Below are 288,358 nucleotides of genomic sequence, written 5' to 3'. Positions count from 1 at the left end.
TTCAAGCCCGACATTGGGCTCGCTGCTGGGAGCCCAAAGCCTGTTTCAGATCCTCTGCCCCCTCTCACTTCCCCTCCCCCACTTGTGCTCTCTTAAAAATAAGTAACCATTGAAAAAAAAGTTTTTGGAAACTCCAGGGATGGATACCCTGGCCATTTTGAGGTAAGAATTTTCCCCGTGGGACTCAACCTACCAGTCTTAGAGCTGGTCCTAATTTGACAGATGTTTACATCTTCAGCAGACTCAGGGTGACCCGTTCAGACCCACAAACCTGTCCTCTTGCTGAGGTAGGGAAGAAGGGAATGTGTGATGGGGCAGTTTGAGGAAGGCACCCAAACTGGTGTAGCTGCAGAGAGATGGGCGGGGCTGCTCCCTGCTTGTGAGCACCTCACTCTTCACAGCTGAAGGAAGAGAATGTGCAAAATAAAAGAGCAAACCTCTACGACCTGCACTCCCCAGAAGCATCAGACCTGGTCGGTTCGCACTAGTTCCCTGGCAAGGGAGTTAGTTCAGTGGGAAGAAAAAAAAAGCCCGCTAAAGTCTCCATATGAATTTCACTCATCATTTTTCCAGATCACTTAAAACATTAAGCACACTGAAGCATTAATTAGCGTGCTGAACTTCCTGAGAGGAGCAAGAATAATTGGAACTGTGAATTTTAATTACCTATCTTGTAAACTCCTTCGAGGTAAAGAAGGCCTGTCTACTTCCCCATAGACTTTCAAGGGGACTCCTTCAGATTTCATAAGACTCTCCATTAGAACTACAGTCAGTAAAGTGTTGTTGTGGGAATATATTGATCACAGGCACCTGAAGGGAACGCTGTCAGCATCTGTCTGGAACTTGCTCAGGCGAGACCAAGACTGAAGCTAGAGGCAGAAGTGATAACTACTTCACTTAATGACGAATCTTCAATTTGTTTCTCAAAAAATAGCAGAATATGTAAATTTAAATGGACATTTCTCAGAATTCTCTCTCAGTCAGTCAATCCTCTATGATGGAGTGTAGGACAGGTTGGGTTTTATCTCCACAGTCCTCCAAGGGGTTGCTCACCAGGGCCGTTGGTAGCTATGTCCTGGGTGAACGTATTTGCAGTCATGCTGGGGATATCAGTGTGGATCCCATGCAAATGCAGAGGACGTGGTTGTCATTTTTGCGTTTATAACCTCAGGCCAGGAACAGTGTCCTTTTGTGTTCACTTGCTTCTAAAAGGTCAGTGCTTCAGAATAGGTCTTTCATACATTTCAACGTTTATTTATTTTTGGGACAGAGAGAGACAGAGCATGAACAGGGGAGGGGCAGAGAGAGAGGGAGACACAGAATTGGAAACAGGCTCCAGGCTCTGAGCCATCAGCCCAGAGCCTGACGCGGGGCTCGAACCCACGGACCGCGAGATCGTGACCTGGCCGAAGTCGGACGCTTAACCGACTGCGCCACCCAGGCGCCCCGAGGTCTTTCATACATTTCAGAAGGAGGCCAGTGAGACCCTGTAGTGCCAAGACAAACTCGTGGTACCATTCTGCTTCTCAAGGCAGGATGCATGAAAGGGGAAATAAAATAAGACAGCAGACACGTGGGGAGAACAAAGGGGAACCACAGGCTCTAGCAGCAAGGTGAAGCAGCTCACCTTTCTGGCACATCTGTCCACCGGATGGAGGTGTAAGGGCCAAGGTCTTCAAGGCAAGTGGTGACCCGGGGAGGGAACAAGAACTAACACAGCACTGAAGAAATTTAAAAGCTGTAAGCCCTGCCATTTGAGGGTGGCCGGTGGGCCCTCTGTGGCCTGGTATGTTGTCTCAGAGACAGCACCGAGGCATGTTGTGGGAGATCGTGGCAACTGGCCAGGCCTGTGGTTTGGGCCAAATCATGACTCTGTCTAATGAGAGTGGATGAAACACACTTCAAATTAGCCTAAGCAAACGAGAGAACGTGCCGGGAGGATACAGAGTAGGTGCAGAATCCATGGAGGGAAGATCATACCAGGGCCAGCATATGGACTAGGGTTTTCCTTTGCTGCATCAAGGCCCCATCCTAAGACAGGCTCTCCCTATGATGGGAAAAGCCCCCAAATCACACCCTAACACCCAGAGGGGAAAGAGAAAGCCTTTTCCCCTGGCTTCTATAGTCCAGTCCTAGGGCCAGATTCTGATTGGCTCTGCTTGGTCACATGTTCTCTTCTTGGGCTGCTGCAGTGGCCTAAGTTATGACTGTAAAGGCCCGGGTCGTGCTCACGCTTGGAGTCTGGTGATAGGTTCTATGAGTGACAGCCGTGTTAAAACAATGTGACAAGAACCTAAAGGAAGTAAGAGTGGGCTGGAATAACTGGAGCCCACAAAGAGGTACACTCCAGACCTGCTGCTTTTTTGATGATGCTCATTGTGAATATGTCCATTCATCACTCTTACCAGACTGTCAGCACCAGACCTGTGCTGACATGGCGAGGCCGTTAGCCACCTGTGGCTGTTGAGTACCTGAAACATGGTAAGCCCAAACTGTGATGTGCTGTAACTAAACTACAAACTGGATTTCAAGATTTAATAGGGAAGAGAGAATGTAAATTACCCTATGAATAATTTTGAAAAATGTATCACATGTCAAAAGATAGTATTTTGTATACGTCAGGTTCGACAACATATATTGTCAAAATTACCTTTATTGTTTTACGTTTTTTATTGTGGCTACTAGACATTTAAAATTACATATATGGCTCACATTTTATTTCTCTTGATGGCATGGTGGTAGACTGGGTTCATATTTCTATCTTGGGGGTATTCAAGTAACAAAATACCAGTTTATCCTTAAGTTTACTATCCACTGGGCCATGTACTTTTATTTTCCTTGAAACTGTCTCCTATAACTTCAGTGTGTATTCCTTGTTTGAATGTTAGGGGATTTCAGTGAGTAAGTTGCCCTTCATAATTCTGAGACAGAAGTCTATTCTTTCTAGAAAGGCCCAGTCTGTCTTATCAAGACCCAGAGACTGTGGCCCAGACTTACCAAGCTAAAACCACATCAGATTCAGGGGGATAACGGTGACTGACAGATGTCACAGTTTAGGTATAGAATCTCATTCTTAGATCCTGTCAGTGAAGGTTTGCACGTCTCCATTAAAACCACCAGCATTCTGAGCTACTTTGTTTTAGCTCTTGCAAATTATTTTTGTGCCTCCTTTGTTGACTCACCATGCATTTAGTCTGCAATCCGGATGTGAGAAAATGTTTCAGAGCTTAATCAAAATGGGAGCTCTCTGCCCACTTTTAGGTCTCACTGTTGCCTCCCTCCATTCATCCATCCTAACATTCCTTCATTCAACAAGTGGTTACAGCCTCTGGTATGTGTGAGGCCTGGTATGGGTCCTGGGAATGAAGCAGTGAGCCAGCCAGGCCATTCCCCAAACTGGTGGATCTGGCAGTCTGTAGCACCAGCTTTCGCTTGCTTTCACGTCTGGTGAATCAGTGGCTCTAAACCAATTTTCCCCAAAACTCTTGCAGGAAAAGTACAATGCCTAGTATGGAGAGACTCCGGATAGTTCAGCTTGAATGGAGCCAATGAGGACACAGGTGGGGACCCCGTGACTCTCCCCTCTTAAAGGGCTCCTCTGAAAACCCTTGTTTAAATCCCCTTTCTCTCTCCAAACATGTTTTAGTTATTATGTCTCCGGTAATACATTTTGATTAGCTGGATTAGAGCTAAGATCCCCACTTGATCAAGCAAAATTAAGGAGCTTTTCCTGAAATTGACATATTGAGAGAAATACATCCAAAAACAAACCAAAAGAAAACAAAAAATGGATCCAGCTCTGTCTGGCTCCTTAGGAATGTTTTCTCTAGGACAGGCATTAGATTTCAGGTAATTCTCCCCCTGACATGTAAATACCCAGTGAAAATCAGGCAAGACTGCAAATTAGTTCATTTGGTTGGGTGATGAGAACTGTTTCATTAAGCCATTGCCCACTTTCCCGAGCAAAAGCTCCCAATGCTGTCGCTGTTACCCTTCTTTTTCATGAGCTGTGCTGATCCAGTTACAAGGCACCCATTTTACCTGCCAGAAGGAACATTCTTTGATGAGTATTTAAATGCATCCATTTAGACCTTAATGGAACTAAATTAGTGAAGATTTGAAGTGTAAGAGAAAAAAAAACCTTTCCCCTTTCTACTCCTTTGAAGGAGACCATCTGAAGCTGATTTTTTAAAATTCATTGTTTTTAAAGGGAAAGCACTGAAAATAATAACGCTCTGCAGAATTAAAACCACTTAGCACACTCTGAGTACAACTCAGTGTGTTTCCTAGTTGCTTAACAACTAGGAAATTAGAAGCTACAAAGAGAAAACTTGTATATATGTGTGTGTGAGGAGGGATGTTCAGAATCATAATTAATATGAGTTGAAAAGAAGCATCCGTGTAGTCCGGGGAGAACAGAGCCATAAGGAGAGGAAGATGTTCTGGTCAGCATTCGGACTGCTGCATACTCTCCTTTTTGTTTTGGTTGTGTCATGTAAACGTGTAGGAGTGGGTAGTGAGGAGATGAGCAGAGCAAGTGCTGGAGTGTGGTGGGGTGCATTATTCCTGGAATTAGGATGACCTGGGGTAGAAAGGACAGTGTGTCCAAGCACCAGCTTAAGATACTGTTGTTCCCTGAAATCCCCTTGAGCTTTCACTCACCGGAGACATTGCTAAGCCTGACTGTGTACTAAGTGGCAGAGACATAGAGATAAAAAGCCCAGTCTCTCTTCTCAAGGAACTGGCTAATGGGAAAGGCAGCCAGGGGACCATCACTCAGTGTGACAGCTGCCCTTGGATATGGCTGCTGGGCTTCCTGCGCCCATGTTTGTCAAGGCAGGACAGGCCGGAGCAGGCCACTGTGCGAAGTTGCTGAAGTGCAGGCAGAGGTTACTGGGCTTTAGTTTCAGGGAGAGTTCTAATATTGAGGGGCCACTGCTTCCCCAGTGGAAGCTGGCCAAGTAAGTATGATCATGTGCTCTTGAGTGCCTGGTCTGGAGGCCACCCGAGTGTTTCTGTACACCCGGTGTCTGCTACAGGCAGACCACTCTTCACTCCGTGGTTTGGTTTTCCTTCAGTGTCTTCCAGAGTTCTCTGCCTTGTACCACTGAAACAACCACTCATGCATATCTTCTTATGTATAATATGTGGTCTCCCTTACATCTTTTTTTGAGAACTCAAGCTGCCTTCCTGTCTGCACTGAAGAACAAGCATGTCTATTTAGCCATTATCTGTTACAGGTGAGCTGGAAAGCTGGTTCTGGAACATTCTTTAGGAATCTGGAAGAAAAATTGGTACTCAAAGGAGGAAATGATACTATTTTTTTAATGTTTATTCATTTTGAGAGAGAGAGAGCAAGTGGTGAGGGGCAGAGAGGGAGAGAGAGAGAGAATCCCAAGCAGGCTCCTCACTATCAGCATAGATATTAAGAGTTGGACGCTTAACCAACTGAGCCACTCAGGTACTCCAAAATTATGCCATTTTTAAGAACATGTGATTTGTTCAGGGTTAACCAATATGTTGGCATAGTGGGCCTAGAAAAGAGATGAGGGTTAAGTCACCCCCACTTTCTTCCTATCAAGACTTGTGCTGCAACTGACATTACTTGTCACCATAAAAGCCACAGGTCTTCTGACTTGGCCTCTGCCATCTGGGGTTCAAGGTCCTGTCCACATTTAAAAATCGTAACCCAGGGAAAGTGAGACCTAGAGAAAGAATGTGATTTGCCAGGCTATTAAGTGGTGGTAGTGGTTAGACTTGAACTTGGATCTTCTCTTTATTGAATATGGTCTTTCTCCTTTTTGTCCTCTGCTTTGTACCTTTAAAAACTGCAGAGAGAAAACACATTCTCCCATAATACTCTCTTGCTTGTATTAATTACTTTAATTCCCTCTTGGAGCCAAGAAAGCATTGCCAAATGAAAGTTTTGCTGCATTTCCGGTTCTCTGTGTTTCCCCTTTCTTTACAGAGAAGGCTGGATTGTAGGGAGGCTGGAAGAGTCAAGTGTGCTGGTCAAGGTGCAATTCAGAAGGTGGTGGGGAGCCCCCAGGACTACACATAAAAATTAATTACAGAAAAATATATCATTAACAGCAGATCTTACAGAAGGTCCCAGGGTGACTATTATGTGAAATTAATTAGTACTTATTTAATTTTTTTTAATCACCTTCTTGGTACTATGAAAATAGTCCTAATTACTGACATCAGTAGTTTTAAGTCATTACGGGTCATTATTTTATGTGTCAGTGTACTCATTCAGCTCTACATACATGGATTTAAATATAGCAGCCCCTTCACCCCTTGGGACAGTTTTCCTACATGGTAACATGTTTGGAAAAACTAAGGCTGGCAAAATCAAAGTCTCAAGGAAATAAGATGTTGGAGTAAAATAATTGACAGTTATGCTGGGACCAGGTCACCAAGGACCTGATGTTGCTTTTTTAGCATTTGTCCTGAGTGTAATGAGAAAACAATAAAGGTGTGTTTAACTTTTTATTTTGAATAATTTCAAACTTAGAGAAAAGTTGCAAGAACAGTACACTAGCCAGCTTTCCTATACCTTTCACTAAGAATTTCTGTAAACATTTTATCATACTTGTGTGATCATGCACTGTATTTATATACGTATTATTATTTTTTACTAAACCATTTAAAGATAAGTTGCTGATATGATGCTAAAGGACCCTTTCCTGTAAGTCCATAGTGCAGTCATCAAGATAAGGCAGTTAACCTTGACGCAGGCCTTTCTAATCCTCAGGCCTGTTAGAATGTTGCACATTGTCCTTTTAATGTGCCTGGTGGCTCTAGAGTCCAGTTGTCTCTTCCATCTGAGACAGTTACTCTTTTTTTTTTTTTTTGTGACCTAGACATTGTGGAAGATCACATGTCATTTACTTTATAGAATAACCCTCCATTTGGGTTTGTCTGATGTGTACTAATGATTAGATTGTGTGTTTTTGCAGAAACACACTGTGATGCAGCATATCAGAAGACCATGCTCTTGAGGTGCCTGGGTAACCCAGTCAGTTAAGTGTCTGACTCTTGATTTCAGCTCAGGTCATGATTTCACAGTTCGTGAGTTTGAGCCCCATTATTGGACTCTGCGCTAACAGTGTGGATGGAGCCTGCTTGAGATTCTCTGTCTCCCTCTGTCTCTTCCCCTCCTTCTATCTCTCTCTTTCTCTCTCTCAAAAATAAATAAACATTTTTTTTGGGGCGCCTGGGTGGCGCAGTCGGTTAAGCGTCCGACTTCAGCCAGGTCACGATCTTGCGGTCCGTGAGTTCGAGCCCCGCGTCGTGCTCTGGGCTGATGGCTCAGAGCCTGGAGCCTGTTTCCGATTCTGTGTCTCCCTCTCTCTCTGCCCCTCCCCCGTTCATGCTCTGTCTCTCTCTGTCCCAAAAATAAATAAACGTTGAAAAAATAAATAAATAAACATTTTTAAAAAGTGAAATAAATATTTGAAAAAAGACAATATTGTTGACTAGTCCCATTACAAGTGATGTTAACTTTGATCACATGATTAAGGTAGTGTTACCAGCTTTCTCCACTGAACTATTTTTTCCTGTTAATAAGTATTAAAAGACATTTTGAGGCTAGATGAATATATTGTTTCTCATCAAGCATTCACTCACTAGTAGATGCTCACTTGCTAGGTGCTTCATACTTGAAATAGTCTTTACTATGGTGGTAGGCAAATGCTAAGCTTGGAACTCCTTCATCCCATCTACGTGTATTAGTTGGCAATCTACTTGAAGGAGGAGATTTCTTTCTCATTCATTCATTCATTCATTCATTCGGATCAGTATGAGTTCATAGATTCTTGATTTATTCCATGGGTTATAATTACATTTGTGGCACTCAGACTATCACAGGTTTTGTCAGCAAGAGCCCCCTTGAGCTGGCTTTTGACATGTCCGCATCCTTCTTTGAGCATGTGTTACCTTCTGGCACAATAAGATGGTCCAGGCTCATCCTGTCCTTTCCCTGCTCCAGCCCTACTCCAGCTCCAGTACATTGAAGGGCTCTGAGTTGGAGAGTGGCCTGATCTGATTGGCATTTAAAAAATATTATGTGGCTGCCCTTGAGGACACTGAAGAGAGAGGCAAGAGCCAAATCAGAGAGTCCATTCATAGAACTCCCAGCTATCACTTGGTCTGTTGGCTTGGGCTAGGTAGTGACCGTGCAGATGGGAAACGGGGGTGGATCCAAGGTAGATTTTGAAGCTAGAACTGACAGAGTGTAATGGTGGGATGTGAGGGGGACAGAGGGAAAAATGGAAGTGTCCTTTCCTGAAATAAGAAAGGCAAGGAAGGGGATGATAGCTTTTGGCAGGAAGATCACAAGTTCCAGTTTGGGCCTGTGGAACAGGAGCTCTAAGGTAGCGCCAAAGTGGAGGGCACAGGTAGACACAGGAGTCCAGAGCTCAGGACAGAGGCCTGGCTGGACACACATACCTGAGTATTGTGAGGTTCCACCACATTCTTGAGGGCCTCTTCTATAATTTTTTTTTTTTTTGAGAGAGAGAGACAGAGAGAGACAGAGACAGAGACACTCCATGCCCAGCAAGGAGCACAACACAAAGCCCAACTTGGGGCCTGATTGGGGGCTTAGTCTCACAACTGTGAAATCATAACCTGAGCCAAAATCAAGAGTCGGACGCTTAACAGACTGAGCCACCTAGGTACCCCACTTCTCCAAGTTTTGCATCGAGCCATACTGACCAGCACAGTTGTCCTGCTCACTTGCATTCTGCCTTGTTTTCTTTTTGCAGCTCTTGGCAAGCGCTTGGCATTTTTCACACATATTTCAAAGCTTCAGGGCAAGTTTTCTGAACTGGCCCTTGATCCATTTTTCAAGAAGGAGGAGTATAAACAGATTTCCTCTCTGCAGTACCCCATGACCACCCAGCCCCAGTAGACTGGAGGAGGTGTCAACAGTAATTGCCACACATTTTTTATGTTAAGGGATCTGTACTGAACTGTGAATATGTTAAGAAAAGAAGAAAGAATATGTGTGTGTCTTTACATATACATATACGTGTGTGTACATATTAAAATGTTTGGTTTCGAAAAATACATTTTCACAAAATTAAGATTGACAAGGGATTTTTGAAAACAGAACATAGATAAAGAATCCACGAGGGGCACCCAGGTGGCTCAGTCAGTTAAATGACTGACTTCTGCTCAGGTCAGGATTTCATAGTTTGTGGGTTTGAGCCCAGTTTGGAGCCTGGAGCCTGCTTCAGATTCTGTGTCTCCCTCTCTCTGTGCCCCTCCCCTGCTCATGCTCTCTCTCTCTCTCTCTCTCTCAAAAATAAATAAACATTAAAAACATTAAAAAAAAAAGAAAGAATCCATGATAAGGGGAACATAATCCTGGCATTGCCACGGCCCATCAGATGGGTAAAAGGAGCAGATTAGAAGAACACATACCAACCAAGGACAGCCAGAGTCAGAACTGCTTCCAAGTAGATGCTTGCTCACAAATAACACAATGCTTTTATCACCCAAAATTTGCTCCTCGGACCATAAACAAGGGATCTGGCTTTCATGCATGAAGTTCAGTCCTCTTAGTAGATATGGATGTCATTTGTTTTGGCATTTTTGCTAATGTTTATGGAGTTATTTTTGCCTCTAAATCAGAAACAGCTGGTTTTACTGATGTTCATGGGGCTGCTTTTTTAACTTTTGCTTTTGTCTGAAAAGCTATGTCGGGAACTCTCCATACCTCTTACATTAATTTTGGTTTTACATCTAGGACTGGCACTGACAGTAACCTGGCAATGTGGGAGGCCAGCCAGACAGCAAGGGCCATGCCGGGCAGTACCGTCGTGTGGAACACGTGGTGGTGGAGGGCCATAGTGATGCAGTGGTCGCCCCAGCAACTACTGCCTCCCTTATCGCAACCTTCTTGGATCCTTGGTAGACTAGAAGAGGAGGTCTTTGGGTCCCCTTTTGCCCTGATTTTTTTTTTACATTTCCCAGAGGCATATTTTTTCATCAGGTCAGCATACCCCCTACTCCTTTTTCATAAGGGTATATAGGGTCTGGTTTCTATATAGTCAGTTTGGCTGGAAGATCTATGGAGAAAAGTACAGACAGTGTTCAGCTCTGTTGTTGTTTTTATTGAGGTAGAATTGACATACAGTGTTATATTAGTTTGGGGTGTACAACATAGTGATTGGACAATTCTGTACATGACTTGGTGTTCACCATGATAGTGTAGTTACCATCTGTCACCATACAACGTTATTACAATATTATTGACTATAGTCCCTGTGCTTTACCTTTTTTAGTTTTCATCTCCATGACTTATTCATTTTAGAACTGAAAATTTGTACATCTTAATCCCCTTCATGTATTTTGTCCATTCCCCTAATGCGTCCCTTCTGGCAACCACTGTTTTGTTCTCTGTATTTATGATTCTCTTTGTTTTTTGTTTGTTTTGTTTTTTAGATTCCCTATGTAAGTGAAATATTGCACTCATCTTTAAGATGTCTGACTTACTTCACTTAGCATAATACCCTCTAGGTCCATCTATGTTGTCACAGATGTCAGGATCTCATTCTTTTTATGGCAAAGTAATATTCCATTGTGTGTTTGTGTGTGTGTGTGTGTGTGTGTGTGTGTGTGTGTACACACACACCACATCTTCTTTATCCATTCATCTATCAACAGACACTGGGCTGCTTCTGTATCTTGTCTACTTGTAAATAATGCAGTAGACATAGTGGTGTGTGTAGCTTTTTGAATGAGTGTTTTTGTTTTCCGTGGGCAAATACCCAGTAATAGAATTACTGGATCATATGGTAGTTCTATTTTTAAGTTTTTGAGGAAACTCCGTACTGTTTTCCACAGTGGCTGCACCAATTTATATCCCCACCAACAACGCATGAGGGTTCTCTTTTCTCCACATCCTTCCTGACCATCGTTGTTTCTTGTCTTTTTGATACTACACTTAATGTGAGTCTCCCTTTATAGGGCATACACATGTACAGGTCCCATTTTGTGTCCTCACCATACTAGAGATGGCAGCTGTATGGGACTCACTTAGCTCTCCTTACATTACCTTTTAGCAGCATTAATACAGCTGTTTGTAGAGTTGTTATGAAACAACTTGTTTTGGGATGGCATCATCTCCAATAAAGAAGAATGTGTATTCACTTCTCTATCAGGAACCATAGCTCATACAGAACAGAGTAAAAATAGCAGCTACTGTTCTGTCCAGTTATTCCGATGCCTCTGAAAGCCTACCTTGAAAAAATGTCCCCCCAAAACAAGAGAGAGAGAGCAAAAGGGCCAGCTTGTAGCTAATAAACACTCACCACAGAGAACATTTATCCCAAGTGTTTGAGTGCCACACGTAGGTAATGCAACTTTGCTGGTCAGTCAGACTAGTTTTATACAAGTGGGAGGGGACCAGCTGCCAGATTGTGCTCTTTTCCACATTTGGTTGGTTGGTTGGTTGGTTGGTTGGTTGGTGGTTGGATGGGAGCCCCATGTGGTTACCCACCAACCCCTGCCTGGGTTACTGATTGTGTCTCAGAGAGAGAGACTCTGGCAGGTAGACAGAAGCTCGTATCAATGCTGTGCTGCCCATGGGCCCACACATCAATAGCCCATGTTCAGTGGGTTGTTTGCCTTTGTCAATATCCTCAAGGGATGTGAAGCCCAGCACTAGCTTTGGATGGGGGAAGTATATCTCATGGGTCAGAATTGCACGTGAAGGACTTTAAATAGCTTCTCTTTCCTCCTTCTAGTCTAAACACAGGAATGGGAAATTGTGGACACCAAAGGGTTGCATATTTAAATACAGCTGGACTATTTTTGCACAATGGTGAAGAAATGGTTTTTTGTGTCATGTTTTATATCTTTGCCATTTTGACCATTTTTATTTTAGCTCTTCCATCTGTGAGCTCTAATAGCTCCTATTATGTATATAATTCATATAGAGGTCCCTGGATTCCACTTTGGAGTGTGATTATTGCTGTACATTTCTCTCTCATACACTATACCCTCCCTGAAGGCCAGCTTGGGAGCTAAAGCACATCTTAATTTGTCACACTGCCTAAGCTGAGCTGAACACAGTTCAGCACTGAGGAATTGCCTGAAATGAATGAACAAAAACATTCCTACTACATCAAGACTGGTCTACTTGTGCAAATGCTATGCTGAGATGTTGTCAAGAAGGGATATGTATTGCACCTGAAATATCGGAAGCTAGATGCTCAGTGGGAATTTGGTTGACTTGGAGTATTACGATTTAACATTATATTCCTTTGGAAGTTATGAATAATTCAGAGCACATAGGGGATACCTTTTATCTTCTCTGGGTTGTTGATTTGCGTGTGGTTATTGTGCTTAATAAAATATGAAAAAGAGGACAGAGAGCTCATCTGAATGTCAGCTCAACATTTTATGGTTATTGTTTTAGGAACTATTACATTACCTTAAAATGCTAGACCCAGTAGCCCATTGAGGTAAAATATTAGGAGTGTATCGAAACAACTTATAAATTTCCTTGATATCTTCTAAAATATTGTGATATAATAAGATTCTCTGCTTCCTAAAAATATATAAATAAGGCCTCTACAGCATAAAATGGTGATGAGTTGAGACTTAAGTTGCCCTCTGATCAGCCAAATAACTCCCAGGAATAAATAACTCCAGAAGAAGCCAGCTTTAGAACATGTGTATGAATTGTCTGGCTTTAGAATTATAGAGCCATTTCTAGGCATAAGGAAAATGACATTGAAAAATGGTTGCCAAGTCATTTGTATTGTTTGTATATCTGTACAGCCAAAAATTGCGACACAACACTCCCTTATTTTTTAACTACTACATGTTTCAGCGCTTGTCACCATGGATTTATGGTGAAAATACAAAGCAATAGTTTTCAAACTTACTCATCTCAGGATCCCTTTACATTCTTAAAAACCAGGGAGAATCACAGAATATTTTCTTACATGGCTTATATTTATGAATATTTGCCATCTTAGAAATTGAAACCAAGGAAAATTTAAAGTCATTATTAGTTCACTTGGAAATAACAATAATAAATGCACTGCATTGTAACCTAAAAATAATAACTATGTTTCCCCTAAACAATAGAATTTAGTAAGAAGAGTGGCATTGTTTGACTTTTGGCATATCTCTCTAATATCTGCCTTAATAGAAGGCAGATAAAACATATCAGTATCATCTAGGAAAACTCCACTGTGGACTCTTGAGAAAATGAGATTCATAAAGATGAATAATATCTTAGTATTATTATGAAAGTGGTTTTGATTCTGTGGGCCTTGTTGCAAAGCCTATGAGCAACCTAGGGGTCATCTGCCCACATTTTGAAAACTGAGTAATTAGTTGAATACAAAGTAATTAGTTGAATCAGGATATTCTTGGACATAAAAATGCTGAATCCAACTAAGAATCTGTTCTCTGTGCCAAGGTGTTGGCAGTCTGTGGTGAGAAAGTGTCTTGTTCTGCCTAACCAAGCTGATGGGATCCTTTGGACAGACTTTCAGCCTTCTCTCTGTATAAGGGACAAAACCTGGCCTCCTGTCTGCTTCAGGTGGTGCAAAGCCTCTACTTACCTGCTCTCGTCTTCTTCGCACACTTTCTTCTATACTTTCCTCCTATTGCTGTGTTTTGGAAAGCTCGCATGATTCACCTAGTTCCCTTACCAGTGACTACCGACATATTCTGCTTTGTGTGACACCTTTGCTCAACCTAGGGAACCTGGTATACTGTTCACCACCATGCACTAAAATAAGAAGGTGAGCTCTTGAACAAACAGAACCCTAGGAAGACCCAATACTTTGACCGTTAGAGAAGAATTTAGAAAAGGGGAAGTTCCAAGTGCTTTGTGCTGTTGACTGAATCCTCAACCCACATGCACGAGGGCAAGTTTCCACTAGGCTTACAAACTGAAGGTGCTCTGTCTGGGAAGGACAACTGCCAACTTTGGGGACAAAGAATCTCCTGTTTAGACCAAGACTATGTAAGTTCTAGAAGACCGGACCTGGAGCAGTGCTACAGAGGGAGACCTTGAGCTGCCTCTAGTTAAAACTGTTAACATCCTAAGCACTTGCCTACACGTTGACTGTGATACCTGCTTATTCCTGCCTCTTTACTGACTCCAGCCTGTGACACAACCCCCAGACTCCCCCACATGGTCCTCCACCCCCTCATCAGTGTTCATATTAAACTCTTCCCCTTATGAATGAACAGTTTCCTTCCTCATTGCCTGGCATTGATCCCTGCTGTGTAACCACAAATTCACCTGGAACCTAGCTATACCATCAGTTAGGGCTGAACCATTGGAACTGGAGTAAGCAGTGCAGTGTGACAAAGGGGTTGAGACCAGAGAGAGGAGAGGGGAACGATCAATCAGTACAAAGGATTCCTGTCCATCTTCTGCTTTTCTCCTTGAACACTCCTGACACATTTTGTCAAGAGCAGTCTACTCATGAGTCACTTGTTTACTGTGGGATTTCATTCCCCTCCCTGTAAGAAAACTATGAGGGAAGTAGAGCTGAGTTAATTTTCCTTTAATCTGGCCCCCTTCTGCTTTTCCCAGCAGGCTTTATCCCTATCAGCAGGCCCAGATATTTCCATCAAGGTATCTCTTTGTCAGCAGCCTCAGATAGAGTTAACCTGACATGTCAAGGTTAACACAGATGCTGTGTGCTTTCTTTCTGAAATATTATGCTGAAACCTGAATGCAGGACGATTAGGTTACTCTACCAAATAGAATACACACTACAAAATATCCAGAATTATTACAATGCCACAAGTAAGGACAAGAAGACATAGTAGTATATGATCTTTTTCATTTATGCATCCAATCATTTAAAAATATTTTTTGAGTGTTGTTATGTGCCAGACATTGATACATCTGTAAACAAAACACAACAAAACAAAAGATTCTTACTGTCATTGTACTTACATTCTAGCCAGTAACCACTCATCATTTGTCCAAAATTTTGGATGAAATAAATCTTTTCCCTAGATTCCCAGTGGTCATATTGGTTGATGTAGTTTCTTGTTTGCTGTTGGGTAGATGTCCAAGAAGGTGAGTGAGGAAAACAGTGCTTGTTCTTTTCAGTGACATAAGACATACTAGTCTAAAAGGAAATCATTTACAGATTAACTAATTTATTTGGTAACCAATGTAATATCTGGTCACTCAACAACTTGCCAGATTTGAAATGGTTGTTCCGATCTTTTGTTAGGAGCACTGAAAAATAGTGTACTCTGACCTAAAAAAACAACTTCCTAGATAGTCAGTATTTGCTGTGTGCTTGAAAAGACTGCTTATTCTTGCATTATTGGGTGCAGTATTCCATATATGTCCATTACATCTGTGCTGCCCAATTTTATATATCATAACTCATTGTTGTGTTGCTTAATATTTCACTTATGAAATAAGATTTGTCAGAAGTTTCTGACTGTGATAGAGGAGTTGTCAGTTTCTCCTTATGGTTTTGCTCTATATATTTTGAGACTGTATTGTTAGGTGCATACAAGTTTAGAATTATTTTTCCTTCCAGGTGAACTGTAACTTTTATACACATTTTGTGACCCTTTCTTATTTCTAGTTATGCTTGTTGCCTTAAAATCTATCCATCTGGTATTAATAGAAGTACACTGGATTTCTTTTGTTAGCATTTACCTTGTATTTGTTTTTCCTCCTTTTACTTTTAAGTTTTCTGTTCTTACCTTTTAGATGTGTTTCTTTTTTTTTTTTTTTTTTTAATTTTTTTTTTTTCAACGTTTATTTATTTTTGGGACAGAGAGAGACAGAGCATGAACGGGGGAGGGGCAGAGAGAGAGGGAGACACAGAATCGGAAACAGGCTCCAGGCTCTGAGCCATCAGCCCAGAGCCTGACGCGGGGCTCGAACTCACAGACCGCGAGATCGTGACCTGGCTGAAGTCGGACGCTTAACCGACTGCGCCACCCAGGCGCCCCGAGATGTGTTTCTTATAAACATAATTTGCTCAATCTTTAAAATTATGTATGATCATATTTTTAAATTAGGGATATAGTTCATACATTTATTATGATTAATATAAATATATTAATATAATTAATAGATATTTATATAATATAAATATAATGTTAAAATATTCTATTTTAAACCATTTTATATTATATTTGGCATTTGTCCTAGCTTTTTGTGTTTTCCTGCCTTTTTTTGATTTTTCTTTTTCTGTTTATTGCATTTCCCCCCTAATCTGAATTTACAATCTTTTTTTTTCAAAGATTTTGTTTTTAAGTAATCTCTACACTCAATGTGGGACTTGAACTAACAACCCCAAGATCAAGAATTGCACACTCTACCAGCTGAGGCAGCCAGGCACCCCGGAATTTATAATATTTATGACCTTCATTACCCTAGTATTTTAACATGAATACTTAACAGAGTTCTATGTTAATAATATTTTTCTTCTTCTCACAAAACACAGGAAACTTAGATTGATTTATTACTTACGTGCTATTGTTATCCAGCATTTTAGTTCCATCTTTTTGGTACCCTCAATTAGTCACTATTATAGTTGTTTGATAAAGCACAGTATCATTTCTACCATTTCTTCTTGCCTCTCAGAATTCCCATCTGAAATAATTTACTTTTTTTCTGAATGAAGTCATTTAGAATTTAGTTTAGTGGGAGTTTGCTAATGGAAATTCCTTCACCTGAAATATCTCTATTTTATCTTAAATCTTAAAAAATATTTTTATGGGGTATATGGTTCTAGGATGATGATCAAGTTCCCTCAGGAGTTTGAAATTATTATTTTCCTGTCATCTGGCTTCTATGTTATGTTTGCAAAGTCTGGAGCCAATCCAGTTGCTATTCCTTCTTTAGGTGGTCGATATTTTTTCTGTCTGGCTGCATTTAAGATCATCTCTTTGTCTTTGGTAATCTCCAATTTCATGGCAATTGTCCGTAGGAGTAGATACATTTATATTTGTTCTGCTTAGGGTTATTGGGTGTCCTGAATCTACCGAGTCACGTTTCTCATAAACTTTGGAAATTTTTCTTTTGAATATTTCCTGTTCCCCATTCTCTCCAATATCTCTTACTAGAACTCCAGTTTGATATGTATTATATCTCTGTTAGATTGCACTCTGTCTTCTGTCTCTCAGATTCCCTCTTATATTTTCCATCTTTTTGTCTCTCTATTTTGCAATCTGGGCAATTTCTAAAGATCTGTCTTAAACTTTACTGATTCTTGCTTTACTTATGTCTCACCTTAATTTTAACAAGTCTATTGAGATTTAATTTATTTTATTTTATTCTTATTCTTTTTTTTCCTTTGTCAAAATTTCAGACTTGCTTGGTCTTTAAACAGAAAACAATTTCTCATTTCTTTTATTTCTAAGCCTCCTGTTTATATCTTTAAACATATAAAACATACTTATTTTATGATTTATCTATGATCTTTCCAATATCTAAAATCACTGTGGACCTGATTTCTCTCTCTATTGTTTCTGCAGGATCTTGTTCATAGTGTTCTTTGTGCACATTTTGTGAATTCTGACTGGGTTTCTATAACTAGGAACTTGATCTGTAAAAATTTTTGACACCTAGGTTAAGGTTATTTTCCTCTAAAGAGGCTTTGCATTTTTTCTGCTATGTACCTGAGTACTTTCAACCTGAAGTCATTTTAAATTCTCTCATATGGATTTTCAAACCACACGGGTAGAATTTGGGCCTGAAACCTGTGTAAAGACCATCTTGTGGTTTTGACTATTTGGGGGAGACTATTTTTCTCCTTGAGGTTGAAAAGCCAAATTCCTTCCTGTCTCTTCTGTGTGAGCAGGTTTGCTTCTTATTCCCATTTATGCTGAACATAACCCTCCTCTGAGATCCAGGCTTTATGCAAGGGTCTCATATGTGATTCTCCACCATGGATAGGGTTTATCTCTTCTTTCTGCCTCTTGCCACACAACATCCTATCAAAGTTTATGGTCACCAGGGTCTGCCTCCTGGGAAAACCTAACTTTAGCTCACTTACTCCCAGGACCCCTACTTCCACTCTGTGTTTGGCCTGTACACACTTATCAGCTCAGCAACAATTCAGATGGTTTCTATTCTTTTATCTTTCATTTTTAGTTGACTTGATTAGGAGGTTGTCCAGGGTATCCGGAAGTAGAACCACATGCTTAATTAGTTAATAAATAGTCCGTAGGCTAGAACATTTGAAGGTCAAGAGACCCCATCTTGGTTCTAGCGATGCCACCCTCTCTGTTCAGCTCCTCAACCACGGATGGCATTGGATAGGCCCCATTCTTCTTCTTTGTCCTTTCTAGTTCAACAAACACCCCCAACTAGCACTTTAGTGAGAGGAGCTATGCACATACCAACAAGTGTGGTTATAGCAAATGCTGATGCTTCAGATCCTTCCACATGATGATTCTTGTGAGGAGTTGGCCCTTCCCATTTTTGCCTCTGAGTTGAGCTGTGTGGCCTTTAGTGGCACCTTGGACTTTGGAAGAACCAAGTCCTGTATCATTCAGGCCTGAGATCAATGACTCTCGACCTCTTTGTCACTGCTATTTTGGCAGTGTTCTCCCTGATGAGTCCGGATGTCCACTGCCCCAGGCATCCTGTTGCCTTCTTTCAACCCCATGCCCTAAGGAAGGGACCAGCAAACTACAGCCTGTGGGTTGCATCTCACCCATGCCTGATTTTGTAAATAAAGTTTTATTGGAACACAGCCATGCCCATTTGTATTTCTTTGACTGCTTTCATACCACAATAACCCATTAGCAAAACTGAAAATATTTACTATCTGTCCCTTTACAGAAAGAGTTTGCCAGCTCTGCTCTGTGGCCCTATACTAGGCTGCTCACCCCTCCTTTAGCTCTTCCCTACAGCATCCTGTATCCACACATTTCCTCCTCATTACCCACACTCATAACCTTGACAGCTCCAGCCTTGTGCCACTGGCAGCTCCCTCCTTACCTCAGCCTGGTCAGCATTTGACCTTTGAAGCATAGAAATGCATCTCTGCATGTTAAAAGGCAATTAATAACTTGCCCTAGGAAGCCCTCAGTTAATTAAGTTAGACACTTATAGTGTCCCTGATCCATTAGGAACCTTCCTCCACCCTGGAGTAGGTCTTCAATGCCAGACTTTTTGGGGAAAGACAGGTATCTTGACATGTTCATGGCAAATACACATTTCAAGAGGCAGACTTGAAAATAAATAAATAAACAATAAACATTTTAGTGAAGTTAAGTAAAACAATAAACATTGTTTATAAAACAATAAACATTTTAGTGAAGTTAAATAGCACTTAATGGCACCAGAGGAGCTCTCCTTTTAAAGCAGTATCTTTAAGAGTGAAGAGTTAATTTCTACTGAAAACAGCCACAATCAGGCATGTCTGTCTCTCAGAAGAGGCACATCAATATGCTTTCTCTGACTGAAAGAACACAGTCTTGTGATCAGGAGTGTGGACTATGGATCCAGACTGCTTAGGTGGCTTTCCCCACTCTGCCATTAACTAAGTGGTGATCATGGGAAAGATACTTAGTTTCTCCATGCCTCAGTTTCCTCATGTGGATAAAGGGGCCGTAGGGTTACCAACAAGATCCAATGAGATAAAATATTTTAAAGTACCTAGAACGATGCCTGGAGCCTAAGAAGCCTTCATGTTATTTAATCTTTCTTCTTTCCTCATCTGTAAAGTGGAAATCAAAGCAACAAACTTTTATTTTGTTTGGGGAGTAACCACGATGGATTTAAAGTACCAAAACAGGACACTGTAGGAGCCAAATAAATGGTAGAGAGATGCCATTTTCTGGGGTTTCACTAATATTTGTTCCAGATTTCCCTTTCCCCAATGAGGTTTTCTATGAATTCCTTTTTTAAAAGAAATGGTTGCTGGAAACATCTAGAAGCTAGTGGCCATCCTCAGGATGGTGGGCTTTCAATGACTGCTTTAGGCTCATTCTGTTGCTAAACACTAGATGAGAAGTCCAGTGAGATTTGTGAGTGTTCTCTTGTCTACCAACTCTTCTTACTCCCGTACTCAGCCACCACTTCCAGGAAGCCTTACCTGATCCCTAATCTCCTTGGTGCTTCTGTGGCTTCATGTAACGACTTTACCTGTCCATATAGGGAAAGGGATGGAGTTATTCATCTGCATATCTGTTGTGACTGACAGACTACATTCCAGGAGGTACCAGAGACCTACTGGTTCAGTACATAAAATAAATTAATGATGAGAGGCACTTGGGTAGCTTGGTTGGTTAAATGTCCAACTGTTGATCTCAGGGTCATGAGTTCAGGCCCCACACTGGGCTCCACGCTGAGTGTGGAGCCTACTTAAGAGATAAAAATAATGAATAAACAGATGTCAGTTAAGACCTCAAGAGCTACAATGAAGATATCAATCTTAAGAATTTTGCAGTATGGTTCATTTTCTCAACACAATATTAAATCTCATAAGAGTACCGTATAAATATATACCCCCTCTCTTTAAAATATGTATCCAAATTGTAGAGTTAATGAAAATATGTGCACAAAATAACACCCGCAAATAATGCCAACCCAGCTATAGTGTCCTTTAAGAACTCTGTCTTTTCCTATTCTTTACATTTTGTTCAAACACCATCTTTTTAATGCCATCTCTAAAAATATTTTAGAATTATGATATTATAAGATATTTAATTTTGCAATAATTCAGTGGGGATGTGTTTGATGAGTGGACTTGGTTTACACAATAAGCAGGACTGCCAGATCTATACAGTGGATTGCAAGTGAGCTCAGAACCCTCCCCCAGTCCCCATCCCAGCATCCCTTATATATGTTGCACCTGCTCCGTTCCTCATCACTGAAACTATCTATAGCTATAGCGTTATGGGGCTTAATAAGGCCTTAAGGACAGATAATGGCTTCACATTTCAACGAACCTGAAAAATAGGAATGGCTTCCAGAGGCTTTTTTTCAGAGGACAGTTTTTTTTTAATGTTTATTTGTTTATTTTGAGAGAGAGAGAACACGCAAACGTGGGCACGAGCTGAGGGGGGGGAGGCAGGAGGGGGGTGAAAGAAAATCCCAAACAGGCTCCATGCTTAGTGTGGACCTCGATCTCAGGACTGAGAGATTATGACCTGAGCCGAAATCATAAGTCGAGTGCTTAACTGACTTAGCCACCCAGGCTCCCTCCCCTCAGAGGACAGCTTTAAATATGTAATCAACTCTTGATTGATGAGGAAGTAGAGAGGAGTAGTGGAATAAGACCCACACGTTGGGATTAACAAAGATTAATTATGTTTGAATTTGTCATGGACTGAGCAACCTCCAATGCCTCACATGGGCCAGAGGTATGATTTCTGCTTCAGGGAAGAAACTGGGAATTCTTGTATAGTAATTATGATTTTCAAAGATAAAAACAAAAAGTAAGACATGGGTTTTCTGCAGGCTTTCTCACAGCCCTGCACCATGGTCAGGGCAGGAAACGTCTGGAAATCTGGTGCTCTTCACCACTGGCTTTCTCCTGTCCTCCAGTTTGGGGTGCTATGATGCCAGGTTCCAAGCCACAACCCCAAGAAGGGTGGATAATGGTGAAGCCATTATCTGTCCTTAAGGCCCATGTTGTGGGCCTCTTGATGGATAATTTGTCTTTCACATTTGCATCTATTGAAAATGGGAGTGGAATCCTGGCCCTTTTAGCAGGTTGAGAATTTTTTTCATCGTTTTTAGAATCAAAAGCTCAAGGACTTGTGTTGTCTACATACATTGGAATATTACTCAGCCATAAATAGGAAGGAAATTCTGACACAAGCTATACCATGGATGAACGCTGAAGATACTATGCTAAGTAAAAAAGCCAGACACAAAAGGACAAATATTGCATGATTTCTACTTACATGAGGTTTCTAAAGTGGTCATATTCAGAGACAGAAAGTAGAACAGTGGTTTCCAGGGGCTGGGTGGAGGGCAGATGAGAAGGTAGTATTTAATGGGCATAGAGTTTCAGGTTGGGAAGATGAAAAGTTCTGGAAACAATTGGTGGTGGTGGTTGCAGAACACTGCAAACGTGCTTACTGCCACTGAACTGTCTATTAAAAATGATTAAGATGGTAAAAACTTTTTGCTGGTAATATATATTTTACCACAGTTAAACAAACAAAAAAAAAACTTAAGCATACACCTGACACTAAGGGATCATGCAGATGTGATTGAAAAGCTGCAGTGGGCGGGCTCTCAGGGCGGGAACAGGACAGTCCCTTTCCTGAGGTCCAATAGGCTCAGACCCTGGTGGGTTCTGAAAGCAGACAGCTTGTGGAGACTTGAAGGAAAGGGACAGGGCCGTGTTCTGTTGGTTTTGCAGACTGGAGGTCGTTTACTTTGGTATTTTGAACATTAAAGCTTACGAAGTTTGCCGGTTGGGCTGGTCTTAAGGCTCGGATTAAGCAGCAAGTACTTTTTTTTTTTTTTTACCTAAAATGCAGAACAATAGAGGACGGCAGAAAAGCCTTCCCGGGCTGCTTTTCCCCTGGAGTAACAACAGGGAGGATGGATGGGGGGAAACTCCCACATGGAATCAAATACCACAGGAAGCAAATCTCAAACCGCATGATGTGAGTGCAGAGGGAAATGGGAGTTGGGTGAAAACTGGGTGAAGTGCAGAGAGTTCTGAAGTGAGGGCTCTTAACCCTATTTTTAGTATCAAAAATGCTGTGAGTCCTGTTACACCATTACACTCCCTCGAATCAAATTATTTGCCTTTCTCCACATTTACCACTGCTAATTGTTGTGTTTGAGTAAATCAGAGCAGGCCTGCCTGCCAGGGCAGCCAGCGTCAGTGGAGAGCTCTCCTCTGGGGGGAAATGGGGGGGCCCCCTGCTTCTGTTATACCTTCCACGGACCTGGCACTTGAGTGACACGCTGGAATTGTAAATGCACTTTTTAGTATTTCTCCAGGGTAGACAGGACAACCACATATTTTGAACCAAAGCACTTGGCCGGTACCATTTTGTGGGACCAGAATGTGTTGCCTGGAGCAGGTACCCCCCACCCCCAGGCCTGGGAATGAAAACTGCCACGGGGGGGCGGGGCACCTTCCACTCATTCAGTGCGGTTCCGATGCCGCCCTCACTTCTGCTATCTCCCCCCCCTCACCCCAAGAACTCGAAATCAGGTGTCAGACTCTTGCTTCCAGACCTGGCCTTCCTAACAAGGCTGTGCATCAGAATCTGTGAGGGGCCCAGGAGTCTGTATTTTAGTGGCTCTCCCAAGTAATTCTGCTGCCCAGCCAGACTGGAGAAGCGTGGCCTTAACCGGCTACTTTCCACCAGTGGTAGCAGACAGCAAGTTCCAGTGTGACCCGGGTGCATGGTGAGAGGAGAAGGAAGTTGCTTGAGGCCAACTGCTATGACTGTCAGTGGTAGTCATATGCTATGACTGTCATTATGTGCCCTGGCACCGGTAGCTCTGGTCCCTTAGGAAAGCTGCACCTCGGTAAAATCTGTTTCTTTGGCCATCTCAGCCGCCTGGTAAACGCAGCCACAGGGCATTGCATGCTGAGCTCCTAAAGAGGGCAGAGAGCCCGTTGGGTCCCTCTGCCTTCCCTGACTCTTACCTCAGATGCACAGGTGGAGGTGGCCACCTCCTTCTCAGGGAAGGAGTGATGTGAAGAGCAAAACTGCAGCAGCCAGAAGAGGCGGGTGGCCCTGGTGACCAGAGAAAGGACAGACAAGGGAGAGAAAGCCAGTAGAAGAACCAAAGAGGTCTGGTGTTCCAGGAGCACTTGACTTTGTACACAGTCCACTCATCAGGAGTCCTCCCTAAACCTCACTGATCATGCTCATCAGAGTGAGTCTGAGCCACCCAGAAGAGGTGATAGTCACGTTCACTTCACTCTGTTGAGGTCAGCAGGGAGGTGCGAGATCCATATAGGAATGTTCCATCCAAAGTGGATAAAATAAGAAAGCTTTCTGGAACAGTTTGTTTCTTAGAACAATGTGTTTTCCCACAGAGCTAAGCTGCTCGAGGTCTGGCCCAACAACATGGCTGGTATTCACGAGCCTCCTCCTCCTTAGATGGGCTCTGCAGCCCTCCAGGCTTTCATGGGGACTCTTTCATTTGAGACTATGAATATCGTCACACCCATTTTATGTAGCCCCCCACACAATTTCTGATTCTTTCGCATTTTAGAGTTATCATTCCAACCTTCAGTGGCAAATTAAATATGACACGAATCTTGAGTCAAGCAGCTCATCCTGACTCTTCTTAGGAAGCCCCCTCATTTCGCTATTATGCAGCTTTATCTTCAGTTGATGAGCTCTTTTGATTTCATTCCATGAACTACCTTGTAAGAACCATAAATAGGGGCGCCTGGGTGGTGCAGTCGGTTAAGCGTCCGACTTCAGCCAGGTCACGATCTTGCGGTCTGTGAGTTCGAGCCCCGCGTCGGGCTCTGGGCTGATGGCTCAGAGCCTGGAGCCTGTTTCCGATTCTGTGTCTCCCTCTCTCTCTGCCCCTCGCCCGTTCATGCTCTGTCTCTCTCTGTCCCAAAAATAAATAAACATTGAAAAAGAAATTTAAAAAAAAAAAAAAAAAAAAAAAAAAAAAAAAGAACCATACAATACCATGGACCCAGAAAAATGAAATTCATATACATGGCTGAAACTAAGTGGAACATGTTAAAAACTTACAGGCTGGGGCACCTGGGTGGCTCAGTCAGTCGAATGTCCAACTTCAGCTCAGGTCATGATCGTGTGGTTTGTGAGTTCGAGCCCCACATCAGGCTTGCTGCTATCAGCCTGTCAGCACAGAGCCCGCTTTGGATCCTCTGTCCCCCTCTCTCTGCCCCTCCCCTGCTTGCACTCTCCCTAAAATAAACAATTATTAAAAACAAAAACAAAACTCTTATATAGTTTGACGACTTTGGGATTTGTTCATTACTTGCACCATAGCCAAACCAAGAATGCTCTGTGTTTGTGGGCCGTCTGGACTCCTACATTAATTGCAAAAAGTGATGAGAAGTCAGAGTTACCCAATGCCTGTGGAAGGTTTTTTGGCAGCAGCTTAGCTGGGCTGCCTGTGGCAGCTGACCGCCTCCAGGAACCTGGTCAGTGCGTGTAGCCAGGCAAGGGTCAGTGGCCACCTGGCTCCAACCTCTAGGGAAGGCCAGGCAGGAGGAAGAAGAGTCTGGAGGAGTGTCCCAGGAGCTCAGTAAGGAGAGAGGACCAAGGGAGACAGCATTCCCTGATATCTGTGTCTAATCAAGATGGCTGCAGGCCAAGAGGAGACAGGATCACCCCTAACAAAATAGGCATGCTTTGGAACAGCTGAGAACCTGGAAAGCCAGCCTTTCATCTTTCCAACATTGGGTGAAAGCATGAGAAAATTCCACAAGCTAGAGAAAAACAGCTACCTGTAGCACTGAAGGAAGAAGATTTGGCTGCTTTGTTTGTTCTTTAAAATGAATGCCTGGCTTTAGCCCTCATCTGCAATGGCCTTGTGTAGTCATTAGGCTCAATAAGAATATACACCCTGGTTTATCTGCCAGTCAAATCAAGGTCACCTCCCTGTTTTGTTTGCAAGAAAAGGTTGCTGATTTTGTTGGTGTTGATTTTGTAGATTCTCATTGATACCCAACTATAGGGGAGTGATGTTTACTTGTTTGAAATTTATCCCAGTTCAAATAATACAACCTGGGCTTTAAATGTTACCACTGATTTTTTTAAGGTGTCTGTGAATTATTTAGGACCAAATGCCTTCTAAATCTTTTTGTGAAAGTGCAGTAGAAAACATCTCTGGAGCACATATTGGTAGACATGAATAATTTGCTTCACATAATATTTAAATATTCAAGACGTTTTCTCTTCTAAATCTCTGAGATTTAGAGGTGGCCCATTGGAAGGGAGTTGACTGCAAATCCAAGGTCATAATTATGTCCTTGGAATCAGCTTTCCCTGACTCCCCTCTCCCAAATTCAGTAGGGCCTGGGTACAGTGAGCACCTGTCTTTAGAAATGCAGAGGCCAAGAGAATCAGGACAAGGATATTGTGCTTCATGTGTAAAGTGGTAGAGGGTGCTCTTTGCAAAAGGCTTTCACATTTTTTAAGTTAAAAACAATCGTAAATATGGAACAAGGTGTGTGCTACAGCAGCTTAAGGAGAGAGGCCGCTGATTCTATGCCTGAGTGAGCTAGCTTTGGTGGGGGAGGCGCTGGCTACCTGTGCTCACCAGATCTAGTCTGGCCACCAAAGGCACGTACCACTTACTTCCAAAGATAGCATTTCAGGGAAGAGGGGGCACCTGAGGATATTTGGCCTGGAAAAGAGGTCTCGGGGGGGACAAGATTACCTTTCTCTGATACTTGAGAGCTGATTTCATCCCTAGGATGGCTTTAATAAAAAGAAAACACTTTCAATGGAAAATGACAAGTGTTGGTGAGGCTATGGAGAGATTGGAACCCTTGTATGTTGTTGTAAACTAGTATAGCTGCTGTGGAAAAGTTTGGTGGTTCCTCAGACAGTTAGACGTGGAGTTACCATATGACCAAGCAGATGAGAACATGTGATCCACACAAAAACTTACACCCATGTTCACAGCAGCATATGCAGAACAGCCAAAAGGTGGAAGCAACCCAAGTGTCTATGAATAGATGAATGAATAAACGAAATGTGGTATCAACATGTAATGGGATCGTGTGAGCCCTTACAAATGAAGGGAGTTCTGAAACATGCACCCACGTGAATGAACCTTGAAAACATTTCACTTATGGGAGAAGCCCAAGACAAAAGGTCACGTGTTGCATGATTCCTTTTATATCCATATATCCAGAACAGATGGAAAAGGGATTGAAGGGGAACGAAGGGCAGTGACTTACTGAATCCAGGGTGTTTCTCTGAGGTGACGAAAAGGTTTTGGCTCTAGAGACGGGTGGTGGTTGCACGACCTTGTGAATGCAGTAAGTGCTGCTGAATCGTACACTTTCAAATGGTTAATTACAGGGGCGCCTGGGTGGCTCAGTCGGTTAAGCGTCCAACTTTGGCTCAGGTCATGATCTCGCAGTTCGTGGGTTCGAGCCCAGGGTCGAGCCCTACATCTGGCTCCATGCTGGCAGTAGGGAACCTGCTTGGGATTCTCTGTCTCCGTGTCTCTCTCTCTCTCTCTCTCTCTCTCTCTCTCTCTCTCTCCCTCCCTCCCTCCCCCACTTGTGCTCACACATGTGCACGCACGCTCTCTCTCAAAATAAATAAACTTAAAAAAAAGAAAAAGAAAATGGTTAAGTACATGCTAAGTGAACTGCACTTCAATTTTTAAAAATAGTGATCTAATCTGAGTGCTGCTATTCTCTGTGTAGCCCCTGGACATGTAGCAAGAAGAAATGAATAGAAGCCCCGGGATGGGGAGGAGGTGGGGGGCAGTGGTATTTTGGCTCAATAGGAAGAATTTCTGATGAGTTCAATTAACAGGAAGCAGAAGAGGCTGCTAGAGACAGTAGCAAGTCCCCTCCCCCCCTCTCCATGAAGAAGACTTAACCAGCACTCCCCCGGGTGCTATGGATGGCATGCAAGCCTATGGCAGTGCTTCTCCACCCTGGGTGCATCAGACAGAGGCTCCCGGGTGTCCTTCTGCCTTAGGTGGAAGAGGTGACCACTGGTATCCCTCCCGCCACCCCTCCATCCCAACAGGTACTTTTGTCTTCAGGACACTGTCGCCTCGCATGCCTGGCGGTCCTCACCGCACAGTGTGAACACTCCATGGGCAGCTTCAGCACCTCCAGGGTGCTGGTTAGGAATGCAGAATCTCAGCCCCTCCCCAGACCCTCTGCGGGATCAGAATCTGCCCTTTAATCAAACTCCAGCGTGATTCATATGTACATTTGAGTTTGCTAAGCTGCTGTAGACCTTGATTTACAAAACGCTTTGAACTGCTTTTTTCATTTTATCTCCTGAACCATCAAGAGTAGCCACCAGGGCAGGTGACACACTGCTGTTTGCCGGATGAGGAAGTTGAGGCCCAGAAGGCTTCATTCCCTCCAGGTGTTGCTGGCAGTGCTAGTCTCCTGGTGCCTAATCAAGGGCACCCTCCACCAGGCCCCCCAGGGCCTGTGTCCTTCATCCCTGGCTGCCTGCACACCTCCCTCCAGCTGCCCATGAGGCCTTGCCCGCAGCCCAGGCTGAGTCAATGTTTGATGTGCTGAGGAGGAAGACACAAAAGATGGAGGAAATGCAGGGCCCCTTTTGCCGAATCAAACTTTCAGGTGCCAAACGCACCTGAGCTTCCCGGGGCACGCTTATGTTTCCCAGTCTCAGTTCACAACTTTATGTGATAGTCTATGTTGTGATGAGGGGGCCACGCTGAAGAAGGTTCTGGTGAGGGTGGGGACAAGGATGAATATACATTGTGCCTCCTCCAGAGGTGGGGAAGGGTGTAGGCACCACCCTTCTGCTGGGGAGCAGAAGGGTGGGGCCAGCAAGCCCCCTTCCAAGTACTAATATTCCTGGTTTGGGAAGTATTGTTACTAGCACGACTAGCTAACATCAGTGAGATACTTGCAGGCTGCATGAACTTCTTACCCCTTCTCTGCTCTGGATTCCTCACCAGTGAAGTGGGGAGCAGCCCTGTGGAGCCCAAGATGGAAGGGAAGAAGTGTCCCATGGCCTGGGTGACGGGCCAGCTGAAGGCCCCAGTTCTCTTTACTGCAGGGGCACACTGAAGAATCTCAGTGACCCTACAGGGCCACACCTCAGTGTGATGAGAAATGGAAGTGTGGCTACTAGAGGGAAGGTCCGGGAGAAAGCCACGCTGGCCACCCAGGGTCACCATGCTTCTCATGGGAACTCTTTACACTTAAAGTGCTTTGTCCTAAACACATGAATTTGCAGCAAGGCTTATTGCCGAGTTACCCTTTGAAAGTCTACAGGCTCCAGGTGTTGCAATGCTTGGTAAAACCAGGAGCTGGAAGATCAAACAATAGAATAAATAATAGGGGTGCCTGGGTGGCTCAGTCGGTTAAGCGTCTGACTTTTGATTCTGGCTCAGGACATGATCTCACAGTTCTTGAGTTCGAGCCCCACATCAGGCTCTGCACTAATGGCATGGAGCCTGCTTGGAATCCTCTTTGTCTCCCTAAATAAATAACTAAACAAACATTTTTTTTTAATAGTATAAGCAAAACAGGTAACATCTGAAATCTCTGAATAATGGCTTTCTTGTCCTCGTATTGGTAGCATCCAGCATAAATACGCAGAGAGACAGATTAGGGAGTCCCATTTCTCCACACCTGGGAGGTGTTGGTGCAGGGCACTTCCCCAGGCTGAACTAACTGGAGGCAGGACCTGGAGAGAGTGGAGGACCCATCCCCAGCCTTGGGGCTTGATGCTGGGTGGTTCCTCACTGCTCAGTGCTCTTGCTGTCATTGCTGGTCCCTTGCCTTTTAAAAATTTTATTTTGCAATAATCAGAGACTCAAAGGAAGTTGCAAACAGTCCGGGTTCCATGTACCCATCACCCAGCCCGTTCCAGTGGCTACGTCTTACCTCCAAGAAACTGATACCGGTATAATGTGTGTGAAGCTTTTTGTGACCACCATCACCTGTTCCCTTGATTTTTTAAAAAAACAGCTGTGGGATCTCACAAACTCCGTAAAGGCTGATTTCTTGGAGCTATCCTGATAGCAGGAAGGGGCTACCGTGCATCTCAAATGGAGGAGGCATGGTTCGCATTATATTCTAGAGCTGTGTGGTACAGCGACCCTCTGTCTTGCCTGTATGAAGTCACATATACATATGTACACGCACTCTCATTCTTTCTCTGTGGAAACTCAGAAGTGTTTAGCAGACTGTTCCGGTGGCCTATTCCTTCCTGGGCTGGGAAAGGGGAGGAGCCTGTTCTGTTTATCTGAATTCCTTTTTAGAGGAGAAATCAGTGTGAAGTCAGACAGTCTTGGAAGTAGAAGTTGCTTTCATCTGTAAGAGAAGGAAATCAGCCTAACCAATGGGAAATCACTTGGAGTCATGTGTGCCCTAAACTTGCAAACATAGATATGCATCCTACAGGACACCCGAGTCTACAGTGGACTGGAATCAAAACAACTGGAGGAAGAATTTGCATCCAGAAACCACAGCATAGACAACCCACAAGTATTTCTATTTTCCTTCTGTAATACTTTCAGATAGAAGGTTAATTTTTTTAACTGACCCTAATCCAAGAAACAAAGGACTTGCTGGGATCCACCGGGGCTGGATGTTGTCATCAGTAATTGTGCTTATGCCAAGCCATCAGCAAACTCGGTCATAGGTGGTGCAAGCAAGGCCCTACAGGATCAGAATAGATTCATATTCTAGTCGTTCCCAACTGAGAACATCGGCACCTGACAGTGTTATGGGTCTTTGACCTAGGTCTTATTCATTTGCAGAGAGGCATGTCAGAGCCACACACAGTAGCAGCATAAACCTGAACTTCAGGTAGCCACATGCTTCAGGATATTAAGCATTTAGGTACCTGTGGTTAAGAGAGTATACATAGCCTTGATTCGTCACCATGGCACAGTCATGGATGGACAATGCTGTCTTGTAACCAGGGTGTCTGCTCTCATGGGTTCTTATCCCCCTTCCTCACCCTGCCTCCTTGTCACCTGTATGGACACCTCCCCATAATAGAACATGGGCTAAATGACAATATTCAAATAGTTGGAAGATCTCATTTTTATATGACATTTCATAGTTCACGAAGTTATTTCTTATTTTAACCAAAGGAAGAAACCAGTCCAAAAAAAGAATCACCTGATTCTCAAGGTCCCCCAGCTGGTCAATGATGGAGCCAACCCCACACAGTCCACATCTTCTGATTATACCCTCCCACTGATTAGGCCCCATCACACAGAGCAGCCTTCCGGTCCCCCCTTAGAAGGTGGTGTGCAGCCCTGAGGCATTTTGTGAATTTGCAGAAAGAAGAGCAGCTCCTTCCATGGGGAGCCCAGCTCTGGCCTCCTTTCTCCTCATCCTGCTCCTTAAAAGTCCCCCAAGGGCAGAGCAAGTGCTTGACAGAACTTGACCCTGGTTCTGAATTCTGGTTTCCAAACCCAGATCTGTGGCTACAGCTCCATGGGTCATTATTCACACTGCTTGCTTACGCATGAAACCACTATAGTTTTCAGCATTTTAAAGTTTCTATGAAGCGGTTCTTCCTGAAGTCACTTCTTTCCTCTTTGTCTATACTCAAGTCACACTCTCAATCTTTTCCTTGTGGCTGTACAGCACTTAGGAACTTATCAGAAAGCAAACCAAGAGACCACAGAAAGAGGAAAGCATATGCTTCAGACAACTCACCACAATCCCATCTCTGATGTGGACGTGCTCTTCCCACCCCTGGGATGCTTGGCCTCACAGTGGTGTAAAACTTACTGTGTCGCCATGCAACAACATATGGGAACACCGCATGTGTGTGCGCACACACACACACACACACACACACCCATACGTTGTTAAATCCTCACTTGTGATGATGGCTAAGAAAGGCTATGTAGTTGTTAATATCATTTTTTAAAACCTCAAAGTGTTTGCCAGTGTATAGCCAGAGACAGACCACCCCCCCAGAGGGAGCTGGCCTGGTGTCATTCTGACATAGCTGTGAACTAGGCTTCTTACTCTGGAGCAAGGCACAATAAACACTTTCAACCACGTGAAGGAGGAAGGAATCTCAAATGAGAGTATAGGTTAAGAAGGGGAAATATTTCTAGGAGAAGGAGGAAGGACTTAATACTTCTTATTGCCATTTTATTTTTGTAATTAAATATATTTAATTTTATGTATATACACACATATACATATAATAGAGAGCTTGACTTTATTTAATGAAAACTTGTCTAAGATCCTTTACCTTTTTATTCTTAATGAAAGAAGGGATGAATTGCAATGAATATACATTGCTTCTCCCTCAGAAAACAATGGGAAAATTTGTAAATGTTTTCATTCAAACCAGACATCTCCTTTTGTTTTGTCAGTTGACTTTCTTCTCCTTCAAATAAGCTTACAAAAATGAAATTTATTTGTTTACGTTTATAATCTCCAAAAATGTTAGTGTGACCTTGCAATAATTATTCAGTTCTGTTGTTCTAAAGAATCTGATCGTTTTGGGGTGCCTGGGTGGCTCAGTCGGTTAAGCATCCAACTCTTGGTTTTAACTCAGGTCATGGTCTCACAGCTTGTGAGTTCGAGCTCCACATTTGGCTCTGCACTGACAATGTGGAGCCTGCTTGGGATTCTCTCTCTCTCCCTGTCTCTTTGGCCCTCCCCTGCTCACATGCTCTCTAAATGAATGAATGAATGAATGAACGAATGAATGAACTTAAAAAAAAGAGTGTTGAACCAGTTAAACCACTGACATTGCGGAGATGGCTTGGGATTCTCTCCCTCTCTCTTTGCTCCTCACCAGCTCTCATTCTCTTTCTCTTTTTCCCTCTCCTTCTCTCCCTCTCTCCCTCTCTCAAAATAAATAAACTTTATTTAAAAAAAAGAATCTGATAGTTTTTTCATAGACTCGAGAATTTAGCATCTTCTAGGGGTTGAAAACCACATGACTTAATATAGGTAAAGATAAGAATGTAACACCATTAAATATACTGAATTACTTAGTTAACTAAGCAAGTAAATCAAACATGTTTTGAGAGGCGGCGGCTGCATTGAATAAATAATAATAAATGCATTGAAGAGTAGATTTGACTAATGTGTACTCAGTGTATTTTAACAGCGTTTCACTTTCAACTGTGTTAAATTTGGCTAAAAGTGTAAAATTAATTATTTAAAACCATAAAAGGAATCCAAACTTCCCCCAACTTTACCCTGAATTACAGAGTTAAAAAAAATGTAGTTAGTTGTGGCCTAATGGAAAGCAGGTGTATGATACTTTGTTAAGCAGACTAATTGGTGGTGATGAGCCTTGCACCTGCAGAAGGGTCATTAGCGAGGGTGGGATTCTGCACTCCTCCAGCGCGTGGGCCCCGAGCCACTCACACATTTAGAGTATGATTCAGTTCGCAGAAATGTTGTTTATCACCAGCTCTTCAGGAAAATACTGTTATGCAAGCTGAAGTCTCCTAGTACAGGAACCTTTGGGATTGCGAGGGACCTTTAAAAGGACTTGCTGTGTTGGTTTCCTGGTAGCTGAAATTGAAAAATAAGACTAATTGATGTCCATGATTAGTATCTGTTATTTAAATGTGGAATAGCACCTTTTGAATGGCTCCTAGGGTTGATGTAACAAGAACTACCACCTGAGCTAACATTCATTGGGCTCACATTCTAGGCGGTTTACAGCTATTGTGTCCTTGTCTCAACTGCTCTGTGAAGGTGGATTTTGAACACAGGATCCTCCTGGCCTGTTGCCTCTTTGTCAGCGGATCTTCATCTCTTCGATTTTGGCGGGGCTCCCAGGGCACAGCTATGTGCTGAGTAAGTAGTGAACAAATGTTCAAGGGCCAGGAGGAAGAAGGAAGGAAGGGATGATTTGCAAAGGCCAAAGGACACTCTTTCTGCCCTTTTGTTCTGAAAATGTGAAAGAGAAGTTTTCCCATAACGTTGTTTCTGAAAGAGGGTGGGCGAACATTCTCAAAGTTGTGGGTTTTTAGGTTGGGATGTTTCTAATTTTTTTAATGTTTATTTATTTTTGAGAGAGACAGAGTGTGAGCAGGGGAGAGGGAGACAGAATCCAAGCAGGCTCTAGACCCTGAGCTGTCAGCACAGAGCCTGATGTAGGGCTTGAACCCACAAACTGTGAGATCATGACCTGGGCCAAAGTCAGACACTCAACCTACTGAGCCACCCAGGCACCCCAGAGATCTGAATGTTTCTAAAAGGTTTATTGATAAAACCTTGTAACACCTTTGTCACAGAAATGAAATAAAGAGGAAACAATGCTCAGCATTTTAGAAGGCCCTCTAAAAATTATACATATCTGCATTTACAGATTATGTCACCACAGCCTGGCTTGGGATACACGACCACTGCTCTGTGGAGAAACTTCTCTGAGACAACCCGCCCCCCCCAGACTAACTTTTGTTTGTTCCTGCTCTGGGGGCACCAGGGAGCTATTTCAGGGTTGAACTAGGATCCTGTCCCTCCTGGGAGTCCTGGGGAATAGGACCTGGCCCTCTGGGGACCCCAGCATCAGTCTCCAGGTTTGAGCTGGGCCCTCCTGAGAAAACCAGATTTCAGGCTCCTGGAAGTACGTTAGATCACCTGGGTCTCAGGGGAATTTCCCCCAGCGTGTCTGGTGCTTTGTCCAGCTCCTGAGCCCAAGAAGCCCAGACGGTGGTTTTTCCTCTGCACAGCTGCAGGCTGAACCAAACACGGGCAACATGGGAACAGCGGCAGGACCGCCTCTGCAGCATGGGGTTCTGGCGCCGCTGGCTCAAGTCTGTCCTTGCCCCCAGCAAGTGTCCGGTGATCACCAGGATTCATGGGGGAGTTGGGGGGAGAAGCGTCAGGTGGAGGACGCCCCCAAGCAGGGTGGCCTCAGCACCACCACCATTGGCCTCAGTGTTCTTGCAAATTGTCAGGGCTGTGCACCTCTGCAGGTGAAGCAGCTGATTTCACTGAAGAAAAACACAAATCGATTTGTCTCTGAAGGCAGGGAAATGGTAGTGGGTGTCAGTCCACGCTGTTCTTTTTATGCAGTTTTGTTTGTCTTGGCTTTTTTTTTTTTTTAAAGAACCATCTCTCAAGCTTTCTTTGAATTTTCCCCATTACCTGGGTCCCCTGGCTGCCCCCTGGAGGCCGGCCCCGGGCCACCCAGGCTGGGCTGCGAGCCGGCACACCCCTCTCCCCGAGGACGCAGCACATCAGTAGTTCAACACAGTGCACGGTGCTGCTGAGCTGACCTACTTTTCCTGTTTGCCCACAGCAGGCTAAGCCTGTTTAGCGTTGTCCAGAGGGGCTGGGCAGAGCAAGGAGCTTTCCGAGTCGTACAGATGGCAGTCTTCTGGGTGAACGTGGTTTAATCTGTTTGCCCTGTTTTCCATTAGTCTAAAGGGTTAGGCCCCAGCACCCAAGGTGACGTGGGGACAGGGTCTGAGCGCAAGGCATCCTGCATCCTGATTCAGCCTGTCTCCTGGAGATCCTGCATTATGGTGAATTATTGCTGGGAACCAAGGCTTCCTTCCAAACTTTAAAAACAGATTTCTCAATGGAAGCCCTTCGACCATATCTCCTGTAACGAGAACCTGTACTGAGCCCCAGGAACCTCTGCTTGCTGAGATGCAGAGAAGTTGGGAACTGTGTTTGTCCTCCCTTGAGGGAGCTTCCTTCTCATGTGAGTGTGTGAGTGTGTGTGTGTGTGTGGCAAGAGGTGGCTGGTGCAGGATTGACTGGGTAAGGCCAAGGCACCGCAGAAACAAATAGAGATTATAATGAGGTGGGGCAGGGTAGGGGTGCTTTCCTGACCTTGGATGGATAAGGCTGGAGGGACGAAGAGGCTGGTGTTGCCAGTGTAGGTGTCAGGGGACAGGGACGGAGGAGGGGACAGTGTGACCGTGGATGGCAGTTTGTCATCCAAAGCTGGGGATGCCATGCTCAGGAACGTGGAATAGATCTTCTGAGCAGAGGGGAGTGTGCACTAGCGGGTGTATATATGCCCCCCAAACACACACATGTATTTACTGCCTTTATTCTTTGCTGAAATATTGCTGCATTGCTGCTTGTGGGCGTAGGATAGTGTCTGTTAGAGTTGTTCAGGGAAGAAAATCGTAGGATCAGAGAGTCATTAAATAAGCTGACATATGAGAAAGCCAGAAGCTAGCGATTTACGGTTTTTCACTAATTCCTCCTGTATTTTGTGCATCGCAAAATGCCTCATGGAAGATGTCCTGGGCCTGCCCTTTCTAATTGCAAAGCCCTGTCTGACTGAACCGTCCTCACAGTGGGGCTTGTGTCTGGAACTCTCCTGGACACATTGAAGCCACTGCCCCCAGGGGAGAGTCAGACCATCGGGTACATTGTGCATTTCCTGGGGTCGCTTCATTAGACATTTATAAGAGGAGAGGATTCAAACTCTGTTTGAAAAAAGAAAAAAATAGACTTCTCATACTTTCTCTTGCAGTTTCTTTACTGTTATCTGGCCAGATGGAAAGAGAGAGATCAAAAATGCCTTTAATTTACAGCATGAATATCTGAATGTACAAAATGAGAAAACTGGAGGTTTCTAGTCCTGCCAGGGAAAAACCCAAATGGCCTTTAAATGGTGTACAAGTCAGGCCTTTTTGGACCTGCTCACACTCTTTGCTTGTCTGATGAGCAAGACTGTCTCAGGCAGTGATCATCATACCGTCTTCCTGGTGGAAGTGCTTTGAGCCCCTTCTCTTGGGTGGACTGGGGGCTTCCTAGGTCTGGTTTTGCATCTCATCTTCCCATGTGTATTATTGCATCCATAGGGCAGGACTTTCTTCAGACTCCGTGTGTGGAAGGGGCTTTGTGTTTCTGGAAGAGAAAATGGAAGGCAGGCATCCAGCGAGAGAGGGAAGGACATTAGTCTGTGTTGGAAATCGTCCTCCAGCCAAAGCTGGTGGGGCATCCAGACATGGGATTGTTTCTACAGAACATTCCTGTCGTGGCTACCTTACATCTCATGAATGCCACTTGTCCACTGGGGAGGTGGGGCACCCCTTTTCCTTCTGCCCTCCCTAGTCAGGGGCTGCTTTCTGTTGGTGGGCTGGACCTCTCCTTGGGGTGCCCCCTCACCAGGCCCCTTGTGACATTGGTGATTGTGGCTCAGTCTCCACACTGCCTGCCCACAGAGGCACATGCAAGATGTTGCACCCACAAGAGGAGTAGTGACTTTGAGCAGACAGAGAGACAGACACTGCCCAAGGCACAAGACCACCCTCTGCTTGCTTAGACACGTCTGGATGTTAGCCATCAAGGCCCATTTCCCAACCACAGGCACCAGATACAACCAGAGTCATGTCAGGAGGGGAGGGCTGTCCAGGTGGCTCGGATGACCTGTCAGGATTCCCCACCCCAGAGGAAGGCCCCGCAGGCCAGCACCCATTTCCCATGGGGGAATGATTCTCGGCTGAATTGTACCATAGAGCCAACAGCAGAAGCATCAGAGGATCTAACTTTATGGATACCCGTGCAAGCGAACACATTAAATACAGTAAGTCACCATAGGGTCTCACGTCATGAAGACTGCTCCCGTGGGCTCTTTGCAGCCCATGAGCTTGGCTAGGCCCAGCTGTCCTAGCATAAGTGGTGGGCACGCGCTCCCTGGCTTTCCACGGAGAACATTCTTCATTTAAACTGTAAAGAAAAGAAAAATCTTTCAACGAGAGGAAAGAGAAGACCATGCAAAGTAAAGCCATTTGTACCAGTGAGGTGGGAGGCATTTGGTGTGCAGCTCTGGAGGTCTGGCCCGCTCTCATCACAAAGTCATGATTTCTGACCCCTGCACTGTGAAAAAGGAAGCAATTCACCTTTCTTGCCCAGCTCTCCCCAGCTAAGTGCTCTACATGGGCGAGCTGCCCTCCTGGGTCTCGTATGGATGGGGGAAAGTGGGCATCATCCCACATTCGCAATGAGCTAGCTGTTCCCGAGTCTGTGTCTAGGCCACCATGCTAAGTGAAGGGAAGAAGGTGGAGGACATTCGTACCTAGATCCTGTTAGCTCCCAAAGTAATTTCGTTGCCTCCCGCAGTTAGCAGTTCACATGAAACATCCCACATTTTTATTAAACATTATTTGAAGCTCTGATAGGAAGCCCAAAAGTCCACAGCCTGGGTGTTCAAAACAAGCTTGACTTCCCCTCTCATGGACTTCTTTTTCTGCTCTTCTTCTTACAAACTTGAGCACAATTTGGATGAGTGTTTCCTGGGCCAGAAGGAGCTTTAGGACCCACGGTTATGTGGAGGGGAGCTGCTGGCTGGAGCAGGGTTTTATGGACTCCGTTCAGTTTGTCTGTGGCAGCTGACGAGTGGTTCCCAACAAAGGCTTTCACTGACTCAGCTCTGAACATGACTCATAAATCTCCTTTTCCCCTCTTGCTGATTTTTATAGACATCTATTGTCCACACCCTGACCACACACTGTCACCCATCGGAATCTCTAGTTGACTCAGGTTTACACTTTATAAAGGGCCCTCTGAAAGGAGTCTTAAGTGATTGGAACCTAAGTGCCAAAGGTTGCAAGAATAATATTTCATGTTAGGGTGACCCTAAACATCCAGATATCTAGATCGTTCTTATTTTGGAAGTTCTTTGCTGGCCACACGATGTCATTGTGAATTTATTCACTAACTAAGTTTCTTTCTCTATCCATTCCTTCATTGCTATGTCACTGTTTCCCTGAATAATGAATCATCAGACCGTTGCATGGGGGACTCATGATGGTACCAGGCAGATAAAACCTCGGTGTTGACCCTGGAGAGGCTTGTGGTATAATTTTCATGTGTTCATGGAAGCTTGCTGAGGTCAGGGCAGGGGTGGGGTCTCATCTGGGTTGTTTCTGGGAACTGGGCTCAGTGAGGCCTCCGGCAAGGCTCGGGAAGCACGGCTACCTGGGGGGATTGCCAGAGTGGCTGGGGTTAAGGATAGACGTGTCCACCTTGCATTTCCCAGGTCGAGGGATGTGCCAGAATGTAGCGAGCATTTCTCAGTCGGAGGGGAATTGGGATTGCAGGAGCAGGCAGCGCTCAGGTTTCCACTGCCCATTTCCTTTAGAAAAGCTATTTTTTCCCCCAGAAAATGAATCATTGCAACCAAAACAACATTCCCTGGAGAGGAAGAATTAAAATGTGGAAGTTATTTTCTAGCCTCCCCCAGAGGACAAAGGGAGACGAGTGAGCATTGCAGTTCATCAGTGACTGTTTTTCAAAGTATTTTTATTTCTTAAATATAATGAGAAAAAATCATTATCAAGTTCCCACGTGGAAGACAAAGATGTTAATCCAAAATGACAGGAGGTCCCCTCATCAGGGGCTGACTGGGAGGACAGAAGGCACCCTCCCTATCCACAGTAAATAAACTGCAGTCAGTGGGGGAGATGCATGTGCTTGGTATTGCCCCTTTTGATTTCAACCCATTCTTGCATTTAATATTTTTTCTTTTCAAGGAACTATATTTACCAGGTTTGGTTGGTATGGTGGGGAGAAATATTAGGATTTTCCAGCTAACTTGGGGTCTATAATTCAAACCATTTCTCAGCCAGTTGGAAAATGTCATGCTTTTATTTTGTAAAAATCATTGACCTTTTAACACAACAGGCTTTATAATAGTCAGTTGGAGGAAAATTCAAGGCGATACGGAATGACCCACTGGGCCTATAGTGGCTGTACAAAAAGTTAGAAATTAAAGACCCTGAAGAGTAAGGCTGAGTAGTGATTCTAGTGACTCTGTCTGGCCCCCAGCCTACTTTTGTAAATAAAGTTTTATTGGAACACAGCCACACTCATTCATTTGCATACTGTCTATGGCTTCTTTTGCACTACAACAGCATAGCTGAGTAGTTGCAGCAGAGACCGAGACCGTAAGGTCTGCATTTAAAATATTTACTAGGTAGCCCTTTATAGAAAAGGATTGCCAACCAACCCCTGCGTTAGTAGAATAACATAATTTCCATTTATGTTGCATGTAGGCTTCTCTGGAGACCCAGAAATGAGCTGCCAGTCCCCAAGTATGTCCCTGTCACCTGTATGATTCATTAGTCTCCTATCTCGCTGCTGACACACTATGGGACCCAGGACAGATGTGCCATGAGAAAAGTGTTACACTGCCATTTGCTGGTCCTTGCTCACCAGGGGCCAGAGTTCCAATCAGTTATATAGCAGTAAGTAGCTGTGAGAAAGAATGCTCCAGAACTCTTAGGGTAGAAATTTCACCTGGGTAATGAAAATGTCACTTAACAGAACTCACTTGTGTTCTTCAGTTCAGTTAAAGGCAATAGCTATTTCTTGAGGACATCCTCAGTCATTCTGTGTTTGCTCCATTCCCTTCTCCCCCCACCCCAGCCTCATGACCTAGATTTCTGCTGGGTTATCACTGGACACCATTGGCAGTCTGTGTGCATGTCTGTCTGTCTTTCCGCCATGACTGCTTACACACACACACACACACACACACACACACACCTACACACACAGTTTTCAACACTGACTGGGAGACAGGAACAATAATCTCACTCTGCTCAAAGACATTGTATAGACTGAGGTACCAGTTCCTACTGCTAGCTTTTAACTTGTTATCATTACCGATATCGTGCTTAATAGTAGCTAGAAATTTTTGAGGACTTATATGTGCCAGGGACTGTGCTGGGGGTTTCTCAGTGATTCTCTCATTTTCTTCTTACAACCCCACAACCAAGGAGGCCCTGCTGTTGTCTCCACCTCACCAGAGGGGCACTAGGACCCTGGAAGCACACATACTTGCCCAAGGTCACAAAGAGCTACCGACTAGACTAAGCGGGGTTTCTGGCAACTCGGGGCCACCAGGGCCTTTTCCCCCTCCCAGAGGTGGATGCCAGACCCAGGAGCTCAGAGACCCAGTGTGCCCCACTAGCTCTGCCTCCTATTGCGGTGGGTGTGGCTCTCTGATAAATTCCTGGGGACTTCCTGAGTCCAGCCAGTGCTCACTGGCCTTGCTTGATTAGATTCTCCAACTGGTCTGCTTCCTTCCTGGGCCCGAACCAACTTGCTTTATGCACCCCATCCTGCTGGGTGGTCTCCACAACCCTGCTTGCTGGCAGCCACAGGTGGTCTCTGGAGGTGGGACAGAAGCACCCATCTGTGGGTACCTCTGGCCGCCAATATAGTCCTTCCTTTCTCTGGTCAGGAGCATCTCTAGGAAATGTTAGGTCTGTGTGACTCCATTCACCCTGCAGTGACCTTCCTGCTGTGCAGAGAGTATGTTTATTGAAATTCAAGTGAAGATAAGAAGAAAGGATGATACTGGAGTTACCTGCCTTAGCAGGGGCTCAGGACCACCACAGTGGGAACATAAAGGTTAGGACAGTTATGCGAAGCAGGCATGGGATGGACAGGACTCACTTTGAGGCCTGTGCTGCAGGCGTCACGCTGGCCCTTTATTGTATGCATGCGTGCAGAGATACTTCTCATTTATGGCTCATGAGCTCTCTGCCTGGTGGGTGTCAGCCTCACTTTAGGAGTAAGGGAAACAGAAACTCATGAAGTTTAAGGGACTTGCTCAAGGTCATAGAGCAAGTGGGTTGGAATTGAAATTTAAATCAGCCTGACCCTGAAGTCAGAGATCCACACATTCTCAGTAGGCTGGGGGTGAAATGCCTGAGTCAGCTCCAAGGAGACGCGGGGTGGGGGTGGGGGGCAAGGGGGGGCTCCGCCTGCAGTCCTCCTGTCCATGGTCAGGTCACTCAGCCCTTCTGGGTGGTGCCTCCTGATTTGTAAGGGGAGGTAACCAGAGCCAGCTCATTCCATCCATAGAACTGGATGGACATAACATGAGATTATACTTTTTCAGAAGTTTGCTGTGGCTGAGGTTGGTGAGGGAGCCAGAGGCCCTTCCCGAAGAGTCCGATAGCACTTTAGTTTAATAGCTCCTGCACACACGACAGTTTTTGTCTTAATTTTTAGTCTTTAGGACATAGCTGTACCTTTAAATGTACTTCGTGAGTACTGTTACTCTGGATTACCCATGATCATTGAGAAATTTGTGGGAGTCAGTGTTAGGCAATCACATCAGAATTCAGATAGGGTTTGGCTCTGGCTCTGACCTTCCTTTCCTCCCTCTCTGCCTGTCTCGCCCTCCCTTCCTTCTCTCCTCATTCCTCAGATACTTATTGAGCACTCCATGTGGGTAAGGAGCAGGTCCAGACATCATGGCATGTGTAAAGATGGGTGATGCCTGGTCCTTGCCGTCAAAAAAGATAACCTGATTTTTTTGAGTGTCTGCTGCGAGCCAGGCTTGTGCTGGGTACTGTCACGTGTGTAAACTTAATTCTTTCCAGAATCACAGCTGTCCTCTGAGGGAGTTCTCTCGCATCCCTCAGATCAGAAAGAACCTCCAGTGTCCTCCCTTTCACTCAGAGCAAAAGCCAAACTTGGTCCAGTCTCCCTGGTGTGCATCCCTATGGCCCACTTCCCTCAAGTCATGGTCAAATATGGTCTTATTAGCAAGGACTTGCATTGACTTCTGAAAGCTCCCAGAGCAAGACTCCGGCTCACTATAGCGCTCCCTAGCCTCCCCTCCCCCACCTGAGTCTCCAGTATTTTTCTCCACAGCAGTTACAAGCAGGTGACGATATTTACTTATTTACTTGCTTGTGGCTTGCCCCCACTCTCCTGCCTGCCCCCCACCATCTAAGAGCCACAAGAGCAGGAACTTCGCAAGGTGCCCTGGCACTCAGGAAATGCCTGTGGAATAACCCACCCTCACACATGAACACCATGTTCGTGCTTCAGTGAACGCACTCCGTTACCTCTTCACAGAGAGATGCCATGTACATGGATCAGAGGCCATGTACCTGGGTCGCTAAGATTCAGCTTTTCCCAAATTGTTCTCTAGATTCAACACACTCCCAATCAAGGTTGCAGCAGGCATTTTATAGAAATTGACAATGTAAATTCTAAAATCTGCAAGGAAATGCAGAGACTTAGAATAGCCAAGAATCTTAAATAAGAAGAACAAAATTGGAAAGCTCACACTACATTGCTACCAGAAGTCCCTGTAAAACCAGAGGAGTTAAGCTAGTGCAGAACTGGCATAAAGATAGACAAATACAGGATGCCACAGAGTCGGGAAACAGAAGAAGTTTCCCTACACAGAAGGTTCGCTGTCTTCAAATAACATGCTCAATATGTTTCCAGGTGAAGTGCCTCTAAGTTTAAAGCAATGGGTCCAATTGTCAATCTGATGAAAGTTCAATAAGTATGTCTCAAAGTCTAAAAACAGAGAAGATAGTATATTCGTTGTACTTCTTTGAGGTTCATAATTGGATCTACCACTTTAAATTTAGAGATTCTTCATCTGGAAAAGGGGTATCTGAAAGCTGAAGAAAAACACTGTGTATTCTATGTGTAAATGTAACTAACATGCAGTTTAAAAATAAGTTTATCGCTACCTCAGCTGGGTGATTAAGGCCAGAGCCACAGTGATACATGCTGTTAATACCCTTGACATGAAGTGATAAGAATGGCACTTTACCCCGGTGAATGTCCTCCTAAAAACCCACATGTCCAGTCTGACCATGAGAAAAAAACATCGGACAAACTCAAATTGAGGAACATTCTACAAATACTCCTCGAAATTGCCAAGGTCATCCAAAATAAGGAGAGTCTGAGAAACTAAGGAGGCATGATGACTAGGTGTAATGTGGTGTTCCAGATGAGATCTTGGGACAGAAAAGGGACATTAGGTAAAAACTAAGAAGATATTAATAAAGTATGGACTTTGTTTAATAATAATGCATCAGTGATGGTTCATTAATTGTGCTAAATGTACCATACTAATATAAGGTGTTCATAATAGCAGGTACTGGGTTCAGGATATAAAGGAACTCTCTATAATGCCTTTGTATTTTCTGTAAATGCAAAATAGTTCTAAAAAATAAATTTTATTTTTCTAATTTTTTTAATGTTTAATTTTTGAGAGAGGGAGAGGGAGAACATGAGTAGGGGAGGCGAAGAGAGAGAGGGAGACACAGAATCGGAAGTAGGCTCCAGGCTCTGAGCTGCCAGCACAGAGCCCAATGCAGGGCTCCAATCCGTGAACCGTGAGATCATAACCTGAGCTGAAGTCAGATGCTCACCGACTGAGTCACCCGGGTGCCCCAAAATAGAGTTTATTTTAAAAAAAATGTTTATCCTCTGTCTGCTACAGTGACTTGGTATATAAATGGACCTGAATAGAGATTCTGTTAATATATGTATAGGATCACACAAGACATTTGACAAAAATGCCAGTGCAATTCAATAGGAAAAGAAATGTCTTTTCAAGAAATCACCCTGGAGTAACTGAATGTCCAGATTGGAGGAAAAAATTAAAAGATGATCCTTGACTGCTTTTACCCCACACATAAAATTTAATTTGCAGTGGATTGTAGATCTAAATGTGAAAGCTAAAATGTAAAGCTTCTAGAAGAAAACAGGATAATTCTTCATGACACTGAGGTGACAAAGATTTCTGAGGACACAAAAATCACTAACCTTGAAATTAAAAAGTTATAAATTGGACTTCATCAAATTTAAAAACTGTTCACCAAAAGATGCCGTCAAGAAAGTGAAAAAAGGCCAGCCACAGACTGGGAGATGTTCACAAATTGATCTCTAGATCTGGCAAAGTAGTGTATGCAGAAGAGAGAAACGTATAAATCAGTACAAGGAAGACAAAAAGAAGCCCAATTTTTAAGAAGAAAGAAAAGAAAAAGGAAATGGGCAAAAAACTTGAACCGACACCTCACAAAAGAAGCTATCCGGTCAAAAAGCACATGAAAAGATACTCAGTATCATCAATCATGAGGGAAATGCAAATTCAAATCCCAGTGAGATCCCACAACACACCCACTAGAATGACCAAATGTAAGAAACCAGTACCAAGTGTTGGCAAGAATGTGGAGCTGCTGGAACTCTCATATGTTCCTGGTGCAAATGTAAAATTGTACAGTACTATGGAAAACAGTTGGCAGTTTTTAATAAACTAAGCATATGGCTACCATATGATACAGCACTTACACTCCTAGGCATAAACACCCAAGAGAATGAGCACTTATTTCCACCAAAAGACGTGGGTATAACTTACACTGGTGACCCGTAGGGAAGGCAGTATCTGCCAACCTTCTCCACTTATAAAGTTACCATTTTCCTTTGTAATTAATAAATATATTGAGGGAAATACTTTTTTTAAAGTTTATTTTGAGAGAGAGAGAGAGAGCATAAGTGGGGGAGGGGCAAAGGGAGAGAGAGAACCCAATAGGCCCTCCACTGTCAGCATGGAGCCTGATGTGGGGCTTGAACCCACAAACCATGAGATTGTGACCTGAGCTGAAACTAAGAGTCAGATGCTTAACTGACTGAGCCACCCAGACAACCCTTGAGGGAGATGCTTTAAACTATGCAGATATCCTGAGTCTTTTCAAACTTTTGCTTGTTAACTTAAGCATCCATCAGTGGATCTTGCCTGCAACAATTATTACTATGGGGTACTGATGGTGATTTTCTATTTCCATATTCTTTCTACATTTATTAGTTGGAATTCTTCTGTAAGGGAGATCTGTCCCCCTGCCCCTGTTTCTTTCTTTCTTTGTAGCAGTATAGACGCCTGAATAGTTTCTTCTGTAGGTTACAATCTATCGTTACTGATTTTGTGGCTTAAATAGTTACAAGACACTTCTCTGCCAGGCTGTCCTTCCTCAGCCTCTCATCATTATTGTATTGTATTATTATTTCTTGAGTGTTATTATTTCTACATGTAGATGCCTATACTTCAAATTTGGACAGTTGTAAAAGGTTTTTAAAAGACTCCAAATAGTTTGTGTTCCAGAAAAATCCAGACATATCCAGAACTGGAAGAGCTTCTCAGAGATGAACATTAGTGGCATGCTGGGTGTCCTTCCTGTTCCCCTTCACACCTCTCCACCCTTCACTCTGCACTGGGGGCTTCCCCACGTGGATGATATCATGGCCTCCCTGCCTCAGCCTTCTGGGTGGTATAACTAATAAGAGACACAAACAGGCGATGGGATGGGTGGAGAGTGAAGTGAGGTATTTATTCCCTTGACTCCCCTCTCAAAAGGTTTCTTCATGCCAGCTGCATCCTTCCACCAAATGCTGCCTCCCCTATATGACACACTCCTTCCAGGTTTGGCAAACCATTTGCCGCTGGTCCCTTCACCCTCAGAGCTGGTAACAGCTCATCTGATACCAACCCTAGGTAACCATACCATCCCTCTTGGTTCCCCTAGACCCCACCCACAGCTTGGTAATGAAGTCCTGTTTCCTGTTGGGATTCTGGCTAATAAATCTCATAAACATCTAACATACTTAGAATATATATTTATCGAGAGTAAAGATTCTATAGCTTCCCTCCCTTGTTCACTCTTGGGGTTAATCACAACAATAGTTATTTTCTCAGCTCCAGACAGACTCTCCTCTGCCTTCACTTAAGCTCATTTTCTCTTCCCTGGCTCTATGTGGTCGTAAAAAAACAAAACAAACTGCCCAAAATCCTTTTCATTGGAAACTCTTTATGCAACTGGGAAGAGTAGTCGTCACCTCTTAAACTTCTCTACTCTTCCTTTACCCAAACCTCACAGGAGAGATTTTTTTGCCTTTGACCCTCCCCCTTTTCTTGTGTGCCTTTGGACCCTGTCTGGCTTCTGCACATCATGAAGTAAAAGAATGGCTCAAAAACATGAGGCAGGAGGAGCATAGCCCTGTTCATAGCAGCACTACTCATAACAGTCAACAGGTGGAAGCCACCCAGTGTCCATGGATGGATGACTGGATGAACAAAAGGTGGTATAAACACACAATAGAATATTATTCAGCCCTAAAAAGGAAGGAATGGGAGCACCTGGGTGGCTCAGTCGGTTAAGCAACCTACTTCAGCTCAGATCATGATCTCATGGTCTGTGAGTTCAAGCCCCGTGTCAGGCTCTGTGCTGACAGCTCAAGGCTGGAGCCTGCCTCAGATTCTGTGTCTCCCTCTCTCTCTGCCCCTTCCCCACTTGCACGCGCGTGCTCTCTCTCTCAAAAATAAATAAACATTAAAAAAATTGATTTAAAAAAAGAAAGGAATGGAGGAATGGTGGTTGCCAGGGTCTGGGGAGAGAGGGAATGGGGAGTTAGTGTTTAATGGACACAGAGTTGCAATTTTATAAGATGCAAAGGCTTTCTGGAGATGATGGTGATGGCTGCACAGCAATATGAATGCACTTAATCCCACTGAACTATACACGTAAGAGTGATCAATTTTATGTCATGTGTATTTAATTAAAAAAAAAACCTGGGGAGGGCATGGGACACAATGGGCTCAGTGACAAGACAGTGAGGACTTCAGTGTGGGGCTCCTGTGGCAGGTGCTACTGAGGAACTTGGCTTAGGGGCCCTGTCTCACCAGGTACAGTTGAGCAGAGTGGCACAGACAGGGGACAGATGACAGGAATCAGTCAAGGCAACAGGAGGGATGGGGAAGAAGAGGAAGGAGGTACAGGTCATCACAGCTTCATGGATTCAGGAAATGTTTAAGGACAAACAAATATAAAACAGAGAAGATGTGGTCAATAAAGAATAGCTATTAGTCACTCCTAAATGTTTCATTTATGACTAAGCAATCCCAGTAATCCAAACAGGATTCCAGAACCTCAGGAAAGCAGTGTGAAGCCCACATCCCTCCTGAGAATGTGCTCTGTCCAGGGGCACCTGGTGAAGGGCTTGGCTTGGCTGGGTCCTTGCTCGTGACCTGGACGCATGGGCAGCCAGCACTTTCTTCAGAGCAGGGACCTGGGGTAGTGCATCACTAAATGAGTTGATGCCGCATTTTTCACATCTTAAAACTTTGAACAGATTCCATCTGGGAGACATTAAGCACATGCCTGTTTGCAGATGTGTTAACCCCATTTTAATTACGATACAAGCCTTAACTGCCGAATGGCGTGTCTTGCAAGTCTATCACCAAAATATGCCTTTCCGTTTACTGAATGGGGCATGTGTGTAAACAAGGGCTGTAGCTAGAATTCCTCCTCCTCTTCCAGCTCACACCTATCCCTGTGCACTTGTCAGACCCAGATCACAAAACCAAATTATCTTAGAAATATTCATTTGCCCCAGGAAAAGGTTATCTAAAACTTTAAGTTTCGAGAGTGTTAGTGCATTTGCAAAGTGTTGGTTTTGGAGTTCTGACTTCAGACCCTCTTACAACAGAAGCGTGTGGGCAGTGGCGATTCAGCTTCCCTGGGGTCCACACCCGTATCTCAGCCACTCTGCCCTCTATGCTACCGCATAATTCTCCTACAGTTCTCCCTGCAGGCTGTGGCCTCATGGACACCCTGAGAGTGTTTCTGCTCTGAGGGCTGGCTGGAGGGGGTTCCCCAAACAGGCGGGACCCTGGGAAACATGTGAATGAAATAAAGAGTCTGCGCATGCCTGCATGTGACAGAGGGACCCAGATCTGTGGGGCAGCAAGAAATCCAGCCGGCTGCCTAGGAGAGTACAGGTTCTGGGCAGTGAGCTAGTCTCTGATGACTTTGGGCTACAAGAACATTCCTGGATTGTTACTTAATTTTTCACATCTGTGTGCCTTGACTGTCTAGGGAAGTATAAATGCCTGGAAGGACTACAGATTATAGTCCTTTGGGGCCCCAATTTCTTCCCAGCTGCATGTAAGAGGGCTCTGTGTATTTGAATGACCAGATAGATAAATGCTGTTCTTTACAATGTGATGGGCACCTTGCAGGTTTAAGGTTTGAGATAAACAGATACTTCCTTGAGTCAGGTGTAGACAACAGTTGTCAAAGTGCAGTCTGGGGGACCCCTGGTGGGTCCAGGAGGTCAAAACAGCTTTCCTAATACAAACACATTATTTGCCTTTTTGACGCTCATGAATATACAGTGAACCTTTCTAGAAGCTCCTTGAAAGCTATGACTGCATGGCTCTGACACCTAGAATGAGTGCTTGGGGATTTAAGATTTTTCAATTTGAACCCACATACATATACAAGAGCTCTTTGGATCCTCAGTCATTTTTGAGAGTGTAAAGGGTTTTGCTGGAACCAAAAAGTTTGTGAACCTCTGGGCTAAGACTTGTGGGTTAGATCAGAGCAAAACAACGACCCCAGGAAAGACCTAGAAGAAAGGACTAGAAGCAGACAGTAATCATCTGTTCTTTTTTTGCAGGAAAAACTGCGTAGAAAATCTAATGGATGAAGATGAGAAAGACAGGGCAAAGAGGTAAGAAGGAGCATCTTCCCTGCCTTGGTCTGTTCCGTGCCATCTACGAGGCTCAAACATGCTTGTCCCCTTCCAGCATAGATGAGCTATCCTGTGCATGTCCTATGCAGCGGGACAGGCCACTAGGGACATGTTCTTGGTACCTACTCTCCTTGAAATATTGTAGTGCTCTACTAAAAAAATGTAGACCAGCTCCCCCAATTTTGTTCCTTATCCTGAAATTCCTCATTGTCTGGGACTTGCCAGGTGGTTTATATTTTCCACATGTTCATGTCTTAACCCTGGTGACTTGGGTCTCCTTTGAGAGGCCACTGGCTCTTGCTTTTCCAGCACAGACACTGCTTAGCAAGGCAGCATGACCGGAGAGCCAGGCAGACCTGAGTTCAAATCCCTGCTCCGCTGTGGGGAGTTGCCTGGCTTTGGACAATAATAGTAATAATCATTCCCAGATGTTGACCACGTAGTAATCATCTTCATGTGCTACGTGCTTCCATATACCCTATCTCAGTTTTCTCACCTGCACCTGGAGATATCGTAGCCACCTTGCACTGCTGTGGGATTGGCCAGAAATCCTAGTTCATTTGCTGGCATGTCAGAGCTCTTATAACCCTATTCTTGCTTATTCCTTCACTGGGCATTGATTGACTACCTACTGTGGGTAAAATGGAGTCATAAAGCTGATATTTTGAAGGTAAAGACCTGTCAAATGTTAACCAACATCGCACAGTTTGCCCCCATGGGCAGTTACTATGTCAGGCTTCAGGGAAATAAAGATGATACGAGGAGGACACAGGTGAATGGAGGTGGTTGGTAGGTGACTACAGATGATCAAGCTGCAAGTGACAGGCCCAGCAATGGAGTGTGTTCTCCTGGGAAAGTCTTCACTCAGGCCCGAGGACAAGCCTTCTCCCTCCAGTCTCATCTCCTTCTGTTCCCACAGTTGTGTGTGTACCTGGGGGCAGGGGGAGGAAGAGGGGACGGGTCCTTCAGTCCCCTGTGACAGGCTCTTGAACAGTTGCATGGCTGAAGGGATTGCCCAGTTCCCTTCACAGAACCCACTGCCTGGTTGTCACTTACAGAATCCTCCACTTGCAAATGTTGCAGCCTTCAGAGATCCCCCAGTTTGGCATCCCCAGGGAGAGGGGCATCTGTCTTTCCAGTGTCACCAGTTGGGGGCAGAAAGGGTGGTGGGCATGAAGACAACAAAACCCCAGCCACTCCAGACCTGCTAGACCTGAATCTGCAGAACACAGAGGGAGTCTATTGGTTGTTAATTCCCCCAAGTATTTCCTTAAAGAAAAATCAGGGAGCAGGGGAAATGGCCAGAGTTGTAGGCCAAACGGGGTTGGCATGGAGTGAGGATTGTCGAAACTGGATGGTCAGCACGGGGGATTCATCATACTCTTATCTCTATACTTTTCCATGTTTCAAAATTTTCTCTGATAAAAATTTGAATAGACAACAATTCAAATAATACCTCAGTTTATTCTGAAGGAACATGCCCTTCCCTTGGCATTGGGAAACAGGACTCCCCACAGCTGTGCTTCTCAAACCTTAGGCCACAGCCTTCAAGGGTCACAAAATCCCTGTGGTCCCAAGTAGCAAGTAGACAAATAGACTAACCCAGACCAGACAAGAATAGAATCTTCCTGCCCTCTCTCACAGACAGACTGGCTTCCGGTTCTTTCCTCTGTGTGTTTGACCTCGTGGTTTCCTCCCAGGTAGCTGTGGATTGTGTGCAGAGGCAGACAGCAGCACTGTCCCAGATGATGAATTCCAACAAACCCTCACCTCTCCCCGCTTCCACTTCCTCACCTGCAACACTAGGCAATCATTTCTGTCCTGCAGCGACAGGGTTATTTGGGGAGGCAGCCACAAAATACACAAAGAAGCTCTTTCGTGTGTGTGTATGCGTGTTAATCGTTACACACATGTGAAAATACAGGACACTCTCATACATTTACAAGGTATCCTCCTTGGTTAGCAGCATGAAAAGATGGGTAGGGGTGGCCAGCAGTCACCGAGTGCTTCTTGTGTGTCCTAACCCTCTACACTAAGTACTTTTCTATGCGTTAGCTCGTGTCATCTCAGTGTTCTCTGAGGTGTGTTTCATTGTTATCCCCATTCTACAGAGGAGGAAATGAAGGCTCAGTAACGTGTCAAACATCATAAGGTTCTCACAAATGGCAGACGTTAAAGTTAAACAGGCTTCCTAACCTCAGATTCTGGTCCTATTCCCCAGACTACAAGAAAATCCCTTCATGTAGGGACTAACCCAGTCTGTCTGGCAGGCCCACACTGAGAGCTGTGTCGTGGTGTAACTTTGGAGTCCGTGGGAGTTTGCTTCTGCCATCCTCATGTTAATGTCACCTCCCAGGCCCCCCCACCTCAGCCCTCCCTCTACTGCACTGCTTACCTCAAAATGCAGAGGAGATGAAATGCTACCATTCTCAGGGGTCACCGATGGAGACATTCCAAGAAAATCTTGGCTAAACGTTCTTAGAAATAAATCAGGTCGTATGCAGTTTCTTTCCATTCACTCCCACCCCCGGTGGCTTTGAGGAGGTGGGCACGCATGCTCTCACACTGCCCATTTGGGAGTCTCCAGGCACACGTCTGGGGTAGTGAGGTTGCTGGCTGGCCCTCACCCCCTCTCGACCTCGGATGGGGAAACAGGTCTAGAACGCTTGGCAATACCCAGATCTGTTTGCCAGAATAGCAGTAATAATGCAGGATCCCTCATAACACTTGGGAGAACCCAGGAGGAAATAACCATAATCCTAAGATTATATCCGTCTCAAAGCCTCTGGTTGTGCAGGTTTTGCAGCAGCAGCATCGGGAGGCCCTTCCCCTAATCCCACTGGAGGCCTGAGAGGAATAGTTTTCACTCACACAGTTTTTTTTGACAAGATTAGAAATGCTTAGCTTCAGATCAAAACCCTCATTGTCTCCAGAAAACACACGCTATGTTGGGCAAGGTTTCCAAAGCTTTGGGCAATTCATGGTTTGTTCGGATTGTTTGATCAAGTATTCTGAACCAGGATATAGTTCCACTTTTCTTCTGCGAATTTCCATGTAAAACCAGCGAGTACTGAGTGCCTATTGTGTGTCAGAACTATTTGCTATTTTTCCTTAGGGACAATACAAAAACAGGGTCCATGAACTCAAAAAGGAAACAGTCTGATTGAGAGACATTTGGAATCCCTAGATAATGAGGTTCACAGTTTACCATTTTGTGGTCCAGTGATGCACATGCCTTTCTAATAGGTTTGCTGGACATGTGTCTGTGTGTGTGGCGGGGGGGAGTCATCCAGGAAGTGGCGCAGTGGGGCAGGAAGTGCACAGCTTAGTTAGGAATGAGACAGGCCTGGCTTTGACTTCTGACGCTTTTACTTTCTGTCCTTGGATGAGTTACTCAACTTCTGTTACTGAGGAACTAAATGCAGCTGCGTGTAAGCGCCTCCTCGCACACTGCAGGGAACACAGTGCTAATAAGAAATGCTAAGATGTATGGAGCACTCAGTGTGTGCCTGCAGCAGCTGACATGCGTAAGCTCTCTCATCCTCACAACACCCCCCTCAACATAGGCTTTTACCAGCCTCATTTTACAGTTGAGAAAGCCAGGGCCTGGAATCACACAGCCAGTAAGTGGCAGGCAGGGATTCAAACCAAGGTATGATTTCGAGTTCTGGGCTCCTAACAACCTCTCCTGACAGTCACTAAGTGGAAGCTGCTCCCTTTGGTCGACCATGTGCCCAAGGGGTAGGGACAGAAAGTGTTGTATGAATCCTCGCTTTCCAAAGAAAGCCAGTTTCTATAACTTTGCAGTATTGTAAAGTACAACTTACTCCATTTCTTGAGAGAACGGAACACTAAGAGGAAATTCTTTCATGGTGGCCTCTTCCTTCTGTCCAATATTGAATGAGTAATTCATCAGCATTCGTTAAAGTTACATTAACTCCTACCAGCTGGGAAGTTTTGTTTCCCTAATTCTGTGCATTTTAGTAGCAGGAGGGAAGATGGGTGGTGAGTTGAGAGCTATCGCTGCCTTTTGTTAATAAGAATGAAGAATGTCAGGCAAAATAGCTTGGGGTTCTCAATAAAGGATGCTGGTTTGCAGACACAAACTAAGCAATTTTATTATTCTTTGACCCTCATCCTTACAGTCTTAACACTGATAAAATGGCCAGGCAAGAGGGAGATAACATCGCTGCAACCAAGACACTCATCCATGCACTTTTGCAGAAGCAAGTGTTGCAAAAAGAAAAGCTTTAGCCTTAGCATTCCTCCTGGCTCCCCCCAGGGTAGTTTGTCGACATGGACCAATGACTGAGACCATTCGGGCACCCTTCCATCAGTGTTGGTTAACTAAGAAATGTACTAAGCAGCGGGAAGATAAAGAGGAGGATACACAGCATCACCCTGCCCTCAAAGGATTTTGGGGCAAGTTAGGGAGGCATTCTTGAAAACAAGCATAAAGGAGAAATCATATCTTGCAGGGTCTGTGTTGAGCTAAGCCAGGGTGATGGTCACAATTCATAAGCTCTGTTTCTCAGCCAAGTGCTCTTTCGTGGAGAGTAATATGGTTAAGAGGAAAGACTGGCCTCATTTTATTGTTTCATTTCTCTAGATGTAAATTCTGTAGGTCTGAAAGGAAAGGCTAGTCTGATCCACGAAGGTTGTAGCCCACTTGGAGGACTCCAGCTCCGGGCACACTCACTGATGCCCCTGTGTACAGGCTCAGTGCAGAATGAAAATCCTGACCCTGTGCAGTATATGTCGATGTTTCCAGCTGGAGCCTATCTTGCTAATTTTGCTGTGATTTTCTTTCATAGGCTCTTGACTGGGAGTTACGCATATCATCATAAGCCCCGACACAGGGAAAAAAATGATAGTAAAAACATTTTTGAGACTTCCTTTCTGTTTGTTTTATTTGGTGATTAAGGCAGCAGCAGGCATTGCAAGAATATAGACGTATCAGGACACACGATTCATTTATATTACCCTGTAATTTCCAGATGAGTGATTCTGTATTCCAAACAAAGGGAAAAAGTAGAACTGTACTCGCAGGCAGAATGCTAATTCTTACTGTGGCCCAGTAAACAGCAGAATGGAAAAGGGGCCTCCCTCTATTTGGGGCTCTTGGCTTCTACCCTAGTGGGGTACTTTGGTCAGCTAAGAAGCATTGTCAGAAAGAGAATTGTATGCCCGGTAGGCTTAGAAACTTGGGAAAGTCTTAGCTCAGGGACACCCAGAAATTCTCTGGGAGCATCTGAGGTAGAGAAGAATTCACTAAAAACCCTTTCAATAATTTCAATAAATTTTAAATTGAAAAAGGGATGGGCAGAAGTCCGCCATTTTGAAAATGTTTCTTTTCTGCAGAAAAAGCTAAATATTCCTTGGAGAATTTCAGTGACAAGTTGCTAAAGATTGTGCTCCCGTGAAACTCTCCCTGTGTGACTGTTAAGTAAGAATCACTGGAAAATTAGGCCAGCTTCTCATTTGGGCCCCAACATTTCCTGATACCTCTAGGTAAAAGTAAAGATGTTCCGGTTACATCTCAGGAAGAAAGAATAGCACAAGCTGAGCACAGTCATCCCACAAACACTTCACCAAATGTCTGTGGTAGAAAACAAATTGAGTCTCCAGAATTCTCCATGAGGTGAGGGAGGCATCATCCTGACCCATCTAGCTCCACATGGGGTGACTTTTCTCTCCACACACCCAGATGACATTCTTTCCTGGAACCAAGCTGCTAAAGGCTCCTGAGCTCAGTGGTGTCCCCAGCCCCCACTGTCTGGGCATGCAGGGAGGCTGTCTGACTTATGGTCATGAGGAGGTGTGCACCTGTCCCGAGGACCCAGGCCTAGGCACAGGAAAGGACTGCACTGTCTTTAAATGGACCTTGCTTTATGTCAGAGTTCCCTGGAATGTATTCTGAACAACACTAACCTCAGGAAATGCCCCCCCAAAACAAGTTTGGGCCATGCTGTTTACTTTTTCTCCCTTTTGGAGAGTTTCAGGGCTCCTTAGCACATTGAAAGTGCTAAGACTGCAATTAGAAAATAAACCAAAATCTGTTCCATTTTATGTAACTGTGAATTTAAAAAATTATCTGGAGGAAAAAAACAAAAATTGGTAACAACAAAATAAACTTCTCTGACCATAGTCCTTTTTCTCAAAATAATTCTTCATGATTTTCCATGGAAGCCCTTTTACCCAACACTGTCTTAAATCAACTTTATTCCCATCATTTTAGCACATTTTCTTACATATGAAAATATACCAAAACAACATTTGAAAAATAGTAAAATGTTTAAAGAAGTAAATAAATCTCATTTATAATCATACTACCTAGAGATAGACACCGTTAACATTTTGACATATTTCCTGTCTCGTTTTCCTACATGTCCATCAAATTTTAACGGGAATACTCTTACAAGGTTTTTGTTAATGTGGCTGATCAGACTCTAATTTATTCTTCATGAAAGTTGACCTTTCATGGATAGGACTGTCTTAATGTGGAGCATACTTAAATTTATGTCATGCCTGTGAGCATTGCATTGTTCCATTTGCCTCTCCGGATGTTGACAGTGAGCACCTACTTGATATATTTCAATTCTACAAGAAACTGTGAGTTCATTCCACAACCACTCCCTCTGTTTCAGGTACTCCAAAGACTTGTAGAGACTTCAAAAGAAGCATAAGACCTAATTCCAATAAGGATAGCCTTCTCAAACAGGTTCATTTTGCTCTGTGTAGAATACTCAAGTCTGAGAGGGCTCATCTGCACGCTTATCAGTTCCTGTCTCATACTATAATGTGGAACTAGTTAGCTCAGTGTAGATATGCCAGAATTCCTGGTCTGAAAGGAACCTTGGGCATCACTGAGTCTTCCTTTAGGCATTAACTCTCCTGAGTATCTGTTACCGTGTAAATGTACCGCTCCAAAATGTACAGGATTAAAGCGACAGCATTTATTTGCCTGCGGATCTTCAATATGGGTATGGCCTAGAAGGGAATGCTTGTCTCTGTCCCATGTGGTCTCAGCTAGAGCTGAGATGGTGGGCTGGCACCACCTGAAGACACACTCATTCCCATGGCTAGTGGTTGATGTAGGCTGTCAGCTGGGACTGTGGCTTTCCGTACGGAGATGTAGCGGCTTCCTCACAACACGTGACTGGGTTCCAGGGTGAGCGTCATGGACAAGAGAGTCAGTGGGGAGCTGTGTGTCCTCTTACTCCCTGACCTTGGAAGTCAGGCAGTTCCCTTGTGCTACATTCTGTTCCCTTAGACACAAGTCACTGAGGCCAGCCAGCCCGCACTCAACGGGAGGGGAATTAGAACTCACCTTTTAATGGGGGGAGTGAATTTCAGACAATTTTTAATTCTCCAGCTTGAAATCACCTTATCAGTGTCCCCACTATTCTGTAAGAGGAAGCCAAGGTCCATGGAGGTGGAAATCCCTTGCCCACTCTCTCTCTTGGCATAGGTAGCAGAACCAGGATGAGGACTCATATCTTCTGGTAACTGGTCTAAGGTTCCTCCGGCTAAGCTGTATCATCCCAGTTCTCTGCTACCCCAACCACTCTTCAACTTCCAGGGGTAGCTGTAAGTGTGAAAACAATATGCTTCATAAAATGTCTTTAGCTCCTCACCATGGAGACCCTCTATGGGAAAAAGCCGTTCTTCATGGAACTACATACTTCCAGACTTACTGCATACTTCATGGAACTTCATGGAGTTCCAGCAGGGGAAGCCCACTGGTGCTTCCGTCACCAGTTCTGGCCACTGCTGTCCAACTGTATTGGGTAGCATTTGATTTTTTCAGTTTGTATTTCATGTGGCCAACTGCATGTGATTCAGAGAGCATCTTCGATTTTCCCTCATCAGCATGTTCTATCTACTCAGTTAATAAAACTAGACTTATTGGGGCTAATTTAAAAGATGGATACCTTGGGATTAAACATCAGGAAGAGATCCTAGTATGGAAGTATGTCAGGTGTTAAGGATAGTTTCTCACTGGATGCTGGAGAGGTGTAAGCAGCAGATGCCACCAGCGAGACCTGTCTGCACATGAAGTAGATTAAAAGGAAGAGTCCGCTCATTATAGTACTTTTTTCCCCCCTTTTCCACTGATTTGATCTTTATTCCTGATCTAGCTCACCAATCAGGAGTTCTGATACAATGATTTTTAATTTCTTCCCCTTAGGGAAACACAGGATTTTTGGTGACATATAAAATGCACCTGCATCACTGTCATGTACCCTTGTGAATTTAGAGAGGACTGAGGACACATTCACCTACATGCTCAAACTCCCCATTCCTGCCATGGGAGCCTCTCCTAGAAGGATGGGAGATGAGCATCTTTCTTCTTGGTCTATGCCACAGGTTTCTCAGAAGGACCTGATCCCCATCTCAGCTATAGCTATGCCTCTTGAGTAGTTGAGTGTAAAGCCCAGTCTTGCTCACTAAGTGTGCACACCCTGTGATCATCTCCTCTCCAAGAAGAAAAAGAGAGAAGCATTGAGTATGGTTTATATAATATGCATCTATTTCATGAAATCCCCCAATAAAAGGGCACTCAAGGTACCACTTATTGGAGAAATACAAGAGGGGTGTGTTTGTGTGTGTACATGTGCATATATGCTCAACCCCCCTCCACAACACTTGACCTTGGAACCATGGTCCTATCCCACCTCCCTTTGTGTAATGCCTCTCCTTCCTTGAGTCCCCCTGCAATACCATAAGCACTGTCATCTTATAAGAATGCCAGTGGCTGTGTTAAATCTCACTTAGATCCTGAAATGCAAGTACAACCCTCCTGTGGAATTCCAGAGGTCTGGGAGCCTACACCTCTGCCTCTCACCCCATGTGCCCTAGCTAGACCAGTATGGGTGCCCAAATTTATCTCAGTCAGTAGGGAGAGTAGTTTTATTAGCTTAATAAACTCCATGTTGATATGCAGTATAGTTTCCTTTTGATACTTTTTAAATTCTAGATCACATCAAAGTGATACACTCATGCCAAGGGAAGGACCTACCCAATTAATCTGTAATCCTCCTTGTTTTCCAAAAGCCACCCAGAAATATGTTTCCTTAAGAGTCTATTATGACTATTGTCCAGCTCTCCCCTATATACTTTCCTGTAAAAGAATCTTCTTTACAGATCCTGCCATCAGGACTTCAGATTCTATGTTCCCACCTTTTGATTTCTATGGATCGTTTACATACTCACTAAAAAAGTATGAAAAGATATATGGACATTCTGAACTGGGTAAGATGGAGTCAGCCTACTCCATCCTGTCCACCACACTGAATACAGTTCTAAAACCTTGGCAAAATGTATGTAACAGCTAATTGAGGACCCTGGAAGTATGTAGTAGGAGGCAGATTGGAAAAGTATCAAAATTTGAAGTACTACTGAACTGGCATTTTCTTCCCTCTAGTACCCCCTAGCCTAGACTCAATGCAGCCAAAACCCAGAAGTGGGCATCTGTGCTGACAAAGAGAGGACACAGAGAAGCCCTCTACATGCAGGACAGGATCAGGGTCTCTAAGCTCAGATTGAGTGAGGGGAAATCTGCCCTCTTTTGTTTTTTTCTCCATATCCTTGTACCCTGTTAGCAATCCTGTGATAGCAGCAGCAACAGTAGCAACAGCAACAACAACATGGGCCCATAGGAAATTTAAAATGTCGAGGGAAAGGAATCTATCTCTCTGAGCAGAGGAACTATATTCTAAGAGGATGGGATGAAACCCTGTTGTTTTTTTCTTCCTTTCTATTTTCCTACTGCATGGCCCCAAATGAAGGTGCACATGTGGGAAGTGTGAGGCAAAGCAGAATAAAGCAAAGAACCAGCTTTCTGGCCAGAGGAACTAAAAGGGAGCCTTGGGAACCAAAAAGTACTGGGCAGAGATATGAGAGGAAGGAGCTCAGGAAAATGAACATATAAAGAAGGTTATGAGATCCTGAGCTCCCCACCAATCTAAATATGCACAGGTCTGACCTTAAGTAGTATACCGTAGACTTTCAGACTGAACTGCAGGATAGACCACCACCCGACATCCAAGACCAGCCACATGGGATAAATCTAGATAGCACCATGAATTTCTTATCAGAAACTATGGAAGCCATCTATCTAGAAGTGACACAATGTTTTTTAAAAGTTGAAAGAGAAGAACCATTAGCCCAGAATTCTATGTCCAATAAAAATATCCTTCAGAGATGAAGGTAAGTGAAGACATTCTCAAGTTAAAAAAAGCAAAACAAAACAAGACAAAAAAAACTAAGAAAGTTTCTTATCAACAGACCTTCTCTGAAAGAATTGCTAAAGGAAGTTGTTATAATAGAAAGGAAATGATACCAGATAGAAACTTGGAATATGAGATATAAAGGAAGAAGAGAAATGGTAAATATCTGGCTACATAGAATGAATAGTCTGACATTTGGGGGAAAATAACATAATCTGATCTGATTCACTGTATGTAGATGTAGGGCACAAGATGACTACATCATAAAGGAAGGGAGGATATAGAGAACTATATGGAAAAAAGTTTCTACATTCCACTTTAAATGGTAAAATATTATAAGTAGGTTCTGAAAAGATAATTTTTATATTATAATCCAAAGAGTAATTACTGAGCACTATACAAGGAACTATAGTAAATAAAAATATAATAGATAAATTAAAATGAAATATTAAAAATGTTTAAACAACCCAAAAGAAAACAGGATAGAAGAAATAGGAACAACAACAAAAAATGAAAAAAAACCAAAACAAAACAGAAAACAGATGGCAAAATGATATACCTAAATCCAAACTTATAATTATATTAAATGTAAATGGTCTAAACATGCCAACTAAGAGAGATTGTCAGAATGAATTTTTTTAATGACTTAACTATATGCTGTCCACAAGGTATTCACTTCAAATATGATGATATAAGTAGGTTCAAAGTAAAACTGTGGAAAATGATATACCACAAAACATTAATAAAAAGAAAGCCAGAGTGACTATATTAATGTAAAATAAAGTAGATTGCAAAGCAAAGAAAATTTCCAGGAATAGTGACAGTACGTAATACTAGTCAATTTACCAAGAACACATAGCAATTCTAAATGTGTATACACCTAACAACTGAGCTTCAAAATACATGAAGCACAACCTAAAGAAGTTTACTGAGTCTTTAATATGCTTATCTCAGGAATAGAACTAGTAGAGAGAAAGTCAGCAAGGGTATAGAAGAATTTAAAAACACCAAAACACCATTGACATTTATAGAATACTCCACCTACCAATAGAATACACACTGTTTTCAAGTACCCATTGAACATTCCCTAACCAAATTCTGCTTTATAAAATAAATGTAAACAAGTCTAAATGAACCAAAAGTAAATTGCAAACAGAAAGATGGCGGGAACAATATCTCTAAAACTTGGAAGTTAAACAGTTTGGTTCCTAAGTAATTCAAAGGTTAAAGGGAAGTCTCAAAGAATTTTAGAACTGAACAAAAATAAAAAATACAACATACCAAAACTTGTGGGTTTCAGTGAAAGCAGTGCTTAGAGGGAAATCTATAGCATTAAATGATTATAGTAGGAAAGAGAAAAGTCTCAAATCAATAACTAAGCTTCCATCTTATGAAACTATAAACAGTAGAGCAAAATAAATTCAAAGCAAAAAGAAGAGTGGAAATTATAGATGTGAGAGCAGAAATCAATAAGATTGAAAGCAGAAATATAATAGAGAAAACCCAAAAGGTAATTTTAAAAAAATCAATAAAATTGGTAAGCCTTTTGCAAATATGACCAAAAAAAAAAAAAAAGCCACAAATTACCAATAGCAGGACTAAAAAAGGAGATATTATTACACACCCTTCAGACATTTAAAAAGACATTAAAAGACCATGAGAATGCTATAAACAACTGTATCCATGTAAATTTGACAAATTAGATGAGAGGTACCAATTACTCAAAAACCAGAAGCTATGAAAACTCCTACAAGATGAAATAGAAATCTTGAAGTGTCCTATAATTAATAAAGAAATTGAATGTGTAGTTAAAAGTCTTCTGAAAAAAGGAATTTCAGACCCAGATGGTTCCACTGATAACTTCTGCCAAACATTAAAAGAAAAAATATCACCAATTCTACACAGTCCCTTCCAAAAAGTTAAGGGAAGGAAATACTTCCCAACTTATTTATGAGACAAGCATTACCCAGAAAAAAAATAGTACAAGAAAAGAAAACTACAGACCAATATCCTTCATAAACACAGATGTAAAAATCCTCAATAAAACTTTAGCAAGTTGTATATGTGTGTGTGTGATATATACATCATGTACACATATATATAAACTACATCATGACCAAGTGGAATTTTATCCAAGGATTGCAAGGCTGTTCAGTATTCAAAAACCAGTCATTATAATCCACCAAGTTAGCAAGCTAAAGAAGAAAAACCAAAACCACATGATCATATTACATGAATACAGGGTTTTGACAGGGGTTTGACAGAATTCAACTTTTATTTATGATATAAACTCAGCGAACTAGGAATAGGAGAGAATTTCCCTAAACTGGATAAAGGGCATTTGCATAAAACCATTAGCTAATATACTTATTGGCAAAAAACTGAACATATTCCCCCTAAGGTGGGGAATAAGACAAAGGTATCTGCTGTCATCACTCCTATTCAATATCATAGAGCAGTAGGACAGAAAAAGAAAGCAAAGTCATGTTGATTGGAGAAAAGGAAATAATACTAACCTATTCACAGATACCATGTTTGTATATATAGAACATCCCAAGAGATTTATCAAAACAAAGAAATATAAAACTTCTATAATTAATAAACAAATTTAGTAAGGTGACAGGATACACAAGGTCAGCACACAAATCATCTTTCTGTCGGCTAGCACTGAACTATTAGAAACTAATATTAAAAATACCATGCCACTTGTAATCAATCCAAAAGAATGAAATAGTTAGGTGTAAATTTATATATGGGATATATGTGTGAAAATTGCAAAATGCTCATGAAGAAATCAGGGAAAACCTAAATAAATAGAAAAATATATTGTGTTTATGACTAGAAGACTCAAAAGAGTAAAAATGCAAAATTTCCACAAATTGGTCCATAGATTTAAAGCAATTTCAATCAAGGGGTGCCTGTGTGGCTCAGTCAGTTGGGCGTCTGACTTCGGCTCAGGTCATGATCTCGCAGTTTGTGAGTTCGAGCCCCGCGTCGGGCTCTGTGCTGACAGCTCAGAGCCTGGAGCCTGCTTCAGATTCTGTGTCTCGCTCCCTCTCTGCCCCTCCCACATTCGTGCTCTGTCTGTCTCTCTCAAAAATAAGTAAACATTAAAAAAATTGAAAGCAATTTCAATCAAAATCCTGGTAGAACTCTGTAGATATAGACAAGTTGATTATAAATTATAATGGAAAGACAGAGAAACTAGAATAGTCAAAATAATTTTGAAAAAGAAGAATAAAGGAGGAATCACATGATCCAATTTTAAGGCTTATTATAAAACTACAGTAATTGAGACAGCATGGCATTGGTGGAGGAATAGATCCATAGTCAGTGAGACAGAATAGAGAGTATAGAGAACCCAGAAATTGACCTACATAAATATGACCAACTGATTTTTTTACAAAGGTGCAACAATAATCCCATGTAGGAATGTCTTGTCTTCAATGGTGCTGGAACTATTGGACATCCATATACAACAAATAAACTTCAACCTAAACCTTATAGGTTATAAAAATAACTAACTCAAAATGGATTGTGAAATGTGGAATGTGTAAAACTCCTGGAAAAAAAAAACACAGGAGTAAATTTCTGGTCTGAGTTTGGGCAGAGGGTTCCCAGACCTGACAACAAAAGCACAATCCACAAAAGGAAAAAAATTGCTAACTTGGACTTCATGAAAATGAGAAACTTTGTGAGAGACACCATTAAGAGAATAAAAAGGTGAGCAGTGAGAAAATACAGACAAATCATATGTCGGACAAAGGACTTGTGTCGGAACATATAAAGGATGCTTAACACTCAACAGTAAGGATATAAAAGGCCCAGTTTAAAAACGAGCAGAATGTCTGGGTGGTCAGTCGGTTAAGCTTCTGACTTCAACTCAGGTCATGATCTCATGGTTCATGAGTTCAAGCCCCACATCAGGCTCTCTGCTGTCAGTGCAGAGCCCTCTTTGGATCTTCTGTCTCCCTCACTCTCTGCTCCTCCCCTGCCCTCTCTCTCTCTCTCTCTCTCAAAAATAAATAAACATTAAAAAAGTTTAAAAATTGGCAAAAGACATGAACAAATGCTTCACCAAAGAAGATATAAGATGGCAAAAAAAAAAATGTACATGAAAAGATGTAGAACATCATTAGCCATTAGATAAATGCAAATTTAAGCCCCAGTGAGATAATACTGCACATGTCTTAGATTAGGTAAATTTTAAAGTACTGACAATACTAACTCCCCTTAAGGACGTAGAACATCTGGTTCACTCCTATAGGACTGGTGAGAAGGTAGGATGGTAGGGCCACTCTGGAAAACAGTTTGGCAGTTTATGAAGTTGCACATACAATTTCCATATGATCCAGGTTACTTACTTCAGAGGGCTAAAACCTTGTGTTCACACAAAAACCTGTACACAAATGCATACAACAGCTCTCTTCATAATCACCAAAAGTGGGAAACAACCTGAATTTCCTTTGCAGGTAAATGGATAAACCAGCTGTGGGACATCCATACAATAAAAAAACTGCTCAGCACTAAGAAGGGGCAAGGTACTGATAGGCACCATGACTTGAATGAGTCTCAAAGGCATTCTGTGGGTAGAAGAAGCCAGGCTCAGGGGTTACATGCTGTATGATTGTATCTCTATGACATTTTCCACAAGGGAGCATAGTGATGGAACACAGAACAAGGCTTGCCATTGGTTAACAGGCATGGAGAGAATGAAGGAGCTTTAGAGGGCACTCTTCTGTCTCTGGGTCATGATGATGGTTACATGAATTTATACACATGCAAAAATTTATAGAACTGTGCCCAAAAGAAAATGTTGTTTACCGTATGTTCATTTTAAGAGTAATAATCTTAAAGATATGTATCATCAGTGTTACTTTCTCATAGACAAATGAAATTCAGGTGAAATTCCTTTGCCTCTGACCCCCACATTCTCCCCCATGCTCCACATCGTGGGTCTGGTTAGTGCCCAATTCAGGGAGCAGAGTCCCTAGCCATGTAAGGCACAGTACTGTGGCTGACCAGCCTCACCTCTCCTTCCTGTCTCTGCTCACTTCCCCCTGAGCTGGGGTCCCTTTCCCCCTTTCCTCGGTTTCTTAACCATTTCCCTCCCCCAGACTGTCCATCAGTACCCTGTCCTGGATTCATCCAAAAGCCAAGACCAGATTGCCTGTACTGGCATTTGAGACTGTGGTTGACCTCACTCTTCTTGTCCTCTCTCTCACTTCACTTTCTCACATGTCCCCAACTGTCCTGTTAAACCTGGCCAGTCAGCTCTTCCTGCGCTGTCTTCCCACCGCCTGCCTGCCCACCCCTCAAGGCCACCTTGCATGCAGCCCCCTCCCTGAGGGCTCCCCTCACCACCTCACATGGCTGATCTCCTTCCTTTGTGAACTCCCTTGGCAATTTGTCTAAACTTGTCATCTAGCCCTTATCATGTTGTACCTGATGTGTGAAATCCATCTCTTCCTCTAGACTCTAAGCTTCTTTTAGTTGGCTGTTTTTAGTTGTTTTTCTGCAGCATTCTTCCCTGAACACAAATACCATTATCCTACTAGCATGAAATGCCATTTTTCTGCAGAATGTGTTTTGTTTCTGTGCTATAACCTCAAGCAGCCAGAATTCATCACTCTTAGTCCTGTGCTTCCAGAGCACTGGTACAAAGCTCCATAACACATACCTTCACGGTGGTTCTGGAGGGAGTTGTGGAAGGGAACAGGAGAGTGCAGCACTTCACGGCATGGGCATCCAAGCCAGCCTGCTCCACCACTGCCTACTCATGTGACTTCAGTGAGTCACACAACCTCTCAGTGCCTCAGCTGCTTCATCTGTGAAATGGGGATAATAGTATCTATCTTAAAGGGCCATCATGAGGATTAATATATGTGAAGCACTTAAAATAGTGCCTGTTACATAGTAAGTACCCAGCAAAGGTTATCTGTGTAACCAACATCCCTTGAGGGACACTAGGAAATATAACTTGGGGGCTTTTTGAGCCCTTCATTCAAACCAAAGGGTCAGGTTTGTATCAATGTATATTTAACACACACACACACACACACACCTTCCCTTCCAGCCTTTCTCTCTCCCCCTCTCTCTCTCTCTCTTTCTCTCCCTCTCCCTCTCCTCCCTCTTAAATCCAATATGAAGAGAAACACCCCAACTGAAAAATGGGCAGAAGATTTGAACAGACATTTTACAAAAGAAAATATATGAAACAACAGTAAGCATGTGAAAGGGTGTCCAACATCATTAGTCATCAGAAAAATGCAACCTAAAACCACAATGCGGAAACATTACAATGCCTAAAGGAAGAAGAGACAGACAATACCACATGTTGACAGGCATGTGAAGCATAAATTGCTGGTGGAAATGCAGGCACAGTACAGCCACTTGACATAACAATATGGCGGTATCTTATAACAGTGAACCGGTAAACATATATATACTTATAATAGGAATTAGCAATTTCACACCTATGTATTTACCCAAGAGAAATGTGTGCCTATGTCTACACAAAGACATGGATGTGACTGCTCACAGCAGCATTCTTCTCAATACCCCCGAACTGGAAACAACCCAATGGAATACTAGTCAGCCATCAAAAGGAATGAAATATTAATGTGTGCAACAACATGGATGGATCTCAAAAACTTAATGCTCCATGTACGTTAGAGACTATATGCTCTCTGATTCTATTTGTATGAAATTCTAAACATGGCAAAACTAAACTGACAACAGATCAGTGGCTTCCTGTGGCTGTCATCAAGGGGGACATCAGCAAGTTGGAGGAGAATACCTTTCAGGATGAGGGAACCATTCTGTCTCTGGGTTTCGGTGGTGGTTACACAATTACCAAACTTCATCAAACCAGACACTTAAAATGGGTGAATTTTGTTTAATGTAAATAATGATGTAAAAAAGAAAAAACAAACCCAGAGGCTGATTAAGTGTCTTTCAGCTGGTTGCGCCAGTGCCTTATGTGTGGTGTCTCGGGGCCTGCCAAGCTGACTTCCTTATTGGAAATAAGGTCATTCGAGGCTCATTTTCTTTCTCTTGCCTCAGAGCTGCAGATCCAGCTGACATTGACCGATTTCCAGTGGGCACCATAGTGTGTCCCAGGCGGAGGCTGACGGAAACAAGCTTGTGTTTCTGTCACTAATGATATAAGCCTTCATCGTATTCTCTGCCAGGCCATGTTGGTTGTCATTACACCCATTGAAGAAGAGAACAGAGTAATAATGAGCTGGGTGTTATCGGCTCACAAATAATTTATAATGGGCAAACTAGGACAGGAACAGAGCTTTTTTTGGCTAAGGAGGCTGCATGTCACTCTTAAAATCTAGGCCAAAAAATTATTTATAATGCATAGACAGTCACTCAGAAAGTTGAAAGGTTCCTTTCTTCTCTCCCATGTGTTTGAACATTAGGCTTTTTACCCTAGACTAGCAAAAGGCACCTTAGGGTCTTCCTTGGACACCTGCATTCAGTCTGCAACTCTGAGAACACATGTGAGGGCAGTTACTTGGTTAGGAATGAGGCCTTTGTAGAAACCCCTATCCAAGGATAGGAATGAGGGAAAAGTCAGGAAAAGGAAGAGATCCTTACATATGGGTAGTGACCACACACTTGAGAAGTGAGCTTTAAAGAATTGCCTCAGGTGTTATCAGAAAGGAGCCCAAACCAAGATATTATCAGCAAAGGATGGTTTGTAAACAGGTGTGTTGAAATAAAGGCAGGTCATGTGTCTTCAGGCAGAGGCAAGCAGAGTGGTTATGGCCATCGTGGCATCTAAGAAAAGGATATTTTCATCATGTCCCTGTGTTTACAAGGCAGAATCATTATTGACATTGATACCTGTAGATGTGGATACCTACCCCAAGGGATGCCAGTTCCCCTGATGGGAACTTGCTGAATTGTCACAAGCTACCAGCACCCAGTCCTGACTTCATGCTGGCCAACAGCCTCCTGATAAGTGATCAGCCGTCCTGGGCATCTTGATGCCAGACCCCAGGGTACGTAGAGCAAGTAGACCATGTTTAACGGGCCCTGCCACTGTGGCTCCCGCTCTCTCAGGGAGCCGACTTTGTGGAACAAGCCCACCCTGGGTGAGTTGAAAAAGGTTGGTCAGCTCTCCCAGCTCTGGCTCACCTTTGACTAAGGTGACTGTTGATGAGGAGCTAGTCCCGTGGGGCTGAGATCCAGCCCCTGGGTCTGTGGCATGTCATTAAAGATCAAGTCTTCTAGAGCAGTGCTGTTTCCCAGACCTCCTCAGGGTGAGGGCAGGCTTCCTGTGGCACGTGCTCCTTGTTTAGCCATCTAGGAGAGTGGCCCCTAGAGCCACGTTTTCCTCTTCCAGTTCCTGAGGTTCCCAGGCCTCCTCAGAGGTCCCCTCCTCTCAAGCCGAAGGACTCTACTTTGTTCTCTGTATAGATTGTGCAGTGTAGCGTGTCATTTTTTAAATAGACTTTATTGTTTTTGGAGTAGTTGTTCACAGAAAGAGTGGAGAAAAATAGAGCAGAAGATACAGAGGTTTCCCATATATCCCCCGTCCCTACATATGGGCAGCCTCCCTGTAATCAGCATCCCCCACCAGAGTGCTACATTTGTTCCAATGGATGAACCTTATGTCGACACATCATTATCACCCAGAGTCCACAGATTACATTAGCGCTCTTGGTGGTGTACGTTCTGTGGGTTTGGACAAATGTATAATGATGAGGATCCACCATTATAATATCATACAGAGTAGTTTTGCTGCCCTAAGGTCCTCTGTGCTCCACCTATTCATCCATCCCCACCTCAACCCCTGGCAGCCACTGATCTTTTTACTGTCTCCATAGTTTTGCCTTTTCCAGAATGTCATATAGTTGGAATCATACAGTATGTAGCCTTTTCAGATTGGCTTCTTCCACTTAGTGATATTCATTTAAGGCTCCTCTATGTCATCTTTAAAAGGGTTCATCTGCTCTTAGCAGCTTGACAGCCATATGCGTTCTCTGTCACACGTTGGCCCTGGGTCGAGCATGGCTTGCAGATGGTTATGCTTCGTCTCCCCAACAGGATGACGAGTTCTGGGGCAGAGGCCAGGACATATGCCCTGTGTGGCACTGGCTCCCTGCCAGACACTCAGGGAATTTGGTTTGCCCTTGGAACTCAGTGCCAAGGGCTGGGTGCTCTGGGTTGGAGGGGCTATAGTTAAAGCCTAAGGAAGGGCTATCAGAGCAAAACCCTCTGGGCTGCAGCCATGTACACAGCATGTCATTTGCTCTCTGAAGGTTAAAGCTCCATGAAGTCAGAGTGAGCAGCATCTGGCAACAGAGCTAATCTGTGTAAGATTTCGCATCTGAGTCAGAACTTACTTATTAACACTGTCTGTCTTTGTGGCCAAGAGTCTAGCAAAACATTTTTCTGTCCCCATTAGTCAACGCCAAAATGTGGCAAATGTTACTTTCCCTGAAAGGGTTCTGATCAGATGATCACAACAGAACACACTCTGATAGAAAATACTTCTATTTCATAATAAAGCCTTTATGATGTGGAATGTTCTAGTAACCTGTGTGTTCTGTGCTTACAGAGCTTCTCGAAACAAGTCTGAGAAGAAGCGTCGGGACCAGTTCAATGTTCTCATCAAAGAGCTTAGCTCCATGCTCCCTGGCAACACGCGGAAAATGGACAAAACCACCGTGCTGGAAAAGGTCATTGGATTTTTACAGAAACACAATGGTAAAGGTTACGCCTCTCTCCATTTTTATCCCATTCCTGTCCTTTCATTTGACGATGACTTCATCAAGCTGGTCTTCTGCTTGGTTCCGGCAAAGCCCGATCTCATCAGTCACAGGCTTCCTCTTGCAAAGGCACTCCACCTTCTTTAATATCCCACCTCCAGCAGGTTTGGGAGAGGACACTTACCTCCCAAATTGCTTTACTAGCCAGAGGAGAGAACCCAGAGCCGCCTCAGGTAGCACCCAGCCCAAATGGAGTGGTGTTAACAGTGGGAATGTCTTGATTTAAAAATGGCTGCAGCAAGCATTTTTCATTCAGCCCTGAAGAGATGCAATGCCCAAGAATTCATTTTCCACTGGACGGGAATGTACTGGTTTCTCCAACCACCTCTGCCATGGCCCTGAACTCTTTGGCCTTCTGAGCTACACCATGAAAAGAATAGTAATTTACTTATAGTCAAATACTTTTTTTAAAAAATATAATTCATATGCCATAAAAGTCACCATTTTAAAGTTTATAATTCAGTGGTTTTAGTCTATTCAAAGGGCTGTGCAACCATTAACACTAATTTTGTCATCCCATAAAGCAGCCACTCCCCATCTCCCCTCCCTCCAAGTCCTGACAACCACTAACCTACTTTGTCTCTGTATATTCTAGGTATTTCGTACAGATGGAGTCCTCCAATATGTGGTCTTTTGTTTCTGGCTTCTTTGACTTAGCATCCATAGTTTAGCAAGTGTCAGTAATTTCACTCCACTTTATGGCCAAACAATACCAATTGTATGGATATACCACATTTTGCTTATCCATTTATCAGTTGAGGGTTTTGTGTTGTTTCCACTCTTTGGCTGTTATGAACAATACTGCTGTCTGTGGACCTTCGTGTACAAATTTCTGTGTGGATATATGTTTTCAGTTGTCTTGGATATATATCTAGAATTAGAATTGTTGGGTCCAGTGGTAACTCAGGGAACTGCCGAACTGTTTTCTGCAACAATTTCATACTCTCAGCAGCAGTGTGTGAGGGTGTCAGTTTCTCCACATCCTCACCAACACGATATTGTCTGGTTGTGGGTGTGGGTGTGGGTGTGGTGTGGTGTGTTTATTATAGCCTTCCTAGTGAGTATGAAGCAATATCTCATTATGGTTTTGGTTTGCATTTCCCTAAAGATTAATGATGTTCAGCTTTTCATGAACTTATTGGCCATTTATAGATCCTTCTTTAGAGAAATGTCTATTCAAATCCTTTGTTGATTACTTATCTTTTTTTTAATGTTTTATTATTTATTTTTGAGAGAGAGGGGCAGAGCATGAGCAGGGGAGGGGCAGAGAAAGAGGGAGACACAGAATCTGAAGCAGCTCCAGGCTCTGAGCTGTCAGCACAGAGCCCAACATGGGGCTCGAACTCATGAACTGTGAGATCATGACCTGAGCCAAAGTCAGACACTTAACCGACTGAGCCACCCAGGCGCCCCTACTTACCTTTTGTAATTGGAGTATTTATCTTTTTTTGTTGGGTTGTAAGAGTTCTTCATATATTCTGGATACTAGACCCTCATCAGATGTATATAATTTGCAAACATTTTTCCCATTCCATGGGTTGCCTTTCACTTTCTTACAGATGTCCTTTTACAAAAGTTTCTAAGTTTGAAGTCTAGTTATCTTTTTGTTGTTGTTGGTTTTGTGTGCCTTAGGTATCCTAAGAAATCATTGTCTAAGGATATGAACATTTACACCACCAATGTTTTCTCCTAAGAGTTTATAGTTTTAAACCATAGATAAAGCCTCAAGTATACAAGCTACAGGGTGAGCATTTGAGTATTTGATTCATTTTGAGTTATTTTTTGTATATGGAATAAGATAGGGTGTTGAAATTCATCCTTTTGCATGTAGATATCCAGTTATCCCAGCGTTCCTTTCTTTTTTAAAAAAAATTTTTAACACTTACAGAAAATATACAAATCATAACTGTACAATTGAATTACTTATCACACTGCTTATTAGTGAACACAACTAGGAACCCAGGTCAGTAAATACAAGCTTCCCCAAAAGATGGCCCTTCCTTCCTATCTACCTCTGCTTTCCCCAGAGGTAATCTCTGTTCTGACTTCTAATACTAGAGATTGGCTGTTAGGACCTTATTCAGATGGAATCATACATTATGAACATGATGTTTAAGAGGTTAATCTGTGTTCTTCCAGTGTTGTGACTGGTTCGTTTTCATTGGTATATGCTATTCTATTATATGAAGTTACCACTTGAATCTGTCCTTGACCTTATGTCTTTCTCAAATAACCTTCTCTCCCTTTTACCTTTTTCCTTTAAACCATTTTACCTCTTAGCACTGACCACCCTGCCCTGCTGCTCACCTATGGATGGTACCAAAAAATTGGAGGAGTTAAGAGGGTTCAGTAGATATTAACAAGCAAAAAGAGCAGAATTCTTTTTTTCCTTAACCATGACACCAAAAATAATAAAGTCAGAAATGTCAGGTTATTGAGGAGATAATTACAGTTCTTCTGTGCTTACAGTGATGCTTCTCTTTCACTGAACATTTTCCTAGACAAGATGATTTCATGGAAGAGGGCACAGCTAGGACATTAGAAAGTTTCATTATACTTGCTGTTCTTTTATTATTTCTTTAATAATTGTATATACCTATTAAAAATATGACAGTAATGATACATCCTCCTTCTTTTTTTTTTCCAAAGCTGCCCAGGGGAGTGTAAAGAGTATGTTAATTGCTTTTGCTAAAAGTCAGGGAAGAACAATCAAGCAGGATTGGAATAAAGTGTTGCAGCAGTATTCGATTGCCCCAATAATTTAATCAGAATGGTTATGTTTCCTAAATAATGATTTAGCTAAGTGAAATAGCAGGTTGGTTTGATTACTGAGATATTTTGCGCAAATTACTCAAACTAGGTCAGTGCCACTGAGAAGCAGGACAGCTGTTAAATAGGACAGCTGGGATCAAGTTCATCAGTGTGACATTTATGCTGGGCTCTGTCTGCTGCAGAATTACCCAATTGTCAAATTGGGATCTGGAAAAGATCAGTCAACAGAAATGCAGCCTCCTAACACCAGGAGCACCCATATCCATCTCACCTTTTTTATAAGACTAAAGACTGGTTTGTACAGCCCCCTTAAATGCAACCAGGATCACCTCGGGATCTTATCCTTTGTGATACAATAATATTCAAAAAAAACCCCAAAAAATCCATAGTAGATTTTATGGAGGAATTCAGTGGTTGGACCAAAATTTGGATTAAATCAAAAACAAAAACAAACAATAACTTCACTTATAATCCAAATGGACATGAACTCCACAGGCATCTGCAATAGGGTAGAGAATAACATGGTCAGCATTTACTCAGTCCTCACCATGAGCCAGGCAGGCATTGTTGTAAGGACTCTTGTATAGTTATACAAATGAGCTTCATAGCAGCTCCCCTAAGTTAGTATCATTTCACAAATGAGACAGCTGAGGCACAGAGACGTTAGGTCAGTCACCTGAGTCAGCCAGCCATGATAATGGAGAATCTATATGAGGCAGTCTGCCTCCAGAGCCCAAGTTTTTAATACTATACCATACTGTTTTTCAACAAGGCATAGTTCATGGGGCTCTTACAGATATTTGTATCATAGCTGTGCTATAGCTGTCCATTAGCACAGCCATTTAGACTACTGGTTCTCAACCTTGGCTGCCCATTAGAATCTCCTGAGGAGCTTTTAAAATACATGTAACCAGGTCTCACCTCAGAGACCAATACATCAGAACATCTAGGGTGGAACCCCAGTGGTGAGCTGGAGCTGGCTCATCCTGGCTTGCAAAAGATGATTATTAAATTTTCAGGAGTTTTGCAAGCTAGTTGACAGCTTAGAATCAGCCACCATGGGAGTATTTACACCACAGAAATGGCAGAGGGCTTTTTTTTTTTTATTTGTAGGGACAGAGAGCCTTTTACTAGCACACTACTGGGTAAGGCACAAGCATGTGTATTTTTAAAGCTCCTCAGGTGATTCCAGTGTGCAGCCAGAGTTAAGAACCGTGGATTTAGACATGCTTTCTGCTTTCATGATAAAGCAAGACCACATGATAAGTAAGAAAAGATGATTAGGTCCAGGTAGTCGTTATAATTACTTATAATGACTCTTTCCTCAATAATCTTTCAAGCATCCCCATTTTCTCAGCTTGGGAGATAAATCTTGATCCATATGTATTCTCTTTGAAGTAATCCAGATCAAACTGAGAACCTGACCATGTTTCTTTGTAGATAAATTTTGTATCATCAGTATCTGTTTTAAGAGATAAATCCCAGGACGCCTGGGTGGCGCAGTCGGTTAAGCGTCCGACTTCAGCCAGGTCACGATCTCGCGGTCCGTGAGTTCGAGCCCCGCGTCGGGCTCTGGGCTGATGGCTCAGAACCTGGAGCCTGTTTCCGATTCTGTGTCTCCCTCTCTCTCTGCCCCTCCCCCGTTCATACTCTGTCTCTCTCTGTCCCAAAAATAAATAAACGTTGAAAAAAAAATTTTTAAAAAAAAGAGATAAATCCCTAAATTATGTAAATAGCAGTGTATCGCACGGCCTTATCCATGCCCATCTAAATGTTGCTTCTACAGGGCCAGACTGACCTGCATGCTTTCCTTTTCTTGTGTGAATCTCAAGCTGATTTAATGGGATTTTCTTCCAACATCAAATCCTGTTCCTCATTCATGCCCCTTCAATTTGTCTGCCTTAGTGGAGAAGGAATGAGGTTGTGTGAAGAAGCTGCAGAAAAAAGAGAAACATCTTTGTTGGACAGGGTAATGTTAACCCAGCTTAGTAGAGAGTTTTTACCCCATTTCCAAGACTTTGCTTTGACTACATATATCTCAAAGACATACTTCTCCTATTTCATGAATAACAGGAACAATTAGAAGGCGAGCACTCTAGGGCACAACTACAACTTATAGTATAGTAGAATTTTGGGGTTTAAATATTCATTGCAATGTTTTCCTGAAAACAAAATGCTCCCAGGTGGTTTTGTTTCCCTTGCTATTTAGAAATTACTTTGACCACACCTCTTTGCTAACCCTGCCTGTCACCTATAGCTTCTAATATTGGAACCTCAAATGCCAATGGAGACATGATTATAACACTGAACTTTATTTCCCAGTTTAACATTTTTCTATTTGCCTTGAGACATTTTATCTAACATAGACACCCACACCCACACCCACACCCACACACACACACACACACACACACACACACACACGCATTTTTAATATGCTGTGAATTGATGGGGCACCTGAATGGCTCAGTTGGTTAAGCATCCGACTTCGGCTCAGAGCATGATCTCATGGTTCGTGGGTTCGAGCCTTGCGTCAGGCTCTGTGCTGACAGCTCAGAGCCTGGATCAGATTCTGTGTCTCCCTCTCTCTCTGCCCTTCCCCCACTCATTCTCTCTCTGTCTCGGTCTCTGTCTCTCTCTCAAAAGAAAACATTTAAAAAAGTTAATATGCTGTGAATTGAGCCTTAACTTCTAAGGATTACAATCAAATTGTTGAAATACAAAGTGAATAAAATGCTGCTCTCAGTATTCTTATGCTGGTGTTTGGAAAGTATCTAAGCCATACTGAATGATCTAAAAGTTACTTACAGAAAAGAAATGGGTCTTTCATTTTCCTTTATTGCTAAGTTGAATGAACCATTGTCTAAATCAACTTTGGACTCCTGGAAAGACTCTTCTCCTGGACAGTTAATCTACAACTTGATCCTGATGGTCAAAAGAACTTTACAGATGAGTTTATGTGTTAGGGAAAGGGGGAGACCTTTATGGCATTTATTTATTAACATGGCTTTGGCAGATTTCTTTCCTAAGTGGTCAAACTGTGGCAACCATTTGAGGAAATGAAAGTTTCACCCTCTCTTCCTTGCCTCGGCTGGCACCCCGGAATGAACACTGGCCCAGAATTGCATGTAGCACACTGCCTCTGCTTCCCAGGATGCATTTCACCTTGTGCAGCCTCTGGCCACAGTGGCAGAAATAGCTTGTTCATTTAGAATCTTGGAAGAAGAAACCATCTTGGGAGCACCAAGAAAATAATCCCTAAAGAAACCTCGTACTACATAAAGTGGAGCAAAATGCTGGTTGAGATGGAGGATAAACTGCAGGAAAAACAAATATATCTGATATGGCATTTGATCTCTCTGTAATAATATTATTAGGAACATTTTAGCAATAAAAAATACACTTTCAAAAATGCAAGAGAACTAGGGTACATAAGGAGTTTTGTGTATTCCAATGACTACTAAATTTACAAATGTGAATAACATCTTCAGTACAAGGTAGTCACCATAACAAGAAAATTATAGATAAATCTAGAAAAAGTTTGACAAGAATAAATTCTGGCTGTAAAAGCCACTAAGTAACATATATTTGTCTAACATGTTGTACTTCAGTACCTGGAAATGCTGAAAACTACACAGTAGGTCATTTACTACAAGTCTAAGATGTTTCTGGAATTTTGAAAACCCCAGATCTCTAAAGTGTTTTGCTTTGCCTTGACCATAAAGAGGCAGCTGAGGAACTCGTCCTACCATCCCAGTCGATGTTTCCATTACCTTCATAGGTGACAACTACCTAACCCCCAACTGCTGATGGTGGACTTTGTCCTGTAGAAATTCAAGGGCTTTGTGCTGCTTGCTACTGGCAGGCACTCCAGCCATGCAGAGAGTAGAGCGCTCTTCTCCTGAACCTCATTAAAAGGGTGTGAAAACATCCAGAGACCTTTTTAAGTCTATTACATCCCAAGTCCCTAGTCCTTAGAAATCAGGGTAACATATTTCTTTATACTGACTTCTTTACATGACACAGAAGTTTACACAAAAATTACACAGAAATAAGCATGCTTTGTTTGTTAATTCTAATTCCAAGGTGACTTTTAACATGAAAGTTTATGTTTTTTTTTTTAGAAGTCTCAGCGCAAACGGAAATCTGTGATATTCAGCAAGACTGGAAGCCTTCATTCCTCAGTAATGAAGAATTCACCCAGCTGATGTTGGAGGTGAAATGCACTTTCAAATTAGCTTCATTGGTTGCAAATCAAAATGTAGCTGCTTGTTCCAGATAAGACCCTGTGCCCAAAGTGAACAACTATTCTTGACTCTGGAAAGAGGTCTTGAAACAGATACCCCTTGGAGCTCTGCATGCTATTGCTTATATTTTGGCTACTGAGTTTGGCAGTAGAAGCAAGAATTCCCAAACTGAATGTGAGTGTGTGCTGGGGCATCCGTGACTGCAAGGAGAACCCCACTCTTGGGCTCCCAGTCAGAGGGACACCCAATCTTGGAGCTGGGAAGGGCAAGGATGCAGGTAGGTAGACAGAGGGGAAGGGGGAGGAAGAATTACGTCTCTGCACTGACTTTTGGCTCAGAGAGCCTCCTCCTTAGAATGCAGCGATTATGTTTCCCTTAGTAGAACACGTTTTGAAAACAAAATTCTTTTCAAGTTAGGCTTTGAACTTGAGTTCTGTTACGTCAACATGGCATGTGGGTGTCAACTGTAAGTGACCCTGTGCCTCCCTGCCCTTTCTGGGCTGAGAAAGATGCTCATGTGTCTTCCTCCAGAAAGTTAGGTGCCCACGCCCATCTCCAGGGTTGTATTTGTGGAAATCTGGCTGATCCGGGCCAGTGGGCTTCTTCAATGTCCTGTGTTTACATTTGGGTGAAACTGCACAGATGAGGATGAGTCGCTACGGAAACGTGTGGCTGGGTGTTCTGACTTCCAAACTGGGGATTAGTCTGGGAGCGCATGGACGGGATAGTGGAGGGAGAAAAGGCTCCAGACCTGGCACGTCTGGGCCCTTGACTTAGAAGAGGCAACAGGGACAAATGAGTTCGGCGAAAGGAAGTTAGGCACTGGCTGCATGTCCGTGGTTCCTGGCAGGGTTTTTGGAGAGTGGCTTCTTTCTGTATCTCCTCTTAGGTGCCTGTACAAGACTGATGTAAACTTTAATTTACATAGATTAACTATGCAGAAAACAGAAAGTACTGGAGTAAGAAAGTGCCAGAACGAAGATGTCCAAATATTATGAAATATAAGCGCATTAATGAACATTTGCATAAAATGAAAGATACTTAAATCTGCATGTGAACTATATTTAAAGAAAATACAGAACTTTCTCCAGAAGCAATGCATTTTAAGTATGTTAAATTTAGACCAGCTTGCGAAATATAATGTTGAATTAATGTATCATTATGCTACTTTACATAAACCATTTTATCTTTTAATTCTTAGGGAACAGTAGTTAAAACGCATAACCCTATAGCACCCAGCCTCTTTTTCAGAATGTGTAGCACAGCCTTCTTTTTTTCCCACTGAGTTTCAAGAAATCAAAAGTGTTTGAGGAAACAAGACTTTTATAAAGTTAAAAATGGATACATATTTGGGCTGAAAGGCAGGACTGAGATTCAGTAGACTGGAATTTCTAGAAAAAGATTTTTAGATTTGTATGTATATTCTTTTAAGATTTTTAAAAATTTTGTTTTGAGAGAGAAAGAGAGAGAGAGGACACGAGCAGGGGAGGGGCAAAGAGAGAAGAGAGGGGCAGAGGATCCTAAGCAGGCTCTGTGCTGACAGCAGAGAGCTCGATGTGGGGCTCAAACCCACCAACTGTGAGATCATGACCTGCACTGAAGTCAGATGCTTAAACGACTGAGCCACCCAGGCGCCCCTGTATGTATATTCTTTATGCACGTTCCCCTGCTCCCAGTATAGACTTCTTGAAGTGGATCTACAGGAATCATGCTAGGTGAGTGAATTAAGCCTGAAATTAAGACTGTACAACAAGCAGGTCTTCTGGACACATTGCAGCTTTGAGGAGTCTGGGAAACCCACCAACTAGTACTTCTGATTGACCTTTGTTTTAGACTTTTATTCCAACCTGTTGCTCCTCAGTAGACACAGACCTGGTGATGAGTAACTGTACCTCCAGTATATTCTCCCAGATGGCCTGGGCCCTGGAGTGGCCCCCACAGGATGATGTTGTCACCATTTGCCACTAGGCAATTTCTAAATAGTTTGTGTCTCTTTCTAGCTACACAGCCCTCTCCTTTTCCAGAGCCGTTTCAGGGAATGTGACGGATTCAGATGCAATGTCTTGATGACCATGAGGTTCCTCTCTCTTTCTGCCCCTCCCCCACTTGCACTCTGAATGAAAGAAAGAAAGAAAGAAAGAAAGAAAGAAAGAAAGAAAGAAAGAAAAGAAAGAAAAGGAGGAAGGGAAGGAAAGAAGGGAAAGCTCTTGTTGATTGGCAATTAAGGAATTTGTAGTACTTCTTCTGAATTTTATTCAGAAAAGCTATAGTGATCTTTTCTCACAGCCCAGAGGTTGTCCCAGGGAACACAAGAAGCATCAGACCCAGGAATTGACATAAAGGGGTGTTTTCATGTCTTTCTGGCATGTGGCAGGTATAAAATTTGGGCCATTATGGCGTTTTGGGTGTCCCTGAAGCTGTTATCACAGTCAACTTTACTTTGAGAGGGACGCATGACTTCCCAGTCACAGAGTGTTGAGTCACTCAGATGGTACTGAGGGGACCTTCTAAAACCACAGCAAGCGTTTTCCAAGCAGTGACTCAGCGCACGTCTTGCGCATTGGATGGGAAACGCCAATAAGCTGATGAAAGTTATCTTTCATCTATAAATACCTTCAGCTCTTTAACACCCATATGCTTTACAAATCCAAGAGGGGCTTGGGCTCACTGTGCAAGAAGATCATTTGTACTGTTTCTATTTTCCCAGTACTCTGCCCCACTTTTTCCTAAAAGGTCCAGCTGACATCCTCAACAGTGGCCCCACCTTGTAAAATTCACCCCCAGGAGGGCTGAAAATATGACTGAAAAAAAAAAACCAATTAGGAAAAGAAACAAAAGGTACCAGGATGTACCTCTGTGTTCACCATGACCCATAAATTTTATTGGGGTTTTTTAATCTCGGCCCTATGGACATCTCAGACCTCATCATTCTTTGTTGGGGGGGAGCATCCTGTGCATCGTCGGATGTTTCAAAGCATCCTCAGCCTCTACCCACTAGATGCCAGCAGCACCCACCCCAGTAGTGATGTCTGCTGACACTGCTAGATGTCCCTAATGGGGGCAGGGGGGAGGGGTCGCTTTGCCCCTCATGGAAAGACACTGATGTAATCCAAAAGGATGAGGTCCTTAAGAAACATGCTTTAATATAGTTTTCAGTCTTATATCCTGCCGTATGTAAGTATAAAATAACACATGACCCTAGTGTGCATTTTCCTGGTGAAGAGAACTCCCTCCCATTTTGGCACAGTGCCTCTTGTGTGCAGTTAGCGGACTGTTTCTGATTCCTGCTGCAGTGCACTTAGCTGCACCCACCTAACAGACAATGCATGCCCTTTTGGCAGTGCAGACCTCCAGTAACACCCGGGAGGAACTAGCTGAATGCATACAAAACGTTTCCAAAACTTTCTAAGCACATATTTCAGTGTGGCTTTTTTCCCCCTTTAAAGCAGAAAAATCCTCACATTCAGAGAAGATGTTACTTCAAAGATACTGTCAATAAAGCAACAGTGATAGGTTTACAGTAACTATCCACCTGAGCCTTTTACTCCCTCAGAGATTTGTTTTCTGGTGAGATGGGCTTTGTTTTAATCGTTTCCATCTATTCTGGGCACCTATATAGCCCGTAGCCAAGAGGACCCCATTCAGAATTACATAGTCTGAATTTTAGAAATCACCTTGCAGATCTTATGAAAGCATCATGAGAATCCAGTAAAGAATCTAAAAACAAAACCGCAAAGGTGTCTGTAAGAAAATGTTGACAGCTGGGGTGCCTGGGTGGCTCAGGTGGTTGAGCCTCCAGCGTCAGCTCAGGTTATGATCTTACAGTTTGTGAATTCAAGCCCTGCTTCGGGCTCACTGCTGTCAGCTCAGAGCCCGCTTTGGATCCTCTGTCCCCCTCTCTCTGCCCCTCCGCCACTTGCGCTTTCTCTCAAAGAAAGAAAGAAAGAAAGAAAGAAAGAAAGAAAGAAAGAAAAACATTGGCAGCCTCCACCCCTTCTTTCCTATCAGAAGCATCTACAGCAGCATGCCTCACATACAGTAGACACTCAGTAAGTAATGTGAATGTTCTTTACAAACAGTTCCTCCAGGAGGTATTCCCCCTATGGCAATGAATGAAGGCAGAGGTTGACCCTGACTGACAGTTGTTAATGCATCTGTTAGGTCCAGTATCTTCCGGTAAATGTTTCCTGCTGAACTCAAAGCCATATTGAGGGTAGAGGGATGGGAACCATACAACATCACTGACATCTTTTAATGGTAATTGAGGTGTTTCTGATTTAGCCCAACGGGATGCTTATCATTAAACACTACTTAGGTAGTTTCCATGGCTAAATTTTGTCTCATGATATCAACAGGTAGGATTCCAGGGAGTCCTTTACTGCTTTGGCAAGCACTTTGCCTAGGCTAGACGAATCCGCGTACGAAATCCTCCTGTGCGAGGCTGAAAAGTGCGGCGAGGTTATTTGTGGAAATATTCTAAGAGTTACACCACAAAGTCAGTGTCGTGACGGGGGTCCTTTGCTTCAGTGACATCCTCCTCCATAAAAGCACGGCTAAGGAGCCTTCCACTGTTGCATTTTCCGCAGGCGTTAGACGGCTTCATCATCGCAGTGACCACGGATGGCAGCATCCTCTATGTTTCAGACAGTATCACGCCTCTCCTGGGGCATTTACCGGTAAGTGTCTGCTCTGCTGACCTTTGCCAGTACACATTATCATCTTACCTTGAGAACCATTCAGATCTCAGATCAGGGGTGACGTAGGTATGAGGGGGTGTGTGCGTAAGAAAAGCTAATGGTGTTCTCAGCAAGAACTTCCCTTCTAGAGAAAGGGCAGACGCAGGCATGTGCCATTCTGGAACAAGCGAGGCACCAAGATCTTGGCAAACCCCGACCTGTCAGGGGGACATGGGAACAGGTCCTCACCCTCTGTGGCCCAGAAACCATGCAGCAGCTGAACCGATGAGAGAGTCCCAGCACAGTTAGCAGATCTTAGAGCCTGTACCGAGGCTGATGGGTGTCCCTCCAAGGGAAAAGCCGACTTCCTGGGTCAAAGCAGAGCTGGTGGAGGAATGTACAACAGATGGATGGTGATGGGGCGTGGTTTGGGGATCACTGAAGACATGTCTGAGATCACAAGTGGGTGGTGACACTTAATGGTAGTAAGGGATCTGTGATGGGGGGATGGAGGGTGGGGGGAGAGTTGAACTATTCTGAGAGGATGTAGTTGGACCAGGGAGGCCTTGGGGAATGAGAAGGGTGTGGACAGCAGGACAAGCCCTGCTGTCCAGGGGAGCCAGGTGGAGGCTCAGAGTGGGGGTGGGTGCTGCTTGACAAAAACCATCCTAGATGCTCTTCCCTCCCCTTCTTCCTCCTCCTTTTGCTACCTTCTTGCCTCTTTGCCTCTCCTCCTTTCTCCCTCTCCTCCTCCTCTCTGCATAAGTCCTCCTGGCACCCTGCTAACCCCCACTCACCAAGCAGCACCTAGCCTGTGGAGGGTCCACCCTTGGGGATCTCTCAAAGGCGTTTGGCCGGCCTTCCACTTCCTGCCACACCATTATTTATTCCTACAGAGTGTGATCTTGAATGACAGCTCTACCAGGAGCATCCCAAATGAGATAAAAACCTCACTTCTCTCTCCTCCCAACAAGCCCTGCCAGACCACCTAACCCCACCACTTCCCACTCCCCGCACATGGGTGGATGGGTGGCCAGCAGATGTGATAAGGAGGGTAACTGCTTCCCCTAGTTCCTGTACAAAGGAAATCCTGGGCTAGGAAGACACTGGAGGACCATGGCCGCCTCTCCTTAGCTGCACCTGACAGAGAGCAGCGTGGCCTTGCTCTGTGAGCAGCTCTGCTTCCTTGGGGTGATGAGCCCAGCTTTGCTACTGGCCCAGGATTCCATGCTGTCCTGGGTTACACTTGTCCTCGGAAGCCACTCCCCATTGCATCATTTCTGCAAATGACACTGTGTGGAGATCAAAGCCACTGTCCACATTTTTCCTTTGCTTGGTCATTGTGTGACGTAGCCCAGAAAAGCAGTTTTTACCTTGCTAGGCAGATGCCTTTGAATTACCCCATAATCTGTCTAACCTTTGTGTTTTGGCCCACTCCCTGCACCATCTCCAAGTGAATTAGGTGGGGGTGGAGGGGATGGGGCTCTCTCCTCTTGATAGCTGTCAGAGAGGCTGGTTCTCATTTAGTCCCAAGGAGACAAAAGCACAGTTTCACCCTGGTTTTATCTGAGGCTAGAATAGTGATGAGGCCGATACGAGGAACACAGAAGTGATCCCACCAAATCAGCCCAGCTTCTTTGGGCTGACCTGAGGTGGCTGAGGAAAAAGAAGTGATGGGGTGCTTCTTCGGAGGAGTCTGTGTTTTGTCTTGAAGGGATGGACTGGGGTCATGACAGGCACCGATTGAAAGCAATGACATGGAGCCTCCTTAATGACCCAGGAATGAGATGCAGGAGCCCAGAGATGTTTGGGCAAATAGGATTTGCTCTGTTCTGCTTTATGCTTTAGTAATTATCTGATGACCCAGTTGCTATACATGACAGAGGGGAGTCAGAAAGTAAGTCTGGAATTCTGATTTGAAATTACGGAGCATTTTAGGACCACCTATGTGAATGATTCTGTAACTCTGGAAGGATCAGAAATGACCCTGTCTCTGGCTTATCAATGCTAGAGACTCATATGAATCATGAGCATCTGTCAATACACAGACCACACCCAGACACACATAGAGTCAGCCCTTAAAATCTCGCCAGGGGAGGTGCGCTCAGGATGGGCAATCCCCAAACTTAACTTCTATTTAACTTACATTATCCAGTTTTTATCCAGAGCATCACCTTCTTCTTTTTTTTTGCTTGCATCTTTGTTCTCGTGGGTGGGCAAGGGAGATTAAGGATGGATGCTTCACAGGTGCCAATCAGTCACCGGCTGGTTCAGCAGAGGAGCCCATCCAAGAATACCTCTATCCCCTCTATTTTACAAAGAAGGAAACCCAAGGTGGCCCGGCCAGTGAAGTGTAGAGCAGGGCCTAACCCAGACATGACTGCCTGCAGACCCAAGCTCATCACTACTCAGCTCCGGTGTTATTCCTGATGCCAAGGGTTGGAGTTGTCATTTGGGAATTCTGCTTTTGGTTTAATTCACTTTGAGTCTGACTTAGTTACTACTCAGCATGAGCTGAGGACTTGTCCACAGACAATGCAGCCTTTCGAAAGGCCCACGTGAGATTATTTTCCCTTAAGGGTTTGCAGTTTTGTTGAGAGATTTCACCTGTAAAACCATTAGGGACTAATCGGAAAATAGCCAACAAGTATTGAGCACTTACTATGTGCCAGGCACCACTAAGAGTGCCTCCCGTGAGTGAATATGTGTAAAGCACTTAGTACCTGGCACAGAGCTAGAGCTATATCACATTCGCTCTCCTTACCCTTATAATTCTTACAATGACTCTGTGAGATAGGTACTTACCCCAGTTCAAAGACGAAGAAGCTAAGGCACACAGAGGTTCAGGTTCTATAGCCAGTAAGTGGTGGGGCTGGAGTTTGAATTCAGGCATTTTGACTCTAGGATTGGTTGCTTAACCACTACTCAGAATTCTATATAAGACAGAGTAAAGTTCGGTGTACTCTCAGGGTAGGGAGACTGGTTAAGAAGAGAGGATGGGGAACTGAAAGGTAGTGGTCAGTCTTCGTGGGAGAGGTGGCCATCGAGGGAGGGCACGTCCAACAGAGACGCAGTGTGGGCAGGGAGCAGGAGGCTGTGGGCCCCGGCAGCAGGGCCCCATCGGTATCAAAGGCTGGCACACCAGGGGTTAGGTCCCACTATCGCTTGCGTGGCCTGGGATTGGAGGCCCATCCATGATTGGGAAGGTTGGGGGACAAAAAACAGCAAGAATTCCTTTCTATTTTGAGACTGTCAGGTTTATAGTCTCTCTGTCCCCTTCCTACTACCAGAAGCTCAGACATGACAAAAGCTCCCGTGATAGATTTCTGTATAGCAATCTTCTGCTGAAACATGCTAGAACTTTCTCTCCCAACTTGATAGAGAAAAAAAGAAGAAAATAGCTCAAAGAAGAAAATGATGTTAAGACAAAGTCAAAACTTTCCTGTGGTGGCGACACCAGTACATTTCAGTATCTAGAATTAACGAACACAGGTGGTCAAAGAAGAAACATGGGCATGGCGGATGAGTGTGCAGATGGAAGACCAAGGGCTAGAGGGAGCTTCTGAAATGAAAACTTTCCAGGAAAGATCTAAGGGACTCTAAGTCACATGCCTCTGACAGACTTGGGAAAGAATCATATGGCTGAGGCAGAACCAAATGAGAGACTCAAAGTAGGCATAATCTGTGTTTCCTGTTTGGACTTTTGTTTGAGTTTCTAAAAAATCTTCCCAGGTTGTTGTTTTGATTTGTTAATGATTGCAATGTTTGCTGAATGAGGGGGATCATGCTAGGCCCATAAAGCAGAAGTCCTGTCTCCAGCCCTGAGCACAGACCCATGTGGCTAAGTGTTCACTGGGTGATGGGCTGAGGTCTTAAATGGGGCTGCTACCTCAGGAGCAATTGCAAACAGCTCTGGGAAGTGCCTCAGAAGTGAGAAACATGGGCGTGGACAACACCACTTCCCCAGTGGGAGATAATCTAGGGCATGAGTGATTATAAAGTTGGAGAAATCTACAGACCAAAAATTACTTCTGTGGAATGCTGGTTCTCCTAAGCTCCAGCAAGCAGTGCAAGATCAAAGTGGAATAAGGGAACAAATTCCCGTGGTGAGGGTCACAGCAGGGAGAGGAGGTCACGAATAGGAAAGACAGAGCTCTGGGCTGTGTTACCACACAATGTAGCAGCAAGTCCGTGAAACACCTTCCAGGAAACATCGCTCTGCCCTCCCTTCCCCCTCCACCTGCCCTCACCTGATGGAAGAACCTACCTGATCCCAGTCACCTGGTCAAAGGTGGCTCTTGGTGGGGGCCAAGCTGGGGGTCCCTCTGTCTAGGAGGGGTGTGGCAGGTGTGGCTACATGCAGCTCAGAGTTGGTCACAGGTTGAAAGAGTCCAGGTCACCAGTTAGATTGTTTTTATTTTAATGTGCCTTTTGATTTTTATAAAGCATACATGCAAAAGTATGTATAAAACATACATTCAGTTTTTAAATTGACGATAAAGTGAGCAGGAACATACAGGTAGCTATCACTGAGGTGAAGAAACAGAATATAGCCAGGACCGTGGAAGCTCCCGTCTGTTCTTTTCCCATCATGCCCCCACCTTCCAGCCAGAGGTGACCATCTTCCTGGCTTTCGAGATCGTTGCTTTCTTGTTTTTCTTTGCAGTTCTACCAACTTGTGACCTGTCACTGAACACTGTAATTCAGTACTACCTTTTGTTTAACTTCATGTAGAATAGAGCCATAGGAAATGTACTCCTTTTGCTCAACATGGTTTATGAGATCCATCCATCCCACACCGTTAGTAGTGGCTGTCATGGGTTTATTTTCACTGCTGCCCAGTATTCCACTGGAGGAATGGGCTAAAATTTCTGCATCTGTTCCAGCTTGGAAGTCTTAGAAAGGGCTTTTGTGAACATGCTGCGTGTGTTTCCTGATGGACATCTGCAAGCATCCTATAGGGACTATGTGTAGAATTGCTGAATTATAGAGTAGGTACACCCTTACTGCTACTAGGTAACACCAGGTCACTAACAGTGGTTGCACCCATCAACCCTCCACCCGCAGAGTTGAGTTCCAAGTGCTCCGTGCCACAGAACTTGGATTGTCGTGCTTCCTACTATTTGCCTAATGCATGAGGGCATCTCATGGAGTTTTGATTTGTGTCTCTCCCCCATTGCTAATGAGATGGAGCATCTTTGCATATGTTTGTTAGCCGTTTGGATTTCCTCTTTTGTGAACACGGTGCTTGTTCAGGTATTTTGCCATTTTCCTACTGGATTGTCTAGTTTGTTTCTTGTAATGATTTGTAAGCATTCTTTCCATGTTCTCAATACTCGTCCTGTGTCAGGGGTCATTTGAATTGCCTCCTACTCACTCTGCCTTAGGGATACAGGTTTGGTGGAACACACAACACCCAATACTGGACACGTGAGCTCAATAGCTGTTTAAGTCACATATGCTTACAACCTGGAGGGCGAGGACGCACGGCCACACGGGGCCGCGCTCTGGAACAGTGAACCAGCAGGGGCTGTGAGAAGCAGGTTTCATAGTAACAAGGGGGTGAGGTACTCCCTGATCCCCACAGGAGTGAGACTGGCTTGTTTGAATAATTCCACAGGCTGGCAGGGAACTAAACCCTCTAGTCAGGGATGAGCAGGAACTGTGCCTGTCCCCCTTGATAAGGAGCACTGTTTAGCTAGGGGACCTTATCCATGGAGCAAGAGTGTGAAGGAGAACTTTCAGTTGTGCAAAATCGAGGCCCTCCTGATTTTGCCAGGTGACGAGGCGGCAGTTAACACTGAACCTTAATTTTAGGACTTAACACCATGGTGTGTGTGTTGCAAACATATTCTCTCATTTTGTGGCTTACCTTTCCCTCTCTCAGTTCTTTTCATGAATAGAGATTCTTCATAATTGGTACCTTTTATACCCTAATTAATTCTTCACTACTCTAAGGTCAAAGCCACTTGCAGTGCTGTCTTCTGAAAGCATTACTGTTTGGCCATCAGTTTGATTCCGAATCTAAATTGCATCAAAGCATATCGACTATGCTTCCAGCTTCCTGGCCCCTTAGGGAGATCAAGGTCCTGACTGCTTCCCTGAGCTCATTCCTGCCTCTTCGCAGTATGAAGCTTCTCCAGGACTTCCCACAATTGCCCTTTGCAATTGTGGCCAACACATCTCCAGCCAGAACTGCCAGGGCCTGTTTGGGACATTGCTGGACAGCGTGTCCACCCAGCTCATTTCCAACTCAGCTGGCCACCCTCTGTGTGCTCCCTGTGCAGGCTCTCACCTAACTTTGCTGGGTAGGACTAATCTGGTGCTGCTGGTTTGTAGGGAGAGAGGAAAATGCCTCACTGCCTCCCGAAGCACTTCCAGATCATCCCCAGGCCCCCATGGGGCCCCAAGAAGAAACATGGGAGATATGCAATTTGGAATTTAGGAATAGGCATTCGTATTGAAAGTATTCTTGGTAAAGATTCTTGATAAAGCAGCCAAGGACATCCCAGTAAGTTGAGAATGAGAACCTTCCACCTCCAACAGGTAAATGATGTTCTAGACACTGTGATTCAGCTATGAAGATAGCTGCAGATGGCAAATGCCCTCCCTTGTCTCTGTAATTGCTGTCATTTTAATAAGCAGAGCTCAGCTCATTCAAGGGACAGTTCAATTGCGTATATAATTTACTCTCCGGTAAGCGTTAGGGTTTAAATTTTCAAATTATCATTGTTTGTGTTGGTTGTCATGTTGAAATGGCATAATAGTAATATAACAGTGAAGAGAGAAAGAGCTTGCTCTGTGCCAAGCACAGCTCTGAGCCCTTTTCGTGCGTGTATTGACTCATAATCCTCACAGCCTCCCCCCTCCCACCAATCTCCATCCAGGGTTCACCTTTATTCTTTGCAGAACTTGTAGCCTGAGGTGCCCCCACAGCCCTGTGACCTGCCAGCTGCCTTCCACAGGAGCAACAAGGTCAGGTAGCCCTGTAACCCTGCTCTCTGTCATACATCAGGGGAAGGGGTTTCCACCTGGCTCTCCAAGAAAAGGCCATGGAGTGACTTCGTCATCATTTTCTTGTATCTGAAATGTCTTTAAGAAGAAAGAATAGGGGCGCCTGGGTGGCACAGTCGGTTAAGCGTCCGACTTCAGCCAGGTCACGATCTCGCGGTCTGTGAGTTCGAGCCCCGCGTCAGGCTCTGGGCTGATGGCTCGGAGCCTGGAGCCTGCTTCCGATTCTGTGTCTCCCTCTCTCTCTGCCCCTCCCCCGTTCATGCTCTGTCTCTCTCTGTCCCCAAAATAAATAAACGTTGAAAAAAAAAAATTAAAAAAAAAAAAAAGAAAGAATACTGTTGTCTTTGAGCATTAGTCAGCATCTAAAAAACTAAAGGGAATGCGCTTGCAATAAAATCAAGAACATCAGAAGGAACTTGGAGAAAGCCTGAATGAGAAAATGATAGCACAGGCTAGTGAAGGGTTTGCAGAGTCTTTGCCAATAGAGATCAAGCCAAGCCAGGATGCAATGGAGCTGGGAGTCCCTTCCTTTCCTCCTCCTGTCCTTCATCAGCCACCAAGTTGGTATCTCCCTTCCTCACAGCCTCTAGAATGCTGGCTGCAAGAGGGAAGGGGCTTGCCTGCTTCGTTGTGTTTCTTCCCAGTGCCAAAGGCAGTGGCTGGCAGGCACACAGTAGCCCTCAGTGTTGGGTGGATTATGCTGTTGAATGACCTGTTTGGACTCTCCCTTCTCCTGTGCATTACATCTCCCCATTCCCTGTGCCTACTCAGACTCTGACCATCTCTAGCCTGGTTTCCTGTCTGTGCTCCCTCCCTCCTCAGACTAGAAACCTTAAGGGAGTTCTTTAAAGCACTGGTACAATGCCTTCCTCTAGGCCCTCAGTGGGTTCCATCTCCCCATCCCAGGCACACAGGACAGGGCACTCTCTCCTCTGCAACCTTCTTTGCTCTGGCCTCACTTCCCTTTGCAACCCCTGCCTCCATTGCTCTCCTCCCTCCCCTGTGAGGTTTCTGTGCATGCTGTGCCCCCTGCCTAGAGCACCCTGGCTGCCCTGAAGACGCCATCTTGTCCCCCAGATCCCACTCAAGGATCCCTGCCTGTGGGAATTGTTTCCTGAAAGCCTCTCGGTCCTTGTGATTGGATTCAGCACACCATGCTCAGTGTTCTAGGGGTGTCTTGTTTTTACTCCTTTTACTTCTTTCAGCTAGTTAATGCATTTTTTTTCCTAAGGCCAAGCACCATTAGATGTCAGGTGAAGGCATATCAAGATGAAGGCAGACAGGACCCCTACTCTCCTGGGGCTCCTGTTGGATGGGGCAGGCAGAGGATACACATCAGCATGTGAACGAACAAGAAAACTTCAAGAACTTTCTTAAAGGGTTATTAAACAATCACACTGAGCATCCATTGAGTGATTGCTCTGTGCCCGTTGACCAGTAGCTCCTGGCTTCCTTCTCTTTTGGTTGAGCAAAGCGCAGCCCTGAGGGGGTGGAGCCAGCTTTCAGTCCCAACCTCTGGGGTTCTCCCCACCTTGTCGTGACACAGGCCAGTGTGGTCTAGGCAGACTTGCCCTTCACCAGCAGTTTCAATATGACGCATAGTAAGGGGCTTCAGAGGCCAGAGCCACAGCAGTCAGGGTGGCATTTATGCATGCATTCTCAGAAGCAGTACCCTCAAAGCAGGGACCTAAAGGATGCACAAAAGTTAGCCAGACAAAAGGAGCAGTGCACGATGTCCCAGCCTCAGGGTGCAGTGTGGGGAAGAGCAAACCTGGTAGACTGGAAAGAAGGAAGTTTAGAGGGTAGGTAATACGCAGCCTCAGAAGTGAATGGGGAGGTTCAGACTTTGTCATGGGAGCATTTGGAAGCTGACTGACAGTATTTGATTTGTTTTGTATTGTTTTGTTTTGTCTTTAAGTAAGCTCTGCACCCAACATGGGGCTCAAACTCACAGCCCTGAGATCAAGAGTCACATGCTGTACGGCTTGAGCCAGCCAGGTGCCCTGCCGCTAGATAGATTTAAGCAAGGGGGTGACCTGATCTGATGATACAAGGCTCCTTCTGGCTGCTGATGGAGAATAAGTTGGACAGGAACAAAAGATGATGTGGGAAGACCAGTTTGGTCAGTTCATTCCCCAGATAAGAGATGATGGTGATCTAGACTGGGGGTTGAGGCCATGGAAATAAAGAGAAGTGAGGAGATCTGAGAGAATTTGAGGGAGGAACGTCTCACAGCACTTGAACATCATTTGGATGTGAAGATGAGGGTGAGAAGGGGAGACGCTGAGAATGCCACCAGGGTGTCTGGGATGGGCAAGTGACCGATTGGCAATACCGGGCATCGGGACATTGAGCTCGAGGGAAGAGGAGATATGGGCGCAAAAGAATGAGGACATTAGGGATGCATGTGAATCTCAGGTTCTCAGGGGGCACACAACAGAGAGTTGCCTGGATATACAAATTTAAGAGTGTTTGCAGGTCGTGTTTCAAAAATGTATGAAAGCATGAGTTTATCGAGGGAGACTAAGGCAGCAAGAGACGTGCCTGTCTTCTCTCTCTTTCTCCTCTGTGAGCTTCCACCTGCGCTAGCCACTATGGGAACCACTAGCCACATGTGGCTATTTAAATTCCAATTAAAATCATTAAAATTAAATACAATTAAAAATTCAGTCTTCAGTCCTACCAGCCACATTTCAGTGTTCATAGCCACGTAGCTGGTGGCTCTTGTAAGGGACAGCGCACATTATAGACCATTTCCATCTTCACAGACAGTTGTATTGGACAATGCTATATCTAGATTCTACATCTTATTCATTTTGTATGTGCAGTGCCCAAGCACTCAGAAAAAAAGTGCAGTTCCTTCTATTGGAGGGATCTTAAAAAGTAAACAGGCATTTGGAAATGGGGGTCAGAAAAGGAACCCCACACATTCTTTACAACCTTTCACATGAGTGACAGGGCTCACACGGGGGCCCCAGCCAGAACACAGGAGTGCTGGTAGGTGGGGCTCCTCCAGGAAGAGTAGGACTGTCTGCATATTTGTCTAATTTAACTCTTACTTTTCTCGTGGCCCATGGGCAATACCATAGCACATTTGCATTGGAACAAGTGACACGTTCTAGATTATAATCCAAGATTACAGAGTGATGGAACTGAGAGTCTTTGTGGAAAATCAGATCTTGGACTTTTCATTTCAGAGATCAGTTCTAAATGGTCCTGAATGTCCAGATTTTGGTTTTGCTTTTGTTTTTCATCTTCGTTGAGTGTGTACCTTTGTTCTTTATTTTCTTTTTCAGTCAGATGTCATGGATCAGAATTTGTTAAATTTTCTTCCAGAACAAGAACATTCAGAAGTTTATAAAATGCTCTCTTCCCATATGCTTGTGACAGATTCCCCCTCCCCAGAATACTTAAAATGTAAGTTCACCTTTACTGGTTTTACAAGATACAAAGATAAGAATTTTACTTTGGAAAGGAGGTTAGCATGAATTAAGAGAGGGAGAACTAATTTTAAGAACAGCTTTCCTTGTGACTCAGAGTATTTCCAAAGTCCTTAGAGGTATATTTTATTTGAAATTTAAAGCTAAAACTAGAGTTTTATGTAGTAGTAGTATGTAGTAGAATCATATGACATTTAACTTCTCTGTGGAAAATTTGAAAGCATGGTGCTTAAAAATAAGAATTCATTTTGCCTGTAATACAAGTTCTTTTTTTTTTTTTTAACATGAGAGTCTTTTGGTAATCAACACTGCAAAAAATCAGGGAGCAGTCGACTTGCTTATTTTAGAGGGCACTGTAAAGCTAGATGTATATAATAACCAAGTATCCAACTGAAAACTGAATAATTAGGTCAAAACGCCAAATTCTCCTCTCCTGAGGCTGTCATCTGGTTATTTCTATACGTTTCCAGTTTTTATGGAATTTTAAAGTTTTTCTCAAAATTGGCAACCTGGATGGAAAGGGCGGCCTCGGTGCCTGCTGAACCATGTACGTTGATGGAGGTAACGCAAGTGCCTCGTGCTTGTTCAAGCCTTAGTCCATTTTCCATGAATAATTTGTCCTGTTGTATATCTGATTTTACTTCAAAGCATTGTGAAAAGATTAAATTAAAGAGAGCAGCTCTATATGAGCAGCTTTATTTTAATACACCATATGAAAACAACCAGAACTAATCAATGCCGACATAAGCAACCACAGACATCTGGGAGCAAATTAAGACTAATTGGGCCCAAGTACAGAATGCAAAAATATCCATATAGACTATGGGGGAAAACCCCCTATTCTGCAAAGGTTATAAAACCATGTCCAAAAGTCAGTCATAATGAGAGTAATGTCCTGGCCGTGTGTAGACTAAAGCCCATGAGTTACACAAAGATAAACTTGTTTAGTCTAGAATCTATGTCATATTCATGTTCCTTTTTCTTTTTTTCCTTTAACGGCCCAGCTGACAACGATTTAGAGTTTTATTGCCATCTTCTCAGAGGCAGCTTGAACCCAAAGGAATTTCCAACTTATGAATACATAAAATTTGTAGGAAATTTTCGCTCTTACAACAATGGTAAGCTTTAATTGTCATATAATTGCGACAGTGTCTTTTATCATGCAAACGTGCACACGGGGGCATAAGAATCCCTGAGGGAGGAGGAGTGAGAATACGTGCTTTTCATATTTGCATTTGGATTTTCATGTTCCCAAGATGCGTTTTGTGCTCGTAAATGCTGTCTCCCGTTTGAGAAGAACGTACTCCCACATTTGTTTATGCCGGTGCACAAAGTCCCACTGAAATGCACTTTATTCATGTATTTATTTTCAGGCTGATGGAATAGTTCTGTACTGTGGGAAACAGCTTCTAGTTAATAAAGAACAGGCTCAGCCTACACACAGCCAAACAGGGCTTCACTGTGACATGAAGATCCATAACCTTGGTTTCTGCATCTTTAGTCTCCTTTTTCCAGAACTGCTGTGAGCATGTTCTCATGGGTCTGGCACATAGGTCTTCTGCTCACTCTGACCCTAATGCACGGAAAGTGGCCATTTTCTGAGGAGCCAGAAAAATCCACATTTGGATGGATTATGAAGCAGATTAGCCAAGTGCAAAATCTTACTCTCTGAAATTATCCAGATAACTAATGGTCCAAGCTCTGGTTGTACCTCTAAACTAGACTGACACCCTCAGTTTCCCTTTTGACCCTGGGAAAATGGGAAGGCAGGCCTGGTGGAGGAAATTCCGAAGTACAGTCCCCAGCCCACAGCCCCACTGTGGAGCCCAGCACAGAAAGGCCTGCCTTTTGTTTGCTTCACTCCTCAAACCTCAACACAAAACAAACCACTTTGAATGATCTGACATTTCATAAAACCACAAAGATGGGAAAAACAGAAGGAAGAGTTGACAGGGATGGGGGGAGAGAGAGGGAAGGAAAGGAGAAAAATACCAAAGGAAAAGAGACAGGAAGATGAGGCACAGAAATGATGGGTGGGCAGGTGGAGACACCAGGGAGTTGATGGCACCCCTGCTTGGGCAGCCTCTGGACCCATGATGGAGTCCATTTACCCACCAAATTAGACCCAGAGTTTCCATTAGAATCTGCCAACATAATGGCCCCGAGTCCTAATGCTGAAGCTAACCAGGATCTTTCCTTCCCCCTCAAACAATCCTCTGTTGTATGTTGTTTGCATAAATATACATACTTTGTCTAAAAGCCTGAACTAGATGCTAAACACTTTGGTCCTGCCAAAGTGATTTTCAAGCCTAACGTTCAGGGCTCGTGCCTGGATGATGGGCTCCTTGGCTAACTTGGGGCCCTTTGGGAACCTACCCAAACAGGGTTCCTAAGTGGTTGGAAGTGAAGACAGGTCAGCTTTCACAAGTGGGGCCCTAAATCTGGGTCAAACAGGATAAAGCCAAAGCCTGACCATGCCTAACCCGACTCATCTGAAAGGCTTTCCTAAACCTCAAGAGATGAATGTTTTATGAACCACGCAAGTAAATGGTAGCTGGTTGGGCTGCCTAGTTCAAGAAATTGACCTACAAGACACCTGGTAGAACACCCAGCATGATGCCAGCCCTGGTGCAGAGTTCACTGGGTGAGGCACCTTGTTAAAATGAAGATTCTAGTTCAGGAGATCTGAGGATGGGGCTGGGATTGTACAATTGGAAAGAACCTTGGGGCTCTGATGAAAGGGGTCATGGACTTTGAGAAACACTGCCCTATTATGATACTAAATGCCATTCCATAGGAATCGTAATGGTACTCCTCACGTTAATGGTGCTCCTTCCTACAGCTTTATTCTTGAATTAATATAAGCAGTGGTTTGCAATTTGCTTAAAATGTGTGCTGTGGCCATCATGCCAGCTGCTGGAATAGCAGAACATCCCATGTGTCTGCGTGCGAGGAAGGGGAAGGCACCCTGGCCCCCCGGAGTGCCAAGACTGTGGAAATTCTGGGATGCTGCTCCTACGTGTCTCCATGACAACGGCGCACCGCTTAATTAAGGAACTGTCCTGTGATTGGCTGCCGAGCAGCAGTCCCATCCTTTGTTCATTTACATTTCCACAACTCTCCCTTACTATGCTGCTGAATATCACTTTGAAGCTTCCTGTCGCTTATCACATTTTAAAGGGTTTCAAGGAAAGAGGCAGACTTCATTGTGAATACCTGGGGTTTTTTTCCCTAACCAGCAAAGCTTTATTTTCACTTCACGTTGAGACAATGTTTGTTTGCCTGAAAGAATATGTGGAAATTATGTGTGATTTTTTTTTCTTTTTTTTTTTTGGAAACTGTTACTGCTATAAACACACAGCATCGAAAAGTGGAAAATTTAAAGCCAAGATTGCCAGAGTGTCTTTCCAGAGCCTGTTGAACAAACCAGAGTTAGGGGGGCTTTCCTGAGGCAAGAGTCTCCAAATGTAATTGTGGAAAACCTGAAATATCATTCTCACTTGGATGAAAATAGACCACAACAAATGTCAGAGGGAAATGAATTTCTAAGATGGAACCCTATGAAATCACCAACATTCAATTATTTTTTACCTATAAAACAGAGTTTAACATACTGTAAGAAATACTTCAAATTTGATTTTGTAGGTTTACTTCTTAATAAACATTGGACAATGGGTTAATCAAAATAGCTCACCTTAGGAGTGCTTCCTAACTCCCAGGTCCTGGGCCCAGTCTTTGCATTGATAATCTCATTGAATCCTCTCGCCAACCTTATAAGTGGTACCCATTGGCATCGTCGCATCTTAACAGAGAAGGAAACTGATGCACATAAGAATCAGAAGTGCACATTCTAACCCTGAACTCCTACCCTTAACCCCAGTGCTTTGCTATGTTGCAAAGCAAATCTATGTTGAAATTAAACATGTAGATGCAGCACACAGGCCTGTCCCTGCCACTGGGCATGCTGTTGGGACATGATGTCCGTCCCTATGCACATCAGATGTCCCGCACCCGTGAACCACGCTGTTTTAAGGATACCCAAGATTTGTTTGAAAACAAATGGGTTTATGCTCACAGATCTCTAAAAATGGGCACAAGACACTGTGAAGGCCACACAGGGAAGCACCAGGGTAGGTCAAGAGGCAGGGCGAGTAGGAGATGTGGGCAGGAGCCTCCTAGTGTGGTTTCTGTAGAAAAGATTGAGTGAGGCAGCATAAACAGACTTCAGTTTGGTGGGTTTGAATAATTTTAGTAGGCTCTTGGGTAGAGGGGTTTGTCTCTAGTTCTCAGGGACCTGAGTGATTAGGGCAAGTGGATAGTAGCCCAGAGTGTCAGAGCCCCATAAAGGATATGGTTGGGCTGTGAGCTCTAGATTGATTGGTTTGCCTATGAAAGGTGCACTGGAAGGTGAGTCGTACCCTATTTCTAGGAATTGACCAGCCCTGAAAGCAGCAGTTTCTCCAAGGTCAGCAAGGCCCCAAATGTCAAAGCACCAAATACAGAGAGTACAAAATGTGGTTTGTACACAAGCCACCCCATGCAACTTCCCTGAGTCCCCAGGCATGGCACACCTTTCAAAGCAATATGTGTAGAAGAAAAATGACTATGAACATTGCTTTTATTTTAATAAAATCCCTGTGCGCACTTCAAAGAACTATGTAGGAAACCCTACCCTGGTCCGTTATCAGGAAAAGTCCTATCATTTCTGTAGGGCTGCTGAGTTTATGGAGCATTGCCTGGCACATTCTCTTTTTTTTTTTTTTTTTTTTTTTTTTTTTTTTTTTTTAATTTTTTTTTCAACGTTTATTTATTTTTTGGGGACACAGAGAGACAGAGCATGAACGGGGGGGGGGGGGGCAGAGAGAGAGGGAGACACAGAATCGGAAACAGGCTCCAGGCTCTGAGCCATCAGCCCAGAGCCTGACGCGGGGCTCGAACTCACGGACCGCGAGATCGTGACCTGGCTGAAGTCGGACGCCCAACCGACTGCGCCACCCAGGCGCCCCTGGCACATTCTCTTTTGATACCTGTCAGGAAAATACAAGGCTCTCATTTTTATCAATAATGGAGTGGAAAGGATGGTGACATTTACTGATCTGTGAGCTCTTTGCACCCCTTCCTGGGCCTATGTAGTCCATGCCTGGTATATAAGTAAGGCTCAACAAAAGTACGTTGGCCTAGACTGAGGCTCAGAGATTTTAGCCCTGGACGTACAGGTGGTAGGGGACAGAGGTCCAGCTCAGACCTGACTTTTGACTCACAGGGAAATGAGGCTTTTCCAAAACTGAGAGCTAATAATAGAGCTCTCCTTCACTGACCCCAAAGCCCACCCCAGAGATGGAGGGGTGGCTTCCAGGAGGGTTCCTACTACTTCTTTGGCCTTTAATCTGATGCAAAGATTAAATCCACTGTGGTATGTGCTGGGTAGACTGGCACATGTATAACTTATGGTGATTTGTGAATTGTGTGCACTGGAAGGTCACTGACCAGTGCATGGTCAGTGTATGGTCATCTTTGGCCTCCATTCTCTCCCCATTCTGTGTCCCCCACCCCCATCAAGTTCCTTCCCCACCTGGACTCCCTGGGTGCTCCCTGATGTCCTTATCCAGGCCCCTCACCCAGGTACCCCTGCCAGTAGTGTTTCTGACACACTCTCTTCCCTGCCTCTTGTTCATCTGATCAACCAATTTGCCTTGAGCCTGATAGAGGTGCGGGCTGTGACTCAAAACTCACATCTGTAGGTACCCTTGGGCCTTAAGCCAAAGGGCCCAAAGGGGAACATGTAGGCTTCAGGGCATGGAAGACAGGTGACATTGATCCAGAGAGGGCTTTTGGTGACGACCCTCATCTGCTTGCCTGCTAACTCAGATAACTTCATCTGGCTCTGTCACCAGTATAAGTAGGTCAAGTTAGGAATTTGGGGTGTGGGGAGGCACAAAAGCCCCTTTGCCCTTGTTAATGAGATTAAACCCTCCAGTGGGACATTTCTGGATTCGGCAGCTGATTGTGCCATCTTACCCCTTTACCTCTGTACCCCCCTCCATGCACCATGGCTGCACAGACACAGCAACCATCGCCTAAATACTTCCACCAAATGGAATTTTCCTCTGCTTCAGTATTTGCACATCTCGGTCACTCCTTCGGACTTCATCATTTGGTACAGATGTTCTGGGGTTGGGGTGGGGAGGAGGTGAAGATGGGACTTCACATCTTTAACCTAGATTTTTAATAAACGTGAAGAAGTATGTGTCAGGAAATGGAACAAGAAAGTAGCTTTCCTAGAACTGTTTCACTTCAGGACAGTTTCTAACCAAGTCTGTGAAAAGCTTCCTGAGGGAATCTGAGCTGGAATACGGAACCACATGTCTCCTCCTCTTCCCATAAAAAGCCTACTGTCTGATCTTGGCCATGTGGCCAGGAGCACCAGAAATCACCACTGATGGCAACAGTCCCTGGTCTACCTCTGCTCTGCACATCACTTCCAGAAGAGGGGTGAAATGAAATTACTTTATTCGGGGCTATGTTTGTCCCATAACAGATGTTTAAAAATACCTCCAACAAATACACCCTTCCATCTTTTTTCCTTGTCCAGTTAAATAGAGGAGCCCCTGGGGCCTCTCCCAACCCCCCACCCAAGTCCCACAGCCCCGCCCACCACTCTTACTGGAGAGGAATCAGCCACGTGATTTTAAAAGACGTAATGAGCAGTCTTTGCTTTCAGGGGTCCTAGTAAACAGGTTCCAGTTCCTGAAAGATAAGTTCATGCCAGGAAGAAGGCAATCCTCTATTTAAGCCCTTGCTCCTCCCCCAGACTTGGATTTAAATGTGCATCTGACTGAAATCCAGAAAGCAGTATTTCAAAAGTTGTTGGTGTGGTTCCAAATAGGTCACCCTCAGCAAACATTCCACTCTGGGCTTTCCAGAAACCACACACCAGAGTATAAAAGTTTCCCTGCCCTCATTTTACCTATTCGCCTCTAACCACACAACCAGATTTGAAATACTGGCAGAAATGGAGGCTTTTTAGCTTACAACACTTGATTCCGTATGTTCCGTGGGATTTCTGTAGGTTGCCTCATTTTATGGCTTTAGGGGTTTTGTTTTTTGTTTTCCTGAACTGAATTGAGATTTCTCAGTTAGGGGAACAAATCCACTCCCACCAGATCTCACTGAGAATGGAGATGTGAGTTTAGCACAGGAAGGACAGCCTCGGGGAAGGAATGTCTCATCTATCTGTCACAGGCCCCCAAGAGCAAGAAGCAGAGTGTCCCCCCCCCCAACATGGAAGTACCACATCTTTCTCCAGCAGAGGCCATTGCTGCCAGATTAGATTGTGGAGGAAATAAGAATGCAATAAAGAACAAGGTGTTACCCAAGGTCATTGTCTTGCTCGAGCATCTAGAGCCCATATTAAAATGGAGCAGTGAGGAATGGTCACACAAACACATCTTCCTGCTTGTTCCAGCCTGGGAGCAGGGCACTTCCATAGAGGTTGTCCAGGAATTGTGACAAAAAATGTGCACAAGACATCCAGATGGAGGACAGGGGGCAACATCCTGTACGAAGTCCACTTTCCTTAGGGGGAAAATCAGCTGGCCCTGTCCACAACAACTGTCTGGTGGATATCTTGTCAATGCCATTACAACCTCCTGCCCCCCCAAATACTCATTTTTATTAACAAACACCAAGGAAAAGAAGAAATATTTAAGTGAGACGTATATTTTCCCATCTGAGTAATTTTTTCAATCCCGCAAATTGCAAACCCTTAGCCTTCTTGTGTGGCTCTCAGCCTGTCTCCAGCCTCGTTCATTCTTATGCCAAACAGAACTGGCAGAAAGAAAGCAAAGAACCACGCCTTACCCCAGCTAGTTAGGTGGTGCTCTGGGCCAGAAACCGGGGCAGGATTATTTTGCTGCTGCTGTCCTAAGAACCAAGTAACCTGGCTATTCAGAACACATCAGGTAAAGCATACCGTACTGCTAAGAGAAAAAGGAAGCCTCTGAAAATAGTGCTTAATTACAGGGAGAGGATTTCTCGTGAATGTTCAGGAAATCACTTTTTCCTTAACATTCTGACACTGTAACCCAGACGTTTTGGACAGTTATCATAAATGAGATTTGAGAACGTTTTTCTTCTCTCAGCAAGCCTCCTCACTGATTGTTTCATGTCTTCCTGAACACCTTTCGGCTTTGATTTTTGTTTGTTCCAAGAAGTGCTGAGAAAGCTATTTGTCACTCTCCTTGCGGACTATTAGTGTGCTTTCCTACAGCTGTTGCAACTAATTTATCATAAGCAGGCCATCTCTGATCAGAATACTTAATTGTTTAGGCCTGATGACTGAACCAGTACTGAGGAACCATACGTATATCTTTTTCCATTTCTTTCTACTCCTTTGCTATTAGCTAATGTTCACTATCCCCACCTCTGCTTCTTCCTCATTCTTTCCCACCCCTTTGCAAACATGTCTCACGCCACTGGAGACTTCCCTGCCCTTTCAGACATCCTTGTCTTCTTTCCATGACTGACTTGAGAGGTCACCTTTGAGATGGAAGCCAACCCCAGACACCAGGAGAGGCAGACTTTAATCACTCTTATTCTCTGGAGAACCTCAGGGCTCTCTTGTGTTCAGAATCCCTAGAGTGCAAGCCCAAGGCAGAATTCTTCCAGGGTCTCTAAAATTTGAAATTGTGATGAAAGGTTCAGGAGCAAAGAAGGGCTTGATCACCCCCATGGACTGTTTTAATAGGAAGGCTAAACACAGAGCACCATCTTGCATGTTTCCGAGCTTGAGACCCATATGGGCACTTGTGTTGTTTTCACCGAGTGGCAACTGCAATACACTGATTTGCAGCAGACCTTGCCCAGGTTCTTCTGACCAGTGTAAATGCACCAGTAGGGCAGTGAGCCAGCCCAAGTGCCGGTGGGACCCCGGACCATGCTCTGTAGGCACCCTCCCACAGCAACCCAGCCCCCAGCAACACCAGGCTGGGCTGCAGAAGGGGAGCCCCCGTGGGGTCTTGAGACCTGTGTGTTTGTTGCAGGCTGGGATCAGAAGGTCTCTTCCCCAGCTAGATCTTAAGCTGTAGTTTTAGGGGTGAGATGGAAGGTCCTCTCATCAGAGACACATTCAGTAAACACATGTTGAGCGCCTGCTGTGTACAAGACGCCTGCTCAGTGTGGGAAACAGGGAACTAGATCCAGTTCCTACCACGGGGAAACCTGTCTCTTTAGCTTTGGGCAAGAGTAAGATCAATTTCAAGTAAGATGACCCTCAGGGCAAAAAATGTAGCAAGAAATCATTGCTTTTATCTGTGGCATGAATGCTGTGCGTGTGTGCGTGTTGTAGTGGTGGAAGAAAGAAGTGGGAAAGCAGGCAGAGATCTGATAAATAGGGCTGCGTCTGCATCAACTGGTTAATTCTTCCGAGAGGCTCAGGAAGCCAGTTGTAATTAGATATGTTTTTTCTATTACTTAAATTGAAACAACTAATTAAATCCTTAATTAATGTTTTTTAACTACCTTGGGATAAGAAGTGCCAGAGAAGTTATTCTAAGTGCTAAATATTACTCTGAAGTCCCAGGGAGCAGTTTGCTCATGTGTTGACTCTGGAATCTGTGAGGAGGCTCATGCTGTGAATAAAAGTCATTTGAATCGCGGTTGGCAAAATGTTTAAAGTATCTTCTTCCCCTTGACTTCCCCCAAGGTTATCCCCTTGGCCTCTGTTACAACTTTCATCCTTGATTCACCATCACCTTTGATCAAGCCCTCAGCTGCTTAAGGTTTTGGGGGAGAAAGCTCGTTTAGAAGAGGAGTTTGCTTGGTTCTGGGCCCCTCTGTAAAGTATCTAGCTTATCAAGTGCAGGCTATAAGCAATAATGAAATTTCCCCTGTGGGGTGCATTTTCATCTTTAAAACCTTAGAAGTTATAAAAGGAGTGATACACAACTGCATTGGGAGGCAGCCAGGCCAGCAGTAAGCTCTGCGGAACATTCACATAATTTCTGTGGTCTCTGCCCCTTGAAGAAATTATTAGGGGCTGGTGTTTCACTCCCCCACGCTCCTTCTGTCTCCCTGTCTTCCTCATGGTAAATCACCAAGGAAGGCACTTACTGACAGAATACATTAATTTGGTAGCCAGAAGGATCATTCCAGCAAGGCGCATGGTTTAGAGACAAATGAGAGAGACTTTCTCTAGAAATTTCCAGGAAGTCCTTTTGGAAGTTTGCTTCGAAGGCCTAGGTTTTCTGAAAGAGTAGGGAGAATTTTATTAGGTCTTTATTTGGCAGTCGATGTCTCTTAGATTCAAGCAGAGGGGGTATTTCACATCTGGGAGATTTTTTCATGTCTTTTTTTATTATGCAGATGTTCACATCTGCAGACCCTTCCCTTATGGGATTGCCTTCTCTCCCCTCAGTGAGTCCCTTGGCTCACCCTCCACATTAATCTACAATGGACTAAGCCAACTAATGACAGCTGTAAACTCCTCAGGGACCACTGTTTTCTACTTTGCCCCTTTATATTCATGTTTGGAAACATTTATATTAATATTTATGTGAATCAATTCAGAGAATATGTTTGGTAAAATGAATTTATTCATGTTAGTGGATAGAAGACCACATTATAGAATCACTTAGAAACCTACGAACATATAAAACAAAAATTATTGGAAAGCTAAAATCCAAAGAAAGTCTTGCAGATTTCATTTTAGAACGCATTTCATTTTCTGTTGCTTTATATGTTCTCAAATTGGAAAACACAACTATGTTTAAGTCTACAAGTTCAGAAATGTAGTTAGAATTCAGGATCTAGTTCAGGATATAATCAACTACATTTGAAAAAGAGAGAGGTAGTATAGATTATCTAGCATAATGATCCAAAACCCTAACTACATGGTAGTAAGTGTGGGGAGCTTTTAAAACCTCCAGTGCCTGGGCTTCACAGCCAGAGTCCCTGGATCAGCTGATCTGAGAATGGCGTCTGGGCATCTGGGAGGCCGTGTAAAAGGTCCCAAGGAATCCGATGTGTAGCTGAGTTCAAGAATTCCATATACATAGTCCATTGACTTTTCTCATACTTAACAGGGTTCTTTTTCCCACCCAGCATACTCCACCTGAAATAGCAGAATTGTTCCCTGGCCCAAAAGGTAAAGCAGTTCTCCCCAGTCACTGTGAAGTCATCTCTGTAGCTCCCAGGGAAGATGGCAGCTGGCACCAGCTGGCACCTCCCCAGAGGGTGTGCGGGGGCCTGTTCTCAGCCCTGTAGTGGGCACGAGCCCTGAGCAATCACCCGTCTGCCCTGTAAGAACTTCAGGCTTGGCGACGGAAGACCTGGTTAGAGTCCCTGCTCTGTTATTTCGATTCTGAGCCATCTTGGTTAATACATATAACCTTTCTGGGCCTCAGCTGCCTCATCTGTAGAATGAAGAAGGTCACACCTTCCCAGACTTGTGAGAATATGAGATACTCATGAATAGGTTTGTCACCTGTGCAGAGCTACAGAACTAGTGAGTTTGTGGGGGACACTGTGTACCTCTGGGGATCACCCTGGATCCTGAGGCCATCTCCTCAGTAGCACTGGCCAAACCCAGCATCAGCCTGGCTCCCGATGTGGAGTTTCAGGGCGGAAAGCCCTTGGATCCCAGGTGTGCTGTGCCAGAACCAGGGGTAGAAAGGGGGGGTCAACAAATGCTGGGGGCCCATCGTATCAGAAACCATGTCTGACTAGGGAACACACCCCGAAGTGAGAATGCGGGCCCATACCGCAAAGCGAAGCTCTCTTCTCCTTTTGTCAAATGTTTTTCCCAGCACAACAGTCTGTGTGCCTGTAGGACTACTGGGAGCAGGAGGCAGGGTAGTCTGCTGGTACTCAGATTCCAACTCTATTGGGCTGTGAGCAGGTTACCTCACAGGCCGCGCCTCCTGTTTCCTGTGCAGGGCGGATAATAGTAGCCCCTACCTCACGGAGGTGTCTGTTGTACGAATGAAGAGAGTGAATGTACGTGAAGCCCTGACTGACAGTGATGCCAGGTCGGGGTCGGCTGCTGTGCCACACAGGGCTAACCCATCTGCCTGTCTCCTCCCGCCCCAGTGCCTAGCCCCTCTTGTAATGGCTTTGACGGCACCCTTTCGAGGCCCTGCCGGGTGCCGCTGGGAAAGGAGGTCTGCTTCATCGCCACAGTTCGTCTGGCAACACCACAGTTCTTAAAGGCAAGTACCTGGGAGAGCTCATGTTGTGTGAAACTAGTACAACTGAGTCACGTTTAGTTACAGCTCACTAACCGTCTTTATGGGAAAGAATAAGATGGCAATGTAGTTGCCACTGACTTTGAAAAGTTGAAATGTCTGCTTTCTGCACCTGTGAACTGCGCCGCATGCCCCTTGCCCTAACTCTGGTTTCCCAGGAGCTCTTTTGCTGGAAGGCAGCATCAGCTGCCCTTCAGCCTGCAGAGATGCTCACTGGCAACTCTGTAGATCCTCCTCCCTTTCATGCCAACGTTACTACCACTCAGGGCAGGCCGAGGTGAGGGCCAAGTGTCAAAACCCAGGGCTTGTCTGTATTCTCTCACCCGTGATTGCTTTAACATCCATGGCATGAATGCGGAGTTAAATTAGTCATTCAAATTCAGATGAAAAGCCATTTTCCACATGTTTACCACCCTTCCAGATAATGGGAAGGGAGTGGTGTGGCATTTTGGCTCTTAGGTATTTTTCCCCAGCTTGTGAAATAAATTTAGTATCAGCTAATACTGACATTAGCTACAGATGATGAGTTTCAGCCCAACACAACTTGGAGACTTGCTCTAAATGATTTTAACTTCTGTTACCCACCATGCGTTCTTGAACCAACCTAGGGTGAGCATCTGGCACCCCAAGCAATATTTTTTTCCCTTCTAATACAGGAAATGTGCATAGTTGACGAACCTTTAGAGGAATTCACTTCAAGGCATAGCTTGGAATGGAAATTTTTATTTCTGGATCACAGGTTTGTGAAAAGAAAAACATATTTGGGTTGGGTCCTTTTCAAGTGTTTGTTTGCATGAGCCAGGCTCTCCTTGGGAGAGAAAAGTCGGGCCTTGTCCCTTCAAGGAGAAGGGCTTTCTGGCACCAGGGGAAATCGTTCCCGGCCAAGAGCCAGGCGGCCTCCCTTCAACTCCAAGTGCCCCATCCATGGGTATGATCCGTGTTTGGGCCAGAGCATCTCAGGAGAGCCAGGTGCCACATCCCAGGGACATCTTTGGGATACCCTCACCCCCATCCCACTCGGGACCCTCTCCAGTTCCCCGGAAGGCAAGGGCAGATGGGAGAGAACCTCCTCTCTTAATTTTCTCAACACCCTTTTGTCCCTTTAACTTCACCTTCTTTCTTTCTTCTGTAACATTTTTCACAGTTGAAGGATGAGAACTCTCCCCTCCCCACCCTTTAAGTTTTTGTTAAGCTTTGGGACTGGACTGCCCCAATCGATAGCTGTTTTTAATTATTCGGTAATGATAAAATGTATTATTATTTAATGCAGGTTATGCTAAGCAAACTGAATATATAAATGCCAAAAGGGTTGAGCGCTTTGGGAAACACAGCCTCTCTGGTTTTAACCATTGCAAAATTACTGTCCTGCCATCGTTCTTGAGAAATGAGGTCTCTGTGTTGATCATGAAACATGCAGACTGTACCCTCTGTGTTGAGGTGCCACCACGGTGAGTCTGGCAGGGGGACCTGCTTTCTGATGAATTATCCCCGTTGCTTGGCAGAGCCCCTCCGATCATAGGATACCTGCCTTTTGAAGTTTTGGGGACCTCAGGCTATGACTACTACCACATTGACGATCTGGAGCTCCTGGCCAGGTGCCATCAGCACTGTGAGTATCGCACACCCTGCCCCAGGGCCTGACGGTCCCCAGCACCCTCCACAGAGCCCCGGCAGCAGGACTCTTGGGCCCTGGAAGTCCACTTATTACTTGGTTTCTTTTTGAGGAGGAACACTTTGTTTCCTCGAAAATGATATACGAGTGTGGCAGAGGTCCCTGTGGTTTGAGTTTTTACCTGGAATTGACTTTGTTCCTCCTCCTCCCACCCCCCAGCACCTTCCCAGTATCCTTTAGATAGGTAAGCTGTTTAATCTTACCTAAGAAAACAAGGTAAGTGATGATGGTCATTTTTTCCAAGTTATGCAGTACGTTATTTTAAGTTTATTTATTTATTTTGAGAGAGACCGAGAGAGAGTGCAAGCAGGGGAGGGGCAGAGAGGGGGAGGGGACAGAGGATCCGAAGCAGGCTCTACGCTCACAGCAAAGAGCCTGACATGGGGTTTGAACCCACGAACCGTGAGATTATGACCTGAGCCTAAGTCGGACGCTTAACAGACTGAGCCACCCAGGTGCCCTATGCAATACATTTCAAAGACAAACTATTGAACTCACATCACTGCTCATTGTAAGCAGACATATATTGGTCACAAGCTACAGGCCAGATAACTGAGCGAGACCAAGCACATAAGGATGTTCAGAATCTCCTTGCTGCTCTGCAGGAGCAAGGTCTAATGGATACTTATAGGATGCTGTCACTGCATTGGAGGGAACGTGTTCAGGATACTGGGGGTGCTCAGAGGAGGATTCCTCACCCAGCCAGGGGAGGGGACTGGGAAGGCTCTCTGCCACAGAAGAGGGCCACAGGCTAGGAGGTAGAGGAGGTACCCCATGTTGTGGGGTGGGCAGGGGATAGAGGGAGAATTACAAGCATATCTGGGTTCTCACTTAGCAAGAGGAGTCAAGAATTAACCATTTAAAGCCATATCTTCAGTGCCAAGTTCTAGCTTTAAACAGGAAAATTTTTAATCATAACGGATCCTGACACATAAATTGACCACCAACACTGTATTTTGATAGATGTCATGTCTGTAGTATCCATTGTAACTTTCCCTTCTCTGCTGTTCTTGTCAAAAGAATAGGCTTAAGTTCCATCAGGATCCTCAGAACCTGAGGCTGATCTTTTTTTTAAATATTTATTTATTTATTGGGAGAGCACAAGCCGGGGGAGGGGCAGAGAGAGGGGAACAGCAGATCCAAAATGGGCTCTGAGCTGACAGGCTGGCAGCAGCGAGCCTGATGCAGGGCTTGAACTCATGAACCTTGAGACGTGACCTGAGCCGAAAACAACTGAACCACCCAGGTGTCCCTAAGGCTAATCTTTAAAACGTTAACCCTTTGCTCCTCAAAGTGTGGTCCTCAAACAGCAGCAAGGACATCACACGGAGTTGGCTAGCCTTGCAGACTCTCAGGCATCCCCACCAGGCCTGCGGAATCAGAACGTCCATTTTTACAAGATCCCCAAGTGATCCATGGGCACGTGAAAGTTTGAGAAGCAGGGTTACCTCAAGCCTTGGCTGCTTCTGACTCTTCTAATGGAGCAAGGCCACCCTGGTTGTAGGATTACCTTCATCATCTGAAGGAGTTGCCCCAGGGCTCAGGCAAGATGTTCTCACTCTGTCCAGCCCATGCCCTTACTCAGCTGGGCTTCCTACGTCTTTGGAGATCACATTTTCCAAGGCAGTGGCTCCCTTTATAGCTTTGGTTTCCTGGTTGTGATATCTATTAACTGTTTGCCAAAAGAGGTGCTAAATTCCAGCCACTGAGGCAATAAAGTCCAGATTGTTCTTCTTCCCTAGACCCACAGTCCAGCCTTCTGCCCTGTGCAGTCTAATATTCCAACAGCATCCATTCTGTTCTTGACACCCCCAGGGAAGCCCACCAACAGACTTGACCGCAGGGGACTCCACGCAGCCCTGTAGCACTGGGGCCTGAGGTGGAAGGCATCTGTAGCTGACTCTCTAATTTAGGACCGTGTAGACTAAGCATGAACTGCTGACTGACAGACACAGAATCCAGCCAGAGGTTGCTGTCAGGTCTGTTTTGGGCCCAGATCCCCCCGTGTCTGGATCGTCTCTTCTGTACTCAGCTCCTGCAGCTCCAAAGACAGCTCCACCTCCAGCAGGAAAACCTGTGCCTCTTTTTAATTAAACTCCAGTTTGAGAATCTGCCCTTATCTGAGGCTCTCTCAAGCCTTTGAGCATCTGGGGAAGCCTGCAGATTGTTCTTCCATTATTTAAGAATTCATTATCGCTCACCATTATCTTGAGAGTCACTTAAAATACAGCGCACCTGGGGAAATAAACCGTGTTTGGCACTTTCTGGAAGCTTGTATTTTTAACAGTAACTTCTGGGGAAGAGATCATTTTTGTATTAACGTTTGCTACCCGCAGACCCCATTTTCTCCTAACAGTGATGCAGTTTGGTAAAGGGAAGTCCTGTTGCTACCGGTTCCTCACCAAAGGCCAGCAGTGGATCTGGCTGCAGACGCATTACTACATCACTTACCACCAGTGGAACTCCAAGCCCGAGTTCATCGTGTGCACGCACTCGGTCGTCAGGTGAGGGCTGGGGCTGGGAGGGCGGGCGAGCCCCTCACAGCTCACACAGAGCTCCTGCCGCCTCAGGAGTCCCAGCTTCTGGAGAGCCAGCAAGCCCCGGGCTTGAATTCCTCAGTTGGGGCCAGGCTGTGCTCTGCAGTTCACAGAAGAGTCTCCAGGTACACGTTCCCTCGACACTGAAGGTTCAGTTAGGCCCCTCCGCAAGCCTCACATGCTCGTTCAGGCTGCCAGGATGTTACTTACTGACTTACTGCTTCACTGACCTACTTGCATATTTTCCCCTCATCTCCATCCATCCCCCAGCCTTCCCTTGTCACCGTTTTGGGAAGAAAATTAAAATTTTGCCTCTAAATAACTCACATAGTCCCCTTTATTGTTAATGCATTAAAAAAAAAAAACCCTGCTGGCAACTGAGGCAGTGTTGGGAATAGAGCCCGGCTGCTGGTGGGAGGGGGTTCCTGGTGGTTCCTGGTGGCCTCAGGGAACCCCCGGCCCAGTGTGGGTGAGGAGAGCTTTCAAGGGAGGCAGCATATCCAGCATTTCCTAGACGCAGGCTGTGTAGGGTCATAATTCCCAAAGGTGAAGGAGAAATGTCATTTGTGGGTTTTTTTTCCCTGACTACAGAAATTATAAGGACATAAATCAGTTTTAAACTGGTCTGGAGAAGAGCATTTGAGCAGAGCAAAGAAAGAAAGGTTATATGTATTGTATGTCTGTATGCACGTATACGCGATAGGTAGATAGATAATGGATATATATATAGAGAGAGATATATGTACGCATACATATAGATACATACTGCATTTATATATATACATAAGAGATAAACGATTGATAGATAAAATGGATAGATACCATGCATACGTACATGCACACACGTGCATATATACAGTTAACAAGTAAATCTCCCTTCTTTTAGCAAGTGAGGAAAGAGGAGAAATGTTGGTCTTTCTTGCCAGTGACCCTGACCATCACACTGCATGCCACTCTTAGGAACTTGATCTTGGCTTCCCAGCCCACCCTTGGGCACTTCAGCAGCCAGTGATTTCCCGTTACAGGCCAGTCCCACCCACCACCACCCAGCCTGGGCCTTCATCAGAGGGCCTTTTTGCCCCCACCAGCAGCATCTTGGTCTTCAGACTCTGCCCTTGACCCTGCTCTTCCTCTCCATCCTCCACCTCCCAAATCTTGGAAAGTAACCCTCACAGAGAGTAGGGAGTGAACTAGTGAGTAAATAAGGTAACAGCATTCCAGAAGCCCAAGAGCCACTGTCACTGCCCAAGTCCCCTTGCCCCCTCCACACATGAAGCAGAAGCCATGGCTGGGTCACTTTGGCCTTCACCATATTGAATTGATTAGCCCACGCTATTTTATTTTTTATTTTATTTTATTTTATTTTATTTTAAAGTTTATTTATTTATTTTGAGAGAGAACATGAATGGGGGGGGAGGGGCAGAGAGAGAAGGGGACAGAGGGTTCAAAACAGGCTCTGTAGTGATAGCAGCAAACTCGATGCAAGGTTTGAACTCAGGAACCATGAGATCATGACCTGAGCCAAAGTCTGACACTCAGCCAACTAAGCCACATAGGTGCCTCTTACCCACACTGTTTTAAAAGTGGGATGGGGCGCCTGGGTGGCGCAGTCGGTTAAGCGTCCGACTTCAGCCAGGTCACGATCTCGCGGTCCGTGAGTTCGAGCCCCGCGTCGGGCTCTGGGCTGATGGCTCAGAGCCTGGAGCCTGTTTCCGATTCTGTGTCTGCCTCTCTCTCTGCCCCTCCCCCGTTCATGCTCTGTCTCTCTCTGTCCCAAAAATAAATAAACGTTGAAAAAAAAAAAAATTTTAAAAAAAAAAAAAATAAAAGTGGGTCCACAGACTAATTAATCAGTGCTCTGCATCTAGATCTAGATTTGTTTGAGAGAAAACTTTCAAAGGTTGTAATTATTTAAAAAGTCATGTGTCCCTTCTCTGTATGCACAGTCCAGACTGAGTAGGTTTTAGGAAAGGCTTCTGATTATTCAAAGGCCAAGTCTTATCCTGTAGATGAAAATATGTTTCTAAAGACAATGATGTTTGGAAGTTTCAGGGCATGGGGAGAAGGTAAGTAAAAGAGAAGGGAGTAAAAACATCCTGGAAAGGAAAATATTTTGAATGTCACATTAGTCACTCTGGTGGAATTTAGGCACAGAATGAAACTCCTTCCTCAAACAAGTGACAAGACCAGCCTCTTTCGTGGCGATGATTGTGGGGTGGGTGTCATGTAGGGTGCCTCGATGTACCACACAAGCCCTCTCTGCTGTTGCCATCTGAAATGTCCTACCTCCTGCTGTGGTCTCTTGATTTCCTGATCAGTTACGCGGATGTCCGGGTAGAAAGGAGGCAGGAGCTGGCTTTGGAAGACCCACCACCCGAGGCCATCCACCCTTCAGCACTCAAGGTATGCTGATCCCCACCAGATATCTAAAGGCCAAGTTTGCCTAAGTAAGCATTCCCATGAGATGTTATAATAGAAAGAGTAATAGTTTTATTTGCTATGTTCCCAGTACTATCCAACACGTTTCTCAGGTATTCTCTTGTTTACCATCATGACGTTCCCGTGAAGCAGGCACTGTTACTGCCCTCGTCCTGCAGATGAGGCCCAGAAACACACAACACACAAAATTTAGCTAACGTACTAGAGGGCACTGAGGATTAGAACTCACAGAGCTGTGTAAAACATACCCTCTGGACTCAAAGCATGATTTGGTGACTTTCCATCCTTACAGGAGTGGCTACGATAAGTCCACTTTGTATCTCTCCCACAGATAAAAAGCTGGGGGCTTATTCCATCATCCCATTGAGGTGTGGAATAGTTTAAGTGCCCCTGTCCTTCCCTCAGCCTAAGTGCCGGGTCCTCCACAAGTGCCCCTCACGAATACTGTCCGTGTCGTCGTCGGCAAGGTGCACTTTCTACTTCTGCATCTGAAGGTCTTGGTTAACAGCCATGTTGGAGCCAGCTTCATGTCAGGGAGCTCTGCTTGTGTATTTCCCTTCACAAAGTCTTATCTCCTTCCCTGCTCCACACTCAGCTTTTAGGTCCCCCCCCCCCAACCAGGCTTTCCCCCTGTGTCAAACAACTAGGGAAATGTGCAAGCAGACCAGAGCCCTGCTCCTCAAACGTCAACCTTCAAACAGACACAAATGTTGGGGAAAAAAGAGAGAAGGCAAGGAAGGGAGGGAGCATTGTATTTCATCAAAGCCAAGAAGCTAACCATTGTAAGATTCACCATTATTTATCTCCCGCTAAGAAAGAGAAAATGCTGCCACCAGTCAATCTGTGAAATAAGGATTTCTTTTCATCAGTTGAAAGACACATCCCAATTTTAGAAATGTCAAAATGTAGGGGGGAAAGTGTCTCTTAAGAATTGGTGAAATGTGGTTCAAGTTCCAGGCTGCCCAGTGACCTAGAATCCAGAGACTTCGGCCAGAAGCTGCTGTGGCAGCAATGGTACAATGAAAGCATCTCTGGTCCACGAGAGCTGAGTTGGGAGGAAGGAGGAATAACCTTTAAAGACCAGAGAGCAGTCAGTGTCTTCAGTGAGCCTCCCCTGCTGGCACGCTGCATGGTGATATATTGTATGGTGATTCATCACAAGCACACTGATACAACACACCTGCCATTGTTTGTGGAAATGTTTATTATCCCGTTCTGTCATATAATGCATCATGTATCATGTCCAAGAACAGAATTAAGCTGCTCATAGGCAGGTGTTAGACACTCCATATATCACAGCTCACAAATGGGCATAATATGTATCATCCGCTCGGAAATTCATTATTGAAGTTTCAGATCCTTTGGGACTCCTAGAACCCAGTGGAACTTCTCATAAACATGCACATATGTATAAACACACTAATACAATCTCGGGCTGCCTCTTTTCAAGGAAAAGCTCCGGGACAATGCTTTTCAAACTATCAGTGGTGATGAACTATTGTTTTTTTAATTTCAAATCTGTCCCTGACTGTTCGCTTTTGTAAAACGCTAATTCCCATGCTTGGATGTGATGTGCAGATATGTCAAATGGCTATAAAAGTCTTTTGGTGCTTCCTCTCATTTCCTGTACTTATTTCTCTGCTGACCAGGAGCACACGATTTGCCAACAGCCCCGGGCCAGGGACCTCACTCTAAGGGGTGTATCTGGGGGAGACTCTGTGACTAAGGAGCAGAGTCCCAAAGCTGACATTTTAGCACAGCAAATCCAGGCACATCCTGTAATTTGAGTTTGCACAAAGGACTGTAGGCCAATATCAGTCATTTCAGCCCTTCTTGGGCACATACACAGAATCCACCCTCACTGGAGCCATGACTCAAAAGGCAGAATAGCCACATAGACTTGCACCCAGAGATTTAAGACCGAAGACCGTAGGACATAGAATGGCCTGTGCAGACAGCCTAGTGGATGCCAGGAATGTCACTGTCCTCCTCTGCCTGGGTAGGAGCATGGCTCAGGAGAGTAAGCATTATGTTTCTTCTTTAGCTTAAAAATTATCCTACCCCCTGTTTTCTCATGCTTATGACATGAAGCCATGCAGGATGGAAAGATGGCTCCTGAGGGTTGGAAGGTCACAGTTGCTTTCTCATCACATCACACTTGAAGCAGGGGCGTCCTGGGATGCAGGATTGGTTAGGATCCAGGAGCCAAAGGATAGGAGACCTTTGGCCTTTTGCCTGTTCTTCACTCCGGGGCCCTGAGACTGCAGAGGAGAGGCAGTGGGGAGACTGTGTGGGGCACATTCTGAAGGCTCCAAAGGCATTTGTTTCAATGGCATGTTAACAATCCGGTACCACCACCAACTTCATTTCTAGAACCTGCCTCTCCCCCTGCCCCCACTTCTGGGAAAGCCAAGAATCTGGGCAGTGAGGTGACAATTTTAAGAAAAAAAAGAAAATGCAACATCAGTTATGAATATCTAAAAAATCAAAATCCAAGGTGAGCAAGTGTAATAGATACTGCTTATATAAGGCCACAAGCCTCTCAAAGATGTCTGGATTAAATACATGTACAAATATTGTACCTGAATGTGTCTGGAATGATCTCCAAATTGTTTCAGTCTTTCTCCCTACACCCTCCAAAATTTTCCACATAGTTAGAGGAGAACTAAAGTCACATTCCTGTCATCTCGATACTGCAATGTGGACTCTGTGTGTGTTTCAGGACAAGGGCTCCAGCCTGGACCCTCAGCAGCACTTTAACGCACTTGACGCAGGCACCTTGGGCCTTAACACCAGTCATTCACCATCAGTGTCCTCCAGAAGCTCCCACAAATCCTCGCACACGGCCATGTCAGAACCTGCCTGTGAGTGTGCTGCCACGGATGGCGAGGGGGTGGGCGCCCATGTGGGGCCAGGGTGGTGGGAGTATAGAGTCCCACAAAGGGTCCCAGGCCTGAGCAGAATCAAGGCAGTCTCCACCTGCCAAGTGGAAGCCGCCTTCCGGTTCACACTGTTTCTTGCTTCCTTTCCCTCCGGCTTTCTGCCCTCCACCTCTCCACACTCCAGAACAGACATAAAGCAGGTGACACGCAGGCCGGATAGTCTGGCCAGGTTTTGGTGACCCTGGTAAGATGTAGGATCAGGCAGGTGGTTGAACCAGGTGGTGGACATGAAGCTCGGGGATGGTTTGCTCCCAGCGGGGGTCGGGTGCTAGCAGAACCCGAAGCTGTGGCTCTTGCAACAGTTTCCATTCATGCTGGACTTTTTTTTTATCAGACATTCCACCCAAGCCCTTGTTTCAGGCATACTACAGTCGTTGCTCCCCTCTTTTGATAAGAAAGCTGTTAAGGATGCATGAATCAGGAAGGTGATCGGTTGCTTTCTTACAGCTGCCCCAAGCAAGCTGATGGCAGAGGCCAGCACCACGGCTTTGCCGAGACCAGCCACCCTGCCCCAAGAGCTCCCCGTGCCAGGGCTCAGCCAGGCAGCCACAATGCCGGTATGTATGTGACCTTAAACTCCTTCTCGACCAGAAGTGCCACAGCGTGGCAGGGCTGACAACACCATAGGACAGCATTACTGCATCTTCCCAGAGAAGCAGTTGTACTTGGAGATTAAGAGTATGGCGTGGCAGGCAGGGGTGGGAAGCTAGGTAATTGAATTGGCAAGTAATCTGAAACATTTTTATTCCAAAATTAACATGGATGTGTATTCAAGGAATGCAAAATGCAAATGAATTTTAAAGATGAAGCTGAAAAACCTCAAACCGGGGGTCACATCCCCAGAGTCTCTGAGGGTACACAGGATCCTTCCATCTGAGGTCCCGTTTCACTCCAGGGGAAATGTTCAAGAAGTCAGTGCCAACAAAAATCTATCTCTGCATACATCAGGCAGTGTCCCTGATACACACCAGACCTCTCCAGAAGGTCAGGGAGTGAGTGGCCTTTTAGAAAGCACGCTGGCTGTATGCAAAATCACTGATGCACACAATACTCCAGTTATCTCCTGCCTCGTAAGGGGTCACACCAAACTTAGCGACGTAAAGCGGGATTCAGGAAGGGCACAGCAGGGCTGACTCCTCTCTGCTGCCTCGTGTCAGAAGCCTCACCGACTGGACCTGGGGAATCCACACCCCAGGGGTGTCTGCGCTCATGTCTGGTACGTGGGGTGGGCCGGGCTACCCTGAGACCATCCACCCTCCACTTGCCTGGGCCCCTTCTTGCCTGGGCCCAACTTGCCTTAGGCTTCTCCCAGCATGGCGACTGGGTTCCAAGAAGAAACGTCTGGAGATGGAGCTTTCTGTGAGAGCCAGGCAGAAGCTACATGGCTTTCTGTGACCTAGCCTTGGAAGTCCCACAGTGTCACCTCTGACATCCTTCTTGATCAGAGCAGCCCCAGCTCACCCACAGAGATCGACATAGACTTTACCTCAGGATGGGAGAAGTGTCCAAGAATGTCAGGGGCCACATCCAGGTGGTTGCCAGATACCCCCTACCCAACCCTCGCTGACATTTTGGAGATGGGAGTGAACGTGCCACCTTCCTGCTTGCGGTCTCCAGGAAAATCATGCAGGCCCTCCTTGAAAAGCTGGAGTGACATGTTTCATTTTCAAATCGCACAAGACAAAGACCACTTTCTTTTTCTCCAGCCACCTTCCAAAAATACTTCCAAACCATGAATGCCATTCTTCCGATACTTGGCAGTCCAGTAGAACTGCTTTCTGCCACTGATGGGGGTGCAGTTCTGGTTCCTCTCTGCTGTGTGAGGGATGTGATCCGAGGAGACCAAACCAGGCTCCAGGCAGCCCTGTGCTGGGGATTCCTCACTCAAAACAAGGTCTCCTGTGATCACTTCCTCCCAATGTTGTCCTGCATGACACTTCCCATTTGGGCTTCTCTTTATGGTCTCTAGGGCCTGAGGGACAGTTTGGGAGTAACTTCAGAAGAACCCTTTTACTTTTCTTTTAAAAACTCTCAATAGCCCACGAAGCTGAGGATTTCATTTCTTGTTTCTACACATTGCTACGTATCGCCCCCACTGTCCTCCTGCCCTGCCCCGAGGGATCAGGAAACAAGGTCTGTGACTCAGCTGACTGCCCAGGAGTCTCTTGAACAGATTCCAGGCAGAGCCTGGTGAAATTGCACCAGTATTCACTGCCTGGATGAATGAATGGATATAGAAACGCATGGCACATCTGTCCGCTGCATTCAGGTTGAGCAGGAAGGATAAGGGCCACACGCAAAGCCAGCGCTGGTTATCAGCACAACCCCATTCGTATTGCTCGATGACACTGCTAAGAATTTATCAATTTGGGAGAAGAAGCAACCAAATCCAGCAAGAATGGAGTCTAGAACAGAGGCAAGGAAGGGGGAGAGGAGCTGCCAAGCTCTGGCACGTCATAGCGGCTTTGCAGGGCACACCATGGTGGGAAGGCATCCCAGACTCCGAGTGACTCCAGGATCTTGCTCAAGGGCACCCTGCACCCTCCATCAGCCATGTGTCGGCTCTGACTCTGTGTCTTGCAAGGGCGGCAGCACAGCCTACCTTCTGCATGTAAGCTCTTCACTCTAGTGCAGAAGGGCCTCCTCTAGGCCAGAGAACCCAGCTGAGCGAGAGCATCCATGTGCCTCTGTAATGGCCCAGAAGTGGTGTTTGTTAACAAGGGCCCCCTCTCTTCCCCAGGCTCCCCTGCCTGCCCCGTCATCCTGTGACCTCACACAGCAGCTCCTGCCTCAGACCATTTTGCAGAACCCACCTGCCCCCATGACACAGGTGAGTCTGGGGCTCAGGGAAAGGGGAGCCTGGTGGTGGCGCTCCCCGGGACAGAATGCTTGCTATCCTCTTGGGCGTTTAGATGCATCGGTGCCAATGTATAGGTACCAAAGCAAGATCCAAACCGGGGGATGTTTCTCCTGACGCGCAGGTGGGGCACGTCGAGCTATGAACTTTGTCCTCTCCCTGTCCCCTCTGGCCATCATCCTTTTCTTAATCATTGTTCATCCCTCTGCCACTTCTCCATGTTCCTCTTACTTTTTATGACTCCAAATTGGTTATGTTATTTCAGGAAAAGTTTGAATTAGGCCAAATGTCATAGGAAGCTGTGAGTCCAGTACTATAAATACCACATTTGTTGGTTGTTTTGTTTTGTTTTGATTTTTTTTTCAACGTTTATTTATTTTTGGGACAGAGAGAGACAGAGCATGAATGGGGGAGGGGCAGAGAGAGAGGGAGACACAGAATCGGAAACAGGCTCCAGGCTCTGAGCCATCAGCCCAGAGCCTGACTCGGGGCTCGAACTCACGGACCGCGAGATCATGACCTGGCCGAAGTCGGACTCTTAACCGACTGCGCCACCCAGGCGCCCCTGTTTTGTTTTGTTTTGTTTTTTAAGGACCGTGGCTTTGCTGAGTAATTCCTTCCTTGTTTTAGCAACATTCAGTGAGTTACTATTTGGGTCAGTCCATGAGCCGGTGTGAGGGGCACAGCCCTAGCTTTTAGCACTCAGAGTTGAAGGGAGAGGTGGGCATACCAACAGACCAACCTCCATGGCAGGGTGTGTATGTTTACACAACCAGTAAGAAAACAGCCTACCGAGGAGGTGACCCCTGAGCTGGGCCCAGCAGGACGTGCTCAAGGCCTGGCGAGAGGCTGAATGAAATAGTGGTCATTCATTCTGTGGCCGAGTAGGGCCTTTGAGCTGATTAGCATACACTGCACTGAGGCCAGGCTCCACTTTCAGTTTCTTTATGGGATATCTAGCTTTGTGCCACTGTCTGGCTACAAGGGGATCCGAGGTCACAGTTCACTGACAAGTACTCCTGGCCGCACTCCTGCCAAAGTGTGGACTTCTCTCTTGGGGCAAATCCATCACCACCGATGAAAACTCTTTTACAACACATGTCCCATTAACAGCCATCTCAGATGCTTTCCTGGAATCAGAAAGACACCTGCTAGCACATGCCCCTCGACAGAGTTAGGCTGGAAGGATGTCAAATCTACTCATCCAGAGTCAACTAATTAAAATAGTCTATGTTCATCCTCATTCGGAAAAAAAAATTTTTTTTCTCTTCGAATTTCCAAGGCACATTTGGTATGAAATTAGTAAGTTTTTCAATCCAAAGGCACATGAAATGAGAGTTCCTGTAACTTCTGGGTCTTGCATCCTAAAGGAATTTCTTTGTTATGCATAATGATGTGATTAAGGCCTTCTTCAAATTCTAATGTTTCATGTATTAAACGTCATTTTAATTAACAGAAACAGTTCTTAGTCTCTTAGGCATGTTATACTTAATAATAACCATATTCTTTAAGACATTCTTGCATAATGCTGACCTTTCAAGTCAGACAGTTCTTTGCATACCAGCTCCATGTAAAACAGTGCATTCTACAGTTTTCTCTCTTTCCATTCTCTGAAGCTATCTATCACTCTAGCACCCTATCGTGGAAAGGGGCGGGGGGAATAAAACCCAAAGTCTGACAAAGGGTTTTCTGGGTAACTAGCTGGTGGTTTGGCTTCAAGATGTGTTTCTAAAATGTCTCTAAGTTAGAATAAATGTCTTTCTCAAAGAGGCCATGATCAAGAATATAACAAGAGACTAATGCCTGGGTGTCTTGGAATCCCTTGAGAAAATCAGAATAATATTAGAAGTCACTATCACTTATGAAGCACAGTGCTGGCCCCTCCCTGACTGCCCTGCCCCCTCCTATTTCCCTTTGGAGCCAACTGGGCAACCCAGAGTGTCCTCTCCACTGGACATGCTAGGCGTAGCCCCCAATGTTTCCTGACTTTGTAGAACCCCTGGAAGCTTTTGTGTTGTGGTTGTGTGTGTGTGTGTGTGTGTTTAATTTGCTACCTAGTAGAGGTCGCTTTCTTAACGGAATTCTCTTTCAAATTCCCAGCTGTGTGTTTTGATTACTTACATTCTGATGAAGATTTTTGTGATACAGTCTGGTTTAGCACAGAGAACTCATGTTTAGCAAGAGACTTTTTCTGTTAAATGAAATCTGAAGGCAAAGCCGCTCTGATTGAGGTGGATTTGGGAGGCGGGGGAGGTGTTGCTGGCAAAACCGTTCAGCCTCACCCAGCTCCTGAGACTCAGAATTCACAGTTTGGCCGGGACCACCAGCTAGCTGTGCGATCTCAAGCGAACCACAACCTCTGCGTGACATGGGGGTATGATGTAAAGAATTAAACGACTGGCCAGTGTGGGTCTCCGCAAGTGGCAGCATATAGTGGGTTTTTTAATCATTTTGCCGCTCCAAAAACTGCAGTCAGTTATTCCATCCTTCATTGTATCCTATCTGTGTTCTAAGTCTCCCCGGCCTCCTTGCTTTTCCATGTAAGAAAGGTCAAAGGGCAGAGGAAGAGTCTCTGGAGGTGTTTGCAAAAGACAATGGGCAAGAATCAGACTAGGGAGAATGTTGGGTTAGAGATTGAGGGAATGGAGGTTAAGTCATTGTTTAAAAAAAAAAAAAAAAGGAGGAGGAAGGGAAGGAAAAGATAAGGAGAAAGGGAGAGGGAGGGAAGGAGGAGGAAGGGAGGAAGGAGGGGAGGGGAAGTCCCAGGCCAGCAAACACATGTTCCTCAAGAAACAGGAATTATTGAGTGCTCCAGAGAGCCCAGAGCAGGGTAGCCACCCCAGGGAGTGCCAGCCTCCCTTGCCACAATCCCCTACTTTCCTCGTGTTTCCTTGCAAGGAAACACCCTATGTCAAGGTAGGACCTATGTCCCAGAAATAACCTGTAGAATCTTTCTAAAACCAACCTCCATCCCAGGAAAAGGAGTAAGAGGTGGAACGGAGGGGAAACTTGGAGCTTATGTGCAAAGCAGATATCAGTATTCCTCCTGTAAGGGCACCCTCTGCCAGTGTTACCCTCAGGATAAATGTCAGGTGATTGTACTATTCTTTTCCTTAGTCTTTTGGTGCACAGATCTCTAAGTGCAGAGCAGCAAATGAACCTGGGGGAAGTGAGGGAGGGTGGTAAGGCCTCCCCATGGCCTCAGGCTGGTTTGGAGAGCAGGGCCCCCACAAATTGTAGCTATCAAGCTCATTTGTGAATTGTTACAGAAGAGCCCTGTATGCCAGGATCAGATTTAGGATAACGATAGGACCCCAGATTGCCTGTGAAGCTGTCACACGCTCTCTGATGCACTGCTTTTGACATTCATCCCCAAAACCATTTGTCTGTCTAACCAAATTTGGAATGTCAGTTTGTGAGCACTGCTCACAAAATTGTGTCCCAATTCTGTGGCCCTCCCAAGCTGCAGTGCAATACATTATACCTGCAGGTTCTGGTAGGCCTGAGAAAAGCTCATCTGGGGACCACTGGGCCTCCCAGTGCTCATCCAAAGACCCTGTGCCCTGCCGAGCGCCCCAGCAGTGAGTCACTCAGGAGGGATACCAAAAAGGGTGGATAAGGGACCGGAAATGAAAGTGGGCAGGGCTGCTCAGAACAGCAGCAACATCTGTCTGCAAGGCTGAAATAACTCTTTCATCTGGTCTTGTGTTTTGACTCCACCTTCAAGTTCTCAGCACAGTTCAGCATGTTCCAGACCATCAAAGACCAGCTGGAGCAGCGGACACGGATCCTGCAAGCTAACATCCGGTGGCAGCAGGAGGAGCTCCACAAGATCCAGGAGCAGCTCTGCCTGGTCCAGGACTCCAACATCCAGGTGAGGCCTCTTCCTGGGCCAGCATCCACCACAGTCTCTGTCCTGCCTGCCTCCCTGCCATATTTATCCACTATTTCAGGGTGGGCAGGACTCCCACCAAAGTGCCTCTGTACTGCCCTAATGAGTCCTGCTTACTAAGCATATTGCAACCTCCAATACCAAGTACAAGGAACAAATCCCCCCTCCTCCATCCCCAACTCCAGGCCAAACACGAATTTCACATGACACCCTCCCTGTTGACCCCTTGCTCTGTTGGGCACATAATGTCTGTATATCACCTGCATTTTCATTCATGAGTGGTGGTTGTTCGCCCTACATTGATGCCTGACTCCCTCCCTCCTGTGGGGGTGTAAACTCCCGGCACCTGTGTAACTGCTTTCATAGCACCAGGCAGCTACTGGCTACCCGTGGGGGAAATGGAGGCAGCTCTACTGTAGCCTCTCACCCAAAGGGGCCATGAAGGGAGATCTGGGAAATGATGAGATCTGCACCCTGCACAGAGTGGGGGATGGGAGAGGGAGCTGGGGACTGGAGGTCAGCACCCCAGCGTCTCCATTTGTGGCATGCCCATTGGGGCATGCTGCAGTTCTGACAACAGCGGCTTTCAACCATGACACTGCCCCCCACCCCCGCCAGATGTCGCTTCTTTAAATCCTTTGGAGAGATTGCTTTTGGAGTGAAAGCTGTATATATTAGATTTCTTACAAGGATAAGTGATTTTTACCAAGTTTTACTTGTATCAGGTGAAGACTATGTTTCTTCCCAAGTGCATTCTTTTGACCCAGCCTCTAATTGTGAACGTAATTCTAGCTCACCTTGGAGTCTGCCTTGAGAGCTCTAAGCATTTGCACTCCTCCCCCCACGCCCCTTAGAAGAGGGGGAAGGAAGCAGGAGACACCCTTGGAGAAAATGGTTGGAACCCTGGCCCTGCCGCTTCCCGGTCACGGTCCACACAGACCCTTCCGGGAGGACCAACAGGTTCTATGCGAGTGCAGCGCCCTAGCCCTGCGCGGTGAGATAACGCGTGAAGGATCGGCGATGCTGGGTAGCGGGAGACACCTGCTGCCGGCCTTCCTGCCTCTCTGGGCTCCTCAGAGGCGCTCCTGGCTTGCTTTCCAGAGCCTAACTGCCCCTGCCCCCACCCCCACCCGCACAGACTCTCAGCCTGGGCTCTCCCTTCCCCCCGCCCCACCACCCAGAGGACAGAGCCCAGCGAGACGCGCACTTCCCGCCCCGGGGGTCCGGGGGCGGAGAGTTCGGCCACACCCAAAGCCCTGCAGCTGCCCCGCCTCCTCTCCCACTCCCCAAAACGGGCCCGGGAGAAGACCACAGTGTTTACAGGAAAAGAAATGCAGTCATGGAGGTGTCAAAGTCCCTTTTTGCTTATTCCTTCCCAGCTGTAATATTTTCTCACTGATCCAAGGCCCGATTGGCAGAACTTGCCTGACTCCAATTACTTGAATGGAATTTTTACACTAACAGGAAGGGGAAAATTGAGCCAGAAACTGCTAAAAGCAAGGTAGGCGTATGAACATCCTCCTCAGAGCCCGGGCCTTTCTATTTCCTGCCTTTTCCACATTCAAGCTGAATTCTAAAATAACAGGCGGCACAAGGTTATCTCTTTCACTCCTTGTTATGAAGAAGTCTTATTTTTCTTCCTCGTGACCAATGCATTTTGTTGCACCCCCCCCCAAAGTATCCATACCAACAGAGCACCTGAGTTTTGTGAGGGTTGAGGTGGAAATCAGGCCCTGCAGTGTGTTCCTTCCCCATTTTCATACTTGTGACCTTATCTTTGCAGTGGAATTTTCCAAAGAACATGGAAATCCACAGATTGTCCAACCAGAGAATATTTCCTCAAGCAGCCTGCCTTCTTGTAGTTTTACAAGTTTACAGATTTAAAGAAATACATTCCAAAATGTACAACCAAAATGTGATATTCCTTAAAAACAAAACCAAAAACCTGCGTGGTTCAAGCATAAAGAAAAAGCAAGTAAAAATTACTCCACCCCTTCCCTAAAAAGGTAGGAGTGGGGAAGAGAGATTAAATAAGAATAATTGATATTTGATAGAATATCAACTATTGATATATCAAACTATTGATGAAGAGTTGATCATTGTGGAAGCCTAAACATGATACATGGGGTTTCATTATACCTCTATTTTGTGTATTTCTAAGATGTTCTGTAATAATAAGTATTGTAAAAGGAAGCAGATTAGAATAATGAAAAACCACATGTGAGCATACGATTGGTTTATTCTTAAAAATTAGAAGCTTTTTTTTCTCTGATAGCTTTTTCTATTTGAATGAAGGAATTATTTTTCTCATACTTCCTATAAAGTTGACCCCCTGTGCCTTTTAAGAAGTCATCCTCCTAAACCATAAAATTCTACTTTTTTGTGGGTAAAACAGAGTCATGGATGTGCACAGTGAATTAGGACTGTCCCCTACAAAAGCCTTTACCAGAATGTCAGTGGACTTTCCTACTTTACTTCAGTGCCCCTGAGCTTTCATTGAGACTATGTGTGCATGTGATGCTTACTGAGTACAATTAAAACACACACAGTAACCCACACACATACACACACACACACACACACACGCACACACACAACTGGGTTATGAGGGAAAGGTCCTCTGAAGTGTTTGTGTCTGCACCTAGATGGGAGCCATGAAGGATGCTACTTGGGGAGAGCTGTTCCCATGAAAGGTTGTGTCACCCCCTGCAGTCCAGAGAAGGATGCCTCTTGTTCTCTTTTTGAGAGTATGCACGCCCTCTGCTGGCTACTCAAAGAAATGCCAGGAAGGGCATCTGTAGCAATGGCAAATGTGTTCCTTGATAGTTCTTTTCAATCACTCATCTATCTTTCTTTCCTTTCTTCCATCCACCCATTCATCCATCTATTCATCCATCATCCCTTCCTTCATTCCCTCCATCCACTTATGCATCCATCCATCATTCCTTCCATCCATCCACCCTCCATACACCTATCGATCCATCTATCCATCCATCTATCCTTCCATCTGGCAGACACCCATTATGTATCAAGCACTTGGTTAGGCACTGTGCAAAAACAGAGATACACAGGACAGGGTTTTTACCCTTAGAAGGCACACATCAGTGGGACAGAGTAGCAGACCCAGCAGTCTCTGACATAACACAAGCAGAAATAGTTTGCCCTTCTCTGAGCAAAAGCCTCATTTATTTGTTTATTCATTCATTTATTTATTCCATCACTCATTTTTCAGATAGTTTTTGAATGCCCAAAGAGGCAAAGGAACAAAAAGTTCCTTTTTTCATTTTAAATACTGTTGTTACTATCTAATGTTGATTGAGCCCTTACTATGTCTCAGCATAAATTCTATTTAATCCTTTATGAGATATATGATGTTAATGTCACTGTTTTATTAATGAAGAAACTAAAGCTTTGGAAAGTCATGAAAACTGCCTAAGGTCATACCAGTAATACATGTTGGGGTTGGAATCTGAACCTAGGTATGTGATTTAAGCCACATTAAACTGCCTGTCATAAATAAAGGTTGCATTTTTTTTGAAATCTAACCAGAAGGTAAATTGTTCCCTACCGGAAAAATGTATGTTATGTAGTTTGAGTATTGTGTTTTTGCTAAAGTGATGAAGTGTAGGTCACCATAAGTGCTGTAAGTAATAATCCCCAAACTGAATCTGAGATGACTGATACCCAGAAAATTCTTCTTAACTTCTTAAGTGACAAACAGCTCTCATTGAAAACCTCTCTGGTGGGGTGGAGGTGTGAGTGGAAAGCAGGGAGATCAGGTGGGGTGGTGGAAAGGGCACCAGATGGGAACCTGGTCCACTCAGCTCAGCCACCCACCTGCCTCAGGCCTCTGGGAGCCAGCTCAACCCCCGCCCATGAGGCGTAAACTTGAACTAACTACTCTGCTCCTGCTAGTATCTACTTGGCATGGTTCTACCTCTGCCTTTCCATAATCACTCTGTCACTAAGCAAATGTTGGCATGTCGGTTCTGTACTGGGTTTGAGGTTGTACTGACCTGAGTACAGGAATGGAGGATTAAAACTCCAGATGCTAGAAGGAAGAGGGACTTGCTCCTCAAGAACTCAAAGCTATAGCCCTTAAAGGGAGGGGAGCACTGCCTGTCAAGAATCCAGTATATTTGGGGGCACCTGGGTGGCTCAGTCAGTTGAGCATCTGACTCTTGGTTTCGGCTCAGGTCATGATCTCACAGTTCGTGGGTTCGAGCCCCGCATTGGGTTCTTGGTGATGGCGCAGAGCCTGCTTGGGGTTCTGTCTCCCTCTCTCTCTTCCCCTCCCCTGCTTGCTATCTCTCTTTTTCAAAAATAAATAAACATTTATAAGGAAGGAAGGAAGGAAGGAAGGAAGGAAGGAAGGAAGGAAGGAAGGAAGGAAAGAAAGAGAAAGAAAGAAGGAAAGAAAGAATCCAATATATTCAATAATACCAGTTTTCAATGCCCACAAGGACCTTTGATTCAAAGAGCTGGTTACAGGTCTTAGGTTTAAATTATTATTAAAAGTATTAAAGTTGTTTTTCTTAAGGCTTTAGAGTCAATTTACAGATTATATTTTATTTACAAATCTAACTTGGTCTAAAAATAGCAATGCTTTTACTTGTTTTTATTTTTTCAGCTAGTTTATAAATGTAACAAATCATAAATAACCAACATTCTCTACCAAAGCCATTAGTCTACAAGTTCAACATGTCTAAATCTTCCAAACGTTTCATGTGCTGAACAAGGCAGACCTGTCAACTTAGAAGTAAAATCTTTCTAAGCCCTTAAGCAATTCTTTTAAATCAAACACATCAAAAATGAAGTAGATCGAGGTTCTCATAAACACTTAAACATTCTACAAACTTATCAAATTCTCTTAAACCTTTCAAATTAAAACTTCCAGGCCAATGTATCACATTTGCCTCCCTGGGAATGCAGAGTCACCTAGCTAATGGGAGCAGATTGCTGGGTAAGATGCCCGACCACAATGTGGGTACACACCCAGGCCAGTGGTCAGAGATGTAAGGCCTGGCACAGGACCTGGTCCTACTGCCAGGATGGTGCAGCCTTATGGCACAGGTTAGCCTACCCTCTGCCACCATTCATCCCATTAACAAGATATTTCTCTCTTCTAATAAGAAACTGGTAAGCCAATGCAGTCTCTATGCAAGTACATCGAGTTATTTATAGACCATCTGGATCTAAGCATCTTTCACACTGATAGACCTCCATCGCTAGACCGTAGCCTTCTATAAGGCAAGGTCAGCATCCCTCCGACCCACTGCTCCACCTCCAGGACCCTTGCACTGTGCTTGTGGCATCACAGCACCCAATGTCCCCACGTTGAGTGAATGAATCCTTCCCAAGCAGGTCAGAGAGAGCAAGAAAGCCGTGGATAGGGAATACAGAGAAGGTGCAGACACCTTGGCGTGTGGAGGCAGAGCCCTGAAAGTGGAGGCACATGTGATCCCAAACTTAAAGGTACACTGTTCTGCTTCCAGATGTTCCTGCAGCAGCCAGCTGTTTCCCTGAGCTTCAGCAGCGCAACGCGGCCTGAGGCTCAGCAGCAACTCCAGCAGAGGTCAGCCCCAGCCTCCCAGCCCCAGCTTGTGGCCAGCCCTCAACTCCCAGGGCAGATTGCCTCTGCCCAGGTGGCAAACCAGCACCTGCTCAGAGAATCAAGTGTGATATCAACCCAGGTAAACGTGCTTGTCTTCATACTCAGTCCTTGCCACCGAAGCAGACCAGGGCATGCTTGATTCCTGCAGTATTCCGAACTGGAAACCTACTGAACCTTTCCTCTGTGACCAGGGCTAGAGTATGTTTTTTGGCGGGGGGGGGGGGGGCACGAGGAGGTTCTTTTCCTTATTCTAAGTCACTCTGAAGCCCCAAGTTGTACTAGTTTCCTTCTGTGTTTTATTAATATATTAAAATACCTCAATGGTATCAGCACTGATCCTGACCTGGGTTGGAGGTAGATATGGATACCCAGACACTCACATTGACAGCCATATGTCCCCGTGTGTGTGTCCTCAGTCCTCTTCATCTAGTCTGGTTATAGCCATTATCAGTGTGAGAACACGGGTTATCCACTTCTGTTCATTGTCCCTTTCCCCTGGGCCACCGTGCTCCCCCTCCTTCCTCCAGATTCCCCACCAAGCCCTTCCTTCATTGTCATTACCACCTACTACAAGCCATCAATGACTTTGCAATCTGACAGTCAGCCAGCAATAAATGGCACTTAAATTGAATGAAATTGAGAGGACCTAAGCCCCTGCTTCTGGAAGATCAAAGATTGGAAGGCAAGATACAGCCTCTCCTCAAGTCTCATATTGGCACCTGTTCAGTAGATCTGCTGAGCTCCTCTTATTCACCATCTCCCAGGGGAACAGAGATGAATAAGACTTATCTTGACTCCAAGGAGCTTCTAGTCCCATGGGGCCTCTGGGAATGTAAACAGATAACGTACAGATGAATGTACAATAAAATGTGGAAAAGTCCACATTTAATAGTTTGGCCCATCTTCACCCAGATTTGAGGGTTTTCCTTTAAAATGCAGCCTTTTGGTTCTAAAGGTCAACAGAAAAATTAATGAGAATAGCCAAGAAGAATTTGGAAAAGAAAAACTGAGGAAGGGCCTACACTATCCGATATTGAAAATTTTCAAAGATGCCTCAAGAGTTAAAACACTGTGGTGCCATCATATGAATGGACAGTCAGTCAAACACTGGAAAACCCAAAAAACAAAAAAGCAAATCCAAGCCCATTCCATCATTCATTTAAGATTTCAGTCAACAAGTATTTATTAAGTGCTCACTGTGTGCTAAGCACTGAGGGAAAGCAGTGAACAAAAAAGGAAACAGCATCTCTGACACAAGTCAGGAGAGAGATGCAAACGAGTAAAGATGACAGCATGTCAAATGGTTATGCAAGAACACAGGTGAAGGCTGGGGGTGTGGGCAAGAACACAGGTGAAGGTTGGGGACTGGGCTGGAGTTTTCAATAGGTAGCCTTTTCTTTTTTTTTATTTTTTTTTTTAATTTTTTTTTCAACGTTTATTTATTTTTGGGACAGAGAGAGACAGATCATGAACGGGGGAGGGGCAGAGAGAGAGGGAGACACAGAATCGGAAACCGGCTCCAGGCTCCGAGCCATCAGCCCAGAGCCTGACGCGGGGCTCGAACTCACGGACCGCGAGATCGTGACCTGGCTGAAGTCGGACGCTTAACCGACTGTGCCACCCAGGCGCCCCTAGGTAGCCTTTTCTTAGAGTAGAAAATATTCAATCAAAGAGACCTGATGGAATGAGAGAATGAACCATACCAGTATTAGGAGGAAGAGCATTCTACATGGGGGAATCAGCCAGTGCAAAGGCCCTGAGGCCTGATGAGTTAGAAACAGTAAGGAGGTCCACGTGTCTGGAGTAGAATTTGTGAAGCAGAAGGTAGTTCCATGCACATTTTCCTTATTTGCTGAGTGCCCAACACTGTTCTAGGCCCAAGGGATTTAAAGAATTCTTGAGGTGTTTATAATCCAATGGGGAAGACAGTCCCAGGATCAAAATACTTCAAAAACTAGTGGGTCCTAGGGGTGCCTAGGGGGTTCAGTTGGTTAAGCATCCAACTCTTGATTTCAGCTCAGGTCATCATCTCATGGTTTCTGGGTTTGAGTCCTGCATTGGCTTCATGCTGACAGCATGGAGCCTGCTTGGGATATATTCATTCTCTGTCTGTCTGTCTCTCTCTCTCTCTCTCTCTCTCTCTCTCTCTCAAAATATATAAACTTAAAACAAACAAACAAACAAAACCACAACAAAGAAAAGTAGTAGGTCCTAAGAGGAAGGGCCAGGGTAGGTAGAAGAAAGAGGTTCTGGGGAGGATTCCTGGAGAGATGACACCTGAGTTGTGTCTAAGTCTTACCTCTCTCATTAACATGATGGCTCCAGGGTCCTCGGCCAATGAGAAGCTCACAGATGATGCAGGGAAGTGGCCACTCAGTGAGCAGCTTGACGCCCCAGTTCAGCAGCACCACGGCTGTGCTCCCACCAGCTTTGAGCCTGACCACGCTTGCTTCCGCCTCCCAGGATGGCAGCCAGTGCCAGCCCAGCCCAGACTTTGGTCATGATCGGCAGCTCAGGTACTGAGATCGCCCTTGTTTAAAAGACAGCTCAGGTGCAGCTTTACAGTAACCGCTTCAGCCTCCCTTCTGCTGCCTCCCAGTCTCAGTTAACAAAGTGGCAAGAGAGGGCTGGGGTCTCGGATGGCTGCGCTCATCTTCCTCTGAGAGCAGAGTGGGCACAGTGGGTGTCAGGGGCAGCCAGAGAGGGCCCAGCCAGGCTGGGCAGGTGCTGCTGTCAGCCAGCGGGTCTACAGTTTGGGTGCTGATTCAAGTTTCCCATTTATCTCCTCCTCTGCTCCAAGGCTATTGCTGAGCCAGCCCATCCAGCCCATGATGCCTGGGTCCTGTGATGCGAGGCAGCCCTCAGAGGTCAGCAGGACTGGACGGCAAGTCAAGTAGGTGGCCCCGGGTGGAGGGAGGAGGCAGAGAACTGCACTGAGTGGTCTCAGGCTGGCAGGGCTCTCATCGGCCTGGACCAGCAGCGCTCCTGTGCGTCTCACATGAAAGGCAAGGTCAAAGTGTGCCCACACCCTTTGCAAGGAGACCCCCTTAGCTCTTCTTCCATTTCCCATTGAAGAAGATCAAACTGTGTGTCAGCATTCCATGCTTAAAACAGGACCTGAACAAAACAATTAATTATATCCCCTGTCTGTCATCATCTTCAGATATCTTTATGGGTCCTTTGCCCTCGGTAACATCCCAGGTAAATGCAGCCTGATCCCCTTCCCCAGGGCACTCCCATGGCTCCATCTGACCAGCAGATGCCGGCACATTCCACAGGCATACTTGGACCTTGGAGCTCTCCAGCTCTGTGGTTCTGGTGCTGAGCCACGGGACTGTGAAACCCTGCAGATGTGGGCTCTCCTTCCTTCCCAGACACGCAACCTTCTGTGTCTCCTTCCGCAGACTCTTCACCACTTGCAGCCCCCACATCCAGAAGCAGCTTTGTTCTACTATTGCATTAATTACTGGGGACAAAGGTCACTGGAGACCTAGGAATGGATACTCCAAAAGCTACTGGAAAACAGTTCCTAGATCTTGACACGAGGCAGAACTATCTCACAGACGTCTTTTTTGCATAAACATTGGTTGAGTGTGTGTCTGAAGTTTACTAGGACAGGGCTAGCTAATTAGGCCTGGCCATCCTTAGAGCCATCCCCTAAGACCAGCTCCCAGAAGCCCTTCCTCCCATGTCCTCCTTCAGCCAGTTATAATAGTAACAGTGGATGTTTTCTGAACATTTCTGAGAGGCAGGGGCTGGTACCTGTATTGTTTCATTTTATCCTGATAAAAACCCCGTGATGGAGAGAGATGGGGAATGTGCACTTCAGGAGCTGCCTTTCAATTTTCTGATGGTGCTCTCAATTAGACAAAACAAAGACTCTTGTTACATCGCGTTCCAGAGATGCTTAAAATGCAGTGAACTAGGCAAAAATGGGCATTCTTTCCTCCAGAACTCTGCCATTTTCCATCAACCCAATGATTGCCACCCTCCCCATATCCTCTACCGTCTCTTCCAGACATGACCTAATGCTCCACCTTGTTACAAATGACCTCATAGAAAGAAATCACATTTCCAGAATATATAATACAAAATGAACTTCTCTGTGGTGTCTTTAAACACCTGTTCCTGGTCTGTGCTCCTCCAGAGCTTTCCCTAAATGGCCTTCTTCTGACTCTTGTTCATGGACCATTATCATCAACACCTTTTCCTTTTCTAATTTTTTAAATTGTGGTAGAATATATATACAACATAAAATTCACCATTTTTACTATCTTTAAGTGGACAGTTCAGTGGCATTCACCATCACCACCATCCATCTCCAGAACTTCTTCATCTTCCCAAACTAAAACTCTGAACCCCATTACACATTAGCTCCCCACTCCCTGTACCCTCCATCCCCACTGGTCTACTTTCTGTCTCTTATGAATCTGAGTTCTCTAGGAATCTCATCTAAGTGGAGTCACATAGTATTTGTCCTTTCGCAACTGGCTTACTTCCTTTAGTATTACTTCATGTGCTCTGGATGTGTGAGAATTTACTTCCTTTTTGAAGCTGAGTAATATTCCCTTATATTTATATACCGCATTTTGCTTATCTATTCACCCATCGATGGCTACTAGGCTTGCTTCTACTCTTTGGCTATTGTGAATATTGTTGCTACAAACATGAGTGTACAAATATCTGCCTGAGTCCCGCCTTTCGTCTTCTCTTGGGTACATTTCCCGAAGTGACATTGCTGGATTGTGTGGTAATTCTAAGCTTTTTTGAGGAACTGCCGTCTTGTTCTCCAGAGTGGCTGCACCATTTTACATTTCTATCAGTGCACAAAGGTTGCAATTTCTCCATGTCCTCGTCATCACTTATTATTCTGGTGGGTTTTTTTTTTTCCATAATAGCCATTATGATGGCTGTGAAGTGGTCTCTCATTTCGATTTTGATTTGTATTTCCCTAATGACTAAGGATGTTAAGCATTTCTTCTTGTGCTGATTGGCTATCCTTTTGGTATCCTTTTTAAGAGCTATGTTGTTCAAGCCCTTTGCCTATATTTTTAGTCAGGCTGTTTTGTTGTTGTTGAGTTGTAGGATTTTTTTTTAATAACCTGGGCATCAGTCCTTCATTAGATATATGATTCGCAAATATTTTTCATTGGTGGCCTTCTCAATCCATGGATAACGTCCTTTGAGGCATCAAAGTTTTCAATTCTGATGAAGTCCAGTCTGAGTGTCCTTTTGTCGTTGCCTGTGCTGTTGGTGTCACATGAACACTTCTTTCTCAAAAGTCTGTTTTCTCCTTCCCACGTGTGACCCAACAGGTATCCGCAGAGCCAGGCCGTGTTTCAAAATGCAGACATGCACACCACCAGCAGCAGCACCTCGCCCCCCGTCCTGCTGATGGGACAGGCGGTGCCTCAGCCCAGCTTCCCCGCCGCCGCCTCCAGGCAGTCACCCCTGCAGCCCGCACAGGCCCCACAGCAGGCACAGCACTTCCTGCAGGTGGGCACCGCCGCACTCATGCGTGAGGGCACAGGGCCCGGCTCCAAGGCAGAGGCCTGGCAGGCTTTCCCTCCCTTGCTTTCAGGGTGGTTGTAGTCCTCAGTTCTGAAATAAGCCCTGCATAGATTTGCATTTGAATCTTTGCAGTCTATGAAGTTTATAATACTTAAAGTTTATAAAATCTGTGCATCTTTAGTATGAGAACTTAGACTCAGCCATTATGCCTCATAGGTCCGTATTTTTATTATAGTGTCCATATTTCTTTTTTTGCTCTACTTTTAGAGCAAAAATCAGACGCTGACTATTGTGTTTGTCAGACTTGTTAGTGTGTTTATACACAAAGTCTGATACAAATATAAAATTAAACCATGTTTAAAGATGCATCAAACTTGCCTGATAAATACAATAATGTGGCATGAATTTGGGGCTTCCCAGGGAAATGTGGGGCACATTTACATGTGGTCACCACTTACTTCAAGCAAGTGCCAAATCCACTGGAGCCCGAGAGCCAGTAATTGGAGTTCAGATGGGACAGAAGTGTCTGCTTGGGCTCTGGCCTTCCCTCTGACATATGCCCAGAGCACCTTCCTGCCCCAGCCCTGACCCTGTCCTGTGTACATCCTTCCTGGCCTCCAGCCCCCACCACAGGGCAGGGCATAGCTTTTCTGTCACTCTGCCTACCGTGCTTGGGCACCTTCAAAGCCACAGGAGAGTGTGGTGACTGAGACATTTTAAGGATAGAGGGATAAAGATGAAAGGAGTCACCCTTGAAGGTCTTGAATACAATTTAATTCCAAAGATGCTAAACCATTTGTGATATACCTTTCAAAGTTCTCTGACCTCAAGCATAGTGGGAGCCAACTCTAGACTTCAGTGTGGCATGTCTTGTCATTTTGCAGGACACAGAAGCAATTTTTGGATGGGTTCAGGTGAAGTGAAAAGACAGGGATGGTCTGGGCAGAGTTAGAGGCCTCCTGTGTCTTTCTTCAGCCTTGGCAACACACATGTTCACAGACACCTGTAACTTCAAGATGTGGTGCTAAGAATACACAGAGCACTTGGGCCTGTTTGCTGCCCTCAGGGGCCTCAGGGTGCATTGTGGGGAGAGGGGATGTCACAGAGAGCTGTCAGATTCTGGGTTAGTGCCAGGTAAGAGCACTGTGCCTAGAGGCCTTCGTGGAGGAAGGACTCGAGGCTGGGCGGGGGGGGGGGGGGGGGGGGGGTGGCACCTGCTGCAGAGCCAAGGTGTGGATGGAGTGAAAAGACAGGAAGGGACAGTGTTCCAACAAGAGAGACAGCCTGAGCAAAAGTGGAGGGGCAGGTGTGCCTGTGGTGTCCTGGGTTGTTTGGATGGGGGAGATTTCATAGACGAGAATAGTGGGAGACGGGGCTGACGGTTCCAAAGTTAGGGTTTGACCAATTGAAGTTTCTGAGCTTCAAATGAGGATGTTCCCCAGTAGATGCTGGCGAATGGCAGTATTTGGAAGTAGTTACCGAATCAGGGACCATGGTGAAAAGTATGCCGACTGCACGTGTGTTTGGATTCTGCTCGGTCAGTTATCTGCATGTGGTCTCAGGTTCCAACATCCCAAAACAGATAGGCCACATGTTCAGGAAACCATTCCCCAAAGCCTAGTCCCTGGCCCACTGGCCCAAAGGAACCCCTAGTGCTCGGCTTCCGAATTCACACCCACCTGAGGGAGCCTCAGGCTCCTTTCTTCCCCACCCACCCTACCCCCAAGGTCCTGCCACCACAAGATCCCGCCCGCCCCCCTCCCAGCCATGGAGGTGAGGCCTGTAGTCTGACCACACTGGCATTGCTGCCCCAGCATCTCAGCGGAGGAGTTGCCAAAGCACAGAGGCACCTCTGGAGCCCTTTGTCTCTTCTTCGCAGGTACAGGCACCGACCTCTTTGCACAGTGAGCAGCAGGACTCCCTACTTCTCTCCACCTACTCGCAACCGCCAGGGACCCTGGGCTACCCACCCCCACCCCAGCCCCCACGCCCACCCCGAAGGGTCAGCAGCCTGTCTGAGTCCTCGGGCCTCCAGCAGCCGCCCCGGTAGTGCCCTGGCACCTCAGTCGGGTCACAATCAGCTTTAACCAATGGACGGACAATGGGAGTGGCCACAGGAGTGGGGGAGAGGAGTTTTAAACCCTTGGCTTTTATGCACACTGCATACATTTCAGAACTCCTGGATGGTAACCTTCTCCGGAGCACAGCAGCTGGCATGTGACACATGATCAGAGTACTGGCCGTGTTTCCCTTGCCTGTGTGTTTCTCGGGCACACTCTACAGCCATACTCGGATGGGAACCGAGTGCCCCCGCGTAAGTGTCGTTACTCAGTTGACTTAGCAGGTGGCACGGCTCGCTGCGTCCTCCTGAGAGAGCGCACTGGTCCCTCTAGCCGGCTGTGGTCTGTCCACGCTTGCTAGCTGGCCTTCACTCTCTTGACCCTCTTTTCTTTGCATTCGAGAAGCACTGGGTCAGAGATCTGTTGAAGAGAGAGAATAAAGAGATTATTTTTCATTATTTTTAAATGGTTGTTTTGTTTTAATTTGCACAGCTGCACAGAGGAGATAACTTAGGCACTTTCAGGTTTTAAAAATAATAAGGTCTCCTGACTTCATTTGGAGACCGCAGTAACAAAACCAGCCCACCAATCAGATGGCAGAGCTGGTCATTCTTCACCAGGCTGCAGACCCACACCCTCTGGCCTAAAACCTAATGGAAGGAGGTTCTTCACCCCATGCCCGTTCTGGTGATTATTGTTTCCCCTAAATATAACACTGGACTGTTCCTGTTTACTTGGTTGATTGCAACTACAAAGGCCGACTCAAAGCAAAGCACAATCATGCAGCTGATGTTCCGGAATTCTGTCGGGAACTATGAGACTTTGGAGGAAGAGGTTCCACAAGCCAGACAGGCCTGTGGAGCCCCAGGTCCCCGAGGAGACCCCACCACGCACCGGCCCCTTGAGTCAGAATGCTGCATCTTTCTACAGATCTTTCATGATAAGACCGAGGATTGGATTCTCCTTTTCAAAATGCACTTTGCTTTTTTTGTATGTTTTGTTATGTTGAGATGTTTCTAAAGAAAAAGGTTTTATGTAATTAAAAGACGAAGTGTAGTGAACTGTACAGCTGTTGTAATAATGACCTATTTCTATATAAAATAAAATTGTATGGATTATGTGTAAATTATTTTGTATCTGAGACGCCAGTTCCTTTCCCAAATATAAAAGTATAAAAGTTTTCCTGTGTTTTTCTGTGAGTGGAAATTTTGTAATAAATTAACGAATTTGTACAATTTCCTCTGGAGGCAGTTTCTGTCCCTTGGTATACATGCATGCATACATCTTTTCTTCATTAACATTTTTTTTTTAATTTCAAGACATTGCTAAGGATAATCGAAGATATCGAAAAGGTGAAAGCAAGCAATGAATAAATCAGGTTTTCTGAGCTGCAACATATGCACCAGCCCATCAGGCTCCTGACGTTCATAATTAAAGGTTGTGCCAGAAAAAAAACAACAACAACAACGGTATAAAGATGACAGCACAACAAACAGAAACAGCAAAAGCCCCTGGAAACATCTCAGCCTTCTAGACATAGGGAATCTGTGGATCTGACGGAGACAATCTGCATCAAAGCAGTCACAACTCATAATTAAACTCACCTGGGCTGGACTTCATGGGCTCCAACTGCCAACACTTAGATCTATCAGTGATGTGCATGGGATTTGTGTGTCTGTGTGTGAGAGGTGTATACACACGTTTTGTTGGTGGGGGGAGATATAACAGCAGCATCTAGGAGACTTCTGCCAACTACAGATATCCCCCCCCCATGAGGCCTCATCACGCTGACATAAGGGTGCCCTGGCACACCATGATTGAGAATCACGGAGATGGCACTGCTCAGCACAGCCCTTTCCGTAAACATTGGCCCAAGAGAACTTTCTTTCCTTGTTCCATTGCTATAGTTCTGTGCTTCTACCTGCCTCCCTGTGAAGTAGGGGTAGCTCCTCTGTTCCATGGCAAGGATCACTTTTGGTTGGCACAAGAGGCTATGCAAATAAAGTCACCAAAAAAGGAGTTCTATTGTTCACACAATTGCTGTATTCCCAAAAAAAGGTAAGTCTCAATGTTCTGCATGCTTTAGGATCATTTACTACTCTTTAAAGGAATCAGAAGTGAACCCTCTTTCTAAAATGAGAAGTCTAGGGGTTGCCTGGCTGGCTCAGTCAGTGGAGCATGTGGCTCTTGATCTCAGGGTCATGAGTTCGAGCTCCATGTTAGGCGTGGAGCCTACTTAATAATAAATAAAGGAAAAATGTAGAGGCTGCTTTTAAGGCAAACAGTCTCGAGCAATGGAATATATAGAAAAGGCAGACAGTGGCCCCATGGCTGAATACAGACAAGCCCATCAAGTGACCCACCTCAAAATATCCATAGGCTGCAATTAACCAAAGGTCTACATACAACCAGGCTCAGTTACCAAAAAAGGGGTCATTCCATACCTCACCATACCTCCTCAACTTTCCTCTTTTAAAACAGCCCCAACCGTCTTGTTGCAGACAGCCTCTCTTTTGCTGTCCTGCTTGCAGCTCCCTTGTGGTATATTCAGTAAACTTCTATCACCTTTCTGCCTTGGGTAAATTCTTTCACCGCCCACACTGCCAGCCCTGCATAATCCAATCAGGAAAGACACCACATTTAGACACCACAAAAAAGTCTGTGTGAAACTAGATGAAGTATTTGGCAGTTGAACTGTTCTGTAAATTCGAAGGTTTATACATCTGATTTTTCTGTATGTGTATTTTAATTGGCCGTCAGAATCCTAAATAAATCAAGATTTTTAATGGAAGCAGCATACTTATTGTACTGGGATTTTCAAGCTGGAAGCCATTGAAAGATGGCAGAGTACAAACCATGTTACTAATTTAATTTAGCATTGCTTAAATTTCATACATGTTCAGAATCTGGATAAACTCAGAAAACTCTTATTGTGCAACATTTCTTTAAACCCACATAACATCAAAAAAAGCAATAAATAAATAAATAAATAAACAAACACACATAACATCAGTGGAAGTTCAATCCCTAAGATTTTGATTCATTTAATTCCACTCTTTAAAAGGTGGTTTTGTAACCCTGTCTTGTTTCCAGAAAAAATCATGACCTTTCTCTTCGGAAAACTGTAAAGCCTTGGCTTGTAAGAAGCGGTTGAAATGTGAACTCTGGAATACGCAAGCTTTGGAATGCTACTACTGGACAGATCTTCCTTTAGTGCCTTCCTTCTGCACCACCACACCCCTTTCATCTTCACAATCTTTCTGTGGCTTTTCTTAGGAAATCCCATTGGACCTTCCTAAGCACAATCTACCCAAAAAGACCCTTCGGCATTTTAGGGTTTGTTGCCCCCTCAAGACTGGCATCTTCTTCCTTGCTGCCCCTACAGGGAAGCATTCAAATCCTGTCTCATTTTAAGGATTCCCTGGTAATCACTAAAAGTAAAAAGACATGGGAGAGAAACCCAGCTAACAAGGTTCATCTTAAAGGTTTTGGTCTCTGGGAGGCCAGCAGTGACTGGCCTGACCCCTGAGGCTTGAGAGAGAAGAAGCTGGAAGAGCCTGCAGGGCTAAACTGAAACAGGAGAGCACCCCCCACCCCCCCCCCCCCAGCCAGGCTAATGACTATCAGTCCTTCAGACCAAATGGTTTTTATTGTCTGTTCAACCTTGACTTAAAGCAGCACAGTTGACGTCTGAGAGGGCCATTTCATAGATTTTCACTGGTGGGGTCTATTTGCTTGAAATTTCACAACTTTAGAGATACGAGAAGATCCTACAATGTTTCAGAGAAAATAAAACAGATCACCAAGGAGGCCACATGACTTCTCAACAACCACTCTGAAAGAAGACAATGGAAAATACCTTCAAAACAGTGGGGAGAAGTTATTTTCAACCTGAAATTCCATACAAGTCAAAACAATAAATTTGAGGGTTGACTAAAAACCTTCAGGTATGTGAGGGCTCAACAACTTTAGCTCCCATCCTCCCTGTCTTAAGAAGCCATTAAATGGTGTGCTCCTGTGAAGAAAGGGAGTTCATTTACAATAAGGAAAGCACGGATCCATGGATCAAACTGACTGTCTTAGAATCCCCAGATTGGTGATACCCAGTTCCTAAGCCTCTGGGAAGCTCTAGAATCATCCCTCTGGGCATCTCCTCAGAGCTCCCTATCGTCTCTCACATCATATCTAATCCACTTGTTCAGCTGGACTGCTTACTGCTTCCCCAGTTCCCCTGCCTTTTGATCCCCTTCCTCAGTATGTCTTCTCTCCTAGCCTTTGTGCCCCAAGGGACAACACAGGTAGAAAGCAACCCAGCCCCATACTCAGTCCTTACTCTGTCCTCATCTGGCTCTTTCCCACTCCCTGTTGCTCCAGTAGTGAAACTTGCTAAAATCACTGATACTCTCCTGATTGGAGAATCTAGTGGGTACATGTTTTTGCCTTCCTTAAACTCTAGCATTTAGAACGTGTTGACCACTTTGGCTTCCTTTTGACTTAGAACATGTTCAACTAAATCTTTTCCTACTGCTCCAATGACTTGTTCCTAATTTCTTCAGCCCCCATCTCTTAAATGTAGTGAGTCTATACCGGTTTTCTCTCTCCAAATCCTCTTGGTTTTACCTACTTGTATCTATAAAATCAGTCTGCTTCTTTCCAATCCCACTGCAACTGCCTTAGTTCAGAACTCCTTACTTGTCTCTTATGTAAATAACTTGTTCCTACTAGTTTCCTTGCTACGATCTTGCCCACCTGCTCCCAATCTATTCTTCACAATGTAACTGAATTAATTCTAAAACAAATCTGACCATGGCACTGCCCTCCTGATAACTTCAATGATGCATTACTTGTAAAACTCTTGAGTAAGGCCCCACACTACCTCATCTCTCCGCCTAGAGTCTAGGAAGCCCTACTGCTTCAGACGGTTCACCTGCCACGCTCCACTTCTCTGCCAGTCTACCTCCTGCCCATCCTTTCAGCGCAGCACTAGCCTCCCTGCTTTCTGAACCCCCGGCCCACCCATGCATCGGGCCGGACACGACCCTCGGGTGGCTCCACAGTCCAGGACAGTAAGTAAGCACTCCCATTCAGGAGTGTCCTTGCTCGACGAGGGCGCCGCCAGGGCGGCAGCTGTCTCCGGTTTCAACGGTACCGCCAGCCAGGCGCGGCGCCACACTCAGGTTCATCAAACGTCGGCCGAATCAACGAGAATGGGAAAAACAAATTAGAGTCTTTTTTTTCCCGCCCCAGGTCCCATCCAGCTGTGGGCCTGGGCTTTATTTCCTCTGAAGATTTAGGGGCAGAGGCGAGAGACCCTGCCGCACCTCCACAGCGCGGTGGAGACAACTAGGTTACTAGAAGGCAGACGCCGAGAGCGCGCGGCAGGAACGCGCAGTCTCGGCCCTCCCCGGCTCCGCCCCCAAAGTGTGTTTGCTTTTCCCCGGACGCGCGCCGCTTACGTCGCAGCCTCGCCTCCCTCTTCCACCCACCTCCAGGCGACCCGGAAGTTGTACGTGTGACGCTGCTTTCCCTCTCCCACAATACCTCGCGGTCTTCCTTTCCAACCCGGGCCTGGCAGGGTGAGTGTGGGTGCTGGGTCTCGGCTTCGATAATCTGCTTCCATCCTCGCTGGGGATTGTGCTGACCGGGACCGCGAGATTTCTTCTAACCCGGTCCAGGACTCCGCTTTTCTCGGGGACGCGAACCCGCGCTGTTTAGTGGGTTTCCGTAGCCTGGGAAGGAGAGTGGCCAGGCTTACGGGAGCCGAGCCTGCAGGGGTTTCTGGGGCTCCGGGAGCATCTGAGGGGCACGGCGCTTTGACCGCGGGGAAGCCGACTTGGCTTTGCCAATACCTGGGGTTTCGGGCTTGCCACGACCTTTTGCACCGCAGCGCCCTGAGGGTGGCAGCGTGAGGCCGGGCTCGGGAGGGAGGGAGGACTTGGGTTTGTGCTGGTCCCATTCTGGTCTGAACTTCCTTGTCGCTTGGGTTTAGATGGCTCCCGCAAAGAAGGGTGGCGAGAAGAAGAAGGGCCGTTCTGCCATCAACGAGGTAGTGACCAGAGAATACACCATCAACATTCACAAGCGCATCCATGGAGTGTGAGTATGTCTGCAGTAGGCCCGATGCCTTGCTGGTTGGGGGCTTCTGAACTCACGCGTCTGGCTGTCACTCTGAGGTCTGTCTAGTTAAAAGCTAAAAATTCGGATCTCTGTTCCATGTCCCCTGTTTAAGGTTTATAGGGTTTAAAGCGTAATCCTCGGAGGTTCGTGATTGGAAACACAAGACTGAATTGTAGTTTCTGGGAGAACCAGTTGGGGGAACTTGGTGATGATAAAATGATTTCACTGGGTGCTTTGTAACTGAATAAACCTGGGCAGGCTAAAGGGTAAAAGATGCATATAGGAAGGCAAACTTTTAAATGTCTCTAGACCCCCGTAAAGCTAAGCAATTAACTGGAAAAGGAGTATTCAATCCAGGATGTGGACATTTAGAGGGGATTCTTTTAGTTCCTGACACAAATATGTATTAACATCCTGGTTGAGTTGTAATACCAGAAATGAGACTGTTAGACAAGAAAAGAATGTGTCAATAGAGTATTAGGGCAATATGTGTGCAAAGGACACATGGCTGTTGTGGATTTGTGATGTACAAGAATATTGAGAATGATTTTGAATGTTGTAGTTCTTGGGACTTTTTGTCTGTATGGTTTTAAGTTCTTAAGTTTACTGCTAAGAATGGAGACCCAACCCCTTATTGAATACTGTTATTTGGAGTATTTTTTGAAGATACGATATTTGTTAATTTTAAAACATCCACAAACAAGCGCATTCCCCCCCCCACTAGTATGTATGCATATTTTCTATTTGACTTAATCATATCCTTGTAAGGAGAGACAAAGTAACCTTAAATTGAAAAAAAAAAAAGTTATTTTGGTTCAGTATCCGTAGCCCCAGTTTGCAAAAACTTTTCAAGTAGTTCTGCCAAGGTTTAACCAGATATGATCCTTAAGGCTCAACTTGGACTTACAGTAAATAATTTTTCCTGAATTCTAAAGTTCACAAAATGTTTCTACAGGCAAAAGACACCAAAAGCAAATGCAGAAATGAGAAGGTGATTGATCCTAGGTTCAGGCATTGAAGAGATTTTCACACTGATCTTTAAATATAGATAACACTGAGGCGTGCCTGGGTGGCTTGGTCAGTCAAGCATCTGACTTCAGCTCTGGTCATGATCTTGCGGTTCATGAGCTTTCAGGGAGCTTGAGCCCTGCATCAGGCTCCTTGCTGACAGCTCAGAGCCTGGAGCCTGCTTTGGATTCTGTCTCCCTCTCTCTTTGCCCCTCCTTTGCTTATGCTCTGTCTCTCAAACACACACACACACACACACACACACACACACACACACACACACACACACAAATTAGAAGTAACGTTGATATGGGACACCTGGGTGGCTCAATCTCATGGTTTGAGTTCGAGCCCCAGATGGGACTCTGCTGACAGCTCAGTCTGGAGACTGCTTCAGATTCTGTCTCCCTCTCTCTTTGCCCCTCCTTTGCTTATGCTCTGTCTCTCAAAAACACACAAATTAGAAATAATGTTGATATGGGATACCTGGGTGGCTCAGTCTATAATGGTTTGAGTTCGAGCCCCAGATGGGACTCTGCTGACAGTTCAGAGCCTGGAGCCTGCTTCCGAGTCTCTGTCTCTGTCTGTGTGCCTCTCTCTCGCTCCCTCCCTCCCTCCCCCTCCCCCACTCACACTTTCTTAAAAACAAATGAACATTAAAAAAAAAAGTATTTTAGAAATAACGTTGATACAAGCTGGAAAGTTTCTTGGCTTTTAAGTATTATCTGCTTTCCATTCTGTAGAGTCTGTTGGCAGTATTTCTCAGTAAAAATAAAACAACATTCTAATGTGTGTGGAGCCTGTTAATGCCTAAACACTAATTTTGATTGGCATGTTAGCTATAGCAGTCTAGCTAAACACCTGGTCAGATTAAAAATAGAGTTCCAAAATCAAGACCAAATTTTAATTGGACCACCTATAAACTTCTACATTGGAGTCCCTTACTTTGCCTCCTGAATGTCCTGATCTTTTGAGGTCATTCTAAAGTTTCAGTATTAAGCTCCTCAGAGCAATAGAGCAAAGTGGTAGCTAAATTCTTGGGGCAAAGGACACATGGCTGTTGTGGACTTGTGACATACAAGAATATTGAGAATGATTTTGAATGCTCTAGTTCTTGGGATTTTTTTTGTCTGTATGGCTTTTACAGTCTGTGCCTTTTGGAAAAATCAACACCTTGTTAACTGGTTTAAGGCAAAGACCCGTACAAATTCTGGTCCCCTTAACCATTCTCTAAAATGGTGGAGTATGACTGACAACCTAGAAACCAGAAACCTGGAGCCATTTTGGCTGAAAGTTGTGGACCAGGGCATGAGAAAAGGTGGCTGTAAGGAGATTTGCATTGTTGGTGAAGAGCTTTTGGGAAGGCGTAAGTGTGTGCAGAAACAAGACCGGAACGTGTGTGTTGTAATATCGACTTCAAAGTATCCGTAAATAGAAGTGAGGTCCCAAACAGACATTCTGTCCCCAAAGCCTCTTCGGCTAGAGAATTCAATAGTAGTTGGTCCAGAGAAAAGTAGTGAATCCTAGTCAAATTGATAGCCCTGCTTCCCATGTCCTAATTTTGTAGGTATGTATATACGTCTTTATTCACTGAGAAGCACGGTACTCTGGGGTATACCTACAAAATTCTCCTTGACCATTCTTCCAGTCCTCCTCTGCCTGCACACAGGAACATCAGCACCAGAATCTTAATTCAGAGGACTACCTAATGCCAGAGTCATACTAAGTCATTTTAACAGGTTTCTTTGAGAAATTGACTTAGTGTGGTTCTTAGAAGATCAGCACAGAGGCCAGATTCCCCTAATACAGTGATCAGACATCAAAGTTCATGTTTCTCTCTCCCTTTTTAAAGTCACCTTTAATCTTAGATACTTTAAACACACAAACTAATAGTAAACACATTCATGTGAGGAATACCATATCACTGTTCTTTGGATAGATCTTGAAATAGCAGTGGACTTGCAAGGTGATGAGATAATAGTTGGGGTGGGGTACTTGTTCAGTCTTCCTTTGAAACGCTTAGAAATCTTTTTTTTTCTCCTGTAAGGTCTTTCTCAGAAAATGCAGGCAGTGCAGAAGTAAACGATCAAAACTGCAAATCTGTCCTCGTAGGATACCAGCACTTTTGTTGCAGGAAGATGCCCTCTCAGTTCATGAGGAGCATCCAGATCAGAACCAAAGTAACTCTCAGTGCTGGTGTTCCATTCAAAGCAGATCCGCCTCCGAATCGTCTGATGGTGGAGATCCTGATACCGGCTGTAATGCTATACTGGGGGCACACAAGTCAGTAGAGGCCAGAGAAGGAACTTGAAGAGTCTGAAAGATTTTTGTTCTTTTTCCTTATTAGGCTGGAATTCTGAACCACACCTTCCAAGGCTCTTAATTGAGGGAGATGATTATACTTTAGTTGAGGCCATCAGACCTGTCTTGGAGTATTCCTTTATTGTTTGCCTGAAGTAGGCTCTTTCACTGTAATGTGATGTGGTCACGTTAATATTAAAAATGCCTGATGGAGAAGTATGTTTGGTTTAACAAGTGGAATATAGTACTACTTGGTTTTTTCATCTACTGTAACTCTGGATGCCTGGGATAGTCACCATTCCATAATTAATAACAGGAGCCATCACAGAAAGATTGTGCATAAGTGGGATTATTGCCACACCTACATTTCTCCTGTATTCCACGGTGCCATTGGGGCAATCTCTGAGATTTGTTGAAGGCACTGGGGTTTTTTGTTGCTTTTTAATTTTTTTTTTTTTCCAACATTCATTTTTGAGAAAGCAGAGTGTGAGTGGGGGAGGGGCAGAGAGAGAGGGAGACACAGAATCCGAAGCAGGCTCCAGGCTCTTGAGCTGTCAGCACAGAGCCTGACGTGGGGCTCAAACTCAAACCTTGAGATGACCTGAGCCAGTCAGACACTTAACCAACTGAGCCACCCAAGTGCCCTGAAATCCAGTGCCTTTTTGTATTGATGCTTCTTGGGAATAACCACATTTCCTTCCCCTCACCCCTTTATTTGGGACATTCATACATTTGTTTGGGAGAATATCAAGCACTTGACTATATTAGGCACAATCCTGGGCTCTGCAGATTCATTGGGAAAGCAAAGACCCTGTCCTTCTAGTTTACTTTAGTAAGAAATTAAGATTCAAAATGGTAAAAAGCACCCGGTGAAAAGTCAGTCATCTGTGAAAGTGCGTGCTGTTTTAAAGGCCACACAGATGATGGAACATTTGAAAAGTGTAGGTGTGAAACAAGTTCTTCAGGCAATTTATGCTTTGTTCTAAAACCCTGAAGTGAAGACCTGAATTCTTATTCATTTCTCAGTGCCAGCTTGATAAGTAACAATTGACAGTTCATTGTTCATTCTTCTGTGGGAATGCTTTATTATTTTTTTACATCCAAAGATTCCACAGTCTTGTTCTTTTCTTATTTCTCCTCCAGCTGCTAACCTTGTGGTACCTCCTCACATCCTCTTAATCCTCCTTTCATCATCCTCTTAATGTTGAAGAGCCCCAGGACTCTGTCTGTCTTCTATCTATGCTAGGTCATAGTAACTGGTCTCAGGGCCACATATATCCAATTACTATTGGCTTGGGTATTTATTCACATGTCCCAAACCAAGCTCCTAACGTTCATCTTCACGCCTAACTTTCCCATTCCTCTTGAGGCTTTTCCCCCTCAGTCATTGTCAGGTGAGCATGTCCTGTTGGTCCTGCCTGCCACATTTGGACCAGTTGCCCTGGTCCCACCACCATTTCTCTCACTTAAATGGTTACAGTTAGCCTTGCTCAGATTCCACATGAGCTGGCCACTTACTTTCTTAATCATGCCAGTAGCTGGGTTTGTGTGTGTGTTGCTTTTTTTTTTTCCTTCTGCCTGAATGCTTTTCTCACAGATACCTAAATTGCTGTTCTCATGATCTGTAGATCTAGACTCTAGTATCTTCTTGGCCATCTTATTTAAACCTGCATTCCCTTTCCCTAATGTTCCCTCTTTTTTCCCTGGTTTATTTTTTCTCTGTGGTACTTGATACCATCTCTTTTACTCCATATTTCACCTACATATAGCAGTTGTACCTACTGCTGTTATTTCAGGCACCTTTTATTTCTAGATGGTCAGGTGTTTACATGAATGAACTGAACTTGCTTGATGGGTTCTAGAAATAGCAAGGAAGCTAAGTGAGGGTGGAGCAAAGGGAGCAGGGGAGATGGTAAGAGGCACAGGGGTCATCTTTTGTAAGTATGGAAAATCACTGAAGGTTTTAGAGCAGAATTAGGTCAATCTACCATGCTCTGTATGTTATATTGAATTTCATAAAATTCACTTCCATCTAACAAGTGAAGCGCCTATTAATGCGCCAGGGCCTGCTTTGGGTTATAGAGGTGAATGGTTGACATGGCCTCTTCTCTGAGCTTCAATCGTAGGTGGTGGGGCACCTTTTTAGACTTGGGTCTCTGCTCCCGTTTGAAATGGCCTTCACTTGTCCAAATGCTTGGCCATTTCAGTGTGTAGTAAAGTTTTGCTTTTTCAACACTTTTTTATTTAAAAGCATGAAATTCAGATGAATTTGTGTGTCCTCATATAAACAACAGGTTAATAATATCTAACTCCGTTGAAACAGACATGAGTTAATGACCATGCCTGACACATGCTAAGAGCTCCAAGAATTGACTGTGGTTTTCATATCTCTTGAGAGGAAATGTTTAGTTTCCCAAAAACATGCCATGTCTTAAGATATGACAAATAATATATACTTTGATCTGAGAACACTTTTAGTTTTATAATCCATGTATTTTATGTTCCAAGTTTATCCTGTTCTTTGATTTTGCCGGGCAGATGGTATTAGAGCATAGGGTGTTTTATCAGGAAAGAATTGTGTGTGTGTTAGCATTTCTTAGGATCATATGCAGAGCTCTTATCCCACATCATTGAAAGTAGATTGTGCATTTTCTGTTTCCCATGTATAACACTAGTTTTTGGGCATTGCACACTGGGGGGAAAGGATTATTATTGCCTTAAGGCTTTGGTTTAGATTTGTTTCGTGAAAATGGGACATCATATGTTACATATTTCATTTAATTTTCTACTTATTTATTTTCTTTGAATCTCAGGGGTTTCAAGAAGCGTGCCCCTCGGGCACTCAAAGAGATCCGGAAATTTGCTATGAAGGAGATGGGAACCCCAGATGTGCGCATCGACACCAGGCTCAACAAAGCTGTCTGGGCCAAAGGAATAAGGTGCTACAGTTATCTATGTTATAAGATGAACTTTTACAATTACACTAGCTTAACCAACTCTGCACAGTCTATGTAAGTTCAGTGGAAGTATTTCCTTAAAATGTGATGATGACTCAAAGGGTGGGGTGGCATCTGCAAGGAAGTCCTTTGATGTGGTATTTGAACTGAGACCTAGATGATGAAAGAGCCAGCAGTGTTGGGGTCAAGTAAGAGCATTGCACAAAGAGCACACTTGCTTGGTGTGAGTTGGGACAGGTTGGTGAAGATGGGAGTACAGATGAAGTGACTTGAACAGTGAGTGAAGATGGAAAGTTAGGAAGGGAACAGACTATGTGACATTTTGTTGTTCATGGCAAAGAGTTTGGTTCTACTAGACATAATGGGAAACCTATGGTACAGTGGTTTTCAGCAGTAGGCAGTTCTGGTGTCACTACTAGAGGTTGCCACAGGTCAAGGGCTCTGCTAAATATCCCACAGTGCACAAGGCAGCACCCCCACAATTATCCAGCCCAATTGTCAATAGTGCCACACCCTCCTTATAAGCAGGACAGTGGTTTTTGCTGTGGAGGATGATATAAGGTGCTGGAGTAGACCAGCTAAAGGGAATGGTGCTGGTGTGGATCTAGGTGATTATTAAGACTAGAGCAGGGGGAGGGAGCTGTCTGCATCTGGTGTTAGGGGAATGACAGAGGGACCTGAGATTCAGCCCTGCAGTTGCTGTCATTGAGCATTCTGGTAGAGAAGATATGTCTAATAAAGGGAGTGTCCAAAGAGGTTCATTGAGATGATGGGGGGAGGGGAGCACAAAAGCCAAGAAGAGTCCTGAGGTTTGGATTGCTTCAGAATGCTTCATGTCCTCAGACCAGTAAAAGGAGATAGTCTGCTGTAATGCTGCTAAGGTTGGGTGAGAGGAGAGGGTTGTGTGCATAAGGTAGGGAAACTGAACAGTCACTAGTCTTCTGTGTTGAATGTGTCCATCAGTGTTTGGTGTTTCTCCAAATTTACATTGAACATAGATGAATCCTATGATAATTAAGATTTGGGTGTTGGTAAGAGGGAAAAGACCTAGCATGTTTGGATCCATGTTTCAGCGTAGGTTGAGTGTCAGTGGTTGCTGCCTGCTGAGACAGATGTATATCCTGAGACCATAGCATTTAATGTCCAACTTGTGGGTATTTCTTTTCCAGGGAACTGCTGTCTACTTGTAGTGCCTGATCAGATTCAGATAAAGGATAGAACACAGATGAGGGGATAGGAGGTGTTAGTACCAGTGGCAGTTATTTTCTTGATAGGAGGCATTGACTTAGCATGTTTATATCTTTATTAGGAATGTTCCATACCGTATCCGTGTGCGGCTGTCCAGAAAACGTAACGAGGATGAGGATTCACCAAACAAGCTCTATACGTTGGTTACCTATGTACCTGTCACCACTTTTAAAAGTAAGTTGAAATCCCATAAAGCTGCTGGAATTAGAAAAGCAGCCTTAGCCCTTTTAGAACCTGAATTCATCTGTCCCAACAGATACTTAATTATGCACCTATGTGCCTTGCATCCTTCTTATAGGGAAATGGGTAACAGGCATAATAGTCACTGTAAACCTTTGTGTCATGGTGTGGGAAATTGCAGGAAGATACAAAACAGGTCCATAGCTGGGTTGTAAAAAGGTCATGTAATACTGGCCTCCACCCTTGAAGAGAAGGTTTTGGAATGTTAAAGTGTGAGGTGTGAGGATGGAAATTGACTGACTCCCACTTCTTTTGCAGATCTACAGACTGTTAATGTGGATGAGAACTAATTGCTGATTTCAAATAAAGGTATAAAACTGCCTTTCTGTTTGGTTTTCCCTTTCTAGTTGCCATGTACAGTTGACATGTACATGTACTAGTTGCCATGTACAGTGTGGAGTTAGGGGTTTCAGTTCCCACAGTCAAGTACCCAAAACTTAATAGACTTACCAATGAAGTAAGCTAGAAGGAAAAATGTTGAACTAAATCAAGAGATAATAAATTTACAGTGCTCTGTCAAAAAAGTCCACATGTAGGGGTGCTGGGTGGCTTAGTAGGTTAAGTGTCTGACTTCAGCTCGGGTCATGATCTCGCGGTTTGGTGGGTTCAGGTCCTGTGTCGGGTTCTGTGCTGTGTTTCCCTCTCTCTCTGCCCCTCCCCCCTCAAACTCTCAAAAATAAACATTAAAAGAAGAAATCCACATATAAACGGACCTATGCTGTTCAAGAGTCAACTGAAATATCTTTATGCAGTTGCCAATTACATAGGATTGCTTGGAGAGCTTTTCCTATAGGGTATGCCTGTGCCCCTTCTCCCCAACACCTGGAGTCTGAGTATCTGGGTAGAGTAGAGCCTAAGCAGGTTTTAAAAGTGATTCTGAAGTGCATCGTGGCCTGGGAAAACCTTTTTAGGTTATCTGGGACATTGGGGGTATACGTAATTCTAGGAAAGATTTTTCTAGAGACTGCCATGTAGAACTCAATCGCCATTGGCCACTTAAGATATTTCCATCATTTAAAGATGTTAAAATATGTAAAGACAATATATTTGATAGCTTCTTAAACTATTTTTTAATATAATTAAGCTGTTTGTATTGAGTATAACTTCAAAAGGTATAGAATAGTAATTGATTTTTGATGGATTAAGCCAGATTAAGGCTTTTATATACGGATCATGTTATATGTACAGCTCACTTGTTTGTAATGGCCCCCTGAAGTATTTTTAATCCCCATTTATGTGGAACCAAAGCTCAGAGGTAAAGTTTACGGTTACAATAATAAAATCCACTAAATTCAGCCTGAAAGCATTGTGTTGGAGGAATTATATTTCATCAGTGTTTACACCCCTGGTATTATCGAATGCTGTTGTAAACAGGTGCTTCATTTTTGAGCCCCAGGGGTGATGGTACTATACGTAACCACTGTGGGGAGTTGAACACCTACACTATCACTATTTACTGAGAACACAGACTGGGTGGGGATAATGGTGGAGATACCTCTAGACACAAATAAGTTATAAACAAGGACCAAGTCAATACAAAAGTTTCTTATTAAAAAACTTAGAGGCCAACATTGAAAGCATGGTTTGTACACAACATTTTTGGAAGGACAGAGTACAACCAAATATATTAAAATGGTTTCAATTACCAGCATTGAAACAAAATTAGTGCAAAAGAAAGCCAAATACAATTGCACAGATAGTGGCTCTTGGATCTTGAAAGTGAACTTGATTTGTAACCTCTCCCATTATCCAAGTGAAGAATGAGAGCTTGGGCTTTTGTCTCTAGTTTAGTATGATACATTCAACTCTTCTGTTGCATCTGAGAACGAAATCATACTAGCATCACAGCAGAAGTGCCCATTTCAGCCAATCTGATGAAAGTGAAACAGCAAGTCACAGCATCAAGGGAACTAATGTATGGATTCCCTATAGCACTGATGGGATCCAACTCATAATTCTCTTAAAGAATAAATAGAAATGCTTGAGGGTTGCATCAGTTCCCCTGGCCACAGTTGTGGCTGTCCGGTTGCTCATCCAGATACCCAGCTTGCAAAATACACTCAAAATGAATTAGGCTGAAATGAAGATTGAGGGGCTGACCCCTACAAAACAGGTCCAAGGCTTTGGTATGGCTGACTCCTCTCAGTAAACTGCTATCTTGCTACACGTTATTCAGCTTGAGTTCAGGCTGTGATTGGCGGCTCATTTCAAAAGTTTTGAGACTGTACTGATTGATCTTGGCATTTTCAAGTTTCGATTTAATGTCCAGTGGCTTTTCAAAAAAGTTTACTAATGACTGTTCAGTCAGAAGTGAAGCTAAAATATGTTCAAGGGAGACAGTCCAGTCCCCTTCTACCTCTTCAGTAAATGTCCGGGAGTCCTGGGGAATCTTCCCAGCGTTGTTGTCTGCAAAAACCGAGTCCTGGTCTGGAGAAAGAGCTGAAGCCCGCAGCTCCTCCCCACCTTCCTGGGAGCAGCTTCCAGAGCTGCTACTTCTCTGCCCCACTTCCCCAATCTGCAGCAGCAGAGTGGTTACTGTGGCAATGGCTTGATACAACTCGTTTTCTTCTGGATCTTCATGGAACATACTGTACAAAGTTTTACAGAACTGGATAAATTCTCTCTGGAATTAAAAAATACACAGCAACATAACCAGGATAGAAATATAATGTATATATTTTTTAACTTAAAAGTTCTTAGAGAAAACCACATAGCAGTCTTTGAAGCAAATGATAAGATAGTTTGCCTTTCTACTCAAAGTACTACCAGTGACTCCAGGGAATTTGACCACACAGAAATGTGCTTTGTCTATACAGTATTAAGAAAAAATCTGTGCATTCCAGAGGACATGTGCACCCTTTAATCCAAATCAACTTGTAGAAATGGATCCAAAAGCTATAGAGATTTGTTTATAATGATGTTTAAATCTAGGATTTACAACAGAGAAAAAGTTGGAGACTGCTTAAATGTTATGACTAAACAAAATAATGGCTTTCATCTGATAGGATACCAGGCAGGAACTTAACAGATGTGAAATGAAGTAAAACAGTGATGCCTGATGCTTTTTCAAAGTATATACACATTGCTGCTCAAATGGAGAATCTTAATGTGATGAAAGGCACTTCTAGTGGGATTTAGCTATACATTTACTCTAGGAATAGGAACATGGTTGAGACCTAACTTAATAATTTGGGAGAGGGGCACCTGGGTGGCTCAGTCAGTTAAGCATCCGACTGTTGATTTCATCTAAGGTCATGATTTCATGGTTTGTGAGATAGCGCCCCACATCAGAGCCTGCTTGGGATCCTTTCTCCTCTGCTCCCCTGCTCACTCCCAAAATTTTTAAAAATAATTCATGATTTTGAAGTAAATAAAAGCTAGGTATTAAAAGAGCCTACTTTTGTTTATAGTTAGAAGTTGACATCCTGTGTATCAGAATGTTAGTACCGGTAGCTCTGGGTGATGGGATTTAACTGGCTTTTTAAAAAGTGAGGTAGAGTTGACCTACAGCATTGAAATGTGACTATATCCAAGAGAGAATGAAAATTTGAAAGCAACTCCCCAACAGAGTAGAGCAACCCTTCTGAAGTATTCCAGGATATATGAATGCCATGTGTTCTGTGGTCAAAAGAGACCAAGAAACACTGCATGCTGAATTCTTTCTTGAAGGCTCACAGTCCACATTAGCACCAAAAAGACTGATAATCCTGTAATAAAGGAACATTTCCAACTTGAAGCCTACATTTCCCAAACTTTGGGAGGAATCCTTTAAACATTTCCCTTTTAGTCACCAGTGTTCAGCTCTGATCCTTTGATTATGGTTTTGGAAGTAGGCCCCAGCTCAACTTTCAAGCTTACCTCTGAACAAACTGGCAAAGTGGTTAATTCTCTGCATAGAATAAGGTTCATACCTGGCTCATTTTGGGCAACTCTTTCTCAGTTTTATCTTTTTCTTTGGCTAAATCTTTAATCATCTGCTTCAGCTGTTTCTGATAATCAATTGCATCACCTTGAGACACAGAAAATACAATATATATTTTAAAACTCAGTGAAAGCAAAAAGGAACATGTAGAATGGGGCAGTGAGGGCAGAATTCCACTAAGTACACACAAACTGAAAACAGATTAGAGAGTCTGTTCTACAACTGACCATGAATGGAGTGTGGTAGCTGCATGATAACCCCTCAAACCTTAGGCAAGAGGAATAAACGTGGTGGTTGGGCCGAGGGGCAGTCCCTCAATACACTGCCACTTGAAAGGTTTCTGGCTTCTGAAAGCAGTGGGCTGTTGATTCAAGGGACTATGTAAGTCCACTTCTAAGAAGAGCTGTGAAGTTTCTTCTAACAATTGCAGTGTGTGCCTGCAGGGGAATTAATGAAAAGAAGTACATACCATTTGACTTCCCAAAAACCAGTGGTCTTGACGTCGACAACAGAGGATTCTTTAATGGGGACTGGCTGTCTCGATCATTTTCAGTGAGTGCTTAAAACAAAAAAAAATTACGTTGAACAAATTACTGCATGTTAAGCAAAACTGGCCGTAATTCAGCTTTTTATGTAATTAAGAACTAAAGGCTAAGCCAATAGCAACCCCTCCCCACCCCTGCACCCTGTGGGCTGCAGTCTTTGCAGGGACTCTGAACTCCCTAGTACACCAAGCACTGTCTGGATACACAGAGTAAAGAAAACAACAGACCACATAAAGCCTTTTTCTCGATTTATGTAGACAAGATTTTAATTAATGAAATACAAATTCATAGGACACTGCTGATACTGCCCTGGAAAAATGTATGTAGTAAAATCCTATTTTCTAAAACCCAAAATATATGTATGTATATACATACACAGAAATTCTAGAAATAAATACACAAATTTCTGGATGGTGGGATTAGCGTTTTAAACTTCATGGCATCTGTTTTCATAGTGAGCATATACTAAGTTTCTAACAAAAACTGAAAAATTGCTGAATACAAAGCATTTTATCATTGCAAGTTTTCTTGAAATATACAAAAATACTCCTACCAGAATCTTCATTATACTACTGAAAATAGGAAATGGCACAGCCATTTTGAAAAACCATCTGGCAGTTCATCAAAAAGGTAAACACAGAACTACCATTTGACCCAGAAATTCTACCCTTATGTATATACCAAAGAGAAATGAAAACCTACCCACTTAGAAACTTGTACACAAGTTACAGGAGCATTGTTCACAAGAGCCAAGAAGTGGCAATAAACCCAAGTGTTCAATTAATGACGGGATTAGGACATAATTATCAAATGGAGTATCAAATTCAGTCATGAATAAGCACAGAGACAGGCTATAACATGGATGAACCTTGAAAACTGAGTAAAAGCCACACACAAAATGGCAAATTGCATTATTCCCATTTATAGGAAATACCTAAAATAGGATTCTATAAAGACAAAGCAAAGCAAAATGGATGGGCTGGGAGCAACAGCGAAGAGTATGGTACTTTTTAGGGTGATGAAAATTCCTAAAATTGTGATGATGGTTGTTTAAAGATACTAAAAAACGGGTTTTGTAACTTTAAATGAATGCACTATATGGTATGGGAACCACAGATCAAGAAGCTCTTATAAAAAACAATTCTAGGGGCACCTGGGTGGCTCAGTGGGTTAAGCCTCTGACTTAATTTCAGCCCAGGTCATGATCTCAGTTTGTGAGATTGAGCCCCGCATCCGGCTCTGTGCTGACAGCACAGAGCCTACTTGGGATTCTCATTTTCTTTCTCTCTCTCTCTCTCTCTCTCTCTCTCTCTCTCTCTCTCTCTCCTTTCTGCCTCTCCCGCATCTAAGTGCACTCACTCTCTCAAAATAAATAAAAAAATTATAAAGAATGGACACAGCAGGATCCTTATATTTACTAGTAAGCCACTCACTGAGAATAAAAGGCAAAATTCAGTTGTAATCCAACAAATATCCCCAAGATGGCACCAAAGCCTTGATAAGGTACTCTCCTTCCTACTTGGGAGACATGTTTCTGGGGTTTGGGGGGTGGGAATTGTTTGGGGTTGTTTTAGGTTTGGGGGTTTTATTATAACAGATGTTAAGTCATTTTTCCAGGCTTGCCCAAAAATTCTACACAGTGGCACATGCGAACATCCACTCACTGAATAGGAGGAAAATCATAAACCCTGGATGGTACTTAGGGCAGTCATGATGGAAACAGATTTTTTTAGGTAATAGCTGCTAGAAGATGTCAAGAGGATATTGGGCCTCTAAGAGGTGAAATGTGTACACAAGTCACTAAAAAAACGCTCTAACAGAAGAATAATACACACAAAGATGGGAGCATAGAGAGGAATGGTTAATTCAAGAGGGCGAGTGTCTAGAAAGGAGACAGGTAAAGAATCAATGAAAAAACTCATTGTTACCTATGCTCCGAAGTATACAATGCATTAAGGGAAAGTAGTAAAAGTTGTTTACAATCTTTAAATGTACTTTCCACCTTCTTAAATGAGGTATCTGAACTTTCATAAATGTTTCATAAACATTTTTATATTCTGATGTGTAACTTGTAATTCAAGACTATAAATGAAATAAGAGACATTTCTATTAAAGTTTTCATTGTGTCTCGCTTCAAGTATAGCACAAGTTAAAATATCTTGAAGGATTTACATTTGCGGTCTATCTCAAACTTTTATCTTAATGTGGTAGATACCTTCATGACTTCAATAAATGCCACCAGCAGGAAAGTCTGTTCTCTGGCTTCAAGGACTTCATCGTCATCACCACTGCTGTCTTTGTCACTTTCTAAATGGGATTCTTGTGGAGGGGAAAAGCTAGTTCTATTGTATCTTAGCTCTGGTGGAAGACTACACACACTGCTTTCAATACAGTTTGGCTTTCAGATGCAGTTGAGACACTACAGTCATCAAAATAATACCATTCTCATATTTTTTCTTGCAAAAACAGAATAGTGCCTTCCTAGCCCTCCACAGTGGTCGAAAACAGCAAATTATAGCAGCTAGGACTTGCAATTTATTAGGAGTTCCAATATATCCAACCAAGTCTTTGATAGGAAAGCTAAGTAAAGTATCCAACTTGGGTCTCAGATATCTAAGAAAATCACTGAAGGGGCACCTGGGTGGCTCAGTCGGTTAAGCAGCCGGCTTCGGTTCAGATCATCATCTTATGGTTCCGTGAGTCTGAGCTCCGCATCAGGCTCTCTGCTGCCAACACACAGCCCACTTCAGATCCTCTGTCTCCCTCTCCCTCTGTTCCTCCCCTGCTCATCCTCTCTCTCTCAAAAATTAATAAACATTAAAAATTTTTAATGAAATTAAAAGAAAAACACATGATGTAAACAAGTACTGGATGCTATGATCAAATCCATTTTCCTAGTGGCTTGACAATTTGGGTAATACCAAGGATCTTCAGTACCCAGCTCTTCTAAAAGGTTCAATGCAATATTACAATTTCACAAAAGATGTTTTCGGAGGTGTGTACACAACATTTTTCAAAATCCTCTTTTGGTATTTTAAACTCCAGTCGAAAGAACAGATCTTTCGTCTAGCTTAAGCTATCACCAAAATGAATGTGCATGGTATAATTTCTGAGGTCGTTATCAATGCTGCTTAAGTTGTTAAACTAGAATATAATCTTATCATTTTTGTGTGTCCTGTGAAGAGCTGACCTTTGTAAGTTTGCTTGGTATGTCATCCATTATCAGAATCATCTCAAAGAGACTATATCCATTCTCTGAGAGAAGTTCCTGATCTTAGCTGGATTCATCAATTAGCTCATCTGTTTCCACTTCATTTGGTGAATCCTCTTCATGTGTGCCATTTGAGCCATTTCCATTAATAATTTGGTCCTTAAGGCAGTGTGTCTTTCAGTTTCTTGGATTTTAATAGATCCTTTGACATATTAACACATTCTCAAAAGCAGTAGATTATATAGAGTTTATCATCAGTATTGTTTCTTAGTATAACCATAAGAAAAGGCTAAGCAAAAAGTGGAGAACCAATATGGTGGGTGTAACTTGGGTGCCAGACTTTTCTCTTAGTCAAACCATGGTCGTCACATGTTCCATTGTCTTTGGTCCTGTTGATGTTAATTTCACACACATAACATCCATTTCACAATACTGCTAAGGTTTTTATCCACAGTGACTACAGTATGAAATCTGTGATTGTATATGTCCATTCCTATCATCTGATCTGCCAATACTCTTGACAAAGCAGACAATGTCATACAAAGATCTTGTGTATTTCTTTTTTTTTTTTTTTTTAATTTTTTTTCAACGTTTTATTTATTTTTGGGACAGAGAGAGACAGAGCATGAATGGGGGAGGGGCAGAGAGAGAGGGGGACACAGAATCGGAAGCAGGCTCCAGGCTCTGAGCCATCAGCCCAGAGCCTGACACGGGGCTCGAACTCACGGAGCGCGAGATCGTGACCTGGCCGAAGTCGGACGCTTAACCGACTGCGCCACCCAGGCGCCCCATAGATCTTGTGTATTTCTAATTGTACTGCATAGGTTTAGAAAGAGGATCCATTCTAAGTAAACAAACTTCAAAGATATTCTTTTACCATAAGTGATGAAATAAAATATTTTGTCAAGTAACAAAATGGATCTAATGGTACTGAAATGTTAGAATACTTAGGATTTTTTTTTTTAACGTTTATTTATTTTTGAGAGAGAGAGACAGAGACAGAGCGTGAGTGTGGGAGGGCCAGAGAGAGGGAGACACAATCGGAAGCAGGCTCCAGGCTCTGAGCTGTCAGCACAGAGCCCAACGTGTGGCTCGAACTCACAGACTACGAGATCATGACCTGAGCCGAAGTCGGAGGCCCAACCAACTGAGCCACCCAGGCGCCCCAGGACTTCTTAATATTAGTTATCATACCACTATTTATATTGAAATGGTTACATGCAATTCCTGATTAGGACTTTTAACGTTTATTTATTTTTATTTTTGGGACAGAGAGAGACAGAGCATGAACGGGGGAGGGGCAGAGAGAGAGGAAGACACAGAATCGGAAACAGGCTCCAGGCTCCGGGCCATCAGCCCAGAGCCCGACGCGGGGCTCGAACTCACGGACCGTGAGATCGTGACCTGGCTGAAGTCGGACGCTTAACCGACTGCGCCACCCAGGCGCCCCAGGACTTTTAAATAATGATCTCTTCAAAACAGGCTGCCACTATTACTGAAAACTGAACAAAAGGTGGAAGCAAGTGTCATTACCGAGAATTTGAATGTTCAAGTGTTTTTTATTTTATGTAAAGCATGAAACATCACACAGCTTCACCCTTACTGACAAATGTATTACTGAATTTTTTTTGGCTAATATGACTGGATTTTGACCCCTTTTAAAAATTTTTTATATCAAATATTCTAAAATAACAAAGCTTTTCCTCTTTTGTACAGATACTGCTATATTTGTCTACAGTTAGGTTTCAGATTTCAAATTCTAACACTGACTAAATATCACTGACGAAGCATTTCTAACATTCCTGGTTGAATTTTTGCTTTGAATCCATACTTTGTTGCTACATGTTAATATATTTTCAAGTGTGCTTTCAATTTTCAATTAAGTTCATTCAGGTCTTCAACTTGAAATCCTTTTTAAAATAACCATCTTTAACCAAATGGCAAATTGGAATTATCTGTAATATTTTTCCTTTTAACTCCACTTCTTTACAAAACCCTTTCTTTGGACAGCAAATTCACTTTTGTGTGCATAAGGCCTCAAAAAGAAGCCTATTCACGTAAAGCTGAACACAAGACTGGAGCAGCTCAAATTCTATTGGATTTAACTTTAAGATCATTTAATGTGGATCCAGACCAGCAGGACCCCCAGGGGAGAGCTGCTCTGCAAACATAACGTGTTCCCTGAATCTTGGCATCTCTAGGAGCTGGGGGCATAAGCTGCCCCCTCAGTTTGCTCCTTTACAGAAAGCCTCTAGTGTCTCATTTGTTTGTGCTCATTTACCATTTCCAATAGACCATTCTTGGTAGCTTGCTTTGATGCTTCTATCGAATCTGATGTTCCAGAAAATGGTCTTCTGGAAGTCCAATTAGTATAATTCACTGAGCAAAATGACCAATATCTGCAGATTTATCAGTCTGCAATGAAAACTCCCAATTTAATAATCTTCTGGAATACTGTTCATCTGTACGTCACCTGATAAGGCATCAAATCATCTGGACTATTTCTCTTCTATTTCCTCTGCTAAACAAACAGTGTTGTAATCACTATGGAGCCAATAAAGGGAGCTCTTCTGGAAGTGACACCCTGGGCTTAGCACTTTCTTGCTTCCTGAGTTGCATCAGATACCTTTGTAAGCGAGCTCACAAAATCCCTTTGCCTCCCATAATACCCTTGCAAAATTACAAGCAAGAGCTCTGCACAAGGTGGGTGTGTAGGGCCCAGGGGCTGTTGTGCTTTGTTTGGTACCATGCCTCCCTCATCTGGCAAATGAGGCCTTACTCTCTGAGGGTACAAATTCAAACTTGCAATCCTCAGTATACCTCCTCCTAATTAACAAGACTCTTCTTTTACCTCCCTAGTGTGTGTGTTCCACCTTTACTCAAAAAGTTATGATGGGAAGTATGTGTTAAAATTAAATTTAAATTAAAAATACCTAAATGTTGGGGCGCCTGGGTGGCGCAGTCGGTTAAGCGTCCGACATCAGCCAGGTCACGATCTCGCGGTCCGTGAGTTCGAGCCCCACGTCGGGCTCTGGGCTGATGGCTCGGAGCCTGGAGCCTGTTTCCGATTCTGTGTCTCCCTCTCTCTCTGCCCCTCCCCCGTTCATGCTCTGTCTCTCTCTGTCCCAAAAATAAATAAAAAACGTTGAAAAAAAATTAAAAAAAAAAAAAAACCTAAATGTATTGTGGATCTTTATGGCCTTAACAAATTGATACCTAAATAGGTTTTAGGTTGTCTGCATTATTAAGACTTTTCTTTCTTTGTGTCAAAAATTCCAATGTTAAATATAGGTAAGTGAAATAACATATATCAAATCTCAGTTTGCACTTAATTAAAAATTTTAAATTTGGAGTCATATAATATAAATGTTACAATCCCATACAGTCAAAAAGTTTTTGAAAAATTGATTTTCAAAAGCCATGAAGGTCTACAAATGTCTTTTAATGAACTAATAATTAAAACATGGCTTTTAGAAATAAACTTATAATTTTGAAACAACTTCAATATGAAGCTAGATCAAGAATCAAGTATCCGCCTCAAATGATAATACTAAAAACCAGTAAGTTTAAAGATCTATTACACTACGATCAAATGGGATTTATTCCCAGGATGCAAGGGCAGCTTAATGTTCCCAAATCAACGTGATACATCCTATCAATAAGAGAAAGTATAAAAACCATATGGTAATTTCAATAGTTGCAGAAAAAGCATTTGACAGAGTACAATATCCATTCATAATAAGAACTCTCAACTAGACCTAAAGTAGGTCTAGAGGGAACATACTTCAATATAATAAAGGCCTTATGAAAATATGAAAAACCCACAGCTAACATCATACTCTGGGGAAACACTAAGAGCTTTTCCCCCAAGGTCAGGGAAAAAACAAGGATGTCCACTCTCACCACTTTTACAACATAGTACTGGAAGTTCTAGCCACAGCAATCAAAAACAAAAAGAAATAAAAGGCATCCAAATCGGTAAGGATGAGTTCAAACTTTCACCATGTTTAGACGATACCATACTATATAGAGAAAACCCCAAAGGCCACCAAAAAACTACTAGAACTGATAAATGAATTCGGTAAAGTCACAGGATACAAAATCAGTATACAGAAATCTGCATTCCTATACATTAATAATAAAGCAGCAGAAAGTGAAATTAAGAAAACAATCCCCAGACCCGGGACCCAGAGCAGCTCACAGGTGGTAAACAATAGCTCTTCAAGTCTGCAATAAAAAATGGCCTCCAATAAAACTACATTGCAAAAAATGAGAAAGAAACAGAATGGAAAGAGTAAAAAAGAAGAGGCAGGGCCTGAAGAATTTGTGATGAGAATAGTACTGGACCGACGTGTAGTGAACAGGAAAGTGGAGTACTTCCTGAAGGGGAAGGGATTTACAGATGCTGACAATACTTGGGAACCTGCAGAAAATTTAGATTGTCCAGAGTTAACTGAAGCATTTCTTAATTCTCAAAAGCTGGTAAAGAAAAAGATGGCACAAAAAGAAAATCTTTATCTGACAGTGAATCTGATGACAGCAAGTCAAAGAAGAAAAGAGATGCTTTTGCCAAAGGTCTTGATCCCAAATGAATAATTGGTGCCACAGACAGCAGTGGAGATTTCATGTGGAATGGAAATGGAAAGATTCAGATGAGGCAGGCTTGGTGCTGGCAAAAGAGGCAAATATGAAGTGTCCTCAGATTGTAATTGCTTTTTATGAAGACAGACTAACTTGGCATTCTTGTCCAGGAGATAAGCTCAGTAACTGTTTGCATTGTTTTTTATATACATTTATACATATGTAAAATCCGGGTCTTGGTTTTTTGATTTATTAGTGTGAAGAAATAACATTCTAATGAAAATCAAGTTTCACATGTTTGTTTTGAAGTAGTATTGGGGGGAGTTGTTGGGGGTTTTCCATCTATACCACTGGGTATTCTGGGCAAATGAAAGCTTCCTTTATCAGAAAGGAATATTTAAGAATATGGTATATTATTCCCCTGCTTTAGACAACACATTTTCTAAATGTTGGGGGAAATCTTCATAGTTGTTACTCAATCAGAACTTTTTGTTAACTCCTATATGCCTAAGGACCACTCTGGGGTTTTTTTGTTTATTTGGGTTTTTTTTTGTGTGTGTATACTTAAAATACATATGTAAATGGTTTTTTTTTTCCTTCCTTTTTTTTTAACATTCCCCAAAATAAAAACAGCATTTTATAACCATGGATAAGCTCATGTTTCTGGGATGCCATCATTTTTAGCAACCTAAGAAATAAATTGTTTAAATTGACATTTTTCCTGAAGCCTTAACCTTTCAAATTTTGTAATTAGTTGTGCTTTTTTAAAAAAATGTAAGCAATTTAAATGGGACAATTTGAAAAGCCATATCAGAATCCATATCTACATTCATACAAATGCAAGTTTATTTGCAAGATCCCTGAAAGGAAAATTTTATCACTACCAACAGTTCCCCACCCAATGAGAAAACTAGACAAGTCCTGGTGTGTTTTAATTAATTAAGCTAAACTTAGTTAAGTGGACATTTAAAGCTTCCTTCTAGTGACCTTTTCCTTTTCAAGAAATTGAAATCCTTGTGCTGTACTAAGTGGTCATGATTCATGGAATCTTTAACACTTTGTTCATGGAAACCTAATCATAATCAGATGGTTAGAGATGTTGGCAATTTAGCACCTTCTGGAATAAATGGGGGGACAAACGTCTGTAATCTAAACTCTTGACCTGTGTGTTTTGTCTTTACCCCAACTCATTCCTTACATGTAAGCTTAATCTCAGTATTTGAGTTACTGGTTCAGCAGAAACCAGGAGAAGCAGTATCTTTGTAGTCAGAATGTTATCCAACTGTATATTGTTTACTTTATTGTAAATACTGGTAAACAGTGGTTAATAAATAGTTTTATATGCCTTAAAAAAAAAGGAAAACAATCTCATTTACAATTGCATCAAAAATAAAAAGATACCTAGGAATAAATTTAACCAAGGAGGTGAAAGACTGGTACTCTGAAAACTATAAAACATTGATGAAAAAAATTTAAGACAACACAAAGAAATGGAAAGACATTCCATGCTCATAGGCTAGAAGAACAAATATTGTTAAAATGTCCATACTACCCAAAGCAATCTACAGATTTAATGCAATCCCTATCAAAATACCAACAGCGTTTTTCACAGAACTGGAACAAACAATCTTAAAGTGTGTATGGAACCATAAATGACCCTGAACAACTAAAGCAATCTTGAAAAAGAAAAACTGGAGGTACCCAATTGCAGATTTCAAGTTATAGTACAAAGCTATAGTAATCAAAATAGTATGGTACTGGCACAAAAACAGACCCATAGGTCAATGGGCAGAATAGAAAACCCAGAAATAAACCCACAATTATATGGTCGATTAATCTTCAACAAACGAGGAAAGAATATCCAATGGGAAAAACACAGTCTCTTCAACAAATGGTGTTGGGAAAACTGGACTATTTTCTTTCACCATACACAAAAATAAACTCAAAATGGATTAAAGACCTACAAGTGAGACATGAAACCATAAAAATCCTTGAAGATAGCACAGGCAATAATTTCTCTGACGTCAGCCATAGAAACATTTTTCTAGATATGTATCCTCAGGCAGGGGAAACAAAAGCAGAAATAAACTGTTAGACTACATCAAAATAAAAAGCTTCTGCACAGCAAAGGAGAAACAATCAGCAAAAACAACAAAACAAAAGGCAACTTATGGAATGGGAGAAGATATTTGCAAATGATATAGCTGATAAAGGGTAAGTATCCAAAATACATAAAGAACTTACACAACACCCAAAAAACAAATAATCCATTAAAAATGGGCATAAGAAATGAACAGAAATTTCTCCAATGAAGACATCCAGATGGCGAACAGACACATCAAAAGGTGCTCAACATCATCATCATCATCAGGGAAATACAAATCAAACCTATAATGAGCTACCACCTCACATCTGTCAGAATGGCTAAAATCGACAACACAAGAAACAAGTGTTGATGAGGATGTGAAGAAAAAGGAACCCTTGTGCACTGTTGGTGGGAATGCAAACTGGTGCAGCCAATGTGGAAAACAGTATGGTGGTTCGTCAAAAAATTAAAAATAGAACTATGATCCAGTAATCGCACTGCTGGGCATGTACCCTGAAAATACAGCAACACTAATTCAAAGGGATACATGCACCCCTATGGTATAGCAGCATTATCGACAACAACCAAATTATGGAAGCAACCCAAATGTCCCCTGACTGATGAATGGATAAAGATGTGGTGTATATACACAATGGAATATTACTCAGCTATAAGAAAGAATGAAATCTTGCCATTTCAACAACATGGATGGAGTTAGAGAGTATAATACTAAGTGAAATAAGTCTGTCAGAGAAAGACAAGTACCATATGATTTCACTCATATGTGGAATTTAAGAAACAAAACAAACAAGCAAAGGGGGGAAAAAAAGAGAAAACCAATAGACAGACTCTTAACTATAGAGAACAAACTCATGGGTGCCAGGAGTGGGGGAGGGAGATGGTGAAATCTGTGATGGGGATTAAGGAGTGCACTTGTTGTGATGAGCACGGAGTAATGTATAGAAGTGTTGAATCACTATATTGTACACCTGAAACTAAAAACCCTATGTTAACTATACTGCAATAAAAATAAAACAACTTTAAAACACTTAAAAGATATTTTAAAAATGAGAACTCCATCATGACTATCTTTGCAACTTTTCTGTAAATTTAAAATTATCCCAAAATAAAATGCTTATTTAAAAATTAAGATGAAATAAATGAATGAAATACAATCAATCACATGTCCTATTTAGCAATACTAGATACAGATGATTGTGAAAAGAGTGACAGCAATGATAATAAGGGAATAATTATGCATGTCTTCTATGTTAGTAGGAATACATTTGTGAAAAATAAAGGCAAATTCAAGAACAAAAGTCACTAACTTATACTGGCATAAAAGGCAAAAAACTTCACTGATGCTAAGCCATTTGCAGTAAAATAATAATGAGCCTGTGGGGAGGTGGAGGAGGAGCTGGGTGGCTGCTACAGAATGTTCCCTGGGGATACTGTAGAGCATATATTATATGCCAGTTCAGTAATGGCTCAATTCAGGAAGTGTACCCAAAAACCCCACAAATTATGTCCACCCACATTTCCAACTTTTGTAGAGGTGTTAGTTGTAAAAGGCACCAGGATCTCATGGCCCTAAAAACTCCCTTCCTAGTCTCCCTCGTTGGGAATTCCTGTCAGAGCCCCATACAACACCAGAACCATATGGCCCTGGGTCCAGAAACCATCTTGGCATTACTAACCCACCTCTATGAGTTTCAAAAATCCAAGGAATACCTTACGGTTAAAGCCACGTAATACCCCATAGGTATCAAAACTGATTTCTTTGTTACTGGTTACCACTGCTTAAACTTCAGAGAAGCGGGGTCTTACCTGCTGGAAAAATGATACGGTCCTTCAAAAGAGTAAGCTAAAATAACCATCTATTTAGGCAACCAGGGTCTGCTGCCCCACACATTCCACAGACCAGCAGTTCCCAGCATGTTGTCTTCAGAACTAGTGAGTCGGAAACTCTGGAGTGGGGCCCAGGAACCAGTGTTTTAACAAGCCCTCCAGCTGATTCTGATGCATGCTGAAGTTTGGGAACCACTACCATAGGCCATACAGTACAGTACTGAAAATCTGTTACCAGTAACCCCAAACTAGAAACATCTGTGGACTCAAGTCTAAATGAAATTTTAAATGAGAACTTCAGAGTCATGCCCAAAGCTTCTTTGTGTCAAAGCAGAACAGAGCCTAAATTTTTTCCTTAGTATTTCTTACCTGGAGGGATATGAAGTCTATATAACAGCTTAATTTTCTCATTCATTTCTCCATTATACATAACATCTGCAAAAACAGAAAAGAGACTGAGTATATGCAAATGGTTAAAGTACATTTGTCATGACACAAACTCACTGTGGGGAGAGAACTTAGTAAGGTCAATACTTATTGACCCAATACCTCATTGCCGCTACCCCCAGACACACTATGTTTGAAATGAAAATGTAAAAGGTAGCGATTGGTCTCTATTGACCGGCAAGATAACCTCGTGAACTCTGGCCTCACACAGTCTGAAAGATTTTAATTTTTTGTGCAAGACTTAGGAACGTGGCTCCTAACAAGCCACCACCACACCCTGGGTACCGGAGGAGAACAAGGGCAATGACCTTGTATGTTGACAGTGTGGGCCCTTCTCACCCTCCTTAAGGAAGCATAAAATTAGACATGAGAGGAGCCTGCAGAGTGGTTTCTAAAATCACAAAATCATGTCAGGCCCGTGCCCAAATACATTTCATCGTGTGGGTCTGCCTGCTCCACAGTCCACCTTGTCTTGCGTTCATGGACTCCCGTCCCAAATTAACTTGCCACGGTGAAGACACACAGAGTCCTACCGAGACAGCTCACAAATGCTTTGAATTCGATCAGATGATCCATGTTGTCATCCAGGAGCCTGAAAGTCCTTTCAGCGAGGATCTCCGTGTGGGCTCCACAGGTCCAGGGCGAGACAAGCTGAAACAGGTGTGTAAACTGCCGGACGTCTATGCGGTACTGCTCTGCATAGGGCCTGCTGGGGTCATGGCGTGGGGCCACCGGCCTGGGCTGCTCCCAGTAGCAGCTCATCATGTGTTCTCTCTTAAAACAAGAGAGAGGGATCTTTGAGAGATGGTGGTCCCTGGAGGAGCCCGCACGCTTACAAGCCACGGTCCACACAGCCCTCTCTCAGGACTCACCTGGCCTTGGAAAATATGTATTGAATAAGCAATATTATAACACAAGTGAAAAAATTAAAGCACTTGCAATCTCATTACTCTAACCAGACATGTAAAACATTTCCCTTGTTACCTTCTTGTACTTCTTACCCACATGAATATGTAATTTTGACCTCTTTTTCGAAGGTTATTTTTTTCATGATAGCAAACTACACCTAACAAAATTTACGGTTTTAACCATTTTAACCATTTTTTCAGTGTGTACTTTAGCTGCCATAGTGTTAATTCTAGGAGACCTAATTTTTATTCTATTGTCTCATAAAATCACACCTGAAAATGACAAAGCGCTAACTAAACAAGTCTACAGAATACAGCAGAAACCAGTAGCATGGGTTGCCTGTCGGGAGGGAAAACGGGTGGGGACCCCAATGTAGAACCAAGTCCTTTTACTGCATACTTGCTTACAGGTTTTGAATTTTGAACCAAATGACTATATTAACAATTCAAAAAAAAACAGAAAAAAAAAAAAAGGGACTCAAAGTCTTAGGACTATACCAACGACTACAGCAATCAAAACTGGCCCTGTCCCTGAGGCTCGCCTCTTTAGGACCATCTTTTACACCCATACTAAATCACCTCCTAGGGCATCTCGACTCATAGAAATGGCTCCCAGTGATTGCAGGGTTCTTCACAATTTCACTGCCCTCCACCTGTAAGAGTGGCACAGACACAAGTGTGGATGCTGTAATACGCAAGCACATATCCTTGGATGAAAACCAAAATGCCATTTCTAATTTTACTGTTGTGTTGGTTGGCAGCCGAATTCTTCAAATAGCCTTTGTAGAATTGTGAAAGATGCCACAGGAACTTTTCAGTGTGAAACAAAGGTCTAATGAATTTCCATTCCTAAAAGCCCCAGACATACTATGAAATTCCATGTACGTTTGTGCATCCTGTGATGCTAAACACCCACAGAATCCTGCCAAGAAAACAATTACAATAAGCAAACCAAGGACTTGGCACTGTTGGACCTCATTAGTGGAACTGAATTTTGAAAAAATCAAAAACACTTTAGCAATACAGGCTACAGTTTGGTTTGTGTATCCCTGAGGAACTCATCCTACAGAAACTGCAGCACCGGTGTCCAGATAAAGGCACAGAGAGCTCAGGGCAGCAGTTTATAAAGCAGCAAAAAACTGGAAACTTCAATGCCTCTCAATAGGTAAATGGTTAAGTAAATTATGGTTCAACCCTACGGTGAAACTGTACAGCTATTTTAAAAAATTTTTTAATGTTTTTATTTATGTTTGAGAGAGACAGAGACAGTGTGAGTGGGGGAGGGGGAGAGAGGGAGACACAGACTCTGAAACAGGTTCCAGACTCTGAGCTGTCAGCACAGAGCCCAATGTGGGGCTCGCACTCACGAACTGTGAGATCATGACCTGAGCTGGTGGGACGCTAAACTGAGCCACCCATGTGCCCCAAAACTGTACAGCTATGTTTTACATGAGAAAAGATCTGTATATATTACCTATAAAAATATCCATGATAAAAAAACTGCAGGCTAACATGTAGCATAATCTGTTATGTGCGGAAAAAAATGTGTGTGTGTGTATGTGTGTGTGTGTGTGTGTGTGTGTGTGTGAGAGAGAGAGAGAGAGAGAGAGAGAGAGAGAGAGACATAGTATAAAAGGGAAAAAAAAATCAGGAAAGATACTCACCAATTTGTTAATAGGAATTACCTGTACAAGGGTAGGACTGCAGGTGGAGACAGGATGAGACCCTTTCATTTTTGCTTAAAAGTTTCTTCTATTTTTTTATGGGAAGAATAGGTATAATTTTATTTTCTTTCTTTTGTGATTTTTAATTAAAAGTTGAAAATAAGTCTTAACCAGAATATGGAAGCAAGCAAAATATTAAAGAGACCAAATAAACTTTTAAAAGTTTATTTATTTTGAGTAAGAAAGAGCAAGAGCAAGGGGGGGGGGTGGGCAGAGAGAGAGAGAGAGAGAGAGAGAGAGAGAGGGAGAATCTCAAGCAGACTCTATGCTGCCAGTGCAGAGCCCACTATGGGGCTCAAACCCACAAATCAGGAGATCATGACCTGAGCCAAAATTTAATTTTGGCTCCCAAATATTATTAAACAGCCTGATAATTCATTCAAGAGTGAATGAATTTAACAGATCATTAATAAGAGCAGGTTTATGGAATACATAAATAACTGTTTTTCAGGTCTTTGGTGTTTCCAGAAATATTCTGTGACACCAAGTTTGTATTATATTGTTCACATCTTACTGGGGTAAGATTAATGATACTGTTCTCAATTTGAGAGAATAGGAGACAGACATCACAAATCTGAATTTATATAATTTGAAAGACTGCTTTACAACACGGATGGACCATGAAGGCATTATGCTAAGTGAAATAAATCAGGCAGGAAAAAAAAGAAAAATATTGTATTGATCTCAATCTTATGTGGAATCTAAAAACAAAATGCCAAACTCGGAAAAAGAAATCAGACTTGTGGTTCTCCGAGGCTGGGGTGAGGAGTGGGGGAACTGGGTGAAGTGGCCAGAAGGTACAAATTTCCAGTTATAAGAAGCACTAGGGATGTAATGTATGACGTGACGACTATAGTTAAGGGCTATATGGTATACTTGAAAGTTGCTAAGAGAGTGGATCCCAAAGTTCTCATCACAAGGAAAAAAAAATTCTTTTTTTTTTTTTTTTTGTATCCATATGAGATGGGTGCTAATTAAGCTTACTGTAGTAATCACCTGACAATATACGTAAGTCAAATCGTCATGCTGCATGCTTTAAACTTACAGTGCTGGATGCTGGTCATATCAATAAAACTAAAAGAAAAAAATTGCATTCAAACCTTAAAAAACTGCTTTAAATTACCAATAAAAATAGATTTCATTAAGTATCAACCACATGGTTCATCTTGAATAGGAAAGAGTATGTAATGAAGACGGTCAGAGCTACTGCTTGTTAACACAGAAGGATCATGCCCATTCATTCCAGGCTTAGGGAAGGATGCAGTGAAGTTATGGAACAGACTCCTTATTAATAACCTATCATGTATTTATAAAGCAATGGAAGGGTATCTCTATGTGAACCTTTCCCTGAGAAAATGAAATTCTGACTGAAAAGACCAGAGGTGTATGTAAAACCCAACTAGAGAACATTATACCCCACACAGTACTTAGGCAAGTATTATGACACATGACGTCGGGCTATGAAAGCCAAGGGAATTCAGAGAAGGCCAGAAGCATGGAGAGAAAGGACAGTCTGACAGGGCTCTTACGTGGTGGGGCATATGCAGACTCTGGGCCCAGAAGCACTGGAGCGAGTACATAAAAGTGCTGTACAACGCAATCAGACACCATGATTATCATACTATTTTCCTGCAATTTCCTTTGGAAGTGTATCTTAAAAAAATATTTTGTATTTATAGTTCTTAAGTTTCTATTTGTAGTTAGTCCTAAGAGTTGGAAAGCTAACTACAAATAAAATTTCATTAAGTACCAAACACATCGTTCACAGGAAAGACAGAAAACAGCTCTACCTTCTTTAAATACTCTTTGTATTAAAGATGAACATGGCTAGTATTTAATGAATTTTACTCATTTAAACCAATCTTTTAAATTATATAAATTCAGATTTGTGTCAGGTCTTAGGCTGAGAACAGTTAGCCTTAAATAAACGAAATACTTTCACGCTAAACAACACACTTGTCTACCTGTCTTTATGTTTCTAGTATTCCCTATTTTTCCTCCTCGAAAGTCGAAGAGAGGTGGGGGCTTGGGATACCAGTAACCTTTGACTTCATATTTTCTCTTCTCAACAGAGGAAACTATCAAACTTGAAGACAGGGGATGTTCATAGAAGACACGGATCTGAGAAGTCCTCCCTATACATCCTGCTCACTAGGAACGAGGGTGCCAGGACTCTAGGCCAACAGCCATTTCAGTGACTGCAGGCAAATATGCCACGACAGATGTGCACAAGGTTCAGACCACCTCTACTGCTCTGCTTAGAAGCACCTGACGTGTAGCTTAGTACTATTTCCATCAGTTTGACAATCTGAGTTCAGGAAGGACAGCAGCTCAGAGTCCCCACCAGGAAGGGTTCTGGAAGCCAGACTCCAGACTTGCTTTCTCCAACTGTCCTTTCTCCCCCTTCACTGCCATAGTGTCAGGTGTGGGTCACCTAAATCCTGCCTGTCTTCCCCATTTTCATCTGCTGTTTCAAGCAAGGACAGTTCTAGCAGGGTTATGGAAAATTTTCTCTGCTGCATGATTTAAGTAGCAAGATCTGGATATCTACCTCAATATCCAAATATTAGAAATACGGTTTAGTATATTTAGTATCGTCAATGATAGACTCTAAGGTCATTTTAAAATGAGTAAGACTACGTGGCAACATGGAAAAGTGCTAGTAAGAGTATCAAGGGAAAGTCAAGTATAAAGTAACGCGCTCTATAAAGCCAAATATCAAAATATGTCAACATGTATTACGGATGGGAGTAGGAGTCATTACAAAGCATAGGAGGTGGTGATGATAGTAATGGTCACTGTTCCACGTACTCAGGCCTGGGAACTCCATGGAGAACAGTGAAGAACGGGTTACCGGCACCCAAGGCCCTCGGCAGAGCACAGTTCTCGTGTGTGAGCCGCAGGCAGGCGAGGAGAAGATGGAGCCAGCGAGTGGGGCAGCTCCGGCCTCTGCTGCCACTGAACAGGCGCGTGGCAGACTCCGCAGCTTCCACGTGCTCACCCACCCACCCCGGCAGGCCAACCACATGGGCTTGGCCTTTCACTCCCCCATTTGCCCAGAGTTTCCTACCTTGAATAAGTCATAGAGTTCTTCCAGGTCTTCAGGAAGAATGGAGACTTCTGGGGTAACAACGCGGAGCTTGAAAGAAGAATGAACAGCAATGGAGTGAGTTCTGTGCCAGCACCTAGGAGGATCGGAGGAACAGGGGGCTCTTCTTGCTCATAGGGGGGCGAGGGGACGCCAGGCACCAGTCCTGTCTACCAGAGCAGCCTGTTCCTCTCTGACGCAAAGATCACCATATGGTAACTTTCTCAAGGTGTTTACCCTCAACCTTTCCAATTCACACATCAGTGCCTCAGGACAAATGTGTAGGTTCTGACAGAAGTCAAACTCTAGCAAAGACGGGGCTTGGGCAGGAAGTTCCTCCTGAATAACAACGAACACTGCAGGCCTTCTGTGCTAGGCATTTTATATATCGGACTTCATTTAATCCCAGATGCTGGGTATTAGTATCCTCATTTTACAACCGGGTAAGCTGGGGCTCACGGTGGTTAAACTGCTCACAGTCTGACTTGAGAACCTCTGCTGTTTCTATACCAGGTCATTCTAATTCAATGGGGGGTGGGTACAAAGCTGGCATTAAGTTTATGTATTTATTTTTAGTAATCTCTACACCTAATGTGGGGCTTGAACTCATGACCCTGAGATCAAGAGTTGCAGGCTCTTCTGACTGAGCCAGGCAGGCACCCCAAAAGCTGGCATTCTTATGAGACCAACAGGAGACCAGAGCCCAGGTTAGTGCCTGACTGCCATTCTGATAACCCTTGACTCACCACATTCTGCTTTGTGGTATCTTCATGGCCTTGGAGAACCCTGATCCTGTGCTTACAGCGCAGGTGCTCAATCTGCTCCACAGACTGGTCTCCAAATTTCTGCAGAGAAACAGAGAGTCACTCATGCACAGAATCCCTTTTTGCATACAAACAGAGGAAAGTAGTAGTAGTCAGGGAACCTCCCTCAAAACCCACCTGAGCAACCCACTTGAGCAAGTTTCCAAGAGGGCGAGGGTGGGGATGGGGCCAGGTCCAGTTACCTCATAGGAGTCCCGGATCAGGTCAGCAATGTCAGTCACAGGGTAGGGCTCCTGGTCATCAGAGAAAAAGGCATGGTGGCTGCCGACTGAGGGTCCAGGGCTGTCCTCATTCTTAATGTGATCTAGAAACCTGAGCACACAACCCACCTTTGAAGCACTGGTTTCCCCTCTCACCTGAGCACCACACCACACCCACTACCTTCACAGGGGCCGTGAGACATCTCAGAGCACTTTCAAACAGAGTTCGTTTGTCTTCAAACACTGGGAGGAGGGCAAGGTAGCAACCACTGTGCTCCTTTAGAGAAAAGGAGACATCCCTAATGCCAGACTTGTTGATCTGGGCTCCATGGGTGGGTTTGCAGAGATCGGGAACTCTCTGGAAATCAATACAAAGTTCTGTGCATACGTGCAACTGCAAGCTTCCACAGCGTTCTGAAAGGGAAACTCTCATCTGTCTTTCACCTTGCCCTCAGCTCCAAGAAACCCAGGTTCCAGTCCTCAGCCTCATGGGGCTTTTCTTTCACTGTAACACACCAGCCCCTGCACATCAAATGTCTGAAACCTCCAGCTAGCTGCCTGAGACCACCATTTCCTAGTGCCCACCTGCCCCATTCAAGGCCACTCTGAGTGTGTGTCTCCTCAGAGAAAAGCGCTGAGAGCCCACTCTCCTCCTGTACCCTCTCACTAGCTGGAGAGGAGTGGGGAAGATGGCGCTTTTCACCACACACAGCCAACAGTGCCACCTGATAGGATGACAAGTGTCAGAGTGGAAGGAAAAATTCCACAATGACGGCCCTGCTGGGCACCTGCTGCTGCCTTTACCCATCATCTGTCTGGCAGAGCCCTTGGCTGCCCACCTCACCCCCCATGAGCCCACCTGCTGAGGACCATGAGGGCCTGGCCATCGTCCTTGCTGCTGCACAGGCCCTCAGCGTTGGCTTCCAGCACGGCCAGCCCCAGCTGGAAAATGGCTTTGATACCATCGTAGAAGAAGCAATCCACAACGCTCACCGCGCTCTCCAGAGGCATAATGCTGAGGAACAGAGTCAGGAACCACGAGAGAGAGATGGACGCTAGGGCTGAGAGGTCGTTCATGTGCTCCGCCAGCTCGGGGAGGTGCTCCTTGATGAGCTCCTCAAAGACTGACTGGTCCACCTGGGCCCCTGGAAAAGGCAGGCCATGGAGACTTGGTTGGGCAAGGAGTCACACTTTCTAAAGTTAGCCTGAAACTGAAACTAATCTGAGATGATCAGAACAATGAAACCAAATTGGAGTCCAGAAAAGGACTCACACTTAACTGATTTTTGACATTGACTAGGGTAATTCATTGGGGATAGTATTTTCACAAAATAATGCTCAATCAGAGGATATGTGTGTGGGGGAGGGAGGAGGGGGGTGGGAACCTCGAGTCCTACTTCACATCATACAAGAAAATACATCTGAAATGTGTCACAGACCTAAATATAAAAGCTAATACTATAAAGCTTCTCAAGGAAAATAGAGGAAAAAGGCAAAATTTCTTAGGACACAAAAAAGCACTAGCCACAGAAAAAGTTATAAATTGGACTTCATGAAAATTAAAGACTGGTGTTCTTCAAAAAACAATAAAATAATAATACAAACTGTGAACTCAGAAAATATTTGTAATACATATACCTGACAAAGGTCTTGTATTCAAAACAACAACTCTTGCAACTCAGTCATCAATAACCAATTTTTTCTTTAAATAGGCAAAAGATGTGAGCAGACACTTCAAAGGAGACAATAAACAAATAGCCAGGAAGCACAGAAAAATATGTTGAAGATCCTTAATCAGAGAAAGGCAAATTAAAGCCTCCATGACAGATCCCTTCTTACCCACTAGAATGGCAAAAATTAAAAAGACAATTCCAAGGACTAACAGGGATGTGGAGCAGCTAGAACTTCTACATTGCTGGTGTGAGATGTGTGACTACTTTGTGCTTTGAAAAACAGTTTCTTACAAAATTAAAAATACATCTAACCTGGGACCTAGCAATTCTACTCCTAGGTAAATACTCCAGAAAACAAACTTTATTCACAAAGAGACTTCTCCAGGAATGTGTATTGCAACTTTACTTACAATAAAAAAGCTGGAAGCAACTCAAATCTCTACTAACTGGTGACTGGATAAACAAATCATGGTATAAATGTACAGTGAAGGGCTACTCGGCAATAGGAAGGAACAAATTACTGATGCACCAACAACCTCATGTTATACAAAGGAAGCCAGACACAAAAGAGATTACATTCTCTGTCATTACATTTATACCAAGTTCAAGAATGGGTTGAACTAATCCGTGGTGATGGAAATCAGTATCCTGCCACAGGTGGGGAAGGGGCAGAAGGGAACTTTGTGGGTTATGGAAATACTCCACCCTGCACTGGGAGGTGGTCACACAGTGCACATTATCACTGACAGTCTGCTGGTCACCGAGGAGTATGAACTGTGCCATTGCAACACCATCAACAGATGACCGCTTTGGCAACTTGCCTCCCGATGTCCCTGAGGTCTGATGAATCTGTACTACCATGTACAAGGTTAAACTGCCTCCCACAACATAAAGTACAAAGGGGAGCACTCAGGCACATGAAGGGAACCAGGAAAGACAGTCTAAAGTGTACCGAAAGACCACTAAAAGGCACCAAGTGGTCACCTCCTTCCCAGCTGACCCCCCCTTTACTCTCAGTGGTCATCACATTCCCTCAGGTCTTTGGATACCAGTCTTCAGAAAGCATCTTCTTCCTGCCTTGCTCCTACATCCAGTCCTTTGCCAAATTCTGTCTCAAATTCGTTCTTTTGTTTCTGTTCTCACAGCTGCCACCCTAATATTAGGCCACCTCCAGAAAGGGTATCTAAGAGTATCACCAAGCAGAGGCAATTTTTCTGTCACTTGTCCACTAGGAGGTGCTGGACCACAAAATAATGCAAGTTCAAATCAGCCATAAGAAGAAAAGAAGGTATCAAGTGTGTGCCTGAGGGCTGTGGGGTCACAGGTCTGCCCAGAGCCCAGCAGCAACAAATGGACCTTCTCACTATCAACGTATGCAAGTGGTGGGGGTACGGGGGCGTTTCCAAGTGTGCCCTTCAGGTCCAGCCTCGAGGGTCGCCAGCACTGCTCCATGTGCCTCCTCTCCTCGGGGCGAAAGGGGTCATCTGTCTGCATGAGCTCCTTGGATACTGAGAGGAAGACCACCCTCTGTTTCCAGGCCACAGGGAAAAACCTCTCTGGTTTTCACTCTTCAACTTGTTTCCTGAGCCTAAGAAATTTTCTTTTCAGGTTACCTCACTACACCATTTTGCTAGAATAGTGCAGATTATTACACCGGTTAGTTGTGCAAATTCAAGAGCCAAGCAGGGTTTGTACAGAGACCAGCTGAGCAGCACAGGGGATTTTTTACTGAGAACTGATGACACATGTCTTGGCCCAGGCTCTGTCCCTACTCCCCAAGCACAGAGGACGAGGAGGAAGGGGAAGGAGGCACATTACCAATGACTCGGTGGTTGAAGTAGTCGGGGAGCATCCGCTCACACACAGCAACCAGCAGCCAGAAGGCCTCCTCCTCCTTGGCATACAGCAGCAAAACAGAGGTCAGGATGTTCATGGACTGCTCGGGTTCACAGAGGAGGGGACGGTTAGTGACCAGGCCACACAGACACTAAAAACCACACAAGTCAGACTGCAGATGAGAGACCCAGGGCAGCCCAACCACACTGACACTCATGAGGTGGAATGATCACGTTATCAACATGGTCCCCACAAGACACACCAGGCTGAGTGACCAGCCATCGTCCCGTTACTGTCCCCATCTAGTAATGCTGAGCTTCAGGCTCAGGTCAAATCCAACCATTCTGTATGTTCAAACACACACAAGACATTCACACACTGATTTTGCTTATTTACAGGAAAACAAAGTTTAAAGTCTTCTATTTTCAAATATCAGAAACGCCTCTAACTCCGTCTCATGCTGGGGCCGGAGGGCGGGTGTTTTAATTTACTGAGTTTTATTTTGTGCTTCTTTACCACATCCCTGAGTAAACTTCCCGAGCAAACTCAGCAACTGCTCCGAGGACGTCTTACCTCTACTTGTGCTTCCTGAAGGAAAGGGACTGACCCCAAACATCTTTTCCCTCCCCAAACGGCACTGATATTTTTTTAAATAATCCCCACAACTTCTGTAGAGATCTAGAAAAATAAAGCTCCACAGAAGGGTTATTAGTGCCGTCCTACAGCGGAGGCCTGGAGGGGTGGTGGAGACAATCTGTCCTACCGTGGACAGCAACTCAGCATGTGCACTGCTCTTTGCTCCAAGCAAAGTTTCTAATTTCAAGTAATCAGCCTGTTTGACTATATGAAGATGATTCCTTCAGCCTTATTTGATACATTCTTTCAGGGAAGGGACGAAGCACAGAGCCCTCACAGAACAGTCAGTACCAGACAGCCAAGAACACCAGGAGCTGAAGCCCAGCAGATCAACACAAGACATGGACTCAACACAAGACTGCTCCTCACTGCACGCCTCACCTGGCAGTACCCAATTTTAGGGTTCCGGTGGGCATAAGCCGTCAGGACTCTCCTCAAAGCAGCAATTCCGGTTTCATTTTGGAAGGCGGGGTGCTCTGGTAAGGAACGGTGCAGGTCCCGTTCTATCTCCTCCGTCACCAGGCAACATTTTCCCATGGACTCCTCCACCAGATTACCATAGTAACCGGGATGCGAGGCGAGATCAGTAACGGCATCTGATGATTTAAAAGTAATTTTTCAAGGGGGTGGATTACCAGGATAGAGTCAACATGGGGAGGGGGCTTGTCCTGCCGGAAGACCTCAATGGGGTCTCATTACTTGAGGGACATAAAATATTTTGAGACCACACACAACCAAAAGGGCTTCATTTCTGCCAAAAACAAAGAAAGAAAGAAAATGAAACAATGTGGCTTTTCTAAGAATAACCTTACATAGAGGGAAACAGCTCATACTAGAAATAACTGTATTAATATGTTTTTAATAAGTTGTATTCTCTCGTAACAGGAAGAGTGGATATGTGGGTGTATTCATACATACAGATGTACACACAATTTTCATATATTAACTCAACAATAAATTACTGAGCATGTACGTGTGAAACATGTACAATTATGCTTAAGTAATCACACAATTATCAAGGAGCCAACAAGCCAACAACAAGAAAGTCTGAGGCCGGGATCATGATGTGCAGGTCGACCAAGCATAGCCCACCTACTGCTGAGCTCCCACCCAAGCCTCTGACAGGCAGATGACATCAGGGGTGAGGCATCCATAACACAAGAGGATCCCATTCCCTTATCAGCCAGCAGCAGGGCACCTGTGCTTCCAGCCAATGGTCCCGCTTGGGCGCTAGTGGCAGGTGGGGCTCCAGTCCTGAGACCAGCCCCACACAGGGAGGTCCCAGGAGAGCAGGGCAAGCAGAAAGGGCCCAGTTCTGCCTTTAAATGCTAGGTAAGGTTTTTTACTTCTGACTGGGTTTAGTATACTACGCTCCTCAACTCTCCCATCTGCTGTGATTCCCATCACATCTGATAAACAACCATTACGGCACTCCCCTGTCATCAATGCTTAATACTAACAGCTGTCACTCATTACGCAACAGCCTAAACACCACAGCAATCTTTCTGTCAACACTACTGCTTGAAAGGAAAGACAGCCCTTTATGAACTAGCCTTTTTTTTTTTAAATAAAACGTGTGTGTATTTTCATTAAAGAGGCAGACGGTAAGCCGGTGGCATTAACAGGTGTCACTCATTGGGTGGTAAGATTATAAGTCATGTTACTTTCTTTGCTCCTTCCTCTCTATTTTCTTTCCAACTCTGAGTAGGGGTTGTTTTTATTAGATACAAAAATACAGAAGGCATTTTTTAATTTTAAAAAGGCCTGTCTTTGGTGGGCAGCTGCAGAAACAAGGCAACAGGTGGGGGGGCTCAGAATGTGAGACAAGGTGAGCAGTGGTAGCAGACCTATCAATAAATGCCAGCAAGTAGGTCAGAAAGCAGGAAATGTGCATCTGGGCACCCAGGGCTGGAGAGGGGATGGGCTTGGTTATTTGGGGGAGAGACTGGGAAGAAGGAAGACAGAGAGTAAGGTGGGGTGAGAGTCAGCATTAAGCTGACATGAGGGAAGAATATAAGAAATGTGCAGGGAGGGGCTCCAGGGTGGCTCAGTCAGTTAAGCTCCCGACTTCAGGTCATGATCTCAGTTTTTGAGTTTGAGCCCCACATCAAGCTCTGCACTGACAGTGCGGGGCCTGCTTGGGATTCTCTCTGCCCGCAACTCAATCTCTCTCGGCCCCTCCCTCCCTCTCTCTCTCTCTCTCAAAATAAAAAAAATAAACTTATAATAACAACAAAAAAAGTGTACAGGGAAAGTACAGGTGCCCAGGCTCAGCCTCTGGGAGGCCCATGCTGACCTGAGAGCAGCAAGGCCACTGAAGGAAAGGGGACCTCCTCACCATGCCTCCCGCTGCACCCTGAAAGGAGCAGCTAAGTCACACCACTGGACAACAGGGCCTTCCCTTCCTGCCCGCAGGGCCCCACCTCCTCTACCGAGCCAGATGAAACAGCCACACTCAATGCAGAGAAAGACAAACGCCTGCTCAGCCTGTCTCTGGAGAAGTTGGTCCCTGTCTCTGCGCACCCATCAGTGAGTGTCACCAAACAGCACCTGGGGCCTGAGGCCAGACAAGGACATCACTGAATGGGTCAAGTGGTATAAGAGGAAGACGTGGGCAGAAGAAAAATGTCCACAATTGTACCTCTTAGGGACCCTGTGTGTCTTCAACAGACAAGGGACCAATAGAAAGTATGCTGGGGGATTTATTTGAATGCCACTGCAAGTGAACAACATACACAGAGTTTTGTTTGTTTAGTGTATTTCAGAATGCATGTCCTAGAGAGATACTTCCCTTCTAGAAGGTTCTTTACAGAATTCTCAGGACTATGTATAGACTCAACATTACTTTTAAAAGAGAGGAGGTCACTTCAGCCAGATCTCACATTGACCAAGGAGAACATCGCAGCCCAGGGGTCTCAGGCAACTTGACCCAGGTCCCACAGGTAACACAGTAAGAGTGCTGAAGTTCTGGGCTGGGAACATCACAGAAAGAATCTAAAGATGGATGACTTGCCTGCACACACACGTTGTTCAGATCTGGACCTCTGTTCCTGTTCTGCTCCAGAAAGAACTTTTGGCCTCAAAATACCAGAAACACTTACCTGAGAAAAGCAGCCAGAGTTTGCCACGTAAAGACTCAGGGATCCCCATGGCTACAAGCTTCCGGATCTTCTCTGTGCGAAACATACACACGGTTCTGCCATATTCCACAAAGTGGTCATTCCACAGGCTTATTTTTATCTGCTCCCTGGACTGCAAATGGAAACTTTGTTAATGTACAAAGAAACCCGTCCATACCTTCCACTACAGCCCATCCAGAATGCATAGCAGAGGGATGTTGCCTCTGTTAACAGAGGAACCAACGGTAATGGGCAACTGGGTCAGCAAATATTTTTGAAACACTTCCAGGCACAGAGGATGTAAAGATGAATAACAGTGTACCAGCCCTTGTGGAGTTCAGAGCCCAGCAGGAGGGTTTACACAAATAAAATACCATTTTCTTGGCAAAGTTGATCGTAAGAATATGTTTGTACAAACACTCAAGTCGCCCAAAGCAGATAGGAGGGAGGGGTGGGAGTGGAGGACGTTAGGGAAGCTGATCAGGATGTTGACAGCAAGCCAGCTGCTGAAACACAGGTCAGCTCAGAGGGCAAATGAGGGCAAGAGGTGGGTGGGGATCGTAATTTACCCTGAGCTCTGCCACAACCAGAAGAAAAACTGAAACCTAAAAAAATTACATTGTTCTCATTATCAGAAACAAGAAAGATACCATTTCTCTAGGCAACTAAAAATCCTTTAAAATCATCTGTAGATGGTGCGGTCTGGGTAGCTCCATCGGATGAGCATCTGACTCTTGATTTCAGCTCAGGTCATGATCTCATGCTTTGTGGTTTGAGCCCCTTGTCAGGCTCTGTGCAGGCAGTGTGGAGCCTGCTTGGGATTCTCTCTCTCCCTCTCTCTCTCTCTCTCTCTGCCCCAACCCTGCTTGCACGTACGTGCTCTGTCGCACTCACACTCTCTCTCAAAATAAATAAACTTAAAAAAAAATTATCCCTAGATGGCCTTTTAAGCAAGATGTCCATAGATACCCCTGGCACATGGGTCCCAACGCAGCTTCCTTCTAGCCATCATATCTTTTAAGAGTACAATTTCTAGCCCATTCACCCTATTGTATGTAACCTTGCCCTTACATTCTCCCTACAAAGAGGATGAGTATAAATAAATGTAATAGAAATATCTTCAGTCCAGTAAAACTACAGTATAGGAGACCTTTTGTTCCAGGAGAGAAACAAGAAACGTTGTAAAAGGAACCCACACAGACACCACTGGGTAAGAAGAGAAACACTTGTTCTGTATCTGGAAGAACCCACAGAGGACAGCACTGATGGCTCTACAGGTCACATGGCCAAGAGTTTCGTCAAAGAGCCACTTAATAGGGCAGGTAGGAAAGTCATTGCCCTTGGTCATTTGACCACATCCTCCATGTATCCAGATATGCCCAGGCAACTGGAATCAGCTGGCCCCCTCCCACTACTGCCAAAGAGGAAGAGGGAGGGGCGCTAGCCGCTGGGGCTGCACGGCCACCCGCACCACACCTGCTCTCCCGAGGGCTGCGGGGTTGGGGCTCAAGAAGGCAGAGCCATGCCACCCACCATTCGCAAGTCGGGGCTCTGGCTGCCCGACTGCTGGAAGACAGATATCAGGGCCTCGGGGTGCAGGCGCGGGCTCTTCTCTTTTTCACTTTCCTCACTATTTTGAGAGGACACCATTTCAAGATCTCCAAACTTGTGGTCACCGCACATGCTTGTTGAATGAAACACAGGTGAAGTCTGCTGGAAAGAAAAAAGGAGGGGAGCCAGAAGAAAGTCACTACTTTACCTATGGAAGAGTCTTTGTTTTGCCTTTGGAGGCATGAAGATAACATACTTAAACATGCCTATTAATGACTCAAGGGAAACAGACTAACATTAGACCCAACAGATTTGATCCTCATTGTGCTTTCCCGGTAAGGCTGCTCACACACACCCAGCATGGGTCCAATAGGGAGCCAGCCAAGCACCATTTCTTGTATGCTTCCAGAACTGAGGATGTCAATCTTCAAAAAACAACTCTATGGTACGGAGAGACTATCTCCTTTCCTCCCTCTCACTTCGTGGGTAAAAAGAGGTCAAGCAAGAGAGGGACGGACGTGTAACAACAGGAGACAAGGCCCCAGCAGATCCGGGTCTGTTTTACAGCTGTCCAACCTTAAGGACAATATAACTTCTCTTTTAACAAGTTACATCTGCCCCCAAATAACATCCAAAGTCAGGTGGGGGGCACTGACCCCTCCAACCGGTGAGGGGGTTGTTCACTAACCTGCGGGTCAATTCCCCAATCAAACGCTCCAACCTGTGAGTGGTGCCCTGTCAATCCCTTTGCCACATGGGTGTGTCCCACCAACCTAACATACGGAGGGGTGCCCATCAGATCCACTCACCTCTGCTGAGGGGTGCCCTATGAACCCCTGTAACCTGTGAACAGGGGGCCCCGTTAGCCCCTCCAACCGCTCATCTGCATGGGGCACCCTCGGACCTGTGTAGCACCCACTCAGGATCCCTCGAGTATCAGAAGCGATACAGTGTCTGGTACACAGGTCCAGTCATCTCTTACACACTTCTCTCATGCCCAAGTAGATTAGTGTCACGTGCACACCCTTTAGAGATCACTGCCTTGGAGGTGGTGAGGAAAGAGACCCTCATTTTATAGGATCCCACTGTTTCTAAGGATCATACCATGTCTTCATCTTGGGAGGTGTCATAATGCACGGGGTGGTTGGCGTGCACCCGCTGCAGCCTCACGAGCAGGCTCCCCACCAAGCTATCTCTGTCCTTTAGCTCAATGAACTGGAAGGCCATCTTGCTCCTGATGCTGACAATGACGGGATTAGGTAGCAGACTTGTGTCCTCCATCTTCTCAATGCTCACCACCTATTGCAAAAAAATTATACACAAAGGTGCAGCAAGAGAAAAAGGAGGGCACGCATTTCAGTTACATATTTAGAAAATATCATGTGCTAGAAAGTAAAACCAAGTAACTTCAATAAGGAACTGATACAAAGGTTAAAAAGTGGTAAGGCAGCAAGCATATTCACAAGAGCCAAAAGGTCAAAATAACCCCAAGTATCCATCAGCAGGTGAACGCAGAAACAAAATGTGCTCTATCCACACAAGGGAATATTACTCAGCCTTAAATAGGAGAGAAATTCTGACAGCTGCTACAACACGGAATGAACCTTGAGGACATTATGCTAAGTGAAATAAGCCAGACACAAACAGGCAAGTGTTGTATGATTCCACTTACAAGAGGGAACTAGAGCTATCACATTCAGAAAAAGAAAGTAGAGTGGTGGTTGCCCGGGGGCTGTGGGAGGGAGGATGGGGAGTTAGTGCATGATGGAGACAGAGTTTCAGTTTGGGAAAATGAAGAAGTTCTGGTAATGGGTACACAATAATGTGATGTATTTAATGCCACTGCACCGTAACACTTAAACATGGGTGAAGTGAGGGGCACCTGGGTGGCTCAGTTGGTTAAGCGTCCGACTTCGGCTCAGGTCACGATCTCGTGGTTCATGGGTTTGAGCCCCATGTTGGGCTCTGTGCTGACAGCTCAGAGCCTGGAGCCTGCTTCGGATTCTGTATCTCCCTCTCTCTCTGTCCCTCCCCTGCTCATCTCTTGTCTCTCTCTCTCTCTCTCTCAAAAATAAACATTAAAAAATTTTCTTTAAAAAATGGGTGAAGTGCTAAATGCAATGTCATATATATGTTACAACAATAAAACAAGTACGTACGTAAGACAACTCTTGGATTTCTTGCTCCACTCCTAAGTAAGAATATTTGCAAAATGAAAACAGCTAGAAAATGACATGGAGGGAGATCACACAAATGAAAAAAATTTGAGTTTTTCCAAAGAGCAGTGCTTAGAATTTGGAGGTCCTGGTGTGAAACAAGAGTTGCTGTTACTGTCCCAACAGACATGCCTTGAAACCGAAGGACTGGGCTTATCAGATCCAGAAGTGGCCGCAGGTTGCCTTGCATTTCTGGGAACACAACTGCACAATTTTCTAGGAGGAAGGGACCTGATCCATGTTAAAGGAAACATTTTTTAAATGTTTAACTCAAGTCCCAGGAGGGTATAAAAGCCAAGCAATCTGACATTTTCAAAAGGTGATGCTTTTTTGTCAGTTGTTTTTTTGCTTTCCCCATTTTTGTGAGTGAAAGGGGTGGATTCATTCCTAAGGGCTGTTGGAAAAGCTTTAATTGCTAGGCATGTACTTTCTAATGAGAACTTTATCAAAAACCCTGAGGTGAGAGTGTTTTATTCTCACCAATCACTTCTATGCAAATTTCAGGTGCTGTAGCAACGACAGAAAAAACAACAACCAAATCAGTACTGGTCAAATTCAGGCCATGCTTCCCTCCAGAGGCCCGTGTTTAGCTGGCCAAACCCTGCTGGCTGAGCACCTCTGCCTGTGCCAGGTCTCACAGTGACCACGGGCTCAAGGATAAAAGGTGGGCTTGGGCAGCTCCTGCCAGGGCGGCTACCTCTCTGAGCGGGAGGATGACATTACAGCAGCCGTCCTCCTTGCTGGCGAAGCAGATGTAACGGTCAGATGTGAACATCCGCCCGACGGTGTGACAGCGACTGAACGGCGTCCACAGCGAACAGTCCACGACTGCGTGCAGCTTCTCTTGCCTCGGCAGCCTGAAGAAAGCCCGGAAGAACTCATTCTGTGCTCTGGCTTCAAGGTCCCTGGCGAAGGAGAGACAGAGAAGAAGAAGAGGCAGGAATGGTGACTGAACACACTGGAGTACAAAGAAAAACCCTGTGAAACCACTCACTGGCATAGCCGGATATTGAAGTGGATGCCAAAAGGTGCTGAGCCCCTCCAGGTCCTGCGTGGGTCATTAGCGTGCACCCCACTTCACAGCCAATCTTTGGAACGTGTACTCAAGGCAGAAGGGGCTGCCCCTGCGCAAAAGTATTACGACAAACTCACAGACCTTCCTTCCTGGTTTGAGTAACATTGTGAATTACCATAAAACAATGAAGAATCCAGTATCCAAAAGTCAGATAACAACGAGGGTTGACAAGGATGTGGAGAAACTGACACCTTCGCACACTGCTGGTGGGAATGTGCAGCCACTTTGGGCAACAGTCTGGCTGTTTCTCAAAAGGCTCAACATGGAGTTACCATAAGACCCTGCAATTCCCCGCCTAGGTATACACCCAAGAGAACTGAAAATGTACATCTGCTGAAAACCCGGTACATGCGTGTTCACAGCAGCATTATTCATAATAGCCGAGAACTGGCAACAACCCAAATGTCCATCAACTGATAAATGGATAAACACAACATGACAGGGCCACACCATGGAATATTACTCGGCCACACAAAGCAACAAAGTACAGACACATGCTACAACACGGGTGAACCCTGAAAACCTTACAGATACAAAAGACTACACACTGCCTGATTGCATTTATATGGAATTTCCAGAATGGGCAAAACTCATAACCACAGAAAATAGATTAGTGATTGCTTAGGGCTGGGGATAAAGGGAGAAGTGGGGAGTGACTACTCATGAGTACAGGGTTTCTTCTTGGGGTGAAGAAAATGTTCTAAATCAATTGTGGTGATGGTTGCACAGCTCTGTGAATAGACTAAAAAACCACTGAATGGACACTTTAACAGGGTGAATTGTATGAATTATATGTATGAATTAAATGTATGAATTATAGCTCAAAAAAGCTTTAAAAAAATTTAGATCTGTGCGGGCATATAGAAAGTGCTGAATAATCATTAACTATTATTACCTTTAAAAAACAAATCCAGGGGCACCTGGGTGACTCAGTCAGTTAAGTGTCCAACTCTTGGTTTCAACTCAAGTCATGATCTTACAGTTCATGGGATCAAGCCCTGCATTGGGCTCACAGTGACAGTGTGGAACCTGCTTGGAATTCTCTCTCCCTCTCCCTGTGCCCTTCCCCCTCTCATGCACACTCTCTCTCTCTTAAATTTAAAAAAAAAAATCCTTCTAAATAAAAAAAATCTAAGTAAAGTATCGCCAGAGAGAAGCACATCAGTGTCACATCAATACAGACAGCAGAGAATGGTGGTGAGCTAGGGGAGAGATCCTACCCCAGGGAACCCCCACCAAACCCCGATTCTTGGCTGTAATATCCAGCAAAGCAAGAAGGCAGCCAAATCACAATGTTTAAAAATACTGATGAATGTATGTCATACCCCAAAATTCTAGTAGAAGGGAAATTCCACTGTACAAAGATAAAAAATTTTCTTTGTGGGGCACCTGGGTGGTTCAGTCAGTTAAGCATCTGACTCGATTTTGACTCAGGTCATGATCTCACAGTCATGAGATCAAGCCCCACATTGGGTTCTGTGCTCAGCTTGGAGCTGGCTTGGGATTCTCTCTCTCCTCCACTCTGCCCCTCTCCCACTCATGTTTTCTCTCTCAAAAAAATTTTTTTTCCTTGCCACATTAAATAAGAGTTCTTTAACTTTGTCTGATATAATTAGCACTATGCCCAAAGTAAGGAATATGAACTCTTGGCTTATTAGCTGTGTGACCTTAGACACACTCCTCCATATCACATCCTGACATCTGTAAAATGGAAACAATACCTAACCTTTCTGCTTCAAGGGATCCCTGCAAACATAAAATGATGTCCACAATATTGAGAAAGCAGATTAGAAACAGTATCTACAGGGGTGCCTGGGTGGCTCAGTTGGTTGGGCATCAGACTCTTGGTTTCCATTCAGGTCATGATCTCATGGTTCATGGGATCGAGCGCTGTGCTGGGCTCTGCACTGACAGCTTGGAGCCTGCTGGGGATCCTCTCTCTCCCTCTCTCTATGCCTCTCCCCTGCTCACGCTTGTGCTCTCCCTCTTTCAAAAAAAAATAAAAATAAAAAAATAATTAAAAAAATAAACAGCATCTACAGTATGACCCCATTTACATAGATTCTATATAATTTGCAGAAAGTGATGTGTAAAAAGACTTTGCCTAAAATGTTAATAGCAGTTGACTCTTCATTGTAGGATTTCCACTTTTCATTTTATTCTGCTTAAACTTTCTACCTGACCACGTATTGTTAGCTTTTTAAAAAATTATTCCATTTTCTTTTAGGAAAAGAGAAACTTTTTAAATATTGCATAAAAGAAAAGTATGAAACTCTGCAGCCTGAGTGATCTTTTAGACACGTGCCCCCCTCACCAGGGCCATGCTTGCACACAGATGCCCTTTCTGCCCCTGTTCTCATTCCCAACCCAGTCCTTGTTTTCACACCATCACACAACTGTCTTCCCAGAGACACCCCTCCCCCCCCCACCCCAGAGACGGGCGAGTGCTTGGAATTTATTATCAAACCCTCACAAAGAAAAGATACTTACATGTCCAGAAAGTCCTCTAGGTACAGAAAGAAACTATATAAATTCCAAGATCAAGATGGGTCCAGTTACTGAAGGCCAAAGCTACAGTTCCTTACCCTGAAGTGCTGATACTCCACAGATGGCTGTTTCCAAAGGAGCCTACACTTGCTCCACAGAGGAGCCGGGAGAACATGGGAAAGCACCATGAATGCTCTAGAAATTCATGTACTACAGGATGGAAGGCAAGGCCCCTCAAGATCACCCCAGTTCCCTGAAAGCAGGGAGGAGACGCATACATTCAACACATTTACGCTGGAAGACTCACAATCTTGTCCCCAAAGCATGCTGGCCAGGCTGGCTGTGGTGAAAGTGAAGCCAGTGCAGCCTGTCTGTACTTATCTTACAGATGTGGCTCCAGCCACCGCTGAATTCACCTGTTGGCTATTCTTCCCTAGAAGCACAGAGAGACGGGATGGAAGGACTTTTTGTATTTACTTTGCATCCAGCTCTTCAATTTAAGAGTTAAGGTGCTCAGTTATCTGATGTTTCTATTCAGTACACCCGCTGCGTCAGCCAGCAGCTCAGTTCAGCCCCCTTCTCCATACTACACACCATCTCCATTCTCCTTTCTGGGCTGTTCCCTGTCACTCCAAGGGTCCATCTCTCACACATTCAGCAGCCGGAGACCAGTGACCTAGCATTACAAGACAGAAAGCAGCAGGAGGGACTTCTGAAGTCATCTTCCTTCCTTAGAAAGTTCTCTTCCAATTCTACTTCTAAATATGCATTACATGTATATATGTGGTATTTAACTTTCCGACATAACTGAGATGAAGACCAGCAGCTTGAGAGATGAGTAGCACAAGCCTTTTAAGAAGCTCAGGTAAGACCGCCTCATCCCTTGGGTCTGTTTCCAAGCAGGTGATAGTTGTGATGCTAAAAATGCCAGCTCATCTTTCTGAAGAGCACCAAAAACAAAGCCTGCTAGCCACAATTTGCCTTTCAGACCTTCTAGCACTTACTAAATGTTCCCACTTTTCCTCCATAGAGATGACCAACAGACATGGGTCATAACCTACCATTCAGAAAGCACTAGCTAAGCTCGGGCCTGAAAGCCACAGCAGAAGTGCCCCCAGAAAGATGGAAACTAGCCCAGCAACCCCGACAGTATTCACCAGCTCTTGTCCACAGTGCTGGTATGTGCCGGCCAAAGCAACTGCTCCAAGAGAAAGCTACAGTGGAGAAGAGAAGGGGAAGGTGCCACAGATCATCCTGTCTTAACACATGTCATTGTATGAGACCGGAATCACCTGGAAATCAACAGGGCTTCATCAGAATATGGAGCAACACCAAGTTTGCTGTTAAAGCTGAAATTAATATGTGCAATCATGCATGACAACCATGCAGAAAATTCTAGACTATATGCAGACAATTTAAAAATCCAGACTTGGGGTGCCTGGATGGCTCAGTCAGTTAAGCATCTGATTCTTGATTTTGGCTCAGGTCATGGTCTCATGATTCACAGGCTTGAGCCCCACATCAGGCTCTGCACTGACAGCACAGAGCCTGCTTGGGATTCTCTCTCTGCTCCTGTCTGCTTCTCCTCCACTCCCACTTAAAAATAAGTAAACCTTAAAAAAAATCTAGACTTAATTTCTTAGACCTCAGACCCAAGAAATGAAGGGGTAGGTAGTTCTTTTGTTTCTCTGCAAACCTAGAATTAGATTTTCCCCTCCTAGTTTAGATACCTAGGTATCAAAAATAGGTTTCCCCTCTCTCTTACCCATCAACCTTTTAGAATGCTTTAGGGAAAACCTGTATTAGGCCTTATACACAAACTCTCCCTCCCTCATTTATCACTCAGGCACATATGCAAACCTACTGTGTGTCAGCAGCTCAGAGCTTCTCAAGGTCAAATGCTTCCCCAAACTCAGTCTGTGTGTCAGGCTGGGGCAGATGGGCTCCCCCATTAGCTCAGGGTGTGAGGACTTCCGATCTGTGTCCTCAACAGGAGGCCTCAAGCACCATCCCGGCCCTGCTGGAATATCTCAGTCCTCTGCAGCCAGTCAGCCCCAGAAAAACACATACAACGATTTCTGGAGGCTCTTAGTTAACAAACTTGCCCACAGACCCACGCCCAGCTCCTCTGAAAGTCTGGAATATACCAAGAACCAATAATGTAGAAACAAGGCAGAAAGGCCCGATACGCTATGTCTCCTCAAAGCCCAAGTCTGCACATAAAACACTGTGTTTCTCCAATGTGTGTTTACTTAAAACACCTTTCCTCAGCCTTCCCCCAAGAGCACTCCGGAAACAGAAGGACAACATTGCCTGCAACATCTTAGGCTGGGTCCCCTGGGCACAGTGGTGGCGTGATCGGCCCTCAGACAACAACCAGCAGTGTGGAGGTGGACTCAGCTGGTGCCTGCAGTGCCCCGTTTCTCTGAAAATCCAGCCAACGGAGCCCCGACAGACCAGGGCCTCAACGACACCGGCATCCAGAAGGCTTTTTCACACTCAGGGCTCCTGCCTTTGTCCCACCCCAGAGAGAGCCACCTAAATGACCTGCACAAGCTCAGGGCAGCGAGGGCTCTGCAGGGTCGGGAGACGCAGGCCTTCCCTGGTGAGGTGGAAGCTGTTTGGGACTGCATGAGCCCCAAGAGATGTCAACTTTGAACTAGAATCACAAGGGCTAAAAGTTGAATAAATTACAGAGTGAGCCTGGGAATTCTGAATAGGGACACAGGAGAAGAGCAGAAAAGGGAGTGAATCTAGGCAGGAAAGGCCAAAGGTCTGACAAGCCAGGCTGGGGAGCTGAGAATCAGCCAGGCAACAGGGGATGAGGGCTTTTTTTTTTTTTTATTTTTAAGGTTTATTATTATTATTATTATTATTATTATTTACTTGGGGAGGAGGGAACTGGGGAGGGACAGAAAGAGGGAGAGAATCCCAAGAAGATTCCACACTGCAGAGTCCAATGAGGGGCTCGAACTCATGAACCGTGAGATCATGACCTGAGCCGAAATCCAGAGCTTAACCAACTGAGCCACCCAGGCACCCCATGAGGATGAGGGCTTATTACTGAAGACATCAGCCCCCTGGCAGCCACTGTTCACCTCTGGAAATCGCAGAAACACCTTACAACAAATCTTACAATAGCTTAGAATGAATCTCCATTTACTACAGTGCATTAACTGAGCTTCCCTCCAGTACTTTCCAGCCAGTCAATACAGATTTTAATGAAGATACTAATTCTGATTTATTGAAACCCATCACCTCACCAATATCCCACCCCCAAAATAGCTGGCCATACTGTTCTCAACCTATCACTCACAACTTCAGTCTGGTTATTTTATGTTGTAAATTTCAGGACCAATCAATGCATTTGTTCTGCCCAACTCCTGAAAGCCCCTTCCCCAGCCTCAGTCACCCCCCGTCCCTGGATTCTGTTACTATACACCAGAATCCCTGATCCAGGCCCTCCTCTGTGCAGTGTGAGGGCTGGGCTAGGGGACTCTCCAGTTCTGCTGGCTCTAACTTATCTGACTGGTTCTGTTGTATGATGTACCATCCCACCCTCCTGGCTCCCACTGGAGTTCCAGCCCCACTCTGCTCTGTCCCCAAGTCCCATGGGAGTAAGCACAAGCAGTGAACATGACTAATCCATAATCAGATGGCTCACCACATTCGTGACCCCAAGGGCACCTTTCTAAAGCCCTTATCTGGGAAGGGAAGTGAAAATACATCAACAAAAGGGAGCCTGAGGAGCATTCCAGCACTTCTGATTGTGCCCTTAGCATCAAGAGACTGTTTTCCTCAACTTGAAAACCTGGGCTCTCTTGGCAGGATGTCAAGCTGACTGAGTCATTACCTGTTTATGTCCACAGGCCTATGTCTCCATGACAGAAAGCTACACGAGACCCAGCAAGCAACTGGTATGCAAGGACATGCCTTTCACTTTTGGAAGAAGTCACTCAAAGTGCAGTGACCAGCAAAACACACCACAGACCAGAATCTTGCCGTCCACGCTGGGGCCAGCCCTAGGCACCCATGGGTCCCCAGCAGCTCCACCACCAGCCACTGCCAGGGCCCCCTTTTGTCCTTTTCTCTCTCTTCTCCTTTCTACTTGTTTCTAGGACAGAAAGTAGAGGAAGGAGAGCCGTGTATAATGCACCTGAGTTCTGGAATGTGAATGAAAACTGTCTGTACTGATGAATTCTCTTCCAAAATGAATGAGTATACCAAAGGGTCTGAGATGAAGGTGAATGAGCAGTCACCTGAGATCCCAATGCTCATGGAGCTGACCAGAACACACACGGCTATTAGCTGGCCTCCTATTCCTAAAACCCAGCTGCAATTCACACACGTACACATCTGTGTGCAAAACCCACAGGGGAGGTGTTAAGTTCTAATGGGTGATTTATAGGAGCCCTTTAACAACTCCTACAACTGAGTTGTAGTAACTGATCTTTGTTGGACTAAAAAGACTCAGATACCAAACTACTATAGAGATACTTAAGGAAATACAGGAGGGACGCCTGGATGGCTCAGTCGGTTGAGTGTCTGACTTCTGCTCAGGTCATGATCTCGCGGTTGGTGAGTCCAGGCCCCACATCAGGCTCTGTGCTGACAGCTCGGAGCCTGGAGCCTACTTTGGATTCTGTGTCTCTCTCCCTCTCTCTCTGTCCCTCCCCTGCTCACGCTCTCTCTTTCTCTCAAAAATAAACATTAAAAAAAAATTCATATAGGGGCACCTGAGTGGTTCAGCTGGTTAAGCTAAGTCTGACTTTGGCTCAGGTCGTGATCTCGTGCTTCATGCGTTCAAGCCCCACGTCAGGCTCTGTGCTGACAGTTCAGTGCCTGGAGCCTGCTTCAGATTCTGTGTCTCCCTCTCTCTGCTCCTCCCACACTCATGCTCTGTCTCTCTCACTCTCTCTCAAAAATAAACATTAAAAAAAATTTTTTTTTAATTAAAAAATATAAAAAGAAATATGGGAGAGCGGGGTGACCACTGTGCTGGACTGTCTTCTCTGGACCAGAGACAGAGCCAGAGATATAATGTGAAACCCGCAGGAGGCACAGGGAGGAGCTCAGGGCTGGGAGTCAGAAGACCCAAGGGCAGCAACCCAAGGTTCCCTTTTTGTAAGGGAGTGACAAGCAGCAGCATCCCCTCTTGCAAAGGAAGTGTCAGATTCTCAGAGAGGACACAAAACCAAGTGAAATTAAATTCATTGGAGTTTTACCAAAAAGTGCACTTTTTGATTTTTGCATTATTTTGTGACTATACATGATCAATTTATAACATATGCACATAGCAGGGGCTCTGAATTCTTGCTGAGTACATGTAAACTACAAACAAACACACCACCATTTAGAGACTACTAATTAGACCCATGTTCTCCCAGATGTTACAGAGAAAACAGTAAATGTGTCTAAAGAGTAACAGGAATGTTACAGTGGATTAAAAAAAAGATTTTGGGGGAGCGCTTGGGTGGCTCAGTTGGTTGAGCATCTGACTTCAGCTCAGGTCGTGATCTCACGGTTCATGAGTTTGAGCCCCACATCGGACTCTCTGCTGTCAGCACAGAGCCCGCCTCAGATCCTGTGTCCGCCGCCCCACCCCCCCCTCTCTGAGACTCATACTGTCTCTCTCAAAAATAAACAGTTTAAAAAAATTTTTTTAAAGGTTTCATTTTTTAATTTTTTTTAATATACGAAATTTATTGTCAAGTTGGTTTCCATACAACAGCCAGTGCTCATCCCAAAAGATTCCCCATCACCCACCCTCCCCTCCCTCCCACCCCCCATCAACCCTCAGTTTGTTCTCAGTTTTTAAGAGTCTCTTATGCTTTGGCTCTCTCCCACTCTAACCTCTTTTTTTTCTTTTTTTCCCTTCCCCTCCCCCATGGGTTCCTGTTAAGTTTCTCAGGATCCACATAAGAAAGAACACATATGGTATCTGTCTTTCTCTGTATGGCTTATTTCACTTAGCATAACACTCTCCAGTTCCATCCATGTTGCTACAAAGGGCCATATTTCATTCTTTCTCCTTGCCACATAGTACTCCATTGTGTATATAAACCACAATTTCTTTATCCATTAAAGGCCTTTTTAATGACTGGACACAGAATGACACAGAACTACCCTATGATCTCATAATTCCACTTCTGGGTATATGCCCAAAAGTCATGAAAGCAGGAACTCGAACAGATATTTGCGCATACCTGCTCATAGCAGCATCATATACGATAGCTAAAAGGTAGAAACAACTTTGTGTCCATCGATACATGAATGGACAAACAAAATGTGGTATATACATACAATGGAGTATTACCTAGCCTTAGAAAGGAAAATAATTCTGACACAGGCTACAACATGGATGAACCTTAAGGAATTACACCTAAAGCCAGTCACAAAAAAACAAACACTGTAGGAGCCTACTTATATGAGGAACCACAAGAAGTCAAACTCAGAGACAGAAAGTAGAACGGTGGCTGCCAGCGGTTGGGGGAGGAGGGAATGGGGAGTTATTGCTTAATGGGGACGAAGTTTCAGTTTTGCAAGATGAAGAGTCCCAGGGTTGGATGGTGGGGATGGCTGCATAACAATGTGAATATACTTAACCATTTTTCAAGCATACGGTTCTGTGGTATTAAGGCAACAAATTTTAGGTTATGTGTATTGTATCATGTAAAAAAAAAAAAAACTTGTTTTTTTTTTTTTTTTTTAAGTTTATTTATTTTTGGGACAGAGAGAGACAGAGCATGAACGGGGGAGGGGCAGAGAGAGAGGGAGACACAGAATCGGAAACAGGCTCCAGGCTCCGAGCCATCAGCCCAGAGCCTGACGCGGGGCTCGAACTCACGGACCGCGAGATCGTGACCTGGCTGAAGTCGGACGCTTAACCGACTGCGCCACCCAGGCGCCCCAAAAAAAACTTGTTTAATGACTAATAGTATTCAAATAGCAGTGGTGATTCTATAATGATATCAAATATATCCATCCAGGACAGCATTTGACAGAAGGCTTATTCCTCAAAGGGTATCTTGGTATCAACTCTGCAGTTACCTGGTCTGACCCACCAAGTCAGAAATCACAGTCAAGCTCGAACACCACTGTTTAAATTTTAGATAATAAAGCTGAACTTCTTTAAAAGACTAATAATTCAGGGGCACCTGGGTGGCTTAGTCAGTTGAGTGTCCGACTCTCAGTTTCAGCTCAAGTCATGATCTCACAGTTGTGAGAGATTGAGCCCCATGTCGGGGTCCATGCTGGATATAGACTCTGCTTGGGATTCTCTCTCTCCCTTTCCCTCTGCCTCTCTCCCCCACTTGCATGCCCACCCGCCCGCCCTCCTTCTCTCTCTCTCTCTCTAATAAATAAATAAATAAATAATAAATGAATAAATAAATAAAGTGACTAATAATTCAAGCAACTGCCTCAGACATCCCCATAACTAGCATCAATTTGGGGCAAACCAATAATAAAGAATACTACCTTACAGTATTACTAAGGCACATTTCTTTGTTTTTTTTTTTTTGTTTTTTTTTTTTTTAATGTTTATTTATTTTTGAGAGAGACAGAGACAGAATGAAAGTGGGTTGGGGCAGAGAGAGAGGGAGGCACAGAATCTGAAGCAGGCTCCAGGCTCCGAGCTGTCAGCACAAAGCCTGACCCGGAACTCGAACTCACGAGCTGTGTGATCATGACCTGAGCCGAAGTCGGACACTCAACCAACTGAGCCACTTAGGCACCCCTAACGCACATTTCTAATGACAAACCAGTAACAAAAATAAATCTCATTGTCCTGAACACTTATTTCTACAAAGCGATTTCATATGGAAATATAACATTTCTTAATGTTCACTGATAAAACACAGTGTTGAATGGAATTCTACCATGAAGCTATTCATATTACATTGCCTAGAAGTAGTTTTTTATAAAAATCAGTTTCAAAATATCAGGGAAAAAAAAGCAGAATTGGATGCAGAAATCAAAGACTACTGCATAAAAAAAAAAATTAACAATCTCAGCCAATTATTATGTCACAATCATGATTAACAACATAGGAAAATCTGCATTTTGCCAAAGGGAAACTTAAATCTAGTACAACTAAGACTAACAAAGCCCATGTAAATGAAGCCACAGTCCCCCATGTGAGAAACAACTGAAAACAGAAGCTCTTACCTCTTGGTGATCTGGCTTGGCTCCTGCAGGTCTGGGTCCAGGTCAAAGACCTCATTGTCCAGCAGCCTTCGGAGTGTCACATCGGCCAGCTGCTCCATGATCTTGAACACCTCATCAAGGTTCAGGAACATGGAGAAATCACGCTCCTTATTCTGTGTGGTGATTCGGATGGTGTCCGTCAGAAAGACGTTGGACGTTCTTTCTAATTTCTGGATATCAACCCAAGGGACTATAAGTTTAACTAGAAGGGAAAAAAAGGCAAATACAGATTTTAACCTAACATTTGAGCCATACTTCAGTGTATCAACAAACAAGAGTCCAAGGCTTTCCTTAAGCTGAAATGCAAACATCTTTAAACCAGAGCAGTAAAGAGGAAGCACAAAACTGGTTGACAGCTGTGTGTCAGAACCCAATTCATGTTTAATGGTTTTCTTAAAGATTTAAGTAAAATTTTCTAAGTTGCTGGATACTGCACACATAGAGGGGACACTGTTCTGAAAACATGAAAACTTCAAAAATATTTAAACTTAAATATTTGAAAAATATGCAAAAGTTTCTCAATCTACATAATTTCTGGTTTCAAAGGCAGCATTCATGGCGTAAGCTATGAAAAAAAAGAAGTGCAAAAGAGGATTATTCATGATCTTGGATACAGAAACAGGCTTAACATTTAGACTGTGTCAAATGACAGAGTCTTAGGAGACACAGTACAAATTTTTATGGAATTCTTTTTAAAGTAATACAGTACAAACAGTACATTTTATAAACAAGTACTCTATTCTGGGAAATGTTTCCAATACAGTGGGTAGCCAGGCTAGCTTGCTAATGCAAATGGAGAAGGGACAATGCAACAACTTGAAATGATAAATGTTATCAAATATAGAAATCATTTCTTTTTTTTTTTTCCAAACTTACCCTAACAAAATTTGGCTTAGTGACCATGATCGATCAGTGTCAGAAGATAACTCGTTTTCTTTTTCAAATCAAGGAGGGGATCATTAAGTGTTTCTATTTCTAACATTTCTTTCTGCTTATTCTGCAATAATGTTTTCAGTGCTTCAATAACTTAAAAGGCCACAGATCTTCTCAGGCTTGAGAAGAAACTGCTTCAGCTACTTCTAGTTGCTTTCACATAAGTCTCTTACACAAACACACATAGACACTCTATAATCATCAACTTTCACTTCATTAAGCATCTACTCTGTGAAAGCCCTGCACTTAGAAAAAAGCTCAAATAAGGAAAACAGACATGTAAAATAAGCAACCACTAATTTGACAAAATCAAACAGAAACACAAACATGGTTTTGGGAAAGTCCCTGGAGGTGATAAAATCTGAACTGATTTTGAGGGGTGAACAGGAATTTCCAAACAGGCACAAGAACGGGGAAGAGAAAGAAATTAATTTTGAGAAGCATTTAAAGGGGCGCCTGGGTGGCTCTGTCGGTTGAGCACTGGAATCTTGATTTTGGCTCAGGTCACGATCCCAGGGTCATGGGCCCAAGTTGGGCTCTGCACTGTGTGTGGAGCCTGCTTAAGATTTTCTCCCTCTGTCTCTGTCTCTGTCTCTGTCTCTCTCTCTCTCTCTCTCTCTCCTTCTGTTCCTCTCCCCTTCTCATGTTCTCTCTCTAAATAAAATTTAAAAATTTTTTTGAGAAGTATTTTAGAAAGTACAAGAATAAGGATCATCAAGATTAGGTCAGAGTACACGAGGGTGGGGAAAGGCTATGTACGCAGAGTGTATGTACTGGAGCATCAGAACTGAGGCTGGCAGCGTGAGAAAGAGAAGTGATGACCCTGTGCAGGAAGCTGGTTCAGCAAAATTCAAGAGGAGCCCTTCCCACCGGTTAAACTTGAAATGTAAACTTAAATGCAGGAAGAAAAAAAAATTCTGTATATAAACACACACACACACACATATATATATATATATATATATACACACTCAGTTTATATACACACAGCTTCTATCTTGCATGGGTGCTTGAAACAGTATTTGGTTCCAAAAGAAGTTTCAGTGGGAATGACTTTTTTAAAATTCAATATACAATTGACACTTGTGGCTTTTCTTTTCTTACCTGGTAATTCCATCATCTAGCATGGCAATGGTCAGTGGATAAATGTGCAAAAAGTTAATTACTACCTGAATGTCAAGTGGACCCAGGTGAAGAATTCCTTCCCGTTCCAAGGAACAACTGTATATCCTGCTACTTACTCTTCTGGGAGCAGTCATAACCTTCAGGGCTGGGAATTTTTAATTTTTTTAAAATGTTTTTATTTATTTTTGAGAGAGAGAGAGAGACAAAGTGCTAGTGGGTGAGGGGCAGAGAGAGAGGGAGACACAGAATCCAAAGTAGCTCCAGGCTCTGAGCTGTCAGCACAGAGTCCGATGTGGGGCTTGAACTCACAAACCATGAGATCATGACCGGAGCCAAAGTCAGAGGCTTAACCAACTGAGCCACCCAGTCTCCCCAGGGCTGGGAATTTTTTACATGCTCCCCACACCCCCAACTGGCCCCCGTTCATCTTAAATAACATGTTCCACTCCTTTAGAAGTACTGGGGCCATCAGTTTTAACAACGTGTTTTCAGAATAAGATAAAGTAAAAAACCTTCAGGAACTATATGAAGTGAGCTACACAGAAATGTTTAAGGCAAAAGAAAAAATGAATTCTCACAAAATCAAAGCCCCTTAAGGGTAGCAGTATATATCAATATAATTGTCTGCACAAGTCATCTGGAAGTTAATCAAGTATCACTTATTATCATCTCAACTACTCATTTAAATCTTTTGTTCTCTAACTCTTCATCTTGTCTCAGGACAGCACAAGCATCCCGAGGGTCAACTTCATCTGTGAATGCCCAAATCGCTCCAAATGCCTCACTTACGTTCCTTGCCCAGGAAGAAGGAGTAGAAGCAGAGGTGGTTGATGCTGAGGTACAGCCAGCCTTGGCGGGGAACCCTGCCCTTCCAGCAGCAGCAGGAGTAATAGGTGACCAGCTTCTCCGCCTCCGGGAAGTTGAACCTGGCTTCGAACTTTACCAAGGCCTCTCGGAACTTCTCCGGCTCTTCTTCCTGCTCAGCAAGCCTGCTACTTGTCTCCTCAGCAATCAGAGCCTGCCACACAGAAAGATACAGGTCCCCTCGTCAGTGTAAGGGACGAGGGGAGGGACAGGCAGAAGCAGGAAGGGACAGCTGAGCACAGGCACCTAAGGAGTCTGCACTGCTCAACAACAGACATGCAGGGTGGAAGAGAGAAGTTCATCACACTGTCCACCACCCAGAAACATGGCCACACTCAGGGGGGTGGGGGGGAGGGGAATGAGCTGGGAGGTAGAAAACCCAAGAACAAGTCTCTCACTTGGCCACTTACCAGCCCTGAGGCTTTGGACAAATCACTGACTTCTAAGCCTGAGTTTTCTAACAAATTACTATTTTATACCTCCCTGTTCTACCTACAGGGACAGGATGATCAAATTATTGGCTCCAGCATGAACTCAGTGCATCAACTTTAACGAACCACCCAAGTTTGAGTTATAAGTTAGTTGTTTTTAAAAGGCTAATGAATGTCGGGGCGCCTGGGTGGCTCAGTCGGTTAAACATCTGACTTCAGCTCAGGTCATGATCTTACAGCGTGTGAGTTCGAGCCCCACATCCGGCTCTGTGCTGCCAGCTCAGAGCCTGGAGCCTGCTTCAGATGCTGTGTCTCCCTCTCTCTCTGCCCCTTCCCTGCTCACACTCTGTCTCTGTCTCTCCCTCTCTCAAAACTAAACATTAAAAAAAAAGCTTATGAATGTCTTCCTCCTTAGATTCAAAAATTTTAGTACAAAGCCAACAGGTGCCTATCTGTGTGACATCTGACACCTTTCACTACCACTAAATATTCTACAGTCTTCTAAGGTAGAAAAGGAGTTATGTTGGCCAAGGTTGTAAACACCTCCAAAGCACTCAGGTGCACAAAGAGGCAAGACAGAAAAGAAAACATCTAAATGTACAACAGCTTTGCCAACAACAAGTAACGGCAAGGATCCTTTCTAAGTCTGGGGTAAGGCTATAGAAGTGTCTAGAACATAAGCTTGTGGCCTGTTCCTGAGGGGTGACAACTCGCTGACAAGATCAGAATTCTGATTCCCCACGTTCTTGTATTTCATGAAGGGCTAGGTCCCTTAAGACAAAGCCACTTTTGGGGCAAAGCTACCATACCCTAGACTTTATAAGAGATTTTAGAAAATTATTTAGAAAACCTGAGAGTTTCTATTAAAGTAAGAATTATTTTTAAAATGAATCTGAAGGTTGATAAAATTTCAAGTGCTTTTCATTTCCTTCATTATGTTTTTCTTCTTTCCCAAATTTTATTTAACCAGACATTATAAAATAGAAAAGTTATAAGAAGTATGAATAATTTTAAAGGCATATGAATGGGGCACCTGGGTGGCTCAGTCAATCATCCAACTCTTCATTTTGGATCAGGTCATGATCTTGCTGTTGAGGAATTTGAGCCCCACGTTGGGCTCCATGCTGGCAGTGTGGAGCCTGCTTGGGATTCTCTCTCTCTGTCCCTTCCCCACTCACTTGCTCTCTCTGTCCCTCTCTCAAAATCAATAAACTTAAAAAAAAAAAAAAAGTTAAAAAAAAAAAAAAAGAAGCATACGTAATATAGGGGCACCTGGGTGGCTCAGTTGGTTGAGCATCTGATTCTTGATTTCAGCTCAGGTCATGATCTCCTGGTTTGTGGGATCGAGCCCTACATCAGGCTCAATGCTGACAGTGTGGAGAGTGCTTGGGATTGTCCCCCTCTCCCATTCTCTCTGCCCCCACTGTCAAAATAAATAAACATTTTTTTAAAAGTGTATCTAATATGTAAAGCTCTGGACCGTGAGGTATGAAGGGGATTTTAGGAAGGCTCTACAGCAAAGAGTCATGGATCCACTGGCTCCAGAGGCAGCCACAATGGTGGCTGTACAGACTCCTGACTTCTGTGGATTATTGCAGTGTCTGGTAACCAGCACAGCTCAAACCACAGGGATTTCTTTAAAGCTTCAGAGAGTAGCCAACTGTTCAGGATAGGAGTGGGAAAGCCTCAGTTTCTAATTCCTTTGGATCTTCCCAGAGGAAATGGAGAACCACCACTACATGCGGTGGCCCCAAAGGTACAACCCCATCTCAGGCCACAAGAACCCCTCCATCCCCAGCCCCTGATCCAGACCAGCAGCCTCCCTCGGACTGTTTATGTTTTGGTTTGGTTTTTGCTTTTTTAAGGCCTTTTAGCTTTGATGTGCAGGGGATCAGACTACACCATCCCAAAATACACCTCTTTGGCATAAGAATTATTCTGAAAACAACTGAGAAACAGCAGACACCAAAAAGCTCTCTGCCCTCTTCCACTATTTGTCTAAAACAAGGATATCAATTCCCATTTGTGAAGGTATCTCCCTCTCCTGTGCCAGGAAGAGGAGGGTAACTCTAGACTCTGACCGGTGCTGAGAGGGTAACAAACCTCACAAAAATAGCCCTTCTCTTCCTTTCATTTCCCCCTACACATTTAATTTACCTTCCTACAGTGTGCCACCCCTGGAAGCCAAATTCTTCTTTGTCCTGTCACTTCTCTACAAACATATGGCTCTTTGTTAAGATGCTGCATAAGCCCTACATTCTAACTACCCTTTTGAGTTACTCTGAGTTTCCCCCTGTGTATGCATACTGCACGTGTTGATAAACTGGTTTTCTCATTATTTTGACTTTTGTCGGTTTAATCTCCAGGCCATGGGAGGAGAACCTAGGACAGTAGAGGGAAGGTTGCTTCCTCCTCTACAGAAGCTTTCCTAAAGCCACTGTAGCAGAAATGAAATTTCCTTCCTCCAAATTAAAAGGAGAAACCTTAAATCAAAGAACCACCACAAGCTACGTTAGACTAAGGAGAAGGGAGATAAGTGTAAAAAATAACCATGAAATGGGCATTTCTGTAGCTAAGCCCCAGTGTGAGCTGACCCAGGGAACCAAGCTACTCAGCTGAACCAAGCAACGATGGTAACCCATGGGCTAGATATGTCCCCACCACAGCCTGGGTCCACCTGCCAACTGCACAGGCCAAAGGTGACACTAAGAGGATACCTGCCTGGATTCAGGAGACCTTTGATTTCCACCTGGCCCCACAAGTGTTCCTGATGCCCAGAGGAAAAGAATATTTCTGTTTTTGTCCCTTTAAAATCAAGAATTCACTTTGATGCCCTTTACTAAAAGCTGAAGCACTCAGGGTGTTAAAAAGACAAACTTTTGAAGAGAAAACAAAACAAAACAAAACAAAATCAATGGTCTGGGATATTTTACCCTCAAGGAGGAAAACTGTATTACAGGCTAACATGTTAAAATGTTTAATAAGAGATAACCTCAGAATGAGAAACAGTCTCTCCCTGCCTGAGAGGGCTTTTATTTATGTTTTTTTAATGTTTATTTTTGAGAGAGAGACAGAGTGTGAGTGGAGGAGGGGAGGGGCAGGGAGAGAGGGAGACACAGAATCTGAAGCAGGCTCCAGGCTCTGAGCTGTCAGCACAGAGCCTGATGTGGGGCTTGAACTCACGAACTGTGAGATCATGATCTAAGCCAAAGTTAGACAATTAACCCACTAAGCCACTCAGGCACCCCTGCGTGATAGGGCTTTTAAAACATTGGTTACCAATCATGGTATTGCAATGACAATTATAGAAAATATAACTTACAGGAGATATTAACAGATACCTTCCAAAATATTCCTCTCTTGCTTCTCAAAATATAATTGGTTTTAATTCCATTTAATTAACATATTTCAAAAACAAACAGCCACTTTGAGGAAGAGGAAAGTGCCAGGTCCCACAAAATACAGTGACAAGCTGTCACAACTGCAAAAAGGAGGGAACAGCTAATTTAAGGAGTCAAATAACAGGGGCATCTGGGTGGCTCAGTCAATTAAGTATCCGACTTCAGCTCAGGTCATGATCTCTTGGTTTGAGGGTTTGGGCCCCACATCAGGCTCTCTGCTGACAGCTCAGAGCCTGGAGCCTGCTTCAGATTCTGTGTCTCCCTCTCTCTCCACCCCTCTCCTGCTCACACTCTCTCTCTCTCTCAACAATAAACATTAAAAAAAATTTTTTTAATTAAAACAAAAGGAGTCAAATAACATTTTTTGCTCTGCAAATACATAAATCATAACATTTCTTTTTCCTGAGACAAAAGAGGACCTTCACTTTTGTAAAGGTTAACAAAAACTTGGGCCTGAGAATGATGTGTGGATCTTTAAATTTCAGGTGTATTTTGCCCAACTGTCTACAAAGTTTGACAGGTGACAAGTCTAACTCCTTTGACTGTGTATTAAAAGCTAAGATGTTCAGTTACAGTGGAGAAAACTTCACACCTGGTCAAAAACGCTGCAATGGCCAAAACATTACATGGAAGTCTGTAAGAAAGACGGGGAAATGAGGAGAAGCATTTCAATCAAAGGACCTACCTTTACCTTCCCTTTGACAAAGCTGGCAATGTCATCTTTATTATCAAAGACCGACAAAGTATGGAGGAGATTTTGCTCCAGCCAGTCCCAGTGCTGGTTTATTTCCTCTAATGTTGCACCTGGATTAGAACAGACAAAGATGCCAAGGTTAAAAGTAACTCCTAGCACATGAACTCATTTGCCAAATATTATGAATGCTGTGTTTGTTATTAAAACACTTTGGTTTCTCACATCCTGGGCCACAGCAGACTTGGAAGGCCCCCTCCTTCAGAGACACGGTCTCCCTCACCACAGCACTGGGATTTGCAAACACCTGTCCACTGCCACATGGATGAGCCAGGTGACCAATCAGGTCACTCTTGGGATTGCTATGCGGACATTCTCAGCCTCACTGATGCATGGACTTCCTACCACATCCACTCAAGGGATGGAAACATTTATAATTACGCAGCTATTCTGGGGGAAACAAGCCCCAGGAAGCAGGCCAATTCTGAACAGTCTCACATGGTTTATTTACCTTGTGTGAACAGGGATCCCTCAAGAGGGACCTCAGCCCAGGTTCACAGAGGAAAGAGCCTCTTGAGAAAGCGCTGCAGATTGCCCAAGGGTGTTGCCACTTGCAACAGGCACCATTAAATACAGCAACAACCTAGGAAATCTCCAGGTTTACGCATCTATACTTCGTATCATTCACAACCATATCCCTTAAGAACATTCATAAAAAGAGGTTGTCGAATGCATGCTAAAAAACACAGAAAGTTAAGTCCTATATAGCAAGTTAATTTCTTTCAAAGCCAATTAAAAAAAAAAAAACACTCCATTACTGAAGCATTAGGCAACACTGTTACCAAAAAGCTTAGTTATTTTAGTATTTCCTCTCAAGGAGCCTCTTAGTACTCTCCATTAGACAACGAGCACCTTGATACGGTGACCATGCCAGCTCCTAGTGAAGGACCTGGCACACAGCACGTGCTCCAAAAAGTCCCCTGACTTGAAGCAAGCATGGTCCTGGACAAGAAAAGGCACATGTGCATCAGGTGTGTGTAGAACGGAAACAGATACAACGCCCAGCTAAGAGGATCAGATTTCCCAAATGGGAAGCAGGAGATACTCTAACTTCAAAGGTTAAGGGCTACCAAACACCAGCGCAGAATAAGCTTGCTGATGTGTGAGGCACAGTGGTCAAAAGAGCCACATGCCACTTCACAAAAGCCAGATAGGCATTTTGTTGACACCAAACTTTGTGAATGCTGTTTGCAGCCTTCCTTGCTGTAGAGTTATAGATGCACGTAGGGATCTTAGGAAAACCTCAGGCATAGAATGCCAGAGAACTCACTCCAGACTTATGCACTTGGGGTCAGTGAGTATCAAGAACATCTGTGTTAGGACTGTTGTTCTGAATGGACAGTTTGGGAAGGAGTCATCAGAGCAATCAAAGAAAATTCTTCATAAGGAAAAGAGAGAGCGCTCTGGTCTCTCTTCCTCTTCCTATAAGGAACCCCATCATGGGGACCCCACCCTGCGGACCTTCTCTAAACCTAATTAGCTCCTGAGGTCCAACCTCCAAATACTATCACATTGGCGGCTGAGGCTTCAATGTATGAACATGGGGGAGGGAGACATCATCCAGGGCATACCAACCAGTGATCTGCCCAGCCTTCCGTCAGTTCCCCGCGCGCCCCCCCCCCCCCCCGGTCTTGCTCTTTAAGGTGGGGTTTAGGAGAGCCAGCTCTGGGCAGGCATGGTCAGGATCCTCTCACTCTCCATCCCCCTCCCATCCAGGGGGCCCTTGTGGCGGGAACCCCTGGCCCCTCAGGCTCTCCATTCCTCTTACAAGGGGGAAAGATCCTTTTAAAACAAAATCAAACCAAGCGGTCCCACGTTTCACAGCATGACTCTCGTGACGCTTCTAAATGTTGTCTACCTGAACTCCGGCCCCACACTGTCTGTGTGGTTCCTCACATTCAGTACTGAGGCGCCTCAGGCAGACGTCAGTTTTGCTCACCTTTGGCTTCAATATCTGTCATTTAGCGTCCTCCAATGGCAACCGTGTAGGTGTTAATCACAAAAAACATCTCCTAAATCTGTGGGTCAGCAATGGTGTCTTCCTAGCTGGCAGACAGTACATCACACCATTTCGAGAGAGTCCTTGGGTCTTCACTGAAGCCAATAAACTTGCACAGGTGCCTTGGGGATGCCTGGGCCTCTGCCCTTCTCTTTAAGGTTTACTCTTTCTAGGTCTTTGTCCTTTATTATCTATTATAATAAAACTAGTCAGAATATTTTTTCTTTAAAGCTTATTTATTTTTGAGAGAGAGCAGGGGAGGGACAGAGAGAAAGGGAGTCAGAGAGAATCCCAAGCAGGCTCTGCACTGTCAGCACAGAGCCTGATGTGGGGCTCGAACTCATGACCTTAGCTGAAATCAAGAGTTGGATGCTTGACTGACTGAGCCACCCAGGTGCCCTGGTCAGGGTATTTTTAATAAAAGCAAAGAATAAATGAGAAAAATTATCTTTATTGGTCACCAATCTTTTGAGTATGAGACCTTCTTTCTTAAGAAAGAAAGAAAGAAAGAAAGAAAGAAAGAAAGAAAGAAAGAAAGAAAGACAGACCTTGGCAGAATGAGGAAGAACAAGAGAAAGGAGAAGACTCACCTTTGCAACCTTTCTGTTCCAGGGACTAGGTTACTGCTGAGTAATGAAGACTGAATGAGGAAATCGTGGCTCAAGCACCTCTCCGAGGTCAAATATATAGAATGAAAGGCAAGAGCAGGGTATGAACTCATTCTCTACAACCCTGAAGTACTCTGGGGCCCTCCCCTAACAAGCTACATTTCAATTTCTTTTTTTTTTTAAATTTTTTTTAATGTTTATGTATTTTTGAGAGAGAGAGCAAGAGAGATAAAGTACGAGTGGGGAGGGGCAGAGAGAGAGGGAGACACAGAATCCAAAGCAGGCTCCAGGCTCTGAGCTGTCAGCACAGAGCCCAACACGGGGCTTGAACCCACAAACCACGAGATCGTGACCTGAGCGGAAGTTGGATGCTTAACTGACTGAGCCACCCAAGCAACCCATCAATTTCAAAGTAACATTTACATAATCTTTAGGTCCATTACTTCCTCTGGCCTGACACTTAAAAAAAAAAAAAAAAAAAAAAAAATTTTGTGTTTGTACTTAAGAGTCTTTCCAATTTCCTGAATGCATCTTCCTTCCTGGATGACATGAAACAGGTTTTCATTTATCCCATTAAGCTCACAGGTCCAGCACAGTTAATTGTTAACAGCTAAACAAGGAGGTTGTCCTCAACTGATAACCGCAGACACCATGAATAAAACTATAATCAAGCCCCAACAGTGTAGCACATGGAATTAAGAATTGAGACAAAGTCATCAAAAATGTACGCCTCTATTCTTTAAAAGATTCTTCTACCTACGGGAGAAGCTTATGACAGGGAAAGATAATTCTAAAATAAAACCAAGCCTACACCTTGAAAGAGAAAATAGGCACATAAAAATACAAAAATCTGTCACTGAGCCACAGTTAGATTTCATTACAATCTGCCCTGTTGTTGAATAGAAGACATAGCTGTATGTCTCTCCTGGCCAAGACAATCAATATGATGAAACTTTTCCACCCTACTGTCTTCCATTTCCTACAAAAGTTGCCAAATGGCAGGGAAATTTTCCAAACTATAATTTCCTCTGCAGGGAAGTCTTATGATAGGCTTCCAAAATACTATAAATCAGTGCAAACCAACTGCATGTCCTCGGCCCCAAAGGACTAAAAAGGAAAGTCACTAACAGAGCTCACACACCAAAGTTCTGAATCGATGCTGTAGCCAGGCTTCCCAAATTACACAAAGTAAACCAACAGAAAATAGCTTTTGAAAAAATGAAAAAGAGAATACGTGTCACTTTATAAGGGCAACCACTGATTGTAAAGTATTTGTTAGAGGTAAGCACACATACATAAATATTTTTCTGTCTGTGAGTCATGCCCAAAAAATGTTGGAGGGGCACCTAGGTGGCTCAATCTAATAAGCATCCGACTTCGGCTCAGGTCACGATTTCACGGTTTGTGAGTTTGAGCCCGGCATCAGGCTCTCTGCTGTCAGTGCAGAGCCCGCTTCGGAACCTCTGCCCCCTCAAGGATAAGTAAACATTAAAAAAAAAAAAAAAGTTGGAAAGCCACCACACCACAGACATACGAGTGGCAGGAAATGTAAAGAGAAAAATAAGAACATGAGAAAGTGTCACCACTGAAGAGGCAGAATGATAAAAAGTCTACAAATGAACAACAGAGCAATATTCCCACTGCTTCTGCTACAGGTCTTCCAAAACCAAGACGGAGGAGAGTTGTTCTGGATTGAAGTGTATCCCTTGCCTCAGACAAATGCATATGCTGAAGCCCTAACCCCCTAAAATGACCATATTTGCAGACAGGGACTTGAAGGAGGTCATTAAGGTTAAATGAGGTCATAAGGGTGGCGCCTGGGTTGGAGAGAACTCAGTGCCCTTTTAAGAAGAGGAAGGGGGGCACCTGGGCGGCTCAGTTGGTTAAACGTCCAACTCTTGATTTCGGTTCAGGTCATGATCTCATGGTTTCGTGAGTTTGAGCTTAGCATTGTCAGCCCCCGCTGTCAGCATGGAGCCTGCTTTGGGATTCTTTATCTCCTCTCTCTGCCCCTCCCCCTGCCAAGTAAATAAACAAACTTAAAAAAAAAAGTCCACTTTAAAAAAAAAAAAGAAAAAAAAGAAGAGAAGGAGACACCAGGAATGACCATGTGAGGATATACGGAGAAGGCAGCCATCTGCAAGCCAAGGGGAAGGGCTTCAGGAACAACCAATCCCGCCAGCTCCTGGATCATGGACCTCCAGCCTCCAGCACTGAGAACCAATAAATATTGGTGTTTAAGCCACCCAGTCTGTGGCAGCCCTAGGAGGCCAATATAGCTGTTTAAAACCACACTTTATAGGAATACTGTGGATTTTAACAGAAGTCCAAATGGCAAAATTATACCCTGTTTTATTAAGACAAAATAAGACTTCTATTTCCCAAGAAAATTAAAGTTCAGAGGATCGTAAACATTACCCACACAAGAACTCAAATCAGATTTATAAATGCCGATGCAAAACTAAAATCCAGGATTAGAAGCCCCAATTAGGCACAGATCAAACAACCATGATGATTTATAAATTACCAACTCTAAGGCAGAACAGCCGTAGGTGGTAGACACAGGACATTTTCTGAATTCTTAGCATGTTCCCAGGCATTTTGTAGATATGTCATACACTTGACATTGTTTATCTTAATAAAAATAGCACAAGGTAGGTGGTATTATTTTCTGGGTAAGAAAACTCAGGGCAGAGAAGAGCCAAGCTCAAGGCCACGTCTCCGGGCTCCTAAGGCCTCACACTATCGTAACACACAGTGGAGATGGGAGCCTGGGGAGCTAGGTGGGCAGTTCCCAAGAGCTGAGTCACTTTCAAACTCACACACAGTATTTATTCGCCTAGGTTTCCTCCAGGGAGGTTTTCAGGAAATAAAACAAGCATCTCATTGTCTATACCTATAGCTTCTGCACGAACACAGCCATAAATAACATGACCCAAGCTTCAGTTTTAAAAAGCAACTGTTTCTCTCTGCTTAATAACTACCCAAATGAATTAAGGGTCTTTCGTGGCCATCTAAATCCTAATTTACAATGAATGGGAATTCCATGTGCATAGCTCAGATCTGTTCCTTTGAAATAGTACATTTCTCTATTGTCCAAACACTAAATGTCTACCGTCAAATGCCTGGACTAAAAGCCATATGACCATAAAGGGGCTAATTAAAAGCAACACTACCATTTCTCAATTTCATTTAACACATCGTATACAGAGTAACTCAGAAACAGCATTTGAGTAAAAATCACAAATGAGCAGGGGAGAGGATTGAACCAAAGCCTTTAATTTACAGAAACCTCACATTCTTCAAGTGGATATTCTAACATCTAATCCACGCCTGAAGCAGCATCTTTACAGAAATCTGTGAAAGCCCAATATCAACATCACGTCATTATGACTGACAGTATTTTCACACATACACATCTATGTTGCTTAAGAAAATAAGTTTTAGGGGCGCCTGGGTGGCGCAGTCGGTTAAGCGTCCGACTTCAGCCAGGTCACGATCTCGCGGTCCGTGAGTTCGAGCCCCGCGTCAGGCTCTGGGCTGATGGCTCAGAGCCTGGAGCCTGTTTCCGATTCTGTGTCTCCCTCTCTCTGCCCCTCCCCCGTTCATGCTCTGTCTCTCTCTGTCCCAAAAATAAATAAACGTTGAAAAAAAAAAAAAGAAAGAAAATAAGTTTTAAATACTTTTACGTAATTTCCTTGACCTTTTCTGCCTTCATATTAAGTCCCTAAAAGTATTTGCAATAAGTGAAAAGACCAACCTCCCTGACACTGAAAGTAAAATATTTTTAATTTGCAATTGAAACAGTCATTAAAATGTCCTTGTATTAGTGCCATTAGAAACACTTCTCAGAATTAGAAGCAAAGGAGTAAGAAAATTTGATCATTAACCAAAGGAAGAAAAAAAATCAATAGAAATGGAACCAGAAAGGACATAGATAAAATAATCTGTAGACAAGGACAGAAACAGCCATCATAAATATACTCCAAATATTCAAAAAGCAGAGGAAAGCATGAGGATGGTGAGAGACCACATGAAAGATATAGAGAAAGAACCAAATCAAACTTTTAGGGATGGAAAAACAGTGTCTAAAATCAGAAATACACGAATGGGATTAAAAGTAAACTACACATTACAGGGAAAAAAAAAAAAGAGTAGGGAACTAGGACATAGTGATTAAAAACTAAAATGAAAAGCAGAAGGAAAGGGATTAACAAGAGAAATAACAGAGCATCAGTGAGCTGTGGAACAGCAGCAAGCAGTCTAATTGGAGTCCCAGGGGGGGTGGGGGGGGGGGGAGAACAGAGGCCAGAGAACAGAAAAATATGTCTATATTGGAAAAAACAGCTAAAATTCTTTTCCAATTTGATGAACACTATAAACACACAGATCCAAGTATCTCAACAAACCCTAAGCAGAAAAAGCATCCAGAAAATCACATAAATGCATATCTATTGCAACTGCTGAAAGCCAGTGATAAAGAAGAAAAAAAGACAATAATTATAGAGCAACAAAGAATGACAGTAGATTTGTCAGAAACAATGCAAGCCAGAAGACATAGAAGAACAGCTTTAAAAGTATTAATTTAAAAAAAAAGTTAATTTACAAGTACTTGAAAAAAATTAGTGAATTCATGTATAACTTGGGAATAATAAAACCTTCCTAACCATGCCTCAAAATCACAAAGTATAAAAGAAAGGCATTCTAAATCCCACTACATTAAAAAAACCTCTAGGAGGTAAAACACATCAAATGTAAAGCCACTAAAGGATATGACAAACTGGAAAAAGATTTTTGTAATTTCATTTCCCAGATAAAGGACTAATATTCCTAATACAGAGACAATGCCTAAAAATTAAGGGGAAGAAAAGAACCACCTAATAGAAAAAAGCAGAGGATAAGAACAAGGAGTTTCTGAAAACAGTCCTAAACATGAAAAACACTCAACGTCCTCATAATAAAAGGACAGCAAATGAGAAATATGCAGAAACACCTATGAGGCTGACAGAAAGCCAGAGGTTTGACAAGAGATCCAATGACGAAATCTGGGAAAGCAGGTACTTTCATCCATTGCTGATGGTAATGTTTTCCAATGCACAAATCTAAGGGAGGGAGGGGAATTTAGTAATATCTAAACAAAGCTTCATATTCATTTACTAGAAATGGGATTGCGAGATTGAAAGGGTGATCTAGCCCAATGATTCAGCAGTAAAGGTACAAAACTATTTGCCAGGTTACTCACTGAGACGTTGCCATGGCCAGGGATGAAAACACCACAAATGGCCTTCATTAGGGAACAGGCTGAATAAACTATGGTACTCCTACAAAATGAAAGACAAAACAAAGGAGAAGATAATCTCTGCTCTCTGATATGGAATGATTTCCAGGATATGTCCCTAAGTGAACAAGGGCAAGGGACAGAACATAGTATATGTGACCTTTGTAAAAACAGGGTGGGAGAATGTATCATATATTTGTAAAACAAAACAGTAGAAACCTAAGTCAGAAAAAGACAGGTTTCCTAATAGCAGAGGGAAGGAGGCAGGGAGGGGACAGCAGTGAAAGCCTGGCTCCTTTACACATATCTTGTTTACAGATTTTATAGGTTTGATTACGGATTCATAAAAGAGTTTTCCTTTTTTTTTTTTTTTAAGGTTAAACCAATAAAGGAAAAAAGTAATCCCTAATTTAAGTAAATGGATAGACTTATCAGGTTATTGAAATGATTACACAGAGAAAATAGGTATTTTAAACAATGTTGACTATACATCCATAATTAAATATATTCTAAGGCCAAACAGAGCTGCAAAACCTTAAATTTCATTCGGCACTCTTATTGTTAATATTGGTATTATTTAGAAAAATAAAATAAAATAAAATAAAATAAAATAAAATAAAATAAAATAAAATAAAATAAAATAAAATAATAATAATAAATAAAATTTAAAGACACTAAACCTGAATTTAACTGAACATTTCCAAGTACCCCCCAGTCTGGGGGACATACAAGGAGGTGAGCCCTACAAACAGAAGCGTAGCATACACGACATTCTATGTAAAAACTGACCCAATTTCTTCACTAAGTCAATGACTTGGGGGAAAAAAGCAGGGTGGGGGAGGGTTTCCCGACTAAAGGAGACAAGAGACACAACCACCCAATGAAGTGTGTGGTCCTTCTTGAATGTGGATTAGAACCATCCAGACCTATGAAAGACTCTTTAAGCAGACATGTAGCCTTGGGATGGACAGTACACATGACATCAGAGTCCCAGTTAACTCCATGAGTTTAATGATGCCATTGTAGGGGCAAAAAAATGGCCATAGATTCAAAGATCTCTACTAAAATATGTAGAGGTGAACTATCAATTTCTAGGATTTGCTTTAAAATACACATCAGAGGTGTGAGGAGAAGGCAGAGAATAAGAAATAAAGCAAAGTGGGGAAAACCATGACCCGAATGCACCTGTGTTCTGATCCCCACGCATGGGCCTGGAGGATGTAATTATAATGTCCTCACTCCTCTGGGGTATGTTTGAAAATCCTCACAATGCGAAACACTTTAAAATCTCTTTTTTAAAAAATTTTTTTTTCAACGTTTATTTATTTTTGGGACAGAGAGAGACAGAGCATGAACGGGGGAGGGGCAGAGAGAGAGGGAGACACAGAATCGGAAACAGGCTCCAGGCTCTGAGCCATCAGCCCAGAGCCTGACGCGGGGCTCGAACTCACGGACCGCGAGATCGTGACCTGGCTGAAGTCGGACGCTTAACCGACTGCACCACCCAGGCGCCCCTAAAATCTCTTTTTAACAAAAACAAGTCATCAACTTGGATAAACTGACCTCCACACCTGAGGAAGAGTATTTTGTAAAATCAGAAGTGAAAACAGAGCAAGAAAACAGGGTGGAGGACTTCACACTCCCTGAATTTCCTTATTTTTTCAATCAGGATCACTCCCACGCCCAGGCCACTCAGATACATCAGGTTCACAGTGTTAAGTCCGAGAAGCCAGGGCAACAGCAAGCCCTAAAGTGAGCCCTCAGGTTGCAGACAGCTTCGATGGCATGGAGACCAGGGTGACCCCAATCAGACAACACACCCAGGCCAGCAAGACCTGAGGGAGAGGCAGAGCTCTGGGCACCCCAGGGAGTCTGGAGGCTTCTGCTCCCAAGCTCTGCCTTTGTTTTTGATCATTAAGGAATCATTTAATAAAAAGCCATTCACCAAAGTCATCTTATTTTGAAACCCATCGGCCTCGGTCAGTCTCCTCACATCTACTAAAATAGAAGAGATGAAACCAGATGTCTGCGAAGATCCCCTCCAAGGGGGACAAAAGATCCCCTTCTTTTGTCCAACAGGTCGTGCTCTGTGCAGATGTCAGACAATCTGTGAGATGCCAGAGAGAAGTCTGATACCCAGCTTCACAACTCTAAGATTTAATGCAGGTCATATTTATTCTGAAGTATGTCCAGCAACAAATCAGGGCTTAGGTAAGGAGAGACTTCATGGGGAAGAATTATTTCAAGTGGGAGAAACAGGGCCTGTTGCAAGAGAGGCAGGGGGCCATGGCTACCTGGAGAACGCAAGACAGTGTGGTCTGCAAGTGTCTACCCAGGTTAAAAGCATGGGTTTTTAAATAGGACTTTTGACCTTCAATTTACTAAGTCTAAAAGTTACACTCAGGATTTTCTTGCTTTTAAAAATAATTATAAGCAACATCCCTCATGGACAAACATCTTCGGTGAGTTTAATTATTTGAGCATAAGCAAAATTATTTAAACCAGTAGGAGCCTGGTGACAGAAACTCCTCAAATGAAAAGAAGCATTAGCCATGCCATGTCTCAGCCATTTCCGAGTGTATATCCTACACGGAAAACACCAGTTAGTATTATTGAAGGAAATCCCAAGCAACTAAAAACAAATGTGACAACTCATATTGAGTGACCTCAGAGTGTGCACCCAGAGAAAAGTTCTTACTTTCCTCCTGCAGGGCTGCCTCCCAGTTTTTCCTTGAAGTGCACAGTGAGTTCTGTTCTTGAAAAAAGATCTGGCTGGCACTTCCTTTGCTGTCCTGGCACCAAGTTCACCAAGACACTAATCTGATCCACCCTGGAACATTTCCTCCTGTAATAAAATTCTCTCTCCAAAGACAAAGCAAACAGTGATGCAGAATACCAGAAACTAAAACGCCAGCCACGGTCAAGGGCAGAGATAAGAAACATCAGAATGAACACTTGAAGAGAACGTTCTAGAAGGACCTGTGCCTGAGCTACCCAGTGAGGCACTCGATGCAAGATGTGGCCCTGGCAACTTACTAAGCAACTTAGGCCTTGCTTCCTCCCTCTCCAAAGTCAGCAATTATACATACCTATACGTTGTTAAAAGGAACAAATAAGGAAAGTGTGTGAAAGGAAAGTATTTTTTAAGCTGGAAAGCCTAACTGCTGTGATTCTCAATTTTTAAAAACCTATGCCACATATTTTGTTAGCAACACTACCACAGCTTCCTTTAATGGAACTTGGAAATTTCAAAGCCTTGTATTTGTTTTTCATTTTCCAAATTGAAAATATTAACTAAGTTTTTTCAAACTACCCACTTACTCCCTCTCAAGATGCAGGTATGCCTCTGCCCACCCAGGTGGGCACCTCACCCTGGTCTGCTTGAAAATCTCTGTACTCTACTGGTGTAAGATGTGTCATGGCATCCTCATGCCTACCTACTTACCTTTCCCCCATTTTCCTGCTCTCCCTTTCCCTCAAAACCATGGGCCTAGACCTTACTAGAAAGGTGAAAACTTTGCACAGCAATAGCACAGAGAGTCACCTACTAACAGGAACACGAAATGATAAATCGCTAACTCACAGCCAGGCATGGCCTGGACTTTTCAACTGCAGGATAAAGCACAGGCTGAGACATCAGATGAGAAACCCCAACAAAGTCTCCTTGCTCTTCCAGGGTCCCCATGAGCTCTTCATGCTTAGGTGTCAATTCAGTCAGGGCTGGAGCCCTAGACCTCTCATCTCCTCCCCCTACTCTTCCCTCCCTCCCCAACCCGGTCCGGGAATTGGCTCCGGGAATTGACTCTCCTGGTTCCCCACACCACGTCCTTGCTTTCTACTCATGCACCAATCATTATATCCAATATCAAAGGGAAAGTAGACATGCAATAGAAGGTAACTCGGTCATAAAAAAAAAAAAAAAAAGGAAATTCTGACACCTGCTGCAACATGGATGAACCCTGAGGACACTATGCTAAGCGAAATAAGCCAGTTACAAAAACACAAATACTGTATGATTCCACTTATATGAGGGACCTAGAGTAGTCAAACTCACAGAGACAAAAAGTATAGTGTATTGGGGAGGGGGCTGGCAGGGAGAGAGGAATGGGGAGGTCGTGCTTAATGGACAGAGTTTCAGCTTGGGAAGATGAAGAATTTCTGGAAATGGACAATGGAGATGGTTGCACAACAATGTGAATGTACTTAATGCCACTGAACTGTGCACTTAAAAATGGTGAAGATGGCAAATTTTAGGTTATATATGTTTTACCACAGTAAAAAAAAAAATGCCTTCTTTCTTCTCTTCTTTCTTTCCTTCTCTTTCTTTCTGTTTTTAAAGAAAGCAAGATCCCTCCTTCGCAAGTTTTTCTACTGTCAATGGTGCTGGTGGCTCATTACAGAGCTCCTGACCCAGGCCCTCACCCAGCCATAGAATTTCCCTGCCATGGCTTCTCAGAAAAGGCCAAGAAGTCTTGTTTGTGACCTCATGCCCCCTCTCTCACTCCTCACATACAGGACACTGACGTGCTGAACCCATCACCTTTTCTGAGTAACTGACTACTTACTCATCCCTAAAGCCAGAGTCCCTACTTGACTGCTTTGGCTTATTTGCACACCTACTATTTGCTGAATACCAGGCTCTATCTACCCTGGACACTGGAGGGTGTCAGTGAGTGAGCGGGTGTTAGTGAGTGAGCAGGACTCTAAGAAAACTTTTATTTTCATTACAGAGGTAGACAACAAAGAAAGTTGAGTGACAGCACAGGTAAGTGCTGGAGGGGTTCCACCAGTGGGGGGAGCGGTTGGCAGGGGGTGTGTGTGGGGTCTCTTGGAGGGGGCATCTGAGCTCCAACCTGAAAGACAGGGCATAGTCCTCCTCATCCTCTTCTAAACAAGTGCTCGTCGCACTCTCATCATGTGTCTTTTATCCAGCGAGGCCAGTAAAGTCCATAAAGCCTTGAAATTCATGGCATGTCAGTTAAAAAATAGTAACAACTTATTGCTTATCTCTTTTAACCACAATCATCCACAGATCTGCTGCCAAATAATATTGCTCACCCATGGCATTCTCTACCTAGCTCTTCTACCTCTGCTTAAAAGCAAATAGAAAAAAAAACTATTCTCAAAAGCTCTCCTATGTCTCCCCATCCTGCCGTGCAAACAGCCGAAATCAAATGAAGATATAAATCGTTCTTGCAGGCCACTCTTCCTGTCCCTGCCCACGTCCTGGTGCCGCCCAGGCCCTTCCTACAGTTCTTGTTTGTGCTTTATCTGAGACTTAAAACCCTGGGCAGGGATCCTTTCTCAATGCTCAAGACACAATAAAATATTAAATATGGTTGAGTCAATATCACAGTGCAGGATGCCCACATAACTCCCAGAAGAGGCCTAAGTATCTAAATCAATACCACAAGCCCAAGCCCCTCCCCGTTCTCTCTTCCCTAACCCAAGAAAAGCAGCACTGGAAAGAACCGCTGCTTACACAGGGGACCTTCTGTGGGCAATACAGCACAAGAACATGAAGCATCTGTAGACCTGCCATGGGTCAGGTCCAAGGCAAATACTCAGCCAAGTGGAAACTAAAAAAAGCAGATCCTTGAGATCCTGGCTCAAGAGAAAGAATGTTCTAGGAATTCAACCTGCTCGGAACTACACTGCCGGTGGTAGACGGGGTGTGGGGGAAGCAAGCGTAAGCTGCTACAACCTTTATAGCATGCAGTTTGGCAAATATATGTACAGATGGCCTTAGAAAGTACATGCCCCGACACAGAACTTCCTTACTATGTGCTCGTCAAGGGCCTTGCCACCTCTCACCTTCCTAATCCTCGGGCCCACTGGACCTGCCACTTCCAGGTTGCTCTTTGTATCCCCCAGGGCCCTGTAACTCCAGGTGGAGGAAAACTCCCCTCACACACTCACCAAGGAACCCTGACACCAAGCACATGTCTGGTACGTGGCAGTCACCCAACATTTCACATGAATGGACTTTGAGGATGAAGAAGCATCCTGAAATATTTAAGTGTATGGATGTTCATTTAAGTTTTGAAAATACTGAAACATCAGAATCAATTAAGTATCTAATAAAGGACTGGATGAGTAAATTCGGCCACAGCCATAAGGCTGAGTCCTGTGCCACCATCTACTCACTGTGGTCTGAAAGTGCTCCGGGAGCCCCAGATGGCTACTGTAGACCTCCCAGGCTACAGAGATGCAGGATCTAAGCAGGGTCCCTGCTCCACAGACTCCCCAGAAGCCAGCCTAGTGAGGAGACCAAACTCCAGATGTTCCCATCAAGAGCTCTAAATCCAGAGCAAGACCAACTCTTTGGCTTGGGGCAGAGTGAGAGGAGAGAGACCAAAAAGAAACTGGAGAAAGTCAGAGGATCCTGCGGCCTCACATCCCACATCCCGCCCAGCAGCACACCTGTCCTCTCTGCTCTGTCCCCTAAATACCAGTCAGAAAATCATACAACATTGGTACAAATAACAGTGTCAGTCTTAGCTAACCATGTCCAAGCATGAGCATGTCCAGGGATGCAGAGGAACAGCACAGCAACCAAGCCAACATCTGACAGCAAAAGAGCATCAACAGATGAACAGAAAGTGTTCAAAAGACAGAGACTGTGCCCTAGAAAAAAAAAAAAAAAACACGGAACCCTCAAAGAAGAAAGGGAAATTCTCACAAATGCTTCATAGTCCAAGACAGTTAAGAACATGACTTCAGTAAAACAAGAGCATGAAGATGAGATGATGAAATTACACATGAAAGGGCGAGCAGACACCTAAGAAAATCATGATCAAAACAACATAGCAAGGGGCACCTGGGTGGCTTAGTCAGCTAAGCGTCCGACTTCAGCTGAGGTCATGATCTCACAGTTTGTGGGTTAGAGCCCTGTGTCGGGCTGTATGTGGACAGCTCAGAGCCTGGAGCCTGCTTTAGATTCTATGTCTTCCTCTCTCTCTGCTCCTCCCCCACTCATGCTTGCTCTCTCTCTCTCTCTCTCTCTCTCTCTCAAAAATAAACACTAAAAAAATAAAAAATAAATAAAAACACAGCAAGAGGAGGAGGAAGTTAAGCAAAGTGTGGGATCCAGGGCTGAAAACAGAATTATGAACTTGTTGGAAAGGATTATGAACAGCACAGAGGATACAAGTTGAAAAGACAAATCAAGAAAAACAGGAATGAAAAGTAGACAATAGCTTTCCAACATAAAGGATCTTTGAGGCAGGGATTCCAATAAATGGAACATAAAATACATTTTTAAAAATACATATACAGAAGAAAATTTCCTGAAGTGATTAAAGAAATCAATCTACATATTTTTTAAATTTTTTTTCAAGTTTTTAATTTAGTTTTGAGAGAGAGCATGAGTTGGGGAGAGGCAAAGAGAGGGAGACACAGAATCTGAAGCAGGCTGCAGACTCTGAGCTGTCAGCACAGAGCTGTCAGCACAGAGCGGGGTTCGAACTCACAGACTGTGAGATCATGACCTGAGCTGAAGTCAGATGCTTAACCGACTGAGCCACCCAGGCGCCCCTCAATCTACATATTTTTTTAATGATTTTATTTTTATTTTTGAGAGAAAGAGCTTGAGCGGGGAGGGGAAAAGAGAGACAGAGACACAGAATCTGAAGCAGGCTCTAGACTCTGAGCTGTCAGCACAGAGCCCAACACAGGGCTCAAACTCATGAACTGAGCCAAGCTGGACACTTAACCAACTGAGCCAGGTGCCCCTCAATCTACATACTAAAGGAGCACATCAAGTTCCTGACAATGTGCTCAAAGCAGTAACCAAGGAAGTTACTAAACTACTTAACTTCAAGGGTTAGACAGTTACAGGCGCAAAAAAGCACATCACCCACAAGGGGACAAAAAGGAGAGGAAAAAAAAAGGCCACCCTAAGATTTCTCCCATTGCCTCTTTAAATACAGGAAGACTCTGGAGCAATGGCCACTATACTCTAGATGGCTGGAGACTATCATACCCAGCCGAAGTATCATTCAAGTCCAAAGCCAAGGGACAGATACTTACAAATGTGAGACATAACTGGGGTAAGAAAACTGTAATCTAGCCAATCAAGAGATGAGCCAAAATTAAAGATTCGATATTAGGAAAGCCCTACCTGAGTAAAAGCATCAGATCAATTTAAATACAGGACAAAGCCAAAGAATGGTGGACAGCATGGTGGCAGACAGAATGAAAATTACAACGTCAAGTTAATAGTAACACGTTTTTAAATGAAAGGCTGGAGAGAAAGGGGGGAGCATATGAAGGCTGGAGCATATGAAGGCTGGCATCCTTGTCTTCCAGGCTGGGGAGTCAACACACATGGTCAGAGTTGCAACACTGCTTTAAAAAGCCACAATCCTAACCCTGTGACACTTTCACAAATCTCCTCCCTTAGTCTTAGATGAACCTTTTAGAAAATAAGCTCTCACGTTAAGGAAACATTTTTGAAGTTTCTCTGGTTTTACTTCAGCTTCTTGTTTATTGAAATCAAGTAAAAACATAACACTTTTATTATAAAACAGCATTGTCAGATAGATTGCATTTTTACAAAGGTACTTCTGACCATCTTCAAAACTACTGTTGTACCTGTCCTAAATACAGTATAAAGTGGTCTCAATGAGGTGAACCCAGTGTGGCCAGAGGTTGCTTTGGGTGGCTAGGATGTGAGGCGAGAGACATTTTCTTCTTTGAACTTGTCAAAGGTTAATGGATTATACTGAACATGCATCGTGTTTACCATTCGAAACCCAAACTAGAAGCTTCTGTGTGTATTAGCACAGGTACTCAGAAGAGAGACAAGCACTTTGATAAAGGGGTACAGAAGATTTCCTTTTCTTTCTCTCTTACCAATTTAATTTCTAGAAGGTGAACGTTTATGACTCATGTGGTTAAAAAGACACATCTTGCTTTAGTTTTTAATAGAAGGGGCTTCTCAGATGTAATGATTGATTCCCAGCCCCAGAGGTGCTGGAGAGGCAAGTAGAGCATTAGACGGTGCAGGAGGACTGAAATCCCAGAAGAAGAGGATGGCGGGGGGGGGGGGGGGGGGGGGAGGGGAATTGCAAAATTCCCGTGGGGCGCAGCAGTCCAGTAATGCAGCACAAACGTGGAACAAGGGGGTGAAGACTACCCTAAGTCAGACACAGCCCTCAGTCGCCCCCCCACCCCCATGCCTTGTACCATTACGATAGGTGCACTTGCCCAGGAAGGCATTCGTTATGTCAGAAACAAGATTCAGGAAAAAAGGGTTCCATTCATACTCAACAATATACAGCACCCTGGAACAGCACACCACGCAAAAGCCTGGCATGCCCAAGCTAAGGTGCCCAAGCTTGTAGCCTTTATGTGCTTTTGATGGGTGAAAAAAAAGAAAAGAAAAGAAAAAAAAAAAAGAACTCATAAAAGCAGATGAGTTTCTAAAAGGAGTTACCTTCAAGCTTCACCAACATGCAGATACTCAGCATGCTTAGACCTTAAGGTTTGGAATGTTCCAACTGGAACAAAACTCACCAGTGGCTATGGCCCAGTAAACGTCTGATCCACTCAGTAACTCACCACATGCTATGGGAGAATAAACCTGGGACCCAGGCACTTGAAGCAGAATTCGAAATGGAGCGACCCGTGCATTGGAATCCAGCACTGCATCCAGAGCACCTACCAGGCGACCTTCAAAAGAAAAAAGAAAGTGCACCACTGAGCACAGAGACTGACCAGCTGCCCACTCCCTGCAAAACAAGGCAGTTCGCTTTGTGTCTAGACTTGACACCAGAAGGCAGCAGGCTCACGTCCAGTTCTTCAACTCACCTCACAAGAGCCTGAGCTCCAGGAGTCCCAGGGCTCTGGCTGCCTAGTACCACTCACCCAGCATCTGGAATAGGGCCTGACATTAACAGGCACTCAGTACAGATTTGCAGAATCCAACAACCACGGGAACAAGGGGCCTTGAACAAGTCACCTAACCTAGCTAAGTGTTTCCTTTCCTCAGCATCTCAATTACAGAGGCAACACAACTCTATAAATAAGAGCTGGAAATATGGAGTCAGAATGTCTGACTCAAGTCTCAGTTTCCCAACTTTTAAGCTGTGTGACACTGGGCAAGTTACTTAACCTCTCTGTGCCTTGGTCTCATTTGTAAAAGGGAATTATCACAGTATATCTACCTTATAGGGTAATTGTGAGAATTAATGTATGCAACATTCAAAGTTCTTAGACTATTGCCTGGCTGTAAAAACTACCGTTATTATATCATATCCTCAAATGTAGAAAAATAATCCCTGCCCACTCCAGAAGGGGACCGTGAGAAGCAAATAAAATATTGAAGTCCTTCACAGACCATAAAGCACACAAAGTAAAGGTCTATCACTCTGTTGTAATGAATATCATCATGAATCAACAGCAAACACACACACACACCCACACACCAGGTGGCAGACGATTTTGTATTGTCCCATTACTCGTTTGCCAGGGTTCTGCACTGTAGAGTTACTCCTTTTTCCCTTTGTAATTAACAAGTATTCTGTGAAGTTCTTTGAAACTGCATTCCTCCTTAAATTTAACTTATTTATCTCTAGCAGTATGGTTTCATGTTTCCCTACCTTATCCAATCTAGTATTACGATTATTTTGATGTTCACGTTGTCTCTGACTTGGCCAGTAGGTACCGCTTCAAGCTGGCTTCTGTGTCCTTTGGATGTGTCCCCATTATTCTACTTTCTGGCAAATAATCCAAGTTCACCCTTTATTCTTCCTGCTCTAGCCCTGGCATCAGCCATTTCTCCAAGAAGCCTGGTTCCTTTAGTGAAGAATGGTATTTAAAAGCCAAGGTCTGGGAGCCAAGTACACTTACTGCTGTGGGGGTGCTTGCTCCCAGAACCTTTCAGTGGACAGAGCTTGGACTGTACATATATGTACATATGTATGGGTACATGTTTATGTATGTATACACACATATACTCATTGACATTTTCATTTTTATACTGATTTTATACATAAAAACTTCCAATTATGATCCAATACCAGCACTGCGATCAAATACCAGGGTCATTCCAGTTTCTTTCCATATTTGCAACTCTCTTCTCCAACATGAGGAACCTGGCTTCCATTATTCTTAATATATTTACTTATCTGATCAATTCTATCCCCTTTCTGACAGATGCCCTCTTTACCTTATCTAGGCTCCAACTGACCATCCACCCCACCCATACAATTACCTTGATCTGTCCCCATTAACAGCTTTAGGGAAAGAAGGAAGGGTGCCTGAGTTTTTATAGCAATTATTCCTTAGGCTGCTCAGAATTTTTGTCTTACTGGTTTGTTTGCACAGAGAGAGAGCACACATGTGCGTGAGCCAGGGACAGGGACGGAAGTAGAGAGAGAATCTTAAGCAGCCTCCACACTCAGTGCGGAGTGGGGCTTGATCCCGTGACCCTGGTATCATGACCTGAGCTGAAATTAAGAGTCGGATGCTCTAATGGACTGAGCCACCCAGGCGCCCCTCACTGGTTTCCTCTTGACTTACATGTAATTGAGAGGGCCTGAAAGCTGTCAGCTAAATAAAGGGGCTGCTACTTTAACACAGAACTTGCACAGCTGCTTAGGGGAGCTCTGTGATCAAAAGCACAGGTGGGGGGCACCTGCGTGGCTCAGTCACTTAAGCAACTCTTGATCTCAGCTCAGGTCATGATCTCATGGCTTGTAAATTCGAGTCCCACATTGGGCTCTGCACTGGGGGCATGAGTCTGCTTGGGATTCTGGATCTCCCTCTCTCTGCCCCTTCCCCACTTGTACTCTCTCTCACATGCAAATTAAAAAATGAAACTTAAAAAAAACCACGGGCAGGAAGGCAGGACAGGGTAAAGATTAAGCCGTATTTGTGTAAGATTGATAAAACATTTTTGCCTGTCAAAGCTTGGAGGGGGTTAGTGATAGGGAAGCAGATGGAAGGAAAGTAGAAAGGTGCTAAAAAAAAAAAAACCCACCCATCCCACATGCAGACCCAGTACTTCCCAATTTAAGAGATCTGTTGTAGACCCCCTATCTAGTTTGCTAATAAGTAAAACCTGAGCAACAAAAGGAGGAAGTGAGAAGGGTGGGCAATGACTTGGTGTCACCATAACTCAGAAGCAGTCTCTCTGATCGGAAACAGTGATTTTTTTTTTTCTCTTCAAGACTCAGGAGCTCTTGCAATGGTCAGGATGTTTTATACCAACACAACCAACCTGGTAGGAAGGTGGGGAGGAAAACAAAGAAGCAAAGAGGGGACTTCTAGTTTCAGCTCCCCCGCGTAAAGAATTTGAAGTCCTCACTCCCATCCTAATGATAAGAAGCTGAGCAAATTGAATATCCGCGGCTTTTCTGGGACCCATCAGAGACCCAAGGGCACAGGTCAAAATCATAACCCAGAAATCTGGAGAGAGGGGACAATCCAAAGTCACAGCCCAGATCACTCACCTGAAGCAGAAGCCGCTGGGGCCATCAACTGATAGAACACTTCAATAAGGTTTTGACAAATTGCTGGGAGGCTGAGTGTGTGGACTAGCAGGAGAGTAGGAGACTCCTGATGGCCACAGTCTTAGGTTTTACCTGTACAGGTTTTACTACCAGGTTCTCGCTATGAAGAGCAAGGAAAAACCTCTCCTGATCTCCCTGAACATTCTCCACAACAGGGGCCTGCTCTCCGGCAGGGATGGAGACTCTCCAGAACCTTATCCCAGCTGGGGGAGGGGCGTTTCTGGGACTCCAGCCCCCTTCAGCCTTCTGGTCTCACCTGGTGAAGGGGGAGGGGTCAGGGTAAGGGAGGCGTCCAAGAAACACTGTCCAGAGCACATCCCAGGGACACAGACCCACTGAAAGACCAAGATTCTTTGATAACACTTACAGGGTGCTTCTTCTCCCCATACTTTACCACCACATCAACAGGTTCTGGCATAATGACACTGGGAAGGACTGGTAGACTCTCAGACTCCATGTGAGGAGCTCAAGTTTGTGTATTTTTTTTAATGTCTTTAAGCAAGCTCTAAGGCCAATGTGCACCTTGAACTCACGACTCTGAGATCAAGAGTCGCATGCTCTACCAACTGAGCCAGCCAGGCGCCCCGGAGCTCATTCTTAAAAGAAGCCCAAAGACAGAGAGAGAGACCAAGGCAAGGACACCTGAGGAATCTGAAAACCTTGGGCATCTGTGGCTACAGCAAACCAACAGCCCAAGTCCTAGACAAAATAACATAAAACTCACACTAAAGAACTATTTCTTCAGTTCTTGTTTCTCCTTACATTATGCCTGGCTTTCAAAAACAATGACAAAGAATGCTGAAAGGCAAGAAAACACAGTCTGAAGAGACAAAGCAAACATCAGAATGAGCCTCATGCCTGCCTCAGAAAACATACCTGACCAGTACTATCAGAACTATCAAAGTCACTAAAAACCAGGGAGGTCTAAGAAACGGTCACAGCCAAGATGACAACTAAATGTGAGGTGTATCCTGAGAGGGATCCTGGGTAATTAAAAGGCCAGCAAAATCTGAGTAAAGCACAGACTTTAGGGGGTGCCTGGGTGGCCGAGTCAGTTAAGCGTCCGAGTTCGGCTCAGGTTATGATCTCACGGTCTGTGAGTTTGAGCCCCGCGTCGGGCTCTGTGCTGACAGCTCTGACCTTGGAGTCTGTTTCAGATTCTGTGTCCCTCTCTCTCTGCCCCTCCCCCACTCAGGCTCCATCTCTCTCTGTCTCAAAAATAAACATTAAAAAAATTTTTTTTTAAAAACACCGACTTTAGTTAACAATCACTGTCTTTATGTTCTACCACTGCTGTGACAAGTTAGTACAAACATAATAGCTTAAAAGAAGCAAATTTATTACCTTATAGTTCTGTAGGTCAGAAGTTTGATACAGATCTCACTGAGCTAAAGTCAAAGTGTCAACAGCCTCCTTTCTGGAGCCTCAAGGTGAGAACCCTTTTCCTTGCCTTTTCCAGCTCTGAGTTGCCGCAGCTCCCTCACTTAGTTCTCGGTCCCCTCCTCCATCTTCAAACCCAGCAACACCAGGATGAGTTCCTCTTCCAGTTTTAAAAACCCTTGTGATCACATTGGGCCCCCCTAGATAATCCAAGCTCATCTCCCTATATTCAGGTCCACTGATTAGCAACCCAATTAATTCTATCTACATCCTTTAATTCCCCTTTGCCATGGAACCTAACACATTTGCAGGCTTGCAGCATTATTCTGCCTACCACCATAATCCATCAGTACCAGTTCGTTCGTTGTAACAAATACACCATGCTAATATGTCAATAGGAGAAACTGGGTGTGGGGTATATGAGAACTCCCTATACTACCTTCACAGTGTTTCTGTAAATCTAAAACTGTTCTAAAAAGTAAAGTTTAGTTTTTTTTAAAAAGTGACAAGGGGAGTGAGTCAGTGTCCACCTGCAGACAAGGGCCCTCCACTCCACATCTGCGCAAATTCAGACTGCCCCTGCAGGATCCCCAGGAGCGGGCAGGGGCTCTGAATCTGGGGTAAACCAGAGCACTCAGGGTGGAACCAACCAAAGCATGAACACAAAAGCAGCAGACCAGGGTCCAATATGGCAGAGAAGACGCACAAGTGGGAGACAGATCAGTGAGAGTCCTCAGTAGGAAAACCAAAAGGAGAAACGAAACATCTGGAAGAAAAAAGCATCCTTAAATCTCTGCTGAATGGTGAAGGAAAATGGTTAGCGTGGCAAAGAAATCATTCAAAGTCATTAGAAAATAGGGTATGATGTCCACAAATTTCAAATGGGTCAAAGACAAAAATATATACACACATACATATCAATAAGGTAAATAGATGGCAAAATGTTTACGCATAGCTCCTAACAGGGTATGCAGCCCTACTTATCTTTTTATAAGGAAGCTGACGACAACTCACATGGATGGCTCTGAGGCAGTATTTATTTGGCAGACTCAGGCTCATTAAAAAGAAAAAATACTGAAGTCTGTTTTCTCATTAATCCTCATGGCCACCTTTGGAGGGAGGGATGAAGTGGCTAAAGCTCTGAGCACTAAGGACTGGGCCCTCCCCAGCTCCAGCTCCAAAACAGGACTCTTCCCCTGCTCTAGGGCTGTTTAAAGACAGGGGTGCCTGGGTGGCTCAGTGGTTAAGTGTCAGACTTCAGCTCAGGTCATGATCTCGCGGTTCCTGAGTTTGAGCCCCACATCTGGCTCTCTGCTGTCAGCGCAGAGCCTGCTTGGGATCCTCTTGTCCCCATCTTTCTCTGCCCCTCTCCCACTCATGCTCTCTCTCTCTCTCTCAAAAATAAACATTAAAAAAAATTTAAAGACAGGGTAACAATTATTTTCAGAAATGCTCCGCCATCCACAAACCTACACTTCTAACTACATTCAGACTGACTTTGCTCTCCCAAGCCCCGACTGGCTGAGTCTTGGCTCTGTCTCCAGGAACAAATCCCCCCAAATGCAGGGCAGCTCGCACGGAGCATTCTGGTCTGCCTTCTGTGGCAGCTCCATATGGCTTGTCTGGCTCTACAGGAAAACCCTCCTGGCGGCACAGTGAGTGCAACACTCCTATTTTTAGGCTATTAGAATAACAACTCTGGCGGAGATAGATGTCAAGTGACAAGTTTTATAATTAGGGCCCAAAAGGGGCCTATGAATAATTTGCTTCTAAGTGATAATGCTGCAAATCTTTCATTCTGGCTGGATTTCATGCACATGGGTGGTACCGAGTTTAAGACGAAATGGCAGCTACTGACATGGAACAAACAAGGACACTTGGAGAAGCCTTCCCACTGCCTCCTGGTTTATATAACAACCTCTGTGTCAGGCCTGGGACTTAACCACAGGCAGCAGTGACAAACTGCTCTGCTCTCACCAGTAACAACACCCTCGCATAGTAAAACCCATTTAAAACACAGCAACACCCAACCCCCACAGAAAGCATTTTAAGGAAAGCAAAAAAACAGAAAACAGTCTATTTTTTACCCCCTGCACTGAAGAAAGCAGGTCTCCCTAATGGCTTTGGGCTTAGAATAGACCTCAGCAGCCCCATGACAAAAAAAAAAAATTCTTTCACTCCAGCAAAAAGCTTCTCATCATTATACCTAAGCCATCGATGTGATGGCACACCCACAGTGCACCACAGCTCAACACCATAATCCACAGTTGGGAAACTAATTTGGTCTCAAGGTCTGTCTTCACGTTAGGGCTGTTTGGTTTGGCTGGTATTGCTGTTTTGGAGACTTAGGGGAAAAGGCAAATAAAGAGCCAGAATAAAGGAAAAAAAACTTTTATTTGTGAAAAGTAATAAATAACGTAAAAGATCACGTGAAGTCCTTTCTACTAGGCTTGAAAAGAAGATAAATGTTGGGGATATTTGCATTCCCAATGAGAAACTCTACCTATTCAAAGTAAAATTCATAATCCAAATTACCAGACTCTGACTTTTTTCTACAAAGCATTTTATATAATTCAATATACCTCTCAGTGTGAGTCCCTTATGATTCCCACAAATCTCCGCGAAACCGAGAGATGATGGTGCTATTTTCAGAGTGCAGTCAATTGGTGGGCAAAGCCACAGGGTAACTGAATCACGCGGGAAGCTCGGGAGCCGGCCACCTGATGAGCTCATCTTTTTAACGAAGTGCCTAACACAGCAGCCACGTGCCCATCGTGGTGACAGGATGAGCCTGCCAAATCCACAACACAAGTCGGAGCAAGTGCAGGTCCGGAGGAGAGCTTCAAGGGCACCACAAGGGAGGGATTCTGGTCCCAGTTCTCGAGAACAGGACAGGCAGCCACCATGCCCTCACCTGCACGCTGCATTCCAGTCCCATGGGGACAAGGACAGCCACACAACGAACCTAGGCTTTCCCAGGAAACCAAGAGAGGATGGTGGGTACAGTGGGTAGCTCTGATCAGCCAAGAGGAGTTACAAGTGCAGACCATTCGGTCCTGTTCTCACTGGAATTAAGGGACTCTTAAAGAATCCTTTTTGCCCTCACTCCAAAGCTGTGAAAATTCTTCAGTGGGAACAGAGTTTGTTTTCCAAGATGAAGAGAGTTCTGGGGATGGACAGTGGTGATGGTTGCATAACAATGTGAACTGTACAATTAATACCACTGAGCTGTACGCTTAAAAATGGTCCAGATGGTCAATTTTATGGTACATGTATTTTACCACAATTTAAAGAAAAAGCATGACAATTCTAATGATCAGAAATGTCCACAGTGGGGCTCCTAAAGTAAATATAAAAACAATTTTCCTAACTCCATTCCCCAAGTGATAAATCATAAATGCATGTGAACATAAATGCACTCCGGGTCCACACTGCTGAACTCTGACACGTTCTTCTAGTGGCTCCATAAATAATCCTTGGATGGGAACCAAGATGCCTGCTTTGGCTCAGACCGAACATAAGGATCCTGTCATAGTGAACCTCCAAACAGGGTGACGTAATGCTTGAAGTGCCTGACAATAAGAATCCTACACAAAACACCATCATGACAGCCAGTCCCAAACACAGTGACTTCCCTGCCTTAACAGACACATGTTGCCGTGGATATAATGAACACTGTCTTGAAAATTCTCCATCATTTCCATCCACTTGACCATCCATTTATCTGGTCTTCTGGCATGATGATTACGTAAAGCAATTAGGATTAAATCCTTATAGTACAGGGATGATCCAAAGCTATAAAATAAGAGGTAAGGGGTACAGTAACAAAGAAGTTGACCTGAAGGCCTGATACCATCTCTAAATGAAATGCCAGCTGCTAGGGGCATCCAGAATGGATGGGGATGGGTACCTGTTCCACCTCTACTGCCAAGCCCAGCACAATCCAGGATTGCCCATAGCTCTTCCCTGGACACTAATATGTCACTTTTGGCCACTCCCAATGGCTATGAAATGGGACCCAAGTGCTCTAGGACCACCTGCTCACCATCCTGATGGTTCTAGCCCCGTGCTAACCTGTCCTTCCCATTCTGTTCAGCTCTTTCCAGATACTTGTCACCCCCTTTTTTTTTTTTACCTACAAAAAGGTATACATAATTAATGTATCAGTTTGAAGTATGCACCCATGAAACCATCACCATAATCTATGCCATAAACATATCCATCGCCTCCAAAAGCTTCCTCCCACTCTCTTATAATTATTAATATATAACATTGTGATAAGAACATTTAGCATAAGATCTACCCTTTTAGCAAATATTTAAGTATAAATATTGTTAAGTACAGGCATTGTGCTATATACTAGACCTCTAGGACATGCTCATCTTGTGTAACTGAAACTCTGTACCCTTTGACTAGTTCCTCCCCATTCTCTCCTCCCTCTAGCCACTAGCACCACCATTCCATTCTCTGCTTCCATACGTTTCACTATTTTAGACTCATCACAGAAGTGGTATTACGTAGAATTTGTCCTTCTGTGACTGGCTTATTTCACTCCGCAAAATGTCCTCAAGTCACCCACACTGTTGAAATGGCAGGATTCCCTTCTCTTTCAAGGTACTCACTTTAATCCTGAAACTTCCTCCCTTAGATTCCAGGAACCCCTAACCAATAAAGACTAGAACCATCCCCTAACCCAGGAAGCCTAGAAAAACAAGTCACAGGAGCACCTGAGTGGCTCAGTCAGTTGGGCATCCGACTTGATTTTCGCTCAGGTCATGATCTCACAGTTCATGAGATCGAGCCCCGAGTCAGGCTTTGCACTGACAGTGTGCAGCCTGCTTGAGATTCTCTCCCTCTCTCTCTGCCCCCTGCATTGATAAATAAATAAATAAATAAATAAATAAATAAATAAATAAATAAACAAACAAACAAACAAACAAACTTAAAAAAAAAAAAGAAAAAAGTCACAAAATTATGTTATACTGACCCTGGTGTATTCAAATGTAACAGAAGCAAACTATATCCCCTTGCCTATTTCACCTTCCTCAAAAGAACCAAAATCCTTTGACAAAACATCTCTGAACTCTCAATTTTGTTGAGAAACTATCTGCTTGGGCCAAAGTCCTTAAAGAGCCTAGAGCACTCGGGTACCTGCAGACTTTAACAGCAGACTTCCTGTTTGGGACTTATTAATTTATCACTTTTGACATCCCGTGTTTAACAAGCCCAATGGGTATTGCCTGTACTCCCAAAATCACATTAAGGGAATCAATTATGAAGAATATCTTTTCCCAAAATCTTTCCTAAAATAATGAAGTTTGGTCTCAATTTGCCCTTCTAAAGCAGTTTGGGTTGTTTTTTTTTTTCTTGATTACAAAATAAATACATTCTTATTGTAAGACATTTTGGGAAATATATAAAACCACAAAGAACATTTACCTCACATCTTGCCCCTTCACAATAACTCTTGGTACATGTCCCTAAGGCCTTTTTTCTAACTAGTCACAGATAAAGACTATTCCATTCCCACATTGAAGATTTTGAAGAAAGGAAGTAAAAAACAAGGCTGAGCATGAAGTTCAAAGAATTGTCCTTTCCTGCTCAGAGGCAGTTGCAGAAAGGCTGTTAAACTTGTTCAACAAGACTCATGAGTGGTGCACAAACCAGTTTACCAGCCAAATTTCATTAAGTGCAGCCTGCTGCCTGATAGCACCTTATACTGTTACAGTCACAACCACCTTGCCAACCACACTTTTGTTTAATGGCCCTGTACATAATTAAAGGCAGGAAATGGAGCTTAGAGGCATTCAAGGATCACAGAAAAATAAATAAATAAGGTAAGGCAATAGTACCTCCTTTGCAAAATGGAAATCAATGTGAGAGTCAAAAGGGTCAGTGAAGCAAGACCTTTCCACAGACTCAAGTTCAAAATGAAAGACAGTACTTCACTGGATTCCAGCTCCTCACATGGAAAGAGCCCCCTGGGAGCCTGTAAAACTGCAAACCAGTCTTAAAAGGGATGAGTCTGCCTGTTTCATCAAGCTTACCAGCTACATGTATTTCAATACAGCAACTCACGTGCAATTGTTGAGACACTTTTAGTGAACACCTACTATGTGTGTTCTCCATTCATCTTGAGAGTGTGCAGGTATACCAAAAGAGGTCAAGCTTGGCACGCCAGTGTTTGGCACAATTGTTTACAATACTCTTTACTACCTTTGCAATAAATCCCATATTTCTGACTTTGGTTTCAACATTTCTGTCCTTGATAACAAAAGAGTCTTTTTAGGCATCAAATTAAAACTAATTTGCTATAACTAAATGTTAGATGTTTACCACCTACAGAAGTTTCTCACTTTATAAATAAACAAATAAACAAACACACACACATTTTTTTTAAGTAGGCTTCACGATCAGCACAGAGTCCAACATGGAGCCCAACTGCAGAACCCGACGCGGGGCTTGAACTCGTGACCCTGAAATCAAGACCTGAGCCAGACACTTGATTGAGCCACCCAGGTACTCCAGAAGTTTCTTACTTTAAATGCATGTATAAGGGTTAAATGCATGCAAGGGTTAAATGCACGTATAAAGGGTTACAAGGGGAAAGGCAGGGATCCTTTATCCGTTCCCAACACCTGGTGTACCTGGCTCCTGGTATGCCTTTAATAAATATTTGCTTAACAAATCCTCTGAATAAAATAAAACCAAAGAACACAGTTCTTTAAGTTCACTTGAAAGAAATTAGTTTTCCATAAGCTACAAGTAGCTGGAGTTTTGCTCCCTGTGGATTCTGATCTTGAAATCCGATTACTCAAAGTCTGCCATCTGTCATTCTCTTTCAGAGACTTGCAACATATCAACAATTGCATGGTTCTGTTACAGAACTCCACTAATCTTGTCTCAGACTAGGCAGGAGGTAAGTGTTTCAGTAACTAAATTTATCTCAGGGATTAAGTAGATTTTCTTATTTTTGTGTTGTGTTTTGTTGTTAGAAGAAAGCACACAGCACAGAAGTCCCAGCCTGTACTAAATATGCACCCTGCTTAGCCCTCCCTTCTATAGGGTCAAACAGATGGGAATTTAACCATTAATTCAGGAAAGGCTGGGAAAAAAGAAAACAGGACAACAGGGCAAGCTAGAGAGTAAGGAGAATAGCCTATCTCCCCAAGAACAGGTGTTCCATCCCATGGAAATAAGGAAGTGAATTTACTCCTATGACCCATGGCCTGCCTTCCCCATCAGGTGACACTACTATAGACCCAGTCTGTAACAAGCTGCCAGTTAGCACATCTCACAGAACCTGTTGCCATCTTCAGGTCCTAAGAAAGCTTTGGACCAGGGCTTAGCCATAGTGCGGGTCAAGATAGTGTCCAAGGAAGAATCAGGGAAGAAAAGGACAGCGAATAAAATGACAGCTTGCCCCTGTCTCTACAGCCATCACACATCATAGTAACAGTGGTCACCTAACCCTTTTAAAAAAACGTTTCTTTCTGAACCCAAGACGCACATCTACCAATGTCCATGGGCAGAGAACCTGTGGGGAAAAGCAAAGTTGGAGCCAGTAATTAGGAAAAAAATCAAATAAAATTAAATTTTAATAAGATGGAATAGAGAAGCCTTAGCAGCTGCAATTTACTCTCTCAGACTCATGGGCAACGTTTTATTACAGGAGTTTTCTACTGGGAATTCTGATCTTGAAATCTGACTGTTCAAAGCCTTCCTCACTTAGGAAAAGCTGCAGCAGCCTTCAAGACCCTGGATCCTTGCAACAAGCCAGCAGTTGTTGGCAAAACACTCTGACATTTATTCTGCGGACATACACCCCGTAGTAATGATGGAACCAGGACATCTCATGACCTGGCTCTTCCATTCAGAGCACTTTTGTGCCAGAGAACCTGGCCACCAGTAGAAACTGGGTTAAGTCCTTATCACATAAGGCTGAGGACATAAGAAGATCCCAAAAGACAAGCAACTTTCAGCAGGCTGTTGGGTAGCCAAGATCTAAAAGTCTTCTCTTTATACCATTTAGGAGGATTTTAAGTTGTTAGAGCAGTAAGAATGGAAATAAAAATAAATATATGAAAAATCCCCACTGAATCCCACCGGATCAACAAATCAAACTAACTTCATATTTCTGTGCTTCCTTCTAACAAAAGGATGATATTGATTTCATGCAGAAAGGTGAAGAGAGTGGCAAAGTAGTAGCCCAGTACTCACCCTTCAGTTGGTCTAAACTAGGGAAGTCATATATTCAGGAGTGCCAAAGACCTGGGTTCAAATCCTGACTCTGTCCCTTATTAGTCATGTGTCTTAGATAAGCGTCCTCACCTCCCTGAGTCTCTGCTCCCTCATCTGTCCAGTGAGGTCCACATGGATCTTGAAACATGTGCAGAGTACCTGGACCAGACAGCTGTTACAGACTGAGTTGTATCTTCCCAAAAAAGATGCTGAAATCCTAACCTCCAGCTCCTCATGACTTAGAAATAGAGTCTCTGTAGATGTCATTAGTTGAAATAAGGTCATACTGGGGTAATCTAATATGACTGGTGTCCACATGAGAAGACAGACACACAGGGAGAACGCCATGTGATACTGAAGCCACAGATTGGAGCTGCACAGCTGCAGGGAATCCCAAAGATTTCCAGCCATCATGAGAAGCAAGGAAGAGGCAAGAAAGGATTCCCCTATAGGTGTCGGGGAGCATGGCCCATGAACTTCTTGATTGGGACTTCTGGGCCCCAGAACTACTCTGTTGTTTTAAGCAACCCAGTTTGTGGTTCTTTGTTACAACAGCCCTAGGAAATGAATGCATTGCCCAACTCAGGAAGACTTCCTACTGGTCCGTGTACATGCACACGGAGAGTGGGAGAGCTTCCAACATGCAACGTACAACCATCTTCCTGTACCCAAAGTGGATTTCATAACCAAGCTCTATTTACTAATTGTTTATATTATTAATTTTACTTATTGCCCTGGCTTGCCAATAATCTAAGTACAGAAAAAGACAAATTCAGGGAAGAGGCACGCATTCATTCAAAGTCATTGTCAGTTGCTTACAGGGGAAAACATTTTTTAAGCCCTTAGAAGAGTGAATGCCTTACAATTTCCCTATAGGGGGGTTGGGGGTGGGGATAGCCCCCTGCAAGGAAGTTGGAGAGTCTGCTCTTGATAACTTCCTCATGATCAACACGAACACAAAGCTTACTTGCAGAAGTTCCTGAAATATGGGCGCCTGGGTGGCTCAGTCACTTGAGGGTCCGACTCTTGGTTTTGGCTCAGGTCATGATCTCGCAGTTTGTGAGTTCCATCCCTAAGTTGGGCTCTGCACTGACAGTGAGAAGCCTTGGGATTCTGTGTCTCCCTCTCTCTCCCGCTCCCTCATGCTCTCTCTCTCAAAATTAATTAAAAAAAATTTTTTTTCCTGAAATAGCCAAAGTTACAGTTATCATAGTTCCCATCAGTCACAGAATCATGTTCAGGTGAGGACCAGGCGCACTTCAAGGTGGGGGGCAGGGGGCTCTCACTGCTCCTGGTACATACATGGCCAAGCCCCCAGGCTCTGCCCAGAGACTCGAGTCCTATGGGCCTCCGGGCCTGGACTTGGCATTCCTAAGTGCCCTCAGGGGGTCTGCCATGCAGAGGGGTGAAGACCAGCAGCTGGTCCAAATCCTTTCCACTCCACACAAACCTGGGGGCCCCCTCACATGAAGGCCCCTCTAGCCGGCAGGCCCAAAGGGACAGGGGAGCAAGGAAGATTGGATACAAACCACTCTACTCACAGATTCCTTCACACCAGTCACCTGGTCCCTACCTCCCTGCTGACTGAGGAGCCCACATGTCCTCTACACCCTAATATGTCCTGTCTCCCCCTGCCATGTTGCTCCTTTCCGGCCAGCCTCAGAAGAGACACAAGCCTGTCCATCCATGTTCCTGACACCTTCCCTCTGGGCCTGGTTGCATTAATGACTCCTTTAAATCTCTAAAACAGGTGTTCCCTCCAATCTTTGGCTTCAACGCAGAGTAGCCTGGGGAGCTTCCAAAATACTGATGCCTGGGCCCTGCCCCAGAGTCTGGTGTAACTGGTCTGGCATGCTGCCTGGGCACCAGCACTCTTACAGGTTACTCTGTGACTTTGCTGTGCAGCAAGACTGAGAGAACCGCCATCTCAGCATCTCTTTCTCCTGAATCCCTAAGGCTCTGCATCCTGCTATTTTGCCCTTGAGCTGCTCTTTTGTTTCACTACTTTCACCTTGAAAGTTGCAGAAAAGTAGGACACACTTGCCACCCCCTTTCTTCTTCATCCATTCCATCTGGCCTCCATCCAGACCATCCTTCTGTAGGAGTCCCTGCAAGGACAACAACCGTGTCTTTGACACATGGCTCATTCAAGCCTTAGTCTTCTTATCTGTAAAATGAGGATGATAACTACCCTGACTTGTCATGGTAAGGACTAGATGAAACAAGGTGACATATACTAAGATTTCTCTCTCCACAAAACAGGCAAAATAAGCCAAGTGAGTAAAAGGATTGGTGTAGAATCCTGGTCTCTATGCTCCTGGCTGCTCCTGATCTTTGTCCGGGGGCTTGTGCCCACTGTTCAGGAAGGGCCCCTGACTCCTGCCATTGGAGGGGCAGGGGGCCAATATCAGTGACGCTCTATTATCTGAAAGCCAGCTCCTCAGACCAGATAGGGCTGACATGAAAACCTACACATGCTGAGGGCCATCCTGACCCTTCTCAGCCACTGCTCTCAATGCAAACCATCTCTCACATGCCCTTCCTGGGCTCTGATCTGCATCTGTCCACCCATCACGCACATCTCAAGATTAGCCATGGGTCACTCCACAGGTTCTGAATCCTGCCTGAGCCCTGGAACTTCCTGGAGAGATTTTAAGTCCAAATCCAGAGATGTGTGGTATGGCCTGGGATGGGGGCTGCTGAAAGCTCTCCAGGAACCTGAATCACGGGTTCTGGCCTATTATTTGCACAGTAAGCAGGGGCCTTCATTATCTGATACAGCTGCTAAAGAGAACAAAAAGTACAGGTAAGAATAAACCAATCCATGATAGCCAAGACATGGGAACAACCTAAGTGTCCATCAACAGATGAATGGATGAAAGACATGGTATCTCACACACACACACACACACACACACACACACACACACACACACACACTAGAATATTATTCAGCCAGGAGAAAGAAAGAAATCCTACCATTTGCAGTATGGATTGACCTTGAGGGCATTATGCTAACAGAAACAAGACAGACAAAGACAAAACTGTATGATATCACTTACATATGGAAGCTAAAAGCGCTAAGCTCCTAAAAACAGTAAAATGGTGGTTACCAGGGGCTGGCGGGGGGGGGGTTGGTGAAACTGTGGAGATGTTTTAGGGTACACACGTGCAACTAATAAATAATTTCTGGAGAGCTAATGCACAGCGTAGTGATTATAGTCAACGATACTCTATTATAAACTTCAAAGTTGCTAAGAGACTAGATCTTAATAGTTCCTACCACAAAAAAGAAACAATAATTATGTGACAGGATAGAGGTGTTAGCTAACACCACAGTGGTAATCATACTGTAATTTATAAATGTATTAAATCAACACTTTATACATCTTATACAATGTTATATGTCAATTATATCTCAATTAAAAAAAAGAAAAAATCAACCCACATTTAGGAGAAAACCACCTCTCAGTCTCCATAGTAAAATAACTAAATGCAAAAGTACAAGAAGGGGGAATGCCTGGGTGGCTGAGTCAGTTGAGCATCTGACTCTTGATTTCAGCTCAAATCATGATCTCACGGTTCCTGGGATCCACACCGGGCTCTGTGCTGACATCCAGAAGCCTGCTTGGGAATTGCTCTCTGCCACTCTTTCTGCCCCTAGCCCACTCACACTCTAAGTACAATAAATAAACACACAAACAAAAAACTAAGTAAGCACAAGAAGGCACATGCAAGAAATGCCAATTTCAGGTTCAATCTGGCAGCAGAAACTGGATAAGAAACATAATCCCAGGAAAGCTCTGGACAGACACAGGGACAAACCGAGCAGCTGATTCATGTGTGACCCTAATACTGGGCTAAGGGCATATGGTCTTGGAAAGAAGGCATTCAGAAGGCATGAACACATACTACTTATACACCTGGAAGAACTTCTGAGTAGGGTCAGTTATGCTTAAAACTCAGAAGCTGGCCCCTATGATTATAGTGAAACGCCAGCAATCCCTTGAAGGGTGTATTTTATTTCTTTAACTTCTTAGCCCTTATGAAATTTAGTAGACCAGAAATATTGAACTTACAAGTCACATGACAACATTGACCAGCCTCACCTAACGGAGTCTATGACAGAGCAAATCTCCCTCACTCCTGACGGAATTCATCTCAAATCACCAAGGGGCTCTTTTGAGAGGAAAGAAAAATAAAGTCAGAGAAAAACAATTCCAAAGAGCTTTACTGAAAAAATACAAAGCAATACAGTATTCTATCCTTTATAACACTGTTACCAGCTGAGCTTATCTGAACACAAGCCATTTCAGTCCCCCCACCCCCATCCCCACATTGTGGACATCGTTACTACTGTCATCAGCTAACACATTATCACACACATAGCATGTACCAGGGACGACAACAAGCTCTGGTCACTCATTACCTCGGTTTAAGACTCCCAATGCTAAATGGTTTCACTCCTGAGGCTCAGAGAGATTATGTTGCTGGTACAAGGTCACAAAGCAAATGAGTGGGGGAGGAGCCAGGACTCACATCCAGGGAAGATGTCCCCAAACTAGGCTCTGTTACCTCCCGTGCTTAGACTGGCAGCCTGTGATTCTAAGCAAACTAACTTGTATTCTGAGCAGGGACAACAGAGCGGCAACATGGGCCCCTGGCACCAGCAGGCTACTCACTAAATGAGGAATCCTTGGAAGCTGGGCAGGCACAGCCATGGGGCAGTCACTTCACCCAAGGGGGAAGAAGGTTCCCTCAGGAAACACCCATACACATACTCCATGCCATCACAGAGATCCTTGAACCCAGGGACAGTCCCTGGGCAACCTTCGCCTACACTCCAGGTCCCTAGGGAGAAAAGGGTCTGACAGAAGTCCATTCCTGGCACCTACCACCAATGTGTCCCCTACGCTCCTGGGCCAGGAGGAACCAGGCTGAATATTCTGCAATTACTTGACTCTCATTCAACTAAGCAAAATGTGGGTTGTCTGTTCAGGAGTGAATTCCATATCTCACAACAAGAGATAGAGAGAAAATATGGGGTAAGTATGAATTCTGTCCTAATAAGGCATAATACTTCTTGCAGGGCTACACATGAAATCCAGTCACTGGTAGCAAGGTGAGCTCTCAAGACCACTCAGGACTGTCACTATCAAAGGGATGATTAAAGGGAATGATTAAAAGCTACAAACGACAGGGGTGCCTGGGTGGCTCAGTCAGTTTCAGCTCAGGCATGATCTCACAGTTTGTGAATTCAAGCCCTGAGTCGGGTTCTGTACTGACAGCTCAGAGCCTGGAGCCAGCTTCAGATCCTGTGTCTCCTCTCTCTGCCCCTCCACCACTCGCGCTCTGTCTCTCAAAAATAAACAAACAGGGGGTGCCTGGGTGGCTCAGTCGGTTAAGCATCTGACTTCGGCTCGGGTCATGATCTCACAGTTTGTGAGTTCGAGCCCCGCGTCGGGCTCTGTGCTGACAGCTCAGAGCCTGGAGCCCGCTTCAAATTCTGTGTCTCCCCCTCTATCTGCCCCTCCCCTGCTCATGCTCTGTCTCTTTCTGTCTCAAAAATAAATTTAAAAAAATTTAAAAAAAGAAAAAAATAAAATAAAAAAATAAACAAACATTCACAAAAGTTAAAAAAAAAAACAAAAAGCTACAAACTACATCACTGACATCCTAAAAGATGAAGAAAACAATCCTGGAAGACAGGTAGTATGTGTGCAGAGGGCCAGCCAACTACAAAGGGGCCCAATTCATCAATACATCCATATTTTTTTAGCACTGACTCTTGGGAAGAGGTCTCTACACAAGCCTCTTAACCATCCTGTTAGAGTGCCGTGATATGGAAGAATGGAATGTTATTTATTCACTAACTATGAGACCGTGAGTAAGTCATTGTTTTAACAGCTTGGTACAGTCTAGTACTAAGTGTCAAGTGAGGTTGAGATACCAGGAGTGACACAGGTCACCCCTCCAGTCTCAAGTTCCTCCTCCAAAACACGAGGGTCCCATTCACAGACAGGCCTGAACTGAGAACGAAGAATGAGCACATGCTTCAAAACGATGAGGCTGCTGTGAGCCCACTGTGTCCACATCCCAGGCAGCTGGGGTGGAATGGCAGGTCCGGGGCATGCACAGGAAGCAGGTGTCAATGCACAACTCTGCTGGGAGGAGCATAAATCATACAAACACACAAAATATGCTGTGACACATTTTCCAGTGCTATTATTCTGGTAGGTGAAGAACAAGGTGTATGTGCATATACATATGAGCTTGATTATATAGACAATGGATAAAGCTGGAAAATCAACTCAAAAAAGTTAACTGGGATTTGGGGGGTTTTTTTTCCTATATTTTTTCCAATTTTTTACAAGCAGCATTTATTTACAAGATCATGGGAGAAAGCATCACTACAAAATGTTCTGTTTTTTTTTTTAAGTTTATTTATTTTGAGCAGGAGCGTGCACATGCACGTGGGGGAGGGACAGAGAGAGAAGGAAAGAGAGAATCCCAAGTGGGATTCTCTGTGCTGCCAGCATGTAGCCTGACCAGGGTTCAAACCCACAAACGGTGGGATCATGACCTGAGCCAAAACCAAGAGTCGAACACTCAACAGACTGAGCCACCCCGGTGCCCCACTACAAAATCTACAAGATGTTTTTAATGTTCTGTTCTCTAATTTAAAGAATGAAATTATGACCAGAAGTTATCTTTTTTATACTACGTTGACTGCTTATTAAGTCTACGTGCCAAGGATAGCCAGCTCTTGTGGCTGCATATTACATAAAATTGTATATGGAACCAAGATGTACTTCCAGACCAGTCAAGATCCCAGCTGGTTTTTAAAATAACTTTTTAAAACAAAACAGTGCTCCCAAATTTGGAAGACTGGTCCACCTGTGTTCTCACCAGTGCACAGCTCACATCAGCATGCTGCAAGCCTTTGCAGTGGGGCCAAATGTTAGTCGAAGTGTAAAATGTGTTTTGCCACAGCCAGAAATATAGACTTGCACTGTGGTGTCTGTTGAACAAAATATCAGGCCCAGCAGCCACATAACATGGGTGTATAAACTGCAGCAAATGAAAGGTGAGAGGCACAGAAGAATGTCAAGGCAGCACCTGTGTTCACCAGAACACACAAGGTCAATGTCTCGCGAACACCTAAGACGGCGCAGGAGACCCAGCGATGGACAGAGATACAAAGCACAAACCAGCAAAAGGCATGAGAGCCAAGAGATGGTGTGACCCCACAGCACTAACTGGCTGTAACTGTTACTAAGGTGCTGAGCTACATTCCAGCAGTATCCAAAGTACATGTGATCGCCAACCACGTTGGGATCCACTGCCCTAGATGTAGTAAGCATCTCAAGCATGCTCCCAAAATAGAGCACAACGCTGGGTAAGGTATACACCTCATTCTCAACTTGTGCCTTCACAATCTGTGAAAGCTTTGTGTTTTTGAGCCTTTTTTTCATTCTGTGATTCTAACCACTACTCCTAAGACAGACCATTTTACTCTTCCTGTGTGGTGTTTCATGGTCACTGCTGCAGGTCTATGTTACCAAAGAGAGGAAGATTCATTACCATAATAGACAGCTAGCTGTTTAGATTCAGCAAGGTGCTCACAGAGTTCTCCACAAGCCAGAGAACACATTTCTCCCACGGCTACTGGCCACATCTCCACCTAGCACCTTACAAATATATGGCCAGAGGCTGCCAGAAATAGCAGGAGGAAGGAGGTAGAGGATTCACTGTAATCTCCAACAACGGGATAACTCAAACCTTTTTCCTCTCTCTTTTTTTTTAAGTTTATTTATTTTGAGGTGTGGGGTTGGGGCGGAGAGGGCGAGAATCCCAAGCAGGCTCCGCACTGTCAGGGTTCAAACTCAAACAGTGAGATTATGACCTGAGCTAAAATTAAGAGTCAGACACTTAGCTGACTGAGCCACCCGGTGCCCCAAACCTTTTTCCTTTCTTTACATACCTTTAACAAAGTATTTTCATCATTATGTAAATGTAGCATAGCAGTACTATGTGTCTAAGAAAAGTTCATTTGATATTCCAAGGTTCTATGAGAAATGCTTTCAAATTTCCTAAAAATAATTGCTACAGAGTCCTAAGAGGGTTGTTTGCAGGCTAACCAAGATTAAAAACAAAAAACAAAACAGAAAAAAACCCTACCATATTTCTATTCCCCCAATCCAAAAAACTGACAGTAAAAAAACAAATTTAAGGGAAAACTTCACGTTAATTTGATACATATTCAGTTGGCTGAAGGGGAGTGAACAGATTTGGCAAGGGTTTTAAGAAAACTCTCAGCTGACAGAAGGTAAGCAAGGGTTATTCCCCAAAAAATTCACTGAAAGCAAGACTGAATTTGAGGACCAGACCCAATATAACCTTTTCTTCCAATCTTCCTGAGGATGTGGTCTTTTTTGGTACACAGCCCAGGTCTACCAGCTGCCAATAGTACTTGCAGATCATTACTTAGGAAGCTGTGGGGAAAAAAAAAAAAATCCGACAGAGTCACAAAAAGCCAACTAGGCAAAATTAAAGCATTTAGAGACACTGTAGGACTTCCCCACAACAGAACAGGACCCGCACTCCCCTAAATGGGCTTGTGAGCAGAGACTCAGAGCCCTCACCTTGTCAAGTGCCTTAGAACTAAGCTCTTCAATATGCAAACTATATCACAAATGAACAATACAGATCATCAAGCTATACATTCATGAAATTTGTGTGCAGATTAATTTCCTTCAAGCAAGTATTTTTATGCCTGCTTAAAAAACAAGTGGTCTCCCATGACAGATGCATTCATCATCCAAATAATCAAGTGGTCTTCCGGCCACTCCTTTGTCCAACAGCCAACAAGTACATTGGACAACCCAGCACCTCTGGAGCCCACGGGGTGCCCGGGGCCAGGGTTCAGATTCTGAAAACAGAATCCCACATTCCTGAACCTGCTATTCACAGCCACTCCCTCCCAAGAGTAGACAAAATGAACTGTTTAAAAAAAATTGTAGAAAATAGCCCATTTCCATGTCTTATATATCCAGACCTGAATACCAGCATTTTTACAGATTTATGAAGCTCCTGCAAAGTCAGAAATCTGAGAAAATAGACATATAGAGATTAAAAAAAAAAAAAAACCTTCCTTGCAGAAGTTTTATTTCCACAAAGCAAGGCAGATTCTAATCTATTCAAATTTCATTTATTTTAAAAAATCTTTATTTGTTTTCAAAATCTTTATTTGTATTCAAATGCAAATATTTATTTGCATTTACTTCCAGTAATCCTCTGAAAAAAAGCAACCAAAACCACAAACCCTCAATATCAGAAATAAATTATGTTAGGCACTGTTTCCTGTTTTTTTACACCTAATAATAGTGTGAACTAGTTTGCAGATATGAGGTATAGCAGTTTTACATTGTAGCACTATGATATAGAGCCCAGAGGCTTAGAGATATATAAACGCATTGTTTAAAAACTATCACCTAAAAAAACTTTTCTTTTAATAAAATAAAAACTGTCACCTTTCCCTAACACTAGAGTCAGTCAGGCAGAGTAACCAATATGCACACATTAAATTCAGAGACAGCCCCAAACCTCATTTGTGTTTACAGCTCTTCCTTCATCCAAACATTTTAATTCCTGGCATTAATTAATTGTAATAATTAATTACAGGTAAAAAAAACTTGAACTCCATCCTCCTCCCTTTAAGACCCTATTCGGTTATAATGTCTTAAGAATAACAATTCTCTATCACAAGCATCTCTGCTGTGCACATATGGACTTTCCATAAATACTTGTTGATGTTCCTGGCTGATCAGCTTTAGAGAAAGACAAAGTGCCAGGATTCTGCTACCAATAGCTTGACAAATCAGATGTCCATACCAACCTCATCTTGCCAAATGAAGATACCCAGTGGCCTAGACAAATCTTCATATGTAGGTTAAATGAGGTAAAGTAGATGAAAACACTATGAAAAGTACAATACAATATCCAAAAATGCTGTATTATTATTGCAGAGTAATAAGCAATAATATTTATAAAAAATAGGAAGTTTGGAAGAAAAAGGCATTTTAAGTTGGCTGTTCTTTCCTGGAGAAAATGAAGACAGAAAACTGTAAATAATAAAGACAGACAAGGTCAGTTGTAGACATTGGTCAAGTCTTGAGGTGGGCAGAGTCAGAGAGCTTTCCTGTCTAATTCTTTGAAGACAGCTTCACTCTATTTCTGAGCAAGTCAAAATTATATCCACAGCCCCTTCTACTTCCTCCTCCTCCCCTTTACTTCTTTTCCTCTCTCAGATTAGAAGGACTCTCCCTATTCACTTGCTATATGTGGCTAGCCCCAGAGACACCGGTATTTGGAACTGGGGGCAAGAGCCACAAACTTAGCACCCAAGCTGGTAACAGTAAAATAAATCTTGGACTTAACCTGGCCCTAAAGAAGCAGATCTTCAAATGCCAGAAATTCTCAGTTCACATCACATACCATGGAGGGGATATGTCCACCACCTATGAAGAGCAGGCTTGCCTATGTAGAAAAGAATCAACTCTGCAGTCAGAAGAAGACTAGGCAGGGAGGAGGGGGAGAGTGGGGAGTGGCAAATGGATGAAGGGGGTCGAAAGGTACAAACTTCCAGTTATAAAATAAATAAGTCCTAAGGATGTGATGTATAGCATAGTGCCTATAGTTTATAATACTGTATTGTATATTTGAAAGTTGCAAAGAGTAACTCTTAAAAGTTCTCATCACAAGAAAAATAAACTTGTAACTATGTGCAGTGATCAATGTTAACTAGACTTATTGTGGTGATCATTTCATAACATACACCTACATCAAGCCATTATGCTATATAACTGAAACTAAGATCATGTTATACAACAATTCCATCTCAATTAAAAAAAAAGACTAGACACACACTATTCTTTGAAATCGCTGAACTTTTAGAGCTACAAGGAAATACAGAGGTGACAGGGACCAGCCTCCTCATTTGACAGGTGAGGAATCTGAGCCTCCAGGAGGTTGGATAGATGTCTCAGGGGTCACACAGCACTGGGAATTAACTACACCTGTGAGACTGAGTCCTGCCCCCAGCTCTCCCTACTGCTTGGTGTTCACCCTTCAGAAGTTAGGACCACCTCACACCCTCACCTACAACTTACAATTATTCCAGGATAATGGGGGGAAGGTGACTAACATTAACTAAGCACTGCAGCTGTCAAGCACTGTCCCAGTACTTCAGATCCATTTTTTGGTTTTTTTTTTTTTTTTGCCATTTACTATCGTAATTACAACAATTTATATTAGTAGTATTAGCTCCATTTTACAGAAGAGGAAACTAAGGCCAAAGGTCATACAAGTAGGAAGAACAAGATTTCTCTCCTTTTCTAACTCCTAATAGTCCTATCCTTTGCCCCAACAATGCTTAAAGAAATTAGATATGGATATGATTGAGATCATGGTAGAAAAATCCACCAAAACCAAATTCACCTTAAGCATTCTACTCCGTATCTTAGCTTTGAAAAACAAATACATATGAAATCCAAAACAAACAATTTAATTATAAACTTGAAAATGCCTAACTCAAATTCAAATTCTGGTTTGTTTGTTTGTTTGTTTTTAATGAATTGCAATGCACCTCTAAACAAGCTTCAGTTCTTCCCTTCAATTCTCCATTCAGCCCTAATGGGAAGAGAAACAAGGGTTTTAAGAGATAGACTGAGGGTACTTGGGAAGCTGGGAACTCAGGACCAGGGGCTACAGTCCCAGCAAACCAAGTACAGTCCTAGCCATTCATTCAAGTCTACAGAAGCCAGAAGAAACTGAGAACCACATGTAAAAATCAAGAGTTTCCTTAACGGTTAAATACAGAATTACTGTAGATCCCACTATCTCACTTCTGAGAATATATCCAAAAGAACAGAAATCAGAGACTCGAATAGATATTTGCACATCTACATTCATAGCTGTATTATGCACAATAGCCAAAAGGTAGAAGCAATTCCATGTGTATCAATAGATGACTAATCAAGCAAAATGTGATATATCCATGCAATGGAATCTTACTCGGCCTTAAAAAAGAAGAAAATTCTGATACAAGCTACAACATGGATGAACCCTGAGAACATTATGTTAAGTGAAATAAGCCAGACACAAAGACAAATACTGTATGAAACCACTTACATGAGGGTAGTCAAACTCCTAGAATAGAAAGTAGAATGCGGGTTGCCAGGAATTGCAGGGAGGGAGGAATGGGGAGGTCATGCTTAATGGGCACAGAGTTTCAGTTTGGGAAGATGAAAAAGTTCTGGAGATGGATGTGGTGATGGCTACATGACAATGTGAATGTACATACCAGTGAACTGTACACTTAAAAATGGTTAAAATGGTAAGTTTTCTGTTCTGTATATTTCACTACAATTTTTAAAAACTTTGTTACCTAAGCCATTTTAATAAAATATAACAGGGTCTCAACAGATGCCAGCCCAGCACAAAATGAGAAGGAGCAGGTCTGGAGGATGCAGGCATGGGGACTCCTGTCTCAGCAGTCCCTTCACCTTTCTGGAAAGGGCTAAGTGCAGTCAAGTGAAAACAGAGCAAGAGAATCGCTGCCTCAGATCAGTCCGGCTCCTCATCTGTACACAAAGGAATATGGCTGGTGGTCTCCAAAATCTGAGCCCCATCAGTCACCCTGCTGTGACCCCCAGAGGCCTAACAACTAAGAGTCCCAGTGGCATGGAGGTCAACCTCATGACTGGGAGACTCGAACCCACAGCTGCTGAGGCTATTTTTAAATAGGAAAAGGAGTCCACTTCATTTCGGTAACCTACAGAAGGCTGCAGAGTGCTTCTACAAAAGGGAAAGGGAGCAGGGGTGCTGGGAAATGCCGCAGGAGCCCACTGTGCCAACACTTCCAGAGCACAGGAGGGCTGAGCCCTTGGAGGGTGTCCATAACCCAGGGCCGAAGCAGAGCACAGACGGGTCCAGAGCCAAGCTGTGCTTACAGGTATTCCACGAGCCTCTGTCTCTGATGAGGACGAGGGGTCAGAAAGACTTCAAGAGATAATATCCCTAAGGCTGGCAAGAACCTAAAAGATAGGGCTCAAAGGCCTAACTTATTTGACTAAATATTTCAGTTTTTAAAAGCAAGGACAACAAAAGCCAACCTCTTATAGTGTGGCGGCAAAAAAAACCACAAAGTGTTTTAATGAAGGAAGTTTAAGATGAGGTTAACATAGTTAAGGGGATTTGTGGCACACACTGAGAATTCCAGTCCTAGGTTAATTACCAGAGTTAGCAATTACAAGAATAAAATCACTCTAGATTAATTATAGTAGAGTAAGTTCCCTGAGGGCAGGACTTTGTTTTGTTCACTGCCTGGAGAAGAGCTAGGCACACAGTAAGTACCTACTGAATGAATATCTTTTCCATGATTTTTATTCTTTTAAATTTTTTTTTCAATGTTTTTTATTTATTTTTGGGACAGAGAGAGACAGAGCATGAACGGGGGAGGGGCAGACAGAGAGGGAGACACAGAATCGAAAACAGTCTCCAGGCTCTGAGCCATCAGCCCAGAGCCCGATGCAGGGCTCGAACCCACGGACCGCGAGATCGTGACCTGGCTGAAGTCGGATGCTTAACCGACTGCGCCACCCAGGCGCCCCGATTTTTATTCTTTTAAAATTCAGCTATTTATTGGCCACAACTAAGGCCTAACCTAACACTGCAACATATACACATGATATTAAAAAGTCTTATGTCATAGTCATTTACAGTTTGGGGCAGGTGGGGAATATCTATATATGCCACCCACCCTGCTGCACATAGTAACTGGGACCCCCAAGAAACCTCAACTCTGGAAAGCATGTTACCAAAATGGTTGTTTCCATGACAAAAGCAGAAGGTCCTTAGTTCAGACTCACAATAAAGTTATTTTTCCTGCAGAAATTTCCTAATGGGTTTTTGTTGTTAAATTACAGGCGTATCTTATATTTTCTTATTACAGGCTAAAAATACCTCTATCAAAATGGACAAGTGCTTCCAGGTTCACACTTAAAATTATCTTTTTTTATTTATCTTTTTATTTGGAAATAACTTCAAGTTTAAAGAAAAGCTTCAGGAATTAAAATAGGACAAAGAACAGTCATATACCTTTTGCCAAGAATCAGATTTGCCTACTGTTAACAGCGTACCTCATTTGCTGTATTATCTGCTCTTTTTCTCTTGATATGATGTGATAGGACGTAAGTACATACACACATTTTTTTTTCTGAATCATTTCAAAAGGAGACCTATTTCCATGGATAGGGGTATTTTCTTACACAACAATAGCATCGTTATCAACCTCACTAAATGTAACACACATGGTACTTTTATCTACCACTGGTATTCCAGTTTGGTCACTGATCCAACAAGGGATGCCCTTTGCAGCATGTTTCTCCTTCCAGTTCAGGACCCATTCTAGGGTTGGGCATTGCATTTAGTCATGTCTCTAGTTGCCTTTAATCCTCAGCCTTTCCTTGTCTTTACAACTGATGAAGACAAAGGTCCCCATCCCCCTTTTTTTGTTTTTGACAGTTTTGATCAAGTTATTCTCTTTCTTTCTTTTCTTTCTTTCTTGTGAGAGGGAGAGAGGGAGAGATTGAGCACGAGCAGCGGAGGGGCAGAGAGAATTCCAAGCAGGCTCCGCACTGTCAGCAGAGAGCCCAATGCAGGGCTCAAATCCACAAACCGTGAGATTGTGACCTGAGCGGAAATCAAGAGTCCACGCTTAACCAACTGAACCCAAGCACCCCTATTTTCATCTGAAATATGTATTCAAATTTATAGATTGTACACACAGTTTTAATCATTTGCTCTGTACTTAAAATGTACCTCTCTGAAGTTGTGATGGGAAAATCATCCAATTTATACAATTCTGATTCTAAATAAAACTTTTCAGAAATGTATACAGCAATATTATAACTATAGCATATTAGAGCATGTGTTCTCAAAGCTTCTGCAATTATGATCTCTTTTGGTGTGAGTAAATCTGCCATTCAATTCTCTCTGAGATTCTCCTTCCCTCCCTCTCCCTGCTTTACTCTCTCCCCCCCCAACCCTCCCTCCCATGCACACACAGACTTTCTAATAATCCTTCTGGTATAAATGGATGCTTGCCTATGGAAACTCTAGTCTTGAATCTTACCAAGATTTCAGGCACCATCAACACATTTCTGGCTTTGCCTATAGTTAAGGTTTCTGCAAATTTTAATTCAGAGAAAATAACTAAGTGTACTATTACATGGTTCTAACTTAACTTTTGGCTATGAAATATAGAGTACTCAAATCTAGCTTTCCAGGTAGTACAGGAAGTTAAAAAAATCACACAAGAAAAGCAACTTTTACAGTGGGATACACATCCTATCAAAGAGAATTTCCAGTTCCACAAGAGGCTCTCCAACCCCATTTATTCACACCTAAATGTTTTATTTGGATAAATGAAGATAAGCAAAAGGCTGCAAGATAAAACAACATCCACTTCGTGCAGACCTTTGCATTGCAAGCACCTAAGCAGTAGACCTCAGAAATGTAGCTCCAGCTACCATCGACCTCACCTAATAGTAATTCCCAAATTAAGACGCCAAAGTGTAATGTGATCACTCTTAGCCTCACCTGGCCATGAAGCTGACTCAAGTACATTACTTCAACCAGCAAGTGGCGGTACAGCAGACACACATCTCATATTTAACTTATCAAATTCAACAATATGCCCTGGCCAAAACGCAGAGGGGAAAACAACTGCTCACGCGGACTGCCCATCCGCCAAGGAGCACAGGCCCTGGTGTGAGCTCCCTGGGGAGCTGGAGGCTCTGGGCTCCACAGAGGCCCCAACTTTCCAGGAACTCCTTGTAACATGAGCAGATTACCAAGAAGGGGGCCCTGCTGATTTTAAGGGTAATTTTTCAAGCAATTTTTGTCCTTCATGTTGATTTTGGAACCTAATACCCACATTAAGAGGCAGCTCCATTATACTGAGATTAAACAGTATCCACTTTGAGCCCTAAATGAGTGTCCAAACTCTACCTCAAGAACATACAGGAAACTAAAGGTTAAAACAAAAACACACAGGTGCGCGCGCGCACACACACACGCGCGCGCGCACACACACACACACACACACACACACACACAGTTTTGGGACACTAGTTTTATTAAAACCTAATTTCTCCACCCAAATCCTTGCTGTGATTGAATCCTTAATATATGGAAGATCATGAGCTATAAATTCCTAAAGCAATCTTAATGCCTTGCTTACATTTTACATTTACTTTTCATTATAACAGCAATATAACAGAAACTCAAAATCCAAATTTGCTCACTATGCTCCCAGGGTAAGTGTAATATCCAAATCTCTACCTGAGGTTGAAATATGCTGTTTCTCCCTTGTAAAACTGTGTCTGTCATGCAAATACTGCATCTCAAGTGAAAAATTCCAGAAGTGCCTTCCAAATCTTTCATCATAGGCCAATCCCACTTTAGAAGGCTAACACATTTCCTTATGAAAACATCCCTATATCACAAACATTGGTGCACAAATTTATTTAAAACTCTGTTGAATGGACAGTAATAATAATTCAGGATAGCCAAACTTTCTGGTCAATCTTTGTAATTTACTAAAATGATATTTAATCTGTATTTTCCTTCTAGAAATAAATCCTATTGTTTGAATCCCAATAACATTACTGATAACAAAAGTTTTTTATTTACATAGTAAATAAATGGTAACCCACACACACAGGAAACTCAACATAGCATCTAATGCCAAGCAATTAACAACGAATTTTTAAGTTGCTATGGTTTCCTCGAATAATTTCTTTTGCCTGGTGAAACAATTACCGTCCAGTGCTGACCCAGCATCCCTGGGATCCATTTAAAATAGTTCATCCTTCTGGTGACCAGTTACAGATTCTTTGAGGTAATTTTTTTCCCCAGTACTCAGTATTTAACCTTATTCCCAAATCAAAATTCCTCGGGAATTGTCTTCTGAGGTCCTGCTCACCTGGATGCCTTACCTCCTTTACTGACCTATTCAAAGCCTAGCCATGACCACTTCAAGGCCCAGCAGCCACAGATGCAGCATTCAACAGACCTTCCATTTCCTGACAAAGAATAAATTTGTGGTTTTTCCTCTCTTTTTTTAAGTTTCTTTATTTTCAGAGAGAGAAAAACCCAAGCAGGCTCCGCACTGTCAACGCAGAGCCCAATGTGGGTCTTGAACTCATGAATCATGAGATTCATGGACCTCATGAGATTCAGGACCTCAGCAGAAACCAAGAGTCAGACACTTAACTGACTGGGTGACCCTGGAGCCCCAACAAATAATAAATTTATAATAACAACCAAAAACCTACCAAGTCCCACCTTGATAAAGCTGCTCACGTGCATGCCTACTTCCTCTCCACCCATCCACTCCCAAACTACTCTCCCTGAGGCAGCCAATGTCCCTCGAGCCTTTTCCATACCATACTGCAGAGTCCATCCCTCTCCCCTCCCTCTTTCTTGAATACACTTTTCTCTTGGCCTCTAGGAAATACACTCTACTCATTTCCTCCTGTTCTCCTGACCACTCCTCTGTCCCCTCTGTGTTTTCCTCCTCTACAAGCCTTTCTAGACAACTCACAAGCACATCAAACTGAACTTGTCCAGAACAGCTTCTCAGAGGCCACAGAGCTCTCACACATGTGCTTTCCTTTGCTCAGAAGGCCCTTTCCTCCCTGTTTTACCCAGCTAACACCATTCTAAGCACCCTGCAGGTCTTAGCTGACACAACAGATCCTCAGAGAAATCCTTCCTGACACTCCCAGCCTAAATTAGCTTCCCCATTATTCCTTCTCATCGCCCTCGCCTCCCTGAACTCACCACCATTTATAATTCTTTCATGGTTTAATAATCACTCCATCACTACCACTAGCTTTTTCCATCCCTTTAGATGATAAGCTGCATGAGAACACAGGGCCTGACACTGTTGAAAGAAACGTTCTTTTGGCTTTTTCTTCTTTAAATACAAATAATTAAACAGGGGTGCCTGGGTGGCTCAGTTAGTTAAACGTCCAATTCTTGATTTTAGCTCAGGTCATGATTTCACACTTGTGAGATCGAGCCCCACATTGGGCTCTGAGCTGAGCATGGAGCCTGTTTAAGATTCTCCTCCTTTCTCTCTCTCTCTCTCTCTCTCTCTCTCTCCCTCCCTCCCTCCCTCCCTCCCTCTCTGCCTCTCTCCCACTCATGCATGCATGTGCTTGCTCTCTCTCAAAAAAATAAAAATAAATTAAAAAAAAAAAGGGATTTTGACAACATATCTAGAAAACATAACAATTTGAAATATGAAATCTTCCACTGTTATTATAAAACTCTTAAAATAACACCAACTTAATAATTGTTTTTCAGGTTAAGAAACTGAGCCCCAGAAGAAATGGGTCAGTCACAGAACCACATCTCTGAGGTTAGGTAAGAGATAAAAATCATAAACTTGTAACTCTAAACCAATTTCTTCTCCAGAGGGAGGAAAAAAAAATCCAGGCTATCTTTTGATTTCAAATTAAAGTACCTGACTAGATTAGATGCATTTCTGAAAATAGTTCCTAAGCCTCCGTGAAATTGACACACCCCACACATGGTAGACATTTTGAAGGCTAAATATAGTTTACCGAGAGGACAAATATCTGAAGCATGGGTAATCCAAGAGTAATCATGGTCCACGAGGCAAGAATGAAACATTGCTTCAATGCCTCTCCTTATCCCCATTACACATACGGTGCTGGTAACCAGAAAAACTGCCAAGCTCTCCCAAATTTTAGATTCAGTCTACATTTTATCCAATTTACATGTGCATGTAAAAAAACAAATAATTCTACCAGGCTCAGTGAGAAACACAACAGCTCCCTCATGACCTTCCCTACTCCCACTTCCCAGCCCCTGAAGGAAATTGCTTCGATCCTTAATGGATTCTTTTTGCATTTACCTTCATATCTCTGATTGTATCACTAGTTCTTTTTTTTTATTATTGTTTATTTATTTTGAGAGAGAGAGAAGAGAGAAACAGACTACAAGTGCCGGGGGGGGGGGGGAGGGGAGGGGCAGAGAGAGAAAGGGAGACACAGAATCCGAAGCAAGACTCCAGGCTCTGAGCTGTCAGTACAGAGCTCCACACGGGGCTCAAACCCATGAGTGTGAGATCATGACCTGAGTCGAAATTGGATGCCCAACCTACTGAGGCACCCAGGCACCCCTATCACTAGTTCTTGAATTTATAGAGAGCTGAGCTTTGTAGTAAAACTATGAAACTTGGCTAACCTACACAACTTTTTATTTTCCCTGCAGTTAACAACTGCCAAGAATTCTTGGCTGATTTAGCTTTATCAATAATTTACCCACAATTCCTCTCCTAGTGCACAGACCTTCCTTCAACATGTGCAAGGATGGGAGGTGCTCTACCAATCTCTCTTCCCCTAGGACCTGTCTTGCAGCCTTTTGCCCTGCTCTCATCTGGACTGAGGGGTCTCTGAGCTGTCATTTTACGATTTCCCTTCACCATCATCCTGGAGATTCCCTTATAAGGACTTGTTTTTAAACAAGTAACAAAAAGCACAAACTCTTGGGGGAAAAGATTGTACCTGACTGCATGAAAATTAAGAATGTTAGTTCTTCAAAAGACCCAAAATTAAAAAAGTCCAGTCATAAAGTGATAAATTTTTAATACTTAAAAAATACAGAACACACAGACACATGTGCATGTACACACACAAACAACACACACACACACACACACACACACACACACACAGCTCCTAAATTAAGAAAATCATACTTCCTCATGTCTTTCAGGTTACTGAGCCATGTGACTTGCTTTTGCCAATATAAACTGAATAGGAGCTCCAGGTTGGCTAAGTCAGTCGAGGATGTGACTCTTGATCTCAGGGTCGTGAGTTCAAGCCCCACACTGGGAGTAGAGCTTATTTAAAATATATACAGGGGAACCTGGCTGGCTCAGTGGGAAGAGTGTGCAAATCTTGATCTCGGGGTTGTGGGTTTAAGCCCTATGTTGGGTGTACAGATGACTGAAAAAAAATAAACATTAAATAAAGTGAATGGAAGGGATAGGTGTCACTTCCAACTACAAGTTCTAAAACCCAACATGAGAGTCACCAAATTCCTTTCCCCCTTACCATGTAACCATGGAAGCATTAGGAATGGAGCCTCCATCAGCCCATCTTTGGATGCCTACAAGAGAACCTTGGGAACCCACATTGGATATACAACATGAGGGAGAAATAAACTAATGTGGATCCACAGAGATGTTTGGGATGTTTGTTACCACAGCATAACCTAACCCATTATGGCTGATATACCCAACAAGATCACTCACAGGTATATTCTCCAGAGAAGCTTTCACACATATGAACGTTATACAAGAATGTTCATAGCAGTATTATTTGTAATAATAAAAACAACTAGAAACCCAAATATGAGCTGACAAAAGAACGAATAAATGAGTCATTCCCATCAATGAAAATGAATGAATGCGGCTATATGCATCAACATGGCTCAATGTTAGGGAAACATTAACTATATATATACACATATATATGTAAAACTATAAATATAAATATAACTGGGATGTGGAAAACAAGCTTCAGAAAAAACAAAGTAAATTATTATTCCTTTTGTATAAAGTTTAAACAGCACACAAAACTCAACAATGTATTGATTAGGGAGGGGAATATAATCAGGAAAACACACAAGAGATCTCTTAAACATTGGAAATACTCTATTTTTTTAGTAACAGGTGATAGGTATTGTATTACTTATACTTTATATTTACATTATGTACTCCCATGCACACAGATTTCATATTTTAAAACTTTAGGCAAACTACCATCCTATTTATTATTTTTAAATGTCCATTCTCCATCAGTGACTACTTATTCAGAATAAAACCAACCACAAAATACAGTGCCCTTTCTTAAGGAGAACTTATTTGTGGCTGTTTATTTTGCTGCTGATTTTTCCTTCCTTTTTTTAAAGTAAAAAGCAGGAAGCAGAAAAATAAAATCTGGTGGAACAACAGACCCACCAAATGTTCAAGAATATTAATGACTCAACTTCACAGAGCTGTGTCAGTTGGCTGGTGATGTACTGGGGAAATCATTCCTGGGTCTGTACAGGATCATTTACATAAAGGTTACCAACGGGCAGTTCTAACAGCTGGGCTGGCGCAGCTGACAAACTACCGCTAGTCCTTACAGGCACGCAGGGCAGGCGTGAGAAATAGCAATGACAACACTCTATTATTTATTCCTGCCTTTTGCATAATTCCCATTTCCAGGATGATACAAAACATTTCTCAGCCTCAGAGGCTCACACTCATCAATTCTACTTGGACATCCATGTACTCACTAAATATTTACTGAGTGTTGCAGCAACAGAAACTGTTCCAGTGCTGGAGGCATGGTGGTGAGGGACACAGACCTGGGATCTCCATCCTGGAGATCATGGTCTGGTTCCCTAGAAAGTGATAAAGCCACAAAGGGCCACATCATGGGAAACAGTGGTGAGTGCTCTAAGGTGTAAAAGGATCAGAGGAGGGAGGGGTCCAGTGCCCCATCGCCAGGTAGCAGAGCTCAGGCTGAGATCTGAAGGGTGTCAAACGGAGAGAAGAATTAGCCAGGCAGAGGGGGAGGTGAGGGCACCCCCAGGCGGAGGGGACAGCAGGTGAAGGTCTTGGGAAGTGCCTGACAAGCTGTCCTTACCAGGAGAAGGTGAAGGAGAAAGAGCCTGAGAGGTCGTGCGGAATAATAGCTCTTGCAACACCCAAACAGCTGTTAAAATATGCTCAGGGCTGCTTTTCAATACAGATGATTAAAGTTTTTTAAGTTAGGGGGAAAATCTGTCTTGGAAATTTGATCAGATTTACTACTTTCATTTAAAATAAATTCCTCCTCTATCCAATGCTGCCAGAATATAGAGTCAAGATCATAAAATCCTATCCCTTCACAGCTAATAAATGAATTCTTTAAAAGCTACAAGCCTCTCAATCATTTTCAGCTCTTCCTAAAGAGTTCCAATTAGGCTGAAATGGCTAGCCTCCGCTACTGCACCACCCACACATTTGTACCTCATATTATTCCTCGAGGGACACAGTCTCTGCCTTGTTTGATTACCTAATTACAGTGCCCTTATTATGCCTTAATTAAATGCAACTGTTGGAAACCCCAACGTTTTATTAATGGCTTATCAGCCCTTAAAAACGTATCAGTTATTTTACCTGTATATCTGTATTGTAAGATATCTTCCAGTTTATGCTCTTAAAATCAAAGTACTTCCTTTGTGTTCCTTCCTTAATGTGCTTTTGGAAAATAAGACCAAAGCATGTAAGACTCTGGAGCCAATACCTGGGAAGTCTACACAATGCAAAGGCTGCCCAACTGAACTGAAGAATTTTGTTGGTAGTAAAGACTAAATCCACCAACAAATTCAAGGGCACCTGGCTGGCACAATCAGTACAGCATGCAACTCTTAATCTCAGGGTCCTGGGTTCAAGCCCCACGCTCAAGTGGAGCCTACTTAAAATAAAGTCAAGGGGCACCTGGGTGGCTCAGCTGGTTAAGCGTCTGACTCTGGATTTCGGCTCAGGTCATGATCTCATGGTTCATGAGTTCAAGCCCTACACATGGCTCTGCACTGACTACAGAGCCTGCTTGGGATTCTCTCTTTCCCTCTCTCTCTGCCCCTCCCCTGTTCTCTCTCTCTCTCTCTCTCTCATAAATAAATAAATAAACAAACTAAAAAAAAGTCAAAGAAAAAAAGGGCAAAAATCCACCCACAAATTCAGCTACCTGAGCAAGACTATAGCCAAGAAAGTCAACACTCAAGCTGGGCTTCACCAATTTCCAATTTTTCAACAGAGTTATTCTGAGCAAGGCTAGTGACCACACACAAATCCCTGGTGTCAGTTTCATATCCCCCCGTCTTTGGCACACTGTCCCAAAGCAAGTAGACAATTCACTCTGAGCACAGTCACTCAACGCCTGCAACACCGAAGTGAAGTTCCCTTTATTTACTAGGATTTAACAAAGGATTTCAAAGAAGCTCTGTAAAACAAATCCTGCTAGCACAAACTGCTATTTAAATATTTAACTTTCTGGGGCACCTGGGTGGCTCAGTAGGTTGAGCATCTGACTCCTGACCTCAGCTCAGTTCATGATCTCACGGTTTGTGGGATTAAGCCCTGCTTCAGGCTCTGCACTGACAGCATATAGCCTGCTTAGGAGTTTCTCTTTCCCTGCCCTTTCTCCACTTGCTCTCACGCTCTCTCTCAAAGAAAATAAATTCTTAAAAATAGTTTAAGATATAAACAAATAAATATTTAACTTTCTGGGATACCTGGGTGGCTCATTCAATTGAGCATTTGACTCATGATTTCAGCTCAGGTCATGATCCCTGGGTCACTGGATCGGGTCTGCACTGAGTATGGAGCCTGCTTAAGATTGTCTCTCTCTCCCTCTGCCCCTCTCCCCTGCCTACATTCTCTCTCTCTCTCAAAAAAAAATAATAAAACTAAAACAAAAATAAAAATTAATATTTAACTTTCTGGGGCACCTGGGTGGCTCAGTCACATTCTGGTTGAACGTCCACTTCTTGGTTTCAGTTCAGGTCATGATCCCAGGGTCATGAGACCAAGCCCCACACTGGGCTCCATGATGAGCCTGGAGCCTGCTTAAGATTATCTCTCTAGAACACCTGGGTGGCTCAGTCGGTTAAGCGTACAACTCTGGATTTCAACTCAGGTCATGATCTTGTGGTTAATGAGACTGAGCCCCATGTGGGCTATCCGTGCAGAGACTGCTTGGGATTCTCTCTCCTCTCTGCCCCTCCCCCTGCTTGTTTGCGCATGCATTCTCTCTGTCTCAAAATAAATAAATACACATTAAAATAAAGGTTCTCTCTCTCTGCCTCTTCCCTGCTTGCTCATGCATGCTCTCTAAAAAAAATTTATATTTAACTTTCCAATTATACTTATTAAATACTGCAGTAATAAGTATTTTTTATATCCTTCACTTTAATGCAAACTTCTTTACAACACTTTTATTCTAAGAAGCCCTCTTGTTAGTCAATTTTTTAAGTGTTCCTTCTCTTTTTTTCCAAACAGACTAGGTGGCAAGCCCAGATAAGCCCTTCATATAGTTCTAATCCTAAGCTTTGTTTGAATTGGAACCCTTGTGTATTGCTGGTAGGAATGTAAAATGGTACAGCCACAGTGGAAAAGTTTCTAACCCTCTAAAGTAAGCTTCCTTATTGTCCCTATCTTGAGGCTGTTACAACTAAGACTCAAACCAAATAAACTAGCACAAGGCCTCTCTATCCAGATTTGTAACAGACTTATCTTGACTCAAAGTCGCTATTTTCCACTACACCATACTTCCCCCTGTGACCCTAGCTACTTAGGAAATTGTTAGCTCCTAACTATTATAAATGCAATGACAGCAACAGGGGCTGAAGGTAAACATCCTGAAAAGTAGAAGCCATCAATATTTTCTTCAAATTACAACTTTTTAACTGCCAGGGTCTTTGGGAAAAGAACTACAAGGTTATACAGAAACGCACATAATAGAACTCGGAAAAATAAAATCCTTTAGAGGGGCATATCCAGGTGGTGACATTAGGTCTTTAAAGCTACATTTGTGCTGCTCATTTTAAGTGCTTCAGGGAGCACTGGAGGAGAGGGCAACAATGATGTGTTCTTCTGTCTGCACCTCCCAAATGCTAACTTCTCCCACTCAGTTCTCCCAGAGCTGACTGAACTTTCATAACAAACATTCCTATTCACCTGAAACTAATGTAACATTGTGTGATAACTACACTGAAATAAAAAAAATTAATAATAAAAAAATATTCCCACAGGTTGGAGATTGTATTCAAGTGAATACTTTTATACCTTGACTTCCTCCCTTCCAGAGCAAAATCACTTCTGTCCCAGGAGCTTTGGAAACATTTTATAATGCTGTATTCAGCCACACCATGTTCTAACTGGAGGATAAGGTCGCTGCCTCCCACTACTGTCCCCAAGCCCAGGATTTCCTTCTCCAAACAGGTCCCAAGGGGTGGTAACAGAGGCCGCCTGAGAAGCTGGTGCCATGATCCTTCCCTCTCAAAGGGAGCTACTTAAAAAAAAAAAAAAAAAAAAAAAAAAGACAGAAGGAGGAGATCTCTGTTTCCCATTGATTCCCTCCAGCTTTCCACAATGGTCAGACTACCAGGTAAACAGGAAGCCGAGGAGAGAGGAGAATGTTCCCATCCCATGTGATCAGCTCAGCCTCAGTCAGAAAAGCTGGGCCTCCACTCTCACCCAACTTTTAGCGAAAAGTAGAATCCATCATTCATGCATATGTTCTTCCATGTAGTCACCCTACAAATGTTTAATAAGCATATACTATGTGCTAGGCACCATCATAGGTAAAATACCTGCCCTCATAGAACAATCAGTAGGAAGAAACAATGAACAAAATGATCAACGATATTGTATATTAGAAAGTGAGAAAGGGCTATGGAGAAAATAAAACTGAAGATATATATAGGGAATGTGTGTATTAGTCGGAAGAGTGATTATATTCCTCAATGAAACAAAACCTTGTATTTCTGAGGGTAGGCAATTTTTAAACATGTCAGACTAAATGCCAATGGAGACCTCATATGTTTAAGCTCCTATGAATAACAAATTCAGAATCAGAATAAAAAAAAAAAAAGACTTCGTTACCACTCCCTTACATTTTATTTCCAACCCCTCTTAACCACCTCTACTTGCTTCTCTCCAAAGAAAAGCCTACAACCAGTCAGAATACCCATCATGCTAGCCCTCATTATCTTCATAAACTCTAAATTGCTCAAAATCTGCCAAATCAGAATTCTACATATTCTGAAAACCACCACCAACATTAAGCTGCCCTCTGTGTCACACAGTCTTGATTTTATAACATTCATAAGTGGTTGGGTTAGGACCAGCTCATTGGTGGATGTGGTAACTCCGGGTTGCTCAATCAGCACAGCTACGTTAGTTGCTACCCAGCTAAATGTCTGAAGGTAAAGCAGCCTAGGAAATGTCAGGCTTTCACAATCAACAGGAGGTTCAGAGTCCCTGAGAAATAAAGTGTCATCTGTCTTTTCATGGGGTATTTTTTTTTTTTGGTTGATCGTTATTGCCTTTAAGAATATTGTGCATATTCACTGTAAGCCCAAACCGAAGTATACACCAAGGAAGGCCAAAGCCACAGGTATGATAAAAGAGACCTGCTTGGTGCACTTGGGTGCCTCAGTCGGTTAAGCATCTGACTCTTGATTTTGGCGCAGGTCATGATCCCAGGGTCATGGGATCAAACCCAGCACTGGGCTACTTGTTGAGTTTGGAGCCTGCTTGAGATTCTCTCTGCTCCTCTCCCCAGCTGGCACTCTAACTCTAAAATTAAAAAATAAATAAATAGGGGCGCCTGGGTGGCTTGGTCAGTTGGGCATCCGACTTCGGCTCAGGTCATGATCTCACAGTCCGTGAGTTCAAGCCCCGTGTCGGGTTCTGTGCTAACGGCTCGGGGCCTGGAGCCTGTTTCAGATTCTGTGTCTCCCTCTCTCTCTGCTCATCCCCTGTTCATGCTCTGTCTCTCTCTGTCTCAAAAAAAAAAATAAACGTTAAAAAATAAATAAATAAAATAATAAAAAAGATCTGCTTGATTTTGGAATGCAAAAAGGAGGTGGACTGCATCATTTTGAGTTCATCACAGATACAGACTCTGGACAACAAAGCCAGGCTCTCTGGAATCTCCTGAATCTCCATCAGCATCATAGCTGAGGCTTTGTCCAGCTTCTCTGGACCTGTCTCCCTTGCTAGATGGCGAATAACCCGAAGTCTTTCCCAAAGCAGCCTCAACAGCACCCCACACAGTCAGCATGAACTAAGTGATGAAAACACTTTCTGGGCAGATGTTCCATGTTTCCCATTTCACAAACCTTCAAACCCTGTCCTTACCCTCTACTAAAGGAGACCATTTACTCCTGCCTCCTATACTAACTCCCTCCCTCAGAGCTTAAAACTGCTCCCAGAGCAGGCCCACCTGTCCTCACTACTCACCACCACCATAGGTAACCCCACTATCGCTTTCATCCAGATTCTTCAACTACCCCACTACTCTTTCGTCCAGAATGCCACCAAGTCATACCCACTCCTTGAGGCTCAGTGAAGTCCATCCTCTTAAGGAATCCAACTACCAGCTTTCTCACCTTCCGGGTTTAAAGTACAGGAAGGGTAATTCCTTTTGCACCTGGTTCTGTTTCAGGGCCTGTTGATCACATTCCCCCATTAAACTTTACTCCAGGAGGGCTTCCCCCAGAATAAGCAGACAGTGGAGTTACCAACAGTGAGGCCAGGGACCCAAGCTCAGTCCCTTGACCTCTCTCTCTCCAGCCATGGTCTGATTCTCAGTATAAGGAGGGATGTGATGGGAAAAAGATCTAAGGTCTCCTTTATTTCAGATTCCAAAATTCGGAAATTCCATATAGATCCTCTAGACACAAATGAAAAAGTCTAATAAACTGTTCTTCCATTGACCCATTTAAACAGGTGGCCCAACTACGCAAGCTGGCCTCAATTTTTTCAAATGCTTGATCTTCACGGAGCCTTGGATAGTAAGTTTTAGAAAAATTGCTTTGTTTTTTCATAAATTTTACAAGCCTGAGTTTTTTCCTCCTATCATTGCTTGGAAGAAACAAGTGGGGGAGGGGGTAACTGACCCGCTCAATTTTGCTACTAAGATCGTAAGCTTGGGATTCGCACTGCCTCGGCTTCTCCTCCGGGCGCGCAAACGGTCCCCAGCCTGCCCTGCCCACACGCCCGACAGCCGGGGATTGCCAGGGTCGGTGGCGGTGGGCCGTCCGTGTGTCCCCAGCCGAGACACCACCTGGAACGTCGGGGCGCATCCAGATGGCCGAGTCGGGGCCGCACCCCGCTGTCACCTGGCCCCGCACAGCGGCCTGCGCTCCTCCCGGGGCGGCCCTCGCTCCCTCGGCTCGAGCTCCAGCCGGCGCTTCTCTTTCGATTCCTGAGCCGAATCTGGCCTCCAGGCGGTCACTGGGCCAAGAGGCGAAGGCACCTGCCTCTCCCGCAAGAACGCACGAGCCCGCAAGTCCCTTCTGCCACAACCTCGACGGGGGCTTGCAAGAGAAATACAGAAGAAAGGAAAACAAGCCCGAGGCAGGGCCGTCCCGGCCCGGCGTCTCCCACGAAATCGCCACCTGCGATGCACCCCGGGCTGGGGGCCGCGGGCCCGGCAGGGAGCGAGGTCCGGGGCCCGGCCCGCCGCGCCCGCCCGCCCCGGCGCGCCCCTTACCCGTGAGGCGGCCACCCCCCTCGCCGTGCCCGCGGCGCCGCTGCAGGATGAAGTAGCAGCTGCTCTTCTGAGTCACCCAGAGCTTCAGGGCGTTCTTCAGCAGCACCTCCTCGGGCTTGAGCCACATCGCAGCGGTCCGACCGCGCCCGCGGGCCCCGGCTTACATCGCCCCGGCCGCCTGCCGCGCCGGGCCGAGCCCGCTCGGGAGGAGGCGGCGGCGGCGAGGACCGCAGCCAGCCGGCGTCCTGCGCTCTCAGAGTCCCGGGAGCGCGGCCGGCGCAGCTCCAGGCTCGCAGCCCGCGCAGCCGCGCAGGCCCCGCCCCCGTCCCGGCTCCGCCCGCGGCCCCGCCCCGGGCCCGCCCCCGGGCCCCCACCGCCACCCCGCCCGCTCCCGCGGCGCCGCCTGGGTTTCCGAGTCCCGGCCGCTCCAGCGCACAGTTCCGGAGTGGAGGGAGGAAGTCCCATCCCGGCTGCCAGGTTCCCCCCTCCTCTCTCCGTTGCGCTTGCGAGGAGCGCCTAGACTCTTCTTCCTCCGCCCCTCCTGGGAGGCAGCTCGGGACCGCAGGACTTGACTCCCCGCCCCTCACTCTGAGAGGGGGAGGAGCGAGGGAAAAAGACATCTTGTTCTCACAGCTGCAGGTTGCCCAACCGAGGGCATTTATTTGTCTTTTGGGGAGCAGAGTGCACGCCAGAAAACCCAGGTGTGTTTGGAATAACATAGCATTTAACACAACAAGGAACACTTTTACGGATAACAAAAAATAGCATTAAAAATTAAAAGCAATTACTTTCCGATTTTAAAAAATTGTTTGGCCCACGTTTTCCATGCTCTCACAAGGGATCCGACAGAGCTGCTGAAGAGGCAGCAGCGATATTGTACGACCCTGAGTCAAGGCATCAGATCAAACTCAATCTGGACGTCCTCGTGAGTATAGAAGACAGCGATATTAGGGCTCCCCTGCGAGTCCCCTACACGGCAATCAACCCAGTCACATTTGTTCGAAGAGAATTGAAAGGCTGGGAAACACGGAGTACGTGATACTAAAGAAAAGCTATAGAGAATGTGGAGGTAGGGCTTTTAAAATGAGTATTTCCTCAAAGCTGTTGTAGAACTAGACACATGGTAGCTGGCCTTGCACAGGCTCATGGTCCAACTAGCAATGTCCTCAGAGAGGCAGTTAAATCCAACACCCAAAAGAGAAGTAAAGGAAAACTCCCATCAAAATGACCCTCAGGTTTTGACAAAGGAGTCCCTGACAAAATGTGACTGTTAATTAGGACAGAACTGAAAAGTAGAAGTAAATCCCCTACAGAACATGTGGGAACTGAGTGATATTTCTCACTGGAAACCAAGAAATCTGCAAAGGATCAGAAGGGGTCAGCTCAGAAGCCTGGACCTAACTGGGCAGGTTAGAAGCCACATGAAGAGAAGAGCCCTGTGGGAAGAACAACCAGAATTGACCTCCCAGAGAGGAGGGACCTCTGTGGTTGAGAACTGGGAGCCACTGACAAAGATCCTCTGAGTAAAACTGAGGAAGAGCGCTGTAATCAGGGAGATTTGGATGCAGTGGAGCAGGGGCCAGGGTTGGCAAGAAAATACTCCTTCCAGAAATATTCACTGGAACCTCTCCCTCTCAGACATGCTGCCAGACCCTGGAATTGCAGAGAAGAATGGGAGATGGGCCCTGCCCTGATGAACTCACAGGTAAGCAAATAGGTACAAAGGGTAGTGGGAGTCAGGGTGGAGACAGTGGGGATGCACAGAATTAAGGTTGGGTTCCTCAGGGAGGGGACTGAGAAAGCCCCACAGAACAGCTGTTGCTTGACTGGGGCTTGGGGAGTGAATATGTGTTTGCCACCCGGTCAAGTAGAGAGTCGTGTCCGGTAAATGGATCAGCATGTATGACATTGTCGTTTAGGGCATAGGGGATGCAGCCGACAGAAGTCAGCCTCCTGGGCACAGAGCAAAGTGAAGAAGGTTGGAGAGGGGATCTGGAGGGGCCAGTGGAGAATATGTCACACGATGGTGACAACTTTCTACTCTTGCTCATCTCTGGGTACTCCTCACCTCTTTTTGGTATTATGGTTTGAATTGGGTCCCCCAAAATTCATATGTTAAAGTCCTAATCCCCAGTACCTCAGAATGTGACTTTATTTGGAAATAGAGTCATCGCAGATATAGTTAGTTAAGTTACAGTAAGGTCGTTAGGGTGGACTTCGATGCATTGTGACTGGTGTCCTTTTAAGAGGGAAGGTTGGACATGGACACACACACACACAGGAAGAGCACCTTGTAAATTTTGGAGGTATGCTGTCACAAGCCAAGGAACTACCAGAAGCTAGGAGAAAGTCCTAGAACAGATCCTTCCCTAATGCCCTCAGAAGAAACCAATCCTACAGACACCTGGATCTCAGACTTCTAGCCTCTAGAACTGTGAGACGATTTCTGTTGTTTTAAGCTGCATAGTTTGTGGTACTTCATTATGGCTATTCAAACAAATACAACTGGCTCCCTAAACCTGTCCATACCTGTTCAGTAGCAAGTCTCTCTAGCCATTCTGGGTTGAATTCTGTTTCCTGCCAGGACCCCAGGAAACCCATTTCCTCAATAGGGAATTCTGGCTGGCTCCTCACCTATTTGTGCATGCACAGGGAGCAAAAGAGATGTAGTAATCTGTGGCACACAGAGCCAGCAAGATACTCAAATTAGCACTGTTGGTTAGTATGAGGGGCTGATGGAGGACAAGGCTTTTGGGGCTCTTGCTGCTGCTGCACTTGATTGCTATAGCAACCCTGATAACTACAAAGATCATAGAGTGAGATGGCTGTTCCTGACTGCCCTAGAGAGTTTATTTGTTTGTTTAAAGATAAGTGTGAAGTATTAAATTCCCATCTCAAGGTATAGATATGGTGAAATTGAAAGAATCCTTTATCTGGTGTAGACATAGGACAGACAGGGGTCATCTTCCGATTTCAAATACAGTAGTTCCGGTTACAAATTGTTGCAAAGGTTAAGTGTTCAACTTGAGCAAATTCTCTTCCTGCAATTAGGACACGTGATTGGGAAGTAGGACCATAGACTTGTGATGGGAATATTTGAAGCGATGCAGACAAAGTGATAATTATGTGACACAATAAAGGTGTTAGCTAACGCTACAATGGTAATCATATTGCAATATAAATGTCAAATCTATATAGTAGTCCTCCTTTATCTTCCATTTCAGTTACCTGCTGTTAACCGCTGTCTGGAAATAGATGATCTTCCTCTGATCTATGGACAGAAGGCCAAGGGTAGCCTGATTCTATATCACAACACCATTATTCACCTCACTTCATCTCATCACATGAGCATCTTATCATCTCACATCATCACAAGAGGAAGAAGGGTGATACAGTACAATGAAATGCTTTGAGAGAGACTACATTCACATAACTTTTATTGCATTGTGTTATCATTAGCTATTATGATTAGCTATTATTAGCTATAATTGTTAATCTCTTACCGCCTAATCTATAAACTAAGCTTAATAATAGGTATATATATAGGAAAAACGTTGTATATATAGGGTTCAGTACTATTCATGATTTCAGGCATCCACTGAGGTCTGCAGGTTAAGGGGGACTACACCTTAAACTTACACAATGTTATATGTCAATTATACTGTATCTCATTTTTTTTAAGATTTTATTTTTAAGTAACCTCTACACCCAACGTGAGGCTCATACTCTTAACCCAAGATCGAGAGTTGCATGCTCCTGACTGAGCCAGCCAGGAGCCCCAATTATATCTCAATTTTTTAAAAAGCAAGTCGGATGCAGAAACTTGAAAGAAATAAGAGACAGAGAATAACAGAATTAGAATAGAAATTGACAAAATTATCCCCAAAGGCTATCAAAAAATGTATCAAAACAAATGTGTAACTGAGAAAAATAGGTAAATCCAAAAGTCAGATACTGAAAAATTAATACAGGCTCTAGAAAAATTGATCAACAGAAAGAAAAAGAGGGAAGATTCAAAATAGAGTTTCATAATGCAAAAAAATAGAAATCATCACAGATCCTAGAGTTACTGAACAAACAATACTAATGTATTATTAATAATACTTTAAAAAGCTGAGTTCCCAAATCCCAAGCTTCCCTTGCCAACAGAAGTAGCATTTCTCTATATGAGAAAACTATCATTCACTAATTGGAAGAGCTTTCAAGACTTCATCTGAGCCCTTTGCCTATTCTCCTCAAAACCTGCCCACATGACACTTCACCAGCTCCAGGGCCCATAGTAAGAGTAACTCCCAGCATAGCCCAGGAAGATGATTGCACGGTCTCCTGGGGCAGGGATGGAAATAGATTTATACACCAAGGGAGTTAGAATATCTTGCCAATATGTATTGGGAGAAAGCTGACAGTCATATATGGGCATAGAACATAAAGTGTTAAACTGAGGCACCTGGGTGGCTCAGTCAGTTAAGCATCTGACTTCAGCTCAGGTCAGGATCTCACAGTTTGTGGGTTCAAGCCCCAAGTCGGGCTCTGTGCTGACAGCCTGGACCTGATTCAGCTTCTGTGTCTCCTTCTCTCTCTGCCCCTCCCCTGCTCATGCTCTGTCTCTGTCTCTGTCTCTCTCAAAAATAAACATTAAAAAATTAAAAAAAAAAAGTGTTAAACCAATGGGCCCCTGGGAGGCTCAGGTCATGATCTCATGGTTCATGAGTTTGAACCCTGCATCGGGCTCTACACTGACAGTGTGGAGCCTGCTTAGGATTCTCTTTCTCTCCCTCTCTCTCTGTCCTTTCCCTGCTCCCATCCATGTTGTCTCTCTCTTAATAAATAAACTTAAAAAAAATAAAGTGTTAAACCAAGAAGTATAAAATATAAGGTTGGATTCAGCAGAATTTATGAATAAATTTTGTACTCAGGATTCTTGATAAAATATGTCATATTCAGCACCTGTGAGTGGCTCAAAGGTTTGATTCCTTAGTTTATTGAAGCCTAGATTTAACAATGGCCTATAGTCAATGAGGCTGAGATGCCAAAATTTCCCTGGCATATTATAGATTGAGAAAAGAGTCTGAAGATTCTGGAGATAGGAATGTTTGAGTGGATATGTTATATGCAACCTACTTGGCCACCAACCCACAACCATATCATGCGTCTTCATCAAGACATTAAAAGATGTAGGGAATTTCTTCTACTAATGGCAGTTAAAGACCAATCTTCCTGCTGAAAACAATCATAAAAGCTGGATAAAGTATAAGAACAAATCTGTTTCAAGTCATGAAAGAACTGCTATGGCAGCAAGGACTTGAAGGGATATGTACCTGGGAGAGGTGAAACTGACATATAATCAAGTTCTTCCCTTCAAAGTATGTGCTGATTCCCAAGTTGCAGCTCAGAGACCAAGAAGCCAAGCATATCTTCTAGAAGTTTACAGGCCCAGAGGGACAAAAATTGGAGTTGGGATCCTCAAAGTGTTACAACTCCCAGTGTAGACAGGAACCAGAAAAAGACAAGACTTCCCAAAGATTAGACCTGCCCAGCCCACAAGCATCTCAATGCCTAGCTAAAATAAGATCTCCCCCAACCATAATTACCTTCCAGGAGCAAAAATATATCCTCCCAACAGATGATAACACCATCCAGAGCCTCAGTTTTTTTTCTTTGATCTTTCATATACCATATCAGCATCAATATATTACCAGGCATAATAGGAAACAAGACCATATGACTAAAAAGAGAAAAAAATCAAAATCTATTAGTAAGAAATTCACAAAGTAGACAGATATTGGATGGAATTGCCAGATGCAGAATGGGATTATATATAAATGATAAGTTCAAGGATTGAGATGAAAATATAGAGAATTTTAGCAAAGAACTAGAAAAAATATACATTTTTTAAAAGATCTAATGGAATCTTAGGAAAAAAACCACAATACTTGAAATTAAGAACTCCATAGATGGGGGTGCACGGTGGCTCAGTTGGTTAAGTGTCTGATTCTTGGTTTTGGCTCAGGTCATGATCTCAGGGTTCCTGAACTCAAGCCCCACATCAGGTTCTGTACTGGCAGAGCAGAGCCTACTTGGGATTCTCTCTCTCTCCCTCTCTCTCTCTCTGCCCTTCCCCCCTGCTCTCTCTTAAATTAAAAACAAAAAAACAAAAAAACAAAAAAAAAAAAACTTTGAAAGAACTCCAGGGGCACCTGGGTGGATCAATCGGTTGAGCGTGTGACTTCAGCTCAGGTCAGGAGCTCACGGTTTGTGAGTTCGAGCCCCGCACTGGGCTGTGTGCTGACAGCTCAGAGCCTGGAGCCTGTGTCAGATTCTGTGTCTCCCTCTCTCTGCCCTTTCCCCGCTCATGCTCTGTCTCTCTCTGTCTCTCAAAAATGATTAAATGTTAAAAAAAATATTTTTTAAAGAAAGAACTCCATAGATGGGTATAAAAGTAGACTACACAAAATTAGAACATTAGTGAAGTAGAGGATTAATTAAAATAGCCAGATATTTCTCCCAAGAAGATATGTAGATAGTCAATAAGCACATGAAAAAATACATCATTAGCCATGAGGGAAATGCACATCAAAACTACGATGAGAGGCACCTGGGTGGCTCAGTTGGTTGAGCTTCTCTAACTCTTGATTTCAGCTCAGGTCATGATCCCAGGGTCGTGGGATCGATCCCTGTATTGGGCTCTGTACTGAGCATGGAATCTGCTTGAGATTCTCTCTCTCTCCCTCTGCCCGTTTCCCCCACACAGCCTCTCTCTCTCTCTAAAGTTAAAAAAAAAAAATCTATGCGGTTCCTGGGTGGCTTAGTCAGTTGGGTGTCCAACTTTGGCACAGGTCATGATCTCATGGTTCGTGGGTATGAGCCCTGCATCGGGCTTTGTGCTGATGGCTCGGAGCCTGGGGCCTGCTTTGGATTCTGTGTCTCCCTCTCTCTGTCCCTTCCCCACTCACACTCTCTCCCAGCTTGCACTCTCTCTCTCAAAACTAAATAAACATTTAAAAAAAAAAAAAAGGAAAAAAAAAACCTACCATGAGATACCACACTGCACTGTCTAGGATGGCTTCAATTAAAAGACAAGAAATAGACAATAATAAGCATTGGTGAAATTAGAACTTCCATACCTTTCTGATGAGAATTTAAATGGTGTAGTTGCTTTGGAAAAGAATTTGAAATGTTCTCAAAAAGTTCAACATAAAGTTACTATATGACCCAGCCATTCTGTTCCTAGGTATGTACCCAAGAGAACTGAAAAATCTGTGTTCACACACAAAAAAAACTTTACATGAATGTTCAGGAGCAGCATTATTCATAATATTTAAAAAGTGGAAACATCCATATGTCCATCATCTGATGAATGGGCAAACCAAATGTGGTATATCCATACCGTGGAATATTATTCGTCCGTAAAAAGGAATGAAGTATTGGCACATGCTACAATACAGCTTGATTGAATCTTGAAAGCCACTATGGTAAATGGAAGAATCTAGACACAAAGAGCCATATATTATATGATTCCATATGTATGAAATACATAGGCAAATCTGTAGAGATAGAAAATAGGTTAGTGTTTGTCATGAGCTAGGGGAAAGAGAAGAGTGGGAGAAATGGAGAGTAACTGTTTAATGGGCACAGGTTTTCCTTTGGAGTGATAAACATGTTTTGGAAAACGCAGTGATGCTTGCACAACATTGTGAACATACTGAAAACCCCAGAATTGTACACTTTGAAAGGTAACTTGTAGAAAATGGTGTCCAAAGCAGTACAAATAAACTCTGGTCCATAGAGATACCCCCACTGGATATTAACCTATTTTACATCTATTAGCAAAATCACTTCAATATTTGTGACCAATATCTTAATCTGTACCTATTTATCTGTTCTTAAGATTCTCCTTTGAACTAGTCTTAACATCTTACTGGTTCCCTCATTAATTACTGAATTGAATAAAACTGTTACTTCATGTTCATTTTATGGCTGCCATGAGAGTCGTCCTTCTAACTTTTTGAAAATTATACTTTAGCGGTAAGAAGAAGGGAGACGATGCCTAGCAGGATGCTGAAATTATTTCATTGTAGTAGAAAGATGGGGAATGGAGAGAGACGTTAACCTGCAAAGATACTTTTGTTCCCTTACAGAGAATACAAATACCCTCACTAAATATACCCCGTGACCCTCCAAAAAGATGCCACTTAGTCTAAAATCTTTGGCAAAGCACATCTGAAGAAATAGGCCTGGTCTCCAGGACAGGTCTCTCCCCTGAGAGCACTTGAACCCCAGTGGCCATCTGCTTTTACTCTGACTGCAGTCTGAGAAAGAACATGGGGACACAGGCACAGGCACATGCCCTGGGATGGTAAGTGTTCAGAGATGAAAGTATACCTTCAATTCAAAACTTGAGTAACACTATTTGCTTGTGGTTAGGGTAATGGTTAGAGTTAGGATAGGGTTAGGACAGGGTTAGGTTAGGGTCAGGGTTAGTTTTATGGTTAGGATTAGAGACCAGCTGTCAGGTAATTGGCCAAAGTGTCATGGGTTTAGTAACACCAAAAGTCTTTACATTAGAAGTGGAAAACTTCACATATGAGTCTTTCCTCATGAGTTGCCTACACCTTAGGGTGGTAGTGACCCAGGATCCTGCCCCTGTACTCAGTGCCCTGACTTTTATGTTCTGTCCACATCTGTCCACCTTATCAGTTGCATCCTCTCCTGGCCATCAGTTCCTTCCCATAAGCTTTTTTTCACACATGCAATTTCAAAATAATGAAAAGGCATTTAAATCGGGAAATGTAGGTGCACCTAGGTGGCTCAGTAGGTCCAACTTCAGCTCAGGTCATGATGTCATGGTTTGTGGGTTTGAGCACCGTGTCGGGCTCTGTGCTGACAGGTCAGAGCCTGGAGCTTGCTTCAGATTCGGTGTCTCCCTGTCTCTCTGCCCCTCCCCTACCGTGCTCAGTCTCTCAACAATAAAATTAATCTTAAAAAAATTTTTTTTTAAAACAGGAAAGGAAAGCTGAATATTCTCCTGCTTACACCTGATGCCAGAAAGAATTTGTAAGAGAACTCTTTGATTTCTGTTCACAGTTAATGTTCTTTAATTCGTAATAGAGTTGTCATTTGTGTTTTCTATAAGCATCCATTAGTTGCCAGTTAGTTACTAAATGTAATAATTTTCAGTTTTTCTTTGATTTAATTTCTTTAATCCTGGAAGCAATATGTGTTTTTGACATTACTGATTTTCGTTTGAGCCCTGCTTACAGATTCTGCTACTTGACTTTTGGCCCACATTTTCAACTTGATTTCTCCTACTCATGACTTTGTTTCCTCTTATAACATGAATTCTGTGAATGTAAACCTGTGACCTACGGCATAGTTTCTTGGTCTATTAATGATAGTCCATTTGAATGTAATGTACGGGAAAATATCTTCTTTGTACTCACACATCCTTGTTACAGTACCTTTCTTCTAATGGGCTCAAAACCCTGCTCAAAACCAGTCCCAAAACAAGTTTTAGGAGATTAGTTAAGTCAAAAAACATCCATTGATCCGGTTCAACTAGCTAGCACTATGCGAAATTCCAGGGATGAAAAGAGGAGTAAATCCCAGATCTGATTTCAGATCTTAGCAAGGGAATATTCCCCCAAAGGAAGAGGAACACTGCAAAAAGACTCTTATGTCCTAAGCACTGTGCTTGCTGTATTTCTGAAAGGTATCTCGCTTTTCTCACAATAAAGCTAAAAGAAAAATAAAATTAGTCCCATTTTACAGATGAGAAAATTGAGGCCCACAAAAATTTTAGTAACTTGCCAATATCACATATCTGATAGGTAGCAGAACCAGGATTTGTCACTATTCTTTTCTGAATCCCAAACCAATGCTTTTTCCATTAACGCACAATCTGAGTTGATTTCGGTATTGTTCACAGAAGCAGAGTAACATCACTTTTTTTTCCCTTAACATTACTTTCATTGAAGATTAGAGTCATCACCCAAATTACGTGGGCTTTAAGGAGGCAGACCTCTATTCAAAATTCTTCTTTCCATGGGCGCCTGAGCCAGTGGCTCAGTCGGTTAAGCATCTGAATCTTGATTTTGGCTCGGGTCACGATCGCATGGTTTGTGAGATCCAGCCCTGGCTCCATGCTGACAGGGGAAAGCCTGCTTGAGATTCTCTCTCTCCCTGTCTCTCTGCCCCTCCCCCACTCATGCACTCTGTTTCTGTCTCTGTCAAAATAAATAAACTTAAAAAAAGAAAAGAAAGGTAATTTATTAAAATGGAAGCAAGTCACAGACCAAATTTTGGAGCATATTCAAACATATTGAACATTTATTAGAAATAAAGCTCAGGGGTGAGGGGCAATATGGAGGACCCTTGTTGGGATGCGCACTGGGTATTATATGTAAGTGATGAATCACAAAATTCTATAGCTGAAATTATTATTACATTTTATGTTAACTAACTTGGATTTAAATTAAATACAAAAACTTGGATTAAATTAAATTTTTTAATTTAAGTTTAAAAAATTAATTTTTAATTAAATTAAATTTTAATTTAATTAAAGAAAGTCCATATAGTCCTACACCCTGTTCTATAAGCTCTTGAAGTCTCAGAGCTCTGACTACACCTGGCATTAAATGTTAACTCAAGACAAAATCACAATCATATCCCAGAAGTAATTTTGTGGTTGATATCAGGCAATCAGAATCCTTGTGTCAGAAATTGTACATAGGAATGTTTAGTTTAAGCCATACATACCATTCTAGAGGGTGAGAGGTGAAGGGCTCACTACATTTTACTCAACTCACCTTCTCAAACAAAACAAATGTTGGGGCACCTGGGTGGCTCAGTTGGTTAAGCGTCCAACTTCAGCTCAGGTCATGATCCCACCATTTGTGAGTTTGTGAGTCTCACATTTGTGAGTCTCACATCAGGCTCTGTGCTGATAGCTTCGGATCCTCTGTCCCACTCTCTCTTTGCCCCTCCCCCAGTCGCTCTTGCTCTCTTTCTCTCAAAAATACATAAAAACATTAAAAAAAAAAAAAGAAATCAAACAAAACAAATTTCACCGATAAAATCACTTTACTTTTCTTTTTTAAATAATTTATTGTCAAGTTAGCTAACATACAGTGTATGCAGTGTGCTCTTGGCTTTGGGAGTAGATTCCCATGATTTGTTGCTTACATACAACACCCAGTGCTCATCCCAACAAGTGCCCTCCTCAATGCCCATCACCCATTTTCCCCTCTCCCCCACCCCCCCATCAGCCCTCAATTTGTTCTCTGTATTTAAGAGTCTCTTATGGTTTGCCTCCCTAAAATCACTTCTTTTTTTTTTTAATTTTTTAATGTTTATTTATTTTTGAGAGAGAGAGAGAGACAGAGCATGAGCAGGGGAGGGGAAGGGAGAGAGGGAGACACAGAATTCAAAAAAGGCTCCAGGCTCTGAGCTGTGAGCACAGAGCCCGATGCGGGGCTTGAACCCACAAACAGTGAGATCATGACCTGAGCCAAAGTCAGACGCTTAACCAAATGAGCCACCAGATGCCCCTAAAATCACTTTTCTAATATCCATTGGGTTGATTAACAAATTTTCTGTTTGCTGCTTGGAAAGAAAGACAGCTGGAGTGCGGGCATTTGATTATATGCTCCCCCAACTACCTCTACAATATCTATTCACGTTTAGAACTAAAGTGTCTGATGCTGGCTCCAGAGTGTGGATTAAAGCCAACTCATACGTACATCTATGTCACTTTATAACCCAATGTAAAGTATTTTAAAGTAAATTCCTGCCAGTACCACAACTGTCATCTGTGCTCCAGGAGTCGTGGTGGCTCTGTGGCTTAGAATACAGTCATTATAAGCACTCTCTTTGAGGATTTGTGCAGCAGGAAAGTCCTTGGCATTCCCTTTTGTAAGGACAGTGCACCGATCCTTCTGTAATCTAGGGCAGTTCATCTAACCTCTGCTTGCATTTTTTCCCATGCCTGTACTTACATAAAGAACATTAACATGTTTGGAAAGAGTCCAACAAAATACAGTTATTGTTCAGCTCTTTAGAAATCCCCTTCCCAGGGTCTGTGCAGGCTCAAACAGATCAGGCTCTTCTCCCTGGAGAAACAATGCACAAAAATGAGGCCAAAAGAGACAGGAGAACTAGGGAGGAATAATTATTCTTGTATTTTTATTCTTAGCTCTTTTTCCATCTCAAAAAAGAGATATAATCTGAGAAATCATATTAAATGGCAATGCTTATGAGTCTGTACATGTGCCAAGGAAAATTACACAATTAGGAAGTGTACAAATGAGCCATGTCCTGTCCCAAATTCTTTCCCTATTTTACAACCAATTTGTTTCATTTCTTTACCAGATAGAGAACCTGTATTAATAACCCCCACAAAATAGATCATCCTTTAATTTACCTCATGATAATATTAAATCAAAAGACAAATTTTGAAACACTTTCTATTAGTGCTGAAAGATTGCTGATCAATAGATGATACATAATCTGAATTCTCTTTCAATAATAAGCTTCTTAAATAGAAGATTTTGATAAATTAAAAGGATCTTTGTAAATTAGAATCTTCCCGAGAGAGAAGTTATACTATTTTTTTGGAGGATCCAGGATTTAACCTAAAATGGTTTTTGTTTGTGTGTTTGTTTTTGCATATTCAGCCATCACCAATAAGAGTGAAGTACTCTTATCCTGGTATGATTTCTAATTTTACTCACTAGAATATATTGTGAACCTCCCTTTTTCACTTCTTCACATATATTGACGTTAACAAGGGCTCACTTGTGAATGAAAGATAAAATCTAAGGACCCAGTTCAAAAGAGATAGCCCAGCAAAAAAGGACCTATCCTGAGGCACATCCTCATGCTATTTCAGAGTGCCAATGAAAGAAAATCCTAAAATCTTCCAAAGAAAAGAAAGAAAAAAAAAAAAACAGATCACAAACAAAAGATTAGGAATCAGAACAATATGACACTTCTCCACAATAATACTGGAAAGTAGAAGACAGTGGAATAAAACCTTCAAAATTCTAAGGGAGAATCGTTTTAAAATAGGAATTATATACCCAGCCAAACTATTAATCAAGTACAATTTGTTAACCAAGTGAAGACATTTTCAGGTACTTCAAAAACTTTACTTGCTGAATATACATTCTCAAGAAATACTGAAGAATATGAAAAGAGGGAGGAAATCAAGGAAAAGGGGAAGAAATGGGAGCCAGGAAGTAGAGGACTCAACACAGGAGAGTCAAAGGGAGCTCACGCTCCAAGGGTCAAGGTGAGACCCCACACAACAGTCGTATGTGGTGAAAGCAACCCAACGGCAGTGGAAAGTTTGGTACCTGAGGAATTAACCTGCTTGAGAACAAGTAGGTTGTGAGGAGCTTGAGAGCTCTGGTGGAGGGTTTGAGAGCAAATTTGTGTTGAATACACAGAAAAATAAACAAATTTTTTAAATGAGGAAATGTTTAATGCAAGGGGAATGAAGATGTACATGGAGAAAAATGTAAACATACATAAACAGAACTTGGCTGTGAACAGTATTAATTTTTTTTAATGTTTATCTTCGAGAGAGAGAGAGAGAGAGAGAGAGAGAGCGCAAGGGGGAAAGGGGCAGAGAGAGAGGGAGACACAGAATCTGGAGTAGGTTCCAGGCTCTGACCTGTCAACACAGAGCATGACACAGGGCTCAAACCCATGAATTGAGAGATCATGGCCTGAGCCGAAGTTGGACACTTAACTGACTGAGCTACCCAGGAGCCCCTGAACAGCATTAATTTAATCAAAATAACATAACCACTGAATGTGGGTTTTAATTATGGTGGAAGAATGGGCTATGTATTAGGGAAAAGTGAAGGGTAGAAAAATGAAATTCTCATCATTTGTAAAAGGAAATTAATTGATACTATCTTCTGTTGAAAATCAAGAATTAGTAGTATAAGCATTTGGTTTAGAAATAGGGAAGCAAATAACAGAAAAAAGAGCAAAGAGTTGAAGAAGTTTGTAGGGAGTGGACATGAGGGGTGAGGAAGGGTATGAACAGGAGGCTGTTTTAAGTTTAAAGAAATATATCTTTTTAAAATTTTATTCTGTTTTTATTTTAATTCAGTATAGTTAACATACAGTGTTGTATTAGTTTCAGGTGTACAATTTAGTGATTCAACAATTTTATACATTACTCAGTGCTCATCATGATAAGTATACTCTTTAATCCCTGTTACCTATTTTACCCACACACACCTCCACATCCCCTCTGGCAACCACCAGTTTGTTCTCTATAGTTAAGAGTCTGTTCAGATAATACCAGCATTCTTCACAGAGCTAGAATGAACAATCCTAAAATTTGTATGGAACCAGAAAAGACCCCAAATAGCCAAAGCAATCCTGAAAAATAAAACCAAAGCTGGAGGCATCACAATTCTGGACTTCAAGATGTGTTACAAAGCTGTAATAATCAAAACAGTATGGCACTAGCACAAAAACAGACACATAGATCAACGGAACAGAATGGAGAACCCAGAAATGGACCCACAAACATATGGCCAAATAATATTTGACAAAGCAGTAAAGAATATCCAATGGAATAAAGACAGTCTTTTTAGCAAATGGTGTTGGGAAAACTGGACAGCAACATGCAGAAGAATGAATCTGGACCACTTTCTTACACCATACACCAAAAAAAAACCTCAAAATGGATGAAAGACCTAAATGTAAGACAGGAAGCCATCAAAATCCTCGAGGAGAAAGCAGGCAAAAACCTCTCTGACCTCGGCCACAGCAACCTCTTACTCAACATAACTGTGAAGGCAAGGAAAACAAAAGCAAAAATGAACTATTAGGACCTCATCAAGATAAAAAGCTTCTGCACAGCAAAGGAAACAGCAAAACTAAAAGGCAACCAATGGAGTGGGAGAAGATATTTGAAAATGACATATCAGGTAAAAGGTTAGTATTCGAAATCTATAAAGAACTTATCAAACACAACACTCCAAAAAACAAATAATCCAGTGAAGAAATGGGCAGAAGACATGAGTAGATATTTTCCAAAGAAGACATCCAGATGGGTAACAGGAATATGAAAAAATGCTCAACATCACTCATCATCAGGGAAATACAAATCAAAATCACAATGAGATACCACCTCACACCTATCAGAATGGCTAAAATTAACAACTCAGGCAACAACACATATTGGCAAGGATGTGGAGAAAGGGGATCTCTTTTGCATTACTGTTGAAAATGCAAACTGGTGCAGCCACTCTGGAAAACAGTATGGAGGTTCCTCAAAAAATTAAAAATAAAGTTACCCTACAACCTGGCAATTGCACTACTAGGTATTTATCCAAAGGATACAGGTGTGCTGTTTCAAAGAGACACTTGCACCCCAATGTTTATAGCAGTACTATCAACAATAGCCAAAGTATGGAAAGAGCCCTAATGTCCATTGACAGATGAATGGATAAAGAAGATGTGGTATATACATACAATGGAATATTACGTGGCAATCAAAAAGAATGAAATCTTGCCAGTTGCAACTATGTGGATGGAACTATAGGGTATTAGCTAAGCAAAATTAGAGAAAGACGAGTATCGTATGACTTCACTCATATGAGGACTTTAAGATACAAAACAGATGAATATAAGGGAAAGGAAGCAAAAAGAATCTAAAAACAGGGAGGGGGACAAAACAGAAGAGACTCTTAAATACAGAGAACAAACAGGTTGCTGGAGGGGTTGTGGATAGGTGGATGGGCTAAATGGGCAAGGGGCATTAAGGAGAACACCTGGGATGTCCTCCCAATTCCAACACTTGGGATGAGCATTGGGTGTTAAATGTAGGGAATGAATCACTGGATTCTACTCCTGAAATCATTATTGTACTATATGCTAACTAACTTAGATGGAAATTTAAAAAAAAAATTTTTTTTAATTTTAAAAAGAACCTATTTATTGGTTTGTCTCTTTTTTTTTCCTTTGTTCATTTGTTTTGTTTCTTAAATTCCACATATGAGTGAAATCATATGGTATTTGTGTTTCTCTGACTTATTTTCACTTAGCATTATACTTTCTAGCTCTATCATGTTGTTGTAAATGGCAAGATTTCATTCTTTTTTAGGGCTGAGTAATATTCCACTACATATATATACATGTGTATACACATACATACATACCACATCTTTATTCATTCATCTATTGATGGATACTTGGGCTTTTTCCATAATTTGGCTATTATAAATGATCCTGCAATAAACATAGGGGTGCATGTATCATTTCAAATTAGTGTTTTTATATTCTTTGGGTAAATACCCAGTAGGGGGATGTAGGACAGTAGTGTTTTTATATTCTTTGGGTAAATACTCAGTAGGGGGGAGGTGTTAAGTTGTAGAAGTTCTTTTTTTTTTTTTTTTAATTTTTTTTTCAATGTTTATTTATTTTTGGGACAGAGAGAGACAGAGCATGAACGGGGGAGGGGCAGAGAGAGAGGGAGACACAGAATCGGAAACAGGCTCCAGGCTCCGAGCCATCAGCCCAGAGCCCGACGTGGGGCTCGAACTCACGGACCGCGAGATCGTGACCTGGCTGAAGTCGGACGCTTAACCGACTGCGCCACCCAGGCGCCCCTAGAAGTTCTTTATATATTTTGGATACTAACCCTTTATTGAATATTTCATTTGCAAATATCTTCTCCCATTCAGTAGATTGTTTTAATTTTGTTGATTGTTTCCTTCATTGTGAAGGACTATTTTGATATAGTCCCAATAGCTTATTTTTCCTTTTATTTTCTTTGCCTCAGGAGTCAGATCTAGAAAAATGTTGCTATGACTCATGTCAGAGAAATTGCAGCCTGTGCTTTCTTCTAAGATTTTTACAGTTTCAGGTCTCATATTTAGGTCTAAGAAAGATGTATCTTGTAAAAATATGTACGTTGATAAGTATACTTTTGTTTTTCATTTTGAAGAGTGAGCAGGAATTGAAAAATGAGTAGAATGAGTTTAGAAAACTCACATTTAAAGATGAAAATGATTAATTGAATTCCAGATGGCTGAGGCCTATGATTTCCTCTCTTTACCTGTAAGAAAACCAATAGCCAACTTTAAAATATCTATTTTGGTTGCTGGGGACATGGAATGATAAGTAACCAAAATTCACAGATTCCTCCCCATCACCTAATACCTACAAGGAAAGGTTTGGGCCTCTAGTAGCACTAACTCCCATTTCTCAGTTTGGTACACCCATAAATCCCCACTCTAAGGAACTGAGCATTGTTTTAGTTGCTTGGAAATGAGCAAAAGAGATTACCAGGTGTTCCTTAACATCAGCATATGTTTTACAAGTCCATAGGGACAAAGGTTAACTTGTAGATTTTTGTCGAGTTTAATGCAAATTAATTTCCATCCCATGGAAAAGATAACCTCAAAGGTTAGAGCTTATGGCCATGTTGGACATTATCCAGTTCTGTATATAACCAGCGATGTATTAAATTGGTGATGTATACCTAAGTTTCGCAAATGCTTATAGTATCTTATTAGTCACAGCATCTTAATTGTTCCCTCATTAACTAATGAGTTGCATAAATCTTTGACATTTTCATTGTATATTTGCATTACAGTATGATGTTACCTTTATGAAGACGGTATTTTAGCAAAGATTAAGATGAAATCTATATAAACATTTAAAAACTCCTATTCAGGGGCACCTGGGTGGCTCAGTCGGTTAAGCATACAATTCTTGATTTTGGCTTAGGTCATGATGTTGCAATTTGTGAGTTCAAGCCCCACATTGGACTCTGCATTGACAGTGTGGAGCCTGCTTGGGATTCTCTATCTCTTTCTCTGCCCCCCCACCATCAAAATAAATAAATAAACTTAAAAAAATTAAAACTCCTATTCCTAGAATTAGCCTTTCAAACACATTGTTATAGAAATTAACACATTTTTTTAACCAAAGTAATGTAGAAGAAACTGGGTTTTATTCTCTTTCCTGTTCTGGTTGGAGGTACCTGTTAGACTTAGTCAATCAAGCAAAATGTTTTCAGGGAGAATCTTCCAGGCTCATAGGATGGACCCAGGCCTCACAGACATTACAAAATAAATAGGAAAAGACCAAATCTTAACAATGAAGCTTGGAGGCAGAAGAAGATTCCCCTTAGAGTCTAGAAGAAGACAAGATCATGCTCTAGGTTAATGGGAAGGCTTCTTTCCCAAGCAGGTGTCAGCTGGAGTTGGGGCTTCAAAGGTGGAACAAGGGAAAAAAAGGAGGGCACACAGTGAGCACAGACTAGGAGGTTTAGCTGGGGAAGGCCTGTGGGAAGCTGGACAGCTTGAGAGCAGGAATAAAGAGACTGCTACTCTCTTGGGGTGCCTGGATGGCTCTGTTGGTTAAGCGTCTGACTTCAGCTCAGGTCATGATCTCACAGTCGTGGGTTTGAGCCCCATGTCAGGCTCTGTGCTGACAGCTCAGAGCCTGGAGCCTGCTTCAGATTCTGTGTCTCCCTCTCTTTCTGCCCTTCCCCTGCTCATGCTCTGTCTCTCTCTGTCTCAAAAATAAATACAAATATATAAAAAAAGAGACTGCTACTCTCTCCATCCTGTTCATTTGACAACAATGTATTACCTCACTGCATTCATTCATGATCTCTTTATGTGTCTTAGTCCTTTTAGCCTGCAGTAACAAGAATACCTACCACAGGCTGAATGGCTTATAAACAACAGAGATTTATTTCACATAGTCTGTAGGCTGGGAAGTCCATGATTAAGGTGCTGGAAGATTGGGTGTTTAGTTCACAGACAGCAATCTTTCACTGGGTCCTCACTTGGCAGAAAGGGCGAGGGAGTTTTCCTGGGCCTCTTATACTGGCACCCATCCTATATGAAGCTCATGACCTAATCACCTCCCAAAGTCCCCACCACCTAATACAGCATCACATTGGGGATTAGGTTTTAACATATGCATTTCAGGGGTGAGGGGAACAAAAACATTCAATCTATAGCATTGTATTTTTTAATTAGTTGTAAGTTCTTTTGCATTGCTTTAATTATACCTATGAGAAAAGCAAAAACAAGCAAACAAACAAACAAAAAAAACATATTCATATACTATATTACTGTGCTAGGGTGGCCAAAACAAGATAACACAGACTTGTATCTTAAACAGAAATTTTTTTCTCACAGTTCAGGAGGCTAGAAGTCCAAGGTCAAGGTGCTGAGGAGGTTGGTTTCTGGTGAGGTTTCTCTCTGATTTGCAGATGGCCACCTTCCCACTGTGTCCTCACATGACCTTTCTTCACACCTCCCTGGTGTCTCTTCCTCTTCTGATAAGGATGCCAATCGTATTGGGTTTGGGCCCAGCCATATGGCATCATTTAACCTTAATTACCTCTTTAAAAGTCCTGTCTCCAAATACAATCACATTCTGAGGTGTACTAGGGGTGAGGACTTCAACATAATGAATTTGGGGTAGGGGACACAATTCCATCCATAACCCATGGTAAAAACTTGAACAGTACAAAATGATGCACTTTGAAAACCGTCTTTCATCCACCCCGCCTTCAGTCATGTGTCCTCAAACACACATTATCATCCACATTTTATATGCCTCTGTTAAAAGTTCTTTGAGGGGCACCTGGGTGGCTCAGACAGTTAAACATCTGGCTTCAGCTCATGGTCTCATGGTTTGTGGGTTTGAACTGCACGTTGCACTCTGTGCTGGCAGTGTGGAGCCTGCCTGGAATTCTCTCTCTCTGTCTCTGTCTCTGTCTCTGTCTCTGTCTCTCTCTCTCTCTCTCTCTCTCTCCCTCCTCCCTAAATAAATAAATAAATAAATAAATAAATAAATAAATAAATAAAAGTTCTTTGAAGGTTGAGACTATGTGGTGTAATCTTTACAAAAAGGAAAGGTAGGACACTTGCTCAGGCCTGCAGAGGGTGGTGAGCACCAGACCTTACAGGCCAGCACTGCCCTGACCTCTGCCCTCCTCCAAATGCACAGGGACAGGTAAGAGGAGAGCCTTACATTTGCTGAGAACTCACCTTCTGGGTGTGGCTCTAGACAGAGAGGTAAAATGGGAAGGAACCATCATCAGATCAAACATACCATACAGTGAAAGGGGAGAAAGGTCAGGGAAGCAAAAGATAAACAAATAGTGGCCTGGAGATTTCCTAAAGTATTTTAACCTAGTGCACAAAATAATATGATGGCTACTGTACTTACATTTTGAAAATTCCTTTAAATTGTATATGTGCATAAACTTTTTTAGTTTTTTTTAGATAACAACTTTATAAGATATAATTCACAAGGCACCTGGGTGGCTCAGTTGGTCGAGAGACCAACTATTGATTTCCACTCAGGTCATGATCTCATGATTAGTGGGACTGAGTCCTGCATCGGGCTCTGCGCTGACAGCGCGAACCCTGCTTGGGCTTCTCTCTCTCTCCCTCTGTCTATGCCTCTCTCTTTCTCTTTGTTTCTCAAAAATAAATAAATAGGCACACCTGGGTAGGTCAGGTGGTTAAGTGTCTGACTCATGACTTCAGCTCAGGTCATGATCTCAGAATTCATGAGTTCAAGCCCCGCATCGAGCTCTGCACTGACAGTGTGGAGCCTGCTTGGGATTCTGTTTCCCTCTGTCTCTGCCCCTCCACCACTTGCTCTCTATCCCTCTCAAAATAAATAAAAATAAACTTAGAAAAATAAATAAATAAACATTTTTTCAAAAATATATAACTCACATATCATAAAATGTACCTGTTTAAATTACAAAATGCAGTGGTTTTTAGTGCATTCACAAGGTTGTACAATCATCCCTACTATCCAATTCCAGAACATTTTCATCACATTTTCTAAAAGAATCCCTGTGCACACTAGAGTCATTTCCATTCCCCATTTCTCCGAGCCCCTGGCCAATGCCAATCTATAGAGTTGCCTATTCTGGTCAGTTTATATAAATGAAATAATACAATATGTGTCTGGCTTCTTTCAGTTAGCATAGTGTTTTCAAGACTCATCCACATTGCAGCCTGTATCAATACTTCATTCCTTTTTATGAATATTATCCCACCCTGTGGACGCACCACATTTTGTTCATCCATTCATCAGTTGATGGGTATTTGGGTTGTTTGTCTTTTAGCCCTTATGGATAATGCTGCTGTGGACATTCACGTACAAGTATTTTGTCCGCACAGGTTTTCAGTTCTTTCAGGTTAGATACCTAGGGGTGCAATTGTGGGTCGAATGGCAACTCTGTTTACCTTTCTGAGGAACCGCCAAACTATTTTCCATGTAAAGCTGCATCTCTTCCAGCAACGTGTGAGGGTTCCAATGTCTCCACACCTTCCTAACGCTTGTCTCTGTCTTTTTTGATTATGGCCAATGTGAATGTGATAGTGATACTGCAGCGTGATAGTCAATGTGAAGTGGTATCTCATGTTTTTTTTTTTTAATGTTTATTTGTTTTCGAGAAAGAGAGAGACAGAACATGAGCAGGGGGAGATGAGGGGCAGAGAGAGAAGGAGATACAGAATCTGTGCTGAGCTATCAGCACAGAGCCTGACGCAGGGCTCAAACTCACGAATTGTGTGATCATTAATTGAGCCAAAGTCGGATGCTTAACTGACTGAGCCACCCAGGAGCCCCAGCATTATGGTTTTGATTTACATTTTTCTTTTTCTTTTTTATTTGAGAAAGAGAGAGAGAGCATGTGTGCAAGCAGGTGCCGAGGAGAGAGAGGTTTTGTGTTTTTTGTTTGTTTGTTTTTTTTAGACTTAAATTAGTTAACATATAGTATAGTATTGGTTTCAGGAGTAGAATTTAGTGATTCATCACTTACATGTAACACCAACAAGTGCCCTCCTTAATGCCCATCACCCATTTGGCTCATCCCCCCCACCCAACTTCCCTCCATCAACCCTCAGTTGTATTTAAGAGTTCTGTTCTCTGTATTTAAGAGTCTCTTATGGTTTGCCTCCCTCTCTGTTTTTATCTTGTTTTATTTTTCCTTCCCTCCCCCTATGTTCATCTGTTTTGTTTCTTAAATTCCGCATATAAGTTAAATCATATGATCTTGTCTATCTCTGACTTATTTTGCTTAGCATAATACACTCTAGTTCTATCCCATTGTTGCAAGTGGTAAGATTCCATTCTTTTTGATTGCCAGGTAATATTCCATTGTATATATACCACATCTTTCTTATCCATTCATCAGTCAGTGGACATTTGGGGTCTTTCCATATTTGGCTATTGTTGACAGCACTCCTGCAAACATTGAGGTGCATGTGCCCCTTCGAATCAGCATTTTTTATTCGATGCAATTGCTATTTCTAGGTCATAGGGTGGTTCTATTTTCAACTTTTTGAGGAACCTCCATACTGATCCTCTTTCTCCGCATCCTCGCCAACATCTGTTGTTGCTTGAGTTGTTAATTTTAGACGTTCTGACAGGTGTGAGGTGTTATTTCATTGTGGTTTTGATTTGTATTTCCCCGATGATGAGTGATGTGGAGCATTTTTTCATATGACTGTTAGCCATCTGGATGTCTTCTTTGGAAAAGTATCTATTTGTGTCTTCTGCCCATTTATTCACTGGATTATTTGTTTTTTGGGTGTTGAGTTTGATAAGTTCTTTATAGATTTTGGATACTAACCCTTTATGTGATATTTCATTTGCAAATATCTTTCCCATTTCATTGGTTGCCTTTTAGTTTTGTTGACTGTTTTCTTCACTGTGCAGAATCTTTTTATCTTGATGAGGTCTCAGTAGTTCATTTTCTATTTTGTTTCCCTTGCCTCTAGAGATATGGCTAGTAAGAAGTTGCTGTGGCTGAGGTCAAAGAGGTTGCTACGTGTTTTCTTCTCTAGGATTTTGATGGTTTCCTTTCTTACATCTAGGTCTTTCATCCATTTTTAGTTTATTTTTGTGTCTGGTGTCAGTGGTCCAGTTTCATTCTTCTGTATGTTGCTGTCTAGTTTACCTAGCACCATTTGCTAAGGAGCCTTTTTTCTGTTGGATACTGTTTCCTGCTTTGTCTCAGATTAGTTGACCATACATTTATGGGTCCATTTCTGGGTTCTCTATTCTTTTCCATTGATCTATGTGTCTGTTTTTGTTCCAATAACATACTGTCTTGATGATTACAGCTTTATAATATAGTTTGAAGTCCAAAATTGTGATGTCTCTAGCTTTGGTTTTCTTTTTCTTCTTTTTTTAAAGTTTATTTTATTTATTTTGAGATAGAGAGACAGAGAGAGAGAGAGAGTGGGGAAAGGGCAAAGAGAGAGAGAGAGAGGGAGAGAGAGAATCCCAAGGATGCTCTGTGCTGTCAGCATGGAGCTTGACACAGAGTTTGACCCCACAAGCCATGAGATCATAACCTGAGCCTAAATCAAGAGTTGGATGCTTAACCAACTGAGCCACCCAGGTGCCTCGGTTTTCTTTATCAACATTGCTTTGGCTCTTTGGGGTCTTTTCTGGTTTCATATAAGTTTTAGAATTATTTGCTTTAGCTCTGTGAAGAATGCTGGTGTTATTTTGATAGGGATTGCATTGAATGCTTAAATTGCTTTGGGTAGTATAGACATTTTAACAATATTTGTTCTTCCTATCCAGGAGCATGGAAGGTTCTTCCATTTCTTTGTGTCTTCTTCAATTTCTTTCATAAGTGTTCTATAGTTTTCAGCACACAGATCTTTTATAAGGTTTATTCCTAGGTACCTTATTTTTTAAGTGCAATTAATTATAAATGGGATCAATTCCTTGATTTCTCTTTGTGCTGCTTCATTATTAGTGTATGGAAATGCAACAGATTTCTCTTTTTTCAACATATTTCTGTATGTTGACTTTATATCCTGTGACTTTGCTGAATTCATGTCTCAGTTCTAGCAATTTTTTGGTGGAAACTTCTGGATTCTCCACATAGAGTATCATATCATCTGCAAAGAGTAAAAGTTTGACTTCTTCCTTACCAATCTGTATGCCTTTTACTTTTGTTGTTGTTGTTTTTGTTGTTGTTGTTGTTGTCTGATTGCTGAGGCTAGGACTTCCAGTACTATGTGAACAACAGTTGTGAGATTGAACATCCCTGTCATGTTCCTGACCTTAGGGAGAAAGCTCCCAGTTTTTCCCCATTGAGGATGGTACTAGCTGTGGATCTTTTGTATATGGCCTTTATGATGTTGATGTATGTTTCTTCTTTTTTTTTAATGTTTATTTATTTATTTTGAGATAGTGCATGTGTGTGAGCAGGGGAGGGTCAAAGAGAGAGAGACAGGGAGAGACAGAGAGACAGAGAATCTCAAGCAGGCTCTATGCTATCTGTGCAGAGCCTGACTCAGGGCTTGAACCCATGAACTGTGAGATCATGACCTGGGCTGAAATGAAGAGTCAGATGCTAAAACTACTCAGCCACCCAGGCGCCCTGAGGTATGTTCCTTCTATCCCTAGTTTCTTGAGGGTTTTTTTTTATCAAGAAGGGGTGCTGTATTTTGTCAAATGCTTTTTCTGCATCTGTTGAGATGATCATGTTGTTCTTATCCTTTCTTTTATTACTGTGGTGCATCACGTTGATTGGTTTGCAGATATTGAACCATCCTTGCAGCCCAGGAATAAATCCTACTTGATTGTGCTGGATAATTCTTTTAATGTATCGTTAGATTCAATTTACTAGTAGCTTGACAGTTTTTTCATCCATGTTCATCAGGGAAATTGGTCTGTAATTCAAGAAAGAGAGAACCTTAAACAGTCTCCATATTTAGCATGGAACCCAATGTGGGGCATGATCCAATGACTCTGGAATTATGACCTGAACCTACTCAAGAGTTGGTCGCTCAACCAACTGAACCACCCGGGCACCCCATGATTTGCATTTTCCTAATTGCCAATGATGTTGAGCATCTTTTCAAGTGCTTATTGGTCATTTGTATATTTTCTTTAGAAAACTGTTAAGATCTACTGCCTATTTTTAAATTGTACTGCCTTCCTGTTTTTGACTTGTAATAGTTCTTTGCATATTCAAGATAAAGTCTGTATTGGTTGGCTCGGGCTGTCAAAACAAAATACCACAGAACAGGTGGCTTAAACAACAGAAATGTATTTTCTGACGGTTCTGGAGGCTGGAAGTCCAAGATCAAGGTGCCAGCAGGGTTGGTTTCTGGTGAGACCTCTCTCCTTGGCTTGCAGACAGTGTCATCACATGGTCTTTTTCCTCTGTGTGCCCACATCCCTGGTGTCTCTTCCTCTTCTTATAAGGACATCAATCATATTCGATTAGGGCCCACCTTTATGATCTCATTTAACCTTAATTATCTCTTTAAAGACCTTTTCTCAAATATAGTCACATGGGAGTTAGGGCTTCAAAATATGGATTTGGGGAAAACACAATTAGCCCACAACAAAGTCCCTTATCTGATGTATGATTTGTAAAAGTTGTCTCCTATTGTGAGTATCTTTTCACTTTTTTGATAATATCCTTTGAAGCACAAAAGTTTTTCATTTTTATGATGTCCAGTTTATTTTTTTTCTTTTTTGTTGCTTATACTGTTGCTGCCATATGTAAGAAATCATTATTTAATTGAAGGTCACAAAGGTTTATAACTATCAGTATTCTAAGAATTTTATAGTTTTAACCTTTAGGTTTATGTTTTTGATCCATTTTGAGTTAATTTGTATATGGTGTGAGGTAAGGGTCTGATTTCATTCTTTTGTACGTCAGGTATCCAATTGTCCCAGAACCATTGGTTGATAAGACTCTTCTTTCCCTATTAAACTGTCTTGGCACACTAGTTGAAAATCAGTTGACCATCAAGGTAAGAGTTTATTTCTGGACTTTCAGTCCTGTTTCATTGATTTATATGTTTATGCCTATACCAGTTCTACACAGTCTTGATTTTTGTAGCTATGTAGTAAGTCTTGAAATCAGAAAGTATGAGTTCTCCAATTTTGCTTTTCTCTTCTTCAAGATTGTTTTTGCTACTTTGAGGCTCTTGCATTTCCATTGGCATTTGAGATCAGCTTGTCAATCTCTGCAAAAAAAGCCAGCTGGACTTCTGATAGGAATTGCATTGAATCAGCAGATCACTTTAGGTATTATTGCCATCTTAATAGTATTAAGAGTAAAAGTCCATAAACATGAGATGTCTTTGCACTTATTTCAGTCCTCTTTAATTTCTTTCAACAATATTTGTAGTTTTCAGTAAACAGATTATGCACTTCTTTTGTTAAACTTATTCCTAAGTGTTTTATTGCTTTAGATGCCATTCTAAATGGAATTTGCATGAACATACTGCTGAATGTTTATACGATATAGAGTTACAGTTTTAAGAGAGAAAAAAATGGTTTCCTGATAGTGGCGATCATTAAAACTTCCCTACAAAGTCTCCCTATTAGCTCTTTGTCACTTGGCTCTCATTTTCCTTTCCTCCCACTCCTTTGCCTGAATGCATTCACCTAAGACATGTGCAAACAAGCTCTAACTAGCCTCCCTAAGGTGAACAAAAGAATAGGTAAGTGGAATAAAGAAGCAAGGAGATCAACTGTTTCTGTTTGCTCAACAGCTGTCAAGGGAAGCTTTTCCCCCTAACATTGTTCACACAAATGGCACCATCTCTGATATTATATCCCAAGCTTCTTCCTTGAAAAAAAAATCATGGAACAAAATTGCCCACATGGAGAAACATACTTATAGAAGTCAAGGACTTTCTGGGATTTGCCTCAATGCTGGATTGTACTGGTGATTATTAATTACGGTTGAGGCTAACTTTGCACATAGGAGAGAAAGCTTCCATCCACGTAACCCATTTTCATGGATGTAAGGAACTCCCTGCTCTGTAATTTATACCCTTTCTTTGATAGAGCTTGCTGTGTATCAACCCCAACTTCTGGAATTAGAGGTTGATTCCTTTGGCTTGAAACATTAAAGTTAAAAATCTGCTATCTCTGGGCTGGGTTATTTAGTAAACCTTTAGAAGTGTTTTATTGCTGGATGTATTTACCTCTCAGATCAGGACTCTAGACCTGCTGACGTAAAGAGCACAGGAGGTATCTCACCATGAACAGTCCAAGGTGTCATTCATCTATGTTCACCAAAATTCCAACATTCAAAGTTCATCTCTAACCATGAATACAACTTCAGGAATAGGCCAGGCCAGCTTGTGGGAAAGGGAAAAGCAGAAACCCCGAAAAAAAATGCTGTAGGCTTGGGGTGCCTGGGTGGCTCAGTTGGTTAAACAACTGACATTGGCTCAGGTCATGATCTCACAGCTTGTGGGTTTGAGCCCTGCATTGAGCTCTGTGCTGACATCCCAGAGCCTGGAGCCTGCTTCAGATTCTGTATCTCCCTCTCTCTCTGCCCCTCCTCCACCTCTCTCTCTCTCTCAAAAATAAATAAACATTAAAAAATAAAAATTAAAAAATTGCTATAGGCATGATCTTCAAGATTTTTTCCCCAGGGTTGACTTAGATGAGATACATGTGAGGTTTTGTCCACCAAAGTTGTCTAAGGCAATGTCCTGTCCAGGATGTTCCTAAGAACTCTCTTTCAGTGAGCACACTTGTAGTTTTTATTACGGGGAGACTGGGCTTTATCTTCTTTGAAAATCACAAACAACATCTTCATATTACTAATGGGCAGGCTATTTCTTGAATATACTCTCTTTAACTGGACACCTAGCACAATTGATCCCAATTCCCTCACAGAAGAAGTACATAGCTTTAAAAAGAGCCACGCTTCATCCAAAGAAATAAACTTCAAACTTGGTCCCAGGGCTTCTGATTCACTGCTCTCTTATCCCTGCAAGATGAGGAAGAAGCAGTCTGCAGAGTGAAAAGCTGGCCCCCTAGGGATGCTTGGGAATTCTGAAGGGTCCTGGATGTGTGTGGGGTGAGCTGAACTCAAGGACCTAGTTTTCTTTTCAGATGTCCCCATTCTGATTAAAGCCGTCATTAGCTACCAGGGCAGAGACTGCTGGCTGTCCACCAAAACCCAGTCTTCTCTTCTCCCTGGACTCAAGGCTAGAGTACATTTCTCAGACTCCCTTGTGGTCTGGTGCGGCCATGAGACGAAGTGCGCACCAGGGGAAGCCAGTAGAAGTCATGGAGGCCAGTTCCAGGCCTGGTCTGTAAAGCCACTCCCTTTGCCCCCTTCCTTCTAGCTGAATGGTACCAATCAGGGCCTCTTTGGAAACCAGGTGTGGGGAATGACAAAGTGATCATCAGCCGAGCCCCCTGAGTAACTTTGTGGAGCAGACCTCCAGCTGACCCCTATGTGGGTTGTTAGCGAGAAAAATATGTTTCTGCTTTGAGCCATTGTAAGCGAGGGCCTCTTAGTCACAGAAGTTTAGACTTTTCCTCAAGTCAACGACATCCTACTCGTGACTAACTTTGGTTGTTGACCCTCCTTAGTATCTCTTAACCTCCTCCCCTCTCTACCTCCACTGCCACTGCCTTTTGAGGCCCTCATCACCTCTTATCTGGACTATGACAACAGCCCCTAACTGGGAAACATTGAGATGCAGGCTGGGCCCTCTCTAGCTCATTATCTTCACACTACTGTTCCCTCAGCAGGAAATGCCCACTCTCTCCCCGCCCCCCCCTTTATGTCCTCTCCATCTGGCAAGCTCCTCCTCACCCCTAGCTTCATGGGATCCCTTCCCTGATACCCTATGACTCTATCGTGTCGTGGTTGTTGTCCTGTCAGCTCCTAGAGGCCGGTCTGGGTTCTCGTCACTTCTCTCCCCAGTGCTTAGCCCGGTGGCTACCCACTTCAGGTGTTTAATGAATGAATCAGTGGGTGAGTGACAGTTTCTCAGCACCCTAGAGTTCCCCTCTCCCCCATTTGATGCTACCATCTGAAAAGTCAGGGCTGTCTCATCAAAGCCTATCCCTCAGGCTTTGGCCCCTGCTCCTGTTTTCCCTCCAGTGCCGTAAGTTTCTTCTGCCACTTCAAGTACACAAACATTCAAAGTACAAGTGATAAACGGATTAGGAGAGCTTCTTGTGCACAGCTATTAAGCCGTTGACATCTCCCCCTTCAGGGTCATCCTTACTCCCCCTCCGGTCTCATTTCCCTCACTCCTCTTCACTTAGAGAAATAGGATTGGATGAAAAGGCAGTCTGACTTCACAGAAGGTCCGAAACATGGGGTTTTCCAATCAGGGATGGTTTCCTGTCAGGGGTGGTTGCCTCCCTGTGCAGGAAGCTGTCAACCTTCAGGCTTCCCTCCCACATCCTACCCTTTTCCTCTGCCTCCAGCTCCTACAGAAAGTATTTAAGGGGCAGTTCTGTGGTGAGCACAGTGGAACTGAAACCCCTGTCCCCCGCAGGGTCCTCACTGTGGCATATGCAGTACTTTCACTCCACAAGGGAGGAAGCCGTGATGACAGGCTGCTCCAGGCTTGAGGAAGGACAAGAACGACCTTACTCTGATAACATCCCCCACATTGAGCTGGGAAACTCCTGACCCCTGGAGGCTCTTTTCTCAGGGATGATCAGCAGCGCCTCCTCTGACATAAGACATGCC

The 288,358-nt window shown here is 43.6% G+C and overlaps 3 protein-coding genes and 1 pseudogene across 8 annotated transcripts; 3 read left to right on the top strand and 1 right to left on the bottom strand.

Annotated features, from left to right (window-relative positions):
* The first annotated feature begins 56,540 nt into the window (after nt 1-56,540).
* On the top strand, nt 56,541-134,034 carry NPAS2 (neuronal PAS domain protein 2). The gene is made up of 20 exons (XM_047069177.1): nt 56,541-56,692; nt 68,712-68,860; nt 75,819-75,910; nt 80,528-80,617; nt 90,928-91,048; nt 92,076-92,189; nt 103,159-103,277; nt 103,970-104,052; nt 104,816-104,922; nt 107,342-107,489; nt 109,841-109,925; nt 112,684-112,825; nt 113,351-113,460; nt 115,644-115,733; nt 119,488-119,634; nt 125,148-125,345; nt 127,592-127,782; nt 128,067-128,159; nt 130,582-130,762; nt 132,657-134,034. The coding sequence occupies exons 1-20, from the start codon at nt 56,541-56,543 to the stop codon at nt 132,825-132,827; spliced, it is 2,583 nt and encodes an 860-aa protein (XP_046925133.1). The 3' UTR covers nt 132,828-134,034.
* Nucleotides 134,035-138,341: 4,307 nt separating this feature from the next.
* On the top strand, nt 138,342-147,029 carry RPL31 (ribosomal protein L31). Its single transcript, XM_047068531.1, has 5 exons — nt 138,342-138,413; nt 138,827-138,933; nt 145,077-145,202; nt 146,530-146,642; nt 146,967-147,029. The coding sequence occupies exons 2-5, from the start codon at nt 138,827-138,829 to the stop codon at nt 146,996-146,998; spliced, it is 378 nt and encodes a 125-aa protein (XP_046924487.1). The 5' UTR covers nt 138,342-138,413; the 3' UTR covers nt 146,999-147,029.
* Nucleotides 147,030-148,238: 1,209 nt separating this feature from the next.
* On the bottom strand, nt 148,239-259,082 carry TBC1D8 (TBC1 domain family member 8). Of its 6 annotated transcripts, none has more exons than XM_047068525.1 (20): nt 258,844-259,075; nt 217,848-217,958; nt 200,333-200,451; nt 195,741-195,969; nt 192,855-193,095; nt 181,821-182,028; nt 180,012-180,206; nt 178,890-179,069; nt 177,339-177,489; nt 174,619-174,833; nt 173,584-173,701; nt 170,952-171,237; nt 170,075-170,204; nt 169,815-169,913; nt 169,051-169,119; nt 163,882-164,122; nt 163,271-163,336; nt 151,100-151,189; nt 150,620-150,717; nt 148,239-149,331 (listed from the first exon to the last, which is right to left on the bottom strand). In XM_047068525.1, the coding sequence occupies exons 1-20, from the start codon at nt 258,968-258,970 to the stop codon at nt 148,870-148,872; spliced, it is 3,435 nt and encodes a 1,144-aa protein (XP_046924481.1). In that variant the 5' UTR covers nt 258,971-259,075; the 3' UTR covers nt 148,239-148,869. The 6 variants fall into 6 exon arrangements, with proteins under 6 accessions (XP_046924481.1, XP_046924482.1, XP_046924483.1 ...); XM_047068526.1 differs by having other exon boundaries at nt 178,890-179,066; XM_047068527.1 differs by lacking the exon at nt 217,848-217,958.
* LOC124503459 (chromobox protein homolog 3-like) lies at nt 158,485-159,545 on the top strand (annotated as a pseudogene).
* Nucleotides 259,083-288,358: the final 29,276 nt, after the last annotated feature.

The sequence above is a fragment of the Lynx rufus genome, unplaced genomic scaffold (genome assembly GCF_022079265.1).
Source record: "Lynx rufus isolate CCGP_SWC_20201006 ecotype Redwood Valley unplaced genomic scaffold, mLynRuf1.p SCAF_8, whole genome shotgun sequence".
Classification (NCBI taxonomy): domain Eukaryota; kingdom Metazoa; phylum Chordata; class Mammalia; order Carnivora; family Felidae; genus Lynx; species Lynx rufus.
Note: the sequence above shows the minus strand (reverse complement) of the source record. Positions and strands in the feature narration are given on the sequence as shown.

Bases quoted from the DNA above. Each gene is read 5' to 3' on its own strand.
- NPAS2 (XM_047069177.1), top strand. From the start codon at position 56,541: ATGGAGACCCTCTATGGGAAAAAGCCGTTCTTCATGGAACTACATACT. The intron at 107,490-109,840 runs GTGAGGGCTGGG...TTTCCTGATCAG, and splicing joins TGCACGCACTCGGTCGTCAG to TTACGCGGATGTCCGGGTAG. The intron at 130,763-132,656 runs GTGGGCACCGCC...TCTTCTTCGCAG, and splicing joins AGGCACAGCACTTCCTGCAG to GTACAGGCACCGACCTCTTT.
- RPL31 (XM_047068531.1), top strand. From the start codon at position 138,827: ATGGCTCCCGCAAAGAAGGGTGGCGAGAAGAAGAAGGGCCGTTCTGCC. The intron at 145,203-146,529 runs GTGCTACAGTTA...TATCTTTATTAG, and splicing joins GTCTGGGCCAAAGGAATAAG to GAATGTTCCATACCGTATCC. The intron at 146,643-146,966 runs GTAAGTTGAAAT...CTTCTTTTGCAG, and splicing joins ACCTGTCACCACTTTTAAAA to ATCTACAGACTGTTAATGTG.
- TBC1D8 (XM_047068525.1), bottom strand. From the start codon at position 258,970: ATGTGGCTCAAGCCCGAGGAGGTGCTGCTGAAGAACGCCCTGAAGCTC. The intron at 150,718-151,099 runs GTATGTACTTCT...CTGTGTCTCAAG, and splicing joins GGTTTTTGGGAAGTCAAATG to GTGATGCAATTGATTATCAG. The intron at 149,332-150,619 runs GTATGAACCTTA...TTTTAATTCCAG, and splicing joins AGTTGCCCAAAATGAGCCAG to AGAGAATTTATCCAGTTCTG.